The 248,945-nt window shown below is 50.8% G+C and overlaps 17 protein-coding genes across 24 annotated transcripts; 8 read left to right on the top strand and 9 right to left on the bottom strand.

The window, feature by feature from the left end:
- Positions 1-9,916: 9,916 nt before the first annotated feature.
- Positions 9,917-30,998, top strand: DLL3 (delta like canonical Notch ligand 3). Its single transcript, XM_063312521.1, has 8 exons — positions 9,917-10,065; positions 11,766-12,011; positions 13,781-13,838; positions 14,913-15,170; positions 18,052-18,413; positions 27,335-27,551; positions 28,300-28,951; positions 30,606-30,998. Exons 1-8 carry the CDS (start codon positions 9,997-9,999, stop codon positions 30,898-30,900), a joined length of 2,157 nt encoding a protein of 718 aa, XP_063168591.1. The 5' UTR covers positions 9,917-9,996; the 3' UTR covers positions 30,901-30,998.
- An 8,296-nt stretch (positions 30,999-39,294) lies between these two features.
- On the top strand, positions 39,295-46,601 carry CHP2 (calcineurin like EF-hand protein 2). Its single transcript, XM_063312517.1, has 7 exons — positions 39,295-39,382; positions 40,228-40,300; positions 41,890-41,970; positions 43,107-43,216; positions 43,798-43,859; positions 44,505-44,627; positions 45,345-46,601. Exons 1-7 carry the CDS (start codon positions 39,316-39,318, stop codon positions 45,396-45,398), a joined length of 570 nt encoding a protein of 189 aa, XP_063168587.1. The 5' UTR covers positions 39,295-39,315; the 3' UTR covers positions 45,399-46,601.
- A 3,010-nt stretch (positions 46,602-49,611) lies between these two features.
- LOC134503638 (ras-related protein ORAB-1-like) lies at positions 49,612-55,481 on the top strand. Of its 3 annotated transcripts, none has more exons than XM_063312515.1 (7): positions 49,612-49,850; positions 49,944-50,049; positions 50,699-50,771; positions 52,396-52,491; positions 53,179-53,274; positions 53,908-54,039; positions 54,873-55,481. In XM_063312515.1, exons 2-7 carry the CDS (start codon positions 50,027-50,029, stop codon positions 55,092-55,094), a joined length of 642 nt encoding a protein of 213 aa, XP_063168585.1. In that variant the 5' UTR covers positions 49,612-49,850; positions 49,944-50,026; the 3' UTR covers positions 55,095-55,481. The 3 variants fall into 3 exon arrangements, with proteins under 3 accessions (XP_063168585.1, XP_063168584.1, XP_063168583.1); XM_063312514.1 differs by having other exon boundaries at positions 49,940-50,049; XM_063312513.1 differs by lacking the exon at positions 49,612-49,850 and having other exon boundaries at positions 49,913-50,049.
- Positions 55,482-58,387: 2,906 nt separating this feature from the next.
- Positions 58,388-67,352, bottom strand: ADAD2 (adenosine deaminase domain containing 2). 3 transcript variants are annotated; one of them, XM_063312504.1, is made up of 9 exons: positions 67,202-67,352; positions 66,876-66,990; positions 64,589-64,710; positions 63,951-64,101; positions 63,091-63,255; positions 61,970-62,184; positions 60,615-60,849; positions 59,202-59,334; positions 58,388-58,781 (listed from the first exon to the last, which is right to left on the bottom strand). In XM_063312504.1, the coding sequence occupies exons 1-9, from the start codon at positions 67,338-67,340 to the stop codon at positions 58,671-58,673; spliced, it is 1,386 nt and encodes a 461-aa protein (XP_063168574.1). In that variant the 5' UTR covers positions 67,341-67,352; the 3' UTR covers positions 58,388-58,670. The 3 variants fall into 3 exon arrangements, with proteins under 3 accessions (XP_063168574.1, XP_063168575.1, XP_063168576.1); XM_063312505.1 differs by lacking the exons at positions 58,388-58,781; positions 59,202-59,334 and adding an exon at positions 59,441-59,495; XM_063312506.1 differs by lacking the exons at positions 58,388-58,781; positions 59,202-59,334 and adding an exon at positions 59,441-59,492.
- Positions 67,353-70,319: 2,967 nt separating this feature from the next.
- Positions 70,320-76,372, bottom strand: LOC134503637 (ribonuclease T2-like). Its single transcript, XM_063312512.1, has 9 exons — positions 76,198-76,372; positions 76,064-76,121; positions 74,759-74,826; positions 74,519-74,576; positions 74,106-74,170; positions 73,070-73,183; positions 72,054-72,102; positions 70,757-70,831; positions 70,320-70,679 (listed from the first exon to the last, which is right to left on the bottom strand). Exons 1-9 carry the CDS (start codon positions 76,302-76,304, stop codon positions 70,512-70,514), a joined length of 762 nt encoding a protein of 253 aa, XP_063168582.1. The 5' UTR covers positions 76,305-76,372; the 3' UTR covers positions 70,320-70,511.
- Positions 76,373-78,120: 1,748 nt separating this feature from the next.
- On the top strand, positions 78,121-84,265 carry LOC134503400 (cytochrome c oxidase subunit 7A2, mitochondrial-like). The gene is made up of 4 exons (XM_063312198.1): positions 78,121-78,319; positions 79,295-79,384; positions 81,499-81,583; positions 83,993-84,265. Exons 1-4 carry the CDS (start codon positions 78,305-78,307, stop codon positions 84,049-84,051), a joined length of 249 nt encoding a protein of 82 aa, XP_063168268.1. The 5' UTR covers positions 78,121-78,304; the 3' UTR covers positions 84,052-84,265.
- Positions 84,266-85,348: 1,083 nt separating this feature from the next.
- Positions 85,349-92,540, bottom strand: LOC134503131 (synaptosomal-associated protein 25-like). Its single transcript, XM_063311778.1, has 7 exons — positions 92,382-92,540; positions 90,239-90,280; positions 90,057-90,105; positions 89,142-89,259; positions 88,480-88,608; positions 87,023-87,167; positions 85,349-85,694 (listed from the first exon to the last, which is right to left on the bottom strand). Exons 1-7 carry the CDS (start codon positions 92,451-92,453, stop codon positions 85,626-85,628), a joined length of 624 nt encoding a protein of 207 aa, XP_063167848.1. The 5' UTR covers positions 92,454-92,540; the 3' UTR covers positions 85,349-85,625.
- A 12,074-nt stretch (positions 92,541-104,614) lies between these two features.
- CAPNS1 (calpain small subunit 1) lies at positions 104,615-123,294 on the bottom strand. 2 transcript variants are annotated; one of them, XM_063311759.1, is made up of 11 exons: positions 123,188-123,294; positions 118,156-118,364; positions 114,869-114,902; positions 113,521-113,610; positions 110,671-110,728; positions 110,165-110,229; positions 109,561-109,629; positions 109,354-109,432; positions 108,673-108,789; positions 108,256-108,314; positions 104,615-107,401 (listed from the first exon to the last, which is right to left on the bottom strand). In XM_063311759.1, exons 2-11 carry the CDS (start codon positions 118,323-118,325, stop codon positions 107,375-107,377), a joined length of 768 nt encoding a protein of 255 aa, XP_063167829.1. In that variant the 5' UTR covers positions 118,326-118,364; positions 123,188-123,294; the 3' UTR covers positions 104,615-107,374. The 2 variants fall into 2 exon arrangements, with proteins under 2 accessions (XP_063167829.1, XP_063167830.1); XM_063311760.1 differs by lacking the exon at positions 123,188-123,294 and adding an exon at positions 119,298-119,342.
- Positions 123,295-124,310: 1,016 nt separating this feature from the next.
- On the top strand, positions 124,311-144,866 carry LOC134503722 (transmembrane protein 87A-like). Its single transcript, XM_063312628.1, has 20 exons — positions 124,311-124,472; positions 126,969-127,035; positions 128,131-128,222; positions 128,445-128,555; positions 128,957-129,075; positions 130,287-130,488; positions 131,243-131,330; positions 131,785-131,849; positions 132,559-132,742; positions 133,290-133,389; positions 133,976-134,069; positions 134,177-134,250; positions 137,258-137,364; positions 138,391-138,449; positions 138,649-138,752; positions 140,099-140,178; positions 140,491-140,549; positions 141,221-141,279; positions 142,519-142,549; positions 143,224-144,866. The coding sequence occupies exons 1-20, from the start codon at positions 124,329-124,331 to the stop codon at positions 143,263-143,265; spliced, it is 1,881 nt and encodes a 626-aa protein (XP_063168698.1). The 5' UTR covers positions 124,311-124,328; the 3' UTR covers positions 143,266-144,866.
- Positions 144,425-163,451, bottom strand: SYNE4 (spectrin repeat containing nuclear envelope family member 4). 3 transcript variants are annotated; one of them, XM_063312498.1, is made up of 13 exons: positions 163,301-163,451; positions 160,800-161,087; positions 158,855-159,005; positions 156,839-157,015; positions 156,526-156,663; positions 154,088-154,282; positions 152,722-152,998; positions 151,259-151,335; positions 150,804-150,879; positions 149,588-149,745; positions 148,885-149,100; positions 148,465-148,526; positions 144,425-146,764 (listed from the first exon to the last, which is right to left on the bottom strand). In XM_063312498.1, the coding sequence occupies exons 2-13, from the start codon at positions 160,928-160,930 to the stop codon at positions 146,545-146,547; spliced, it is 1,878 nt and encodes a 625-aa protein (XP_063168568.1). In that variant the 5' UTR covers positions 160,931-161,087; positions 163,301-163,451; the 3' UTR covers positions 144,425-146,544. The 3 variants fall into 3 exon arrangements, with proteins under 3 accessions (XP_063168568.1, XP_063168570.1, XP_063168571.1); XM_063312500.1 differs by having other exon boundaries at positions 148,885-149,040; XM_063312501.1 differs by having other exon boundaries at positions 146,679-146,764; positions 148,885-149,081.
- Positions 163,452-166,751: 3,300 nt separating this feature from the next.
- ALKBH6 (alkB homolog 6) lies at positions 166,752-172,168 on the bottom strand. The gene is made up of 5 exons (XM_063312119.1): positions 172,086-172,168; positions 171,471-171,531; positions 170,037-170,188; positions 169,818-169,934; positions 166,752-168,670 (listed from the first exon to the last, which is right to left on the bottom strand). The coding sequence occupies exons 3-5, from the start codon at positions 170,163-170,165 to the stop codon at positions 168,398-168,400; spliced, it is 519 nt and encodes a 172-aa protein (XP_063168189.1). The 5' UTR covers positions 170,166-170,188; positions 171,471-171,531; positions 172,086-172,168; the 3' UTR covers positions 166,752-168,397.
- A 2,001-nt stretch (positions 172,169-174,169) lies between these two features.
- Positions 174,170-192,983, bottom strand: CLIP3 (CAP-Gly domain containing linker protein 3). Its single transcript, XM_063312503.1, has 13 exons — positions 192,832-192,983; positions 189,280-189,419; positions 188,105-188,198; positions 186,525-186,686; positions 184,304-184,422; positions 183,190-183,426; positions 181,128-181,263; positions 180,530-180,670; positions 179,445-179,579; positions 179,025-179,148; positions 178,747-178,808; positions 178,360-178,432; positions 174,170-177,679 (listed from the first exon to the last, which is right to left on the bottom strand). Exons 1-13 carry the CDS (start codon positions 192,965-192,967, stop codon positions 177,625-177,627), a joined length of 1,614 nt encoding a protein of 537 aa, XP_063168573.1. The 5' UTR covers positions 192,968-192,983; the 3' UTR covers positions 174,170-177,624.
- A 4,138-nt stretch (positions 192,984-197,121) lies between these two features.
- Positions 197,122-204,264, bottom strand: THAP8 (THAP domain containing 8). The gene is made up of 4 exons (XM_063311889.1): positions 204,141-204,264; positions 202,820-203,012; positions 200,023-201,039; positions 197,122-199,607 (listed from the first exon to the last, which is right to left on the bottom strand). Exons 1-4 carry the CDS (start codon positions 204,221-204,223, stop codon positions 199,461-199,463), a joined length of 1,440 nt encoding a protein of 479 aa, XP_063167959.1. The 5' UTR covers positions 204,224-204,264; the 3' UTR covers positions 197,122-199,460.
- Positions 204,265-206,634: 2,370 nt separating this feature from the next.
- Positions 206,635-224,115, top strand: WDR62 (WD repeat domain 62). The gene is made up of 27 exons (XM_063312520.1): positions 206,635-206,763; positions 207,493-207,584; positions 209,086-209,148; positions 209,525-209,582; positions 211,278-211,448; positions 211,804-211,938; positions 213,169-213,351; positions 213,451-213,611; positions 214,392-214,566; positions 214,809-214,943; positions 215,142-215,317; positions 215,712-215,803; positions 216,165-216,290; positions 216,619-216,686; positions 217,337-217,458; positions 217,786-217,861; positions 218,077-218,188; positions 218,581-218,644; positions 218,898-219,020; positions 219,121-219,266; positions 219,844-219,896; positions 220,268-220,471; positions 221,899-222,041; positions 222,328-222,449; positions 223,050-223,178; positions 223,749-223,875; positions 223,962-224,115. The coding sequence occupies exons 1-27, from the start codon at positions 206,650-206,652 to the stop codon at positions 224,098-224,100; spliced, it is 3,309 nt and encodes a 1,102-aa protein (XP_063168590.1). The 5' UTR covers positions 206,635-206,649; the 3' UTR covers positions 224,101-224,115.
- A 5,232-nt stretch (positions 224,116-229,347) lies between these two features.
- On the top strand, positions 229,348-232,112 carry OVOL3 (ovo like zinc finger 3). The gene is made up of 4 exons (XM_063311827.1): positions 229,348-229,458; positions 229,737-229,885; positions 230,660-230,843; positions 231,820-232,112. Exons 1-4 carry the CDS (start codon positions 229,356-229,358, stop codon positions 232,110-232,112), a joined length of 729 nt encoding a protein of 242 aa, XP_063167897.1. The 5' UTR covers positions 229,348-229,355.
- An 845-nt stretch (positions 232,113-232,957) lies between these two features.
- POLR2I (RNA polymerase II subunit I) lies at positions 232,958-236,420 on the bottom strand. The gene is made up of 6 exons (XM_063311659.1): positions 236,288-236,420; positions 236,053-236,107; positions 235,668-235,741; positions 234,169-234,243; positions 233,588-233,639; positions 232,958-233,103 (listed from the first exon to the last, which is right to left on the bottom strand). Exons 1-6 carry the CDS (start codon positions 236,344-236,346, stop codon positions 233,041-233,043), a joined length of 378 nt encoding a protein of 125 aa, XP_063167729.1. The 5' UTR covers positions 236,347-236,420; the 3' UTR covers positions 232,958-233,040.
- A 6,787-nt stretch (positions 236,421-243,207) lies between these two features.
- LOC134503721 (sphingolipid delta(4)-desaturase/C4-monooxygenase DES2-like) lies at positions 243,208-247,412 on the top strand. Its single transcript, XM_063312627.1, has 3 exons — positions 243,208-243,425; positions 245,897-246,639; positions 247,254-247,412. Exons 1-3 carry the CDS (start codon positions 243,344-243,346, stop codon positions 247,410-247,412), a joined length of 984 nt encoding a protein of 327 aa, XP_063168697.1. The 5' UTR covers positions 243,208-243,343.
- Positions 247,413-248,945: the final 1,533 nt, after the last annotated feature.

Here is a 248,945-nt window from a genome sequence, read left to right as displayed (position 1 = left end):
ATAGCCCTCGCTGTTAAGATTATGCCGGCTGATGGTTAGCTACTCCTGCAGGGACTTGGACCTTTGTGCTCCTTGCAAAGGCATGCTCTGCATGTTGCAGGAAAGGGTTTCCAGGGCTGGGGCAGCGAGGAAAAGACAACTGATAAGGAAGCCATCCTGGGTGCTGCAGGGGGCCCAGAAGGTTAGCAACTGGAGCTGGAAAGCCATCAGCATGGGTCAGCTGGACGTATAGTCTGTAGCCATGGAAATGAGGTATGGGCTGATGGTGATTCAGTATACCTGGAGGTGGGGGGCTCGCTGTGGTGTGTGTCCTCCTCCTCCTCCCCCCCCCCTTCAAGTAAGTAAACCCCAAGGCTGCCAAGGCATGTCTCATTGCTTCCTGTTTGGCCTGCATAATAGATCCGCTTCCTGGACCTTTTGACGTTACCTCACCCTTCCCCTCCAGTCCGGGAGGAGGAGGAGAAGGAGGAGGAGGAGGAGAAGATGGAGAAGATGGACACCAGGGGGCAACTGCTGCAGCAAAAACAGGGACAGCAAAGCTCTGGGAAGCCTGGGTGTCTCTCAACGGGACGATCATCAGGATGCAGGGAAGGTGGCAGGTCCTGCCTATCCAAAAGGCTTGTGGGAAAGTCCTTCGAGCAGAGTCTGGAAGGCCACCTGTGGGGATGCTGGAATTGTGGACTCCTACACTAGGTAAAGGCTGGGCTAGGTCTTCTCCAAGTCTTCGATCACCCTTACTTTCATGGTTCTGCCCTGTGCTGGGCCATCCAAGCCACTCCCAGGCCCCTGTAGAAGAGGGCCATCCCCGACATCAGCCCGCTGGCCCAGCCACTGTTGATTCACTGTGTGCCCCCAACCCTCCATGTTCTACCAAGAGCCTGGCAGTCATTCCAGAATTAGGACTACGCTGCCCTCTGAAGTAGCCACGGCCTGAAGAGCTGACTAGATCTTTGCTTGGCCAGCCTGAGAGAAGCATCCCCAAGACCCCGCAGAATGCACAAAGGTCCATGGCTGATCACCAAAGGACCTTCTGCGATGCTGCTGTTGCTGGCCGAATGTCCTGGCCAAGGGAGGTAGCCCTACTTTGGATAAGGGGTGTCCGGGGACGTAGGACAGAGAGCCATCTTGCTCCTGCACCAGATCTGGAAATGGTTGATCAGCCCTTAAGGAGCTGAGCAGGTGGCCCCAGCACGGGAGGGCAACTTGCACAAGGTTGTGTCTTGGCAGCAGGTTCAGGCCCGTGCGGCCAGAGCTGCAACTGGGGGGGGGGAGCAAGCGGGGCACGTGCCCCAGGTGCCACACTGGGGGGCGCCAAAATGGGCGCGGAATCCATGTTTGCCCCGGGTGACACAGGCCCTGGTTGCGGGCCTGCGTGCGGCCAAAGAGGTGAAGTTTTGAGATGGTCCTGCCACTTGCCATTTAATTGATGCTGTGGGGGACATCTGAATCAACGGTCAGCGACGGTCAGCAACATCCAAGTAGTCTCAACAGGGTCACTCTGGGGAAGCCGTTGATGCAGCGCCAATCCTGCTGGCCTCTTGTGCCTTGAAGGCCGTAACGAGAAATCGCTCAAGTTGTCACCGGTGACATCTCAGAACAATCCGAACCTGCGCTCTGTCGGTCCAGGCATTTGCTCCTCGTTTCAGAAGCCGGAGTTCACTTTCAGCAGCACAACGGCAGCCGGCCGTTCGGAACTTTCCTCTGCAGGACCTGGGGCTGAAATGTTTGTGAATGGGCAGGAAGGGGCCATATCGCGGGCTGGAACGGTAAATAAACCTGTCAGATCAAAGGAGTGATTTTGCAGAAAGACCAGGGGACAGTGTTGTCCGTGGCAGTCATTTTCGGCTGGGCGTCTGAATAATGCTTAAAAACTGGGGTGGGGAGGTGTCAGTTCCTTCTTCTCCTCTTCTAGTGCGCCCCAGCCGCGCCCTCCCGAAGTCCAAGCTGTGGCAGGCAGGCCAGCTGGAGACAAACTCCAAGCATTTCCGCCTATGCATGTGCAGGGCAGGGAGGCTGTGCCCACGCTCCGCCCCCTCCGTTTCTCCTTGGCACCTGCGTGTGCCACCCACTCCCCATCGGCTGCCTCCTTGTGACAGAAAAATGGCCCGTGGGAGTGGGTCAGCAGCGGGAGGGAAACCAGGCTGGAGAACCCTGGCTGGAGGACCACAGGGAGGGGCGGCCCTCTGGGCCAAAACGCAGCGGCTGCCGGAATGGGTGGCGTTTCCTCCCCTTCTCTTCCAAGAGGGGGCGTCTAGGAAAACACTAGTGAAAGTCTAATTCTTTTAAGCACAGCTTCAAAGTAAACACAAGAAATAGCTCCCTCCTCCAGAAAAAAATCCCGAAGCAGGGCTCCCTGCAGGTATGGTCAAAAAAGTCAAGATGGCAGCCACAGTGATGCTCCTCTGCAGCCTGTATGGATCTGCTCTTCGTGATCACATTCCACTCCTGTGATTCTCTTCTGCCCAAGAAACTTCCATCCCAGCCCTGGGTGCCCCTCCCTGCTCGAGAAGCACAGGCCAGCGAGGCACTCCTCCCTCAGCCTCGCCCTGCCCTGCTTTGCCACCTGGGGCTCCAAATGGGCCTACCTCACAGGGTTGTTCCAAGAACAATCGCACCTGTGCAGGTGCCACGAGGGTGAGCCAAGGAGACCCTGGCTGTGTCCCCGGGAGGCATTTAAGGTCAGGGACGACATTTGTAGCCGGTCAAACGTGGTGAGCCTAGTTTGCTTTAATTTTGGCTCACTCTTTTTCAGTTTATGCTTTATGGTTCAGGGTATCGTGCAAGTCCAGATGAAACCATCCAGGAAGGCAAGGTGCGTTGTGTGACCATCATCTCATTGCATCCATCTGTTGATCCCTTCTTCTCTCCCCACAATCCACTCTGAACCTGTGGAGTCCTTGAGGGCAGGGACCCTTTTGTTCTGCACGCAGCCCCACAGGACAGCAAGGACCACTTCCAAATTGCAAGGCCTTCCTGCCAGGTCTCGGTGCCAGACGAGGGAAAGCTGGTGAAGGAATCCAGGATCTTTCTCTGGATGCCGCAAACTTCCCCAGCTGACGCTGCCTCCCCTCCACATTTGCCGTGTGGAGGCAGAGCAAAGGCCTTTGTATGTGGCCCAACATCACACACCTACAGCCCTAATTGTTTTCACAGTTGTGTCTCTCTGCTGCCCCCCTCCCCTTCTTGGTGACGCCTCATCGCTGATTGCAGTGAACACAGGAGGCAAGAAGCAGAGCTGTAAATTATTCGGAAAGGCCCGTTACTGACATCAGCTGGACGAGAGGGAGTCGGAAAGCTGGCCCCGTGAGAATTCAGCAGCATTCCAAGCCCTCCCTGAGCTGGGGGAGAACATTGCTGTGGGGCTGGAGGGAGGAAAGTGTTCCCAAACCGGGGGCAGTCCAGAGGCTTCCGTGCACACCTAGCGCAGTGTCCCTCCCAGCCCCCCATCTTCTCAGGCCCCAATCCTTCCCGCCTCTTCCCAGATTGCTCCACAGGCCCGATTCCCTCTTCTGTTCTTGGCTGCTGGTTCAGCTGACCTGCAACGCAGCTCTGCGCATCTGCTCCAAGGCAGGGGACCTACTGCAGCTTTTCACTTGTTTCGAACCAAATACGAGTGCCAGGATCTGGTGGTGGTGGGCTGCAGTCAAAGTGGAATGGTGCAACCAAAGAAATGAATCAAAGAAATAATCACTCCCATTTGAAAGCAGCCAAGAAGCTCTTCTGGACACAGGCAGGCCGGGGTTTGAGGGATTTATTTAATATAGGCACCGCCCAGCTCCAGACTGACCCCGGGCAGCTTGCCATAAGACAAGGCAAGCTAAGAAATAGAGAAATAGAGAGAGGGAAGTAACAACAATAAGAGAACAAGATGGGGTGCTGATTCCTCAGTGCCAAAGCAAAACGTGGTGAGCAGAGGTGGACGTGCAGAGATCGGCCAGAGTCACCGGGATGCGGCCTCCAACGTTAACACAAAACGCAAGCAGCGACAGAGGAGCACGTCGGACATCGCTTTTTCGCTGCTCTGCGGTGGAGGCCGGCGGGCTGTCTGCAAGGAGCGTCGCTCGCTCGGCTCGCAAGGCCAACCGATGTGGCCAAGGCTGCTGGGCCCTCATTTATCAACCGTGTTCCATTGTGTTCGTTTGTTGCCAAACAGAGATTCTTTTAAAAATTGCTGCTTTCTCGTTCTCGGCTTCCCCCTCCCCAAATAAAAAGCCCCTTTTTTTTGTCAGGATTTAATTGCCCCTCTTCTGTGCTGGTGATGCCAATATTTTGACATGCACAGCGCCTAATGCAACGGTAATGTTTGTTTACAGCCTGGCGCGGCAGAAGACAGGAGGCGAGGCCTGGAATGTGAATGGGCTCGTTGAAAGGGGCCTTGGCGGCTGTCCCAAGGAGCTGCCCGTTTTCCTGAAGCAAGTCAGGGCCCGGCTCAGCCAAGCACAGTTGGGCTGATTAGCGGCCGTCCTGTCGCCCTTGTGAGGTAGACCAGACAGGAAACACAACCAGATGAGCTAATTCTACTTCATTGTAAAGCTGCAATAACAGAATCTTGCAAGGCTGAAAGTACATCTCTCTCCCTGAACCCTTTACAGCTCAAGAAACTAGGGAGGGTCCCTTCTGAGATGTTTGCCAGGTCCCATTCCTGCTGGGGGCTCAGCTGCCTCTTATCCGACCGTTCCCTTGGTGCTGCATCTCTTCGCCCTGCCTCCCAAGGTCATTCCCACAGACCGTTACATATCCTGTCTGCGAGAGCTGCACCCCCCCGGATGCTCGGAAGCCAAGCAGTGAGGCAATTGGTGCTTTCTGTTGCTTGGCAGTAATCATGTACACTGCTCTTGAATATGCAGGTTCCATCTAGCTGTGGTGTTTTATAGCTGCTGGCAGGCTGCGCTGGCACATCTTTTGACAAGGAATTACTACTGCCCACTGAAACTGCAAATGCGGTGAAGGACCTTCTTCCACAAAGCCATTTTAATTAGGCCGTCTAAAATATCCAGGGAGATATTTGGCAAGAGCTTGGCAAGTTGGCTAAACCAAAGCCAAGCCAGTTGATGTGTGACACCCACAAGGAATGAGCCCCCCTTGGTCTGAAGGCCAGAGAGGACCGCTCTCCAACATAGGCCACCCCCATTTCGCCTGCCTCCTTGCCAAAGGCCCTCCACCACCATCAGAGAAGCGAGCCCCCCCCCCCATGAGCCTTTATTGGATCCTGATGTCCCCCATTTCTCGGCCTGGAGGGTCTTTCTCCTTGCCTGGGAAACAGGTGTGTTTTTCCTCTGGGCCTGTGCGGGTTGCCTTCTCCCTGCCATGTGTCCAGGTGTGAACGTGTGAGTGTGCCTCCCCCTCTCGCGCCCCCTGTGCATTTCACACTCTGCAGGCACATGGCAGGAATTTGCACACCCCCCCCAGCTGCCCTGTCACCTTCCCTGTTGCTTCTGACACCTCCGTCTGGCAAATGCATTGGAGGGGCTGGGAGAACAGGGAGCGTGTCCCTGGGAAAAGCATTAAGGCCCTGCTGGGGGGTGGGGGCGAGAAATCTCTGGCCTCTTGAGAATGGCTGGATCCCCCCCAGGGACACCACCCGGGCATGTTCCCTGAGCAAACCACACAAGGGCAAACCAGACCTCAGGCTCCGCGATCTGTTCTTCCCTTGGGGGTGCCCTTCCTCTTTAAGTTTCTGCTCCTCAAGGCTGCAGTGATGGGGGATTCGGAGCAATGTCCACAGATGTTGGTTCTGTTCCAGGCTCAACCCTTCGACCCACGAAAAAGAGATGAAGTGGCCTCCTATGCTGGTTGTTGACCACAATAAAGATTTTGATTTGATTTGATTTGATTTGAAGTAGCCTCCAAGTACTGTATTTATGAGAGTCCTTGTAAATGTGGAGTGTTCTGAGCTACAGTCTTTTGTGTCCTGATACTCCTTTTTCTAGCTCACTGTAAGTGAAAGGAAATTTCAAAGGGAGGGAGAAAATGGTGGGAAAAGTTAAGGGCGGCTTCAGTGGAGGGATCTGTCCCCTGCTGCATCAAAGCAGAACCAACGATCCACCATGTGCAAAAGCTTATTCTTGCCATTTTCTGGACTGAGCATTCAGCAAAGCTGGTAGATTTCACATCTTAATTTCAGCAGAGAGAGAGCATGCTGACTATTTTTCCCGCTGATTATTTTTAGCAGAGGTTATATCCTGCCGCTTCACGATGGGAGCTGTACCTGAACACCCCTGGAAGCAGAAAGGTTGGGTTAAGCTGACGTTTATGATTTTGTGGCACCTTTTAGGTACCCTTCTGTATGCTGGAAAAGGGAGCGGTGAGTTCCCAGCTCTAGCCACGGACTGGGTCCCCACGTGTTATCTATCTATCTATCTATCTATCTATCTATCTATCTATCTATCTATCTATCTATTTGACCGTTTAGGCTGCCCAACTCCAGTGGACTCTTCCTTTGCAGCAATGCATTTAAAATATAGCAGGAATTGCTTCCGTGGCCTCCCCGGGCTGGTACAGACATTGCTTTGAAACCAAACGTGGTTCAGGATTGGTTAACAGGTAGGAATGGCTCCTCCGTGGCTCAGTGGGATGTGTGAATCAGGGGAATGCATTAAACCCCTGACATAACCATAGAGGCATCTGGTCTTTGTGATCCTCCCTGCCACGCAGCAACCACATCCGCACCGTGGCAGCAGCCCAGGGATGTTTGAAACGTAGCTACCAAGTTTCAGAGCTTGCACTCCTTGGACTAAGACCCGGGGTGCTACTAACAGGGTTCTTCTGTCCCTTGCAAAACTCTCAGAAAGCCTTTTCCTTTCTGTCGGGGCTACTGTCCAGGTGCCTTATCTGCAAGTTAAGTGATGCAGCCTGCGGGGCGTGGCGGAGCCACAGCCGACCCAGCGGGAGGGCAACAGATGCGGCAGGGCGACCGTCCTGCCCGACTGGGCTCTGGGACAAGTTCAGGTGACGGCGGCGCGGCTCGGCTCGGCTCGGCTCGGCGCTTCTTCCCAATTGACGGGAGCCACAGCTGGCAGCTTCTGGCCTGAACAGCGGGGTGGGGGCGGAACGATCTGGCAGCTGAGGCACAAGAGGGTTGCGCCCCCCCCCCAATTTCATTAGAATAATAAAGCCATCAACAGTTTGACCAAGCAACAGGGGCCATGTGGCAGCACCAGGCAGGAAGCCGGGAGAGAGGACTCTCTCCCTGGGGTGCCCCACTGCAGCGTGCCCCAGCTGCATCCCCCTCTGGCTTCTTGCTGGGCAGAAGAAGGACTCAGTGTCTGATGGGAAGGGTGGCCTTTCTGGGCTCTGCTGGGCCCCCGGCAGCTTTGGGGCAATGGAGGAGGAGGCACGTTGCCCTCCAGTAGCCAAAATTCACGAGGGAGTCCCTTTTCCGATCAGCCCATTTCATGAAAAGATGTAATAATATTAATTGATTAATTAATTAAATTAATTTAATGTATATTTCAAATTTAGTCACTGCCCATTTCACTCAGAGCAACTCTGGGAAGTTTACCATAAAACAAGAATAAATAATCATTAAAATACAATAAAACAATATTCTTCAACAAAAATATAATCCAAGGTATACTGTAGGTATTAAAAATTTACGGGAGCATCTTCAGGGTGCTAATTAATAGTAATTAATTAATTAATTAAACAGGGCAGTCAGAAAAGGGGTCCCTAGACTCCTGATCTTCTGTCAGCTTTGGGGTTTCCCCAGCCGGTGCTGGGCCATAATCTACCCACCTCTCCTCCGCATGACAGCCAGTTTGGGGTGCTGGTTCAAGGCACCAGGCTGGAAGCCGTCCCACCCTGGGCACAAAGAGGGGGTGGGCAACCCCTTGCAGGGACTTGTCCAGGCAATCGCCAGGAGTCGAGATTGACTCGAAGGCACCCATTTAAAAAAAAAAAAGAAATGAAAGAGAAAGGCAAAAGGAATTGAACTAATGTCTCTAAGAACTGGAAAGTGAGTTTGATGGTGAATTTCCATTCCATTTTAATCCTTCCTTAATTGTTAATTAAGGAGGAGATGGGCGGGGACAAATTAGGTAAATAAAATAAATAAAAATAAAAAAATAATTTTCATTTTTGGTGTGTGTGAGTGTGTGTGTGTGTGCAGTTTTTCCTATTCTCTTCTTGCTTCTAAATTTTGTCCAGGTGGGAAGGAAGGGTATAAATAAAATAAACACATACATCAAATGATTTATTTTTTTCACAGGAAAAATTGATGACAGTTTAATACTAATTAAATAGTAATCGTAATCATGAACGGTAATGATGCTGACTTGACTTTGAGCTTCTGTAATTGCCTTCTATCCAGATCTCACAGCAAAGTTTTTAACCGTTTCCATAGGATTCCAATTATTATGCTATTAATTTGTATTAATAGTATGCCATTAATTAATAGGAGGGACCCTCATCAGCTATGCTCAATTTCCTTTCTGTCTGTTAATTAATTTTAATTAATTTTAATATCAACCCTCCCCATTACTCCTTTGCAGCCAGAACAAGAACTGTGGGGTACCTTAGAGACTAACCAATCAGCACGCAATAAATCGTATTTACAGTTATGTACGTACTTAACCAAGTTAGTTTGGGGGAGAACGGCACTGCTTTGAACAGAGTCGACTGCATCAGGGCCCCCCCCCCCAATTTCAACATACCGTAGTCCGTGGCTTGCAAAGGGTGGGGGAAAGGCTCGGAGGGGGGTCAGCTGTTGCTATTAGCATACAGCTGATGCCGTGCCTGCTGCCACCCCGCCCCCAGCCCTTTCAAGGAAGAGAACCGGGCTGTCGGAGCCCCCCCAGGAACAGCCCCTTCAGTTATTCGGACCTTGGGGGGGGCGGCTTTGTGAGGCCGCTGTGGGCTGAAATAAAGGCAACAGGCTTTTCCCGGAAGGGCCCCGCTTCCCCTGCTCGTACAGCGAATTCGCTCCGGTTTTTGGCATCACACACGCTGAACCGCAGCAGCTATTTCCGCACAATACACCAGGCTGAGGGTTCGTCACACTGAGAGCTGGCTTGTTTAACCCCGGCTTATTAAAGAAACCAAGCAGACTGGCGTCTGCTCCATGTCGTAAGCCACCAATGGTGGCTTACAAGCTACACTCCCCGGGCCTTGCAGCAGGCCAAGCTGAAGCCGGAGAGACGTTGGGGGCTGGGTGCGTGGCGGGAAGCAGACCCCCGAGGCTGCAGGAGGAGAACAAGGGGGTGCCCTGGACTTGCCCCTCTGGCGGGCAGAGGACACAGACCAGGATCTCCAACGTATCAGGGATTTTTGGATCAGTCTCCAAACGAACCTCACTCCCCCCCGCCCGCCCGCAAGAATCTTGCTTCATTCTGGGGGATCCTTTCACTCTTCTGCGGTTGCCCCCGCTTGCGGGGAGGCCAACGTCAAGCGAGGAGGAGGAGGGGCATTTCGGGGACAGCAGCAGCTCTTCCCAAGCCGCGCAAACAGCTGCCTGGTGGTAGACTTCGGCAGGTGCTGCTCTCCCCGCTTCTGCCCCCCGGTCCTTGGAAAGCTGCACCGGTTGCGTTGCTGCCTACCGCGAGTGGCAGAGCCAGGAAACCGGCGGGGGGGCGGCGCGGTGCCGGGATGTGGGGGGGACCACCCGGCAGGGGAGAGAAGCAGGGCGAACCCCACGGCCTTCGCGGGCCCCCCCGCGCCTCCCGCGGGCTCAAGGGGAGCCCGCGCCGTGCCCGCCGCAGAGCCGGGCAGCAGCCCGCGGGGCGGGGCCCGGGCGCGCGGGGGAAGGGGCGCGGGGGAGCTCCGAGGGGCGTGGCCGCGCGTCCGGCAGATAAAAGGCCGGCCGCCCGCGCCCTCCTCGACGCCTGCCCGCCCGCCCGCCCACCCGCTCCTTCGCCCGCCCGCTCGCCCGGCGGCAGGGCTCTGCTCCCGCGCGGCAGGCTCGGCTCGGCTCGGCTCCCCGGCCTTGTGCCGCCGGACAGGGACGCGCCCCCGCGCCTCGGACTCCTCTCGCCGTCCTTCGCCCGGACCGCAGGCAGCTTCATGGCCCTCCGCCTCGCCGCCGCCCTCCCCCCCTGCCTCCTCCTCCTCCTCCTCCTCGGCGCCCCGCCGGTGAGTGCGCTGCGCGGCCGGAGCTTCTCCGCCGGGCGTGGAGCGGCCGCTGCGCGCAGTCCGTCGGGGCGCGTGGCGCGGGCGCTCGGAGGCGGCGCGGCCCGGCCAGGGACCAGCGCCCGAGCCGCCTTGCGAGCCGGAGGCGCCGGTCCGGGAACGGCACCAGCCGCTCCGCCGGACTGGAGGAGAGACTACTGCTCCCATCATTCCCAGCCAGTAGGGGGGCGTGCTGCTCGGGGGGGCGGCGGGCTTGTTCGGCTGCTGGGCTGGAGAGCCCCTTCCCCTCCAACGCCCTCGGCCGGCCGGGCGCCTGTCGGAAGAACCGCGCGGCCGTCAGCCCTCTTCCTGGACGCCGCGCTCCCGAGCGAGCGGGCCGCAGGTCCGGGGCGCAGAGCTGCACGTCTGGGCGCTGAGCGCGAGCAGCTGGGCGAGCAGCGCGAGAAGGTCTTCGGGTTGTTCCCCAGGATCAGGGGCGCCCTCGCCCCCCCCCGTCCCCTCCTGGACGTTCGCTGCAGTGGCGGGATGCTGGAGAAGCCGAGGGAGGGGACGTTCTTTCGGGCTGCCGCTGCTTGTTGGGGGCGCCCAGCTCAGGTTGCTTTCTGTTGGAGACCTCCAGCTCTTCCGATGAAAAGGGTCAGGGTCAGGTGTGAAGGTATGAAAGGAGGGAGGAAGGAAGGAAGGAGCGAGCTGTTAGGGAAGGGGCTTGGAGAAATGATTGCGATGGGAGGAAGCTGAGGAAGCAAGGGTATACCCTGCGGTGATAAAGTAGCGGGCCTGGATTTGCCACAGGGTCCGCCTCTTGACCTGGACTGCCTTGAAGGGCTGAATCTCACTAGAACCTTCCTGTCTTCCTGGCACCCGGGAATTTCCAGCTGTTTTTTTCCCTTGCTGTTGCAGGTGCTGTGGACCAGTGTTCCCCCTCTTCTTCTCCCCTTTAACATGCTAAACAACTTCAAGCTTTTTGGAAAAGCCTGGAGGAAAATTTGGCAGTTTCACGTTCAGGCTTCCTTCCCGTGGGTATCTACCACCTCCCAGGAAGCTCTAGGGAGGGCGTTGCTTGCAAGGCAGCAGAGGAAGCCTGTTCAGGGGTGGTGGTCCTCCCTGTGCCCCACAAGGATGTAGTTGTGGCCCTCAATTTTTTTCAGCCCTTGCGGAAAGCCAGTGTTCTTCCTTCTGCAAATTCTGCAATTTGTCAATCAAACATACAGACTTCTGGAGAACACTGTAAAAATCAGAGGAGAGTCAAGTAGGCTGGGGTGGGGGTGGGGGACAGAAAGGCTGACTGTAGGGTGGGAGTAATCTTGATTATTGCTAGAACTTGAGCTTCACACTCTTCACTTCTCACTGAAATGTCTCATTTAAAATAGCTCATTTTACTGCTGAATTTCAGTGGCCCGATGGGGTGGGGGGAGCTGTGTCCTGCACACAGATTGCCCACCCTTGAAGTAACCTGGATTGTAGGTTTGGTGGTTTATAATTTAGTGCAAACTGGGAATCCTGCCATTGTGGCTGCAAAGAAGGCTTTATGGTTTAGCCTTATGCTGAAAGATGGCCTCTGCCAAACGGTGTGGGACGCCCCTGCCTGAGTGTCGCCCTCTCTTGGGGGGGGGGGGGGCTGGACGGAGAGAGAGAGGAAAGGCTGAGGAGGCATTCCAGGGGGCTTCTGTGTTAAATGTCTGGTTCCCTTTTCTCTCCAACAGGCTGAGCTGGCGGGGGTCTTCGAGCTCCAGGTCCATTCCTTCACAACAAGTAACCCCCAGAAATTCTGCCATGGGGCTCAACCCTGCCACCTCTTCTTCCGCGTCTGCCTCAAGCACGCCCAAGCCGTGGTGTCCCCGGAACCCCCCTGCACCTTCGGGGCAGCCCTGAGCAACATCGTCCCTGCCGATCGAGACATGGTGGCTACCAGTGGGCTCATCCGTGTGCCCTTCCACTTCAAGTGGCCGGTGAGATGCTGCTTGGGCCCCCGGTGCTCTGGGCACCTCGTCTTTGATGCCCTGCTGCAGATGTGGAACCTCAGTGCCCTTTGTACCATGGCCCCCCTTGGCCTAATTTCGTTCTCTGGTTCCCTTGCTTGTGCATGGTTCCGACAGCACCTCTGGCTATTGCCGCTTGGCTGGGTGTGTCTGCCTTGCGTTGGACTGCAGTGGTTGTCCTTCTGCTGCACAACCCAAAAGTTGCAAGAAAGGAAGGCGAGGTGGGAGATGTCTCTTCCCGCTGTCTGGAGAAGTAACCTGGTCTGTTAATCTTGTTTTTCTTCCAAAGATTTGGGGTCACATGCATTTCCCATGCCTCATAGCATAACTGGGGGGGGGGGGCAAATGGCCAGCTGGAGTTTGCTAAAATCTTCTGCAATCTGTAATGCAAAGATTTCGACTTCCCAGTTCTGCCCCAGAGCAGCAACTCACCTGTTTTCCCTCCCCCACCCCACCCCCGTCTTTCTGTTAGGTCACTGGAAAAGAGGATGAGGGAAGGGGAAATTGGGAGGGAATGTTTAGGCATCGAAAGCACGGGCTCGGCTCTGCTGTCGGGCACGTGTGCATGGTTGCGCATACACTTGGGAGTTTCCGGTTCCTTTGTGTGTGGCTGTGTCTTCACAATACAGCGGGTTTCACCAAGTCAGTTGCCCACGGCTGGATTTGTGCAAAACCTTGAGCTTGCAGCTAGGCATCAGTACACGCCCCCTCAAGTTGGCTCCTGGCAACATGTAGATGGAGTTCTCTCTGCAACACGGTATAAGTGGTTTGCCATGACTTGCGGGGGGGATATTTCTTTTAATATAAAAATATCCCGTCTAGCCTGGGATATTTTTAGCAGCCTCCCATCCAGACAGTAGTTTGGTCCGACTCTGCTCACCTTTCGGATATCGGCCAAGGTTGGTCAGTGCTGCCCCCTAGTGGGCAAGCTGAAAAGCAGCCATCTCCACTTAGCCTTGTCCGTAGCACAACCGTGTCTCGTTAAGGGTTCAGTGGGTTGCGTAAACCCAGAAATCTGGTTTGAGTAAGCCATGTTTCAGTCAATTATGACTTAGGGTTTGAGGCCAAGGTCTCCTTTGTTGCTGATATTCTACACTCCACTGTGTGCTGACACAGCGTTTTGTCCCATAAATCTAGAGTTTGCCCACCTCAGCAGAGCTGGCCCGTAATAATGTGCACGTGTGCATGGATTAAATTGATGATTTCTGTTGGTTCCTGAAACCGAGTCATCTCAACAACCAAGTTTTGATAGCAGCTATTTTTTATGTTTTCTGGGGCCTGTATTTTAAAATACACGTACAGATAGCATCTATTTTGGGTAATCCTTGTAAGATGCTCCAAAAGTATGCGTAGAGGAGAAGAAAAGATGGTAAAGATTAAAAGATGGGTGGTGGTTGTCTAGTTTTTGTTTTGTTGGGAGACAGGGTGTTTGCAACAGAATCCAGAGGCCAGATATAGGTTAGGCCGGTATTCGGAGGACCTTGAAAGGCCACACTTTGTGAGCGACCAGGAAGCCTTGGAAGGACAGTCATTAAAAACAATACATTTTAATTGCAAGAAAGATGTCTGTGTGTGCACGTGTCTCAGAAAAAGGCAGAATTTTGGCTTGTGCCAGAAAAGCCGGTGACAGGAGCCAGGACGGTTGTTGCGAGGCCATTGTCAATACGCCCGAGTTGTTATTTCTCTCTTTCCGCTTTTCAGAAATATGTGAAGTTTTTCTCTTCTTTCCTTCTTCCCAGGGCACCTTCTCCCTTATTATCGAATCTTGGAGGGCTGAATCAGGGGAGCCGTCCACAGGTAAGCCGTGCCTGCCCCCCGTTTCTTTCTATTTATTTATTATTCAAATCTAATCACCGCCCATCTCCCCCAAAAGAGGGACTCTGGGCGGTTGCTGATTCTTCACCTGCAGCGCTGGTGATCAAGGTGTAGAGGGGTTGGCGTGACTGCCGCTAAGCCGAGTTGCAAAAAACCTGGTGGAGTCATCTCGTCGGTGTGCATCTCACAACTAGATGGTGTGTGTGCATGTATAAAAACAGCTGCTCCATTCCTGGCAAGTTTTGGCCAAACGTGAGGCTGGTTGGGTCCTTATAGTATTCAGCGGGTTGGGATGGGCACCCACCCACAGCTTAATGTGTTTTTCAAAACTGGTGCTCAATAGATGCCCAAAAAGCTGATGGTCAGATTCTGTATTATCATGTCTCCTGATCAGGGGTGTCTGCAGGGTATGATTTAGAAAAGTTGATGGTGACTGCGATGGTGCAATTAAAGCATGTAAAAACAAGTGGAACCTCAGTCCCACCCTTGTGGCCGCCACCTTACTTTTTTGACCATACCGGGCAGATACCCTGCTCCTAATATTGGTGCACTTGCCAGGTAAACTGCATTTTCTCAAATAGAGTCCCCTTTTCGGGAGAGATGGGCGGTGATAGAAATTTGAAAAATAAATAAATAAAATAAGTTCTGAGAGGAGGGAATTGCCATCACCACCTGGGTACCCCTGCAGCATCCTTTAGGGCAGGGTTCCTCAACCTTGGCGACTCTAAGCTGTGCAGCCTTCAACTCCCAGAATTCCCCAGCCAGCAAAGAGTCGCCAAGGTTGAGGAACCCTGCTTTAGGGCACACCTGGACTTGTGCACAACCTCTAAAGTTTAGAGCAGTGTGCCTCAACCTGCGCCACTTTAAGGTGGGTGGACTTCAACTCCCAGAGGTGCTGGCTGGGGAGTTCTGGGAGTTGAAGTCCACCCACCTTAAAGTGGCGCAGGTTGAGGCACACTGGTTTAGAGGTTGGGGGCAACTTTCCAGCCGGGGTCTCCTTTCCTTGCTAAGGGCCTGCTGACCCTCCTCTTTCGTCCTTGTTCTCACTTCTTCCAGAAGATGCCCAGAGGCTGATCAGCCGTTTGGCAACCCGCCGTCGCTTGGCAGTCGGCGAGGACTGGTCGCAAGACGTGCAGCTCGGGGACCAGAGTGAGCTGCGGTACTCCTACCACGTCACCTGTGACGAGCACTACTATGGGGAAAGCTGCTCTGACTACTGCCGGCCACGAGATGACCCCTTTGGCCATTACACCTGTGATGAGCTGGGCAGCCGGATCTGCCTGGCGGGCTGGCAAGGCAACTACTGCTCTGAACGTAAGTAGCTCAGGGGGAGCATCTGCAAGGAAGGGAGCCGCCCGGATGCTTCTGCTTCATTGCCTGCCCCCAGGAGGCCTTAGGCGTGGCCGCCACCCCTGACTGAATGCTGCAGATGGGGAGGGGGGCATTTTTTGCCACTGACCTCCTCTCCCTCCTGCGAGTTTACTTGAGCTGTGGAAGGACGTCCCTGCGGGGGGCTGGGAAAATACTTTTTAGCGCTCTTTTGAAAAGGCAGTGTTCTGTACAAGAAGCAGACGCCAACGGCTCTTTGGCTTGCTTTTTTAAAATCCATTAAAAATGCAAGCAAGTCGCATGGAAGGACTTCTGTCACCAAAGTTCTGGGGGATAAAAAGCCACATAAAATGGCATTCAGCTTTGGAAGGGTTACTTGGGTGGTTACCCCAAACCTATGGCTGGATTGAAGTGGGAGGTCAGAAAAGCATCCCGGAGGAAAGCAATGGCGAAGCGCTTCTGTTTTATCGCCGCCCCCCCCCCCCCAAATGGCATGGAGGTGGCTATATCTCTCTGGGGGAGATGGATCAGATCTCTGAATGACTTCCCTAGATGTAAGTTGCTGGGAATGTGCCCGTTTCCTGAGTAGCAATAGGAAAAGAGGTTTTGATATAAAACCACCATCCTCCCAAATTCTTGAATTTCTGGCCAGCACAGTCAAGGACCACCCCTCTTTGCCAGGGCCCTGGGAGGGAGACAGGCAGAAGAAGCGGGGGTCTTCAGGGGTTGAAACCATCCCTGGTTTAGGGGGCTTTAAAAATAATGTTATACGAACGGGAGGGGGTTGCCTTGGCAGAAGCTGAAATGCGGGGTGGCAAAGGGTGAAGGTGGTCGATTTGTGCCTCCTTGAAATCCAGCAGAAACGCTGTGCATCTCTTCTCTTGTGCTCCCAGTTGGAATTTCTTGGAAGGACAAGCTTAGAGAAAACTGACTTGTTAACTCTACTGTATGCAACATCAGCACCCAGTACAAGAGAGGATGGCATTACAGGCATCATGAGGTCATTTGCAGAATGACGTCATGAGGCAGGAACCTTAAAAGATGCACAGCTTGGGCCCCCTCCCCTTTTTCATGGGTGGGTGACTAATGCAAGCTCAAGCAGGGGTCTGCAGGGAGGGAGTCGAAAGCATCAAGATGGTGGCCCTGCCCCTTTTTTACATGCGACACTTAGATTGCTTGGGGTGGTGCCATCTGGCCTTTCTTGACCTGACTGAAGAAAAATGCCACTGCTCTTAAGAACTGCCATACGCTCCATCGACCGCAGTGATCAAAGGCACAAATATGAAGCATGCTGGGAAGTATTTTTATGATAGCTGGTAGACCTTAGCAAGAACCGGAGGGAGAAAGTGGAACAATATGGATGGGAGGGCAGGATTTTTGGTGGTAATTCAGCCTGTTTTCCTCTAATGCAGTGTTTCTCAACCTGGGCCGCTTTAAGACGTCTGGACTTCAACTTCCAGAATTCTGGGAGTTGAAGTCCAGACGTCTTAAAGCGGCCCAGGCTGAGAAACACTGCTCTAATGACATAAATCCTGGGAGGGAAGTGACTACACGCGCTTCTTTTCCCACTCTTCGAAGTCCAAGTTCTCCCTCTGAATGGAGAAGCAGGTGGATCGGGACTTCCTGCTGCACTTAATCCGATTTATGGACTTCCCTGCCTCGAGATGTGGCGGCTTTTAGTCCAGAATAGACGGCATTAAGAATGGGCTTCACGAAACCAGGACAGTTTCCTTCAGTCCATATTTGGCATGAAACGTAACAAGCAACAGCCCAGGGTCTGCTGTTCCAGGATTTTGGCCCCCAATGGGACTTTCTGACACCTCTTCCCCCCAGCTGGAGCTGCTGTCAAAGGTGGTGGGCCCAGCAACTCCAGGGATCGCTGAAGTCAAGCCAAGCCGGCCTCTTTGGGGAAGTGGAGATCTTTGGCTGGCCGTGGTTGGACGGAGCTTGACAGCCAAAGCCGTCCCTCCCTTTCATCTTATGGGCAGAAAGGGGTCACCTCGTGTGCTCCCCCCACCCCCAAAATAGCCATCTGCTTGTAAACTGGCCGCCCCGATGCCGCAGAGGGCCTGGAGGGCGCTCCGTCTGCTCCGGAAAGCTTTGGCGTTGCGCTAGACTGCGACTCCAAAGTGGCTTTCCCAAAGCTCTTGTATAACTCTGTGGAAGATCACGATGCTCAAATGGAAAGCAGAGTGGCGGGTGGAGGGGGGAAGGCAAATGGGCGCCCGCCTGGGCATTCCTTCCCTTCTCAGAAGGTCAAGCCCAAAGAGGCAAGTGCTGCCGACAGACGGGGCCAAGAGGTGGAGCGCATCCCCGGCTTTGGCCGGCCGGCCCTGTCTCCATCTCCATCTCCATGGAAGTCGCTTTGGGCTGCAAGAATGCCGCCTTCTCCTGGCCCCCCAGTGGAGAGGCTTAATTGACTCACAAAGCCCCCCCTCGAAGCCTTGGCATATGGAGGGGCTGATTAACTTCCCCAGGAGGAACAGCCTGCTGCACGGGGAAGGGGGGGCACGAAGGAGGGCCACGCCAGCCGCGCCCCCCTGCTCCTTTGTTCCAGGGGGAGGCCCCTCTGCCGAGAGGGAGGCCGGGCAGGATGCGAGGGTGCCTCCCCCCCATTTCCCCAGACCCTCCACTTCTGTTCCCAAGGAACAGGGGAGAACAGCCAAGATGGAAAGGGGACGCGTGTTCCTGCCCAGCCAGGCCACCTGATGGTCGTGCACCCTTTGGCCAGGGCTTGGCGGCAGGTGCCTGAGGTTGGCAGGATGTGCCACGTCTCTACAGCAGCAGAAGCCACACTGGTCTCTCTCTGTCCTCCCGCTGCCCCCCCACCCCCACCCTCCCCTGCTTCCTTGCTTCCCCCCTGCAGCCCTCTGCCTGCCCCAGTGCAGCCGCAGCCACGGCTACTGCGAGAAGCCCGGCGAGTGCAAGTGCCGGATCGGCTGGCAGGGCCCCTCCTGCGACGAGTGCGTCCGCTACCCCGGCTGCCTGCATGGCACCTGTGCCCAGCCCTGGCAGTGCCACTGCCGGGAGGGCTGGGGCGGGCTCTTCTGCAACCAGGACCTCAACTACTGCACCAACCACCGCCCCTGCCAGAACGGGGCCACCTGCACCAACACGGGCCAGGGGAGCTACACCTGTGCCTGCCCGCCCGGCTTTGTGGGGACGAGCTGCGAGGTGGAGGTCAACGAGTGCGACAGCAGCCCCTGCAGGAACGGAGGCAGCTGCAGTGTCAGTATTGCCCCTGACCCCTCCCGCCCCCCAAATCCTCTTCCTGCCCTCCGCGCCGCCGCCCTGCAGTTCTCAGCCTCCAAGCAGAAGGACGGAGGCCTGGGCTGGGCCCCCAATCGCCCCCTGCTAGCCTGGTCCTCCAGCTGTGTCGTGAGTGCTGCTCCTTGGAAGGGGCTGGCGATGGGAACGCCATAGCTTAGAACAGTGTTTTTCCACCTCGGCCACCTGAAGATGGGTGGATTCAACTCCCAGAATTCCCCAGCCAGCTATGCTATGCTGGCTGGGGAATTCTGGGAGTTGAAGTCCACCCATCTTCAAGTGGCCGAGGTGGAAAAACACTTGCTTATAGGCTGCAGGGGGTGACCTGAGTCTGTCCGCATCTCTCCTGCTCAAAAGAACAGGCTTTGCCCTTGGCATTTTGGAGAGAGGGGCATAAAAAAAGGAGGTGATGTTTGAAATCCCGCTATGTATTGTCTCAGCCCCCAAACCTGCCCCAAGGATTGGAGAGGGCAGCCCCTGGGAAGCCGCTGTTCTCTCCTTGGGGTGCAGATGTAGCACTTTGCCCAAGCGGGTTGTGGAGCCTGGCAGGGGTTTGGGGGTGCTTCGCCTCCCGGAGTCCCTCCACTTTTCTCCCTTGAAAGAGGAGCTACGTGTGGTGGGTCTGGAGCACAGAGCTCTTCCTGTCCTGCCAGAATCATACCTGGAGCCCCGTCTGGAGCCCCCGTCAGGCAGCGTTTGGCTCTGCTCCACTCAATGCCCCTGATTGCTGCTTTCTGGGAGGGGTGGGGGGCTAGAAGCACATTTTTTACTTGGCGAAGGCAGCTTGACCCACAGGCTGGGGGGGCAGCACCTTCTAGAGAAGCCACATATTTATTTTACGTGCTTCCCAAACCTGGGTACATGACCCAAAATTGGGTAAAAGTGGTTTTTCTCTTGGGGTAATGACACATGAACCCCTTAAGTTGACTTAAAGTGTTTTGCCTACATTGGGTAAAAGCGTTTTCGATACGCGGTTTTGGGTCACAAAGGAAGCACCGGTGTAACTTCTGCCTGTTGCAAAACATCAGGTAGGTCCCTGGCTCCTTTCTAAAGCATCTCTGTCCATTTCCCTGACTCAACTGCCATGGCCTTCCCACGGGGCTCGGGATGCCTAGTTCCACCCCTGGCGTGAGGAGGGCTCCAGGATCGGACCAGGAAGCCATTCGCAGCTGTCTTGCGTTTCACAAGGTGCCAGCTTCACGGGCTAGGGCAGTTCAGCCCTGAGAAAAGCAGCATTTTGTGCCCTGCCTGAATGACCCAAACTCAGTGCCTCTTTCTTTGTTTTTCTGTGGATTTGCCTCTCTGGCTGGTCTTCAAAGCAGAGCAAGGTCAGGATGGTTAATGCTTGGATGGGAGACCACCCAGGAATCTACCAGGGCTGTAGATGACATGGGGAAGATGAGAAAATATCCCGGAAGAAGGCCATGTAGTACCCTGTAGTGGCCCAAAGTCAAGCTTGGCTTAAAGGAGGGGGGGGGGGCGGGCTTCCTGTTCCAGTTACAGCCACTCCTCGGTCTTCTGAGGATCACCGAGTGTTGCCCACATTGGTACGATCCAAGTACGATCCAAGTACGTTCAAGCACGTTTTCACGGCTATGAGGCCAGGAGCGTTTTCTTCAACAGAAAGCGGCAGTCCAGAGCAACCTGTGCTTGGTGCCCCTGCCATGAGGCAGGTAGCTCGCAGCTGGGCCCCTTTTGCCGGAGACGCCGCTGAGGCCCGTGGGGTAGCTATGCTTAGCGCAGGGATCCCAACCAGCATTGCTGGAGCATGGCCGGGCAGGGCCGACTCCCCACCTTTCTAGGTTGTGGGTTCTATGGTTGAGCTGCTCTTGCTGGGAGGAGTTTTGAACATGTGACCGGCACCTTCCATCCTGCCACGCAAGACTCCTCCGCCGTGCCCTGCACTCTGGAATGACAGGCCAGGACTCCTTTTCAAGGATGGCTAGCAAGGCCCCCTTGGTTGTCTCAAGGCCAAATGCTCTCACGCACTGCAGTCTCCCCTCCCCTCCCCTCCCCTTCCCAAGGCTGAATTCCAGCCCCTCCTCACCCCCCTGGTCTTTCCCTTTACCTGCAGCAGTTTTCCAGAACCTTAAAAAATGGGCCTTGAAAATGTGGCATCAGACCAGCACACAACAGAGTGGAATGATTACTTCCATGACTGGGAAACTCTGCTTGTCTTGATGCAGCTGATGATTGCATTTGCCTTTTCAGCTTCTGTGTCACGGTGCTGGCTCATACTCCCTTATAATCAACTCCAGGTCTTTTTCACTCGTTCTGTTATTCTCCCATTCTATAGCTGTGCATTTATTTGAGTTCTCAGTCCTAAGTGAAGTGTGTTGCCTTGCCTTGGTTTCTCCAGTTCCATTCTGTTAGGTTCATCCCACTTGCCTAATTTATCAAGAGCTTTCCTGTCACTCTCAGGGAAGGGTTTGCGCATTATTTAAAGAGACCAGCTTGAGGACAAGGGAGCCCATCGTTCTTCAGAAAGCGGTGTGTGGGGTTCAGTTGGAAACAAAGTGAATGGGTGCAAGCAAAGAAGAGCTAAGTCGGGGGGGGGGGAGACATCTTGTAAGTGGGCCCCTGATTTGCCCACGGCTGTGTAGTGCAGTGTTTCTCAACCTCAGCAATTTTCAGCTGTGGGGACTTCAACTCCCAGAATTCTGCATTTTAGATCTCATATTTTCCACAACGTCCTGGATGTCTTGCATAAAAGCTCAATAGAAGTCAGAGAAAGTCTGTTTAAAATCCTCCATGTCTCATGCAGTAGCTTATGGCACCCCCAGGAGCTTAACCAGCGAAAGTCGAAGATATGAAAGAATTCCGGAATGTGTTACACAAGTGAAAGTGAGATAGTTCCCCAGGGAAAGTAGAAGCAGAAAACCGAAAGTTCAAAAAAGCTGATTCAACGTGTAGGAAAATGCTAGTATCTTCAAATTTAGTACAAAAATAACAACAGGGAGACAATCGTTTACTCTCAATCTTTGAAATTTCCTTTGGAAGGAACATGAAATCCAAGACTTAAAAGAATTTTTTTTTTAAAAAAGTAATCCCAAAAATAACGATAAGCACCAAGAGAACCAGCTTCTCCTCGCTGTAAAAAGCCTCTCTTGGGGTACGTATGCTTAAAAAAACACACAAATTGGTGATTTAGAAATGGGGTGGCTGGTCTTAGTGTCCCTTTAAGGCCACCGCTCAGCTTGGAAAGTGAAGAAGCTGGCTCTTGCCAATCAAACGCGAAACGCTATTTGCCATCCGGAGGACAGATGGGATGATTCCAGGTATTCTCCTTGATCCAGAGAACGTTTCTGGGCTTCAGGAAAACCAGCCTGAGCCCGAAAAAAGTTACCGCATTGTCAGCTCCGCCGGCTGAACCAGTGGGCATAGTTCAGTCCGCCATGCCCACCGGAAGCCTGCGGGTTGGGTTCTGAAGGATGGGTCTCACTTCTCCCTTGCCACCTTCCACTTTTTGGCAGAGGGCTGACCCTTCACAGCCAAAAGGCAACCTGCTTAGTCTGCGTGGTGGAAAGGCGGCTGCTGTCAAATGTGTCCTCTCCCATCCCGGCGTTTTTAATTCCACTCTGTGGTGCTGGGCCAGCAAACGCAGGAGCGGCTCAGGGGTTGGAGGGACCCCAGCATGGAACCGTGTGGCTGGGATGCTTGTGGTAGCCCCCCACCCCCAGCTTGCTTGGAACAAAGACGCAGCCTGTGGCATCCGCAGCTGTGCGGGCAAAGTGTTGGAAGGCTAAAAATGGTTGGCTGTGGCCAGGGAGGGCCAGAGGTTTTGGGTTTCCCTGGCATGGACTGAAATCCTCTAATTTGCCCCCTGAATAAGTGACCAAATGCCCTTTGGTAGAAGCTGGTAACCAGATGTTCAAGAACTGCCCAGCAGTTCCCCCCCCCCCCACTTGGCTACCGCAAGAGTTGGCAAAGGTTGCCCCCTGCTGGAACATCTGGGGCCAGAGAGGACATTTGCCCTTGGTTCCTGAAGGACCTCTGCAGCTGAGGTGAGAGTTGTGGCACATCTGGTGGGGAATGGGTCTTCCTGGCCCGGGCTCTTAGTTCTGTGCTCCTGGATGCTCTGAGGCAATTGGTCCTCGGTGATGGGTGCTATGGTGCAGCTCAGGCATCCCCTCCCAGCAAAACTAGTCATTGTCCCCGTGTAGAGATTTCTGGGCATTGCAGATGATCCTGCCCAGGTGAGCAGGCGGCTTCCTCCACTCCTCAGCCTGTTAACCAAGGGAGCTTTGAAATCTAAGCAGCAGGTTTGGGGAAGGTGGTTTAGATACGGCAGTCCTGGCACTCTGCCATTAAGCAAACAGACGGAGATGCCATTGCTTGCCTAGAGCCCCAGGGCTGGGTGGCGAGGCTAGTTTGGAGCTGGGGTGATGGTGGGCAGCCGCTCTTAGGGGCTGCATTTCCACCAAGTAGGTTCAAGTATCCTGCAAGTTTCCTGGCACACCTTGATATCTGGCGCGCGCGCGCACACACACACACACACACACACACACACACCCCCGCATTGCAGCCTCTCCTGCTTTTCCTCTTCAGTCCTGGCCTTAATGTGGCAGGAGCTTCTGTGGTCTTCTGGAGGAATGGCGAGGTGCAGAGGAAGCACCTGGACTGTTTCTGGTGCCCGAGGAGCAGATTGTGCAGGCAGAGCTTTCCGGGGTGGCCCTGGCTGCCAACAGATGGGGCCAGTCCGTCTTGCCACAGCCATGAAGCTACCTCAGCCTGTCAGGGCTGCACTAGGGCACCAGCACCCAGACTGCCGGGGAGCCGGATTCCAAGTATTACCCCTATTAATTAGGGATCCAGTTTCTTGCAGCAAAAAAGAATGAGGAAGTAACAGCATCTAAAGCTTGGCCAGCTTGCTGTCTACAGAGCTGGGGGTCTCAACTTTGCCTTCTACACACCGGGGCAATATCTGAGCAACCCTGGTCCTCCCTTCTCTGCACGTACAACAGCTTGGTCAGGGGTCCAGGGTTGGGGTCCAGGTGATGGCTCTGATGGTGTGATCAAAGCTCTGCCGGTTTCCTTATGTGCGTTGCAGAAAGGTGGAGCTTCAATCACGCTGTCATAGCGATACTGACTTTTTTTTACCATGCCCTGTGATAGGAGCTGGATAATTCTCTTTTGGGCCTTGTCTACCTTGTTGCAGCTTTACTCTCAAGCACAGAAGCTGGGGAGGGGAGGGGAGGGGAGGGGGGGGAGGGGAGGGGAGGGGGGGAAAAAAACCAAGCTTGGTGGGTAGGAAAGGACGATGTTCCCACATGAAAGATAAGTCTGAAGATGTTCTTGAGGGGGAAAGACATGATGCACAGGAAACCATGCCAGAAAGAAAAAGCCCATCCCCACAGCATGGCTTTTGATAATGTGGGTGGGACAAGCACATCTGGAAGGCTGTGGGAAAGGCTACCAGACAGGTAAGGCCAGGACTTGAGGGGCACAGAATGAGGGAGCCCCCAAACTGTCCAAGGGAGTAAAGAGGTCGTCTGCAGATGCAAAAAACGTAGTGGAGGTGCAGAAGGACTCTGGACAGAAGGGCGGGAGGAAAGATCAACGCAGGCAGTGAGCAAGGAGCAGCTGGCAAGACGGACCCTGGCAGTGCAGTGGGCCAGATGTGGGGGGGACTCCCTCACCTGATGCAGAGCTGGGCTTAAGGTTGGGAAGACTGAAGCAGCAGCGGTAAGCGGTGGTCCGAATGGGGCTGGAGTGAAATGTCAGTGGTCCCCTTTAGCTGAGTTGGTGGCCAGGTCACGTGGGTTGAAATAGTTGTCAGCGTTTCGGAAGCAAATGAAGGAACATGAATGCAGGGGAAGGACATTTACTTTGTGCAAGTTTGCAAAAATGCTCGGTCAACTGTACATGTGGTACTTTGTAAAAGGCAACGTGCAGCTGGAATCCAGGCAAAGACCCAGCTGTTGTGAGCACTGGTGGCAAGGAGGCCCCTTTTGGGGCTGGTGCTGAGGACTGTGGTGTTTGGGGCACGACCAGAAGTGCCCCGAGGAAACCCCTGCCTCGAGCATTGGCAGCTTTCCCCAGAAGAGAGTTTGACTGAAAAAGGTAGCTGGTTTGTAAAATCTCCAAAATCTCAGTCATGGTGGCTGGCCCCTTTGGGCTTTTCTCATCAGCCATTTCCAGGGCCCGGCACTTTCCCCAGGGATGCCTGTGGAAAGCTGGACATGCCAGGAAGTGGGAGATGCTCACACGCGTCCCTGTGCCACTTGCCCAGCTCTTCCCAGCAAAGGGAGCTTTCTAACCACCTCTAGGCAGCCTTGAACGGCAGTTGGCTGGTGCTGCTGGCTGTGGATTCAGATCCTTTCCCCCAAGTGATCAGGTGGCAAAGTGGATCCCTAATTCTTACCTACAGTTGCTTCTGCCGTAGCCTGAAAATTCTGCTTGGGAGGGGGAGGGGGGAGATTCAAAAAATGGGGAGCAGCTTCTCCCACTGCTGCAGCTTTCACTTTGCCTCCCCCCACCCCCCCGTTCAATATGCAAGAGATGTTCAAAGGGAAGAGATGCATTTCGGATGGAAATGCAAACCAGGGGAACCATGCCCCCCTCCCTGCCTAGTTCTCGCTGTTCTGTCTGGAGCTGGCAGATTGGGAAGAGAGGACGCCCCGAGAAGGGAGGACGCCCGGCCTGGCTCAGCTCGCTTGCTGCTGTGGCCTTCATCCACACCTGGATGAGCAAGGCAGAGCCTTTTGGGCGTTCACTTTCCTTGGGTTCGGGGTGCGAGCAAGCAGGGCTTGGAGAGGACCTGCGATGCTTGCATGTGGGTGGTGTGGCCTGGCCTGGCCACCCCCTTGACGTTGCCTTGGAAGGGAGAACATGGAACGCTGTCCAGCTCCTTGCCCAGACTCGGAATCTGGGGAAGCAGAAGGACCCCCTTAAACGGAGCACAGCAGAGGTCGCTCTGCTGAAGCCACCATTGGTTGTAGGCCGACCCCTTCCCTAACCAGGGTTCTTCATGGGAGTGGTCCTTCCTGGTCCCCGTTTGCTTGGTGTTTTTTTTTATGCTCCCTTTTCCCCCTTGTTTGGGCAAAGCAACTTTGGTTCCCTGTGGTTTCTAGTCTAGTCACAATCAAAAAGAGAAATATCTGGGATGGTGCTGATTGATATGCTGTGGGTGGCTCAGTCAACTGACTCCAGAACCTGCTGTGGAACTAGTTTTGAATGCCAGGAGCCAGCCCTGTAACATGAAGACTGGAAAATGCCCCAGAGGGCTGGGGGATGCTGGGAAGAAGGTATCTCCTCTCGCTGTTCACGATAAATAAAGCCAGGCGCTTCCCCCAGTATTGTGGGGAAAATATCCCCAGGTGGAGTATTATCCTCTTAGGTTTAAACCCTCCCCACCTCTTTCTTGAAGGAAAGAGAATTTAATCTTTCTCTTTATTTTTTAAAGGTGTGTCATAAAGATAAACTAATTTCATTATCAATTCCTTTTCAAAATGCCAAAGGGCCACTGGTGCTTGGTAGGACTGGAAGTCTGTGCTAGCGAAGCACAGGGTTGGTGAAACCTGGAGAATACGTAGAGAAGTTTAAAAGTTTTAAGCAATCTGCAAAGGTTTGCCTACTAGTGGGAGAGCTCGGCGTGAGTGCGTAGTACTAATTTGGCCGTGCAAAAGAAGCCAGGAAGTCTACTCCTCTTTTTCTGGGCTCCTTCAGAATTCCGTGGCAGTTTAGAAATATAATTGGGTCATCTGCAGTAGCTGATGTTATAGGGCTGCTATGCGCTGACCCGGCAAAGGGCAAGCAGGGCATCATCCCAGCGGAACCACCTGTTTGTTGGAAACCTTTGATAGGGCGCCAGATTGATGTTGGAACAACCCCTGGGCGTGTAAAGGCAACCCACACATCTGGAAGCCGTTGCAGTTTAGCAACAGTAAAAGGTGAACAACTTACACCAAAGTGGGTTCTTCTGCAAGTGACGAGTGTGATTAAAGGGGAAGGAAGTGGACCACAGGCCTCCTCCTCCTCCTCCTCCTCCTCCTCCTCCTCCTCCTCCTCCTCCTCCTCCTCCTCCTCCTCCTCCTCAGCACAGCTGCATCCCAATTTGCTGAGCCTTTGAAGGCTTCACCTTCCCGGGTTGAGCCTGCTGGACTAGCCTGGGGAACATTTCCTGTGCCTTTGCTGGCCCCTTAGCTCCGAGAATGGGCTGGAACGCAAGCCCTGCTTAGAGCATCTGGAAGTGATGGTTTTTACTCCAACTGCTCACTGGAGGGAATGATATTAAAGGCAAAACTGAAATACTTTGGCCACGTAATGAGAAGACAGGACACCCTGGAGGAGATGCTGATGCTGGGGAGAGTGGAGGGCAAAAGGAAGAGGGGCCGACCAAGGGCAAGATGGACGGATGACATTCTAGAGGTGACGGACTCGTCCCTGGGGGAGCTGGGGGTGCTGACGACCAACAGGAAGCTCTGGCGTGGACTGGTCCACGAAGTCACGAAGGGTCGGAAGCGACTCAACGAACAAACAACAAATGAAGCATGAGTGAGAGGAATGTTTTTCTGACATCTTTGCAGTGGGGGAGTAGGTTTTTGAGATGGGATGAGTGGGCTGGATCCAAGGATTTCTTTGCTTTGATGTGTATTTTTGTTCTAAGTGTGTCCTACTTCCCAGCATTTGCTGCCCCAGGGACAACCAAGCTAAGAGGAGTGGGAATAAAAGCGGAGGTTTTGGCAGGGGCGGGACAAAGACCGTGGCCACGTCACTTGGCCACGCTCTTCGCTTGCTCTTATCCCAGGGGCTATGCTTGTCTAGGACCATAATAAAGATAGATCTGGTTTATCCAGGAGGTGGCCCCTGTTGTGTCACCTCCCACTCTTCCAGCCTGGGCAAAGCGCCCTAACCGGTTGGCTGTCCCTTCTTCCCTGCAGGACCTGGAGAATGACTACAAGTGCACCTGCCCGCAAGGCTTCTACGGCAAGGACTGTGGAATCAGCGCCATGACCTGTGCAGATGGGCCCTGCTTCAACGGGGGGACCTGCGCAGAGAAACACACGGGGGGTTACACTTGCCGCTGCCCTCTGAACTACCATGGGTCCAACTGCGAGAAAAAGATAGATCGGTGCAGCAACAACCCCTGTGTGAACGGTAAGTGTCCCTTTGCCTTCTGGGATGTAGGGTTCTGCAGATGAGCAGGCCCTATGTTGACCTTAGGGCCGTGTTTCTCAACCTCAGGCACCTTAAGATGGGTGGGCTTCAACTCCCAGAATTCCCCAGCCAGGGAGTTGAAATTCACCCATCTTAAAGTAGCCGAGATTGAGAAACACGGCCCCAGGGTGTCATGGTGGTGAGTCTCTTAGGAACAAGGAAGAACGGTTCATGATTCAATGAGGACTTCACAAATCTGCACATACCTTCCAAGGGGAGGACCTCTGTATTAATCGGTAGAAAGCCCACCTCTGTTCTTCCCGTTGCCCCCAATTCACGGGTGTCCCCCTCCACAGCATCTCCAGCAATCCTTCCATCCAGGAGTCCTGACGTTCTCCACCATGGTGTCCAACTGTGCTGTGCCTGCAGCAGAAGTTCAGGGGCCCTCGTGCCTCCTCTGCTTCTGTGGTCCCTTTATTCCACATGAAGTGGTGGACCAGCTCTCGGCCTGTGTCTCCGTCTACTCCACCCCGCACATTAACTGCAGTGGCTTCCGAAGCCGGAACTGGCAGGGCCTCCTTGAGCCCGCAGGCTCTGTGCCAGTCTCTTGGAAGGACCTCCTCCGCTCCCTTCGGCCTCGCATCCTGAGTGGGCTGTCCAGGTGGGACGCGCTCTGTGCTGCCTCTCCCGTGAGGACAGCGATCGCTGCACTCGGGGACCAGGGCAACCTTCTCCCTTTCCTTTTCAGGTGGTCGCTGCCTGGACCTTGGCCGCAGCATGGTCTGTAAGTGCCGCCCAGGGTTTGCCGGCTCCCGCTGCGAGCTGAACATTGACGACTGCGCGGGCAACCCCTGTGCAAATGGGGGCACCTGCATCGATGGCCCCAACAGCTACTCCTGCTCCTGCACCCTGGGCTACGGGGGGAAGGACTGCGGCGTGCGCATGGATGCTTGCAGCTCTGGCCCCTGCCTGAACAGCGGCACGTGCTACACGCACTTCTCAGGCCACGTCTGCGAGTGTCCGGCTGGCTACATGGGCTCCCGCTGCGAGTTCAGAGTGGAGCTGCCCACGCCCGTCAGCAGCAGCCAGTGGGCGGCCGAGGGACCCCTCCCCACGGCCCTGGCGGCCGCCTCTGCGCTGGGGCTCTCGACGCTGGTGCTCGCGGCCTGCGCCATCCTGGCTGTGCTCCGGCACCTGAGGCGCGGGCCCCACGCTCTGAAGAGCCGCGTCCGCAACGACCTGGCCACGGTCAACAATTTCAGAGAGCGGGACGGTGGTCTCGTCTCCCCCGGCTGCTTTAGAGTGTCGAACGAGGAGCCCCGGTTCCACGGCGACCAGGTCAACTGTAAGAGGAAGCTGCTCGATCAGAGTTACGAGTCCATCTGCAAGAAGCTGGAGAAGTAAGTGGCACCTGCTCGTCACTGGCGAGGAGGTCAGGTCTCAGGAGTGGGAGGAGCCCGCGTTGGCCGCCCCGGGTGGGAAACCGAGAAAATCACGGCCGGCCTCATTCGCGGTCGGAGGATCCAGATGCAGCGTGAGCACCGCGCGCGCGCGACCTGAAAGAAACACTTAGCTTGACTGTCCGAGCCCAGAGGCTGTGTGTGCACGTGAAGTCTGGCCAGTCGTCTGTTACCGGCCATGGTGGCCTTAGAAGGTACAGCGTCCGAAGGCCTTTGGATGTGTTGCTACAAGGGATGGGTGGGAACTGGTGAACTGGCTCCTTGCTGCTGCCAATACAATTGCAGATGTTTGCGGTGCCTTCTCTAAGCTGGTGCCCTGGCTCCGCTTCCTGGCATAGCCCCTGCCGGCAACGTGGGCACGGTAGTCAAATGCCTCCAGAAGGTTCCGCTTCTTAAGATCTCAGACTGAGTCCACTCTTTTCCGAAACCTGTTCTCATGAGGTGTGTGGTTTTGGAGCACTGAAGACCGTGGCACGGCGCCTGGCAGTGCCAGCCGACATGGAAGAGGAGCAGAGCACCGAACACAGGTAGACCGAGAGGAAACACCTTGACCTCTTTCGTTGGGAGCGCCTGGTGACCTCAAGACACCCCGGCTTCTCGCAGGCCCAGCTCCGGTCCAACGTCCCCTGCCCCTGCCTGTGTCTGCCTTCAGCACCCAGAAGGGCCATTCCCTCCAGGAGCAAATGCAGAGCTGGAAGAGTTTTTGCCAGAGGTGGAGCACCGAAGGGGAATTTTCTTTGGGGAACCTTCTAGGGAAGCTGAAGACACCTCTCTTCTTCTTCATGAGCTGACCTGGACAGGGGAAGAAGGAAGCAAGGGTTTTGCTGGTTTTGTGGTGGGATACATCTGGGTGAATGAGATAACTGGACCGAGTTTAAGAGTGGTCCTTACCACAGGAGAAGACTCCACGGCCCACTTTCCATCTGGCCCTTCCAGAGAAAGGGGAGCTGGTTGCCCCCATCAGGCTGCAGGCTAACCAAGGGAGCCAAGGTTGAGCCTGCCAGCTGTTCCTTCATGCCAGGTCAGCTCCGAGAGAAACATCTGGGATGAGCAGCAGCCGGCTTTGCTTTTCCATAGGCCAGACTGAAGATGTTGGCCTGATGCTTGCTTGGAGGGGCCTGGATGAGAGGAGAGCCGGAAGAGGAGAAAGTGACAGGGATGGGTGTGGAGCAGATATTTTCATGTCGAAAGCAATGGTGGTAAAACAGACCGTTGGAGTTCTCCCCGGCCACCTTCAAGGAAAGGCGACCCATCCACTGCCTGGGCACTGGGTTCTGTGGCCTCCAGGGAGTCTCTTGTCTGTCTCTGGGTTCAGAGCCTGAACAAAACCATCCCGAAACAGGTCTTGTTTGCAGGAGGGAAGTTTAAGGACAGTCGATTTATTCAGTTGAGCAAGCCTCATTTTCCTTACCATAGCTCAGGGACAATGTGCGTGAAAAGGGGCAGGGCTTCCATCACGTGGTTGTGGCCCCCATCTTGGCCTGTTATGACCCTCCTGCAGACACCCCGGCCCAGATTTAGCCCTGGCTGCTCACGCTCGGAGGAAGAGCCCTGTTCTTCACCAGCCGTCTGCCTTTCTTTCTTCCTGCTGCAGCAAACGGTCGGAGCCCAGCTGGCCTGCTGCTGCGGAGGGTCCCAAGGCCAGCGCCTACCACCCGATCTACGTCATCCCTGGCCAGGTGGAGCCCTGCATTTATGCCACAGAGGTAATGATCCTGTGCTCCCTTTGGGGCTTTGAGAGTCTCTCGAGACTGATGCCCGCCTTTCAAGGTAGGCTAAAGAGAAAGAGACCCTGCAGGGATTCCGGGAACACACCTTTAATGTTGCGGGATATGATAACAGGAACTGGAAAGCCCATCGGAGTGTCTGTCTGTCCCCTCCCACACTAAACAAACCAAGGCAAGGTGGCTGTGAGCGTCTCTCTCAGGCTTCCTTCAGGCTCTGAACTGTGTAATCTCTTCTCTGAGTCCCTCTTCAGCAGCTCTTTCACACCCTCCCCGAGGTCGGCTCTCAGTTCCTTTACCAGGGTGATAGGACCACCTGTTTCTTCTTTTGGGTGCTTTGGAGGGCTTTACGTTGTTTTAACGTTTTATGAACTCTTCTTACGCTTCGGCGTTAGCACGCACCATTTGGAATCTGGTGCCCTGGCCTGTTAATGAATCAGCAAAACAAAAACCCAGTTCAGATGATTAATGGGGGGCTCGACAAAGTAGCTTTCTCTCAGCTGGTGCCTTCTGGAGGTGTTGGATGACATTTCCGCTATTCTCAGCTTGCTTGATGGCTTGTTCCATCTTCTGTGGAGAAGGTGGAGCAAGGATTTCCTTCCTTCCTTCCATCCATCCATCCATCCATCCATCCATAAACCTGGGGAAGATGCAGTCCAAATGATAGACCAAAGATTCTGTGATTAGCTAGTGGAATTGCTGCCGGGTGGCATCTGGGCAGCAGGGGACCCAAATTCAGCTGAGAGGAGAGGACAGCTTTGAGTTTGAGTTTTCAAACTCTTCTCCAAGTCCCTCTTTGGCTCTTTCATACCGTCCCTGAGGTCAGCTCTCAATGCCATGCCTTGCCTTGCCTTGCCTTGCCTCAATCCCTTTCTCCAAAGATTACAGAAGAGGGGTAACTTTACAATTACCTTGGGAAATAGGAGAGGGGAACAAAGGGGATGCAGAACTTTGCATCCACACTCCATCGGTGCCATCATTAATCGGTCAGCCTGGCGGGACAAAGGGACTATGAGTGGTTGGCTTGTCCAGCAAAGCTACTATTAAACCATAATGTGCTGCTGTAAACTGGGGAGAGCTAGCAAGACTCACATATGATTTTCAGGGATTGCCTTTGTACACAGGAAAAGACTGCTTGCTTAGCCCATAATCTGGATGCTGATGTGGAATGTGAAACACCAAACCATTGCAAGTCAGGGTCTTGCAGCCTGACTGTGACTTCTGGTCAGCTCCGCAGCCAAGCCCTCTGTGGGTCATTTTGATGGGAGGGAGGTCCTGGCCATCATGCCACAGGCAGCCGACACAGGGGCTGGCAGCGTGGGAAGGGCGGTGTCCCCTGTTTAATTCCACCCAGCCTGTTCCTGGCTACTTGGGCTTGGCAGCACTTTGGATTCGATCTCGAAAACGGCTTTGGATTCAGGGGCCATGCATCATCACCTGTCTGCAAGACCTGAAGGCAGCCGGGGAAAAGTGTTGCATCTTCCGGAGATCTAATCTGAAGCACTGCACAGTCCTCCCGGTGACGCCTGTGGCTTGTGGTTGCTGAGTTCCCCAGCAGGAGAGGGGTTGTTACGAAGCAGGGACCGTCCAAGGCCGGCAAAGCAGTGGCTACCTGTGTTTTTACAAAACCAGGCAGAGTCATTGTTACGTGAGATCCAACCTGCATAGTTGGTTTTTCATTTGTGCAGTAGGCGAGCGCTACAGAGTATTTCAGCGGGCTGAGCTCTTGTTTGTATAAATAATAAGCATCAACCAAAAGAGTTATTTCTTTCCACCAATGCATATCTTGCTGCCGTTCACTCATGCATGATCCCTCAAGAGGCGGCGTGAATTGGGCACCTTCGCTCAGCTGCACTTTTGCTGAGAGCAGCTAAAGCTTATCATGGCAATTCAACCTCCTTGTGCCACAAAACCATTTAAGCAGCAGAGTAATACTCTAATTGCTGCAGGTAAGAGTGGTACAGAAGTCTGGAATAAAAGGGTTGGGTTTGAATGCAGAAACTGAAGGTCTCCATTTAAAAAAACTTAACTGCTATTTCAGGATCCAGTGCAAGAGATGGGAAAGATACCTCAACATGAACCAGAAGTTCTCCCTCGGTGGGTGAAGCATGGCCTGGAGCAGGTTACTTCTCTCTTATTCCAGCGAGCAAAGCCATGTGACCCAGCAGCCATTATCCCTTCTGGTGGATGAGAGGACCCCCTGATGGCACAGGGATCAAGCACCAGCCTCTGAGATGGGCAGTGTCTTTGAGATGCAGATTCACCTGATCTTAGAGTCTAGATGGGCTCATATCCACGTAGATCATCTAGACATTCATGGACTGAAGTTAGCTTTCAGGTTTCTTTCTCCAGGAGAGCCATCTCTGTTAAGGGGAAGAGGAACAGTGGGACTATTCTGAAGGCATCAGCTCATCATTGGATGAGAACATCCTAAGCCTGTTCTAGTGGTAATCTTACTGAGTCGCTGGCGTTTGGCTGCGTGTAGTACAGGTGAAATTGTAGGGATGTCCTCTGCTAAGACATCTGGTAGTTCTTCATGCGCATTTTAACTTCTTGAAGATTTGGTCCAATTGTAGAACAAAGTTACACCAGCTTCATTCTATCCCCAAGTGGGGAGAGTCCACCCACCACAGGAAACAGTATTGCGTTTGCTGATTTACATGGCTTTCTTGCCTGCTGGAACAGTTCCAGAGTGACCTATTCCAGAATGCCCTCCACCCACCGACGAGATGACATTTTCCACGGTAAGTCCAGTGTTCCTTTCTCCAGCTTGGCTCAAGTGTCCGTTGCATGATTCAGAGAGGTTCCTGCTAGGTCTTTTGGAAGCAGACTGAAAATGGAAAGTCTCGGTTGGAGATGGTCTCCGGGAGACGGCCACTAAAGGGCTGGACTGCAGGAACCCTCGAATGGTCAGCAAGAGGTAGAAGAGTGTGTCCAGCTGGCCCCAGGAGCACAGTAGAAAGATGAGCTCTCCCTCTTCTCAAGCCGCCAGGGTTTACCTGGCCATAAATTCAGGAGGTAGTGCATGGTGGCCATCTCATGGTTGTCCTTTCTTGCATGTCTTGCCCCACGTCGGGTGGCCCCTTCAGGATGCCTTGGGGAGAGGACCTCCGGAAAAATCAAAAGAAAGAAATAGTAAAGCCAAGAACCATACTTTGGCTGCACCATATGGTTTTGGTTGGTTATTTCTTGGGCTAGGTTAGGTGGCCAGGAAGATAGGCTATCTAGAAGGACTTCAGTCCTCTTCACCATGCTTGCATTGTTGTTGTTGTTGTACAGGAATTGAGAAATTAATAGTTAGCCCCGCAGGGTGGGCACAGCGTTGGAAGGCATTCCTATGGGGCGCTCCTGGCAGGAGGCTCCCCCCATCAATAGCTGATCAATAGGTTAGACAGTCTCTTCTCCTGGCCTCTCAGATCCATGTTAAGCAGACAAGTCATAGATGGGTCCACACGGTTGGTATGCCTCGTCTTTGCCTGCTTAAATTAGAGACATTGACCACCTCTCTCTTCTGTGTGTGCGCGTGTTTTTAAAGCCATAGATTTAAACCACTCCATTGTTAAATTTTGCTCTGCCCCATTTCCTCCTGTGAGACACCACAGCAATGACTGTTTGAACGTGCAAGGGGAAGGTTTAGGATCTATTTCCCCTTTTCCTGCTCCATGCAACATGTCCAGATTTTAGCTGTCCTTCAGAACTGGTGGGCAGAAACATGCCAGGCGACCGAAGCCCCCTCCCATTTTTTGGGAGAAGCAAAGGGAGACTTCACCAGCCCCACTAGAAAAAAAACGTAGTTTTGGAACTGCCGTTGAGGAACATCCCACCTTTCACCAAGGTTGCGTTTTGTACGTTTTCAGGGTTAGGGCCCTAGCGCTGTTGGGCCAGAGATTAGCAAGTTCCAATTTCTTGTTTTGTGCCACATTTCTCTGCAGTGTGGAAGAGAAGCCACATCTCTTCCCTTGTCAGATGGATCAGGAGCAGCCTCTGATTTCCAGGTGAATAGGAGAGTAGGGACTTATGGGTTCCTCCCCAGAAGATTCCTAAGAAAACATCCCCTGCAAAAATCAGGGGCATCTGCAAGGAGGGAGTGGGGTGCAAACAGTCAAGATGGTTTCTCTGAGTGCATGGTTGCACACCCCATCTTGACTTTTTTCACACATCTTCACACACCCGTGGTCATCTCTGTTAAAAATTGCAATGTGTTGAAAATTGCAAGTAGCAATGTATGTAAACTCGGCAGGCCGGCTTCGTCCTTGGAAAAGTTCTCACTAAAGGTCAAAATTGAGAAAAAAAGCTAGAGCAGAGGAACAAGGAGGTAGCACTTCGTTCTGCCGTGGTGTGTGGTTCTAATCTCCTTCATGCTCTTTTCTAGGTCTAAAGGTCCGTCTCTGCAGCCTTGGAATCTGGCATCTGTCTTAATTTTTTTCAGCTAAAGGAATGTTTACAGATTGCACACACTGCAAGGACTCCTGGAGCAGCCAATGTTTTAATTATTATTTTGAAAATCTATATAGTATTATCAGAAAGACTCCTTTTTTAAAGGAAAATATTTAATATTTATTCTTGCTGCTATTTTATTGTTGTTGTTATTATTATTATTATTATTATTATTATTATTTGCATTGAGAACGACAGACTGACTGCTAGATCCGATAGGAACGGAAGTGACCAATAGATTGGAAAACGCAGCGTTAGAGCTGGGTTTCAAGAAACTTGTTTTTGTCTTGGGCAAAAGAAGGAAAGCCGATTTGGGATGCAGGAAAATGAAGATTTGGGAGGAAATGAAACTGCACTAGGATTGTCTGAATGGGGATAAAAGGCAGGTCCTTGTCCCACACGTGTGCTAGAACTGAAGTCATTTTTGTGAAGCTTAATTTCTTTTTTTCCTGGTGACAGTTTTGTGGGATTTTTTTTCCGGTCCACTAGAAGAAGAACGAGGTTGGCCATCGGACAGGAAGCTACAAGTGGCAGCATTTGACTCCCGCTCTGCCTTTTATCCAAACCATCCAGTATTAAGCAGAACAGTTTGGGTTGGTAGCAAAGAAATCTAGAAGGGCAGCTCAGGAATCTGCAGCATTGTCTCCTGCAGGAAGAGCGAGGAACCCCTTAGCCGTTGAAGATTATATTCCCACTGTCGGACTACACGGATGGGAAGCGGACATGGTTGGTTTTGCGATGACGGAGCGCCCTTCTAAAATGGCTTTTTCCTGGGATGTTTAGGCCACCCTTTCCCGCTTGAGGGCAGCCCTGAGACACAACCAAGATTCTAGGGCCATCTCACCTCCTCCTCAGAGTCCCCAACCACCATTTCTTGACCTCCTGCACCAACTCCACAAAAAAGCCATCCTGCGCTAACCCGGTCTACAAGTGGAGAAGATTTCGGCTCAACCAAATGGATGTCCTGAAACGTGGCTCGGGAAGGGCTTTCCCATCCATTAAAAGGGGATTACAAGAGAATGACCGACCCACACTGGAGTGGAGATGGACAATTTGTAAGGGGGGGTTGTATCTCCTCCCCCCTTGTTGCAATAGCAATGGGGAAACAGGCTTGGATTTTTATGGAAGAGCCTATGAGTTTGGTTCTGGTACTGGTCAAAAGTTCCTGAGCACTGGATATGCTCAGAGGCACCCTGGTCCTTTCTAGCACACTTGCACCACTGTTTTGCACTTGGCTTCAGTGGCATGATCTCAGGGTTCTGATTAATAGTGCAAACAAAACAGACAAACAGCTTGGATTCTGCTGATCTGGAAACTCCCACCCCTGCCTTAGAGTTCACCTGGGGGTGGCGGGCAGGAAGAGGTCTGAGCCCAAAGTGGACCATGAAGAATTATTGCAAGGGGCCTCCATTTTCCCTTGCGTTAAGTGCTTTTCTACACGTTTTTAACAATTGCAACGAAGAAAATCTGCAGTGGTTTACATAATGAATTGGGTGCACTTTGTGATTGCTTTTCCATCTTTCTAATTTTCTTTCAGTAAGTTTTTCGAGGAGGGACCTTGCCATTTTCTGTTGCCTGAAGTTTCAGTTATGGAAAAGTCAATGGAAAAATCAAGCTTTTTTTCAAAAAGTATTCTTTCAGTGAAAACAAAACTATGAGGAGACAGAATCATACTTTTAAAGCATCAACGATGCGGCAACAGAGTCATCCTAATTTAATTTCAATCCCAGCTGCAGCAGCCCTTTCTGTTTGTTTCAAAAGATTCAAATGTGTAGCCTCAGATTGTAAAAAAAATTCTAAAAATCACGAGGGCAGCAGTTCTTTTTAAATTATCCCCCCCTCCCCTATATTTCTACTTTTAATTTAAAAACAAACAAGAAATATTGTACAGTATGCAAAAAAAAATCCTGCGGGAGATAATTATATACATATTTATGTTGTGTATTGTGTATATTTATGTGTCCTGTTTATATATCTTTTCCCAGCTTCTGTAACTTTTCTGTGGTTTTTTTTAATGTAAGGCGTTTTCTCGCAAAAGAAAGTTATATAAAATGTCTATTTTGCGCAAGGAGTAATCCGTCTGATACTCTTGTCTGCTCTGAGTCGCTTCCACTTGGCAGAGTGGGTGGTTGTGGGGATGAGGGTAAGTCATCGTTTTTCAGAGATCTGGTATGCAAGGTGTGCGAAGTCTCCCTCTCCAGTCGCACCATTTACTTCTCCCGTCCTTGGGAATCACTTAGCAAAGCAAATGGTTCCTGCCTGTACAGGTAGTCCTCTACTTACGACCATTCACTTAGCTAGTTACGAAGTTAAGACGGCACTGAAAAAAGTTACTTGTGATCAGTCCTCGCACTTAGACCATGGCAGTGTCCCCGTGGTCATGTGATCAAAACTCAGGTGCTTGGCAACTGGCATGTATTTACCTCAGTTGCAGTGTCCCAGGGTCACGTGATTGCCATTTGTGATCTTCCCATCTGGCTTCCGACAAGCAAAGTCAATGGGGGAAGCTGGATTCACTTAGTGACCACAGTGATTTGCTTAATGACTGAGGCAAAAAATGTTGTAAAATCAGGCGTGACCCACTTCTGGGAGTTGAAGTCCACACGTCTTTAAGTTGCCAAGGTTGAGAAACACTGGTTTAGGGAGATGCCTAAAGTGAAACCTTAATTTTTTCTTTTAACCAACCCAGTTCTAAATCCAAGAACAAGCTTGGCCTCCAGTTGTGGCTTGTTGGGAGAGCCACCCCATCAGGGGCTCCAGTTCAAATTCTGCCCTGCGCAAAACACAGTGAGACAGTCCCTGCCTTGTGTAGCTGGGCCCGCAGCTGGAGACGTATGCCCACAGGCCACGTGGAGGTGGTTTTCTTGTTCACCCTAACCCAGAATCCTGAAAAAAATGGGTGGGGATTGATGGTGTCTTTCAGGCCAGAAGCTGGAAGGCTGGACGATCTCGTACGATGTTCTCGAGCCCAGTTAGCCAGTTCCGAAAAGGAGCTGTCCCTCTGGCTTCGTGGGGTGAAGGAGGCTCCCACAGGTCTGCACCTACAATCCTTACAATTTGCCCCCCAGCATGCTCTCAGGCCTGGCGTGTGTTGGTCTCCTTTTTGAGTTGGAAAAGCCCCAGGAGGACACTTTCCGTCGCCCTCCCTTCCCAAATGGTATGCCCAGGAGCACTCTTCCGACCTGGCAAGGGTTCGAAGCCTCAGGCCCACCAAGAGAGCACAAGGAATCCAGGCTGCTGCGTTCCTCCCCATGAAGCAGCAAATGCTAAATCTGTCTGCTCCGACAAGAGCGGCCATGGCAGCACTCCTCAGCCTCAGCAACTCTTGAGACGTGTGTCTGTAGGCGGAGTCGCGGCAACAGCTGGATTTCTTTCTTTTTGGTTGAACCGTGTAGACCAAAGAAGCTGCTCGGACAAGCTGCAAAACGTTGCAACCAAAAAGAAAGAAATCCAGTTGCCAGGATCTTTGAGACATTTAAGACGTGTGGACTTCAACTCCCAGAATTCCCCAGCCAGCAAAGCTGGCTGGGGAATTCTGGGAGTTGAAGTCCACCTAGCTTAAAGTCGCCGGGGTTGAGAACACTGGTCTATGGGCAGGCCTGGCAAGAGCCGCCGGGCGTTTTGACGGACGCGTGACTGTAACCCCACCCTAGAAACCAAGTAATGCTCCCTGCCCCTATTCTGTCCATAGTCACCGCCCCGGGGGAGAGAAGCTGCCCCAAAGCCCCCCCAGCCCTCTTGGATCAACCTTGGGAAGCGGCCAGGCCCACCCGCCGCCCCGCGCGCGTCCTGGGGCTCTTCCGACGACCGACCCTCCTCGACTCGCGGGCCGGGAGATGCGCTCTTCCCGGCCAGCCGGCCGCGGTTTCCAGTCTCCGCCCCGCCCCACGATGGTCGGGCTCCCTCCGGGCTCTGCTTGCGGGGCGCCCCCCGCCCGGCCCCCAGGGAGGCGCCGGGTGGAGCGGGGAGCAGCCGCCGGAATCGGCGCGCCGCCGGCCGCCCAAGCGCCGCTCCGAGCCGCGGAAGCCCGGCGGGGCGGTCCGGCCGCCCACAGGGGCCTCGCCTGCGCCCCCCCGCGGGCGGCCCGGCCAAGCCTCGCCCGGCGCTGCTGCTGCTGCCGCCGCCGCCGCCGCCGCCGCCGCGATGGGGGCGCAGGGCTCGCAGCAGCGCCCGGTCCCGGAGCAGGAGGCGATCATGGCCGAGACCGGCTGTAAGGCGCTGCCGGGCGGCGGGAGGAGCGCAGGCGGGCGCCCCCGCGGCCCCCGCACTCCAGCGCCCGTCGTCCCCGGGAGCGCCGGGCTGCGGCGGGAGCGGGCGGGACGCGGCCGGCCGGTCTCGGGCGGGCCGGAGGGAGGGGCGCCGGGCCCGGGCTTGCGGCCCCCGCCCCGCCGGCCGGGTAGTCCAAACCGGCCGGGGCGGGGGAGATCGGTCGGTGCAAACGCGGTCCGCGGCTCAGCGGGGGGGGGGTGTCCGGCCACTTGTGGCTTCTTCGGGAACGCGGGGCGGCCCCCTCCCGCTGCGGCCGCCCTCATCGGCCCGCGGGGGCTCCTTTCCTTGCGGCCTTGGCGGGCGGGGCGAGGCGCCTCGCCTGCTCCCGGGAGCGGCGGGGTTTCTCTTCCCGACCCCCCCCCGCGCCAGCTTTGAAGTTCTCCGGCGCGGCGGGGGCGGGAGGGGAGGGGAGGGGGAGGGCTGCCTGCCGCTCCGGGGAAGGCGCTCCGGCCCGCCGCCGCCGGTTCTCTGCGCCGCTGGCCCGGCACCGGGGCGGAGCTGGGGCGGGCGGCCTGTTGCCCTTCTCTAGTTTCCAGCCCTCCTGGCCCCGCGGCTGCCCGGCCGCCCTGTCATTCCCCCGGACGCAGAGGGGAAACGGCCCCTCCGCGAATGCGGCCAGGCAGCCCCCACACCCCCGCCTGGCAAACCAGGCTCCCCAGTTACAGCGGCCAACGCGTTTAGCCAGCGGGATGTCAGTTGCTGCTTTAATGCCTGACCGGTGAGGTCATCCTAGCCCAGCTTGCGAGATTTCCCCGGCTTAATCATTAAACCCTCTTTCTTGCCCAGTTTCCCAAGCCAGCCTTGCCCGCCTTTACCAGCGGTTCCAGGCCTTGGACAAGGATGACAAGGGCTACCTCAGGTAAGGGGGGAGCGGAGGAAAGGGAGCGGGGGGGCAGGGGCTGTGGGTGGGCAAGACAAGGAGGAAGGTCTCAGAAGCGGCCTAGAACCCTTAAGGGTCTTTTATCGCTGCCTGGAGTTACTTACCCCTGGTTTTCTTAACCCCAATTTCAGTGTTATCTGAAACGTGCAACCTCACTAGTTACGGCCAGTTTCAAATAAGCCATCTCCAAAGCGTGGGTTACAGCGTGTGACGGGGGAAGATGGACACTCTTAAAATTGCAACCAGAAAGCTGGGAGGATGAAGCCTGAATTTTGAAACCAAATGCCATTTAGACAAGATTTTTAGGCCCTTTGCAAACACGGAGAAACCCAGTTGCATTAATCAATGTGCTGGTACAAGCCGTATTAGAAAAGCAATAGAAAAAGAGCACCAGGAGGAAATCGGTTCCCTGGTTTAAAGCTGCAACATTAAAATCCTAACTCCAGGAAAAGTTAGAGCAACATAAATAATGATTCTTACCTACAAAAAAATGTAGGTATGCAACATAGGACTAATATTTTGCATTAAAAAGTTACTCAGTCACTTCTGTTTTATATGGAGGATCTTTTCTCTCCATCCTGCCATACAGGTAATCCTCACTTAACAACCATTTGTTTAGTGACAGTTCAGACTTAGAATGGTGCTGGAAAAAATGACTTACGACCAATACTCTCAACCATTGCAGCATCGCCACAGTCACGTGATCACTATTTGGGCCCTTGGCAACCAGTTTGCATTTATGACAATCGCAGCGTCACATGGTCACGCGATCGCCATTTTTGACCTTCCCAGCTGGCTTCTGGCAAGCAAAATCCATGGGGAACTGCATGATTAGCTTAACAACCACGTGGTTCGCTTAACTCCCGTGGTGATTCGCTTAATAGCTGTGCTAAAAGGTCGTAAAATTGGGTCATATTTGTTTAATGACCGCTTCACTTACCAACCAAAATGCCAGTCCCAATTGTGGTTGTTAAGTGAGGACTACCTGTATTTATCTTGCTCAGTAAGTTGAGGCAGATGGAAAGAAGCTATATTTTGAGCAGCCTCTAGGTCAGCGTTTCTCAACCTTGGCAACTTGAAGATGGGTGGACTTCAACTCCCAGAATTCCCCAGCCAGCAAGGCTGGCTGGGCAATTCTGGGAGATGAAGTCCACCCATCTTCAAGTTGCCAAGGTTGAGAAACGCTGACCTAGGTTCAGAGCCCAATTAAACAAGTCTGCAACAGTAGCTGGAAACAAGAACTCTGCAGCGGGTAGCAATCAGCAGGAAAACAGCAGATTCTAGAAGAAAGAGAATGCAAGGAAGCCGATCTTAGATAAGCATCTCAAATTACTTCTTGCTTTGGAAATAGGAAACTTCATTCAATTTTCTTTTAGTGTGACTAACCCGCATATGCGTTTGATTATTTCTATGCCCGGTTCCCAGCTTGCTTTTCTCTCATCCACCACGTTGGAGCACACGTGAGCAAAACAGTGGGGCGTGTGAGAAAACGTAAGCCGTGCGGATGTGAAACCACAGCTTCGGCCATTGCCATAAAGTCACAGAGTTTTCTCGTTTGCTCGCTGCAGCCGATACGACTTGGAAGGGATTGGCGAGTTAGCAGTGAACCCCATCGGAGACCGGATCGTCAACGCCTTCTTCCCGGACGGGTGGGTCTGGGGAGCACGCCAAAGTCCAGCTGCGGAGGACGAGCTGGGAACGGCCAGTCCCTTCCGCCCAGCCCCGCCCTGCAAATGGAAGGGAATTGGAGCCTGGCGCACCGTCCGCCGGCTTTTGTTTACAGCCAGGCAGAGAAATGGCGTGTGGGTGACAAAGCTGAGAAGGGCTGCAGTTACAGAGGGAAAAACTGGCACTCATACAGAGCGGAGGGTGGAGGCCGGCGATTTCCCGTGCCGTCAAAACTTTCCATTTGGGGAAAGTTTCAAGGTAGAGATGTGGGGAATCGGGAGGCTAAGGCATGATCAAGGCGTCTTATTTATTTATTTCCTGATTGATTGCCCGGTGATTATTGTGATTTATTCCAGTGATTTATTCCTGATTACCCAGTGACCCACTCCATCTGCCCCAGAGGAGGCTGGGTATAGTATGCAGCGAGCTGCTTCTCCCTACAAGCATTTGCAGTTTGCTTGCCTTTACGCTTCACGCCTTTATGCTGACATTTGCTCACCTTTACGTTTGCAAAGTGAGGATTGATTAAATTCCCCAGCGCCCAGGCAGAGAGGAATCCTAGCATGGAGAGTTGCGAGGCAATACAAATAGTCCTCGCTTAACCACCATTCATTTAGTGACAGTTTGGACTTAGAACGGTGCTAAAACTGCCTTGCGATTGGTCCTCACACTTACGACTGTTGCAGTGTCCCTGCAGTCAAGTGATCACGATTTGGGCGCTAGCCAACTGGTTCACATTTATGACCATCGTAGTGTCCCAGGGTCACTTGATCGCCAATTTTGACCTTCCTTGCCAGCTTCTGGCAAGCAAAATCAATGGGGAACCACGTGATTTGCTTAATGACTGCGTGGTTCACTTAACACCCACAACGTGATTCACTTAACGACTGCTGGAAAAGTCATAAAATCAGGTTGGATTTGCTTAATGGCCACTTCGCTTAGCAACCAAAATTCACATCCCAACTGTGGTCATTAAGTGAGGACTACGTGTATAGCCTCTCTCCCCCTTGACAAGATGCCCAAGGAGCCAGCCTCTTCTCCAGCTCTTGTAGAAATGCCCAGGATAAGGAACATCCTTAGAACGAGCCACAGAAATGCAGGGTCTGTTCTTCCCTAGGAGCGAGGTGGCTGACTTCCGTTCATTTGCCCACGTGCTCGCCCACTTCCGGCCAGTGGAAGGACCTGGCAGCTCAGAGGACATCAACAGCCGCCTTAGCAAGCTGAAGTGTGAGTGTATTGCGTAAGCGGTGGAGCAAAAGGCCACTGCAGGTGCCAAGCAGGACCCCTCGTAGCTCTGGGGCAGGGCTAGGCTGCCTGTTGACAGCCTGGAATGCAGCGGCTTGGGTGAGCTGTTTCTGTCCTGATCTGCGGGGGGAAGGTCTGTGGTGGTGCTGACCCTCCTCTGTTCTCCTCCTACGGCGCAGATGCGTTCCCCGGTTCAAACGGTGGAAATCCATGCCGCCGGTTTTCACCAGCTGTACTCGAGACTGCAGCTGTCAGGGCCAGAGCAGGTCTTCAAGTAGCTCCCCCCACCCTTGCTCAAAGGGGTAGAAACGTGGTCTTGCGTTGGTCCATTCACAAAAGCGGAGATGTCCAGGACGCAGTTCTGACACCAGGGCCAAATCCAGTGCTATTCCACGAAACAGAATGAGCATCATTCCGAACGATAGCCAAGACACCACGTAAATGACTCAAGTCTTCCATACTGATATTGGATGTGAGAGTAGGCATAGCATTTCCAGTTTTTTTTTAAGCTTCTGGTGGTTCATCCTTGGTCCTAATTCCTTGTTTTTCTGATTCTGGTAAAGTTGCTTTTCAGTTATATGACCAGGACAAGGATGGCAAGATCTCACGAGCTGAAATGCTACAGGTAAGTTTGCTGGGTGGTCTTTTGAAAAGCTACGGCAGGGAGGGGTGGTGCTTAATTCCATTTTCCCTTTTTTAAAGGAGGCATAGTTCACCTCAAGAGGGTCTGCAAGACATGTGCTTTATTATGTGGTGGCCCTTACCCCCTTTAGCCTCAAACTTAGGGGAACTCTGTTGACTTGGTGACAAAAAGCAGAGCTGGCTGGGGAATTCTGGGAATTGAACTCCATACATCTTAAAGTTGCCAAGGTTGAGAAACACTGTTCTAGATGCTCTCTGCAGATGGCAAAAGGAATGTTCCTGGCATGTGCTTAATAGCTGTGCTCTATACCAGGGTTCCTCAACCTTGGCAACTGTAAGCTGTGCGGACTTCAACTCCCAGAATTCCCCAGCCAGCTTTGCTGGAATTCTGGGAGTTGAAGTCCGCACAGCTTACAGTTGCCAAGGTTGAGGAATCCTGGACTATCCTCCCTCCCTCCTATGAAAGTGATGAATGGGTCACATGCACCATGAAGTCAGGGCAGACCCCTTCTCAGTTTAGGGCCCTTCCCTGCAAAGCCAAGCTTTGCTTTCCCCAAGGGGTGAGCAAGGAGTGGAAATCCGCATCACCCATGGCAGCGCTCAGCTCCTGCCACCTGTTCCCACCCAGGTCCTGAGAATGATGGTTGGCATCCAGGTGACAGATGACCAGCTTGAGAGCATCACCGACCGGACCATCCAAGAAGCCGACAGAGATGGAGACAGCGCTATCTCCTTCGAGGAGTTTGTCAAGGTCTGCTTGGCAATGAACTGGGATGTTTCTGGGTGCTGCAGATACAGAGGGGCTGGGAACCATTTCATTCTGGTAGTCCAGCCTGACCAACATGGAGCCCTCCAGAGGTGCTGGGACTACAACTCTGGGAAATTCCCAGCCACCCCTGCAGACTCAGGAGGCTGGAGAACAGTGAACTGTCCAAAGCAAAGAACAGGAAGTCTAGTTTTGGCTGCAGTTTGGAGCCCTAGAATGGTGGTGGGAGAACTCTCTACAGGTAGTCCTCGCTTAACAACCATCGTTTAGTGATGGTTTGGACTTACGACAGTGCTGAAAAAACCGACTTATGACTGGTCCTCACACTTACAACCATCACAGCGTCCCCGCGGTTACATAATTGTGATTTGGTCACTTGGCAACCAGTTCACACTTATGACCATCACAGCATCCTGTGGTCATGTGTTCACCATTTTCGACCTTCCTGGCCAGCTCCGGCCAGCCAAATCAATGGGGGACCCCATGATTCACTTAACAACCACTGCAAGAGTCCTAAAATTGGGTTGGATTCACTTAATGACTGCTTCACTTAGCGGCCAAAATTCTGGTCCCCATTGGGGTTGTTAAGTGAGGATTACCTGTACCCACTTTTCAAAGTTTAGCACAGAAAGATGGTTCTAAGGCTGAACACTCAAGTCCACCACAGGTTTTCATGTATCTCCCTCTCTGCTATTTTTGCAGTCGGTGGAAAAGCTGAATATTGAGCGAAAGATGAGTCTGCGGATCCTGAAATGACAGGGGTCCAGAGTGCGCCCCCAAATGGGGCTTGCGGCATCTGAACCCGGTCAGATCTCTCTCTGGTTCCTGATGGTCTCGCGGGAGCCCCATTCACAGATAGCCTGTTTCAGGGATGGGAACCCCGAGCTGGGGCAGCTGGCGCTTGCTGTTGGGGCTGCTGCACGAGAGCAGACCTCCCGTCATATATTAGGCGAGCTGGGTCAGAAATTGAGCTTTTTGTTTAGTGGCGAGGTGCTTATTTCATGTGTTGGGATGCGTGGCAGGCCCTTGTGTCTGTTTCAGGGAAAGAGAAAGCTGTGTAGAATTCTCTGCTCGTTTATCCCACGGGCACCGATGAGACGACTTGGATATTTTCTGCAAGTTTTGCAATGGTTTCGGATGTAGCGGGTGCACCTTCAGAGTCCTTGTCCGGAAGACTTTTGTTAGCTGGGGCAAAGAGACTGGAAGCTTCTGCAGCCAAGACAGGCCATTCCCTGATTCAGTCTCATCAACACCGGCTGGCAAGAGCTAACCCAGTGGGAAATGGCTGGAACATTTGGGACCTTTGAGCTTCAGCCAAAAAGCAATTATGGAGGAACATAACTGAGGTTCGTCAAACTCTGCCTGGTCTGGAGGAAGCCGTTCGGGATAATTTTTCTCCCTCCCCCAAACACTAGGATCAAAGAAGCCGATGGGAAGGACATGTAAAACAGACAACTGCCGCTCTTCAGAAGCACTTCATCACTCGGTAGGATTCATAAGCACAAGCCGTGGAAATGGCGGCTCATTTAGCTGGATTTAAACAGGGACTGGAGACATCCACAGCCAGGTTAATCCCGGGCTCTCGGTCTGAAAGACAGTCGCCTCCAAATGGGGAACAGAGGTGGCAGAGCGGGAGGCCTCCATCCACCTGTGAGCTCCCAAGAGGCCAATCTATGTGAAGCTAGATGTTTGATGGTGATGGGCTTCATTGAGCCTGATCCAGCCGGGCTGTTCTGGTGTTCGCGGCTCGCTGGGGCTTCCCTGAAGATGCCAGCTGCGGACCTTAGACAAAACAGGTGCTTTGCCCAGCTACCGCCTTTACCAACTGGATGGCACACCCCTAAAGTGTTGACGTTTTCTCCCTGCCCCTTTTGAACAACACTCTCCTAAGAGATAAGGGCCAGCAAAATTCTGCAGTAGGCTTACAACTATGTAGATTAAATGCTTCATTAACCTGGACACATTTTTGGCTTTTCTTTCTGTATTTATACACAGCCCTTCGGCATGTTCCGCTCTGATGCTTCTCCTGCACCACATTACTACCAGAAAGAAAGCAGGCAATCACAGCTCTGGGTGTGTGTCCACGCAAAGGGCAGTGGCGGGTCCAAACAAGAAACAGTGAGGGAACTTTAACTTACATTTGGCTGCAAGGAAAGTTCACACGCCCGGTGGCATTGCAGGGGATGAACTGCAAACTGCCCGAGTTGCTCAGAGCCGTTGCTTTCTCTAATCAGGCAAGAATCTGCTGAGAGAGATTTTCCCTGGGTTTCTGGAAGAGTAGGAAAACGTGGCCAAGCACCCTAACCCCGCCAAACGGGGGGGGGGGGGGAGAGAAACTACACATTTCTTATTAGCTAGATTTATAGCCACCTTTTGTTTAGGAGCCCATGCTGAGTCACCTAGGGTTGCTTCCTCTCATTTTTCCCCCCACAACAACCCTGCAAGGTGGGCTGAGCTAAGCAACTGGCCTAAAGTTTCCCAGGTAGTTTTCATAGCTGGGGGGCAGTGTGGAATAGGACCTGAGTTTTCTCCATGTCGGTCTACCCCTCCCCCGCCCCCGTTCTAGTGACTCCAGCTCCCTACATCAAGAGAAGATCTGAGATTTTTGTCATTTCATGATGCTGAAACATCCCTCCAGCGCAGGATGAATTTTTTGCAACACCACAATGGAGAACGTCCTCCATTCTCCCTGGTCAGGGCTGTCACAAAGGGCATGGGAGATTAAAAATCCAAAGCAACTTCTACTCCACATTGGTAACCCAATGCCCTGCGGGCAGGAATTGCAGCACATAGACGCCTACAGCCCCACCCCGGTGGGCGTTAAGAAAGATGCAGTGTTCACCCTCTCTCCTCCAGGGCCTGCCTGCCCATGCATGTGCCCCGCTGGCCCCATCACCCCACAAGGCCTCCTTGGGGGACCCCCCTCCCCACCTGCACGACGAAAGCTGCCTGCCAGCCAATCTTCTCCCACCCACCACAGCCGAGCTCTGCGTCGTCATATGATGTCATTCCCAGGACTGGCCAATGGCAGGACACCCAGCTGGAGGCCTCCTGCTGCAGGACCAGAGGGCCAGGGACAGAGAGTGCCAGCTGCTGCTGGGGGGGGCACCGCGAGGGACTCTTTGTCTCTGCCACTAAGCTACCAACATGGTGCGCTGGGAACCGGCCGGGGCTCCCCTTTGGCATGGCTGGCCTGAGCTGTAGCGCCAGCTGACGAGGAATGGCCCATCCGCCCAGCCACCTGAACATGGGATAGCCCACCTGCTTTGCCACTCCTCAGTGGACCCTGCCAGAGGCGGAAGATCGAGGCGCCATCCGCCTTCGCCTCTGCCGAGCACAAGTTTCTGGCCCCGCTCCAACTCCAGGCGGGCAGAAAACAAGGTAATGCTGCTCTTTCCACCATCATCTCAGCCTTGGGCTGCCCGGGACATCCCTCCCCTCCTCCTCCTCCTCCTCCTCCTCCAACAGGGCTAGGTTCTTCCAAGGGCACAAGGCCAAGGGGGGAACATGTGACTGGGGGGAGCCAGAGCAGCCACAGGGAATCATGGGGGGGGGCAATCTTGGGACTGTTGCCTGCTTTCCTCAATCCGCATGTTATTATTTGAAGCATCCCCACCACTTTGGCAAAGGGGTTCCCCACTCATTTTTGGGGAGGCGGGGGGTGTTTGCAGAGATGCGGGGTACGGATTGCCCACAGGCTTAAAGTTTAGGTGGCACCTGTATTTTGGTAGAACAGCCACCCGCAGATAAATTCACATCCTCCAAAGGTTTGGGCTAGGGGAAACAGCATGCTGGAAAATCCATTTATTCAATCAATGTATACGGCTGCCCAATTCACTGTGGCTCTGTGAGGTTTATCTGGGGTTAAAACCAGGTCAGTGCAGAACAGTGCAGAACAGAAGCCAAAATAAAACACAATACTCCTGAGGATAGCTACAGGCCTTCGTAGGACCCCCATAATCAGAATTCGAGGACAGGGATGTTACTGACCCCGAACAAAAACAAGATCTAATGTGGGACCTCCTGGCTGTGCCAGGCCCTGAATAATCTGGGCCCGCTCCACAGCTGGCACGGTGGCCATGAACTCCTGAGCGGCTTCTGAGCCCCCACCCAGAAAAGGCAGATTGAAATCCCCCAGGACCAGAAGTCTGGGGAACCCCATTGCCAACTTAGCCCCGCAGGGAGGCTGGTACACAAGCTGCGATCCCACTTGATCCCTACAACCCAACTTCACGAACAGGACCTCACATCCAGGTATCTGCAGAACAGCACCCCAAGAAGCCACAAGGAAACAGACACGGTGGGACTTCCCACCCTGTCGGACAGCAGGCACTAAACCTCACCATCACTGTTTTTCCCCATTACCGGCAGACAAAATATAAACATGTTGGGATTCATCTGGTGGCTAATGCAGGAGACAGACATTGGCTGTCGTCATCCCAGCCCTTGTATTTTAGGAAACGGGAGTGGGGCACCAAGTAAAAATAAGGAGTTACTCTGGAAAGTAACCATGTAGTGAACAGCTGGCCATAACACCAAACGTGCAAGGGCTGCACAAACATTTCATGCATGTCGGAATCGATCTGGTTTGTTATTTTCACCTCTTCCCAGAGGTCCAAAATTCCCTCAGGGAAGAACATGGCTAAGGATCTTCACCAGAGTCCCCGACATCCCAGGATCCTTTGGAAGAAGCCATCAGAGTTACACCATTAGAAAACCAGTATTATTTGTCCTGCAGCTCCAGATACTGACTTATTTACTGTGGCAGGAGGTTTCATAGGCACAAGGCTGCCCCTCCATTCAATGTACAAAGGGGACATGAACAGATTCCAGCCCAAGTCGATCCCGAGAGATGTAGAGTAACAGACAGACTTCTGAACATGTGCCAAGCGCTCTTCTCTCCCCGCAGCCCTTCGTGGGGTGGGTCGACGAGATCAGCCAAGAACCAAAGTCTTACATTTATAAATTAATGGAACTGGGCAAAAATAGATTGCATCTCTGGAGGCCAATTAAAAATAAACAAACTGTAGCACAAGCAACAAGGGAATTCCTTGACTTTTTTTCTTAGCGAGAAGCCCCCAATTTCTGGAAAAAAAATGGAACTCAAAGCTGGATGCAAATCAGAGCAACAATAAAAAGAAAAGCACTGACAATTCGATTTTAAAAAACTTTCCATTCACCTTACCTCCTTGTGGAGCTCTGAAATAGGTGCTCATGCCCCAAACGCATTTTCTTTGTTAAATTTAAAAGTTACAAACACAACAATCTTGGTCAACTGAGCCTTGCTTACCCCAAAGGCAGTCGCAACCTGAGAAGCCACCGCACCTTCCTTGGCGCGCTCAAACCGGTGGGACACTGGACTTGCTGCAAGAATTCTGGCTAACATGTCAACCATCAGCCCCGAATAGTAAGTATCTTGCAACTGAGAGGGATCTGATGCTGGGAGGGGGGGATAGAGAGTCACTTGTGTGAGATGAGGAGCTATATACAGGTAGTCCTCGACTTACAACCATTTGCTTAGCGACCATTTGAATTTATGACGGTGCTGAAAAAAGTGACTTGCAACCGGCCCTCGCACTTACAACCGTCACAGCATCCCTGCGGTCACGTGATCAAAATTCAGGCACTTGGCAACTGGCACAATGCATTCACGACAGTTGCAGCATCCCAGGGTCACATGATCGCCATTTGCGACCTTCCAGCCAGTTTCCGACAAAGTCAATGGGGGAAGCCAGGTTCACTTAATGACATGTGATTCGCTTTAAGACTCAAAAAAGGTAATAAAATCTGGTGTGACTCAATGACCGCCTCACTTAACGACAGAAGTTCCGGTCCCAATTATGGTTGTAAGTCGAGGACTAGCGGTACTAAATCCAATGAAATTTTCTAGAGCCCCCGTCATTCAGCCCTTTCAAACTGGGCCCTGGATCACAGCCACAAAAATTAGAACCCAACAGCCTTGGGGAAGTTAGGAGCAGCTACAAAGGGCTCCTTGCAACACCACGCATTCTAAACGCTGAGCCTTTTTTGCTTTTGTTTTGCTTCCTCAACTACAGCGACTACTTATTTAAGCTGCTGCTAATCGGCGATTCTGGAGTGGGGAAGTCCTGCCTGCTACTCCGTTTTGCGGTAAGGTGGGATCAACTACAGCAAGTGAGGGGAGCAGGCGGGCAGGGTTCAAAACTGGCAGAGGACATTTTGAGTCTAGAGGTGTCATGTTCCCGTTCCGACGTTTATGGTTCCTCGTAACGTTTCACATGTCATATCTGCAGTTGCGTGCCTGCCTGGCCACGCTGGTAAATTTCCTTTGTGCTGACTTGTGATCTTCTGGAATGTATGTTTGGGTTATCTCTGCCGTTCAAGGTTACTTTCTCAGGCCGATTCTAATGGTTGCTAGCGTCTGGGGTGGGTGGTTGCTATGCTAGCCTGAGGGGAGGGTTCGCAACGGGAGCAAGGCTTTTTAAGTTTGTAATTGGCGCGCTTTTGCTCATTCTCAGCTTTCTTCGTACTTTGCATACTATTCATTCAATAAATTAGTTTTCTCTAGTAACTACTGATGAGACTCCTTTTATTGGAATAGGCAATCATTACAAGAGGAGAACAAGGCTTCTGAGGAAACGCACAAGGACTTTGCTTCCGCAACCCTGCGCTTGCTTATGCAGAAGTTGGCAGGGCTGGAGTGGATGGGAAGATAAGGCAGCTAGCGCCAGGTTCAAACCACTTGTCCCTCCAGTCTCCCTGGGGCAGGCAGGGGCATCTGGGGCAGAGGTTACGTGAAGTCCAGATGATGGTCACTTTGAGGAACATCCAGTCTCCCACCTCCAACTAAACCCTTGTTTTCGTTTCCAAGAGATGATTTCAAGAGGGGCTGGCTTGTAGAGCTCACCAAGACTCAACTCCAAGGCTTCTTGGGGGACAGCTCTTTCAGACACCGACTACAGGGAGTCCCCCTTAGCAACCATTTGTTTAATGATGGTTCAGACTTACAACGGTGCTGGGAAAACTGACTTGTTGTAATGATCCACACACTCGAGCATTCACTCAAAGACAGTCCTCACACTTGGATTCTCTTAACTGTTTAATGAAGCGAAGCGTCTGGTACAAAGCAAAGTTGCGAATGGCTTCTTTCCCGCACGTTCTACAATTTAAAAATCACATTCTCTGCTTTCCATTCTACCCATCAAAGCATGTAATCCCCCCTTTGCCAACAGATGGCCCAGATTGTACTCAGCCGGATGGCCTTGGGCAATAAACGCCTAGCCTAAACAAACAAATTCACACTCCAGGGCAACACCCCCTCCCCTCTGGCGACTCTCAGTCTGTTGACACGAGTTTGATGAAGATGGATGCGAGTCCGATCAGGATGTTCTGAGGACACTGTGATCAGGGAGTATGACACTTGTGTCCAGTCCTCACACTTACGACCGTTGCAGTGTCCCCGCAATCACGTGATCGTGATTTGGCAACTTGGCAACATTTATGACCATTGCAGTGTCCTGTTGTCACGTGATTGCCATTTTCGACCTTCCTGGCTGGCTTCTGGCAAGCAAAATCAATGGGGAACCACATGATTCGCTCAACAACCATGTGGTTCACTTAATGACCGCTGCAAAAAGGTCGTAAAATTGGGTCAGATTTGCTTAATGACTGCTTCTCTTAGCAACCAAAATTCCAGTCCCAATTGTGGTAGTTAAACGAGGACTACCTGTATGTCCACATGCTTAAATCACCTACAGTCCTTTTCCTCCCCCAGGATGACACCTACACGGACAGTTACATTAGCACCATCGGAGTGGACTTCAAAATCCGGACCATCGAGCTGGAGGGGAGGACCATCAAGCTGCAGATTGTGAGTACATCCGGGGGCTAGAAGAGGGGTTGAAGACCAGGCCTCCTGCAATTTCCTCCGGTCCCTAGAAATCTGGCATAATTGCCATGACTAGGCAGAAGACAGGATAGAGTTGGCTCTTCCTCACTTGGAAAACTGTAGCTGCTGAAGTTCTTACTCAGGAGCTATTCCTGGGATGGAAGACCTGCTTGTCTGTAAAGATGGCGATTATACATGACAGCTCCTCCACCATGCTGCCATTGGCCGTCTCGTAGCCGTATTCTGGAAGGAATTCTGGGCCCTGGAGGGCCATGGGATGGCACCAGGTTTGGGAAAAGCTTACAAACTAAGCTAGTGTTTCTCAACCTTGGCCACTTTAAGAAGTGTGGACTTCAACTCCCAGGATTCCCCAGCTAGCCATGCTGGCTGGGGAATTCTGGGAGTTGAAGTCCATACATATTAAAGTGGCCAAGGTTGAGAAACCCTGCGCTAAGCCCAGTGACTGTCTCCTACAGCAGGAACAATTGGTCTTGCTAAGTTAACTCCAGTAGCAAGAGAGGAACCCCTTGTCTCAATTTTGGTCCAGCAGAATCCCCCTTGCAGATGGGTTCTCATCAAAGCCTCCTTTGCCAAGGGGGACTTCACCTGTATCAGCTTTGTCCATTCCAGAGGACACTGGCCAGGATCACGCACTTCTTTTCTCCCCAGTGGGACACGGCTGGACAGGAGCGCTTCCGAACCATCACCTCCAGCTACTACCGAGGCGCGCACGGCATCATCATCGTGTACGATGTGACTGACCAGGTAAGGCCGCTGGTTCTCCAGGGCAGGCAGAGGGGCGGCGTTCTAAGCACCCTCCATTCCCCCCAACCACTGGCTTTCTCCACCGCTGCGAGAGTTTGCAAGCTGCAGCAGCCAACGCCAACAGGCAGATTCCCAGGGACCCCCCTCCCCCCATCAAGGGCTGTTCAGCCACAACATCCATCTGGCGCCTCCATATTCAGAAGCAATGATGCTACCCCCCACCCCCCCACATCTGGAGAGGGAGAGCAAAGGGTGCTGCCTTTGTTATCTGTGGCCTTATCTGCTGAGCTAGGTGGACCATCAACCCGGAAAGTCTGTGGAGCATGCCAAGGGCAGGAGCATCCTTTAGGAGCCCTCAAATAATTATTTTATTAATTCCTAAATCCATATGTGCACACCCACCCCTCGTTTACCCCAGTGTGTAACGAAAGAGGAACCAACTATTGAAAAGCTTCTTAAACTCATATATGGAAAAAAGGTTCTTGCTCATCGTTGGCGGCCAGGCGAGGGTGCAAAATTTTTGTCTAGGAAGAGAAAGGGGATCTGGATGGGGTAAAGCTGAGGTGGTAACTCCAGATGCAGGTATTTTATGCATTATCTTCCTGCTCTCTCTTCCTACTCCTCTCCTTCTAGGATTCCTTCAACAACATGCATCTCTGGCTGGAGGAAATTACTCGCTATGCCAGTGAGAACGTCAACAAGTTGATTGTAGGAAATAAGAGTGACCTTTCTAGCAAGAAAGCAGTGGATTACACTACTGCCAAGGTGAATTGGGGGGGGAGCGGAAGAGATATGGGTAGATCATGCCAGTTTCCCCCCTAAGTTGATGAGAAATAGATCCACACATTGCTGAACTAGAATTCCCAATTTACGACCCTTCAAATGTTGTGCAACCACCACTCCCAGCAGTAACACTGCCAGTGGCAAGACTTTGGTGCTATCTGAAGTTATAAACCCCTCCATCTTCACACCAAGTACAATGAACAGATTTTTAAAAGCACGAATGCACCTACACTGTGCATGAAGCACACTGTGCAGATGGCAAGCACAGTCTTAAAGCAAATTATTTTTATTTATAGGAGAACAGAATCACTTGATTAACACTTCAGGTTTCAGAGTATTAATCAAGTAATGCTGAAGTCCTCGGGGCCCTAGGATTTCTCACGATCCCTCCAAGGAACTGAGGATCTGCGATGAACAAAAGCCCCTCGTGCTTCGTTCCTGACCTTCCATAGGGGCACGAATAGGGCTGGATTGGGGAGAAGCAGCAGAGCCAAATAGAGAAGGAACGTAGTATGTCAGCTCTGAAGCTGGGTTCAAGTATTCCTTGCTTGCCAGCTGAGGAATTCTGGGAGATGAAGTCCACACGCCTTAAGGTTGCCAAGGTTGAGAAACACTGCCCTACAAGGTCTCAGGAGGGTTCAAAGCCCTGGACTGGAGTACAGCCAAAGGGACACTAGTTCTCCCAAACAGCTTTCATCCAGGTGTATGTTTTTCCCTACTTAACACAGAGGTTCCTTTATCTCTGGGCAAAGTTCCTGCACCAGGTTTGCTACTGAGATTTTCCCGTGATTTTATCCTGCCCTCCCCGGATGCAGGAATACGCAGACTCCCTGGGAGTGCCCTTCCTGGAGACCAGCGCCAAGAACGCCACCAACGTCGAGCAGGCCTTCTTGACCATGGCCGCCGAGATCAAGAACCGGGTCAGCAGCGGCCCCACGCAGAACGACAGCCACAAGCCCGCCCTCCACATCCAGAGCGGCCCGTTACGGCAAGAAGGCGCCGGCCCCGGGGAAGACGGGGGCGGAGGCTGCTGCTAAGAGGCTTTCCGCATGCTGAGCGACCGAGGGCCAGTTGCAGGGAGCGCCCGGGAAAGGGGGTAACACCAGGCAGCCGAAGCCCCCCACCTCGCTAAGCATCCCAGCTTACCCTGGCAGACTTGGACTGCGCAAAGGAACATCTGCCTGGTTCGTTCTACCTTCTGGACTTCGGAGCTCTCAGAGTCGTCCCTGATCAGCTGGTCCTCTGCCCCTCGCCTCTTCCTAAGCCAGGCCAAGGCTCTTCCGCTGACAGGGCTCCCAGGAATGCCCTGGAGTAGAGGGCTGTCTGCTGCAGAGTCCAGCCGTAGGCCTGTCCCCGTCCAGGAAGTGGCAGAGTTGGAGCAGGCCCATTCAGAGGGAACTGAAAGAGGCACACCCATCACGCACGTACATACAGCATGCACTCCATTCCATTCAACGTGGGGTAATAGCCCCCTCCTCTGTTTTAAACCTCCGCACCCTTCTTTAATTGCAGAAGACCCTTAGAGCAACGCAAAAGACAGGTCGCCCCCTCCTCTCCATCCCCTTCCCTAGCGTTTGGCTCCTGCCTTGCTCTCAGGACAAAGCCCGCTGGGGAATTCTGGGAGCTGAAGTCCACACCTCTTAAAGTGGCCAAGGCTGAAAAACACTGCTTTGGATGGTTTCAGACTGCTAAAGGAGGCTTTCTCAAGGAACTGCAAAGCTGTCTGCGTCTGCAGCTCTGTGCTCAGAGCATCCTTCCCAAGAATGGGGCACTCGGCATTCTGTGGGACCCCACCGCCCTGGTGGGGGGCTGTATGGGCCTGGCCAGGTAAGATCTCCTGAGGGTTTGAGAAATCTGTGGACTCCGCTGAGAGCAATGGTGGGTCCCAGGGGACACCCCAGCAGGCGAGGAAAAGTTCCCCCTTAACCACGTGGGGGGGCCACTTTAGCTTCCGTGCCACAAGAGCTCTTTTGCATCAGATCAGGCGGCTGGTGCAAAGGCCAGGTTGGCGGTGCTGGAGTGGGAGCGCAAGCTGGTGGGGGGAGGGGGGCTGAGCTAGCGTACCCCATTTGCATGACTTCTATTCTGAATGCACCACTCTGATTTTTAGATCCACTAATTTCATGTCCTGTTGCACATGTTAAAAATCCTGTTGTTAACAGATGCTATCCCCCTTGCCCCCTTGCGTGTGTCCAATAAACCATTTCCCGCTCCACGTGGCTCTCTCTGGGTCCCAGGGTCTGTTTGCCATACACAGAGAAGGCAGCAGGGGAAGAAAGCGGGGAACCTCCCCCCAGTCTGCAAAACTGTGGCTAGCTGGGGGGGCAAGAATGCCTTGCAGAGGGGCATCCTGCTTCATGGTACAGGTAGCCCTCGACTTATGGCCACAACTGGGACCGGAATTTCCATCGTAAGTTGCTGCGGTTGTAAGTTGAGTCACCAAGTGACCAGACCTGATTTTATGACCATTTTTGCAACAGTTGTTAAGCGAACCCAGCTTCCCCAATGGATGCTTTTTGCTGGAAGCCAGCAAAAAAAGTCGCAAATCACAATCAAGTGATTACAGGATGCTGCAAGCAGTTGTAAATGCGAGCCAGTTACCAAGTCCCCAAACTGCAATCACATGACCACGCAGGTGGTACAACAGTCATAAGTGCGAGTACAGGTCGTAAAGCACTTTTCCTGAAGCCGTCATACCTTTGAACAGCCATTAAACAAACCATCGTAAGTCAAGGACTACCTGTACTTAAAGGACTCTCCTCATTTGTGGCTGCTGGAGCAATGCAGATGCTCCTGTGTTTACATTTCATCTGATCACCAATCCTGGCTACTCCAAAGCCCCAGATAAAGCCCTAAACAGGCCTTGAAGGTGCCCTGTGGCAGGCAGCCAATACCTCCCCTGACCTTAAGCCAGCTGGTTTCTTGTCTTCCACTCCCCCCCTCCCCACTTCAGCTGCTCTACAAACACTCCCCTCAGTAGGTTTCTTATCCAGGATTCTGGTTCCTGAATGCTCTGTATCCATCCATCCGTCCGTCTCTCTCTCTCTCGACTATAAATGTGGAAGTTGGTGTCCCCAGTGCATTCTGAATTTGCTAAAACCCGAACACAATTGCTTGTCTTGCTCCTCCTGCCCCCCCTCCTTTTCCGTAAGGCTTGCTTCCGGATCTCCCAAAGTTGAGCCCCCTCCACCAAGGTGGCTTTGTCCTCCTCTTGAATTCTCACAATTCTGCTCCCCATTTTAACCGTTCTGGGCTATCTCCCCTGGGCTGGCCCCGATTCCAGACACCTACACCTCTAGACTACCCGCAGCATCTGCAAGGGAAGAAGGTGCTGAACGTATCCGCACATCCTGCTGAGCCCCGTTTGCTTAATTATGGTTTATTGAATAAAACCCAACCGATAGGGTCTCGCAAGGAATTCAGCCAAACCCAAACAAACCACATTAGGGCCTAGCACGACATTAAACAAGGGCACTGTGCAGGGTAGCATTTTGGAGCAAGATGCACTTTTCCAGAACATGAGCAGCTAAGAACTTCTAATGCCAACACTTGCTAACTTGGGCGGTAGGCATCCAAGTCTCCTCTACAAATGCAGCAGCCAAGCGAACACATTTCCAAACGAGCATCAATAACATACATCTAAGAAAAATCTGCAGGCATCCTGCAATTTCCCCTCAAAACCCAAGGACGGTTCTGAAAATTAAGAATGGGGGAAACTGTGAAAATAATGAGACTGCAGTTGGTTCAAAAATAACCCTACTTTCTTATCTAGATCCTACTTTTAACTTCGAAAGAAAAGATTTTCATCTGCAGAGGTAATACATACAGGTATATTTTTCATAGCTTAGATTAAAAAAAAATGCTACCGTCAACATCACTCAAAGGTTTGCTTTTTAGAAGTATCTGGATTTTTAAAAAGGCCAGTACAGGAATTACTAATTGTTCACGCTGTTGTTCTCACAGGTGTATCTTTTTCATGTGTTAGCCGCACATCGGTGGAAAACGTAACAGATTAACTCAGGGGGTTCCAGTGGAAGGCCTGGGATTATATATTTCTGCCTCACCAACACGGTCTGGAACCTTTCATTTTCATTTATCTTATTTTAACAAAACTGTAGCTAAGGGTACTTACAGCTTGTTGAAAGTAGCTAATTCTTACAAGTCATGGGTTGAAACTTGTTAATACCAACGATCACAGTTCAAATAAACACCACAGGAGGTTTGATGGTAGTGACAAGCTGCAGTTAATAAATAACAGAGGTGAAAGACCTCAAAGCTATCTTGGGCAAGTGGGGGCGGGGGGGGGGAGAGGCAGACCCCGAAGGCTCACTTGTTCCTCAGCACCCTTTAGTGCTGCATTAAATACAACTGGGGTGGACCTAACCGAAACAAATCTATATAACAAGTTTGAAAAGTCAGAACAATACACACGAATGACATTGTTTTCTCCAGAAAGGAACAGTTGTAAGAATGTAAGAAGAAAACATAGCATTTTATATATCTCTCGCCCAAAGAACTTCCCATTAAATAAGGGGGAAAAAACAGAGAGCAAGCTCTTGCTTGTACTTGCTCATATCAATTTGCTTGCATGGTCTTCAGCTGCCCAGGCCAGTCTATCTGCAAAAGCTGTCCACCAGCTGCTTTTGAGGCCACTTGCTCAAATCCTGCACACTCAGCTGGTTATACAGCTGGAGCTTTGCACTCTGATAGGCTGTGGCTTGAACCTGGGTGAGGAAAAAAAGAAGCAAAACATCTAGGATGGCGTTTCTTAACCATGGCCACTTTAAGATGGGTGGACTTCAACTCCCAGAATTCCCCAGCCAGCATGCTGGGTCCACATCTTAAAGCATGCTGGCTGGGGAATTCTGGGAGTTGAAGTCCACCCATCTTAAAGGGGCCAAGGTTGAGAAGCACCAGTCTAGGAGCAACGTCCAAGAGATACTCAACTGGGGGTCCACATTCCTTGACCCAAGATGCAGACAAAGGACCCACACTGACCGGCTAGAATTGTACAGGCATTTGCTTAACCACAGCTTCTTGAATTAAGCCCCCCAAAGGTGAGATTGATTATGGCTCAACGTATAGTAAGTACAAACAAATCACGTTGAGATACCTGGGGAAGGAGATTAGATTGAAAGGCTCACCTTGGCATCGTGATATGTGGGTAGTGACATCAGGTCCTCCCTCTTCATCTCCTGAGCCACCTTCCGGAAGGATTTCAGCATGGCCGCCTTACACAGCCGGCTAGGTCGAAAGTGGCCCCCTGGATTTACAATGCTGAGGGAGAGACGGAGGCTTTGTAGGGAATCTTTCAGCCAGGGAACAAAGCCAAGTCTCATTCCCTTCCTTTTCAAACCCTATGGACCGTTGGGTCATCCAGGCTACTGGACTGGAGATAAGATGACCAGTGCCTGCCCCACTTCCTTCACAACTCCCTGCTTATGAAAACAAAGATCTAAAACAAGGTCCAGCACAACTCAGAAGCTTCCAGACCTCAGTCACCTCCCGTTCGGACTGTCTAAAACAGTGTTTCTCCACCTTGGTCCCTTTAAGATGGGTGGACTTCAACTCCCAGAATGCTGGCTGGGGCATTCTGGGAGTTGAAGTCCACCCATCTTAAAGGGACCAAGGTGGAGAAACACTGGTCTAAAAGACAGCAGAAACGTAGCACTCCAGGAATCCAAATACCTCCCACCTTTATTTTTTTAACAGATGACCCGTGTCCTAGGTATTTAAGGGATTCACGAGCACAAACATTTCCTGCAGAAAGACACTGCTTACAAGAACAGGTTTTGTTTTAGCAGAATTTCGGAATAAGGGTTTGCTTGCCCTTTTCCTGGGTTTTGCATAAGGTTGCTCACCCTGTGAGGGAATAGCACGACGGACGCAGAATTTTAATAGTCGAGTATCAAAACAATATTGACAGCAGCGTGGCTTGAGGTCACATAGTGTGCTAAGCCAGAGCTTGTATTAACCACAGTTTGCTGAAGGGTACAACGGATCTTATTGGAGCAACACAGGATTCCATCTAGCAGGGTCCCAAAAGCGGGCCTTCTCCGCTGTAGCTCCCGCCCTCTGGAACATCCTCCCCCCAGAGGTGAGACAGGCCCCCTCGCTCCGGGACTTCCGCAAAAGACTAAAGACCTGGTTTTGCCGGCAGGCTTGGAATGGGAGGGGGAATAGCCACACCTGGGGGTGGCTAGCGCCCTCGAGTGATTCTTGATGGACCTGTTACACTCACGGACCGATAAAGAACTCTCAGCCATCTGGACTCCATCACATTTTATTTTGGTGTATTTATTGTATTTGTAACTGTTCTGATTTTAACTTCGTTTTTATTGTAACCCGCCCAGAGTCCCTCCTTGGGAGGGAGACGGGCGGTGATAAAGTTTGATAAACAAACAAACAAACAAACAAACACCCATCGTACCCCTTCGTAAAGAGTGGATTCCTACATGAGCCAGAGCCCAGCCAATCTCCTACATCTCACGACGTGTGAACCACGCAGCCAGCAAAGATTAGTCTTGGCATCCCCCACCAAAATGCCCTGCACTCACTCCCTTTCTGCCTTCCCAACAGCTCCGTTCACCAGCTCCAGCATCTCGTCTCCTCCGCACCAGTTCAGGCTCACCGAGCGGCATTCTGGCGGGGTGTCGACAGAGGCCACGCGGGGGCCTTCGAAGAGGTAGATCTTCTTGCGGCAATAAGGGCTCGGCAGGCCGTCCTCCGGCCCCAGCTGAAGGCGCTTGTTGATGAGCCGGTGGAGAACGGCATGGTCTCGATAAGGGTTAGCTGCAAGCAGGCAATTCCAAAAACAGGAGAGAGAGAGAGAACACGGGTAATGACAAGGCTGTCTTGGTGGGGGGATTGTCGGTACGGCAGCCACAACCATGAGATCGAAGCCCCGCCCCTTTCTTACATGTATCACGGCACATTAAAAAAGGGCGGGGCTTTGTCAGCCTTACCAGGTAGGCCAGACAGGAAACACAACCAGATCAGCTAATTCTACTTTATTGTAAAGCTACATAAACAGACTCTGAAAGTACAAATCTCCCGCCGCCTCTTTTACAGCCCGAGAACTTAGGGAGGGTCCCTTCTGAGTCTCTTGCTCCGCCCATTATGCAGCTGCGGGCTATGCCCACTCTTACCTGGCTGTTCCCTAGGCAGCATCTTTTCACCCTGTCTCCCAAGGTCACTCCCCCATACCGTTACAGCAGTGTTTCTCAACCTTAGCAACTTTAAGCTGTGTGGACTTCAATTCCCAGAATTCCCCAGCCAGCCATGCTGGCTGGGGAATTCTGGGAGTTGAAGTCCACACAGCTTAAAGTTGCTAAGGTTGAGAAACACTGCATTACAGATAGCATTGCATGACTGTGGCTGCCTTCCTGGCATCTTGACTTCTTTGACCCCCTCCCTGCAGACACCTGGGTGATGTCAAGGCACAGTACTCTCGAGGCCAGCACCAGCACATTCAGGGTTCTGTTAAACCCACTCCTGGGCGGCTCAAGGGCTCCCCTCCCTACCCAGGAAGAGCGTGGGGCCGCTAACTGTACTTCAATCCCAGCTTGAATGGACCAGAAAACAGCAAACTAAACAGAAATGGGGATCCCTGCACTGTCCTGCCATTGGGGGTCCCCTAAGCAAACAGCCACCCCAAATGAACCAACTTCAGAAGAACCACACACCATCCAGAATCTCCTTAAGGTTCCAACTGCCTGCATAGATCCATGATATGGCACTACTTTAGGGGGGCTGTCAAATCCATGTGCCAAAATGGAAGTGCAGCTCTTTGCCATCCACCCACCACCTTTGCCCTATAATCCTAGAACACTGCACCCTAATTTGGAGACCCAGGAGGGTGCCCTGATCTTGCATGGATGCCTGAAGAGTTCTACAAGTATAATGCAATCACCTAGGACAATGCTGGTGATGTACACAGGATAGATGAAATGGCTGAGGAGGGCGCCCTGGAGCCCCAGGACGGTCCAGCGGGTCAGCTTGTCACTGCCAGAGACGCAGTAGACGTGGGCAGACAACATGCTGGGGCAGCAATACGAGACAGGCTTCAGCACGCCTTTTACACTGACGTGAAGATCCACAGAAGGGTTTGACTGCAATAAGGTGGTCCTGAAGCAAGCACACACAGGGGGACACGTCAGCGCAGCGGACAAGAGGATGCAGGGAGAGGAGCTGGGTGGAAACGTGCAAGTGTTTTGCAACAGAAACATCCTGACCCCAAAATGGTCTACTCTGAGGTCACTGGGATGGTTCCAACCACAAAACCGTCCATTCCAAGGATGCATTTTGGAGTTGGGATCTCTTGTGAAGGATCCCAGGCACAGCCGTGAGTCACAGGATGCAATTGCCTTGATGAAGCGAGGCAGCTCTGAGATCCAAATCTCAGGGAATGAGGGAGGAAGGCAGGGAATCCATACAGCACCCTCCCCCCCAAAGCACCAAGCTGGAAGCAAGGCAGAACACCAAGAATTCAAATTCAGTATCATCCATCCATCCTCGCAAGTTGGAAGCAGCTTGAAAAAAATGCTGCTTCTACTTGGGTTTTTTGGTCTGCATGACGAAATTCCTTCCACATACATAAGGCTGCTGACATATCACTTTGCCAGACGTTGGAAGCGAGCAGGAAAGAACAGCCCACCCTTGAAGATGCCAGTGTGGCTTCGGGGGCACATCTCCCAATCATTTAAGAAGGCAGATCAACTCTGAGCACACTGCGAATTGCAAGGCATGCCTCAAACTGCTTTGGCCTACATCAGTGCTTTTCAACCTTGGCCACTTTAAGATGTGTGGACTTCAACTCCCAGAATTTAAGAGAAGTGGCCAGGTTTGAGAAGCACTGGCCTACATTCACCTCCAGTTTCAGTAAGAACCAAAGTCCTTGGTTTCCAACCTGTCTTCCAAAGACCTGAAGATGAGCTATGTGGTTCCTGGCACTGACCCCACACCGATCCGATCCAATCCCCTTCTTCCAACCCTAACGTGCTCTAGATCCTGCTCCAGGGTTCACACACTCACTGGAGGTTTTCCGCTGCTCCGCTGGGCATTTGGCTCAGGTAGAGGTGCAGGTGGTACTTTGGCTTCAATCTCAGGTGTTCCCCATCTTCTGCCCAGCAAAAGATGCACTTCTCAAAAGCCGCAGGGTCCTGGCTACAGCACATCAGGAGCTGTTTGTATAGGTACCTGAGGATGGAGCAGATGTGGAGGCCCAGCAGAAGCAGAGCCGGTGGCCATCCCAGCCAGAATCAAAGTTGGGGGGGGAGAGAAATGGGGGCAAGCATCGATTTGGGGTGCTGTAACTCAACAGGAGGTTCTGAAAGCCGAGTCCGGTTAAACAGGAATCAAAGAAACCCAACCGCATTACAGGACAAGGCAGAAAGAAACAACAGCACTCCAGATGTCAGGATCTGACCTTCACGAGATTCCCTTGTTTTGCCACAAATCAGGGAATGTTAGTCTCCGACTGGATAATCTCTGCCTAAGTTCAGAGCCCCAAAGTGTCAGAATAAGTGGAATCCGCTTCCTTTCCTCTCTCCGCTACCAACTGCCAAGGCCTTAGAATATAACTCACGCTTACAATTTAAGCACGTCATTTTGGAAATGACCTGCAACAAGTATCTTGGAAGATGCTGATGCCTGTCCAGCTCCAGCTGATGACAGACGCTTGACCTGATCGAGAATTCTCTTCTCAGAGAGGGCACCCGAACAACCTGGCCCAGCTGGCCATGAGCTAATCCTCACCAGAGACCCCAAATCTCTTGTGGTGACCCCAGGCACCTCTCCTTTTAGAAGGCGGCGTCTCAGCCTGGGCCCAGCTCTTCCTTCCTTAAATCCAGCTATGCCATCCAGCTGGGGATGGGGGCTGAGAGCCTTATTACCTCATCAGAGCTCTGCGGGCCACCACCAATCCATGCAAGTCATGGAGTTTCTGGCCATCAAACTCCATCCACCCCTCGTAGCAAACGTCTCCTGTTCCCAGGGCGACCAGCTCGTACGTCTCTTTGTAGGGGCTCTGGCTGTTGGCAACCTCTTGAGAGGACAGAGAAGAAAATGTGGGCTCTGCAGGCTGGCACGTCTGAAAGTACAAATCTCCCCGTCTCCTTTCCAGCCCGAGAAACTAGGGAGGGTCCCTTCTGAGCCTCTTGCTCCACCCACTATCCAGCTGAGGGCTATGCTGTCTCTTCTCTGACTGTTCCCTAGGCATCTCTTCGCCCCATCTCCCAAGGTCTTTCCCACATACCATTACACCGACCCACAACTGCACTAGCTGGCAACGTTTGCCTACCGGGGCTACCACACACCTCTATATCACATGCTCACCAACAGGACCCCGTGGCTACATCTTCCCGCTCTTGCGTCTCAATGGCAGGTGGCTTCAGAACCTGGAGGGCCCACAATTAATGGAGCCCCCTGTCTTGGCCTAACCCCCTTTCAAGACAACTGTGCTAAGCCTTTGGACAAGCTGGACATGAAGACACCAGATGGGCAATTCTTCTGAAAACAGAGAGGGTATCACCTCGCTCCAGGATGAATGCAGCCACACTGTTCAGGCAGCCCCGATAGGCCAGGTCTTCTCCGAGAAGCATTTCACACAGGTCGCTGGTGATCGCTGCACATCGCTCTTGATGGAGAAGCTGTCTATCTGGGGGAAGGAAGACGAGGAGGTGGCTCCACCTGGGATTAGTCTGGAGATCTGCTCATTTTGCAGCATAGGAGGATCTCTTGCCCCAGTCCCCAGGACCAAGTACAGAGTGAAGATCAAGCAGGTTTTGAAAGGAGGAGCATTCCAGAAACTTGCAGAAGATTTTTCAAAGCTTCTTAAAACAGGGTTTCTCAACCAGGGATCCGGGGCACCCTCAGATTCCACGAGAGGTCACGAGGGGTTCCCTGGGAGATCACGATTTATTTTAAAAATTATTTCAAATTTGGGCAACTTCACATTAAAAAGGCAAGTTTCAATCTTTATTTTCAGTTTAAGGACACGGTTAATGCATTTAGGCAGGCCTACCCATGAAATGAAAATAATCGTTGTGTAACTTCTGGCCTTATCTTTGAGCCTGAATGATCGGGGCTCCCCAAGGCCTGAAAAATATTTCAAGGGTTTTTCCAGGGTCAAAAGGTTGAGGAAGGCTGTTCTAAAAGAAGGAAAACTCAAGAGGTAGCTTGCAATTAAAGACACATGGAATTTAGGACATTGTAGGAAGAGAGCTGTGTTAGTCTACGAGGGCAAAAACTCAGGAGCCTGGTAGCACCTTTTCTGGCTAACAAATTTTATTAAAAGGCAGAAGCTTTCACCTTTTAATAAAAAGCTTCTGCCTTTTAATAAAATAGTTAGGCGGAAAAGGTGCTACTGGACTCCTCCTGATTTCATGAAACTTAGGGAGTATACAACACGGGTACAGTTGATGTGAAGAAAAAAGTATGTTCCCAAATCTTCATTCTCACCAAAGTGCAGAGATTTTACCAAAGGAGTCTGGAACAGCAGCAAGCCTATGAGACACAAAAGAAATACCATCCCAGCGATACAAAAGCGAGCGCCGTCCCATTTTAAATCCGTTTTGCAAAACAATAAGCCATTTCCACACTCCCGTACAAGTGCACTATTCTCACAGTTCAGTTTTGGAGAGGAAACGGCGCTGTCCTCTTGACTTCTGACAACTTCAGAATCTTCCTTCTGGGCCAAAGCTTGACCTGAGGGGATACAAAGGGATAAGAATTCTTCTAGACATGTGCAGAGTGCTGTCCCTTGGGACCAAGAAATCCACAAAGGTGGACATGCAGGACGTCAATCCAGGCAAGAGAGACACGGGGCAGCCAAGACCAGCCCTGGAGGGGTGCTCATCTGAAGCCATCAGAATGCCACTCAGGGCCAGCATTCTTCTCTCGACTCCATTTATTTTATTTTATTCACTTCATTGGTATGCTGCCCAATCCCCAAAGCTCTAAGCCAGAGTTTCTCAGCTGGGGTTCCGTGGAGCCCTCAAATTCCGCAAGAAGCCACTAGGGGTTCCCTGGGAGATGACCATTTATTTAAAAAAATTATTTCAAATTTGGGCAAGTTCACATGAAAGGGGCCAGTTTCATTCTTTATTTTCAGTTCAAGGACACCATTAGCACATATAGACAGGCCTACCCATGAAACAAATATAATAATTTGTAACTTCCGGCCTGTAGTCCTCACTTAACAACCATTCATTTAGTGATGATTCAGACTTACGATGGTGCTGAAAAAAATGACTTACAACCAGTATTCACACTTACAACCGTCACAGTTTCCCCGTGGTCATGTGATCATGATCTGGGTGCTTGGCAACCAGTTTGCCTTTATGACCATTGCATTATCCCGTGGTCACATGATTGTCATTTTCGACCTTCCAGGCCAGCTTCTGGCAAGCAAAATCAATGGGGAACTGCATGATTCGCTTAATGACCATGTGGTTCACTTAATGCCTGTGCTGATTCGCTTAACAACCACCGCAAAAAAGATCATAAAATAAGGTCAGATTCGCTTAATGACTGCTTTCCTTAGCAACTGAAATTCTGGTCCCAATTGTGGTTGTTAAGTGAGGACTACCTGTAACATAAAAACATCCATAAAGGGAGGGGTGAGGGGGACCACCTCCTCTAGTTTGCAGAAACCTAAAACAGAACTGAAATGTAAAACGCTGTGAAATATAAAAGGTAAATAAAATGTAAAACTTGGGGGGGGATTTCTATCGTTCTGGTGAGGGTGCAAAAGTCTAGCCCCCAAAACAAAAGAAATCACACACACACACACACCCATTTTCCAATTCCCTCAAGACTTACTTTTCTCTCCCGGCTTCTCCACCGGCTTCTCATCAGCATCGTGGGTTGGCTGGTCCCATCCATCCAGCAGCAGCTTCTTAAAAGAGGCCAAGGGTGGGAAGGAAGCTGCAGCTAGAAAATTGGGGGGAAGAGGTATGACAACAGAAAATGCTTGCAAAACGTGAACCTGGACCTCACAGGCACGTTCCCACCATTCCCCCTTGGCCCTCCTGAAGGGGAGTTGGTCCCAAGCCCAAGTATGTCCACAGTCCCTCGTGGTTGCAAAAACGGCGAATTAAACTTTAGGCTGCATCCACAGAAGTTTTCACACAGCTGCGCCCACCTTTTTCTTCTGCATCCCCAGGAGAATTCAACTCTTCCGAAGCACAAGGTTGAAGCTGCTCCTCCTTCCAAGGCATGGGGCCCTGCTCTTTCAAAAATGATGGTTCAAGTTTCACTTTTGGGCAGTCTGCCCCTTCCATTCCTTTCCTAATTTTTTTCTGGAAAGGTGGAAGACAAGTGCCAATTACACACCGTTATCTCACTACAGGATGGCAGAAAAGCCTTGCAAGGCCAGATTGTCAACTCCTCAAAAAACTCAAGCAAAGGGGAATATGCCATGTGTTCACTACACTTTTACACAAGCCTTCCGTAAAGGCCTGTTCTGGTAAGGCTTCCTGATGCTTGCTCAAGATTTATTACCTGTCGGTCTCCCTGCAGATCTGGCAGGCCCTCACAACTTCCCTAGGCCAAGCCTGTTTTACACGGTGATCCTGTTCCGAATCTACAGCATCTATCCCTCCAAATGCAGCCGAACTCCCATGCAAAGCTGCTGGGCCGCTCAAAATGTTATTCCCAGTCTAGGGACTGTGGGGAGTTCCACGCAGCCGTCGAGGGAGGAGGGAGGAGGGAGGGAGGGAGGGGGTTAGGCTGGTCTTTCTCCTTCATTAGGGCCAAATCCGCCCTTCTCAGAGGGCCAGTTTAGCCCCCCGAGTGGCTTTTCGGCAGGCGGAGGACCAAAATTCCGCCCATGCTTTGACCGCGTGATTATAAAGCAACAAGGATCAGCTCCTTCATGTGGCGGATGCGCTGCCTCTCCCAAGATGGCACCTGCAATATTTTTTTTTAATTGCATTCCCCCCCCATTCAGTCCTCTAAAGAGAGCAGCCTTAAATTTATTTATTTATTTATTTATCATATTTCTTCACCTGTTATGACGACTCTGGGCGGTTTACAAATGAAGAAAAGAATAAAAGGTTCATTATAAGATACAAATATACAAATGTAAGATGTAAAATCCAAGACAGTCTTAATAAAATTTTCCGGGGCCACATCAAGGAACCAACCGCCCCCATGGCCGACTGGGCTGTGCCCCCTGAAAACGCTTCTGCTTCTGGCCCCCCCAGACCTCGGCCTGGGCCCCCAAACTCTGCCTCCCCCTAAGACCAGACACCCATTTCCACCTCCAGGGGAGGGGGCGGCCCTCCCACTCCCACCAGCCCCAAAGCCCCCTCGGCCTCGGCCTCCGGGGTGGCTCCGCCCCCACCCCCAATTCGAGGAGCCTCCCCCCCCCGCCAGCTCTGCCCTCTGAATCATGCAGGGGCCGCAAGGCCGGCGGGGGGGCAGAGGCGGGGGGGCCCGGCCGGCCTCGGCGTGCCTGGGGAGGGGCCCCTCCACGCCCAGCCCGACCTCCGCCCCCCTCCCGCCCCGGGGAGCGAGCCCAGGAGGGGTCCGCTCGGCTCCCCACCCGCCGATCGGTAGACCGGGCCGTCGTCTGCCGCCGCTGCTGCGGCAGCACGGTGCAGCCCGCTCCGGCCGGCGACCCGAGGGCGACGCGGGCGGGGGCTCCACGCGGGACCCCCGGAAGGGCTCTCGCAGAGGGGCGGGGCGGCTGCCGAGGAGGCCCCCCGGCTTGCCCGAGGGCGCGGCCGCGCCTTCGCAGGGCGGCGGCGGAAGACCGGGGCAGCCGCCGGCCCGGGAGCGGTGCCCGCGGGGCGCGCCTCGCCTCGCCTCGCCTCGCCTCGCCCGGGCGGCCGGGGCTGCGGAGCCTGCAGCCGGCAGTGGCGCCAGCCGCCCGCGGGTCAGCCCTCGCTGGCGGGCGTGGGACCGGGCGAGCCGCCTCCGCGTTGTCGCCGGGCTGCCCGGACGGAACCCGGCGAGGCGGAGAGCGCGGACCTCCCGCCGGCCCCTTCCTCGCTCGCAGGGCCGGCGGGCCCTTCCGGCGTTCCGCTCCGGCCGTTCCCCGCTCGGACCCGCTTCGCCGTCCCTGCAGCGCCGCTTCCCCCCCCAGGGTCGCCCTCCCTGGAGCCAGACCTGGCCGCATTCAGGCTTTTGTTTTCCAGCTTTTTCTCCCACTTCTGTCATTTTTATAAATAAGTCAAGGCGGGAACAGACCTAACACTCCTTCCTCCCGCTATTTTCCCCTCCACAACAACCCTGTGAGGCGGGTTGGGCTGAGAGAGGGAGCCACCCAGTCGCCCCGCTGGCTGTCATGCCTAGGGCAGGACTCGAACTCACCGTCTCCCGGTTTCTAGCCTGGGGCCTTAACCGCTAAACCGGTGTTTCTCAACCTTGGCTGATTTAAGATGGGTGGACTTCAACTCCCAGAATTCCCCAGCCAACAAGGAGTTGGCTGGGGAATTCTGGGAGTTGAAGTCTACCCATCTTAAAGTGGCCACAGTTGAGAAACCTTGCACTAGACCAAACTGGTCTAGCCTTGATTTAGCTACCTCTGTGATCCCAGCCAGTGTGTACATTATCAATGTCCCATCATAATTCTGTTTGCGAACCACCCTGAAAAGAGTGGATTTTATTTAAAGAAAAGAACGTAACTAAAAAATTGAGAAAACGTTTATAAGTGTTTATGATATGTATTTATTCTAGTTTAAGGAGCCCTTCTTTTTTGCCTTACTCCTCAGGAATTGACCCAGCAAACGTTAGGGCCAAGAAGAGATTGGAAGTTTGCCTCTTTTTTTCTAATTAGAATTTTTAAATGCAGTAACAGGGTAAAGAATCAAAGGAAGAATCTGAAAAAGGAGATTGGACATTTTCCCAGGTGGACAGCTACATCACCGTGCCGCCGTCTCGTCTCATATTTATGAATAAGGTCAGCATTTGTAGAATTGTCCTGTAAAGCTATTCTTTTTAACAGTTCTGATAAGTATCTATTTTGCTTGGGTAACTCCATCCATTTGAAGTTTGGCAAATGATTGCTTATCCTTAATGTCCAGCCCTTTGTGGAAAGATGCTTATCAATAATTTCTTCTATTTTTGCTTAGTCTGTGAGGTAGGAAGGCAGCCCATCCTATGCAGAATTAAAATAGTTTCAGGGCACTGGAGGGTATATTACCCCTGAATTCACTTGGATCTACATGGACATACCTAGCACTTTAAAGAAAGATTTTGAACCAGTTGTTATAGCAGGCTGCTCATGGCAAACAGATTTTGTAATGAGGTTTACATGGCTGATCACAGAGATGGCTCAAGCCATTGGGGTCCTCAAAACTTTGGGGCCGGGAGTAGAAATTGGACTCTTGCTGGCCAGCGACTGTTCCCGCAAATCAGTGGCTGGAAGTCCCACAGCCAAAGATGATGGGATTCTTCCGGTTCCTTGGTGACCCTCTCATCCAGTTGATTTCTCTGCCAGCCTCGGATCACAGGCAGGGGTTGCGTGGATTCTTCTGGTTGGGAGGGACATAAAAAATCCTCCTCTGGGCCTGGCAAGGCTTGTAGGGGGAGATGTCCATGGAAGGACCTGGGAGGCAGCCGGTGGAGAAGTTGCGGAACAGAGAAACCTTGATTTGAACCAGGATTTGTCGCTCCTGCCGCCAAAGAGAAACAAGTCAAACTGAGTCCCCGGTGGAAGAGGACAGCCTTGTGGGGCGAGTGGGGAACCCACCTGCCTGTCGGTCACACATTGCAGCTCGTACTGGTGTCCCAGGAGGGGCTGAAGGACGTCCACAAAGGTGCTGAGCTGCGGAGAAAAGACTGCAGGAAGGAATGGGCAGGGAAAGGAGACCAAGCAGTCTGGAGATTCCAGGGGTGGGGACCCAACGCCCCACTTGCAGCTAAGAAACCCACCCACCAGACCTACTCAGGAGCGCAGCTATTTGAAATACCTGCCTAGTGATATTACGTTATTTTTTTTTAATAAATGTTATTAAAAGTTCTAGAAAGAACATAAAAACTAACACAAACTAATAAGGAGCGGAAGGAAGGAAGGAAGGAAGGAAGGAAGGAAGGAAGGAAGGAAGGAAGGAAGGAAGGAAGGAAGGAAGGAAGGAAGGAGAAAGCTTCCGATTTCCTCTGCAACAAATACAAGTACAATCACAAAATCAACCCTTACTCTATGATTACAAAAAAACCCTCACTTTTTTCCATAATTTAGGTTCTTTTTCCTAATCACCAAAACTATAAGTGCATTTTGTTCTGTTTCATGCAAAAAGTTTATAAGGGGTTTCCAGTCAACCATAAATGTAGATACTGTTTTTTTCTTTAATCAAGGAAGTCAATTAGATGGCTAATCTGTGCAAGTTCCATCCCCTTCACCAGCAGCATTATGACTACATCACCATCGTCATCTCTAAGCCTCCTGCCCAAGTCAGTTGAATTTGGCGCTGAGGACTGGATGGCCTCCCAACAGCCAACAGCTGTTTTGTTTGGGGACAAAAGGTGCATAGAAGGGTGGACCGGATCCTGCTTAACTAGCAGAAGGAAGAGGGAACGCATTATTCGTACAGTATAGCATCTGCATCTGGCCTTCCCAGCTCTCAAATTCAAGTGATGCTTTAAAAACAATTGAAATCCCGTGGCATACGGGAAGGATAGGAATAAAAGGCAAAAGGTTTATACGATCAGAAAAGAAACCAGAGTATTTTTTTTTCTTTTCTCTTTTTGCTTGTGTGTTTTTTTCTTTAAAAGCAGTTAATAAATAAAAAAAAATTAAAAAAAACAAGGATAGGAATTGACCCTGAGAGGTTTAGAATCCGATATTCAGAACAGAGAAGAAAGGAGGACGAGAAAGGGATGTTTTCTAGACCAAGGCAGATTTTTTTTTTCCTCCTTCCAAAATTTTTGGAAATTATGCGCAACACACGTAAAAACCAGGCAGAGCTGTTCTGGCTGTCGTTTTGACTTTTTCGCCAAACTCTGCAGACACCCGATTCTTAGGAAACCAAGTGAGAAAAAATGGGTACCTGGTAACTCCATTTACAGGAGGGAATAATAGCAGCCCTTTCGAAGGCCCTGCAATTAAAACAAGGAGGTAAAACGGTGGTAGTTCGCAGAAAGGCAGAATGATTTCAGCTTAATTTGAGATTCAAATTAAAGTTTAAAGCTTTAAAGTTCAAATAATTTCAAATAAAAGTTTAAAGCTCTTAATTTGAGATTCAGTTTAAAGTTTAAAGTTGGACCTTGTGAGTTAAGTCACTTCAGTGCAAGGGGACTGCAAATGCGGCAATGTTCAAACAACGACCCAACTTTTACAGTGTCCTTTGGGACCGACATGCACACAGGGCGACTTATTGATTGGAAACACCCCTGCCATCAATGTGGCCCGGCATTGGGCTAGAGTTATATAAATTTTACATTTTTATTAAACGTTTTTAACTTTTTGACTTTTAATTAATACTCTCCCCCTTTCTATTTCCTGCACTTCTGAGGCTGAACAGAAGTCAGATCTTTGCCCCAAATAGGGGGCATTGGCGCAGCAGGTGGCAGCCTCGAGCCCACTTTGGCTGATCTTGAAAAAGGACCTGGATGGGGCATAATTTGAGTCCTAGTGACTCTACATCCTGGTTTGCATACAATGTTAGCCCATGTTTTGCTTAACCATGATTTCCTGAACAAACCAGGATGGGCTGGAATCTTACAACTCGCTATGCCGAAAGAGCAAACCACATTGTGCCTTCATGTGATGAGTGAATCTGACCCTTTAAGATTACATCATCCACATTTCTATCTAAATCACCCGGTATTATTTCTGTCTTAAGAGATAGGGGAATGGGGACACAGGCGTCACACTAAATCCATGGCAGAGGTAGATATTTAACCCAGCTTTAAACATACCCTCTTTCCAGAGCAACTGTATGGCTTTCCCTTAGAGAAGCCACTTTAAATTCTGCCCCAAATTTTGATCGGTTCCGTGAAAGCCCGTGGCCCATCGTGGCCGCTTCCCGGCAGCTGCAGCCCAGCCCCGTTTTTCTTGACTCACTTGTCAATGTTGTATTTGGTGCGCAGGAAGAGCGCAGCCCCAAAGAACTTATTGGGGCTGTTCAGGGTTTCGGTGCAACCAGCACAAGTCCCATGTTTTTCCCATTCCTTCTCCCTGGAGGAGGAGGAGAGAAATAAACCACGTTGTCGTTAATACAGAGTATTTCTCCTGCAGCTCATGTTTGTTTTGGGGTGCTTAGGAGAGACCCCACCCTTTCTGCCCCAAAGGGGACATTCAAGGCAGCTGAATCCATTCCACCCTCAAATGCACAGATCATTCTTCTTTATGTTTGAAAGCACGCTTCCAATTTTCACTGAAATGCAGGTGTCAGAGGATTAGCAGATGAAAAGAAGGGTTAATTGACTCCATTATAACAGATAAATCCCGCAGACAAGCTAAACCAATCTGAAGGAAGGAGCATCCTTCCTTGCTTTCAGGTAGTCCTTGCTTAACAACCACAATTGAGACCGAGATTTTGGTTGCTAAGTGAAGCAAACCACATGGTGGTTGAGTGAATCACGCAGTTTCCCATTGATTTTGCTTTCCAGAAGATGGCCAGGAAGGTGGAACATGGCAATCACAAGACCCGGGATGCTGTGATGGTCATAAATGTGAACCGATTGCCAAGCGCCCAAATAGTAATCATGTGACCACAGGGATGCTGTGACAGTCATAAGTGTGAGAACCAGTTGTAAGTCATGTTTTTCAACACCGTTGTAAGTCCAAACCATCACTAAATGAACGGTGGTTAAGTGAGGACTACCTGTACATATTAGCAGTGGTACCATCCTGGAAGAAGATCCTCCGGGAGCATGAAGGTGAGGGAAGCTCAAGCAGATGCGTGCAACAGGCGGCTTAACCCTTCTTGCCTGAATAGATCTCATACCTTTAGCTAACTTAGAAGTTCATAACTGATTCATCCAGCACGTTCATTGATTAAGGGAACCATCCCTAACATCATTTTCTCTCTGCCCCCCCCCCCACATCCACCACCACCACTGCACATTCTCCCTTTCTGTCTGCTAGCTGAGGTTACCAAAACTGGAAGTTGGTCAAGTTGGTGAAAGTTGGCCAGTGACTGTTCAGTTCAGACACCAGGTTCTGCAAGAAGGAAAAAATGGTTGACTTGAGACAATCTCATCAGCCACAGAGGCAGATGTACCATATTAGGGGGCAAGAGGGTGACCCCCCCCCTTGCCTTGTAGATCCTATCTTCCCCTTTAGCTTGATCTGTTAGACCCCACTCCAGGCTATGTCTCTACTAGCAGCAAGACAAAGAAGTAGGTTCACCCATTGCTCTAAGCAAACTTTTGGTTAATCCTGTTTTGTTGTATAAACTGCAACATGCAAAGCCCATTATGGCTTAGTTTTATAAGGCCCCAACCCAGGCGTGATACTAGGATAACAGTGAACCTGTGACTCCCTGGGAGAAAATTTTACAGTGCTCACCGTCAGGTCAGAAGGGAAGAGGTGCCAGTACGGACAGCATTCCTTGATGTTACTTGGCCTATGGAGTGAACGAAGGACATTAGACCAACGGGAGGAATCCCTTTTGCAACTTGCATTTCTCTTGAGAAAACTCCATTTCCCAGGGTGCCCTTGGTGGGAGCCATGATGGAGCAAACAGGATTGGAATGGGCTCAAAGTTACAGAAAGGCACAGGTTTTGTTCCAAAGGGGAGTAGCTCACCACAATCCATGGATGGTCCAGTTCTTTGCATTCTTGGACATGACACAGCCAAACTTACTTGGTAGAGACTTCAAACAAAAGAGGAAAAGAGAACAAGGGATAAAATTGCTGATACTCCCTCTGCCGTCCTGACAGTGCTGTCCGATTCACCCATCAGTCCCTAAATCCAGCCCTCAGGGCTTGTCCCCGGGCACGTCTAGATATCTGTAGAATCTATCATATTGACACACAATTCCCTGCAAGATCCTGTGATAATAGTAGGTTCTGTCCCTCAGTTCTATTTTTGCCCTACTCTGTGGCTTCCTAATTACCAGTTTTTTGGGAATGAGGATCTTGAGTGTGGCTTCTGTAGCTTGGCCAAAATCTTGCAGACCAGTGGTCCAACACAGCTAAACAGATCACTCTTCTCTCTAGTGGCTTTCTAGCAGAGAAGGGCAGCTTCCTTAAAAATCCATAATCCAAGATCCCTTGGATAACATGATAAGAGATGATGCTGTTATATGGCTCATATGTGCTAATTTGAATTCCATGAAAAGAACAGGGAAATATAAGTGCAATCAAGCCAAGAAATATTTGTAGCATTATCATATCCATAGTAGTACAGGTAGTCCTCAACTTACGACCACAATCGGGACTGGAACTTCCCTTGCTAAGTGAGGCAGTCATTAAGTGAGTCACACCGAATTTTACAAACTTTTTTGCCATGGTCGTTAAGCAAATCATGGCTATTAAGTGAATTGTGTGGTTGTTAAGCGAATCCGGCTCCCCCCCGTTGACTTTGCTTGTCAGAAGCTGGCTGGGAAGGTCGCAAATGGCGATCGTATGACCCCGGGACATTGCAACCATGGTAAATATATGCCGGTTGCCAAGCGCCTGAATTTTGATCCCGTGACTGCAGGGACGCTGTGACGGTCATAAGTTCGAGGACCGGTTGCAAGTCACTTCTTTCAGCACCGTCGTAACTTCGAACAGTTACTAAATGAATGGTCGTAAGTTGAGTACTACCTGTGCCATGCTCTGGGCAGCAGGCACCTAATCTGTATTCCAAGGCAAAGCAGCTGATACCCTGTTGGGCTGATGGTTCTTCACCCACAGTCCCCTTCAGTTCTCCTTGTCCCGGGTCCCTCCTCTAGCTTCCTTTCCTGCTTGTTTTAATTTACTGTTACCCCTCTTATTCCCAACCAGGACGGCCAAAACAACGCAGCGAGCTGAAGCCCAGTTCTGGATGCACACTTTGTATTGTAAAGGGGATGCAGTGAGCGCATTTGCAAGAGCCCCTGTTCAGAAGCAAAGCTGGCCACTCACCACGCAGAACGAGCCTGGCCACATCTGGACGAAAATCACACACTCCCAAGGACAGAGCCTGCAAGGAAAGTTAACCGCTCGGTCACTCTGCCGATCGCTCGCCATCCCTCGCCCGTGCAAGGCGTCCCACGTACCTGGAGTGCTCTTTCTCTGGCTCTTTCTGCCACAGCTGCTCAGCACAAACCAAGAGCCAGAAGCACCCGGTGCAGAGGAAGCCCTCCGTGACCCAGTTCCGCACCATGTCTGCAAGCGAAGCCGTGGCGGTCAGCTGAGAGAGCAGCCGGTCATCCCTGGGCCAGGAGAGGTCTTGCTCTTGGCTCCGGAGGCAGGGCAAAGAGGGTGGCCTGGCTGAGGAGAGGGTCACAGGCCACTGGAAAAGCCCCCGCTTCGCCTGCAGAAGATTCCAGGTCCAGTTGTTGCCGCCTTCCTGGAGGCTGGGGCAGAGGGTGCCCGAAACGCCACAGACCCTCTTGCCGAGGCCGGGCTAGCAGCTCGCTGCTGCAACTGCCCCCTGCCCAGGCTGGGCCTGTCTCCCACCACACCAGCAAAGAGGCTGGCGGACGTGATTCGACGCCCATCCCCGGAGATCCAGCTGCCAACCAAGGCCGAGGGAAGAAGCATCAAACTGCTTTCACTTCTGCATATGTGGGGAGAAACGAGCATTCAGCTGTGACCCACACGGCCCCACATGGGGCCTCACATCCTCCAGAAAGGGTGAAACCCCTTTGGGCTGGTGCAGGTATGCGCAAACCTCAGGGTTTCACAGAACTGCTTAAGGTGAAGAGTTTTCCCAGCACCAGTGGCTGGCTGTCCAAGCCGGTCCTGCGCTGCAGAGAAGCCCCGTAATGCCTACGTGCATCAGCTTCTCCAGACCCAGTGCCAGGCTGACTGGGGAGGGTGGAAGTTCTGGAGCATATGCCACAAAAGGGCACGCACCATTTCAAAACCACAGTGGCAAAAAGTTGGCGGTTGGCTAGGAGCGCAAAGACCCGGATTTGCTTCCCCACTCATCCGTGAATCTCCCCAGGTGTCACTCTTCACACATTATAATTGTTGTCCCAGGAACTCTGGGTTCTTTAAAACCTGGCATGCATCGCCAGTTAACACGCAAGGCGGAAATCTCATTTATAGCTTTACTCTGCAGAAGAAAGGGCAGCCATGACTTTAGTCCCACAGGTGCACCGAGCTTGCAGATCAGCACAACTTTTGTACATGTTGAGAACGAAAAGGTACATGATTATTGGTAAACAATAATTATTCACGCCCTTGGCTGGGCAAAACACGCCCCAAAGGTGGGCACTTTCACTGTAGCTGGGGAGAAATGTGAGCTAGCTGTTATCTACGTTCCCGCTGCATGCTCAACAGGCCGCTTCCCCCTCCCTCCCTCCCTCCTCCAGTTTGGGGGGGAGGGCTTCCTGCCTTTCTCTACCTGCACCTGGCTGATAACAGACAACACCCTGGAAATGCTCCAGTCTCATCTATCAGCCTTTGAAAGCAAATGGTTAGGGCAGCTGGTTTCTGCTGGCTCCTTCCAATTAACCCTAAAATCACCAATCCATCACAATAATCCATAACTTCATTAACCCTGGTATATTAAATGAACAACGATTGAGTGGCTTCACACAAGGCATGGTTCGGCTAACGGTTGAGTTACATATTTTGTTAAGCCACAAACCAGCCAGCCACATCATGGCTCAGTAGCCCAAGGGCTACGCTGAGCATCTTGGGCAAAACCATCCATTCCCAGAGCTTAGGAAATGACTTCCCGCTCAGAAGGACCTCCCAGGGCCTCCAGATGTCAGATGCAGGACATGACAGGGAGACCGCCTCTAGGTTGACCCTAGAAATATTACTATTCCCTGCTCTTCGGAAGATGTGGGCTTCACAGGTGAGGCTGTTCTTGCTCACAAATGCGCAAATGCACATCAGCAAACACACAACAGTCGACTGCAGGCCAGCAAGACAAAATGCAGCTCTGTTTAAAGATCCGGGGGGGGGGGGCTTTAAATATGGCACCATGGAAGGACCCCACTCCCCCGCCCCTGGGACAGCTCCGTTGCAGCCAGTGTTTTGACCTTCATCGCTTCCCTTACTCTTGGCTGCCGGACAAGCCAAATTCCAGCAGTCTCCTCCCCCCTCAGCTGTTTTTGCACTGCCGAGCTATATCCTTGGAGCGGCCCAGTGGAGGTCAAGCCCGACAACGAACAAAAGAGAAAACGAGAGAGAAGCAGGCGGGAGAAAATGAGATCCCTGCTGGTAAAAACAGAGTTTTCGGGGGAGAAACTGCTAACTGCGTCCCCTCCCCTGCTTTGCTTATGGCTAATTGCTGGCTGCTGAGCAAAGGGGACCCTTGAGCAGTTCTTGGCTGGGCCACTGAGCCCCGCAACGTCCTGGAGGGATAATGCCCACAGTCTCTCTGTGGTGGCTCCAGATATTGGTTGGCCTCCGTCCCCAGGGTGGAAGGCCAGACAGCTGGCAGCATCTGCGGGTCCGAAGACAGAAGTTTCACTTGTACTTTTCGGTCCCCCAGGATGTATGTGTGGGGGTGGGTGGGGGTGTTTTCAATCACAACCCCTGCTGCAAAGCAGAAGTTGAAAGAAGAATGTGGTGCAGCTGATACAGCTGAATCCGTTTATAGCTCCTTCTGACTTATTCGGAGTGTTGTGATTTCTTTGCAAACCTATTTAGTTCACCCTCCCAACCACCCGAAAGGGTAGGTTCTACTCTTCACCCACCCCCGGGCCCCCAACAGAAAAGAAACTGCACAGGCAGCCCATCGTTTCACAAGCTGCTCCCGCGGCCACATTTTTTGAACCGGAGGACGTACTGAAAGGAAGTGATTTTTTGCCATGGCCCCTAACTCATGGGGCTGCCATCCTTTGCTACCCATCCGAGCGGGTTTTCCAAGAGACCCAGGTGGCTTTTCATTTCTCAGGTGCCCCTGAAATGGCCAGGCCAGGGGCAGGGTGAGACCTTGGGATGGTGGGAAAGTAAACGGGAAGGGATCCAGACCCCTGTAAGAATAATATGAGGTAGACTGGGAGGGCTTCCATCAGGGTCTGGATACCGGCTGCTGGTGCTGCCTTGTGGGCTAAACTTAGCCGTCACCAGTCGAGTGACGGATCAGTGCTCCCCACAACTTCTTGCTGCATGTTGTAAAGAGAGACAGACAGACAGACGGATGACTTTCTTGCCCAAATCTTCATTATGGCTTTCCTCCCTTTTGGCTAGGTGGCTCACATACAGTCCCTCCGATGCTTCACCACCACTTCTGCCCGGCAAATGAAAAACAGAGTTCCTGAATATCAGAAGATCTTCCAGGTGAGAAGTTGGTTGCATCCAGACAACCGTTGTTCTGTTACGATGCTCAGGCTGAGTGTCAGGATGCTGAGCAACTGCATGATTGAAACCCCACCCCTCCTTCACTTGCATTGCATCGGTAACACACTTTTAAAAAGTGGGGCTTCGCTTGCACAGGTGTAGGTGCCATCTCTCCATTTTGACCGGCCTTGCAGATGCCCCCGCTATAAACATTTTAAACTAATGCCTGGCTGCAGGCACTGGCCTCCATGGGAGAGGGGGGTCGACATCTGCCCCCTCGCACCATCATGCTCGCGGTGTGACGTACCTGCTTGCATCAGACATCTTTTCTCATGTACATGGCTGTGCAATTTGTACAATGACATGATGACACACGTGTGTTCTGTCTGACATCAGAGTAGCTTGTTACGGATGCCTGCGGAGCCCAGGTTTCGTGTGCATTAAGCTTCTTCTGTCTACAGTTTCTAACACCATGTTTTTAAAGTTTATCTAATAGAAAGATCAAGGAGCAAAAATGAATAGAACCGCACAGTTCATGATTCACGTTGGATAACATGATTGCGCCTTGCTAATACAAATTAGAGAGCCAGTCTGGGGTGGAGGTGAAGGCGCCAGGCTAGAAACCGGGAGACTGGGAGTTCTAGTCCCGCCTTGGGCACAAAGCCAGCTGGGGGACCTTGGGCCAGTCACTCCCTCTCAGCCCTGGGAAGGAGGCAAGGGCAAACCCCTTCTGAAAAACCTTGCCAAGAAAACTGCAGGGACTTGTCCAGGCAGTCGCTGAGAATCGGACACGATTGAACGGATTAAAAAAAACCCACACAAATTAGCATCTCCAAAGTGAATGCAAATTTCTGTCTTTCCACTTCTTGCTTTGCATCCAGTTCTGTTCACAACTCATTTAATCAGATCAATTAAAGCTGTAGCTGCTGCATCTGCCCAACATGCTAAATTCAGGTAGTTTTACTGTGAGAAGGGGGTTGGACATTTTTAGTGGGAAGCTTAGCAGGTTGTGCAGCCTCATCCCATTTGTTTATGGTTCAAAAATATTACATGAACCCAGAAAAAGGATCCCCACCTTGGGGCTGGAGCCGGTCTCTATCAGATCCCCTGCAAGAATATATACAGAGGGAAACAGGGCAGGTGCTGAAAACCAAGTAATATCAGAATGCATTAAAAAGGACCAAGAGGTGAGTTGCTGAATGTTACCCAAAGTGCAGAGCTGGTACAGAGCTACCAGGGTGTGTGTGTTTGTAAATACAAAAATCCTAGCCTTTACAGGTAGTCCTCGTTTAACAACCCTTCGTTTAGTGACAGTTCGGACTTATGATGGTGCTGGAAAACATGACTTACGACCAGTCCTCACACTTACGACTGTCACAGTGTCCCTGCAGTCACGTGATCACAATTTGGGTGCTTGGCAACCGGTTCGCATTTATGACCGTCATAGTGTCCAGTGGTCACGTGATCGCCATTTTCAACCTTCCTGGCTGGCTTCTGGCAAGCAAAATCAATGGCGAACTGCATGATTCACTTAATGACTGCTGCAAAAATGGTCATAAAATCGGGTCAGATTTGCTTAATGACTGCTTCGCTTAGCTAGCAAAATTCCAATCCCAGTCATGGTTGTTGAGCAGGGACTACCTGTACATACCAAAGGAAGCTCCAGGCCAAAAAACTTTGGAGGAAAGAGTGCGGGGCCTGCAAAGCCACAGAATGGAGAATTCCTTCAATGGCAAGAACTAGTCATACGACCCCCCAGCAAAGGGTCAGTCGCGGGGCGGATCTACGGTGTACAGACTGGATTTACCTGATGGCCCCAAGGTTGCACCGTTGCACAGCACACTTGTATGGTACGAGGAAAAGTCGGTGTGGGCCAGCAAAGCGGACTCCAATAAGCCTCGGGACCACTTTGCCTCCTGGCACAAATACCACTTTGTAACTAGCTCAAATCTCTCCTCACCACAGGAGATTTTTTTAATGAATGGGCAGGATGACAGTCGTGTGGCACACACATGCTTTCCACCTTCCAGATGCAACCCCTCGGGTAGCAGCAGTAAAAGGGGTTGCTCCAGGATCAGGGTCCACTTAAGTGGGATTCCTGTGCCTCCTCCTAGGCAGACAACGATTTGCCTGTGCACCTGAAAAGGGGGACCACGGATATGCTGATGTACCGCATCACCATAGGCATCTCCACCTTGGGTAAGTGAACTCTACCATCCCCCGCCACAATTTTGATGCTGGGAGGGAGGGGGCCTGCCAGGGAGGTGGGGGTGGTCAAAAGAGTCAAGACGGTGGCCGTGACTGTCATCCTGACTTTTTTGACACCCTCGGCAGACCCCCCCTGGGAGACGAGCAGCCCAGGTTGCAAGAAGGATCCCTCAGCCTCCCTCCCTGGAGGAAAGAGGACCTCAGGGTGCCTTGCCGATTCACCTTCCCCGGAATTGAGGAGAGCAGGAGGACATCTCTGTTCATCCCCCTTTGGGTTCTGAGGAGGTCAAGAGAGGTGGGGAAGGAAAAGAAGGGGATCCTGCTGACCCTTTCCTCTGGGCAAGAACAGGACTTGGGTTCTCACCTCTCCCAAGATGGTGCAGAACAGATCTGAAACAAAACAGCCCTTTTCATGGCGACCCTCAGGGATGTCTGCAGGGTGTGACTGCAGACCCGCCTGCTGGCGATCCAGAAGAGAAGTTGCACCACTTCCCCTTAAGGCAAGACAAAAGGAAGAATAGAACTGAACGTGATGGTAGCAGATGGCCACCCCCCGCTGAGAACTTTCTCCTTTTTCAGAACATGCCAAGAATAGCTTGGAGATGTGCAAAGTCAGGACAGTGGGCTGTGTTCCTCAGTTAGCTCAGCCGTCGTCCCCAGCATGTTGCCTTTGGCTGCGAATGATCAGGAAACCAGAAATGGTGTCCCCCAGATGAGATTGAGGGAACATCTTGGTAGGCTTCGCTCCAAGGCAGGTTCGGCAGGGGCTCCTCAAATACCTGAAAGGCTGTCAGGCAGGAGAAGACCACAAGATGTTCCTCATAGGTCCAGCAGCTGGCTGCAAAGCAATAGCCTTAAGGGGCAGGAAAACGGACTCTCACTGAATGCTGGGAAGGAACTCTTGACAGTAAGGTTGGCTTAGGAGTAGAGCCAGTTTCCCATCTGGATCTGGGATGTCTTCAGGCTGGGATAGCCAACCATCTGCCGGGGACGCTTCCATTTGTATTTGGGCTGTAAGCAGGGGGCAGCCCCTATTTACTCCCACCCCCATATGCCTCCCCCTTCTAGCAATGGACACTGGCATTCTCAAAGCGTGTCCTGTTTAACGTGGGGTATAACGAAGTGTAGGTTTCTTACAGGGACTAGTGGAAATCGTTTCGCGGTTCCGAATGACTGAGTGCTTGTCCTTACGTTACCAGGAGCCGGATCCAACTTAACGGCACCTAATTAGCTAACATATACACCATCTTGATTCAGCATAGTGCAAAAATAGGTAACTCCAGTTGTTCAGAAAAGATACCGTTCCTTCGCCAGCGCACAGAGGGCTGCCCCCTTCCAACCGTGGGGCGGTTCAGTGTCTCTGAACGTTGCAGAAACCCCTGCTGCAGCCTGCAGTTCCAGGGGGATGAGAATCACCCCCAGAGAAACTGGTTGACTTGTGTCGGTTGTACCTCTGCTGTACGTCCAACCAAATCCAACCGCATTAGGCAACAAGACTTCCTTATACTGTGAACTGGAATTCAGACAGAAGCATACCGTCCAACCCGGGGTGTCCGCAGAGTGTGGTCAAAAAGGTCAAGGTGCATTGCATATACAGCACAGCAGGCAGAGCTTCGGCCAGGCCGTCGCAGCCCCCACCTCGGGCTTTCTTGACACACCCTGCGGACACCGCCGTCTTCAGCAGCGTCCTCCTTCCGCTCGAATGGCTTCATTCAGCAAATGTTAAGTAAGACTTCCTTCTTCAGGATGGTCCAGTTGTATTGCTTTCTGTTCGGCCTCAGCAGACACGAGGGATGGTCAGTTTCTATTCCCCCTGAGTCATTCTCCTCAGGGCGATGAGGGTGAAGAAATGATAATTAAACTCTTCCCCAGTGGGACAAGAGGTGATGCTCAGGGCCAAGGTTAAGAAACTTCTGCTTGCTTGTTTGTTTTATTAGCAAACTTTTTATTAGGTTAGGGTCAGGGTCAGGGTATAACTGCAGCTGTAGTTGCATCGCAAAGAGAGAGAAGGGGCACCAAGCTGGACTGAGGGGAAGCCAGGAGAAAATGATAAAGAAAAGACACAGAAAACGTGGAAGTTGTGGCCAGAACGCTGCCATCTGTAAAAGGGGGAAGGGGAAAAAAAGCAACGGGGTGTCCACAGAAGAGGGTCACTGTGAAGAGGACCCTCATGAACGCAACACGGCTTCAGCTCACAGCAGACTTTTATGTAGAACATACATGCATACGCACACACACACTACAGCAGAAATCCAGCTCCCCCCAGTTCAGGGTTTGGGCTCGGAGGAAAGGACAGGGCGGCCCCGTGGAGGCTTTCTCCCCAGCGTCTCTGGGCCTGACCAGATGAGTTAAGCGGCCAAATTAATTCGCTTAGCAAATGTTGGAAATGTTCTTTCCCAGCCACCAGCTACGCGATATACTCCTTGTACCTACTTGGAAGACCCAAAAAGCACAACTGAGAAGGACGCCGGGGGGGGAGGCTGCCAGCCCAGACCCTGCTCGGACCCCCCCTTGACGCTGCTCCTGTTGACCAGCTCCAAAAGCAGAAAAGAGCGAATCCTGTTTTGGGGAGAAGAACGACCAGACCTGCGGGGGTTGAAGGAAGCATTTTTCAAAACGCCAGGAGCGTACACGGTCCGTATAGAAACACAAATAAACAAACAGAATAAAATGGTTTGCCTGGACTTCAAAGCCCACTGTGTTTACCAACACTCACATTAAAAGTCAGAACAGGTTTAAATAAAGGAAAAAAAAAACAGGCATGTTGAAATCCACAGCAACATGTAAGCCAAGCCACATTTTCAGGCGTGCGTGGGCTGGACGCTGGGGGTGGCCCTCCTCCGTTTTCTGGCCTGGGCCCATCTCCTCAGTCTGGTCAGCGTTGTCAGGCCAAAGTCACTGCATGGCCGTGCCAGCCTTCCCCAGTCTGGTGCCCTGTCAGTAGCTCAGCCTGGCTCAGTGTTTCTCAACCTGGGCAACTTTAAGACGTGTGGACTTCAACTCCCAGAATTCCCCAGCCAGCCAGAATTCCCCAGTTGAAGTCCACTCGTCTTAAAGTTGCCCAGGTTGGGAAACGCTGCTCTACTCTTTCCCTCAATCTGCTGCCGGCAAGAGAGTTTTGAACTACAGTTCCCATCACGTTGGCTGGGGGTGATGAGAAGTGCAACCCAACACATTTACAAGGTTAGGGTGCTGGCTGGGGAATTCTGGGAGTTCAAGTGCACACATCTTAAAGCGGCCCAGGCTGGGAAGCGCTGCTTCTGGCTCCCGTTGCCTGGGATAGACCTGGAGGACCTCCTCCTGGGGAAGGCTGGATGAAGCACAATAAGCAAATCGACATGCTGGGGCGTTCGTTTTTCTTAAGGACGCCCCTCTGGCCGCATCATCGGGTCGATACTGCAGGGGAGGCCCATCCCTGCCTCTTACTGTGATCACCCCATCTCTGTATGGATGGCCCTGAGCTCTTTAACTCACCAACCTCTGTAATCTCCAGCTTCCAATTCAAGGAAACATCCGTGGCTGCGCTAAGCCAAATTGTGTGGACCTTTATTTTCCCATCTGGCTGAAAAAGAGCAACTCCTGTTTTTTTCCCCAGGAGGAACCACAGAAGCCACCAAATCGGTTCATCCAGAGACAATCCCTTCCTTCGTCGGCCGGACGTGCTCTCCAGCGAGGGGGCTTCCTGGCTTGCCACCTGAGCCAGGAAAGAGGCGTTGGGCTCTGTGGGGTTTTTGCAGATGCACAGAAAGAGCCCAGTGGGTTCTCGTGCCGAGGGAGACACAACCCCCCTGGCCCCAAAGCTTGGGTTGGGCCCCTGGCTTGTCTAAAGGCTTGCCGTTCGCTTGGGCTTCACTTCAGCGACCTCTAAGCATGCATGTTGGTTCAGAAAATGGATGAGATTCACACAGGAAACTTGATTTAAACTGCTTGGGTGGGAATGAATCCACTCCGGAGCGTAGGGCGGAAGAAGTCGGTAACTGTTGTTGCATTTTGTGAAGGCATGGGGCAGGGGCAGCAAGGGGCAGAAGCGGCCTCAGGCTTTCTTCAGCATCTTGGTGGTCTGGTTGTTGGCTTCGTTGATGCTGATCACATTGGCAACGGCCTGGGGAGGAGAAGGAAACGATGGATAATGGGGTCCAGGGAATTCATTATTGTCCCCATCGATTGCCCAGGCCACTGCTGAAACAGATTCTGCTCCTACCTGGGGTATCTACAGGGCAGGGACATCTGCATAACTTGATTCCCAGAAAACTTTTTAAAAATCCAAGCAGAGGGCAGCAATTTTTTTCTAAGTGCTTTAATCATTCCTTGCCAACAAAGAGCAATCCAGCATTATCCGGCTGCAGGCAGCCTCTCTTGAACAGTAATTGCAGCTACCAGCAGAAAACAAGCCAGCTGGGCTGACTGGCCTATTTTTTGCTGGCAAGCAAGGAACAGAATGCCCTTGCAGTGCTGTCACCATGCAAGGCCAGCCCTGCAATGCTGACCTGACACAGGCACACCAAGGAGAAGCTTGTGCAGTGATGTCAGTGCAGAGCAATGACGTGCTTTGCTGTAGACACCCCTGTAGAAGAACATCCCAAAAGTGGCAATGCAAACCTCTTCCAAGTTGTTGCCAGCTTAATCATCAGCTCAGCTGGAGGGAGGCTTTACCTTTTAAATAAGAAAGCAATAGTGCCCTCTGCTGTTGAGTCAAGAAATAGCTACAGCAGCATACTTGCCATCACAATCCTTCACAAGCGACCTCTGGCCCTCTTCGCTCCAGTCAACATTGAAACACTGAGAATAGGAAGAATACCAGTGCCCACCTCCATCAAATTAATAGAACAGGGCAAAACAGGTAATCCCAATCAGTGTGCTAGTGCCGGTGCAGCACCCCTCAGCCCCACTTCACACAAAGAGATTTTTTTTTTAAAAAATCACTATCACTTCTCCCTCACCTCCACTCCTATCTTTAATAAGTGTCTGCATTTGTCTTGTTGTTTGCCCCCCCCCCCAAAAAAAGCTGAGCAGTTGCCATGAGAAAAAATTTCCTGGCTGCAAAGATGCCATTCCTCTGTTGACTTTAAAAGCCCCTTGCAAGCTGTAATGGTGAAGTGATGGCATGCAGTATCTTGCAACTCGGTATATCAACTGTGGCTTGCAGTTCAAGTAGGGTGGGGGGAGAGAGAGGCATTGCTGAACTGCCAACACAAAGGCTTAAAGAAAAGAGCCCTGTGAAGCTTGGGTGCCCAGTGGACAAGAAAACCTTGCAGGCTCTGCAGATCGTTGACAGGTGAACGTGTGGAAAACAGGCAAGGTAGGACTTGGGGAGGGGAAAACCATTAATCTGCATTGTTTACTCAAGTTATGAATTTGGATGCAGAAACTCAGCTACCTTTATGTTACAATTTTAATTGCATCTTACTCATGGCTGAGTGCATCACTCACCTTCTCTTTGATATTGTCCACCTGCTTGCTCTGGACATCAATTTCGTTGCTCATATCCACCGCCATACTGCGCAGGTTACTCAGCATACTGTCCACCTGGGTCAAATTCTGCTCCATCTCATCCTCCACGTCGTCTTTCATTATCCTGAGCAAGAGGACATGTGCAAACACCGGAAGAAAGAGCACCACCGATCCTGAGGTCGGGCTTCCACAAGACCACATTCTTGGACTCTTAAAGTTGTGATTCGCAGGCTACAAACTCACTCAGGCTAGCATGGCGTGACAAATGAATTCAAGCGGTAAGAGTCCAAGGCCTCTGCTGTGTCTCTGCATGAATCACAGTTCTGGCCTGGGTCTCTAGCTGCCAGCCTCCATACAGCAGTGTCCACAAAAGCCCCAAGGATGCAAAATTGTAACACACCTGCAGTGGGGCCACCGTGCACAACCCTGCCTGGCATACTTGTCTCCCAGTTCGATGCAATAAGTGGAATTTGCACATTTCATCCTTTGGCCCCCTGGGCACACCCATGCCTCCCCAGAGGGCGGGCACAAATGTTCCCCTGTTTGTATATCACTTACAGATGGTCCAGTCACTCCTGAGATGGTGTGTGTGTGTGTGTGTGTGTGTGCAGTGCAGACCACTTTGTCCTCAGAGGAGTATACTCAATGTGTCTCTGCAAGATCAGCTATTTTTTGTCTACCTTCTTGCACATGTCTAAATAAAAGGGGAAGTGTCCCCTTCAATGGCTGGCTCATTCTCAAAAAGGGATTTTTGTCATGTTTTTTTAGTTTAACAGTACAGAACTGATGACAAATCTTTGGAAACGTATTTCAGTGTAGCAGTCTAATGAAAGACATGCTCACAAGGGGTTGATAAGAACTTAGGGACTTGCAAACAGTACATAACATTATCCTGGGTTGGAACAGCACAATTTGCAGCAAACTCAAGACATGGCTTGGAAATTCAGTTTGCAGGAAGGCTGAATTTTCCTTTGAGTTTTAAGAGTGAAGTCCACTGACAACGTTTAACTGAAGGAAAAGCACAAACACTTGCGTGAGCCCTCTCTCTCGCACACACACACTCGCCGATGGTCTAACCCGGGCTCAGCAACTCATATCCAAATAATCCCTTCCACCATCTGATGCCTTCCAGATGCACTGGACTGGCTGGGGAATTCTGGGAGCTGAAGTCCCACATCTTAAAGTGGCCAAGATTGAGAAACCTGGCCTTGGAGGGTTGGCTTGGGGGTTCCTAAGGAAAGGAGCTTGCATTCGACCCTCTTAGACGCCCTCCTGCTCTTTTCAGCTCGCTTCTCCAATCTTCCAAAAGGGTTAGGGTTCTTCTTTCAACCCTTCACACCAGGGTCACGCGTGTGTGTGTGTGTGTGCCTGCAGATTTGATTAGCTCCTCTCCCGCTTCTCCTCCTCCACCCAGGAAGGAGAACCTCCGTGCCTACCTCTGGATGAAGGGGCCACTCATCATCATCTGGGTCCCGGCTGTCATCATGATAGGCTGCTGTGACACCACATCCTGGGCGTTGCCGGATGCGGCCTTACTGGCCTCGATGGCCTTGATGTTCTTTAACCTACGGCGGAAAATAAAAACACGCCTCTGTCTCACCCACGCTGGCACCGTCACTGAGGCTCCATGCTAGAAGCCAGGGGAGTCCATGGGGGTCAAACAATTCAAGATGGCAGCCACGGCCATGCAGTCCAAGCCTTGTCCCCCTCCCTGCCCTGCAGAGACTCCTGTAGGAGGAAATCTCCACGTGTCTTTGGAGTATGAGAGGGCAGAATAAGTCCATGAAGGAAAGGCCAGCAACTAACCACAGGGAGAATGAGAAAAGCCTCCTTATACAAGGGCAGTTTATCTGCAAACACCAGACACTCCTTGGAGAGAGCTGAGTGGCTGTTTGAGAAATACATGCCCAAAGCATCTTGGTCCAGCCCAGGAAAGTCTCCCATTGATCTGTTTTGTACATAGCGCTGTAAAATGGTGTGTTTGACTAGAGTCCCATGCAGACAAGATTGCCATGGTTCACGGAACACATCGTGGTTAGGCCATGAATCCTGGCTTAAGAGTTGCATGCAACAACCCTGGTGTTGTCCAAGGACTTACCTGGCGCAAGGGCAGACGAAAAGGCCGCAGCACTTGGCCATGTCGCTGAGGTTCTTCTCTGCCTCCTTCATGTCCTGGATAATCTGGTCCAAGCCATCTTCGATGCGGTCCAGCTGCTCTGAGCAGGAGGAGGGGGGGAGACAAGACCGTGAAAACGGGGCTCTCATGAGGGCATCCAGAAGGGAGGGGGGGTGGTTCAAAAGAGTCAAGATGGTGGCTGCAATCAGGCAGTTGAAACCCTGCTTCGAGCATTGACCGTGGCCACCATCCTGTCTCCTTGGATACCCACCACCACCACCACCACCCCCGTGGATGCTCCTGATCCCACATTAGTTAACATCCCACTTGGATTCACACATTTGGCCAGCAGAGAGGCAAGTTCCCCATTTGTGAATGCTCCCATCAACTGCTGAGTATTGCCTGTTTTTAGTTCCGCCTGATGTGCATCATCTCTGTTGGCAAGCTGTATTTTTAAAATACGGAGCAATATTCAAACATGGTGTCTCCCTCCCACATTCTCAAGTCCTCTCTAAGGTAATCCTCCTAGCCTATTGAATTGTCAATTTATTGTATTAGCTGGTTATGATGTGCCTGAATTTATTTTGCTTTTTTTCTGTATTGGCTCTGCACCACCCAGAGCCATACAATTGGGGTGGTGTATAAGAGTTTTGAAAGAAACATACATAAGCATGGAGCACATTCAAATTTTACACTGTCATAATGTGGTTTGTTTGATTTAGCATGTGGTATAATTGTGGTTTATAAAACACAGCTTAGGGTTCAGCAATATGGGGTGAATGCAACCAATCGGATTCATTCCATAAACCATGGTTACAGAAATTACAGTTTAGCATGTTGGGATAGCCCAGCAATTTTCACACTGCAAGAAATCCATCTTCAAGCCTCAGAATTTACCCCCTTGATCATCCAGCATAACCAAAGTTCGAATCCCAGCATCTTTGCTCTGTTGGAAGATAAAAAATAAACAAGGATGAACAATGGCTGGGCTAAGAAGCTAGAGGCTCATTTTTCCCCAAGTGATCCCTGTTAGCTAGTCATAAAAAAACAATTCATTCTTCCCTCTGTTTGTCTCTTACCTCATCTACCAGCTGCAACATCCGTCTGGTGCTTTCCAAAGACTGCAGAAAGGATAAAAAAGAATGCAATATTATGAGAGAAAAACAGTCACTGTCAACAATCCTCCTTCTATAAGGTCTGTTTCAGAAGAGCAGGCTAAAACAAATCTGTTTTCCAACTAGGAATCCTGGAATACTCATTGCAGAACTTCCAAAATTTCTGGTTGGAAAACAGGATTATTTTTTTTTAAAGAGTCAGCTTCTGCTACCAGCTCCGCATATTTTTCTCATTCAGTGGAAGCGAACCAGAAAAATTCATGCTTAATCAGCTCTAAAGCAGTCCAGGTGCCTCCAGGACCCCCAAGCTGGGTGCAAAGGGAAAAATCCTGCCATTTTTTGTGCTCAGCATCTATTGTCCAGAAGTTGAGAGCTTCTAGGGGTGGAGATTTAATTGAATCATCATGGGTATCATCAGAATTCTCCTTCACGACTTGGTATATGCATGCTAGTAGTCAACCCAAGAGCTTGTGGCAGCGAGTTCCGAAAGCTGGTTATACATTTTGGGAAGAAGAAGTATTTCATGTCCTCTGCTGTGCAAAATATATTATGGCGCGCTAGTCCAGTTTTTGTCTTACTTCTCCTTCCTATCAGATGTTAGGAAATTTCCAACACTGGTTCAGATATCTCTGCTTAGAACAAATGTTGACTGGGTTGCAGTTTCAAGACTCCTTAAAATTTGATGCGAAGTGAAAATGACTTGCCTGGCCCATATTTTCCATGGAGGAAAAAGACACTCCTTCGCTCATCTTCCCCCTTCAAGAAGTATAACGTCATAACTTGACGGCAGCGACAGATATACCCGGGCTGCACGCTGACCCTCCATTTATGTTAAGGAAGAAAATGGCTGTGTCCGCTCTGCATCAACACAAACCTATCCCTAAATCTGAGGAGGGGCATTTGCAGCTTGAACAGCTTTTCGTTCTAAGTCATCCTGCAGTTTGTGACAGCACCCTGCAGTCCAGGGCTTGTGAAGGGGGGAACCTCTTTGTTCCACACCCAACACAAAGCTGGTCCTTGCGCAGAAGGGATGAGGAGGCAGCAGGGGGCTTTGCCATCTCCTTCCTGCTCTTCTCAAAGAAGCAGAATAGAGGGGCATCCACTGAAACCTCAGATATTGTCGTACCGCCAAAAATAAGGGAACGAAACCATCAGCCAAGCCCCCTCCTCTCCAAAGTTTCTTAGATCTCCATGAATCCACACGGTCTCTCTGTTGGTCTGTTCATCCATCTGAGAAGCTATCACAGTTTCTTCCTTATTCAAGGGAGTCCCAGGCAGGATCAAAAATGTCAACAGGTGAGATCAAATTCCTGCCCCTTTTTTACATGCATCATAATGTAGTTTTTAAAATGATGGTGGGTGTTTGACCACACGGCTGTAGCCAGAAACTAAGCTTGTAGACAAGAGCCACAGGCTTTTGCCAGCCTAGAAGCAAAAAATAGAAATAAAACAGGCGGCAAAGAAGGCATCGAGTAAAAGTATGATTCGTGCTTCCAGGAAAACGGAAGAGAAATTAAAGCAGTTTAAATTTCTGCTTAGCGCTTAATAAAGTACTCAGGAATCCATCACAGCCCTTCCCTGTGGCTTTCGGTCCCGAAGGTGAAGAGAAAGTCTCCTGAAACTTTAATCAGAAGCTTTTTGCCGGAGGCCTCTGCCGTTAATTGTTATTTGTTCTGCGCGGCAGCAACTTGACTAGTAAACTGTTGATTAAGCCACTGTTTAATTGCCCTGTAATTGGAGGGCTTTAATTACAAATTTCTTTTTTTCTCTCCTTTTATTAAAAAAAAAAGAAGCACCATTCCGCTAATAGGAAAATAAGAACAGATAGTACAAGGAACTCAGTAAACAGGGGACAACTAAGAAGCGATTAACCAGTTATCCCCTGGTCACGCTCCAGCTTCGTGAAAGCGGAAGCGGTCAGAGGCACAGGAAGTGGCTCCTTTCAAAGGAGGAAAATATTAATTAAACGTGCAGGAGTCCTGACAAATCTTAATCCTGTACTGGACAGCGTGAGGCTGAAATGTTATTTAATACGAGGGTCTGGGGAGGAGCAAAAGCCACAGATCAGGTCTGATAAAGGGGCTTGGAGATTTTGCGTGTCCTGTACCTCATTGTTGATGTGGTGGATACGTTGCTCAAGATCTTCTGACTCGGGTCCTGCCACGCTGTGGGCTGCCATCCTGGGATGCCACGGAAGAGCGCAGAGGGAAAGGGACACCCTTGGACCGGAAGTGCCAGCGCCTCCTGCAGAAAACCAGGAGAGATGACTGCATCCAAGGGGAGAAATATCCTTGGGGTAGGTCGGAAGCCCGCTGCTGGAATGCTCTACCTCGGTGTTTCTCACCCTTGGCCACTTTAAGAGGTGTGGACTCCAACTCCCAGAATCCCCCAGCCAGCATGGGAGTTACATCAGTGTTCCCTCTAATAGCAAACTCAACTGATGAGGGCTGAGAGCTGGCGGTGGCTACATCTTGGTGGGCCTCCAAAAGGGTTGGACCAATGCATCGACGTCCTGGGGGTCAACGGCTCTTAGCTTTGATGGTAGTGGGACGGACGGCCATCTGCTGGGAGACCAGTGGGCTTCCTTGGGCAGTTGGCTGGCCACTGGGAGAAAAAGCAGCTGGGCTAGATGGGCAAGGGGCCCAATTCAGCAGGATACACCTGAAGTTCTTCTGTTTTTAATGATCATTCTCTTGTCTGTCTAGATCAGTGTTTCTCAACCTTGGCAACTTTCAGATGGGTGGGACTTCAACTCCCAGCCAGCACAGCTGGCTGGGGAATTCTGGGAGTTGAAGTCCACCCATCTTAAAGTTGCCAAGGCTGAAAAACACTATTCTACCTCGTAAAAGGGTGGCCCACCACTGGCAGGCATCCTTCCATGTGTTAGAAGGTTCTCAAGGCCCCCCTCAGGTGGGGGCAGGAGTCTGGGTGAGGGGAGGGTGAAGTTTTATCTGTATCCCCCCCCTTCCTACAGCTTCTCTCCTGCTGCCCTGGCTGATGGGCTGTGCCCAAAACTCACTCCCCCCCCGCTTCCTCCTCCCCTCTCCCCTGGGGCTGCAGGGGCTACGAAGGGAAAGTCCCCGCTGAAGGTTGGATCCCTTTGCAGAATGATTCTTCAGGGCTTTTTAAGTACTTTCCATTTAGGACAATTCAGTCTCGATCAATTGCGGGGAGTTATTTAAACTCTATCCCCCCCCCCACAAGAACCCCTGCAGGTTCTTTCCAGTTGCAGAGGCTTCGGTGGGCATTGCCCTGATATATTCCAACGTGACATCATAGCCATGAGGGCTAGAAACTTGCTTGAAAAACAAAGGCAAAATACCACTCTCCTTGAGTTTCTGTACCAAACAAAGGAAACTGGGGTCGTTTATTTATTGATTTATTACATTTATATAGCTGCCCCTCTCAGGGAGGTGACTCTGGGCAGCACGCAGAGTTAAAATAAAAAGACCAAACAATCAAAACTATGAAAAACAAAAGCATTATGGTGAAATACAATTAAAACAGTTAAACAAAAAATACAGAATTGCAATCTTTGTACCACTGAACTTATACCTGTGTGTGTGTGTGTGTGTCTGTGTACACACACACACACCCCAATTCACTTCAGTGCCTGGTCTCAGTCCTTGGCATGAAAAATCTAATGTGACAGCAAGTGACACAGCTTTCAGGTGCTGACAGGATTCTTGGTCCATGTTCCACCTCCACTCCCAGCTCGGTGGTGGTGGTGGTGGTTGCTGTATCGCTGCTGTTCCCCCCCCCCAAGAGGAATCCAACCAGGGTGGGCAGCAGACCCCACCATACTCAGCCCTCTCCTCGCCATCCTCTCTTCTGATCGGATTCTCCTGCAGCGGATCCAAAGGGTGTAATTATTGCGGGGGGGGAGTGCAGCTGTTGCGAGTCTGGAGCCAGAGACAGCCGCCCCCCCGCCCCCCGCCCAGGTCTTTCCCACCTTCTGCCGTCTCCCTTCGCCGGGAGCATCCCGCTTTGGAAAACAGGTGCTGCCTTTGTGTGTCGATCTTCCGCACAGGGAGGAGGGGGGGGAGGCACAAGAGCCGAGCCCCCTGCCAGCCCAAGATAGCACAGAGGGGGAGGGAGGGAGGGAAGGGTCCTCCGGATAAAAGCAGCCGAGGGAGGCCTGACACCAAACATGGCACCAGCTCAGAAGACCTTGATGGCGACAAGGCCACCCTGCTGTCATCTTCAACAATAAAGCAGGGGAGGGCTCTGACTTGCACGAGAGGTGCGCTTGTTAACTTCTGTATTTATAGCTGCAAACTTGGAAGCTCTTGGTGTAATTCCAAGAGAAAGACAATGCCTCGCTCCAGCGTGTGGGAAGAGAGCGGCCGGGGCCCCTCTCCCAGCTGCCAATTGCGACGACTTGGCGGGTCCCGCCACCCTCCTCTTTCGGGGTTCTTCCACCTTCTCCACCAGGCTCGGCTCAGACAGGTTTGCAAACAGAGGAAGGTCCTCACTGAAAGCAAACTTGCCAAGCTCCGTCCAAGGCTCTCAGCTAGGAGGAGCACTGGGGGTGCAGCAAAGGGGGTCTACTCAGAAGTAAAAGGATGGGCACCTTGGCCCGTGGGTGGGTCCCATTCTCAAACGGCCGAATGACGCCAGCACAGCGTTTCAGAAAATCAGCCACCTGCTTCCAACAAGGCTGAAAGGGTCTATTGCGCCGAAAGAACCGCCCCCCCACCCAAGAAAGCCAAAAAGAAGATAAAAAAGGGTTCCAAAGTTCTGACCCTGCCCACTTCTGTGACATCGCTGCATCCTCTTCGCAGCCCCAGCAGCCCTTGGCGATGAGGCCGGACAGGAAAAATGTCTCTCCAGCTGCAAAGGGTCATGGAATCCACATCTGCTTTTCTGAATCCAGGAGAATTTACATTCAGGTCAAGGATTGTGGCCTCAAATGCTGAAGACAGAGAACCTTAAACTTGAGACTTCAAATGTACAGGAAGGACACCACTAATCCAGCATTACAGCATGCTGTAGTGTGTGACTGACCATTACAGGCCATCAAAGTCTGTGCTGACGCTGGGCAACCACACAGAGAGAACTTCCCCGTGAGGAGCCGGCCCCAGCCTGGTCCTTCAGCTCTCCCAAGGGTGCACTCGTCGCTATTGTAACTGAGTCGCTCCCCCTGGCTGCTGGTCCTCCTCCTCTTCTCCTTCCTTCCACCTTTCCCAGCATCAGAGCCTTTTCCAGAGACCCGAGGTCTTCACATAACATGCCCAAAGTAGGATCCTTTGGGCCTGGTCATTTGAGCCTCAAGTGAGAACTCTGGGTTGACTTTTTTTCAGTGGCCCTTTGGTTTCTTTTCTTGGCTGTCCACAGTATTCTCAGGAGTCTTCTCCAAAAACCAAGTTCGAAAGCATCAATGCTCTTCCTATCCTGCTTCTTCAAGGTCCAAATTTGTCTTCCAGAGAGGGTACAGGGAATACCAAGCCTTGCACAATGTTGAACTTTGCAGGTATAAACCCATCACAGCATTTTAATATTTTCCCCAAGGCCTTTGTGGCTGTTCTACCCAGTGCTCGTCTGTGGCATACTTCTTGACCACTTGTTCCTTCACTCTTGATGGTTGATCCCAAAAGGCAGAAGCGCTCCACCACTTGGATATCGTCATTGCACAGTTCTAAGGCTGGCTGTTCTGCCCCATCGTATGTGCAAGAAATATACATGCTGAGAAGCAGCAGAATGTGGGAGTTTGGTATTCCAACATGTCAGACGTGCTGTTTCAAACACCTTTGTCCTGCTCAAAATTTTCCTTTCTGCTGCTCGGAGTCAACCAGTCTTTCTCTACCTTTCCACCCAAACAGATAAAATGGGAGATTCCGAATGTCTTGAAGCAGCATTTAAAGTTGCCTGCGGACAAAGGCCTTACCGCTCTTTGCTTTTAATCTGGACACGTTGAGCCCCCAGGAAGAAACACAAAAGGAAGTCAGCTGATAAAAAGCTGTTATCCTTTCTCCCTTCATCCATCAAAGCAAGGCAAGGTCTGAAAGGCTGTTCCTAGATGGACTCAAATTAAATCGGCAAAACAAAAGAAATGAATTGCCTCTTCAAAGGATTATCATCAGTGGGAGCTGCAGCAGTATTTTCACCGTTATTTTAAGCAAAGAGATGGCGATCTAATGCACACCCAGGACATCGGTTAATTGAACTGTTGAGAGTGACTCAGTGCGGGGAATTTTTGGGTTGCCGCAAAATGGTGGATGTTCTGGAAAATCACGCCCACTTGTTTGGGGCCATGGGGGTGGACTGGGAAGAGGTGCATCCTTTGAGTACAATTACATCAAGGTTTTGTTTTGCTGTTCTGTTAGGGAGCCCACACTGAGGGTCGTCACAGCTTCCCCATGTGTCCCTCACAAAGCCACTTCATCTAGGAGGTCTTTTGTCAGGAGCGGGGCAGGAACAAGGAAGAAAGGCCAGATTTCAGCTGCGTGAAGGGACTGAGAGCTCGCCACGCTTAGAAGGGAACGCCTAAAGTCTCTTGAGCACCCATGCCATCACATTTTGGCATTGACAGCTGCAAGAGTGACATTAGACTGGGTTGGACTAGATTACCTCCGAGGTCCCTTCCAACCCTATGACACCATAGAGCAGGGTTCCTCAACCTTGGCAACTCTAAGCTGTGCGGACTTCAACTCCCAGAATTCCCCAGCCAGCTTTGCAAAGCTGGCTGGGGAATTCTGGGAGTTGAAGTCCGCACAGCTTAGAGTTGCCAAGGTTGAGGAACCCTGCCATAGAGTCCCTTTCCAACAGACTCACGATTTCCTGGGCAACTGAACATGGAAGCAGCTGGAAACGTGACACTGGATTAGATGCTAAAGGTGCCAACTCTTCAATCATGCCCTGCTTCTCTGTCGTTAGCTGCTGAATTTTGTGCACGTGAGAGCAAGTGGCTGGTTGAATTGAGCTCCAGGCTGTTCAGAGGCTGACCTTCCTAAGTTTTTCCCATCCAGTTCTTGATAAAAGCATGCAGTTTGGTTCTGACCAGTAGCCAAAATTCCAGTCTGCAACAGACTGGAGCTAGGCTGCTCCACTGCTTGATAACAGGAGCCTTGCCCAAAATGAAGGAATGGCTGCTGAGATGCTCTGTGACATCGGACAGCATAGCACATTAATGCTCCAATGCATCCCTCCAAATGTGTTCCCACAGCTTTTGCACTTTGGCAGAGGACCCTCCAGGCCTCACCTACGGCTGCTGTCCTTTTCCCCTGTGATTTCTGTACGCACCACAGCGCATTTCATGGCAAGAGAGCAAAGGTATCCTGGGTGAAAATAAACCCCGAGGCCTTCCCAAATTAGCCCAACGGTTTATTAGATTTATGTTCTGCCTTTGCTCCTGGAGCTCAAAGCAACTTATATTGGGATTTCCCCCCCACACACACACTTTAATCTACACACAACCACCACCTGTCAGGCAGGCTGAGCTGAGAGAAAGTGACTGGCTTAAAGTCACCCGACGCGTTTCCATCACTGAGGGTAGATTTGAACATGGGTCTGCTCAGGCTAGTCCAACACCGCACCACTGCACCACAGTGGCTCCAAAATCCTCAGCCTGGAACTTCTCCTATTCCCCAAAAACCAGATATTTGGTTCACACTCAGATCACTACACTGTGGCTTAATGAAGACATTTGGATGCTGGGAACCTGGCACGAGATCATCGGCCTGCAGGACCAGAATTACAGCCGATCCAGAGAGTCCCTGCGGCTTGGTTCCCCTGCTTGGGGCGGACTATATAATTTCCTTGCATCTTGTTGGAGCTCCTTCAGTTCCATTCCTCTTGGGCGGTATTTTGTTTTGCATCGGATTACATTTGAGCAGAGGCCGTTTCCTGTCTCATTGTGCCCACCCTCTTGAAATGCGTGCCGTGAATCAAGTTGAGTCCAAGTGTAACAAGGACACGCTAACTTAGTTACTGACGCCATCTGTTTAAGATGCCTCTCAGAAAAGGTCAGCTGGAGCATCACGAAATTAGAACTCGTGGGAGAGAAAGCTGGGTGTTTGCAAAACAGGAGGTTGATATGCTACAGGTCAGCCTTTCAAAACATGACCTACAAGCCCCAGCTGGAACCTCCAAGTCTGGAACAGAATAGTGAGAGCTGGAAGGAAAAGGGGACAGCTTCGAGCTGGTGGTTGAAAGACAAATCAATGAAATGAAGATTTCAAGAAAGCATCAACCCCACAGGTGCCGAAACTCTTCCTCAGGAGACGTGCTGGGAAAAAAGGTTGAGTCCGGCTTGCCCACCTTGAGTTTTTCACTATCCAGATGTGTGGCTGGGGAGACTGGATGTGTTCCCGTCTAACACAGCTGGAAGACCCCAGACTGGGAAAAGCGGTTGTGGCAAGCTTTCTGTCCGAAGGTCCTGCACTACACCCTGCACGGAAATCGGGGAAAAAAACCTCTTGGCTCCCCTTTCACCGTCTCCACAACGCTGGATGGGAGATGAACCGCGAGGCACCTGGAGAGCGCCAGGTTGAAGAAGGCTGCTCCTGCCTTGACTGTCTGCCCGGATGTTTCTCCCCGCGACCCGCACACACACGCACTTACCCGGGTTCAGAAGGGCTGCCACGCGGACCTTGGGAGCAGCTCAAAGGCTGGGGAAGGGACCCGTCGGCCTTCCAGGCACCCCACGGCTTTGACTTTTTCCTCCCAAATTCACTTAAAAAGAAGGATCGCGGCGCCCTCTGCACATTTGCCAACCGGTCCCGCTGAGAGAAGTAAACAACAGGTTGCCGAGGGAGGAAGAGCCCATCTCGCCGCCTCTGACGCACCAGAGAAACGGGCCGACCAGCGATCCGGGTAACGCAGACCCCGAAGACCGGAGGTGGCCGCCGAGGTGCTGGCTGCCAGCCCGCCGGGTCCGGTTCTGCATCGCCTCCGCCACCCAGGAAGGTTTGCCAGGCTGCCTCTGGCGAACGCCCCCTCTCTTAAGGGCCCTGTCCATGGGGGTCTCCTCCTGCAGCCCCTGCCCCCCCGCCCCCCCGCCCCCGGTACCTCTTCCTGCCTCGGTGCCAGACTCCGCCGCCTCCCGCGCCCGCCGTCTCACCCAGAAGCTTCATGCAGAAGGAGCCGCGCCTTCCCGTCCAAGATCAAGGCAGCCTGGGTCCCGCCCCTGGAGGGAGGCCATTGGGCAGGGACCCTGAAAGGCAGCCAGCGGAGCCTTCCCGTTGGCTGCCCGGTTGAAAGAAAAGGGTGGGGCAGGGCTGGGGGAAGGCTCGAGCTGGTACTCTCCTTCCCTCCCTCCAGGGGATGCTGTTGCCAAGGGCAACCTGATCTGAGGCAGGGAGGATGGAGACGGCAACTTGGTACGGTCACCTGAGCAACTCTGCCGTGACACAATGAACTTTAAGCCCCCTGGGACTCCTCTAGCGTTAGGTGTGGAGGGTCCGCGGAGCAGGGTGTTAGGTGGGGCGTCGCAGGCCTGTTAACTTGGCCAACCTTGGCCTCTTAGAGCTGGGCCACCTAGAAGCTTTTGGTACGTCCTGGGCTTTTTGGCACGTAACCTGGCAATTTGGACATCTTTGTAACCGGGGCAACTGAATGCTCTTGGTTACCCAGCAGATGTCTTGGTAACCAAGGCAACCAGAGCATCTTTGGGTAATTGGGCAATGCAGCTTGATAACCTCCAGTTTGGCTAATGCCAAAGACAATCATGGTCCCCCAAGGAACAAAAACCAATGCTCTGTGTGATCATAATTCCTCATGGTAGAGAAGAGGCAGTCTACCTGTAAAGGAAATTAGGAAGCTTCTGCTTACTCCAGGCCAACAATTAAATTGTCTTCTCACCTCTCTCCAGGAATCAGTTGCCAAAACGGGCTCAAAGAGAATATTTCAAGGGATGACCCAAGAAAGTGAGCCAAGTTACATTTGGTTCAAGATTACACAATCCCAGGGACATCCCTCTCTATGGGTCAGCCTTAGATCTTTGGCCAAGGCCTGCTTGTTTGGCATCAAAGGAAAAACAGGGAGCCAAAGTGTTATTCTCAGGATGAGGATTTAGCACTTGTTACGTTCTCTCTGTTTGTGAAAACAATGCATCAATTTATTTCAAACAACTTGGAGGCTTATGCAGTTTTACGCCTCAAGAATAAATTCACTGTTGATGGGCGGGAGGGGGCTGGCTACTCACAGTACATATATGGCTGCCAATTTCGGCCTCTTCTGTCCTAGATTGTGGCCACAAATAAGAAATGAGTTGCGGGAATGTAGTTTCATTTGGACAAGGGGCAGACCGAGATTCGAAGACTAGATCCATCCCCTGCCAAGGAAGCACAACGGGATGGCGAGCCAGATGAAAATCCAGGCTGACTCTTGTTATGCAACTTTTATTCCTGCTTCCCCTGAGCTCTTCGAAAACAGAGTGGGTGTCAGAGACACCGAGACAGCTGGCTCACTTGCAGGCAAACCCCATCACTGGAGCCTGGAGGTGTTGGTGGTGAAAAAACTGCAAAAGATCCAGCTCTGTGGCTGATGGAAGAGAAACTTTGCTCGCCTGGTCCTTCCATTTCAAGAAAACAAGAAGCACACGCTCCCTTCTCTATCACCTGCAGCCCATTTTCATCATCTGTTTCAAGAACAGATTCCCTGGAGAATATTCCATTCCCACAGGCGATTCTCAAACAGGGTGGAACACACAGAGATACACACACACACAGAGAGAGACACAACAGGATATATGAGAAAACATACTGTACTACAGGTAGTCCTCGTTTAACGACCAAACAGGGCATTTAGGTGGTTCAGATCTATGACTGTGCTTTAAAACCCAACTTATAACCAGTCCTCGCACTTACAACTGTTGCAGCATCCCCACAGTCACATGATCATGATTCAAGCGCTTGGCAACCGGTTAGCATTTATGACCATCGCAGCATCCCACAGTCATGTGATTGCCATTTTCAACCTTCCCAGCTGGCTTCTGATAAACAAAATCAACAGAGAGCCACATGATTCACTTAACGACCACATGGTTCATTTAATGGCCACCGCAAAAATAGTGTAAAATCGGGTTGGATTTGCTTAATGACCATTTCACTTGGAGACCAAAATTCCAGTCCCAATTGTGGCAACACCCACTGCACGCCCACCCCCCTGGCAGCAACAATACATTCAAACAAACCATCTGATGGGCTCCACAACAACCTGGGATCCCCAGGCCCACTGGCAAAACCACATCTTCAGGGCCTTTCAGGAGAGTATTAAGGTGAGGACTGGTCTTATCTCCACCAGGATGATGTTCCACAGGGAAGGAGCCACCATGGAGAAGGCCCTTCTTCTCCGTCCCACTAGATGGACCTCCTTAATGGGGGGGACTCATAACATACCCTGCCTCCCTGCTCTGGTGGGCCAGTTAGATGTGACTGGGATGACGTGGTTGTGCAAATAACCTGGCCCCCGGCCATGTAGGTCTTTAAAGGAGATAACCAGCACCTTGAATTGGACCCGGAAGCAGACTGGGTTACTTACAGCTCAGAAAGGCTGCCTTTGCCCAACACTCATGCTGAGATACACTTGGCTGGTCGAGGGCTCAGCGTGAACCCAGACAAGGGTTTAGTTCACTCAGACATGGATTTTTAACCCTGGGTTTGCGTGTTGTCTTGGCACCGACAAAATCTGTTCCAGTAATGGGCTAGTGAGGAGCGAAGGACTCCGAGAGAAGGCATAAAGGCATAACTCTTATGATTCATATGCCCTTTCCCAGACAGCACGGGGGTGGGGGGAGGAACCCACTCCACATAAATGTACATTCAAGGTGAAGAAATCACAGGGACGACGCTTTTGTTTGCTTGCTCCGCTTATACGCCAAGCCCGCTGGAAACTTGGTGGATAAAAAGACTCCCTTTGCAACCACCAGATAGATCCTGGAGGAAGACAGACGAGTGAGAGACAGGGCATTGACCAACAGGAAGAGCAGCTCTTTGTCCTGATTAGCTCCTTGTGGAGTTTGACTTGAGCTTTCCAGAATGATTTTATTGCACATCCCCCGCCTCCCTCTTTCAAGAGACCCCTTGGCATTTGCTCTTCCTCCCCTGAAATGGATGTGCTGCGGCTTGGATCCAGGAACCTTCTCAGCGCGTCCACCGCCGGGAACTGGCATCCGCCTGACAAAGGGTGCCCCCCGCAAGTAGCCGGAGCCTATAAATAGCGCAGGTAGGGAAGGTGGCCCTTGATCCGCTCGACCTTCTTTCAGTCCTCTTCGGAGTGGAAAAGGCCAGTCTTCCAGGAGAGGCACTGAGGTCTCCTGCTATTTCCCAATTGCGTCTCTGCTTCTTGGATTTCAGAGGGAACCGGCTGCACACTTTCTAACCTGTGGCCCTGAGGACTAGAAACTTGCTTTTTGAAGGAAAATCCCAAGATGGCTGGGATATTCCTATCTGTACCTTGTGGTACAGGCTGCCTTCTTGTAGAATGGGTGCATTTGTGCAGCTCTGTGTATTCCCAGTTCATTGCACATGCAGGTAGTCCTCGCTTAACAACCATTCATTTAGTGACAGTTCAGACTTAAGGCGGTGCTAGAAAAAAACAACTTATGACCGGTCCTCACACTTATGACTGTCACAGCATCCCATGGTCACGTGATCACCATTTTCAACCTTCCCTGCTGGCTTCTGGCAAGCAAAATCAATGGGGAACTGTGATTTGCTTAACAACCATGTGATTTGCTTAACGCCTGCGGTGATTTGCTTAAAGACTGCCACAAAAAAGGTCATAAAATTGGGTTGGATTCATTTAATGACCGCTTTGTTTAGCAACCAAAATTCCATCCCAATTGTGGTCGTTAAGTGAGGACTACCTGTATATCCCCCCAGCTCCGTCCAGAACAGACCCTCACACAAACCAGCCAGAGTCTCAGCAAGCCACCCACAGCCCTCTAGTTCTCACAGGACTCTTCAGCTGTAGACTGGAATGCTGCTCTTCTCATTAACATCCCTACCAAAGAGGAAGCAAATCCAGGGCAGGCTGTCCCCGCCGTAACCACTCTGGTTTACAGTGGTTCTCCAGCACATCCAGAGCTTCTACTGCTGCAGGGAGCCCTTCAGGCATCTCAAGGGGGGCCAGGGGAAAAACAGGGCAGAACTGCTCAGAGTTGACCCGGTCGACAGAAGAGGAGCCAGCGGATTCAACTTAGAAGGAAGTAGCGTTTGGTTGGACGTCAGGAAATATTTCCTAATGGTAAGAGCAGCCCCACAGTGGAAGAGGCTGCCTTGGGAGACATGGCCTCTCTTTTGCTGGAGGTGTTTCAACAGGGGCTGGATGGCCATCTGACAGGGATGATGGATTTGTGGATTCGGGCAGGGGGCTGGACTAGATGATCTCGGAGTTCCCTTTCATTCTATGACGCTGTGAAGCCCAGCACTGTTGGGTGAACCGGTCTCCAAAGCTGTCCCATGCTGTTGGAATGAGAGATGATTAGGAGAGATGCTGTTTCCTGCAACCAGTACCTTCTAAATGGGTTGGGTTCCCCTTCTCATCATCCCCAGCCAGCACGATGGGCACTGTAGTTCAAACCTCTCTTGAGGAGAGCAGGGTCTGGAGAGACTACAGCAGTGTTTCTCAACCTTGGCCACTTTAAGATAGATGGACTTCAATTCCCAGAATTCCCCACCCAGCAAGCCAATTCCCCAGCCTTCCCTATGTCTTCATTTGTCACCCTAAGCCCTCCAGACACTCCCTTTCCACACCCGTCCCAAGTCATTTTAAAGCCCCCCCCCATTTTCCCAGTCAAGGACTGTCGTCAATCACAGCCACCTCCTGACTCAAAGCTGGTCCAGCCTTCAGCGTGTGACTCATCTGGAAGAGGCAGCACATCCATCAAAAGGGACTGTGAAGTGCCCAAGAGATGACAAATGTGTGTTTGTCTCTCCTCACAACCCCCAGTCAATCTTTCTGCAGCCGGAAATGAGGGCAGAGCCATCCCGGAAAACAGGTGCCCCAGAAAAGCAAGATTACTGTAGCAGGGCCATCCAAATGTGTTGGACGACACCTCCCACCACACTGGCTGGGACAGGAGGAATCCGGGGTGCATGCAGGGTGCGGTCAGAAAAATCAAGGTGGGGCCACAACGGTGCGATTGAAACACCACCCATTTTTTATGGGCAATGCACATCATGGCTGCCATCTTGACCTTTTTGAGTGCATGAGGCAGAGCTGTAATCCAACATGCCTGGGGAGGGGGGTACCCGATCCAGAGACCTGTCCTCCCTCCCTCCCTCCCTCCACCTTGGCCAAACACCTCTTTGGGACCCCTGGTCTCCTGTAACAACAGGGATGCAATCATTCGTTTTGAACCAAGATGGGCAAATTGACCAGGGCCATTGGGAGTTGGGCAGTATATAAATCTAATTAATAATAATTCAAGAACAGGGTGCTCGGGAATAAGCTTCACCCATCACAACTCCAAATGCACTTTGATCTTGGCTTAGCGCTCCGTGCGAACCAGCTCACTGTTGGTCCAGCAGAGACCTGGTGCAACGGTGAGCAGCAGTGAAAATCATGTAACCCAGTCAGGGTTACGGTCTCCATCAAGTCAAGCTCCACTCCTGGGGTCTACAAGGTATGACTGGCAAGAATATAGAAATGGTTTCTATATTCTGCTCTCTCTGGCTTACAGCTGGGATCTCCTGGTGGTCTCCCAGTCCAGGGCTAACAAATTCCACTCCTGCTTAGCTTGTCCAAAATCAGCCAAATCCAACAGGCGCTGCCATCTGTTGCAACAGCGATGGGGTTTTATCCCCAAAGGTCCAGAATTGTTTAGAGCAGTGCTTCTTGACCTTGGCCACTTTAAGCTGCGTGGACTTCAACTCCCAGAATTCTGCAGCCAGCGGAACGTTATCTGGCCGCCTGGTTGTAAAGACTGCTGGCATAACAGCCCAATTCCTATTGCCTTCTCAGCTACGGTGTGGGTGGCCTGCCTTCGGCTCAGTGGGATGTGTGAACCCAACCAGTCGCACCTGAGACAGAACAGCAGGTAAGAGACACTATTCTTTAGCAGCTGGCTAGTGTTCGTGAAAGTTTGGGAGCCCTGCAAACAGTGACAGGAGGCCAGCTGTGATTGATCCTTCTGTCCTGGGCATGAAGAGCCTGCTGGAGAGTTTGGTCCACAGAAGAGCCTCCAATAACTGGTGTGTGCAGGGGAGGGCAACCGCAGGAGGTGGATTGTGCCAACCTTAAAACAGACCGAATCCTCCCTCTGCGGGAGAAGGCGCTGAGCAAACAACACAACTGAGGCAGGCGGATTCTTACTATGCAACATTTACCCCTGTTGCTAATGAGCTATTGGAAAACTGAGCAGCCGGCTTGGAGGCAGCCTCTAACCCTGGAGGCCTTGGGGGGGGGGCAGGGGGGGAGACAGGAAAAGAGGGAAAACCACCCCCATTTGCAGATTGCCCTTCAAATAACCGGAAAGGCCATATTCATCACAATATTCTCTTCTCACAGCAGGTTCTCTCTCTGAGCCAGCAAAGCATTTTGCCAGAATTGGGTGACGTTTCAAAAGGAACCTATTTACAAAAGTCCCCTTTTGAAAGATGAGCCCTCCTCACGATTCCTACATTTTAGGCAGAGGGAATAAAAAATAATCAACTACGATCAAGCCAAAGGTTGGCCTTTGAGAAGCTGGACCCAAAACATTCTGGGAAATTCTTGCAGCTGAAAGAAGCATAAACAGCCCCTAATATTATGCTGGTTCCATCCCATTCTTTAAAGAAGAGAAGAAGTCAGGACTTATAAACCCACAATGTCCAGACTTCGTTGTCTAGCCTGTGGGAGAGAGGAAAACTGAAGCAAATTTGATAGGGCTAATCCACCCACATTTTAAAGGAGACCAAGTCTAGAAATACTTGCCAATGTGATGATTATTCTGAGCTCTCTTCATTTATTTATTTTATTTATCACATTTATTCACCCCCCATCTCAGCAAGCGACTCTGGGCAGTTTCATATACCCTAGACCAGCATTTCTCAACCTGGGCTACTTTAAGATGGGTGGACTTTAACTCCCAGAATTCCCCAGCCACCAAGGCTGGTTGGGGAATTCTGGGAGTTGAAGTCCACCCATCTTAAAGTGGCCAAGGTGGAGAAACCCTGCTTTCAACCTTCAAAATGCATGCATAGAAAAGGCTTGTGATACGAGTTCATTGTTTGGAAATCTGCATGGTGCAGACACACAGTGTGCAATAAAGAGGCTTTTTCAGATAATATAATTCAAAAGCAAACTTCGAAGAGTCATCCTGGGGCAGGCCTCTATCAGCAGCCTCTGGATCTCCAGAAAAAAGAACAAGCTGTCAGATATCTAGTATCATGTAAGTAGCTGGGGTGGTGTTTCCCTAGCTGCTCAACTATTGCTTTTATAAATCACATCCATGCAGAGTGCTATGGGGATTTTAAAATGGGGAAACAATTTCCTTGGGGGTGGGGGAGGTAGCCAATGATAAGCAAGCTAATCTCATCCAATGTCTATTGCAACCACTTTGGCTCACCTAGGAAAACTGATGGGGGTTACTAAGACAGCCGAAAGTCCAGAGGATCGGTCACCAGGTCACAGTGTCCATAAAGAGAGCACTTGTGGCCCCAATTTGCAAAAAAAAAAAAAAACCCTATCCACTCCCCACCCCCCAGTGACCTGGTTTCACAAGGAACTGATGCTTCATAAGCAGCATTCCTCCTCAAAATCCTGCATGATTCTTCCAGAATGAGACTTGCCAAAAAGAAAAAAAAAAACCACCAAATCTGCATGGCAACATTCAAGACCAAGACAGTTTGGAAAAGCAAGCAAGTGCCCCTTTCAAGAGACCTCCCTTGGTGCTTTCAAAAGGCAGCAGCGTTAGCAAGGAAAGAGCTACTGGAAAGGATGATCAGCAGTTGGTTTTACAAGGGTGATTAAAAATCGCAACCCAAAAGAAGAGTAAAAAAAAGCAACAACAGGTTTCTTTGTTTGGTTTGGGGTGGGGAGGAAGCAGAACAGCCAAATAGAATTCCTTCAGCTTCCCCAGGAAGAAGGTCTGCAAATGAAAGGTGAGGCCATCGTTCCAGGAGAGGCTCAGTGACGGCAGAGGAAAAGGTGGTCTTGCTGATGGCCTGGAGACCCTTAGGAATACATGGTGAGCTGCAGCCACTGTGAAAAAAGACACAACTCACTCTCCAGATCTCCCCCAAGCTTCTAGTCCAGGGTTTTTCAACCTGGGCCACTTGAAATAGGGTGGACTTCAACTCCCAGAATTCCCCAGCCAGTGATGCTGGCTGGGGAATTCTGGGAGTTGAAGTCCACCCTATTTCAAGTGGCCCAGGTTGAGAAACCCTGTTCTAGTCCTTAAGTTTTACCCCGCTCTGTCCCTTCTTTGTCCATTTCATGGACACTTGCTTGCACCTCTCATAGCCAATCTGATCCCTATTCTTGTTCACCTCCTCTCCTGCACCACACCTTCTTTCCTTCCTTATTTGCCAGGCTACTTTTTTCTCTTCCAGATCAAATCGTCTTTTTAAATTTATAACACTAGGGGCTGTAAGTTGCTCCCCAAGATCTATTTTAGCAACCTTTACCCTTCAATTTACCATCCTCATCCCAGCCTCCCCAGTACAAATGTCAAAGATCTGCACCACATTTTAATCAAGGGAAAAATCCATTTTTCATCAATCTGAAATGCCCAGCTATAAGTTCAGCTGTCTGGTTCGGTGTTTTTCAACCTCGGCTACTTGAAGATGTGTGGACTTCAGCTCCCAGAATTCCCCAGCCAGTGATGCTGGCTGAGGAATTCTGGGAGCTGAAGTCCACACATCTTCAGGTGGCCAAGCTTGAGAAACACTGATCCAGACTATGCAAAGGAAGAAAAAGGAGATTTGGGGGGCACAATCCTGCTTCCTGGAGCCCTTTCCTTTAAAACTCCAACTGACATCTCCTTGCACATTTTGATTCTTGCTGAACGCTCCTGAGCCAGACTTCCTTGCTTTTGCGCCAAAGCTTTTTCTCACCTCCTTCAGAGTCACACGGATTTGCCCGCTGCCATCTCTGTCCAAAGATTTGAAGGCTCCTAAAAGAAACCCGGGGATAAATCAGGCAGAGCAGCAGATGTGAGGCTGATCCTCTGCCATCCTTCAGAGGGGCTGCACTCTGACTTCCATAATCCCCTGCCAGCCCCTGAAGGCCACCCTTGATGGAGGCTAAGGGCGCTGAAGTCCAGCCCCTCTGACTGGCGCGCGTTGGCTGGGTGACGCCTGCAGGGCAGGATGCTGAGACCAAAGTCGGGAGAAGCTGCACCAGCTGCACCAAAGGTGGTGCCCCTTGTGCCACACACGGAAGGACAGAAGGAGGGATCCATCAAGGATGCCAACGGGCACGGGTCATCGGGGCGGGGCCTCAGGAAGAGCACCCTCGCCCCGGCCACTTACGGAACATGGCATCCAGGCGCACGAGGCAGCTGATGAAGTTGTCAAAGTCCATGTTCCTGTTCTCATCAGAATACCTGCGGACAATCATGCTGTACAGCTGCTCGTTGAGCTGGAAGCCTGTGGAGAAAATAGAAGGGGGTGGAGAGAAGGGAGCACAGCAGGCTGGAATTAGCAGCACGTTGACAGCTCTGTTAACGAGGAGGGCTCGTCCGCCATCGCGAGCCTCCATGCCACTCCACCCTTATCTTAAGGAGGCTGGGCGGGGGGGGGGAGCGGGCGTTTGTCCGCGCTTTCCAAAGCTTTCTCCTCTCCTGGTCACCATAACACACTCGGAGACTAGGAGTCTCCAGTTCACAGGCTGGATGTGGCCTTTGGGTCGGGGGGGGCGCTGCTTCTCCCCATCTCCCACTGCTCCCAGCACGGCAGTGAGCTTTGGAAAGGCCACGTGGGAGAGGTTCTGGGTGGGAGGATCACTGCGGGAGAGGGGAGGGCAAGCCCTCTCCTCCCCCATGAATGAAACCCTCCCAGGGAGACTCACCCACTAAAAAAAATCAGCGCCCACCCAAGAAACAGCTGTGTGTTTTTTCCTTTTTTCAAACGTAAGGACCCGAATGGGCACTGTAGGTTCCTGGCCCCCGCGGGCTGGAAGAACGGGCACCTTTTCCTGCCCTCGCTGCTCACCTGCAGCCTCAAAAGCTCCCGGGAGCTCCCCGCTTCCAATGGTGCCGGACCGGTCCCCGTCGTACTTCTTGTAGATGCACTGAGGCCGAGAACGGAAGGGGGGGGGAGGCACAGGTCAAACCCTGGCCGGGGAGGTGAAGGCTGTCCCTGCCCAGCCAGACCCAGCAGGCAAGGCCTCAGCCGTGCCCTCGGAAAGGGATTCGCTACCTGCCACTTCTTGATGTTGTTCCAGAGGTATTTGAACTCCTCGAAGCCCAGCTTGCCAGTGGTGTCACTCTGGAGGGAGCACTGTCAAGGAAGACTGGAGGGGAGGAACCAGGACAACCTTGCCCATCCGGCCCTCACCTGCTTTCTGGACCAGAAACAGGTCCTCCAGATTCAGGGACTCTCCCCACATCCTGGCTGGGAATGATGGTAGCTGTAAACCCAGTGTGACTGGGTGTGTCAGGTGGGGGAAGGTTGCATCAAAGGCAGCAGAGACTCAGAACTCCGGAGAATGAAGGGCTGCTGGGGGGGGCAGGAGGACGGAGAAGGTTGACTGCTGGGCCCCAGACGGGAACCAGAAGCAGCGCCCGAAAATCAACCTCCTTGCGAGGGCAGAGAGGGGTCTCACCAACCTGGGCCCTTCTCACCCCTGCAGAGGGACCACCCCACGTTAGACTTTTGCAGGAAAAGCAACAGAAAGGAGGAACGGTCAGAGAAGGAAGCCAGCAGGGAAGGAGAGAGACTGCCAGCTTCCCAGCCCACCAGCCCAGCCCCTTTAAGAAGTGCCTCCCCAGCGGGTCCCCCTGGACCGACAGCAAAAGGGTACGTCCATCACAGCCACCATGGAGCGGCAGGTGTCGATCCCAAAGCCATCAGTCTTCAAGTCTGGATCTGGAAAAGAGACAAAACAGGGTGAGACTCGGCAGCTTTCCTTCCAGGGTCCAGCCCTTTGGGGAAGGAGGAGGATCAGCTGTGATCTAGCGGGGAGAAACTGAGATTCGCCCTCTTTGAGCTTCTCGCATTGCTGGTCTTTGCTGCAGCAGCTCTTCCTGGTCCTTCCAGCTGCAGGGGCCCCCAGCTGGGAGCCCTGCAGGCTGGGAAGGCAGAGAGGGGCAATGCAGCACATCTGGAGGCCCAGGACAGGATGGAAAACGGATGTAGAGGCAATGTCACGACGCAGGCTACCCTAAGTGCCTCTGCCGTGCTGCAGGGCCTCCTTGCGTTCTGACAAGAGAGCCGAAGCTTCCTGCTGTAGAATCTGGGGAGCAGGCGACAAAAACATCCTCGGCTTTGACTCCCTGGGGACCCCCGGAAAAGGTGTCTTCCACTTACGTCTGGTCACCACTTTGTTCAGGATGTTCATCAGCTCTGTTGCACTTACTTCCATGTCCTGCCAAAAGAGAAGGCCAGCTTAGGGGGCATCTGGCCAGGAGCAGGGGAGTCTGAGGGGGAGGGGCAAAAATGTGATCAAGGCCACCATCTTGCCTTTTTTGACCCCTTCCCCAGAACGCCCTGGTCAGGAAAGCATGGGGGCGCAGTTTGGAGCCAAGGATCAGAGTTACGTGTTAAGCAGCCTAACAAAAAGACATCAGTAAGAGATCCACTATGATTCTAAGCACGTGGATCCAAGGAGGAAAAAAATAACTCAGATTTAAATAAATCCCATGTTATTAGCTTTTTGGAAATTTCTGAAAACAGAGCTCTTTAGGTGAGCTTTTGAATTATGAATTTTGCTATTTATTCATTTGTTGCAATTTTTAGCCTGGGTTTGAGATTTTTAAATTATGACATTCTATGGTCTTAATTGTTATTCGTTTGTTTTATTCTGATTTGATTGTTTATTTACTCAATTGGCATGGCCACCCATCTCAGCAAGTGACTCTGGGCAGTGGACAATCTTAAAACAAATTGTTTATATTTTAATACTATTAAATATTAGTTAATAATTAACAATTATTAATCAACATTAACTAAATATTTATTTATTTATTTATAGGGCTTATGTGGCTGCTTATCTCATGTGACAACTTTGGGCAGCTCATGACAATCCATTAAAAAATAGTTAAAAACAAAAGTACCCTTCCCCCAATATTTTATTAAAATATTAAAAGAAACAATTAAATTAAAAGAAATGTTGGGGCATTTTTGTATAATTTGATGAGACTGCAATTCACAGAGGATTTTTTTGTTTATTTGCAGTAAGAAATTAGATAAAATAAAGAATTCCCTTACTCTCTTGCACTGGAACACTCTTTTATTGCTTTAGCGTTAACGTTTTACTCCTATTTTATGTAAACCGCCTAGAGTCGCTCCCTGAGTGAGATGGGCAGGGAATAAATTTGACACATAAATAAATAAATAAATAAACACCAACAAAGTACACAACACTAAACAAAACATTGTAACTCAATGTTAACCCTTCAAACTAATCATCCCAGCTCCAATGAGGATACAGCACGACATCCCAACGCATCCTTATTGCCAAACAGCAGAATTCTGGGGGGAGATGGGCAGTGACAGAAATTTGAAAAATAAATAAATAAATAAATAAAACTTTGCAACTATGCCTGTTATATCTTTGGTAACTGCATCTGCCGGGGGTAGTTTATACATGAAAGACATCTACTTGGCTGAGTTTCTCAAATGTGGGATGAATTACACTTGTCTGAAGATCAGGGCCACGCACACGTTGTGAGAGAATCTGTCCCCTGCTTCACCTGGGCGTATCTGGGGGGCCATACTGCACTTACCTCCAAAACTGCCACGGGAAAGGCACTAAAATGGGTTCTGACCAATGCCCAGTAGCATTTGAATATCCCAGATATTCCATGGGAAAAAGGTCCCTGGAGATCTCTTAAGGACCAGTAAATCCTGAGGTCATCTGGATATCCCGATTCAATTCAGTTCAGGTCAGGTCAGTTCAACTCTTAAGAGCCTCCTCAGTTTTTTCAAAGCCAAGAAGTGTCCAAAATCCTGGGGAAAGGCCACAGGACAGCCCTGTTCTTGGGCTGTTTTATCCCCAGGTAGATCTACACCCATCAGATGTTATGAATGGAAGTCGGTCTGGCAGAAGGTGGGTTTAAACTCTATTCCCATTTAATACAATCGATATGATTATTCCCCAAATATTTAACACTTTTCTGCGTGTGCCACGTTAAATAAATAAATAGATGTATGTATGTATGTATGTATGTGGGGGTGATTTCTCCCAGCTGCTGTGAGACTGATTGACTGATTTAGTATTTGTACATGTTTTTATCTATTTTAACAGTCATGTATTTGAGGTGGGCAGCCATATAACTCAACTCAACTCATAAATGTGGTGGAAGCTTAAAGGGGTCTAGCGTTTACTTGCAAAGCTTGTGGGGGGCATTCAGCCTTGGGTCCCAGGTGACGTTCCGCAACACAGCGACAGTTTTTTACTCCTAGGGAAGTGTGGAGGATTCGGGGCACCGGACGGCTCGGAGGAAGTATCTTGCCTTTCACTCCCTGTTCCAGGTTCAGGAGCTGAGCTGGTGGGCTCCTCAGGTCCTTCGGTGCCCTTTTGCAATTCAGCCATCGTTAGCTATAATCCCTCACAAGAAGTGGTTCTTGGTAAAAGCTAACAGTTTTATGATTCTCAGCTTTATGTAATGATTGCCTATTCAAAATCACTATCAGACTCACACAAGGCTTTCATGGATTTCTGATTTAATAATGAATAGTGTGCAGGATCACAAGCAAAGCTGAGAATGGTAAAAGCGCGGGATGTCTCCCAGTAAAAACCCAGGCGGCGTCCAGTCCCTCACCCCAGAGTCAGTGCAATTCCTAGCCCTGCAGGTGCCCCTAACGGTTCCTGCTGGTCTTCGGGAAACGTCCTTGACCAGGCAAGACAACCCAAACATGCGTTCTTCCTTCCTCACATCGCAGCCTGGCACAAGGGAACGGGAGCAGCCCCCTCCCAAACAGCAACCCGTGCCAGCACCAGCATGGCATGGGAACCCGTTACGATGTTTTCCAGGAACATTGGAACAGGGACCATGACGAAGAGGGTGCAAGCCTCATGATCACGTAGAACCTCTGGTGGTTTTTCTTGTCTAAATGCAGCTCCGTTCCTCACAGCACCATCAGGCTGGTCCCTGATGCTTCCAAACGGCCAACAGCTGGGGGAAAAAGACACCACCACCATCCCCCCACACTCACATCTCCGGCCAGCTGGGTGAAGAGCCTCCGGAACTGCCGCACCTCCTCGCTCTCGTTGGCTTCGATGTTGGAAAAATGGCTGCGAGGTGGCTGGGGGGGAGAGAAGAAAGGGTGTGGGAGACCACGTTCGAGATGGAAGAAGTGGACAGGCGCTCCCAAGAAGCTACAACAGGCCAGGCTGGGTCCGTGCTGATCTCTGAGCTTGGGGGTTCTCCTGCAGGCATTTCGTTGCCAAGCTAGGCACGAGGTCAGTGCCCGGGGGAGAGAGGTTTCCTGGTTACTTAAAGATAGTAACTTGCCCTGCCAGCCTTGGCTGGGGAGTGGGGGGTGGGGGTCTTACATGATCTAAAACCTGGTAAACAGGAGCCCTTTTGAGAGCTGGACCTCCCTTTCCATCAGACCCAGCTGGGTGGCCAGTGGCAAGGAACTATGGGGCTGGCAGTACATAGCACTAAGAGGCCCCCAGGCTCAAAACTAATGGAAAGGTAGCCCAAAATGTTATGTCCAGGGACAGCTAGGTCGCAACCCGAGCCAGTGGTCCTTTCCAAACAGGGAGGGGCCAGAAAGAGGAAAGGAAATAACCCCCAGATTGGACAAGGTTCAAAAACATGTCTGGTGGGACTTCAGCGGCTCAAATTCTGCCATGAATGCAAGCAGCGTATTGAATAAAGCCAAGTAAAGTAGAGGGCCAGTGTGGTGTAGTGGTTAAGGCACTAGGCTAGCAACCGGGAGACGGTGAGTTCTAGTCCGCCTTAGGCGCAAAGCCAGCTGGGTGACCTTGGGCCAGCCACTCTCTCTCAGCCCTAGGAAGGAGGCAAGGGCAAACCACCTCCGAAAAACCTTGCCAAGAAAACTGCAGGGACTTGTCCAGGCAGTTGCCAAGAGTCAATACTGACTTGAAGGCACCAAAAACAAAAAACTCATGTCCTTGACTTATGATCACAACTGGGACCAGAACTTCCATTGCTAAGCGAGGCAGCCATTAAGTGAGCCATGCCCGATTTTATGACCTTTTTGCCACGGTCATTAAGTGAATCATGTGGTTGTTAAGCGAATCCAGCTTCCCCCATTGACTTTGCTTGTCAGAAGCCAGCTGGGAAGGTCGCAAGTAGTGATCACATGACCCCAGGACACTGCAACCATCGTAAATACATGCTGGTTGCCAAGCACCTGAATTTTGATCTCGTGACTGCAGAGATGCTGCGATGGTTGTAAGGGCAAGGACCGGCCGTAAGTCACTTTTTTCAGTGCTGCCATAATTTGGAATGGTTGCTAAACAAATGGTCCTAAGTCGAGGACTACCTGTAAAGGCAGATTCCCCCCAACCAGAAGAAATGAAAGGGCTTACCGGAGGTTCTGGGTTATACTGGGCTGCTGCTTCACTGGCAGGCAGGCAGGCATGGAAAGAGAAAGGAGACATTTCAGAGAAGGGCCCTTTCACAGAAGCTTTACGCTGCTGGTACACACACGCATACAAGCAGGCTGTGCAGAATGGCTACAGCCTACCTTTCATCAAAGGGAGTTGTTCACCTGAATTCCAAGCTGCTCTTGCACCCACAGAAAACAAGCAACAGGGCCTTGTTTTTTACATGCATATGCACACAAAAGCTTTTACGCAGGATCCTTAGCATAAAAAGTTTCATGTAATGGCTGCACACAATCAGGTTGTGTGTGAAACTGGCTGGAACGTACCCCTCCCTATCCCAGCACAAATCCATTGGAGAAGTCGGCGATGCAGACAGCTGGGCATGTAGGGGGCAGAACTAAGGCCATCTGGACAAGTGAAGATGTTCACATTGGCCCAAAGAACCTGAAATACAACGCCTCACAACGCAAGCTACTAGCCCAGTGCTTCTCAACCTCGGCCGCTTTAAGATGGGTGACATACAGTGCTACTAACAATTCAGGCCCTGCTTTCCCTCCAGGGCACTCAAGGGTATGTTCCCTTCGTCTTTCTTTTTGTCCTTGCAGTAACCCTGTGAGGCAGAATTTGGACAAAGAGAAAGCAATTGGTTTCATGGTTATTCAGTGAAGTTCTGGCTGAGCATGAGTCCAAAACGCTGCAGCCCTGCATTTGTAATATTATTCCCCCACTGCCCAAATCCAGGATGAGACATTTAGCACCGTGGTAACAGGCATATCCGTATCACGGAAAAATGCCCTACTGAACACACACATTACTTTTTAAAAGTACAGATGAGTTTTAGTGTAAAGGAAGTGGCAAAACAATAATAAATAATAAATGAGCAGCACATACGAAAAGCATATTGCTCAATCCAACACATGTTGCAGTGGGATTGTTTACCTAGAAGGGAAAGGAAAATCCTAGGTGTTGATTCAGCAGCACAGGAAAAAGAAGATGTGAGCAAACACCAACACACGAGCCCTGTCTGTTTCTCCCTCTTCCCCTCTGGGCTGCCTTTGGGCCAGCAGACCAAAGATCTCGGGCGTTAACACTGCAGACCGCCTCCCCAGACCTGGCATAAGTAATGAGTTAGTAACTGTTAACAAACACGGTCCCTGCAAGAACCCGCCGGCCGTGAAGCTGAAAATGCTAGGGAAGACCAGCTGCGAGAAAAGAAGATGAAATCCTCAGTCCTCCCAGGCCCAGTTCCAGGGAAAGTTTGGCGGCAAAGGCTGGGAGGGAGCAATTTTGGGGTGCCGGAAAAGCTGCTTTGCTCCCCCAACCCCATCTTCCCACCTATTGCTGCTTTTCAATCACTGGGTGAAACATAACCATGCAGAAATATACATATAAAATACGAAGAGGAGGGAAGAAGAAACAGGTTTCTCTAACTGATCAGGCAATCATAGAGAGGCACAGACCACTTCCTGCTGCAGCAGTTATTACAGGAAAGTATTTTATTTTGTTTATTTTCTTATTCAAATTTTGTTACCGCCCATCTCCCCCAAAAGAGGGACTCTGGGCAGGAGGGAATAGGTTTTTTACGTGGGAATAGGTGGGAGGAGGAGACAGCCAGGACACACGGGTGGGTCCTGCACGCCAGCTTCTGCTGCTGTGAGAGGCTCCCTGTATAGATCTCTGCTGTTGCCCAGGATCCAGCCCTGCTCTCTTGTTCAAGGCCCAGGAACAGAGGGAAATTCCAGAACCCCACTCCCAGATTGCTTTTTTTATTGCAAATCCAGCTTAACCCATCTCATCCCTCGGGAACTGAGGAGGGGGGAATCAGACTTCAGGCACTGCCAACCTGGATTTCAATTTAGCATTGCGGGTTGCTTGATGGCGTCCCAGTGCTAGTAAACTGGTCGGACAGTCAACAAAACTCCAGCAGAAGTTTCTCGGAAGGGGGAGTGCCCAGGGCACCCAGGCAGGTAGAACAAGATGCAAAGAGGAAGCACCTTTGCATAATTTACTTGGCTTCATTCCTAGCCCTGTTTCCTGAGAGGCACTGAAGCAAACAGCCAAGGGGATGGAAATAAAGGGGGAATGACCCAGATGGTGGGTGAGGGGCTGCAAAGCTGCAAGGGTGCCCCAAACCTGTCCTTCAGATTCTTCACCCAATCTTAAGCCACAGCTAATTTCAAAGGCAGAGAACAGGGTTGTGGATCCAGTGACTCAGAAGTTACTTTCTTTCCCTCAAAAGGTGAATCTAAGGCAGTCTTTTTCAACCCTGGCCACTTGAAGATGTCTGGACTTCAACTCCCAGAATTCCCCAGCCAGCGTGCTGAAACACTGATCTAAGGCGTGGGGGGATATGGCAGTTCAGAATTACAGAGAAAGCATTTTGCACAGGCTCGGAAGCTTGGGTTTTAATTATTTTTCTATTATTTCCCCCTTTCTAGGATGAGGCCCTGGTACTGAAATCAGGTTGTGTGTGAAACTGGCTGGAACGTACCCCTCCCTAAGGTAAAGGTAAAGGTTTCCCTTGACATTAAGTCCAGTCGTGTCCGACTCTAGGGGGTGGTGCTCATCTCCATTTCAAAGCCGAAGAGCCGGCATTTGTCCGTAGACACTTCCGTGGTCATGTGGCCGGCATGACTACACGGAACACCGTTACCTGCCCGCCGAAGCGGTACCTATTAATCGACTCACATTGGCATGTTTTCGAACTGCTAGGTTGGCAGGAGCTGGGACTAGCAACAGGAGCTCACCCCGCCACGCGGATTTGAACCGCCGACCTTCCGATCAGCAAGCTCAGCAGCTCAGCGGTTTAACCTGCAGCGCCACCCCTCCCTATCCCAGCACAAATCCATTGGAGAAGTCAGCGATGCAGACAGCTGGGCATGTAGAGGGCAGAACTAAGGCCATCTGGGCAAGTGAAGATGTTCACATTGGCCCAAAGAACCTGAAATACAATTCTGGGAGTTGAAGTCCACCCATCTTAAAGCGGCCAAGGTTGAGAAGCACTGTACCAGACCATGACAGTTTTTCCTGAGCTAAGTCTCTATGCTTGTAACACCCACGTAGCATATCACTTGGAAAAAAAGTGCCCACAATGGGTTTAGAAAGTTTTGCTTCCTGGTGGCCTGGAAAGTACTTCATGCTCACCAAAGGCCACCAGGAAAACAGCCATTTCCAATCCCCTTACATTAGAATAGTATTCTAATATATAATATAAACATAATAATGTAATTCATAATAATACCCCTCTATTAGAAAGAGAGCATACTCACCTGATGGCATTGATGACTCCGCCCAGAAATTTCATGGCTCCTCCTCCTTGACCGCCCCCTCCACCTCCACCACCACCACTTAAAAATCCTCCGATTACATTTCCAATATTGATATTTCCTCCACCACCACCACCACCGCCACCTCCAAGGAAGTTTTTGACAAGGAACATCTTCAGAAGGTGCTAAGAAATGGGTTTGATGCAGGTGACCTGTTCAGAGCAAAAAAAAAAAGAGAGAGAATGAGAAAGAGAGAGAGAGAGAGAGAGAAAGTTGTAAACGACTAATTAAACATACATTTCAAAATGGTGCAATTCACCTCAAGCCTTGGGCAAGAACAAATTTTGTGCAGGGGGAGAGCTATGTTGAAGCATCCATTGGGCTAATTATTATATATATATATATATATATATATATATATATATATATATATATATATATATATATCTTTTTTCACTTTATTATATTATTATAAAACCGTGTTTTTCAGCCTTGGCCACTTCAAGATCTGTGGACTTCAACTCCCAGAATTCCCCAGCCAGAATTCTGGGAGTTGAAGTCCACACATCTTGAAGTGGCCAAGGCTGAAAAACTCTGCTGTAAAGCACACCTAACACATTATTCCGATACAGTGCTACTTGTACAGTACCGAGATTATTAACACTGCAATATTTAGATATCTTAGACCATTGAAGACAGAAAAAAGAGAATTATCTCAGCATTATTTAAAATGTCAATGAGCATAAGATTATTTAGCTTTTTCATCAGAACTAAATGTAACATTAAAAAACCTGCTGCAAATTGTATCAAAATATTTGTTGTAGAACAAGGGTTTCTGCCTTAAGTTGATTACTTAGTATTTCTCCACAGTATTGCTACTTATTTGCATGTTGACAAAAAGAGAGAGAAAAACACCCACTCTGGAGGAACGGCTGGTGAAGAGGATGGAACTTGCAGAGATGGCAAAATTGACTTCCTTAGATAAAGACAATTATCTATGTTTATTGCTGGCTGACTTTTTGCATGAAACAGAAAAAAAATGAACTTATGATTTATGGTTTTGATGATTAGAAAAAATAGACAATAGAAAAAAGAGGGTTTTTTTTCTTGTAACCATCTAGTAAGAGGCAATTTTGTATTGGTACCTATAATTGCTGTAAAGAAAATCAAAAGCTACTTCAATTTCTTTTCATTTTTCTTTCTGCACTTTTGGCTTTTTCTTTCTCCCCCCCACCCCCCCGCCTTTCTTTCCTTTCCTTTCCATTAGTTCTGGTTAGTTTTTATCATTGTTCCAAAATTATATGAAAAAAAGAAACAAAGAAACAAAGCAAATTTGACAATGATTTAAAAAAAGAAAAATAAAATACTATGTTCTTAGAGTAGATTTCTAGGCTTTTGGAACAGAAGCTAACAAGATTTTACCAACAAGGAAGCCCCAGAAAGAATGGAGCAGGAAAGCCACACCTGTCCAGCGTCTCCTTGTAACTCCCAAATCTTTCCTCCCCTGATGATTCATGACTAAAGATTCTTTTTCTTTCTGCTGAAAAAAGTGACTCAACAGCTCTCAGTCATCGGAGTCAATGACACATTAAAAAGAAACATCTGCCGCAATACTTTTCATTACCACTTAATTAATTATTTTGATACTCTCAGTTACTATCGCAGGAAGAAAAGACAGGAGAGTCTCAGATAGCCTAAAACCAGGAATCCAACAGCACCTTTTCTGAGACGTTTTATTAAAAGGCAACAGTTTTCACTGGCCGCAGCCCACTTCATCAGATGCCTGGACGGGCTAAACTGCTGTAGGATTGATTGATTTAGCAAATTTCTATGGCTGCCCAACTCATACACAGTGACTCTGGGCGGCTTGCAAAATTAAAATCCACAATATAAAAACTCGTCAACTCTGCACCCCCGGTAGTGGCTACAAACACAATCAGACCAGCTCCATCTCAACCTGGGGTCCCCAGGTCTGCTGAAGCAGCACATCTTCAGGGCCTTCCAGAAGAGTATTAAGGTGAAGGCCAATCTAATCTCCAGGGGAATGATGTTCCACAGGGAGGGAGCCACCACGGAGAAAGCCCTTCTTCTCGGTCCCACTAGATGGACCTCCTTAATGAGGGGGACCCATAACCTACCCTGCCTCCCTGCTCTGGTGGGCCAGTTAGATGTGACTGGGATGACGCGGTCATGCAAATAACCTGTCCCCACGCCATGTAGGGCTTTCAAGGTCCACCTTGAATTGGACCTGGAAGCAAACTGGCAACCAACGCAGCTCCCACAGAGAGGTGGCACACGCACAACTCTAGACTTGTGCAAAACTGTGCGGGCCACTGCATTTTGAACCAACTGCAGCTTCCGGGTACTCTTCAAGGGCAGCCCCATGTAGAGCGCATTGCAATAGTTTGGGAAGGGGGAGACAGGATGGTGATGCAGGCTACATGCACAGGCCAGACCATTATAAATACCTTGTCAATTAATCTTCTGTGATGGGTTAAACATCCGTTGTGATTGTTACGGTCTTCTGAGGTAGCCTGAAGCCTTTTGAGATATGGGAGTTTAGCAATGCTGCTGGTGAAGTTTCTGAGCTCCGGAACAACTAAGCCTCCAGGACACGCCGTTCCAGATCCCAGAGGAGCCGTTGCGGAACCAGGAACCTTAATTGACAAGGGACTTGCTGTCGGTTTCGCAATCTGGTTTTGCATCTGAGGAAGTGAGCTGTAACTCACCAAAGCCTTTTAATCCAATCGGTTAACCCGGTGTTTCTCAACCGTGGCGACTTTAAGACGCATGGACTTCAACTCCCAGAATTCCCCAGCCAGCATGGGAGTTGAAGTCCTCGCGTCTTAAAGTCGCCACGGTTGAGAAAACCGGGTTAATCAGAAAAGGCGCTGTTGGACTCCTTCTAACGGTGAATTATGTGCCCGACTCATTGTTTCTTTCTTGGATTCTGCAAAGCCGGAAGCCCCACCAGGGGACCTCCTTTAACGAGCAAATGCTACACAAAGATTACTCCGTTGCAACAACGGATCCGTCTCTCCCTCGATGCAGCGCGTGCGCCAAGTCTGCCCCCGGCCTGTATGCCAGGAGCGCGGACGAGGAGCAGCGGGCTCAAACTAGCTGCAAGTAAACCCCCTCCATTTGGGGAAAAGGCAGGCCTAATCCTTCATTCGTGGGGTACAGAACCAGCTGGTCAGCACTGAGCGGACCAAAATCAAAGCAGAGTTGCTTAAAAAAAAAAAAAAACATACTAGCAGAGAGAAGGACTTGTTCAAATCTGATTGGTGTAGTATGGATTTCTGCATTGGGCGGGGGGCTGGACTAGATGCTCTCCAAGATCCCTTCCCTTCCAGTTCAGCTGGTGCCCTTCAGATATATTCTGAAGGCTAAATTTGAGTAATAAATAAATAAATAAACAAACATTCCCTGGCTAGTTGCCTCCCGCTGGGAAGGCCAGGCTCCACTCGCCCAGTCTCTTTGCCCAGAAACGGGGGGTGGGGGTGGGGACGACCCCCACAGGAGCCTCAATTTCCCTCCTGGCCCCTTTCCCTGATAGCCCAGCCCCACTAAGTGGCAGCCAGATGGGCGGGGGCAGTGGAAGGACTTTCAAGCACTAAAGAAAAGAACCCCAGGCTTCTGGTACTGAACAAATAAACATGACATACAGCTGGCTTTGCATGCCAGGCTTACTCATAGTTTACTCAATCAACATAGTTTCCTAGCTTTGCAGAATGCATGGAAGCATGAAGTACCTCCCTGTCCTGGTTCACACAATGGGCTAAGAGAGAGTTGCTTCACACATTGGCCCTGTTCACCAACCAGTTAAGACAAGGAGTGGGTTGTTCCCACAACCGGCAGAACCCCCAGCTGGGTTTCAACACCGTTTCGACTCAGACCTTTACTGGGGTCACAGCCCAGCATCTTTCAGCACCGCGTGGGTCTCGGGCGAGCCCAGGCCGCCCGGTCCGGAACGTGCCCCACGGAGGACCCCTTGCAGAGTCCGAGGGCGCATCCACACGGCAGGGAGCGAGACTGGCGGGACTTAGAGGAAGCTGCAGGGACAGGGACAGGGACAGGGACGGGGACGGGGACGGGCCCGCCCGGAGCAGGCGTCCCGTTCCCCTTCGTGTCCCGCAACCCAGAGACCGTCCAGACGGGTCAGAGCAACCCGGAACGTCACGCCTCCCCAGCCACGTTAAAACCCCCAACCCCATCTCGGGGCACCGCCGGGCGGGTAACGGCCCACCCTACTGGCGCCCGGGGTCCCTGCGGGCGCCCCAACCAACCGGGCCGCCGCTTTGCCCCCCAGGCATCCTCCTGCATCATTCCTCCCACTCCCCGCACCCTGGATCGCGGTGCAGATGCAAGCAGGGCCCACGGCCGTCCCTCGGAAGCTGCTGAACTACAACTCCCCTCACTCCTGTAAGCTGGCAGTGGCTGATGGGAGTTGGGGAGTCCAAACAAGTGTAGCAGTGGCGGGTTTACAAGGGAGCGGGAATAAAGCGGCCCCCTTCCGAACAGGGGCCAGAGACGGGGTCCTTAGCCCGGCGCCCTGCAGCACCCCTGGCTGGGCCCGATGGGCACCGAGGTCCTGCATCTCCGACCAGGCTACCCTCTGCGCCCCAAAGAAGCCGGCGAGAGCGCGCGAAAGAGGAGCGGGAGCGGACCCAGGAGATCCAAAGAGCAGGGAAGGGGGAGCCAGAGGAAGAGGAGGAGGGAACTCGGGAGATCCAGTACGGTGGGGCCGCTGGAGCTCCCCGTCGGAGGAGGAGGGAGGCCTCTCCGAGGAGGCGGACGCGAGCGGGACCGAAGGGGAAGCGATCCAGCGACCGAGCCCGGGGAGCGGAGAGCTCGGGGCCCGGGCCCGGCAGGGGGAGCGAGAGCGGAAGGCCAGGCCAGAGGCGGCCCGGGCAGGAAGCAGATCCCCTCCTGCGGCGGCGAGCGGACCCCCGGCAGCGAGCGGGCCCCGGCGCAAGGGAGAGAAGGCGCGCGACCCACCCGGCCCCCGGGCAGCCCCTCCGCCGCCCGCGCTTACCTCGGCCGCCTAAAGGCTGCTCGGGGCACCGTGTGCGGCGGGAGGTGGATCTCCGGCGAGGCCGCTGCGGGATCTACCACGCCCGGACGGCTCACTGCAGCTGATCACCCGGGGAGCCCGCCGGGTCCTAGCGCCGCCCGGCACGCCAGCCTTTTCCAAGCGGGCGCCCCCCAGCGGCGTCGCGACTGCGATGCTCCTCGCCCCCCCGCCCCTCCCCGGCCGGCCGCTCTCCGGGGCCCGAGCCCGACTCGGTGCCCCGGCCGCCCCCACGGTCTGCCCGGCGGCGCGGTTGAACAGCCCCCAAACGAGCCGGCCCAACCGCTTGGTCGACGCGTTCATTTGCGCCCCCCGGTTATTTGTCCAGGGCTCCAGCCGCAGGGGGCCCGGAGCGGTCGGGCTCCCAGACGGTGAAACGGCAACGGGGCCCCTCGCCCCGGACCATCCCGGCGAGGCCGAGCGGGTCGTGGGAAAGCGAGGCGGGTCAGCGCTCAGGACGGAGCGGGCGTCGGGGGGCCGTTCCCGCTTTCATGGGGGCGGCAAGGGGCTCGCCCGGCGCTCTGAGGCCCGGGAGACCCATCCCGCCCTCCTTGGCGGCCCCGGTTCCGCTGGGACCCAGCCGTCGGGCACGGAAGAGGCTCCGCGCGGCGGCGCCCGCCCGGCTCGGGGGTGGGGAAGACCGCCGGTTGCGCTCCCCTCCGGCTGGGCTCGGCCCCAAGCAGAGCGGGGGGCTGCCGCCTTTGCCCCCAAGGCGCGCGGCGCCCTGCCTCGCCCTCGCCTCCGGTTCAGACGCCCGGAAGGCGCGCGGGACACACGGCGCCCGGGGGCGACGCGGAGCCGCTCCGAATTCCCCGCGCCGTCCACGGACCCGAGCGGGGCACCGCGGCCGGCCAAGCTGGGCACTGGGGGCGCGCCATCCAAGGCGGCATCAGGGCGGCCGCCGCCCGGGGGGAGAACCGCTGCCATCAAGCAGGAGCGCCTCTGAGCAGGTACAGAGCGCCACCGCCGGACCTGCGCCCCCGCCCTCCCGGCTGGCCTCGCGCTCCAGGCGCCGGCGAGGGGCGTGGCCTGCCCCGCCCCGCCGCCGCCGCGCCCCGCCCGCGCCCCGCCCGCGCGGCCACGTGACGCGCGGAGCCGGAAGAGGATGGCGGCGGGTCGGCGCCTGGCCTGCGGCGCGCGGACGCGGCTCCCGCTCCGGCTGCTGCCGCTGCTGCTGGCGGGGGCCGCGCTGGGGCCGGCCGGCGGGGCGGCGCCGGAGCCGGGCCGCTGGAGCCGCACGGCCCGCGGCGTGAGTGCGGGGGGCGGGGCCTGTCGCGACCGGTGGCGTCACGGGGAGGGGCGGGGGTTCCCCAGGAGCCCCCCGAGCCGGGCGGGTGGGCGGGCGGCCGCTCCCCACCCCGCGCGGCGCCTGGCTCAGGAGGAGGGGAGCTGTGGCCCGACGGGGCGGGGGGCGGGGGGCGAGGAGGGCCCGGGGGTCGCGCCGGCCTCCCCCGGGCTCTGGCTCTGCTGTGCCGATGGCTCGGGGACCGCTCTGCCGCGGGGAGCCGCCTGGAGCTGGCAGCCGGGAGGCCCCGACCCGCCCTTCCATGGCAGGATGCGGACCCCTGGCCGCTCAGCGCCCCCCCATTCGCCCGGGCTCCTCTTCCTCCTTTGCCCCCCAGAGAGGTTCGCACACCCCTCGGTTATTGTCCGGCGGGGCTTATCGATGGAGGGTTGACCCTTCCCTCGGGGCCCGCGTGTCTCAGCCTTAGCAGCTTTAAGACGGGTGGACTTCAGCTCCCAGAATTCCCTAGCCAGCTATGCTGCGGAGTTCTGGGAGTTGAGGTCCACGCATCTTAAGGTTGCCAAGGTTGAGAAACACTGCTCTGGGCATTCATGCACCCTCCCCAAAGTCACCCCCAGGTTGCCACACCAATTGAAGATGTTCCTGGTGGGCAGAACCTCTCCAGGCGCGAGAGTTCAACGCTGGGTGCGGGCCGAAAAGGAGGAAGGGCCTCCCTTCGATGGCCCCACCGTCCCGTCTCTGGAAAGAAAGCATCGCCAGAAGGGCCAGGCCCCTGCTGTTGCTGGGCTGCTCTGCAGGGGTGCAATGTTCCTTTGCAAGGGAGCTTTCTGCTGTGTGTTTCTGAAGGGGGTTTTGGCAGTCAGGGATGTGTTTTCTGCTCCTCTTGTGGGATGGCCGGTGGAAGGTCTCTGCCAACCTGATTCAACCTGGATGCCCATCAAACAGCAGACTGAGTCGGTTCCTCTTCGTTCCCAGCTGAGAGGAGATTTTGAGTCAAGAACAAGGATTCAGAATCCTGTTCACGGTTCAGCTTTGTAGCAGCTGGGCTGAAAGCGGCTAGTTCTTCTCAGGCGCAGGGAAGCTGCATCCACCCATCAGCCCCGGCAAAATAATACTGCTTTCTGGCTTGGGGAGTGAGAAAGAACAGTTGCATTTTCTTTGCGCTAGCAAACACAGCGGAGGTCTGTGTGTGAAGCAGGTTTACTTAAAGTCCTCTGGTGGGTGTTGTTTGGCACGTGGTGCCAGAGAGGTGACTGGAAGAGGTAGATTCCTGTCCTCTCCTTGGGCGTGCAGGGAAAGACTGTTCTGTAGCAGCAGAAGGAATCCAGCCTGGAGCAAAAACAGGAGAGGGACAGTTTGCCCAAAGCCTCTCTTTTGGACTGTTTTCACGGTTGCTGTTTCTACATCTTGTGGCTTCTCTTGAGCAGGGTTTCCCAACCTGGGCTGCCCTAAGATGGGTGGACTTCAACTCCCAGAATTCCCCAGCCAGCAGGGCCAAGAGTCAGAATTCTGGGAGTTCAGTCAAGCCCATACAGCTCAGAATTGCCCAGATTGGGAAACCCTGCTCTTGGATACAAGGAGGACTGTAAAATCAGTTGTCCGAGGAAGAGGAGGGAAAAACATTCCATCTGATTATAAAGGCAGAGATAATCTTTGAATTTGAAAAAGAGGAAAGTGCAAGAAACCTATTTCTTTACTTCCTCATCAGAACTGAGATACTTATCAACGCGCACTCATTTATTGCAATTGTGAAAAGCATTTGGATTTGGTCCTTTACCTTAGCGTGGTAAACGTTTCCCCTACTTTTCCTTTGTCTCGGCTGGCGAGAAACAACTTAGCAAAAAAAGCACAGCCAATGGGTGGTAAAAGTCCCTCGATGCTTTCCCCACCCACCAACTAGCCGATCAGAGGATGACGCCAGTGACGGGTCTGTGCCCCGCGCTGCTCTGCCAACCGTTACAGCTTAGCAGGATGCGTGAATCTGGTCCTGTGACAGTTTAAGTACGTTTTCGTTTGATGAGCTTTGCAACCCGGCTCTATAGCAGGACATCTTTATTGTTCAGATTGTAACCTGCCAGGAGTCTCTCAACTGCAGCAGGTTAAAAAATAAAAATTTGATAAATAAATAAAACAATGGGCCCTGGGTACTCAGACTGTGAAGCAGACAAAGAGGCCGAGAAGAATGCCTGGGGTTAGTCAGCCAGACACGCCGCTGCGTAAGAAATCTCCAGGAGAATATGCTTGCGCTGTTTGACCCTTGCTTGGAGTGGGGGGCCTGAAACCCAGCACATCTTTCGCTCTCCCCTCAATGGTGGTTCCTTCCCAGAAGGAGTCTCCAGAGGAACACGTTCCGCTGGAAATAGCTTTGCCCAGAGCAAATGTCCGGTTCCATCCTGAGACAAAAAATTCTTCCGTGGTAGCCTGGGCTGATCTTAGGAAAGGGGTGGATCCAAACGTAGCCCTTCTGTTGGGTGACAGGCCCTTTGTGTTGTTTTTCAGAACCAGACAGAGAAGCTGTTTGTCTTCTCCAAGACGATGTTTAAAGGGACTTTGATTATCCTCAAATGTAAGTGCTGGGGATCCTGCAAGGGAGATTGTTAAATCAAGATTTGCGCTGGCTGTGGGTTACATCTGGCCTCCCACTTCCATTTGTGCAGCTCCCTGAGTCCCTTAAAATTCGGTGGGAAAGTGGTGATTTTCAGCAGGAATTTCGAATAATAGAATGTAAGGGTTGAAAGGGGTCTTGGAGATCATCCAGTCCAACCCCCTGCCTGGAGCAGGAATTCACTTCCTGTGAGGTGGCCATCCTGCCTCTTCTTAAACACCTCAGCAAAGGCAAGCCCACCACCTCCCCAGGTGGTAAAGGCACTTTGAAGGGCCCTTTCTGTTGGGAAGTTTTTCCTGTGGTCCAGCCAAAATGTCCATCCTTTTAATTTAAACCTCTTTGTTTCTAGTCTTGTCTTTCAGAACAAGTTGGAGCAATTATAAAATTGGTACAGTAAGTCTCGTGGGGACTTAACAAACCTGTTTTCTATAATGCACCTATAAACTAATATGAAAAGGTTGAGCGTTTGGGGTCTTTTGGCTTCAGTGGCGTCACAGCTTTAATGGATGTGCCTTCTACAGCCCTCAGAGGTTAACCACTTTTTTTTAAAATAAAACCGTGACCCCTGAATAAAAAATATTGCCCACTTCTGTAATAAAAGCATCTGGATATCTTGCACTGTCCAGATCTGCTGGATCCATCACTTCCAGAAGGTCTGGCCGAAGTGATCTCATTCAGTGTGGCACTTCTTAAATATTTAATTCTGGGAATTTTGCAACCTAATGGCCAAGGTTGGACTAGGACTGGAGAAAGTCTGGTTCAAACCCACCCTTAGCCATGGAAGCTCCCTGGTGACATTCAGCAAATGAGTCTTTCAGCCCAGCCTGCCTCACAGGGCTGTTGTGCTGAAATATTCTGCGGAGAAGGTGTGCCGGATATGTCACCTTGTGCTCCTGGAGGAAAGGAAAAGGTGGGAAAAATATACATTTGGAAGGCCCCAGATTGGAGGAGATGGATTGAAGCTTGATTTGGGGCTTAATTCACAAATGTAGGAAGCCCTGGCATTTCAGCACCCAGAGATCTCGCTTAACAGGGTTTTTCTTTTTCTTCTGGCAGTTCCCTATGAAACCTGCAATAATTGGGAGGGGTTCCTGAACGTGACCTGGTACCTCCGCAGCTCTCGCTGTCACCATGAGATTTACATAAATGTGAGCAGCAGAGCTCCCCTTGGCTTGCGGGGTGAATTTGGGGGGAGGTGTGGGGAGGTCTGGAAATCCCCCACACCTCTGGGGCTCAGCGGGAAAGATGCCTCCTCCTCAGGGCTGGGTATCTGGGCACAATTCACTGACGGTCGATTGTTCGAGGTGTTCTGATGGGTAGCCTCTTAGCTCCCCGTAACCTCCCCTACGTTTTTTCCCTTCTCCTTTCAGGAGCACGAAGCTTCTGCCTACCTGAGTGATCCTGCATTAGAGGCCAGCGTACTCGGAGAGGGCCAGTATATTTGGAACTCCACTTCGGTGCAATGTGGCCAGTTCCAAAAGGTGGCAGATCCGGCGTGCAAGACTCAGGGTTGGGCAGCACGGTTGGGCTGGGGAGGGGCCCTGTGCCACGCTGGAAGAAGGGACTCCCCACCCCAGGTCTTCTGGAGCAGGATAAGATGGGGACCAAAAGGGGAATTCTGGGAGTTGAAGTCCACACATCTTAAAGTGGCCGAGGTTGAGCAACGCTGGCATGGGCAAAGCGTAATTTCTCTTTGGACCAAGGGAAAGCAAAGATTTTTGCCCTGCAAATGACTCTTGAACTGATCTGAAGACCGGGTAGCCTCTGTTTTGCAGGAGGGAGGGCACCCTGGGTGGAGAATGTGGAACTTAGTCCAGGGGAACGGGGAGGGGGCGGAAGGCGGTGGGTGCCAGCTGATAGGCCTGCCTCCCTTTTGTTGCAGGTGAGTATCCTGGAACTGCCAGAGCCGAAAAAGCTGCAGCACCCGTCAGATCAAAGGGTAACCGACTGGGGCAGCTTGAGATTCTGGGAGGGGGGTGAAACTGATAGGAGGGGGCGGAGGTTGGCCCGAACTGGCGTTCAAAGCTCACCTGCCGCCAGTGGCCAGTGGGTGACTTGCCTTGCCTTAAAACAAGTAAACAAGTATGAATAAATTACCAATTGAATAAATAAACAAAATGCTGTTAACGCCCCCAAATACTACTTTCGTTGCGTGAACACTGCACAGTGGTTATCGGCAAATTCTTGGGCTCTGAGGAGTCCGCTGCCTGAGCAAAAAGGCCAAGGGACCAGTGCGGTGGTGGTGGTGGTGGTAGCTTAACAGAATAGAATAATGGGGTCCTTTATGGGCCAAGTATGATTGGACGCACAAGGAATTTGACTGGTGGAAGAGCTCGCAATATATTTACATAGCATCAAAAATAAACAATAGTAAAGCAATAATGTTATTTACTGAAACTATCCAATCAAGAAAGAAAAAAAATTGAAGGAAATAATACTACAGCTATTAACTAACACACACTCATATTTAAAAGGAGAATTAAGGGACAATATACTGCATCTGTTGTCTAACTTCATAGCTGTAAATTTATTACAGCTGCCCACTCCAATAGACTTTGCACCCTTCTCTCTCTCGAGTGGATTTGCAAAACGATGTACAGGTAGTCCTTGCTTAACAACCACAATTGGGACTGGCATTTTGGTCACTAAGCGATGCAGTCATTAGGCGAATCCAACCCAATTTTGCAACCATTTTTGTGGTGGCTGTTAAGTGAATCACATGGCCGTTGAGTGATCCACATGGTCGTTAAATGAATCACACAGTTCCCCGTTAATTTTGCGCTGGAAGCTGGCCAGGAAGGTTGAAAGGTGATCGCAGGACGCCGCAGTGGTCGTAAATGCGAACCTGTTGCCAAGCGCCCAAATCACGATCACGTGACTGCAGGGACGCTGTGATGGTTGTAAGTGCAAGGACCGGTCGTAAGCCAGTTTTTCTAGTGTTGTCATAAGTCCAAACCATCGCTAAACAAGTGGTCGTTAAGTGAGGACTACCTGTAGGGGGATAGAAACTCCATCCCCTTGGCTTATATGGGCTTCCCTATCTTTTGCAGGAGGGAGAGTTGAAATATGCGGATTACCCCCCTTTTAAAAGAGTGACTGTTTAAATAGTAAAAGAAGTCTTAGAATAAGGGGCGCTGCAGTAAAATGGGGTGTGGGTGTCTCCCCTTCCTCACCCTCCTGACCTCTACTCCCCTCCCCTCCCTTCTCTGCAGCCACGGGTCAGGTGTGAGAAAGAGGGAAGACCCCAGAGCCACAGAAGCCAAGGGAGACGGGAAGGAGGAGGGGACCAGCCACCTGAACGTAGAGGCCCCAAAGCCCGGCGAGGCCCAGCGTGTGAAGCCCCCTCCCTTGGCCAGTGGAAAAGCGACTGAGCAGCCCAAGAAGAAAGTCAGCGTGGCAAGTAGAAAGTTGGAGGTTGGTGGTCTCCCGTCCACCCGGGCCGTGCAGCTGGGGTTGCAGGCCGGAGTTCAGAGGGCCTCCGTGGACCCCTGCCGACCCCAAGGTGGGGCCCTAGAAGGTGGGGAGAGACAGGGCTTCCTTTCCGGGGCGGGACGTTGACTGAAGGGTTCCTTTCTCGAGGCAAGCTGGCTGTCCTCCTCTTAAGGATCCGCAGGGCGGCCCGGGGCCCAGCCAGAGACAGCTGCCTTTGGAAGCTGTCCTCCCCGGAGGCCAACGGTCCTTTCTTTAGCCCAGCCTTCCCAGCTGAGCGCCTTCCAGACATGTTGGGATGGCAACTCCCAGAATTCTCAACCAGGCCGGCCGAAGAGTATTCCGGAAGCTTCGGCCCGGCCCATCTATAGAGCGCCAGGTCAGAGGAGGACGAGGCTGCACTAGCCGATCGGGTTTTGGGGTAGAAGTCATCCTCGGAGGTGGAGAGATGCTAACGCTGTCTAGCATTGGAAGCTGCCATGTGGCACCCCGTGACCTGGTGCCTTTGCCTCCTCTCTAGCAGAACTGTTGAGATGGCGCAAAAACGGAGGACGAGGGTGCTGGCCGCTGCTCGGATCCCGTTTCCGGCTGAGAAATCAGCCGATTGCTCTCTCTGCGTGCGGCCTCTCCCTAGGCCCGGGTGTGAAGGGCGTGGTGGGGGAAGGTGACCCCAGAGTCATCTTGTGTGGCAAGCATCTCCTCAATTTACCTGGACTAGTTTTTTTGGTCTCTGGTCTAGCCTGTAACAATTGCTGAAACTTGGAACGACGGCCCGTACGTCTTCATCCTCAGCGTCAAGAACCCATCACCAAAGTGGGAGCTCTCAAGTGAGTAGAGGGTCCATTCCGAGCAAAAAGCATCTTCTGATTCGACTTGCCTTCTCAGGCAAAGGGGGCCGTTATATTTTCTTCCCAGGGGACTTCTGTTGTGCTGACTGGGGCAAGGATGCTTCTCTTCCACAGCTCCGTCCCTCCGTGCAAACTCCTGTGGTCTTGTGGCCTTCTGCCCACTGGGGCTCAGTCCTTTGAGGGAGCCGCTGGGCAGGAGTGTGTCCGAGCCTTTCTCCCTTGGATCACCTGGAAGGATTGATGACTGCCCGAGGCCACGCCGGGGGGATGCAGCTGCTCCAGTTTGAGGGGGTGCCCGATGCACAGCAGCCCAGCAGTCATGGAAGGTTGGGCGCAAGGGCCATCGTGGGCATTTCACCTCCTGTCTCTTCTCCAGAAGTGCTGCTCCTCTGAAAACTTCTCACCCGCCTCTCTTTCCTGTTCTGCCTTGTAGTTGACATTCAGATGAAGCATCCAGAGTACAAATACATCTCTGCCTCGGAGTGGCCTCTCAAGGTGGTAAGTTGAAGGATCTGTTTTCTGGCTCAGGAGACGGGTGAGCAGAGGGCACAATGCCTGTTTCTCCCACGGGGCCTCCGTTCCTCCAACTTCTTTCTCCAAATTCCCCCTGCTTTCTGGGACCCTCCTTGCCAGCGCATGGAGTAGCCACAGCCTCGGTTAGGTGCTGAGAAAGAGTGCCCTGGCCAGTTGGTATAGAAGAGAGCCATTGATGCTTTCTTCCGTGGTGGCCTGCAGCAGAAGGGACATGTCTTCAGTGCTTGGAATTGGGCAGCAGGTAACTTCTCGTTTCTGTGGCTTTGGCAAGCCCAGTCTGCCTTAAATTGGTGGGCTGTACTTGTATTACTTGGGAGAGAGGTAATACAAATATCCCTGCAAAGAATTGTAATACAAGTATTCCAATTACTACATTGTATTTTCTTGCCTGTGCTTATGCTATTGCAGTATTTCTCAGTATTTCTCAACTTTAAGACCTGTGGACTTCAACTCCCAGAATTCCCCAGCCAGCAAAGCTGGCTGGGGAATTCTGGGAGTTGAAGTCCACAGGTCTTAAAGTTGCCAAGGTTGAGAAACACAGCTCTAGTCAAGCTTGGCCAGTCGTTTATGAAACAGGAGGGGCGTCTCCTGGCCCTTCGGCCCCCAATCTCCCTCGCCTTCCTCCACCTGCTTCCCTTCATCTGGGGCGGGCTTTCTTGCCTCTCTCACACAGTTCTACATGGTGATGTGCATCGTCTACGTGCTATACGGGGTCCTGTGGCTGAGCCTCCTGGCCTGCTACTGGCGAGACATCCTGCGCATCCAGTTCTGGATTGGAGGCGTCATCCTGCTGGGCATGCTGGAGAAGGCTGTCTTCTACGCCGAGTTCCAGAGCATCCAGAACGAGGGCAAGTCAGGTGGGTAGAGACCCGCCAGCTGCTGTGGGGTCAGGCGATGGTTCTTCCTGCTTGCCCGGCGTGGTGCCCTCTGGGCAGACTGGATGGCAACTTCCATTACCAATTGGCCACACTAAAGGGGGGGATAGGAGTTGCATTCCAATGGGTCTGGCGAGCATTGGACCAGGGAAGACCAGGGTAGTTATGGGCTAATTGAAGAATGTTAACCATTTACTCCAGCATTTCTCAACCTCCACAATTTTAAGCAGGGTGGACTTCGTGCTGGCTGGGGGAATTCTGGGAGTTGAAGTCGGCACCGCTTAAGGTTGCGGAGGTTGAGAAACACTGATTTACACAGTGATCACAGGCTACCCAGTCCCCCTTGAAGTTTTGGAGTTGGGTGGGCACGGTTGTGGGCTGGGGACGATGGGAGTTTGGGTCCTTTTCATACATACGGCACCCATTTGAGTGAGGTGGGGGGTGGGCTTCCTTCTGCAGAGGCTGGGCCCCGTCTTCCCCCTCCCAGGAACGTGACCCTTTCCTCTCTCTGCTCTGCTCCCTTCTCCAGTTCAAGGGGCCGTGATCTTCGGAGAAATCCTGTGTGCGGTGAAGCGGATGCTGGCCAGGGTCCTTGTCATTATTGCCAGCCTGGGATATGGCATTGTCAAGTGAGAGGAAGGGAGGGGCTGTGGAGTCGGGGAGGGCAGCCCAGGGCACAAATGGATGATGGCACAAAAGCCGGCTGGGTGACTTTGGGCCAGCTGCTCTTTCTCAGCCCAACCCACCTCACAGGGTTGCGGGGGGGGAATAGGAAGCGGGGACATTACACATGCTGCCTTGAGTTGAAATAAAATAAAATTTTATTACGGAATAAAAGCAGGTTATAAAAATCATAATCTCCCAAAGACCCTCAGGTTTACTTATTTTCACATTTATTTAATGCAGTGCTTTTCAACCTTGGCCACTTCAAGCTGGGTGGACTTCAACTCCCAGAATTCTCCAGCCAGCATGGGGAATCCTGGGAGTTGAAGTCCACCCAGCTTGAAGTGGCCAAGGTTGAGAAGCACCGATTTAATGAAATGAACCAGGTGTCACTCAGCAACCCCTGTACAAAGTGCAGTGTGTGAACTAGGTGATTTTGTTTGCTTTTTGCACAAGCAGCCCAAGCTCAGTTGACCTGCAGGAATAATGCCGCCCCCCCCCGCACCTCCAAGCTTGGCCACCATCACGATGCGCTTTGCTTCTGTCTCGTAGGCCACGGCTGGGGGCCCTTCTGAACCGCGTGGTTGGCGTGGGAGTGATGTACCTGGCCTTCTCCATCGTTGAAGGCGTGCTGCGGGTGAAATCGGTAGGGGGAAGACATTGGGGCAAGGGAGGGGTTGGGTGGGGGTGGGAGCCTTGCCGGAGAGCCAGCTGGGGTCCGCCTCTGAGCGTCCGATTGTCCCCCCACCCCAGGAACAAGCTAACGCAGTCACCCTGGCCTGCGAAATTTTTCTTGCTTTTGTGGATTCCTGTATCGTCTGGTGGATATCCTTTACCAGAAACTGGTGTTTCTGCTTGTCTTTTTTCTTTGTCCCGTGGCGTCCGGGGATGGGGGCGAGAAGGGGAGAGAACACCTGGCTTTGCAAACAGAATTAGCCACTCACAATTTTTTTTAGGTGGCTTCTTGGTCAGTGAAAACACATCCAGAAGGTACCAGTGGTCATAAATACAGGTAGTCCTAGACTTACAATCGTTCTTTAAGCAGCCATTCCAAGTTACAACTGGTCCTCACACTTACAACTGTCACAGTGTCCCCACAGTCACATGATCAAAATTTGGGCACTTGGCAACCGGCATGTATTTACAACAACTGCAGTGTCCCTGGGTCACATGATTGCCATTAGTGACCTTCTGAGAAGCAAAGTCAATGGGGGAAGCTGGATTCGCATAACCACGTGATTCACTTAACGACTGCAGCAAAAATGGTCATGAAATCTGTCGTGACTCACTTAATGACCACCTCGCTTAGCAACAGAAGTTCCGGTCCCAGTTGTGGTCATAAGTTGAGGACTACCTGTAAGCTTATTGGGGAGAAAAAAAGTTAAGAGTAGTGAGCTTGCTTTGTATTTGAAAGAATGCCTCCAGCCCCCATTCCTCCTGCTTTCTCCCTTTCTCGCTTCCCCCCGCCCAATCTAGAGCTAAGGCACAACCTGGTTCTCTGTTCCAGCCTTTAGAAGGACTATCCAAGGGCTTCTGCAGACCTAATCAGGATCACCTCAGCTGGGTGCAAAAACAGGCTCAGGTTGCCCTGAAGGTGCTGGATAAAAAAATGATGTTATCATGGGTGTCCCTGGCCCCCCCCGCACCACAGTTTTTTTGCATTATGCGTGCAGAGGGGGACAGCACAGAACCAGCAGGTCTAACCTCATGGTCAGTCAAAACATGCTCTGGTCCATTAATGGGAACTGAAGGGAACAATTCTTACACTGTAATCTTACTCTGGCAGAGTATGCTGCATATTTAAATATAAATACTAAATATAGGCTGGGTTTGGATGCCTATGTCGTCTGAATGCGTTTGAAGAATCCATAAGTACCTGCTTGAGTATAAATCCCTAGCAGTTGGAAGGGGCAATTGATTGATTGATTGATTGATTTGTTTATTTCGTTTGCGCAGCTCCCAACAGATATTACCCCACTCCCTGCCAAACGAGGAACTTCCCATTTTAGATGGCGGAAGATCATTCGTTTGGGGTTTCAGAATTCCTCCCTGGGATAGTTAAACTTGCTATTTTTTTCTAAAACGCGCACGCTGGAGGCGGGCTCGAGTCTCCCGTGCGCGTGGCACGTTGATGGACTTGAAAGCCGCAGCCGGTCCTTCCTTTCCCCTGGTCTTCCGATATTTTCCGTGTAACCAATTCCCACCCTCCCTCAGGCAGCAGTGATTGCAAACCTGTAATTTCGCCACACCCACCCCGACTCGCCCAGCAGCAGCCTCCTTCCCCTTGTTCTTCCTCTGCATCACTTTTTTCTCCTTCTCTCCTTTCTCTCGTTTTATCCCAGGCACAAGATGACTTGGTGCTGTTAGCAGCCATTCCCCTTGCTCTGCTTGACTCTGCTCTCTGCTGGTGGATATCCTCCGCTCCCGGCCTGCCAGGCAGGGCCTCTGGGGTCCGAGGGCCGCCGCCTCTTCCTTGCCTCCTCCTCCACCTCCCTCCTCCCCAAACTGTCTGTGAACCTGTTGATATTGGAAAGAGCAGCCCCTGGCTGGGTGATGGGTTACAGGTAGTCCTCAACTTAGGACCATTCATTTAGCAACTGTTCAAAGTTACAACAGTGCTGAAAAAAATGACGACCAGTCCTCTCACTTACGACCATCACGGCATCCCCATGGTCACGCGATCAAAATTCAGGCACTTGGCAACTGGCATGTATTTACGACAGTTGCAGTATCTTGGGGTCACATGATTGACATTTGCAACCTTCCCAGCTGGCTTCCAACAAGGAAAATCAATGGGGAAACACGTGATTCGCTTAACAACCACCACAAAAAATGTAAAGTCAAGTGTGGTCACATGATGCCTTGCTTAACAACCGCACCGCTTAACGACAAATTTTCCGGTCCCTGTTGTAGTCATAAATTGAGGACTACCTGTGTAAGCTCCGCTCATCTGAAGCTGGTTTTGGAAAGTGGGAGGTTTTGCTGAATTCTCTTTATGCCTTGATGGGACCAGAAGATTTTTTTTTTTTCTGTGTCAGAAGGACCTACCTAGGCACTTCTGTATTGAAAGGATTTGCTGGTGATGTCACCATTGCCCGGGGGGCACCTGAGGGGGCTCCTTTCATGTCCCTGTTATCTTCCCACCAAAGTGGTACCTATTCATCTACTTGCATTTGCATGCTTTCAAACTGCTAGGTTAGCAGGAGCTGGGACAAGTTGAGGGGAGCTCACTCCGTCACGCGGCTCGTGCTCTTGGGTTTCGAACTGCCGAGCTGCCGACCTTAATGGCCCTCTGACTCAGCGTCTTAACCACTGAGCCACCGCAGCCCCGGTAGGGCCAGAAGATGAGGTGAGGCAGTGGGGAGGCCAGGATGCTGGCTCTGCCTGGATGTTTGGAGGCCCAGAAGAAAGGGATGCAGTGAAGAGGACAGGAGGGAGACGGGTGTTTTCAGATGCAGAAGGAGGCCAAACATTGGAATCTTGACTCGGGATCGTACGCACGCACATGTCTTCCAGGTGGGACTTGCAACTCCCACAATCCCAGGCCGTGGCCTGGGATTGTAGGAGTTGCAATGTAGGAGTTGCAAGTCCCACCTGGAAGACAAAAAGTTTGGAGAAAGCTGCGCCAGAGGGCCTGGGGGTATTGAACGGAGTCGTGGCAGTGCAGGATGTCTCTCCGCCTTTGGGTCCAAAGCTGCCTTGAAGCGCCCAACCCAGGCTTGCCCAAGCCACGAAGCAGCCCTTTCCGAAGCGGGTGCCCACAGTTTCCCTTGTCCTGGTGGGGGCCCCGTCTCCACCCCACCACAACGCTGTTCTCCTTGACTGGTGGCACATCCTCATCAGCCTGGTGCAGACCATGAAGCTCCTGAAGCTGCGGAGAAACCTGGTGAAGCTCGCGCTCTACCGCCATTTCATCAACACCCTCATCTTCGCCGTCATGGGTGAGATGGGGCCGTGGGGCTGCTTTGTGGAGGGGGGCGGAGGCAGCCAGTGCTGCCTGCCTGTTGCCGGAGCTGGGGTGTGCAGCTTCTCACTGGGGGCCGGGCTTGCCTCTAAAGGTGCGGGGGGGGGGGTGACGTGGCAAAAAGCAGGTGGAGGTAAGACAGGAGGTCAGATGAAAACCATCGGACTTTACTTCATTCGTATTTAAAGTCAGCAGTGAAGGTTGGTAAGATTATGCCATGTGTCCTTAAGAAATTAACAGGCTCCGTTAGGTTTAAAATTACAGTTTGGTAGAAGAGATCTGGACCTCAACCACGGTTTTCACAGAGCCCTGCTGTATTCATTCATTCATCCATCCATTTGTTCATTCGTTTATAGAGCTGCCCAGTGATTCTGGGCGGCTAGCAATAATAGAAAACAGTCAAACCATTAAAACACTACAAAAAATTAAACACCAATACAGCCAAGAGATATTACAATCCATCGGTGTCAGCACAACCAGGAGACGAGGCCCTTTGCGCACTCGGGGCCCCAGGCCCGGGCACACAGCCAGGTCTTCAAGGCCTTCCAAAAGGCCGGCAGGGTCGGGGCCCTCCTACTCTCCGGAGGGAGGACGTTCCAGGGGGCAGGCGCTACAGCAGAAAAGGCGCATCTCCCAGTCCCCGCCAGCTGACATTCCTTGGCTGGCGGGACCCGGAGCATGCCCATCGCGCTGGACTGGATTGGACGGGCAGAAACAACTGGGAAAAGAGGGTCCTTCAGGTAACCTGATCCCAAGTCATGAAGTGCTGTATCTGCTCAGATGTTTTTTTTAACTCCGCAGTATCACCATTCCCCATCCAGCCATTCATCAGGTATGCCAGGAGCATAATGCCTGAACCAGGAGCAGGATATTAACTTCCTCAGTTAAATCTTTCATTCCGAAGAGATCCTGCTGGCACCCGAAGACATTTCTCGTGCCATCCAGGCGGCTCCCCATCCTCCTGCAGTCGTTCACAACACGTACCTTCTGGTTCCTTTCGCAGCGTCCCTTATCTTTATCGTCTGGACCACAAAGACTTTCCATCTCGCCACATGCCAATCCGTGAGTAAGCAGGCTGACTCTCTCTCTTTTTTTTTTAACCCACAAAAAAAAAATTTAGAAGTTGACACCAGGGTAATTGAAGTTTCCTTTCTCAAGTTTTTTTTCCCTTTAAAAAAGGGGGGGGGGTTAGAAAAAAAAATGAGTGCCTTCCTGGGTTTCCCGCTCTGCATGCCAACCCTTCCTCCCTCTTCCTTTTCAGGACTGGCGGGAACTCTGGATCGATGATGCCTTCTGGAGGTTCCTCTTTTCCATCATCCTGCTGGTGATCATGTTCCTCTGGAGACCTTCAGCCAATAATCAGAGGTGATGTGGTTCCCCAGCCAGGAGCCAGACCTAAGGCAGACCTCTTCCTCTTGCCCGCTGGGCTTCTGCATTCAGAAGTGCAAAGGCCGCATGCCACCTTTTCCAGGGCAAAAGCTGCCCTCAACTTTTGGGTGGGGTGCTGCGCTGTGCTGAAGGCAGGGGGGCAGACTCCAAAAGGGGGTCATGCTGGGCTAGGATAAAGCAATGGATGGGCCTAATAATTACAGGTAGTCCTCACTTAATGACCATTCATTTGGTGATGGTTCAGACTTATGACGGTGCTGAAAAATTGACTTAACAACTGGTGCTCACAACCATTGCAGTGTCCCCACAGTCACATGATCACAATTTGGGTGCTTGGCAACCAGTTTGCATTTATCACCGTTGCAGCATCCTGCGGTCACATGATCGCCATTTTCAACCTTCCTGGTGAGCAAAATCAGAGGGGAATTGCATGATTCGCTTAACAACCACATGGTTTGCTTAATGACCACTTCACTTAGCAACCAAAATTCTGGTCTCAGTTGTCATTAAGCAAGGACTGCCTGTAACCCCAATTAACTTAAACATTTTTTTAAAAAAAAAGTAGATGTGATCACCCCTCAGGTCTTCTTGCCAATCCTTATTTGGCAGTTCTTCTTGGATGGGCTTAGACAGACCCCCCCACCCCCCCGCAAAGGTCACATCCAGCACATTTTGGAGTGCAAAGCATTTCCAGTCATGCAGCTGGATTAAGACCTGTCTGTGCCTGAGGAATTGGAGAACCACAGCTGGCCTGAGGGGGTTGAGGCCTTCCAGATTTGCTGGACCGCAACTCCCATTGCCCCCCAGCCAGAGAGGCATTGTAGTCTGGTGTACTTGAAGGGATAGGAAAGGCTGCAGCCCCGTGGGATGACCTCTGAAAACTGCAGGTCATCAGAGGGGCTGGGTCTCAGGGGTCGCGGCCTGGGAGCAAAGCTGGTGGCCTGCACGAAGCCCACCAGCTGCAGCGCCTTCTCTTTTCAACCCTCCTCCAGCTGGCGAGGTGTCAGCCTTTCGAGGTAGGCCAGGTCAAGAAACAGACCCGAGCACAGCTCTGTTGTTGAAGGGTATAATACCACATTTCTGAAAGCCCTCCAGAGTTCCCCCCTGCATCAGGGGGAGCCACCTTGAGCTTCTTTTTCAACCCCCCCCACCCTTTCTGGGCTAAGCCAGGGTCCCCATAACCGCCCCTGCATTCCTCCTCCGTGGCCGTCTCCTTTCTCCTCTTCTGTTGGGTTTCCAAGCCAGGGAGAGAAGGGCGAGTGTGGGTCTCGCACAGATCAACCCCCCTGGTATAATGCCCCACGCCTGGCCTCTCCCCACAGATACGCCTTCATCCCTTTGGTGGACGAGGGCAGTGAGCAGGAGGACGAGGAAGAGGAGCAGGTGGTCAACGAAGTCTTCGGTAAGCCCGGCCGGCCTTGTCCACCGGTCTCTCCCACCCCGTGGCCCCGGGACTGCGCCTCTGGTTCTCGAGGCACGGACTGTGTCCTGCAGGCGCCCGTGCATGTGTGCACCCAGATGTATTCTTGCTGGTCTCTTGGGATCAAGTGAGTCCTTGCGGGAGACATTCCTGCCCAGGAAAACTGAATATCGCTAACCGGTGCTGATTCCAGATCTGATCTGGAGTTTCTGATCCGGAAGGGCTTAGGGTCTTTTTCCTTCCTCCCCCCTTCCTCTCTTTATTTTCCCCTTTCTTCCTTTTTCTTTGCCCCAGGGATGAAGATGAGGGGCGGAAAACCGGAAGTCAATGGAATTCTGAAAGGCAACCGAGTGGTAAGAACCTGGGATTGTCTTTCTCTGCCACCGCCACCTCCTTTCCGTACTTCTTTGCTAAGCTTAGCCAGAATCCCCCCAGAAGCTGTTCCCGACCTGCACATTTTTCATGTGGTAGAAGGTGAAATAGATGAAATGTGTAGAGAGAGGCACCGTGTTAACTGTGTTTAATTGAAATAGAAAGGGAACAAAGCCGAAGGCAGGGGCTTTTTTCTGGCCCACCCCTCCTTTCGGAGGTGTGGTCCTTGATGCACCAACATTGCCCCTATCCCCCCCACCCCCCAAGGCAGAGAGGAAGGGTCACGAGCCAGCCATGCGTGCCGATTTGATTCTTAGTGGCCAGACCGGCTTGAGAGATTTTCCTCCTCCCCTTGATCTTGGGGCAGCTTGATCGGCGTGTGGGGGGAGAGGAAGATTCTCTCGTTGGTTGCCCCACCTTGGGCGGGGGGGTCTCTCGGGCTGGCCCTGATCCAGTCAGGATCACCAAAGGGCCCTTTGGAGACTGAAGCTGCTTCTCCAGCGAGCCGGGGAGGGGCTGGCCCGGAGGTTGAAAGGCCTCTTTCTGTGCCCTTTGCAAGAAGCTTGCCTGGTCCACCCTAAACAGGCAGAAATGCATGTTTTGCTCCAATCAGGCAAAGGGGTCCCTGTGTTTCCACCCTGTTTTCTTCCAGTTGCAGGATGAAGACTTGAAATGGGTTGAAGAAAACATTCCCTCTTCCATGGCTGATGTGTAAGTCTCCTTTTTTAAAAGATATTTTCCATACTTGTGCATTGTTGTGCTTCCACCGGTTGTAGGGTTTTATTTTAACGGACCACTGAGTGGCACTGAATTACAGGTAGTCCTCCACTCACGATCACAGTAGGGACCAGAAAAATTGCTGTTAAATGATGCAGTCATTAAGTGAGGCATCATGTGACTGGACCCGATTTTACAACATTTTTTGTGGTGGTCATTAAGCTAAGCACGTGGTTCCCCATTGACTTTGCTTGTTGGAAGCTGGCTGGGAAGGTCGTAAATGGCGATCATGTGACCCCGGGAAGCTGCTACCGTCATAAATACATGCCAGTTGCCAAGCACACAAATTTTGATCAGGTGACCGCAGGGATGCTGCGACGGTCATAAGTGCGAGGACCAATCACAAGTAACTTTCTTCAGCGCTGTCATAACTTTGGTCGCTAAACAAATGGTTGAAAGTTGAGGACTGCCTGTGCAGTGGCAAGAAAGAATAGGCCGCAGTCCTGGATTCTCACAAGACTCCAACTGAATTACTTTTGAGTAGGCACGCACAGGACTGCACTGTTCGAGGGACTATTATGTCAGCATTTTAACTCCTGCATTTTAGTCAAAAAGCCTCCAAAATATCAATAGTTTTCCAGGTTATAATCTAAGAGGCATAGCAAATGAGGAAGAGGGATGTGGTGTGGAGAGTATGGAACTTGATGGAGATATGCAAGCGCTGTGATAAGGGGTAAAACGTATTTCAAGTCCACAGCAGACAGATAATATTAGGGAGTGGCTCAGGCAGACGCCACCCCGATTCCCTAGAGCAGGGTTTCTCAACCTCGGCCACTTTAAGACCTGTGGACTGCAACTCCCAGAATTCTGGGAATTGAAGTCCACAGGTCTTAAAGCAGCCAAGGTTGAGGAACACTGCACTAGAGTATAGGAAGTTGGAGCAGGATAAGAGGCCCAGCACAACCAGATTCGCAAGGTTCTGTTTTTATTGCCCATCTCCAAAGTAGTTTTAGCCTCCCGGTGGAGTGGATTTCACGGTTGGTCCCCCTCTTGGGGCTGACGTGTGAAAGAAAGAGGAAAGCACCCACGGGTCTAGCTCCTTCCGCCGTTCAACCTGGCTGAATTAATCCATGCCCCTGAATCTAGAATCTAGTTAAAGGCACCCTTCACTTCCAGCTGCCCGAGTGGCCTGCGTGTAGCCTTAACTGCTGTTCTTTCTCCGGTCTCTTCCAGCATGTTGCCCCCTCTGCTGGACTCGGATGAGGTAAACTGGCCATTTCCGTCTTTTCCCCCAAACCCCAAACAGGGAGGCTCTCCTGAGAGCTGTTGCCTAAAAGACACTCAGCCTCTGCCAACCTTCTCCGCCCTGGCGCTCCCTAGATACGTTGGGATTCCTTTGGCAAGGCTGGTTGGACTCTCAGGAAGTTGTGTTATGGTGCCAGTATTTCTCTCTCTCTTTCTCTGTCTTTTTCCGCTGCAGAAGGATGGGAAATTTGGCCCCTATTCCTTGGTAGATTGCCGCCAGAATGTGGCCAGGCTGTTTCCAGGGGCCACAAAAAGGGAGTGCGGACCTCCATGGGGCCTCCCTTCCCTTATTTTTAAGCAGTGTTTTTCAACTTAAGCGGTGTTTCTCAACAGTGTTTCTCAGCCTTGGCTGCTTTAAGATAGGTGGACTTCAACTCCCAGAATTCCCCAGCCAGCATGGCTGGCTGGCTGGCTGGGGAATTCTGGGAGTTGAAGTCCTCCCATCGTAAAGTGGCCAAGGTTGAGAAACACTGTTCAGAGTTCAGAGACTGGCTCCCGGCCAGGAGCTCACCAGGAATAGAGGCCCTCCTGCGATTGGGTCAAGCCGAAGCTCGGGAAGGGCCTGTCCGGTTGAAAGGCACAGAAAGGCTAATGCTTTCTCCTTTTCTCCTTCTTTCCCCCTCTCCACCTTAGGAAATAGTGACCACAAAGTTTGAAATGTCCAAGATGGAATAAAGTTTGAGTCCTGGCAAGTTGCTTCAGCCGCACTCACTTTCTGACGGGTTTTATACCAAGGATGAATTGGAGAGGCCCACTTTTTCCTTTCTTTTTCCAACTGGTGGTTTTTATTTTTGCTTTTTTTTATTTATATATAGTTTTTATCCATATATATATGGATAAAAAATATATATGGATATATACATGAGCTTGCATGAACACAAAGATACACACGTGTGCGTGCACACGCGCACACACACACACACACATATATTTGTAAATGGTTAAAATAATTATTTTATTACTTTTTGTGTTTCTAATTCTGGAGCTTTTGCCAGACAAGGACTCCTGACCTGCCTCCTGCTGGAGAGGAGGATCGATGAGAGCGGGACTTCCCTCCCAGCCCAGTTTTTGGAACAAGTTTTTTTCTGCAATTTGGTCAACATCGTGGCAGCCTCTGGAGCTGCCCACAGTCGGGTTTCTCGCCCTGACCATTGGGGGCGGCCTGGGCTCCATGCGATGGGTAGGGTAGGGTTGGGTTGGGTTGGGTCCGAGTGTGAATCCAGAGCCAACGGGAGCCTCATCTGCTGCCTCGTTGCGATTCCGGCTGCCCCCAGCAGCCTCGGATGCTGACTGGGGACTACACGGCAGTCTCTGTCCGTGCTCGCCTGTGTGATGGCGCGAGGGAGGGAAGCGCAGCCTCGAGATTTTGCCCCGGGAGAGGCAGAAAAGACGCCTGTGGTCCATTCTGGGTGTGCCCCCTTTTGCCAAGGAGAAATGGGCAGAGGGCTGCCCAGCTCTGAATGGGCCTGCTTGTTGCAGATGATGTAGGAAGAGAGGCGCATGTTGGTGAGACCAAAGCCCCTGGATTGTGCAGATCTGAGGGTGAGTGTGGGCAAGCGTGGCATCTGCCTCTGGATTCTGCAGCTCTTCTTTTCACTGAGCCCCAGAAACTTTCTTGAAAGGGGGTGAAAAGCAACCGGCTTCTTTGGGGTTCAGCGTGAGAGCAGCTGCTGAGGTGCGACTGTATTAGGAGTTCCTGCGTGGGAGTCGGCGGTTGGTGGCTCCTGTGGCGTGGCTGTCGGCTCTCGGCATTACGTGGCTGGTGCATCGCTGCCACCTTTATTAACTGACATGGCACAGCAGGACCTTCCACTTCATCCTTCCTTGTTTTGGGGGGGTAATGCTTGATGAAAACAATCTGTTTTTCCTTTCGTATCTCATCCAAAGCATCTTCCATTCTAATTTGACCGTCCCCCGGCCCTTGTCCTTTGCTGTTTCTCCAACAGGTTTGGGGTAGGAGGAGAGAAAGTAGATTATGTCCCGCCCTGTTCACGCTTCAAAAATGCTTTCCAATCCCACGCACCCCCCGCCCTTCCCAATTTCTGAGTTTATCTGGAGCTGAACTTCAGTGATCCAATTGGAAAGCATCTTCTACCGATGACATCTTTTCATTTAAGACCCATCTGGATGGCTGTGGGGGGTGGCTGGTGAAGGAGAGGAAGATGTCTCAAGCGACTATTAATTTATTTTGAAATTGTTCATATGTCTTTGGAGAGGGAAAGCCATGAGTGTTCAATGCAGTATAATATTTTTAAAATAAACCACTGTCCCACTAATGATGTGCGTGTTATGTTCCCCAGCAAAAAAAAAGTTCTGTTTGCAGCAAGTAAAGTTACAGAGAAAAGGGATGGAAAACATCCATTCAAGTCTCAGGGTTATGTTTCTGTTAGAATTTAGCTCCGTAACTTGTAATTGGTAGAGTAAGATAAGCGACAGTGTTTCAAGACTGGAGTGCTTGCAATGAGCTCCCTTCAGTTTAAACAGGAGGAAACACTCCTAATACGTTATTTTCAGGTTCATTCTCAAACATTAATGATGTTTGGTTTCAGTCTGCTTCTCTCTCTATTCCTAGCCGTGAGTTCATCACATTCCCGCACCCGTTTGTGGTTTTTTAAAAACACAAAACGCATACATACTACTTCCAGCGAGGGCTCTTTTTACAACCTGTGTGGCCTAATAGACTGTGTTTGTATTCTGTTAGGTTTTCTTACAGCATTGGAGCCGTGGAAATGTGCATTTTGTTTTGCGTATCGTATGAATAGGATTTGCATGTTAAGACAAAGGGCCTAGCAATTTCTCCCCATTGCCAAATAGGTTCAAGTTCAAAGGGTGCTTTTAATAACATCAGGAGGAGAGATGTCTTGCTGTCCCTTACGTTTTTGTAGGTGTTCAAATGCAGTTGGAAGAGATGACGTATATGCAGGAACAAAATCTTTGGTTGAAATGTTGCATTAACAGGGAATATATTAAGCCCGGAGCCGTTCATTAAACCTTCAGGCTAGATTTTTATAATGCACTTTGCTAAAAGGTTATTAGGTCATGTGAACTAGAACATGAGAGGCTGATAACAGGATTCCTTGGATAGGGTGGTGGGATAAACCAGATCTGTACATACCCAGCTGCCAGCAGTCCAAGTCTGGGTCCTCAAAGCCTCCGCTTTCTTCTGCTCCCTTCACAGCTAGGGTTGTTTTGGACAAATTAAGCCATTGTAGCCAGTTTCCCTAACATCTTTAGGTTTTCAGACAAACAGAATATTCAGGGAAAGCTTTCAGGGTAGATGGGGCCTTGAGGATCGAAGTGTGACAGTGCCGTCTCAGTCGGGCCTCCTTTTTCTCTTCTCTATTAGAAAATGGCTGGTACCAAAGGTATGAAATAGGTAGCCCTTGTACAAAAATGCCCATCTTCCAAAGCTGCAAATAACCCAAGACTACAATCCTTTCTAAGTGGGGGTGGGCCATCATATTTTAGCATGAGGCGGAACGATTTGGCAAAGCCGTTTGTCTGGAGACGGGGGTGCTCAGAGATGGGGAGAAAAGGGGACCTGGCCAGTAGCCACCCAAGCCAAGACTGGGCCCCAGAGGAACATGCCAAAGGCGGGGCAGGCGTTGCTGGGCTTGCTCTGCAAGCTCCTCTCTAGAATGTCAGCAGGCGTGACCTGAGCAGCTCACGGCCACAGGAAGACATCCTGGCTGTTCCACCACCGATTTCTGTGAAAAGGTGATCCCAACCTTCGCAAGAGGACTGCTCCAGGATGGCCCAACCAATTTAAATCCTAATAGACTATCTTCACGTGGTTGCAAAGGTACCTGCTAGGTCTGACCTGGAACCTGCCTCGGAGCAGGCGCCATAACCCCGCTTCCAGAAGCAGCTGATGCGACTCGCGTGAGCTCGTTTTCTTCCGCAGGAGTCCTGAGCTTTGATTATCACGGTGTCCCCGTTCTACAACCTTTTCTACTAAGTGGGGGGTGGGCCAGCGTGTTTTAGCATGAGGTGGAACGACTTGGCAAAGCCGTTCGTCTGGAGACAGGGGGGCTCAGAGATGGGGAGAAAAGAGGACCTGGCCAGTAACAACGCCAACGCCACAAAAGCAGCAGTCAGGAGCAGCCAGAGGGCGGATGCTCTGCAGAGCTTCTGGGTCTGAGCAGAAATCGCCGAGGGCCGCCGTGGATCACATCTGGAAAGAGAAAAGGGGAAGACGGTTTGAAGCCTGGACTTCAGATGGGCCACGGAGCCAAACCAACTGCATACATTATATCTCTGTGTTCCTCACCAAAATGTATAAACCTGCATCCCATTAGCTAAGTAGCCAGTTTGGTCTAGTGGTTATGGCCCCGGGCTAGAAACCAGGAGGTGGTGAGTTCCAGTCCTGCCTGAGGCAGGAAAGCCGGCGGGGTGCCCTTGGGCCAGTCCCTCTCTCTCAGCCCAGCCTGCCTCTCAGGGTGGTGGTTGTGGGGAAAATAGGAGGAGGAAGGAGCATTTGGTATGTTCACCGCCTTGAGTTATTCATAAAAAAAATAATGGCGGGATAGAAGATAAATAAATAAATAAATAAGCGGTTCCAAGAAAGGAAAGCTGCACACATTAAATTAAAAGGAAATTAATCGCCAGAGTCAGTAGCACCTCTCAGAGTTTTAGTCAAGATTCCCACAAGCCTGTACTAAATACTAGCTGTTACTGGGAATATAACTTTAATAATAATATAATACCAAATAATATAATTAATATTAGTTTAATATTGGTTTAATTGGTTTAATATAAACTTACTAATATTAGTTTCTAATAAGATATTTATAACGTGAGGGAAGCAACTGGCTGGAAACCTCATGTTCTGCCGGCCTTTAAAATCCAGGTGAAAGGCACTCCATGCAAGCTCAGAGTACAAAAGCTCACCCTGTGATCTAGAATTCATAACTGTCTCCATTCTTACTGTTAAGATTTCCCAAATCAGTACATGGTGGTAAATGCACATGTCCAAATCCTGCAAGGGGCTACAGATAGCAGCCAAAGTTTGGGCCAGATGTTTAGATAGTATATTTGGAGCAGATCATGAGCATTTTTCAAGTTCGGGGCATCCCTGACCCTCTTCCATCTCACCCACCCTTATTTTTCACACATCACTTCCCTTGTGAGTGGCACACACATCCCACCAGTGCTCCATTCTGAATAATAATAATAATAATAATAATAATAGAATAATAATAATGGAATAAACAAAATAGAAGAGAAAGAACTGGAGAAAATCACAAAATATAAAGACCTGCAAACAGAAGGAGAATGACTGTGGCAAAAGAAAGCAAAGGGGGTACCAATAGCAATAGGCGCCTCGGGTGCGATCCCCAAACATCTGGAGCACCCCTTGAACACCACCAGCATTGGCAAAATCACCACCAGTCAATTGCAAAAGGCAGCTTTCCTTGGAGCAGCTGACATCCTGCAGCGATGCCTTTAATATTGTTAAACAACAACATCTGCCTATCCCAGGTCCTCGGGAAGGACTCGATAGGTGGACAAAATGCCAAATCCAGTCTAAACATCTGGCCGTGTGACCCATCATCATAATAATTTATACAGTATGCTGCCTGACTCCCAGGCTGTCCAGTACGGGGGAACCTCCTGATCCAAGCCGGAAACCTCACTCACCATACGTCCTGTCTGCAGACTTGTCGATGACAAGAGTCGCAATCCCAAAGCTTGCCGCCACTGGTGCCCTTCGGCAGCCAGGGTGCAGGGACACTCTGGTTGCATTCGTGCCACGCACACAGCCTGGTTACTAAAACGAACCCACTTTTTCAATTGGCACGACACGGGGGCCGAAACGGGGGGCCTTCATAGACACACTAAGTCACTCTCAAACAGTTCTAAAAGGCCACTTACTCTTTCCCAATAGAAACTATAATTTCTGCTGACTGGGAATTTAGCAGGGTCTTCTTGGAGATCTAGGAAGAGATGCACAAGGAGAGGGAGACAAAAATAAAACTTTGTTTTAAAAAAACCAGAGGGAACAGCAGCATCCACTTTTAAAATTTCCTTCCCAAACACTGAGGTTTTTTGCCACATAGTAAGAGCAGAGCCGGTTCTGAGGCCAATGATTGCAGAACCGGTTGGACTGCAGAATGTTTGTGAGCCCATCTCCTTAGCGGGAGCTGGCTGTGAGGGAGGAGAAGGCACTTTTGGCATGCTCAGGAGATCCTTGCAGATTGCACCTGTGATCCCCCAGCAAATCCTGCTTCGTCTCTCAGCTGTTGCTGACGTGGATCCCACCAGCTTTAGGCAATACGTTCGGTATGGCCTTACCCGCTGACCCTTCTCCAAGGAAGGCTGGCTGCTGAGGAAGCTCTGTTTGACTTTCTTCTTGGGCCAGCGCTGAAACTTCTGCCTCCTTGTCTGGATTCGCAGGGGGAGCTGCAGCTCCCTGGCTGGGGGGGGCACATCCAGGCGGGCTCCGACACCCTGCAAAGTTTTGCCACGCATCGCTCGCCTTTCCGTTGCACCTGGCAGAATGAGGCAGGGCTGGCCAGGCGTGAGCGAGGAGGAAAAAGACCATAATGCAGTCCCGCGAAAAGTCAGTTTAAACCCTCTTGGACCGCCCTTGTCAACAAAAACAATCCACCCCAAATATTTCTGATGCATAAAAGGCGGGGGGGGGGGATATCCGGTGTCATTTTTGTCTCCGCTCCACCTGTCCTCACTGGTGGGTTGCCCACTGGATTTCCACAGCTACTGCCTGGGGGAATGCAATCCTTGTCCGAAAAAATGGGTCCCCCCCCGCCCCGCTGTAATGCCCAGGGCCTGGCAGGGTCTCTCTACAGCTTCAGACCTGAGGTTTTCCAGACTGGGACCGTCTGCACACAAAATGTCTCAGCTACAGTGCCACCGGACACCATCGGTCCGCTGTGGAACTGGGAGGATGGATTCCCTGCTCGGCGGATTCCCTCTGCTTCCCTTCCCTTCTGCAGCCTGCAAGTTCTGACTCAGCTTCACCAGAAGAATAACGTACCTCTTTTATCTCTGGCTGCGCTCCCATCTTGTTCCGGCAGTTCTGGTCCAGCCAGGTCTCGATACGTTTGGGATCGAACCCCGTGGCTTTGATGTGCTGGCAGCAGACCCCTTTCCTCAGCAGCTGACTGGCTCTTTGCTCCTGGGGAGGGAAATTTCCTGCCCAGAGGGGACAACACAGTTGAAATCTAGCTCCAAAAGAAAGCTTTAGATCTGCAAACTAAGCAGTCTTCAAGCCCTACAGGTAGTCCTCGCTTAACGACCACAATTGAGACCAGAATTTTGGTTGCTAAGCAAAGTGGTCATTAAGTGAATCTGACCCAAATTTACAACCTTTTTTGCAGCGGTCATTAAGTGAATCACCACAGTTGCTAAGCAAATTACATGGTTCCCCACTGATTTTGCTTGCCAGAAGCTGGCCGGGAAGGTCGAAAATGGCAGTCACGTGACCACAGGACGCTGCAATGGTCCTAAATGCGAACCGGTGCCAAGCGCCCAAATTGTGATCATGTGACTGTGGGAATGTTGCGATGGTCCTAAGTGTGAGCACCAGCTGTAAGTCATTTTTTTCAGCACCATCATAAGTCTGACCCTTCACTAAACAAATGATCACTAAGTGAGGACTACCTGTATCAGGAAGATAAAACTGAAAGGACTTAAAACAGCTTCCCCCTCCAGATACAGCAGGACCACACCCTTGACTGAGGAGGTAGAATGAACACTGTGATCCAGCAAAACTTGAGGGTGCCCAGTTGGCTAAAGCTGCTCTGAATCAGTAGCTTTAAAAGGGACATTGAAAGAAAATTTTGAATATGTGATCTCTGAATGGAGGAAACAGCACAGGTCATCCTCATTTAGCAACTGCCTTGTTTAGTGACCATTCGCAGTTACAACAGTGATGAAAAAGTAACCTTGCGGCCAATCCTTGCATTTACAACCTTCACAGGTCTGTAAAGCAAAGGAAAGCTGAAGGAAGAGCATAAGTGCCGTCGTGGTTTCACTTAGTGACCATTTCACTTAAGAACCAAGTGGACAGTCCCAGTTGTGGTCACTAAACGAGGACGACCTGTACATAATTTGTGGAGCAGGTCAACAGCTGTTGTTGAATAGTTCATCAGGACAACATGCAGACATCCACAGGAACAACGAAGGTGTGCTAAACTTACCTTAGATGCTCTTTTTAAAGGCAAATGGTAGCCGAAACTTCATGAACTTACCAGGAATATCTGTTTGCATCGGGTCGGCCCCTGAGCAGCTGCCCAGTTCCCATTCCTCTTGGAGGCTGCTCTGCACCTGCACAATTGCCAGAGAATCGGGAACACGCACACAGCACGGTCAGGGGGAGGCTCCCGGTTCTCGCCCCCACCCCGCCATCAAAGAGCGCTGCAAATCCACAACCTCTGTCAGTTGCACGCCCAGCCAAAGCAGGGAAGGGCACCTGCCAGGAGCCATTAGTTGCAGCAGTGGGAGGAATCCTTCCCCACCAGTGGCAGTCTACCCATCTTTTAAAATGCACATACAGGCCAACCTAGAGCCTTTCTTCCAGGGTTTTCTTTTTAAACAGAAAAGCAGTTGCTGGCAGTAGTTATTCATTTCCCCAATTGGCCCTGGGGCTAAGCCCTTAACCCTAACCCACGTCCCCTCAAATTCCTCCCCCCCTCCCGATACCTACAGCAAATTCTTCTGGTTTGCCACAGCTTCGGCACAAGGAACGGCACCTTCGGCGGAGATTGTCTACCTGGCTAAAGCCTGCAAGACAGAGGCAGATCCAAGTCCTTTTCCAAGTTATGGGGCCCCAGTCTGAGTCCTTGGGGGCCCCTCCAGAGGTCTCCAAAATCAGGTCATTGAGATGTTTATGTGATAGAAGGGAGAAAATTATCAATCATATTATCTATATTTAATCTATATATACTATTGCGTTTATCTGTTTGTCTGTTTGTACCCTCAAGTTAGCCAAAACGGTGCATTATACCGCAACAATTTTTGAATCAAGGTACCTCAAACCTGCTAACTTAAAGAATGCGTAAAAAAATCCGGGACCCTTACTCCTGTGGAACTGAAATTTCCACAATGCTCAGACCAGGTTCATTTGCAAAGTTGTGGCCGTCGCAGCATCCCTGCGGTCACGTGATCGTGATTCCCGATGCTCCCTGCCAGCTTCCCCCGAGCAAAGTCAACGGGGAAGCCGGTAGGAAGTCGCTCCCACCCCCACTGCTTCTTCACCTGCCCGTGGTCGTTCTGTGTATCTGTTTAGGTTAGTAAATATTAACTTACAATTGAAGTTTGTTTGCCACTGCAATTATTTTTCTATTTATGGTATATACTCTTCTTAGTTGATCACGGGACCATCCAGCATTGGGGTAAAAAAAATATGGTCAGCCTAAAATGTAACGTCAATTCTGGTGACATCGGACTGAGCTACCTTTCTCTCAAAGGAAGACCCAATGGGCCACAGGGTTGTCTTGTTTAATATAAATGCATTAATGTAAAAACGCAAGAAAACCAGTTCTCCTGGTCCTACCATGTTGCACACAGCCCCCCCCCCTTTTAAACTGGGATCTATAGTTCTTCCAACTTGTGCAAAGTGTTAACAGAGTGAGTTAAGCCACCGGGCCCATTACTGATTAAGCAGCCCACCCTAACGAGTCCCAGGTTCATTTTCCCAACAGGAAGAAGATTAACAGGTCTATTCATGGAAGCCGTGGAAGACGCAGAAAACTGCAACTTCCAGGGAGCGCCGCGCGCTTTCCTGGAATTGGCTTCGGATCCGCACCGCCCAGCTCGGTACCTTACTTAGGTCTTCATTTAGGGCCCGAGACCAATTTTTAAAAACATAGCAATACGGTAGCATATCAAATACAAAACAACAAACTTGACCTGGGAAGGAGGTGCTCGAAGCCGTACTACGGTTAAGAATTTGGCAACCTTTTTGGAAATGGCTGAATTTGGATCTCAAAGGAGGAAAGCAGAGACATCCTGCTCAGGAGGACAATCAGTATTTCTAACAATTAGCGTTACAAGTTCTGCCTTCCATTTAGCGTTTAGCAGGCACTCTTGAGAGGACACGAGATTTGTACTGAGCTGCTGTATCAGAACATATACGGGTAAATATGGCTTTTCGGGGGGCCCACCTACCCAGGACGGCGCTGCAATACGACGAGTCTTCGTCGTGCGATGAGGATCCCCCCACGTCCACCGAAGGGTCCCATTCCAGGTCTGCAGCCAAGGGGTCTCTGCCGGGAGCCAGCTGTTTGCAATGCAGGACGGGCTGCGGGGTGGATTGGCACAGAGGAGCCCCAGGAACCAGGGCAGCGGGCTCAGGGTCGCCCATGCGAAACTGCGGGGATCCCTCCGTGAAGCAGTCGGACTCCAAGTCACTGTCCCGATCCGATTCCCACTCGTCCTCAAAGACCTGCAAGCAGGGTATATCGTCCGTTGCGCAAAGCAATTCGGGCATGCGGGAATCCGCCCCAGTTAAAATCACTGGTAAGCGACTCTCTAAAATGCATCTGAACAGGAACCTACAGGTAGTCCTCGCTTAATGACCATTTGTTTAGTGGCAGTTCAGACTTACGATGGTGCTGAAAGAAACAACTTATGACCAGTCCTTACACGACTGTCACAGTGTCCCCTCGGGTCACATGATCATGATTTGGGCACTTGGGAACCGGTTGTCATAAATGAGAATTTTATGACCATCGCATAAATGAGATATTTTTATGACCGTCACAGCATCCTGTGGTCACAGGATCACTGTTTTTGACCTTCCTGGCCAGCTTCTGGTAAGCAAAACCAATGGGGAACCACGTGATTCACTTAACAACCACATAGTTTGCTTTACACCTTCCACAAAAAAGGTTGTAAAATGGGGTCAGATTCACTTAATGACCACTTCGCTTAGCAACCAAAATTCCAGTCCCAGTTGTGGTCATTAAGCGAAGACTACCTGTAATTGGTTTGGAGTAACCTGTGACTTTCTTTTGGCTTGGACAAAAGGGCAGGAGGGGACCAGGACAGGCAGGAAAGCTTCTCAGGGTCTCAGCTCTGGTTGGGGTTCCTTAGAGCTGAAGCAAAACAAAGAGAGAGAAAAAAACTGCCAACACTGAATTGAAGCTGTTCCTTAAAAAGGCACCCCAAGTTCTGCACCAAATCAGATCCCTTAACTATAATGTTCAAATCCTTTATCCATTCTGACAGCAGGCAGGGATTCTGCAGATAAATTCATTAGATTTGTTAAAGAATTGGCTCAGACCCCAGTTCTGTTTCTTGAGAGTCACCCCTGCTTTCAAGCATAACCTCACAGAGCCTTATGGACTAGAAACTTATTTTCTATGACACACACACATACACACATTCACACACACCCAGAGACACTTAGGCAGCTGCACACAACATCCTGGGAATGACTCCTGTGCTTCCGCAACGCAGCTGAAACCTGGCCGTCACTGCCCAACGGTGCCAGGGCTGGGGTCCTCCTGAGCCAAGGAGGTGCTGGACATACCAGCCTCAGGCTGACCAGCCGCCGCTGGAATTGGAAAACCCTGGAGAAGACGGCCTGGTGGAAGCCGATCAGCTCCTTCAGGTCCTCCTCCAAGATCGCAGCATCCTCCGGCTGGCTCTTCTGGATCAAGCTCTCCGCATGCACCAGGAGGCGATCCACGTGCTCCGCATTGGCCCGGACATCTTGCTGGAACGCCTGGACGTTGAGGAGGGAGACCAAACAGGGTCAGGATGCTGGTCAGGTTTCCGGATGCCCATCTCCCACTCATCCGCTGCTCTGAGGGGCCAAAACTTCAAATCCCACGCTGCGCATGGGATTCGGCAAGGGGGAGACCCCCCTATCCCCATTGTTCACTCTGAAGTTCGTAGTCCTTATTACCTGTAGGTACCAGGGGTAGGGGGAAATGTGAAAAACTGAAGTGGCTTTCTGTTCTTTAAAGGCAGGAGATGGTCTAGCCTGACTGGAAAGCACACACACTTTTTATTGGCTATGCCAGCGTTCCTTAACCTTGGCAACTCTAAGATGTGTGGACTTTGCTGGCTGGGGGATTCTGGGAGTTGAAGTCCACACATCTTAAAGTTGCCAAGGTTGAGGAACACTGGACTATACTCTCTGTACAGGTAGTCCTCAACGTACAACCATTCGTTTAGCAACTGTTCAAAGTTACGACGGCACTGAAAAAAGTGACTTACGACCAGTCCTCGCACTTACAGCCATCACAGTGTCCCTGTGGTCACATGATCAAAAGTCAGGTGATTGGCAACCAGCATGTATTTACGACAGTTGCAGCATCCTGGGGTCACCTGATCACCATTTGCAACCTTCCCAGCCAGCTTCCAACAAGCATAGTCAACAGGGGAAGCCAGTACGCTTAACAATCACATGACTCACTTAATGAACATGGTGATTCGATTAATGGCCGCAGCAAATAAGGTTGTAAAATCGAGTGTGACTCACTTAATGACTGCCTTGCTTAGTGATGGACGTTCCAGTCCCAGTTGTGGTTTTAAGTTGAGGACTACCTGTACTGGAGAGAGACAGTGGGAGTTTATGTCTGGAGAACACAGCTTGGGGAAGACTGCCTACGCTAAGGATTAAGGTTGCCTTCACCGTGAGCAAGATGATACATGGAAAATGAAATGACCAGAATTCAACCAGGCCCTCAAAAGCTGAATCTCTCAGCCTGAATATCTGAGCATATTAAGGCAGTGCTCATACAACATGCTAGACTAGACCAGATTACAATGAGGTTGAGTCCTTTGTGGAAATCCCGCTTCAATACATTCAGATATCTGGACTGTGAGATTCAGCTTTTGCAGGACTGGAACCAGGCTACCATGTTAAGCTATAATATGGTTTATTAATTTCAGTGTTGCTTTGTTACATGTATCGGCGGGGTGAGCTCCCGTTGCTCGTCCCAGCTCCTGCTCACCTAGCAGTTCGAAAACATGCAAATGTGAGTAGATTAATTGGTACCGCTTCAGCGGGAAGGTAACGGCGTTCCGTGAGTCATGCTGGCCACATGACCCGGAAAATGTCTACGGATAACGCCGGCTCTAAGGCTTAGAAACGGGGATGAGCAGCGCCCCCTAGAGTCGGACACGACTGGACTTTACGTCAAGGGAAACCTTTACCTTTACCTTGTTACATGTATATTCTGCCTTTCCATATTAAAAAAGGTCAAGGCCATAACTATTTGGATAAGGCAAACAAGACACCTTATTTCCATGCCCGCTATGTCTTCTCAACATAAACCCCTAAGTGCCAGGTCTAGACCTTGCCAAAAAAAAATTAAAAAGGGTTCCTGTACCTCTATGAATGTCAGAAATAAGCCAGGATCACAGGAAGAATTATAAGAGGAACTCTACCCACACATGGACTGTTACTTTCAAGAATTTCAGTCAAATTGCCATCATCCTGAATCTTGGGAGACTGGGCTTTGGTCAAATACTGAAACTATATAAATTTGATAAATAAGTAAAAACTTCCAGGTAAGAGTGAAATCTGTTACTTTTCTTTCCAAAATGAAAAATATGGATCTTTGGTAATGCCAGAATTACTCTCTTGTAATAGATTGTGACACTGAATGAAGGGAAGAGGAGGAGGGGAAGAGGAAGAGGAAGAGGAAGAGGAAGAGGAAGAGGAAGAGGAAGAGGAAGAAGAAAGCTTTCTTTGCTGAAACTCTACAGAATTCTTCTCCATCTACGTTCGGCCACTTCTGAGCCATTGCTGGGCGCTGACCATGTCTGGGGGAAGACAACGGAGAAACATCTTTCCCCCCCTCAGGGCTGACCACTGCAGGATGCCAGATCCCAGGCTACCAGATCCTAGAAGACTTGGATGAATCATTAGGAAAAATCATGCGGCACCCAGCAAGGGGGGGCAGATAAGCACGTGCCCCCCTTCTTGGCTTTCTGATGGACAGAAAGTCCGTTTACCTGCAGCTGTATCATTTTCTCAAGCGACGTCCCTCCCGAGAAGTGCTCAACCTCGGTGAGCCGCAGGTCCAGCTCCATCAGCCACACCTGGGCGGTCGCCTTCTCCTCTCCAAACTCCTCCCATTGATTGACAAAATGCTGAGAGGTAAACCAAAAGCAGACGGACACTCGCCACTCTCCGTTCTCAGAGCCAAGAGAGACCCCAGAGGACTGGTGGGTCGCGCCACCTCCTCCGGCGGTCCAAACGGGATCGCCAATCCGCAGCCAGGTGAGACCCACCCACGGCCCAAAAGCAAGGGCCCGCGAAGCTCACCTGCAGTCTCCTGGAAATAGCAGCGACTCGATTCTGCAGTTCCTCCCAACGCCAACTGACGTCCTGCAGGGAGGACCGCAGGAGTGGGCGGACGCTGCCCATCCACGCCAGCTGGTGGTACTGCCTGTTCAAGGACGCCAAAGGCCACGCCTTCTCTGAGATCTCCTTTTGCAGGGCCTGGAAAGGAACGGGGGACCCCAGCGGGGTTCAGATCAACCGCAGGGAAGGGTTCCCCCAAACATGCATGAAACAGAACAGAAGGACGTAATGTATACGGATTTGATGATTAATAATATTAATTGACAACAGAAAAAATGGCTGTCTAGGTTTAATATGAGTTTTACTTTTATCTGTTGTAAAAGAAGTTGGGAGTTATTCCTGTTTCTATTTCTGTTCTCTTCTTTTTCTGCTCTCTGGTTCTCTTCCTTTTTCTTTATTAGTTGCTGTTAGATTTTCTCTCTTTGTTTTAAAATTCAGTAAAGTTATTATTTAAAAAAAAGAGTTCCCCCAAACAGGGCAGGACCCCAGGAACTAAGGACAAGCCGGGCTTTGCCGGTTCACATCGCTTTTGCATTGCTCATCCACCATCTGGTCCCCGTCTGGCATGAGGAAGAAAAACAGCCTGGATCACTTGCACGTAAATCTGTATTTAATCAAATACTTGCAATCTTTGTTCGGCGTATGTTTTCCACGGTGTTCTTTTTCTCTCAACATATGCACTGTCTGTGGCTTTGAAAAGTGGTTTTTAAGAACATGTTTGAGCTGCAAATGGCACTAAAACATCCAGGGACTCATCTGTTCATTGGGTGGGGGGGGGGGACCTCTGAGTTTCTCTTGCACGTTGCTGAGATCAAATTCGTCAGAGGTCTACCAACACATCCTGATCTAATTGCTAGTACGGGGATAAGCCCAATGTTTTCATACTATTAACCACCACAATTTAAGCCCAAGGATGAAGCTCCTGAATTGCCTCGAATCCCCCATTCCTTTTCCTTAGCAATTAAGTTATATGCTGATGAGGAGTCAAAAAGACTTGGATGGATTTTAGTTTTTTGGTAACCCACTTGCCTTTCTGCCTCAGACATCATGCCTTAGACCAGTGTTTCTCAACCTGGGCAACTTTAAGATGGGTGGACTTCAACTCCCAGAATTCCTCAGCCAGCCTTGCTGGCTGGGGAATTCTGGGAGTTGAAGTCCACCCATCTTAAAGTTGCCCAGGTTGAGAAACACGGTCTTAGATTTATTCAGACCAGCAGGGAAAACAGAGCTGTCTCTCACCGGCTTGCCCCAGAAAGGTATGCAGAAGCTCTCAATGCCTCGTTTGTTTGCTCTGTTACTTTTGGCCCATCGCTGTTCTTTGGCAATCAAAGAGCTGCATTTATCTCTGCAGATCCTGAGAGCTATCAAATCCTTCCTCGCTGGGGAAGGGGAGCAAGGAAGTACCTTATTATTTCTTCATTTTATTTATCTATTCGTTCAATTTATACAGCCGCCCCTCGCAAATGAATGACTCTAGGCGGCGAACGACGTTAACAAATATTAAAATAATAATAATAATAAATCATATATTATTAATCAATATAACATAATATATATTAATTAATATAATTAAATATTTAAAAAAACTTATTTAACTTTTAAAATATATTTTAAAAATATATCTCATCTTTAAAGTGTTTTTCAATAGATCTACTTTTTAAAATGCTTTTTCAAAAATATATTTAACTTTTAAAATGTTTTTTAAAAAGAGATTTAACTTTCAAAATGTTTTTAAAATATATTTCATTTTTAAAGTGCTTTATAAAAATAGTCGTCATTTTTAAAGTGTTTTTAAAAAACATTTTAAACTTTTTAATTTTTTAAAATATATATATTTAATTTTCCAAAAAAAAATTAAAATATTTTTGAACATAAACACAGAAAAAGCAAAAAAGCAAAAAAACGGACACCCGTAAAACAGCAGCCGGGGTATCTATCATCTCAGCAACGACCCCCGAAGAGCCAGCACCTCCTCACCCAGAACTTCTGCAGCTCTTTTTTGGAGTCGGCATAGGAGACCTGCGAGGACCTGGGGGAGGCAGCCGTCATCTCGGCCGTCCAGAGCCAGTCCTGGAAGCGGAAGACGCAGTCCTGAAGGGCCTTCTGCAGGTGCCAGGCCTGCTCCTCCCTGCGGGAAGGCAGGACGTTGGTCGGACAGGGCGGGGGAGACAGAGATGAACCCCCCAGTGCCCAGCCCCAGCCCCAATTCTCCCGTGCGGAATGAAAAAGAACCAAATCTTTCCTGGCTGGGGAAAGGAAAGGACCTCAAGTCAGGAACATCAGCCCAGCAACAGGGGTGGCTGCTAAAGAGGAGGTGGGTCATCAAAGGAAAACCATGCCGAGAGAGAATGGGTGTATATACTTTATTTTTTTAATCCGTTCAATCATGTCCGATTCTCAGAGACCGCCCGGACAAATCCCTGCAGTTTTCCTGGCAAGGTTTTTCGGAAGTGGTTTGCCATTGCCCGCTTCCTAGGGCTGAGAGAGAGGGACTGGCCCAAGGTCCCCCAGCTGGCTTTGTGCCCAAGGCGGACTAGAACTCACTGTCTCCCAGTTTCTAGCCTGGCACCCTTAACCACTACACCACCCTGGCTGTCTCATACACATATACATATACGTATCTGTATACTCTTCCCGTGGCTATTTCATCCATGGCGTGTGAGCTCAGTAGGAAAACTGGCTGATGGATGCCCAGGCATAAACTTAGAAGGCATTGCCATTGCTTCCAGCGACATTAATTTAGTTCATCGCATTTATTATAGCCGCCCACTCCAACCGACTCTGGACAGCTCACGCAACCCAACGCAAGATAAATTAAAAACATAAATAAAACAAGACAGACTGGACTGAAAACAGCTAATAAAACACTGTGTGACAGCCTCCCCCCCAGAAAAAAACACGTTAACACCGGGCCTGGGACCTAAGCCAGGTTTTCAGAGCTTCTCAGGACCCCCAAAGAGTGGGGGCTGTCCATATCTCCGGAGGTGCTGCTCCAGAGGGTAGGGGCCGCGACAGAGAAGGCCGGCTTCCTTGGTCCCACAAGATGGTGTGTAACGGAGGGGACCAGGAGCACAGCCACTCGGCCCCAACGTAGAAATGCGGTCAATTTCACAACAGTGGGGAAAGCTGGTGACTTGCCCGCTTCTTCATGGGACGGGAGCCACAGATGCCCTGAAAGTTGCAGGCACACTGCCTCAGGAAGCATTACTGCCCCGTTTGCAACTGGAATGCTGGGTTGTTTTGGTTTTTAATTCTTGGAGTATTCCTTGTCAACATTCCCTATCATAGGTAGTAGCAGAAAAATGGCCCCTCCATCCATATAAAGGTAGACCTCCCTTTTCGACTGCCTTGCGCAGTGACCGTTCGAAGTTACGACGGTGCTGAAAAATAACTTTGCAACCAAGGGGCGCATTTATGACCTTCACAGTGTCTTTCTCTCAGTCACATGTTCATCATTACAGTCAGTTAGTACACACCGTCCTGTGCCTGACCCTTTTTTTAATTCCCACCTCACAGAGCAGGGAGATTGGGGAGGAAGGGATTACAGGAGAGTAAGCAGGCACCCAGCGGGGAATATATTGGCTATTTGACTAGCATGCTCACAGCTCAACAAGCACACTAGGCAAACAGCCAGTGCCAGCACATTCCTTTCGGTGTGTATTCCTCATGGTGTGCCTGCTTACTCTCTTGCAATCCCTCGCTCTCCAATGAATGTGAACACGAACATTAATTCCCTTCTTGCTAACTATCCCAGCACCAGGGTGAGCATTCCAAGGGCGGAGGAGTGGGGAAAAGGAGAGCACCATCAGAGTCATATGATTTCCCACTTAGTGACTGCTTCACTTAACGACCAAGTCACCACTCCCGATTGTGGTCGCTAAATGAGGACTCCCTGTCCTCTCAAGCAACCCGTTCCTCTCACCTAATCTGTTTTTCCATTGTCACTGTGCAAAGGTTGCAAACGGCACTTGCTGGCATCACCAGCTCTCCAGACCATCTGTGGCACCTCTGCTCGTCCGGGCAGAGATCCAAGGTCACAGCTTCTCCCTGCATCCCCAGTCGCTGGTTCGGCCTCACAGGTCCGTGCCAGAGGATGGCCCAAAGCTCCCCTTGAGACAGCCGAGGCTGGAGGAAACCCAAAATGCCGCTGGTTTGCTTCCTCTGGCTTGGAGGAAGCCAGAGTCCCCTTGCCAGCCCTATCCAGGGAATTCTTGAAAACAAAGCAAAGGAAAGGGTGAAGGAAAAGAAGTGAGCAGCTGCTAAGACAAACACTAGAAAGGTGATCAAGGATGCCCCCCTCAAGAGCAAAGCAGGCTTTTGAGGCAGACTTTGACAATATACTGATTTTTGGCCAAAAGGGCATTTTCCCTGAGAAACGAAGCCCACCAACTTTGCTAGAGTTTCAGCACAGACTAAAGACTTCTTTACTCATGTTACAATCAGAGATCCCACAATGGTGGTGTCAGATTATGACTGTTTTATTTGCTTGTATCTTACTTGCTCTGTTCTACTGCATGCAGATCTGCTTTTAATTCTGCACACCCTTGAAGACGCATGGTGCCGAATAAAGAAATTACACCAGTCACAACACTGGGCATGCACAGGGCGCATTTATCTAACAAAACATACCAAGCACACGCAGAGTGTATTTATGCAACTGCGGTTCATCTGACTCCAGGGGAGACAGCCACATCCAAGAAAAAGTTTTGTTGCAGCGTTTTTTCTGACTTTAAGCAACAAGCATCTTCTCTTTATAATTTACATTCAGGGTTTGTTCCCTGTATGTATACTTTTATGTACAAAAAAAAATCGTCAGAGTTTTGCAAATCCTCAGGTTTTTTCTGAGATTCCATCTCCCTCCCACTGCTGCTGTCAAAATAATAATAATAATAATAATAATAATAATAATTGAAGAGCCCTTAAATCTTGAGTAATAGACTGAATATTCTGGAGGGGGAAATGGTCTTTAATATGCTACAGAAAACCGTATCTGGAGTTTGCCGTGTAAACCTTGCTTGTTCTGCCAGCCCCAAGCCCTGTTCCATCAAACGGAAAAGATTGCTGGCTTATGGCAGTTCCATACCCCTGAAAATGCATGTGCAAAACATCTGGAGGTTTATTTATTTATTGCTTCAATTTGTACAGCTGTCCATCTCACATATAGGGCTCTGGGGGACTCACAACAGTAAAAAAAAAAGAGGGTGGGGGGTGTTACGTGAAGCGTCCATTTTATGAACCACTCAGCCAGTTTGGGGCCGTGTGGGTCACAGAACCCCAACCAGCAAGTCCAACAGCTCCATGCCAAATGTGGGAACAAAGTCAGGTCCAAGAATCAGGAGAATCAACCCTTCTCTAGGACCTTTCTCTCAGGTAACAGATACTGCTCTGAATTGCCACTAAAGAAGAAAAGAAACAGGAGAGAAACAACTCTTTTTTTAGGAGGAAAGACAAAAGGGTTATTGTTGCAAGAAAGAAAATTTAGCAAGATTTTCAAGGGATGGAAAACCAGCTTAGCCAGCAAGGGTCTCTCCCAAAGTTTGGATAAACTGAAATGTTACGATTTCTTAAACCTGAACCGCTTTGGAGCTTGGCTTCATCCCATCCCATCCAAGAGTGATTTTCAAAGCTGCCTGTTGCAAAAGTCATGAAATCAGAGAGTTGGGAAGGTCCATCGAAGTCATCCAGCCCTTCCCACTGTTTTGTGCAGGAAACTAATTTGAAGTATGGCTGTCCAGGCTTTGCTCGAAGATACCCAGGGAAAGGGAAAGGGAAAGGGAAAGGGAAAGGGAGCCCCACCCACACCTGCCAGTTTATCCAACTGCTTTTATGGTTAGGAAGTTCTCCCTAACCTTGAACTGGAATCTGCCCTTCTGTAATGTCACTCTATTATTCCATGTCTTGATAGCCCCTGAGCATGCGCAGAGTGCACCTTGCCTGCCACTCAGGAACATGCCCATCTTCCACCACGGTATCTTTTCAAGGCACCGACAGAAAGACAACACGGAAGAACAACCTGCGCTTATCCTTGCTAAAACGCTGTCTTTCATGCTGTCTTTTTATTATCTATCTATCTATCTATCTATCTATCTATCTATCTATCTATCTATCTATCTATCTATCTATCTATCTAATTTATCCCCGCCCATCTCCTCCCATCTTGTAACTGAACGGTCTTCAAATCAAGGTTTTCGAGAATCACAGCTCCTTTCGTTCTCCCCTCCTCCAAATGAAAACCTGACACTTTGTTGTCTGTCGCTTCAGTCTGCAGCCCCACCTTACCAAGTCCAGATTAACGTGCTGTTTTTTGTAGCACTTAATCATCAGCCCAGCAGCCTTTTGAAACTAAGCTGGTGGTTCCACCTCGCCTCAAAGACAAATAACTGCACGTGGGGAAAGGTGAGGCGCAGGGGTCTTGCCACCTACCTGAAAGGACTGGTCCCCCGAAGGCTCAGCCAACGCCCCAACTTCAGGCAGCCCTGCAATCCCCAAGGGGAAACCCCGCGTCGACCTGCTGTTCAGAAGCCAGGATCCTCTGCCTGGCCACCTGCATTTCTCCTGCCTGTCAATCATTAAACAGATGACTGACCCAGCGGTCACATCGGCAGTGGTGGGTGGCAAACCAGGACCGAGGCAGAGAGTGCCATCCTCTTCCTCCTTGGCCGTGACGGAAAACAGATCAGCAGTGCCACGCCAAGTGTTGACACGGGCAACCTGAAAGGGCCTGCCCCGGGGTTGGCTTCTCCCTCCTCTCAAAGCGGAGAGCCGCTCTCCAGAATACCTGTGCCAAGCAGCAGCTGGGAGCAGGGAGGGTTGGCAGTTAACTTGATTCTCCTGGGGCAAAAGGAAACGGCCCAACCCACTTCCAGCTCTGGGTCACAGATAAACCAGCTGCTTCTCTTGCAGGGCATTGCGCCAAAGGCGCACATGCCACCAGCCTTTTTCAAGCAAGGGCCCTCGTCTTAGCTGCCCGGTGGGGCTGGGCAGGTGATTGCCCCGCCCGCGAAGAGGGCATTCAGTTTACAAAGAACTCCCACCACTGACTTTGCTGCTGCTTTATAATTTATACAAAGCAGCTAGATTCACAAGCCTCATCAGCTTTGTTTGCTTTGGGCTTGCAAACCGTAGTTGATAGCTTAGTACCAAGGGTGAACCCACAACTCAACAACAGGCTGGCCTCCTCTGACCAGACATGCTCTAGGCAAAACATGCTGAACTTCTGGAAGTCGTAACCCATGACATCTGGAGGGCACCAGGTTGGGGAAGGCGACTCAGTGGACACAGCCAGTGCCATTCATCTCAAGGCCTGAGGTGGAGAAATGTTCTGCGCACAGTCCCCACTGTTTTCCAGAATTAGGAAATGAGGGCCTTTCTTTCCTGCGCTCTAGTTATCAAGAGCCAAACCCCTCCCTGCTAGAGCATTAGAGGGGATGTAAACACAGACATTTTCTGCCCACAGGCCCCTTCTGAGCCATCGCCAAGCATGTGCTAATCAATACGCACTTTCTAACATTTGCATGCTCCTGCCAGCCTAGCAGTTTGAAAACATGCCAATGTGAGTAGATTAATAGGTACCACTTCAGCGGGCAGGTAACTGCGTTCTGTGACTGTCATGCCGGCCACATGACCACGGAGGAAGTGTCTACGGACAAATGCCGGCTCTTCGGCTTTGAAACGGAGATGAGCACCGCCCCCTAGAGTCGGACACGACTGGACTTCATGTCAAGGGAAACCTTTACCTTTACCTTAACATTTGCATATATATATTTAAAGACCTAGCAGGGCATAATCTAGGGCAGTGTTTCTCAACCTGAGCGACTCGAAGATGTGTGGACTTCAACTCCCAGAATTCTCCAGCCTTTGGCACATTGGCCAAGCTGGCTGGGGAATTCTGGGAGCTGAAGTCCACGCATCTTAGAGACGCTCAGGTTGAGAAACACTGATCTAGGGCACAGCTCAGCTGCAGAAACAAGAGTCCCTGAGCTATTAAGCATGAACTCTGCTTTTTTTTCCCCACCCAGAGGAGTCACAAGGACTACAATTTAAGGAAGTACGCTATAAACATGATAACGCAGACCAGTAAAACACAGGAAAGTTTGTCAGGACTAACTCGGTCTGCCCCACGGCGCCCCCTCAACCTTTGCCCCAAACAACCTCCAAAGTTGTGCTCCAGAGTCCAAAAAGCAGATAAAATCACCACAATTACACAAAACCAAGCAATGACGTTGGTGATGGACTAAAATGTTTGCCTTCGCTGCATAAACCCAAATCCAGGGCAACAGAAATCTGACTTCCAGTTGGGCAGGTGCAGTGCACAAATAAAGGTTTTTCGACATCTTAAAAAGAAAGCTTTATTCTGGATTTCTTCCAGGTTCACAAAGGAGCAATCCCGTCATTTGGGGCTATAAAGTTGAGAAGGCCTACAGGTGAAGGCAACGTTCTGGATGGTCTTCCAAACTTAGTGCCCTCCAGGAGTCTTGGATTAAAAGTCCCATCAACCTCAGCCACAAACACTTGGTTGAGAACTATGGGAGGTCACATGGAACACACCTGGAGGTTCTCATCTTGGGGAGGCAGATTCTAGATCCCATGCCATTGTACAAGACATGAAAGTGGAAAATCCTGATAGCAACCCAGCCATCAGGTCCTCCAAATACCCATGTTTGTTTAATTTATATTCCACCTTTATTTATTTATTTTTAATAAATAACTCAAGGCGGCAAACATACCTAGTACTCCTTCCTCCTTCTGTTTTCCCCACAACAGCCACCCTGTGAGGTGAGCTGGGCTGAGAGGGAGGGACTGGCCCGAGGTCACCCAGCTGGCTTCCATGCCTAAGGCGGGACTGGAACGCACAGCCTCCTGGTTTCTAGCCCAGCACCTTAGCCACTAGACCAGACTGGCTCTAACAAATCCTCCAAGCTGATTTAACATCTGAAATATCCAGTGTGCAGAGCCAGTCTCAAATTCATCCACCTGACTTTTGCCACCTAATCTGGCAGTTTTCAACTATCTCTAAGAGGCTTAAATCCCACTTCCACCCTACCGCGTTTGCTGACCCTCATTTTGGGAGGTGTGAATCTGTTTTTCTCCTGATTCCCCTATTTTGACTCCTTTTGAAATCAGAGCCTGGGAAAACTCTAACCAGAGGGGGAATTAGAACTGCGTCTATCAAGGCAGTCAAAGAGAGGTGGCTTCTAAATTCAGCTGCAATGTGAAAGCAAGAACAGCAGCATTTTCTCAGACCTAATCCCTGCTGAGAGATAGCCCTTGCCCATCGCACACTTCCTTGTTTGGAATACTTTGTCCAAAAGCTAGATCTCCAGCAAGCTATTTATTTGTGATTGCTAAACAAAACCTTCCCCCATGACGCATTTCAATTTCTACTGGATAGAGGGAAGGATCTGCAAAAGGCTGTATTTGCAGCACCAAGAAAGAGCAACGCAAGTCCCCAGATGGGGTATGAGATCTTTTTTTATTCAATTTATATTCTATCTTTCTGCCCAGAAGATGGCTAGCTAAAAATTAAAGTGGCTGACCAAAAACCCTGGGGGGAAAAGAATGACCTTCCCCACAACTTCCATTATCCTTCCCCACTAGTCAAGAGGAAGGATGGCTGATGGAAGGATCGCACAACTTTGTATATCACACGGCAACAGAGAAGTTCACAACTGGCCTCAAGGCTGTTTCAGAATCTCCCTCCCCCGCTTTTTTTTTTTAGTTTTAAGCAACTTGCCGGCCTTTCTGACTGTAAACCTAAGTTTGCAGCAACACCTGGTGAACCTCAGCCCTGGAAAACATTTGAACACCAGCCGGAGGGCAAAGCTTTGAAACAGTTCAATCCTCTACTTCATTAGAAGAAGCTGAACAAACTATATACAATTATTGGATTTTATTGGCACAGTTTATACCTGCTGAAAAAAAAAATCAGCATTTTTGGCACGAGCATTTCGAAGTCCTTTTTAAGCTGCTCCATGTCACATACACAATTCCACCCAGGAGACACACAACGCTGGTGATCTTGAGTGGGTGGCTCGTGGCTCTTCCCTGCCATCGCCTCTGGAGGGCAAGGAGGGCCTGCCCACTCTGACGGAGGCAACAGTTCAGAAGGTACAACCTGAAATTCCAGTATTATACGCAGCAATTACTGGACTCTAATGCTTACGGGGTGGGAAGGGGAAAAGAACAAACGCAGGACTGCAGAATGGGCAGGCTGCTTGTACTGCAATTGCATTATGTGCAAGGAAATGAATTCAAGTGTGGCTTTTGTCCTGGCATCGGCCATTCCTTTAAGGAACTTAGCCCTGAGTGCACGTTCAAAGGCCACGCATGACCGTCCCCAGGAAACGCCTGGGCCACCGCCCCACTGCTTCTGGTTAGGGGCTCTCCACGAAACCGCTTTTTGCACCCCCGTTTGTCCTCACGTTTCACCCTTCCAAGTAAAATAAAAAACTGAAATAAGGGCCAGACGGTCTCCGTGGACTCCAGTGTGGAGACCAGTTTTGTGGTGGCCTTGACCAACCCCAGGGAAGAAACACGCTCTCTCTCGGGCTCCTGATGGAGGTCTCAACAGCGCAGGCCAGCTCCCTTATGCCCTGTCAAGTGACCTTTTCCTCAACCCTACAGATTCTGAGATTCATGCTTCTCTGTGCCGGGACATGGTGAAGCTGAAGTAGCTTCATGAACTGCAGCTACAACGGAGAGGAAGCGAATCAAAAAGAAATCAGGCTGCAGGCTCCCTGTCCGATGCCAGGATGGCATATGCGCCATACCAAGCTCAAACACCGGCAGCTCCAGTTCAGCGCAGAAGCCCACACTTGGTGGGAGGAGAATGTGGGCTTCTGACTTTCTAACAGTGGCTGATCCTCATTCTCAGCCTGGAGGCATCTGCCAGGGCATTCTACGGGTCACGGGAGATGATATACACCAGGGACGTCCACAGGGCATGATTAAAAAAAGGAAATCAAGAAGGCAGCCATGACTCATGTGCACTGCAGAGCATCACTGGGGCCACCATCTTGACTTTTTCCCCCCACACACTGTGGACACTGATATACATGGAGACCTCCTTCTCCCCAGGTTTACTATTCTTGCCTCTCCCATCCTCCCACCGTTTTTGCCCCCTAAACTAGCATTTCTCAAACTTGGCCGCTTTAAGATGGGTGGAGAATTCTGCCTGGGGAATTCTGGGAGTCGAAGTCCACCCATCTTAAGGCGGCCAAGTTTGAGAAACACCGCCCTAAGTAGTTTGCACAGATTTGCCCTCGACAGTGGCAACTCTCCCAAATTTCCTTAGGGTTGGTTGTCTCCGACAGAAAAGGCAGTCGAGTTGCGTTTACCACTTCCAAGAACATCTGGAGACTCGTTCCGCACACCCAGATGCATTCCTTGCACATCAGAGGCGCCCCAAGGTCCAACTCCTTCCTCTTGACGCACCAGCATTCTACACGCAGGGAGTCCTCCCGGGGGGCTCTCCTGATGGAGAATCTTTCAACAGCGTGAGCTCCCCACAATGCAAAATGGTCACTTCCTCCGGCCCAGAACAATAGAGGTTTTCAGCACTTTGGGGACGTGGCGGATGGTGAGAGACACCCGTGTCTCACGTGTCAACGTGTCCCCAAATTCACAGCCACGGACGCCCGCGTTGGCCACTTTCTGCGTAACGGTGTCCTCTGTGACGGGGCGGATGCCATGGAGGTAATGCACATACATGTCGTCCTGCAAGACCAGGAGGCTCCGGGGCTTCAGAAGTAAGGACAAGACATGGCGTTCCTCCTCTGTCTGGGGGGCAGAATTCTGCAGAGAATGAAGGCCCCGTGGTTGGAAAGGAAGGGATACTTTACGATGCCGGATCCCCCGAAATGGATTCCTGCCTTAACAAGAGCACTTCAGATGACTGCAAGCCAAGTCCACGTACCCATTACTTTGACTTGCCAACTGAGGGTTTCCCTCTAATTGCTACTAAATCTGCCCACAGGTAACCCCCCTCCATTTTATTTCTCCCTCAAATCCTGAGCATTTGCAACCACAACAGAGCCATACCCAAAGAGACCCAACTGCACAGCTTTCCTCTACCCAAGAACCCCCATGTGGGGGAGATGGGCAGTGATAAAGTTTGATAAATGAAATAAAATAAAACCCTCCAGATGTATAGACTTCAACTTCCAGAATTCTCAGCTGTTGCCACAGGGACTGGGGAATTCAAGGATCAAAAATCCACTGGTTGGGGGAGGCTGGATTGGCAAGTTATCATGGATGTCTTTCTTTTTTTTTTTGCACTACGCATGTATCGTGTGACAAGGAAGATGCCGGAGCGGCTGAGGGCAACTGCATGTGCCCAGAGCCGGGGGCGGGCTGCTTGCGTGCAGAAGTCTTTCCCAATAACGGGGGCTTCGGGGGTTTACAGTCCCAGCAAACCTGGAGGGGAAGGTGAGGCGGCTGGTAGAGAGAACCTGCTTGTGTACAGTTCTGTCCACGGAAGATGCTTAACGGGGTCAGTGAATTAATCCAAGGAATGGGATAACACAATACCCTGAACCACGAACTACCCAGGACCGGCTCCACACAGCGTGCTGAATGGCAGGAAGACCAGCTAAGATGGAAACCACCCAGCTCAGCACGCTCTGCACATGCAGCTTCCAGGGCTGTGGCTAACCTGGTTAAGCACATGTGAGCATGCCCTACATGTGGCCAGGAAGCCATGAAAAGCTAGCCATGAAGTGGACCCCCTTAAAGCTGTGACAGAAGAACAGAAACAGTTTCCTTGGACTCTCCAGCCATGCTTTGGCCAAACCCCAGAACTAAGTAGATTCCCAGTTCAGGCATTCCACGCGCCCCCCTCGGTTTACAGCTTTGCCCAGCCGGCCCTGGATGAATCACCCAATTTATTAGTTGGGGCTAATAAATAACATCTTAATAAATAATATTTTGGGCTGGCCTTCACCTCTTGGCTTTCGGACTGCGGTCCTCTGGTGATGGGACGGTAGAAGTCGAGGAGGGTGTGTGACCCTAAGCTGATGGTGGTGACGGTGGGGAAGTACAGCGGGCCATCTTCGTGCGGCTGCAAGCCAAACCAAGCAGAGTCAGAGAAGCACGAAAGGGGCACATCTATCCCCACACTGGGATAACCGGGAGGGGGGGGGGAGAAACCCCCAGCGCTTACCATGATGCCCTCGCCCGGTTGGTACTCGTTCACCAGGACATGATTTGCCAGCCTTCCTCCGAAGACGCCAAGGGCAGACACTTTCTCCGCATAACTCTGGAGCCAGGGGGGCAGTTTCTCTGGGACCATCCCTTTCGGGTGGGGCAGCCCCCCTGCAAGCAGGCAACAAAGAAGGCAAAGCTGAACTTTGCAGAAACACAACAGGGGTCTTGCCAGTGACGCAGTGGACCAGACCAACTTTCCCCAAAATGGTGCCCTCCAAACAGGGGGGAACTCTAGCTTCCAGAATTCCAAGCCAGCATGGCCCAAACCATGGGAATTCTGGGTGTTGCAGTCCAGGCACCCTGGATGATGTCAAGTTGGGGAAGACTCTACTTAAATTAAAGACTAATGGGTGGAATTATAGTGGAATGAGTGCTTTACATGCCAAACTGCCCAGGGTCAACCCTCTCCATTCCCAGCTGGGCTGGGCAGGAACCCTGGAAAGCAGCTGCTCCTTCCTTCTGGTTTGTTAATTCCACAATGCTTCCCCCCTCTGGCCGGGCCCCAGAGAAGAGGCATGGAAAAGTGGAAGGCCCTGGATGCCAGGCTGGGAGGACAGGCCTGTTGCTTGGAAACTAGGCACAGCAGAGAAGGAATCGGGTGCCGTGGGCCTCCTCCCTAAGAGAACCGAGCGGAGGTGAGGGAGCAGCCCATCCTCAGGATTTATCTCCATTCCCCTTGTGCAACATTTGACTTCCACAACACGAAAGCTGAGATTCCCCTCAGCATTTCTCCTCTCTCAGCCTATGCAGGACAGGCTTCCCTTGGGACGCTCCTTCTGGTGAGGGGCTCTGAGGTCACCCTTACATAGGAACTCCAGATATGTTCCAAAATCACATGATCCCTGGACCCATACATGCCTACACTGAGTGAGAAGATCTCTAATGGGATCTAGAGCCACCCAGAGCTCTGCTTGTAGGACCCTAGAGGAGCTGGAACACCAGCCAGGACGGTTTCAGCATTTACTGAGGTCTCTGACCCGCCGTGGGACCAGACCTGACCCTGTTGCTTCTGAGTAATCTCATTCCGCCTGTCCCCTTTCCACATCCAGGCTCTCACCTGGAAAAACTGATGTCGCCAAAAAGTGGCTCCTTCAACTACCCACTAACTTTTCCATTTTCTTAGATGTCCTTAAAGGAGCTCAGAGCATCTGGCAGATGATTTCCCACTGAAACCAATTTGCAAGAGAGAGATCTAAACAGGGATCAACACAGGAAAAGACTGTGGGAGGAGGTGAGGCTTGGAACAGCTAAACAGTCAAGGTCTGACTGAGATCCACGATTCTGAATGCAATCCACCGGTGCCAGCTAACCACCTTGGGTCATATACGCACAAAGTAAAAGACGGCTTCTTCAGCACATGCATACGTATATGAAGAGACCAACAATTTACCCCAGTTTTGCAGCCTCCTCCCAGACAGCTGAGTCCACTTTGGCTTCGGGGCACTATAAACCTGGTGGCAGGAAACAGAAAGGATCAATCTGTGGAGTGTAGGCCTCAGAAGCTAACCAGCATATCCTGCTCCCTCCTAAATTGTTTCTGCCCATCCAATCCAGTCCGGCGGGATGGGCATGCTCCGGGTCCCATCAGCCAAGGAATGTCAGCTGGCAGGGACCGGGAGAAGTGCCTTTTCTGCCGTAGCGCCTGCCCCCTGGAACGTCCTCCCTCCGGAGAGTAGGAGGGCCCCGACCCTGCTGGCCTTCCAGAAGGCCTTGAAGACCTGGCTGTGTGCCCGGGCCTGGGGCCCCGAGTGCGCAAAGGGCCTCGTTTCCTGGTTGTGCTGACCCTGACGGATTGTAATATCTCCTGGCTGCTATTTGTATTTAATTTCTTTTTGCACTGTGTTTAATTAATTGATTTTATGATTATTCACTGCCCAGTCACTGGTTTGAGACGGGCAGCTATACAAATTGAATGAATGAATAGATAAATAAAGCATCACATGAAGGGGCTCATCATTAGACAGTTCTCTTTGTGCCTCTAGAAGGTTAGAACGCGCACACGTACTTGTTGCAAAAGGTGCTGCTCCTCGGCTTCACTGATGAAATCTGGAACGTAACAGGCGACTGCTGGAGCCTGTAACGAGAAAAAATACACACAGAAGCAAGTATAAAACCTTGATCTCAGCCCTGGCCTGCTCTACTGGACCCTGCTCAGCCATGGGAACCATCCAAACATTGATGGCTTTGCAAAATATCACAGCATTTTGCTGGTATTTGCAAAATACCCCACCCTGCCTGTCCACCCAAAATACATAGGGTACGACTTTACATCCCTTGGGACCAAACGGTAAGATGTCTTTTTTTTGCCTGTGGTAATTAATTTAAGGTTACAGCCACGCCAATCAGAGATATTTTCAATGAACTTTGCGCCCAGGCCTACGGTACAGTGTCCTGCTACCCGCTCTTGTTCACCAATTTCTGTCCGCTAAGAGGGTATGAGTGCAAGCGAGGCCAGAGCACAAGCAGTCATTTCTTGGTCAACTGGCCATTTTATATACTGTCTGAGCAGTAATACAAACCGAACTCTGTTGATGCCTTAGCGCGAGGCAGGAGCCAGGGCGAAGCCAGCCACAGACCAGCCCAGCGTGTGAACCAAGTCCATGCGGGAAAGCGGGCGGCTCAGCCATTCATTCATTCTGCATTCGTCCAACCAACAGCTAACGCCCCTTCCCTGGAAAAATACCTGGGCTACCCGAAAGAGCTCCATTGCCCGGACCTCAGACTTCTCAGCGCCAGGGCCAGCCGTCCACGGTTTCTCCCCCGACTAGCAGAGGCTGCCGACCTGGCCAGGAGAGGCGGCCCCGCCGTTTCTGACCTGGGAAGAGACAACGGCGGGTTCGTTGCAAGCTTGCCCTGAGCTCCTGTTCTTTCTTTTCCCTGAATTTTGCACGAAAAGGCCCTTTCGTTCCATTTGCAAGCCAGCTTGGACACGCCTGCAGAACCCTCGCAACGAAACCCTTTGATTCCATACAGCCAGATGCCACAGACAGCACCTGTTGAATTTCTTCCTGCCATGCAGCTCCAAGGGTCCTGTACAAATGGGTTAGGGTTAGGCTTGGAGGCTGAAAGAGAAATCTTAGGAGGTACCCACCTTTCCCCGCTGCCCCAGGAGTCTGAACTCCCTCTGTCCCAGGACTCACCTGCATGCTGGCTCCAACCGGCCCACTTCCGGGTTCCTCGGGGAACGGCAGCCGCCTCACCCAATCAAAACTAAGTTCTGCCGGGCCCGCCCTTCAGAGTCGGAAAGAACCAATCTGCATTCAGATGCACAAAAGCCCGGCCCGCTCGGCATTCTGGGAGTTGAAGTCCGCACAGCTTAGAGTTGCAAAGGTCGTGGAACCCTGGTCTGGTCTACCCTTTCCTTATGGGTCTGAAATGTATATCAGAGCAGAACAACTTTAAGGACAGAGTAGATTATTATTTGCCCCCCAAAATCCAAAGGCCACTAATTCAAGGAAGTGGTGAGGGTGACAAAATGGAGGGTGGGTGGGTGGACTAGGCCAGAGTTTCCCAACCTGGGGAATTGTAAGATGCGTAGACTTCAACTCCCAGAATTCCCCAGACAGAATGGCCATTGCTAAGAATTCTGGGAGTTGAAGTCCACAGCTTTGTTTGAGAGAAACTGCTCTAAACCAGGATGTGGCTTAACTGATTGGATGGATACAATCCTTGCAGTTTATAAACCATAAATGTTTAGCATTTATGTGAACCCAGCCAATAGTTAGTAGCTTGGAGACCCTTGGGCTGAGGCAGCTTATAAACTGAACGAATAGGTGAATATCAGTTAAAAATATTTATGCTGCTCTCATCATCCTGGAGGAGGTCTATGTGGTTGGTAAGAATGGACATTGATGTGATTATGTGACAGCACATGATCGATCAATTGATCGATCAGTTCTGCTTTCAACTTCCCATCCTGGATACCTTTATCTTCTCTACCAGTTTTCAACTCTTAATTCCTACCCAGCAGAGCATTTGATCTGCTCTTCAACTGACCTTTTCTGAACCACAATTTCATACTGTATTTCCAAGCTGGGCATTTACCTTCAAAGTTCAAAGAGCAGAAAGGAAAGAGTTCTGGACACAGTGCACATAGAAACACTTTTTATTAATTTGTTAATAACAGATAAGCAATAACATAGTGATATTTTTGTCATGCTCATTTTTTTTTCCTTCTGGATAACCAGGGATCAGGGAAGACAGAAACCATGCAAGATTCCACGGGGAGTTCAGCAGACGGCACGGCAAGCTGTCTCACACAACGGTTTACAAAGTTATTTCTCTTTGAAAAATTAAAAAAAAAATTGACATCTAGGCAGGAAGAACACAATCCAGTGTGATCTCTATGGAAAGAAAGATTATGGAAAGCCATCACAAGGGGTTGCTACCGAGGCTGGTCCATGTCTTTGAGGAAGACAAGGCAATCCCAGTTGACCATTCAATGGCAGAGGGTTACCCTCAATTTAGAAGAGGGGGGCACGCCAAGATTGTGCCCGTCAAACTGAAGTCAACCAAAGGTTTATTTATTGCTAGTGGATGTCAGAGTGTGGAGAGATGCCTAACATGTGATCAAGAAAACCATGAGGATGAGTGAATGAGGATGTTTTCACCTGTTTTCTATAACCTGGCATCCTCCAGATGTGCTTGGGAATAAAAAAAGTTACCCAAATTCCCAGCCATCTTGAGCAATGTTGAGAACTGTCATCCCAACTCATCTGGGGGAACCAGTTTATGGAAGGCTGGTTCACACTACAGTGAGAATGAAATGTGAGTCCAAACTGGGGGACAAGTATCATATCCCACAACACAACAATGACAGTGAGAAGGACGTAGGATGAAGTGGATTGGAAGATTCAATGTGATAGTTTGGGTTCTTTAAAATTATTTAATATATCTGTACATAAAGCTCCCCAATATTTCACCAAGCTTGGGGTTTCTTCTTTTGGCCAGAATGCTACCCTCCCTTTACCTTTTTTTTTTAATTGGTCAAAAATAGATGCCCAAATAATCTCAACTTCTTACGTTCACCCCATTTCTCCTAGTGGAATATTGTCATCTTTCAGCAGCTGTGCAACAGTAATGGCGGCCTTGTCCCCAAATGCCTGTCCCCCCGGAAGCCCAACCCTATTGGATTTCTCCAGACAGCACAGATGTTGACGCAAAGAAAGTCTTAAAGTGGCAACCTTGTCATCTCACCCAGCTCCCTGGTCAACAAGCGGGATGGCTTTCCCAGCCTCTCCAAGGGGTTGACAAGTGTGGTAAGGAAAAGAAATTGGAAGCACCTGGAGAAGGACGGACAGGTAAGCAATTCGCTCAAGGCCAGATGGAGGGGAGGAACCTGCCTCCCAAGGTAGGAGGAAGTCCTGGACTCCAGGCTCAGCTTCAACGCAAATTATGCAAGAGACTCAACAATATTCAAGGGTAAGCAAAGAAAATTTATGGTAGAAATGTCAACGTTTCTCCTGAGGTTTCAGTGCCGAGCCTCCAGTACCGCTGACGGATCCCACCACCAGAACTTCAAAGGTTTGCTACGTTGTTTTTCTGCTTTCTGATGTTTCCATTTCTAGTTCATTCCTGTTCATTCTTCAAGCAGGACCAGGTGCTCAGTGCACCGTTAGTCTTAACGTTTTTCCACTTTGCCACCCCCAAATTCAGTGAAACTACCTTCAATTAAACTAGGAGAGGAAGCTATGAGCAAAAGCTGTATGGTTGAAATATTACCAAGATGGATTAAGGCAGTGTTTTTCAAACCGGGCGACTTTAAGGGGTGTGAACGTCACCGCCCAGAATTCCCTAGCCAGCATGCTGGCTGGGGAATTCTGGGAGGCGACGTCCACACCTCTTAAAGTCGCCCGGTTTGAAAAACACTGGATTAAGACCTAACGCTCTGTAGCTGATAAATGCAAGGGCAAGATCAAGTGGTGTTATAATATCCCTTCCCTGCCTTTTGCTTTTTTAAAAAAAAAGAGAACTGACTTCTGGTTACTTACACACAGAGAGATACACACACTACACACCATCAGAGGATGCTATTGGGTAGTTTACCCCTCCCTGTATGTTAATTTGCACATACATAAGCTAAGCACGGCTGCTAACACACACTATATTTTCAGTTAGGGTGTCTTCCTGCATCTGCAAGTCAAAGAGAGAGGTTTCAGTCAGAAAGAGAACTGCTAACAAGAGAGGCCACTTATGATATTAGCCAACTGTGGGCAAATGTGTTGGCACTGTGGACCCATCCTGCTCACGCATTAGTAACAAAATGGGGAGGTGAGAGCACCCCACCATGTAAGCTGTAATCATGTGAACACTTAGTTAAGAACAAGCCCCACCAAAGTCAGCAGGGAGTTACTACTCAGCAGATGCAAAGGGTTTGACTTCTGTAAGCGATGACCAGGGCAATGTTCTGTAGGAGACCGACAACATAGGCAGAGTTTAGGAGGAAAATAAGGGGGAGGGCAGAGGATTAGTAAGGGCTGTACTTCCATGCAACAACAAGCCAAGATTCTGGAGAGCCTTAGCTTCATTATAAACAAGCTGTAATGGTATGTGGGAAAGTCCTTGGGAGACTGGGCAGAAAGACGCTGCCAAAGGGAACGGTCAGAGAAGAGGAGGCAGAGCCCGCAGCTGGATAGTGGGAAGGGCAAGAGGCTCAGAAGGGGCCCTCCCTAGTTTCTCGGGCTGGAAAGGAGGCGGCAGGAGAATTGTACTTTCAGACTTGCAAGGTTCTGTTCATGTAACCTTACAATGAAGTAGAATCAACTGACTGGCTGTGACTCCTACCTCGTCGACCCCGCCAGGCCAACACAAGCTGCCTGCCTGCGGCTAGGATCGTAGCTGGTTAACCAAGCGGAGGGATTATTTATCACAGCCTTCCTCAGTGTAGTATTCTTGGACTACGTCGGACTAAGGCAGTGTTTGTCAAGCTTGGCCACTTTACGACGTGTGGACTTCAGCGCCCAGAATTCCCCAGCCAGCAGGCTGAGAAACAATGGTGCCTGGCTCCCTGGCCACACCCAGAGGACCGGGTTGGTGGCAGACCAGGGGAGCCGGTTGTCCCTCAGCCTACATACTCAGTTTTGCACGAACGCCAAGCGGGCTTGCTCCCCAGAGGCTGCAACGTGCGTGGGGGGCTTTCCAGGAGGGGCAGTTAAGATCCCAGAGTTGGGCCTTTTTTCTATACCGGCGGCGAGGAAGGTCAGAGGCTTCTCTCCACACCCCAGCTGAAGGGGTGTTGCCCTGGCAAAGAAAAATGACTCCGACGGCCGTTGCCGACTCCTCGGACAGGAACAGAAGTGCTAGAAGTGGCCTGTTGTGCCACGGCTCGGGAAGTGGGGGGCAGACGGGACGGGTTCCGCATTTCTCACAAACTACCGGGGGTGGCCACGTGGCTTAGCAAGGCACTGGGGTTCACTATAACGGCAGTGGGGGAGGAGGAGGTGAGCGACAGAGCTGACGAGCAGTCTTTGATTATGTGGGGAGTGAAGAAACAGCAGAGGAGGAGGAGGAGGAGGAAGAGGAGGAGGGGAAGGGCGCGGGGGACTTTACGGCTGCATTTCCGCACGGAGCATCCACGGGAACCAGCAACAGAAGAGGATCCTGCAGGAGAGAAAGGGAAGCGTGGTGTGGGTTATGTCAGGGGTGGTGGGAAAGCTACCAAAGAGGAGTGGAAGGAAAGGGATTTTCTGGTCTCCCTTAAGGAATATTTACAGATAGTTCTTGCTTTATAACCCTTCATTTAGTGACGGTTCAGACCTACAAAGGTGCTGAAAACACCGACTTATGACCGGTCCTCACACTTACGACCATTGCAGTGCCCCTGCAGTCACGTGATCACGATTTGGATGCTTGGCAACCGGTTCGCATTTATGACCGTTGCAGCATCCCGTGGTCACCTGATTGCCATTTTTGACCTTCCTGGCCGGCTTCTGGCAAGCAAAATCAATGGGGAACCACATGATTCACTTAACGACCACGTGGTTCGCTTAACACCCACAGTGATTTGCTTAACGACGGCTGCAAAAGAGGTCGTGAAATCAGGTCAGATTTGCTTAATGGCTGCTTCGCTTAGCAACTAAAATTCTGGTTCCAGCTGTGGTTACTAACCGAGGACTACCCGTACTTAATCACTGGAGGCCACCTCAAGTACGAAGTACTTCTAGGTGGCTTATACAGGATTGAGAACAACCGGAGAATCCCAGGAAGAATAAGCAGACCAACAACCAAACAATAATAATACCCTGTAATCGGGCAAGTGATCCTCAGTCAGCTGCTTTTACCTAGAGATGGAATTTTCCGATGTGATGTCTTTCGGGGATCTGACTGTGGTGAAGTTGCGCTTCGGCTGTGAAACTACAAGAGAGAGGGGAAATGTCATTATTATTATTATTATTATTATTATTATTATTATTATTATTATTATTTCAACAGAGAAAGAAGCCAATTTGACACCCCTTTTCTCCTCCTCTGTCATGTCTTCTGGATCTTCTCTCCTGCAGGAGATGACATGGAAATCCAGCGGAGGCAAAGATGCCGCATGCCGCAGATTGAGCCCCGTGGGTTGCTAGCCAATTCCCCTCATGTTGCTTTCCCAAACTGCAGCATCACATTTAAATAGTACTTCTGTCCTGCAAAACAGCGATCAGCAAAGTCCAGGGTATACCTACTGGTAACTCGGTGCACCTTCTTCCCTGAAGTGCCGTCTTGGGAATCCTTTGGGCCTCCAATCCTGCAGCAGAGATGGTGCAATTCACTTATGGTTTAGGAACAAAGTTAGCATCCAGCTGAGTTACTGGAAGCCCAGTGGGTCAGATTTGCTTAATGGCAGCTTTGCTTAGCAACCAACATTCCAGTCCCAATTGTGGTCATTAAGTGAGGACCCCCCGTAGTGGTTCCCCTGAGATATAAGGAACTCTCATTCACGGCTTCCAAACAACCAACCTACCTCTGGACCCTAGAAGGGGGAGCAAAGACCCCATGCTTAGGAGCGCATGTGAAGTAGCGAACTCCAAAGACAGAGCCATCGTGTTTCCCCGTGGGCTTGTCCAGCTCAATTCCGAACCAGTAGCCTAGGGAAAGGCAGATGGGCGAGAAAAAAGCACCGTAAGCATTGCCCTCAACGTTTGCGCTCCTTACGATTTATGTTGTACCGGGTGTGCGGTTCTGATGAGGGTCACAGAAAGGCAGCGGAGGCCCCGCACCTCAGCCGCGTCCAGGCCCGCAAGTAGGGTCTCTGTCACCTGGGGCAAACATGGATTCCACGCCCATTTTGGCACTCGGGGCACATGCCCCACTTGTCCCCCCCAGTTGCGGCCCCATCCTCTCTCCCACCCGCAGCCAGCATCCGACCCCGGGCCTGCCTCACCGGGGGCAAAATCGGTTTTCCCATAGAAACGAATGATGCCTTGCTTCTGCCCTGCCACCAGGACCTGGTCCCCAATGTCGATCTTCAGTCCTTCACAGTCCAGGCTGCCAACGGATAACGATTTCTTCCTGAGAGCTGGGCGGGGGAGCGAGAGAAACAAGAACGGCATATTTTGGTTTATCCTTGTGCAGGATTCCAAATTTCCCTGGTGGACAGGGACGTCCCTGGAGGGGTCAACAGGTAGGCGCAAATGGGGCGGCTGAAGCCCTGACTCTATTCACAGGTATGCAATGCACGCGACATGCATTAACCAAGGGCGGAGCTTCCATCGCCAGGCCACGCCCGCCGTTTTGATGCTGCGGACCCTTCTGTGGGTGGCTCGGCTAGCAGATGACAAGCTTTGTGCTTACTCTCGTGGAATGTTGGCCTGTTATCCGGTTCATCAGCTGGGTAAACAAGGCCCGACTGCCGTGTTGTGCCATCAGAAAGCTGGCTGCCAAACCTTGACTGGTTATAGCAAATTCATACTTGATTTGCATGGCCTGGCCCTGGATATCCCCCCTTTCTTCCTGTCCTCGTTTGCAACCCGGCTTCTGGCTCACTCCTCTTCCCAGGGCACTGGGCTTGTGAAGTCCTTGGCCTCTGGGGGGTCCCCTTTCGTGGGTTTTGTGGGGCTTGGTTCGGTCGTCTGGTGTTGCTTGGAGGACCAGGCCAAAAAAATATACATATATGGAGAAAGTTAGGTCAGCAAGGCCCTGGCTGGAAAGGTAGGCCTTGGCAGTCTCCTGAGGATGTCACATACTGATGTTTCCCCTCCTCTGTCTCTCTTCCTTTTCCAACACTCCTTCATAGCTCCTTTCAACCTGCCTGTGCTCTTCTGGACCCCCTTGCCCTCCCTAGAAGAGGGAAGAAATGCCTCTTCCTGGACTTCTCCTTCCACCTGCTAGGGGCCACCACCCCAGCTGCTACACTCCAAGATCTGAGCAGCTGAGTCAAAGCTGAGAGAAGAAGCCACCATCCAGAGCCTGCTGGCTGCCACGGGGGCCCATTCCACAACACCCCCTCAGAAGAGCGCCACAAGCTACCTTTCCGGTCCTTGTCCTTCTCCTTGCGCCCTTTTGCTGTCATGCGGGAGAAGTCCATGCGGGGGGTCCGTGGGGTGGAGGTTACTGATGAAGGTGTTTGGTCAGCAGCTTTGGAGATCTTGGACACTGAAGCAAATAATCCTGGGAAGGCAAGAGAGAAGAAGAAAATGGTAGCCCCAGATTAACGGTGCTGGCAATAATTTCACAATGGCCATCCATGAAAGGGCATCTGGCCAGTCAAGGTAATCTTCACTCTTCCACGGGACCAGCGTCTCTAATGCAGAAGTGGGCTATGCCTTCTTTCCTTGTTCGGTGACCAGTGATGCAGGCTCTTCTGATTCTCTAAAACGCCCCAAGATGTCATAACGTCAAAGAAAGTTTTGTCCCCATCCATGCCAGGGTCACCCTCTGCATTCTCTTGGTCTGGCTCTGCGTAGTGGTCCGATCTCCTCCCTCTTGGCAATGGGAGGAATTTCATCTTGACCTAGCTTTGCTCCATTGGCCTAGATGAGAAGCTTAGCAGGAACCCAAGTTAGGACTATTTGCTACTTCTCTGATACTTCACTCTGATGAATTTGATGGAGGAGAAAAATCTTACCGTGCTTTGGTGGGCAAATAAAGTAACGGATTCCACCCACGCTGCCATCGTTCTTGCCATCGGGCTTATCCAGTTCCACGCCTACCCACTGGCCACTCGCAAACTCGGTAGTGCCACAAAAACGCAAGGTGCCCACCTACAGCAAAACATGATGGGCTGGGGTTACACCTGGAGAACAGAAAATTACCTGTGCATCATTTGTCCAGATACTGATGTTATCTGAGCTGGGAATCGAATGGGAAGTGGATGCTTCAGGATGCTTCCAAGATTCCCTGACTTAATTCAAGAAGGGTGATCCAGATGGAGAAGCAGCAGCCTGCCTATGGAGCTGACTGGTGCAGATGGACATCTGGATGGCAATGTAATGTGTAGCCCAGCCCCAAGAGCGACACAACAGTACAAAGAATCTTGGATAGCTACTCTACTCCCGTGTCAAGTCCCTATACAGTTTGAGGGGGTTCCCAGAATTTTCAGTAATGCAGCAGGAGTGGCTGTGCTCTTAGTCTGCACACAGATCTCCCTCCCTCCCTTTTTTCCCCTATCCTCCCTCCTCCTCTTTCTTTCTTTCCCTCCCTCCCTCCCTTCTCTTTCTCTCTCCTTTCCTCCCTTTCTTTCCCTCCCTCCCTTCTCTTTCTCTCTCCTTTCCTCCCTCCTCCTCTTTCTTTCCCTCCCTCCCTCCCTCCCTCCCTCCTTTCTCTCTCCTTTCCTCCCTCCTTTCTTTCCCTCCCTCCTCTTTCTCTCTCCTTTCCTCCCTCCTCCTCTTTCCCTCCCTCCCTCCCTCCCTCCCTCCCTCCCTCCCTCCTCTTTCTCTCTCCTTTCCTCCCTTCTTTCTTTCCCTCCCTCCCTCCCTCCTCTTTCTCTCTCCTTTCCTCCCTCCTTCTTTCTTTCCCTCCCTCCCTCCTTTCTCTCTTTCCTCCCTCCTTTTCTTTCCCTCCCTCCTCTTTCTCTCTCCTTTCCTCCCTTTCTTTCCCTCCCTCCCTCCTCTTTCTCTCTCCTTTCCTCCCTCCTTCTTTCTTTCCCTCCCTCCTCTTTCTCTCTCCTTTCCTCCCTTTTCTTTCCCTCCCTCCTCTTTCTCTCTCCTTTCCTCCCTCCTCCTCTTTCTTTCCCTCCCTCCCTCCCTTCTTTCTCTCTCCTTTCCTCCCTCCTTCTTTCTTTCCCTCCCTCCCTCCCTCCCTTCTCTTTCTCTCTCCTTTCCTCCCTCCTTCTTTCTTTCCCTCCCTCCCTCCCTTCTCTTTCTCTCTCCTTTCCTCCCTCCTTCTTTCTTTCCCTCCCTCCCTCCCTCCTCTTTCTCTCTCCTTTCCTCCCTTTCTTTCCCTCCCTCCCTCCTCTTTCTCTCTCCTTTCCTCCCTCCTTCTTTCTTTCCCTCCCTCCTCTTTCTCTCTCCTTTCCTCCCTTTTCTTTCCCTCCCTCCTCTTTCTCTCTCCTTTCCTCCCTCCTCCTCTTTCTTTCCCTCCCTCCCTCCCTCCTCTTTCTCTCTCCTTTCCTCCCTCCTTCTTTCTTTCCCTCCCTCCCTCCCTCCCTTCTCTTTCTCTCTCCTTTCCTCCCTCCTTTCTTTCCCTCCCTCCCTCCCTTCTCTTTCTCTCTCCTTTCCTCCCTCCCTCCCTTCCAACCAGAACACCAAAATCTGATCTCAGCACTACTGTTGATTAGCTGTGGCTACAAGACTGTAGAGGAATGCAGACACAGCCTTGATGAAGATACACGGGAGCTGTTAAGGGAAAATTTAACTCTATCCTGGGCCAGGGGAAAAAGTGGGAAAGAAACTCAAGATGGTCCTGCCTGGATCCTCTTCAGCGTAAGAGGGGACAGAGGGAAACTCTGGCAGGCTTTCACGATTCTGTTGTTATACCCTACCACAGCAAGAGAGCATTCCTGTAATTCTTGCAATATTAGTTTCCTGATCTGGCCTATCTCAAAGGGCTGGTAACAGCCATCACTGGGTTCTCCATCCTTTAGGGAAGAGCAGATGAAAAACCAGGCAGTCCAAACACAGCCACCCAGAGCCTGAAAGGGACATGGGGGCAAACCTCTCCCTGTCCTTGTGGGCCTGCTCCTTCCTTACCTTCTGCCCGTCCACAAGGACCCGGTCGCCAAGCTTGAGGCCCAGGGAGAGGAGCATGAGGTTCCCAGGGATATTGTCATAGTTGGGCAGGGTGACCTTGGGGAGGCTGCAGCTCAAAGGCACGGCGTCCAGGAGCAGCTGCTTCAGCTCCTTGGCGATCATGGCAGCCTCAGCCTTGTCCAACGTCATGTCCATGGGGTCCGGCACAACGTCAGCTGGGACCTGGCCTTTGCTGTTCTGTGGAGGGAGAGCAAGAGAGGGAAATGCAGTCTTTCCCCAACCAAGGGCAACGCAGGGGCTTTTGACCTATGTGTTGGAGGCCCTTGTCATAAAGTTAAATGGGGCTCTTCAGACATGAAGCTCAGTGAAACCCTCTTGGTCCAGCCTCTGCTTGGGCGCTTCCAACAAAGAAGAGTTGACCACCTCCCTACAGGCTGGATTCCTCGGTCAAATGGCCCCTCCCGGGGGTCTGCAAGAAAGGGGTCAAAAAAGTCAAGTGGGTGGCCACAACTATGCAGTCAATGCCCCCTTCCTGCAGACACCCATGGTCCCTACTGTTAGAACATTTTCCCCAATATGCTAGCAGAATCTGCCTTCTTAGAACTTAATAAGAACAATAACAGGCCCCAAGTTGGAGACGCAAGACTTAAGTCCATTCTTCTGTGGCTGCCCTCTAAGATGATCGAGAACAGATCCAGTTCTTTTCAGCTGGATAAACACATCCATCCTTCGCATCTTTTTTCTCCTACCCACGTCCCTTTCTGTGCACCACGGAGGCTCAGCCTTTTTTTTCTGGCAATGTCAGTTCCAGCAGAGTTGTTTGAGGCACTCATCTTCGCAAAGTCTCCTGATTAACAGGCTAGGCTATTTATACTGCATCTTCGAAATCTAATTTATGCATCTAGTTTTACACATTTTATACATGAGCGTCATTAGCTGTCCTCTCCCTTGGTCAAAGTCCCAAACATGCATAAAGGAAACTACTGGAGAAGGGGAAGGGGAAGCGTGTTTTGAGGCATTGGAAACCTTTAAATGATCCTGAGAACGTTGGGTCTTCCCCTCTTTCAGCCAAACGCCCTTCTCCCCTTTTTCCATGCCCCTCTTTTTTTCTCACCCGGACAGCAGGGTTGGCCCCGTGTTCCAGAAGACACTTCACGGCCCCCAAACACAGATTTGAAGCAGCGATGTGTAAGGCTGTTCCGTGGTTAAAATCACTGCACGTCGAGTTGAGAACTTAAGGAAAAAGAAGATACAGAGCGAGCAGGTATTCAGACAGAATTATTTCAGGCTGGTTGGCAAAACACTAGGCTCAGGCACTATTGCTGTCCTGCATTTGATTTCTCCAACCATACCAGGAGACACAAGCATCCAGGGATTCCTCGCTAATGCTGAAAGGGGTGGACTTAAATCGTTTGGTTTTGGAATTTTTCTTAAAAAACGTTGGCTTCTAAATCGGCCCAGCTAGCTAAAACTTAGAAAGCCTGATATAGTTCAAGACCCACATGTTAGAAAACCTCCCGTGGGCCTTTGTGAGTGTGGCTGTTTCCTTCACAACTGGTTGGGGTCAATGGAACATCACTTAGACCAGTGTTCCTCAACCGTGGCAACTTCAAGCTGTGTGGACTTCAACTCCCAGAATTCCCCAGCCAGCCTGGCTGGCTGGCTGGGGAATTCTGGGAGTTGAAGTCCACACATTTTCAAGTGGCCAAGGTTGAGAAGCTCTGGCTGAGAGAGAAAGCAGGACCCCAGATCTTGCAATAATCATTACACCATGGTTGCCATTTGCACAAATTGCTTTGCTCTGCTTCCTGTGATGACTCTTAGACAACATGGCCAGCTTCCACATTTGGCCAACACTTTAGCATCCCTGCCATGAGCACCAACCCAACATGTCCTAGCTCAGACTACCCAAACACCTTACTGAACATACAACACAGCAGAGATTAGCAGACAGTCCCTTTCATGTTGCTGCATCTCTGACATCGGAGGTTGCCAAGGAGTTGTGGGTCCCCAGGAGATGAGCAGCTGGTTACCCAGGGCAGTTTCCCGCAGGTTAGCAACCAGGATGCATGCTCTCTCTCTCTTTTTAATGACACAAAAGCAATTATTTTGCCAATGTCACCATGCATTTATGGCCATTTTCCTACTGAGGACTAGAGCCTCTTTCTTTTTTTTTTAATTAATGGTGAGCTTTCTCTCAAACTAAAAACAATTACAGTTGGGGATTTGGATCTGTGCATTATTCCAAATTAAAGGGAAGCCTCCCAAACAAGAAATTGTTTGAAGGCCTGACCTCTTGCATTTCCTCACATGCATCAACCGACACCCTGGTTTGAGGACAGAACTGCCTGAAACCCAGTTGCTATAACACACTGGGGTTGTCATGAGTACTGATGGTGAGCAGGAGGGGGCCCCTATCCAGGGGGGAAAACGCATGCGTAGTACTGAGGAGTTGAGCAGCCATTCAAAGAGACACAGATCAGGCCCGCCTTAACCTTTGGGGTGTATCTGTCTGGGTTTTTCCCACGTTTCTTCAGTTTGTTAGGATTTTCTGTCTACTGTAGCAGTAATAAAGCACCAGAGACCTATTCCCTGTCTCAGCGTGGTTCCTGGCTGTTAGGACAGGGGTGCAGCCATGCACTTCATCCTTCCAGGCCAGATCCTCTAAATTGTGATAAATACCACCCTCAGTTAATGAGGAGATTAACGTTCCACTGGGCTCATAAACCTGCACTGAAAACGTGCAAGAATTTGAACATGGGTAAATCAATCTTCCTGAAGAAAATCAATCTATGTGATCGCTAAGAGTCGATACCGACTTAATAACACGTAATCAATCAATCAACTTTTTCTTTTGAGATGAGTCACACAGACTCTGAAGCGGACAATGTTTTATAAGAGGCACTTCTAAAAGATGGGGAGCAACCTCTCATTTGACACCAACTGGTTTTACAAGTGCTTGCACAATCTATTTGGAGGGGGGCACCTTTCTAATTAAGATTCCTCGCAATGGATTATTCTAAAGAAGTGTTTTTCAACCTTGCCAATTTAAGATGTGTGGACTTCAACTCCCAGAATTCCCCAGCCAGCATGCTATTGAATCCTAAGATGTGTGGACTTCAACTCCTGGAATTCACCAGCCAGCAAGCTGGCTGGGGAATTCTGGGAGTTGAAGTCCACACGTCTTAAAGTTGCCAAGATTGAGAAACACTGCTGTAAAGCATTAATTGGTTGGCTTAAAAATAGTGATTGAAGCAAGCTTTGGAGAAGGTGCCAGGTGATTTTGGCCTCCCTTCACCTGGGAAAGGTGCTCCATCCCCTTCCCACAAACACACCTTTTGGCTTGGAGGCCTTCAGGAGGATCCGGATGAGTTCCGGGACGTCAAAGTAGGCTGCGTAATGGAGGGCATTCATGTTGGTCCAGCGGCTGCGCAGAGTCACATCTGCCTCTAAAGCCAGCAGCTGGTTTGAGAGGCGCACTGCAGCAGCGGGATCACCTGGGACAGATGAAAGTACGGCTGGGCTGCATCACAACCCTCCTCAAGAGAATTTAACCCCACCAGGAAAATCGTCATTAGCAGACGCGTTTGGAACAGCACTTCGTCCTTCCTTGAGCCCCAGTGGGGTAAATTCTAATCTAAACCACGGTGACCCTATTTTCTTCGAAAAAAATAAACCTGGAAGAGGGGCAAATCTGAAAGAGGTTCATAAGGATTTTAAAAAAATGTTTATGTTTATCACTTTGCTTTGCAAAGGGGAATTCAAGAGCAAAACCCAGAAAAACTTCACAAAAATGCGTATTCTGATAAAGGAGAGCTTTCTGAAATAAAGTGCTATCCTTTATAATAAAGGACATATGGTCTCTGTAATTCAACCTTCATAAGAAATGAAAGGGTTGTCAAGAAGGGGCTCAGAAAATTAACACTTCAGCTGTCTATTTTGGACTACTTATAATTTTAACTATGTTATGGAAAGGTAGAGGCACCACAGTTTAACTGGCAAAATGTTTTCTTTTTCTATTATTTCTATTTATTTTATTTATTTATTTGCTTACTTGCTTATTTATTTATTTAAACAATTTCTGTGGCCATCCATTTTAAAGCAGAGCCTATCTTAAAGCACAAGTACAAGGCCGGAGCGCTGCATTGCAAGATTTTACGTATTATTTCTAGCCAATATGTAGTTTATCTAACTCCTTGGCAGCTTTATAAATGTCATTTTTATTTCTGTGCCTCCGTAATATATAAATATTCTCACGCTGCTTATTCTTTATATAAAAAAAGAAGTATAGCAACATGATACTCGCTATGAAAATATCATTAGAGGTATGAAGTCAATCAAAGCATAGTTAAAAGGAGAAAGCAGCCAACTGGACATAGCCGCAGTAAAACTGCTAAGGTTAAAAATCTGAAATAAACAAACGAACAAACAAATGTATGTATGTCTTCATCTGGTACCGAAACAAGCATTTTGGGGGAAAGAATGTCATAGAAGAGGTGCCCTGATTGGGAAGGTGTCTCCCCCCACTTGCCCCCATCATGTTTCATCTTGGCCCTTCTCTCCGCCTTGTGCCTCTGAGACGGAGACCTTCTGTGGCATCGGGGGCAGCTCAGCCAATCGCTGCAGACGTCCTCACTGCCACTGTATACCCACTTGCACAAGACGCCATTTTGCCATCCCTGTATGGCCCTATAGATCAGTGTTTCTCAACCTTCCCAACTTTAGGATGTGTGGACTTCAACTCCCAGAATTCCCCAGCCAGCAAAGGGGAATTCTGGGAGTTGAAGTCCACACATCTTAAAGTTGGGAAGGTTGAAAAACACTGCTATAGATCTTGCAGATGACATGAAACTAATCCAACCCAAAGGGCAAGCCAAGGGCTCGATTATTAAAAGCCGCAGAGGAGGCGCCTTACCAACACCATGTGCGCCGGCTTTACAAGCATAATGCAGGAGAGTCATGTCTGTCAGCCCATCCCGGTCATCGACATGGCAGCCACGCTTCAGGATCTGGAGAGGACCGAAGAACAAGGAGGAGGCTAATCAAAGACATTATAGGGACATTCTCCAGCCCTCTTTGCCCTGCCACTGGGCCAGCCTGACGAGCTGGCAAGATTAAGGTGGGGTTCACAGTGGCACTAAGCTAAAGCTTGGGTGAGTGTCATGCCAACTCAGACACGGCAGCTGATGAATTAACGGTGTGGGGCTCAGTATGATGTGTGAACCCAGCTGCTGTGGCTTATTCCATAAACCCTAATCACAATAATAATTACTGTAATTGCATTTATATGCCACCCGACTCCCAGCGACTCTGCCCGTGACTGAGCAAACCACAGCTTAGTGCGGGGTTGAACCACAGCCTAAGATTTAGAGAAGATTAGTGCCAGAAAAGGTCTTGGAGGTCATCCAGCCAACTCTCTGCCAGCAGCATGGGGTTCTGGGTGGATTCAAAGAGGCATTTCAAAGGACCTCAACTTCCTTACCTGTCCCCGCTAGGTTAGTGGCACCTTTTAGATCTTTTCAGAGATGCCTGCCTTTTTTCTGTGTGCCCACATCTTTAGGCTTACATAGCCAAGATATCTGTATGTCCCAAGTGCTGTCCTCTTCTGTTGGTGCTGCAGTACCTGGGAATTCTCAGCCTCCAGATGCCTCCTTCTTCCTCCCCACCCCGACTCTTCAATTTGTACAACCACACACACCTTCTCCTATGCCATCTGTCCTCCTTTCCCTGGGCCTGAGGAAAGCACGCAATACCACAGGCCACCATCTCCCTCTTTTTTTTTAATAATTTTTATTTTAGTCAGTAAAGTCAGTAAAGTAAGAAAGAAAAGGAGAAAAGAAGGAAATCAAAGAAAAAGCAGGAAGTGCAAGAAGAGGAAAAGGATGAAAGAAAAATAGAAAAGAAAGATAGAAGGCAGTCGCTTCTGATCTTCTTCACAGCAGTTAGAAGGACAATATATTTTTACCTCTCTCTAATAATACATCATGTTACGCCTCTTTCTATAATCTGCCCTGTCTAATAATCGAAAGCATAAATCTTTTGATCTATCTTGTTGGCCACTGACTCAAATAAAGGCCCATTGCCCCTTACCTCATTGCCAATCATGTCTATTTTGTGCTGCACCTGGGGAACCCATTGGCGGATGATCGCAAACAATTCCGGAACAGTGGTGATAGGATCGTACAGGATTTCTTGGCAGGCTGGATCATTGGGGTCAAAAAAAGTGAAAGCTGCAGAGAAGAGGGGAGGAGGGGAGAGGGGAAAGGGTTTTACCCCACAGTTGGTTTCAAAGCAGGGGCGCTGAAATGCACGGGTAGGCCATTGGTTAGATTGGTGTTTCTCAACCTTGGCAGCTTGACGATGTGTGGACTTCAACTCCCAGAATTCCCCAGCCAGCCTGGCTGGGGAATTCTGGGAGTTGAAGTCCACACATCGTCAAGCTGCCAAGGTTGAGAAACACTGGCTTAGATCCAGAACACCAACCCACGTTATCTTCAAACATCCAAGTGTGCAAGGGCAGAGTTTCAGTTACCTCTGCAACTCACTTCCCTTCTGTGTAATTGTAAACACCTTTCTCCCCCCACCATTAATCGAGGGGGGTGGGCAACATGTACCTATATACAATTTCAGTGATATAAAATATATTTCAAGAGGCCTTTGTATAATGGACAGAGGTGCTGAGCCCTCTGCTCAACTGGGAACAACCTTTCACTTGGCGCTCTCCAATTGTCGTGGGACTACTTCTCCCGGAATTCCCAGCCAATAGGGCTCTTGGTGGTCCCAGCTTGGAATTTTAGGAACTGCCAATTCCAGCTTTTTCTGGAGGGCACCAACTTGGGGAAGCTTGCCTCCGAAAGCATTGAAGTTTTTTCAGAATAATTACATTATTTCCTACTAAACCTCTGGAGAATTCAGGAATCCACAATCTGCTTCTTTGCACTTCCCCTGAGTTCTTCTTGTACCAAAACATCCTTTCAGAGGGGTTTTGAAAAATATATTTTATTGCTTTTTCATCAACAATGGAAGAGAACAAGGAAACAATCTCAGAGGAATTTTTCAGATAATACAGTCATTCCAGCTGCAAAGAAAGCTGATTTTAGCTTAACACATGCAAATGTTCACTGCTGTTCTTTGGATACTGCTTTCTTAAGCACCGCCAATTAGGGGAGGGGTGGTTTGGAAGGGAAGAGAGGTGTTGGATCTATTACTCCAGCCTGTGACTCAAAGCTTCTGTCTGTCACCAGAGCAGCTTCCTCTTCCAGACAGCAGTCTTCTTCAGCTTTGGCTCTCCACTCCGAAGCAGCTGCATGAGTCCAGATTCTTACAAAAGGAAGATTTCTTGAAATGGTCCTTGTGGACAGACAGGCAACGGCCAGGCCTCCTTTCAGCTGCCTGGTTAATTAACTAAGTGCGATATTCCCATCAGTTCTCTTGCAGGGCAGCCAAAGCATTTGCTCCGAATAATCTGGAGTCAATGAATCACCTGCCCGTTCATGGATTAACCAATTCAATTTAATCAGCATACTTCTCCAGGCTCGATACAGGTGTCTTCTAGAGCATGAGCAGGCAGATTTTAAGCCAGTGAGATCTTTTTTCTTTCTAAGCAGAATTGTTCCAGGGTGCTGCAGGCTTGATTCAGCAGCTGGTAAGTAAAAACCAGCAGGTGGGAAGGCGCTGGCTCTTTTCATGGGCAACTCATATTGTCCTGGGTCCAAACATGGTGCTCAGCCATGGGGGTGGGATTTCAGTGGATCACAGGGTGTGAGAGCCAGTTTGGTCTAGTGGTTAAGGTGCTGGGCTAGAAACCAGGAGTCTGTGAATTCTAGTCCCACCTGAGGCATGAAAGCCGGCTGGATGACCCTGGGTCAGTCCCTCCCTCTCAGCCAAACTCGGTGCAAGGTAGGCTAGCCTCCTTGTGGTGCACCCCGGGCAACGTGACTTGTCACGGCTAAATAGTCTACACATCTGGCTGCGGGACCTCACAAGGATTTCCCAGCAAGAAAAAGCAGCATGAACACTGAACTGCTATGCCATACAATAAAAAAACAAAAAACAAAACAGGGTGTGAATTCAGCCAATTCAGCAAATCCTTTTTAGCATGCTGCCTGGACCTAATTAACTGGAGTTAATTCAGCAAAACATGGTTTAATGTTTCATGAAAATCTAGCTAAACCAAATGCAGACCAAGCCCACGATGGATCCAGCCACTGCTTCCTACACATGGTTTATGATTTAGGATACTTTGCTAATCATCTGGAGTTGATTCAATCATTTATTTGTTTAGGGCTAAAACAAACTCTAGTTTGGGACGAGGTGTAACACCAGGCACAGATTCCTATCTGGTCCTCTCAGAAGCCACACCACTGTGCAGCCTGGCCAACTAAAAAAATGACAACCCATGAAAACAAAAAATATTTAAAGAGAGGCATAACTTGAGCATTTTCTTTAAAAAAAAAAAAAGCCCCTGCTTTTGAAAAATATTTTACACAACCAAAATAAGTATTTGAATCATTTCTGTTGAAGTGATACCAATTCATCATTAATTTAAATAATTTATTTGAATAACATTTTCATCATTATTATTTGAACAAATTATATTAAAATAATGTCTGCATGATTTATATTGAAATAATCTCAATTCATCTTTATTACTTATTGCAATTATTATTTTGCACCGCACAGAGCATAAGGGAGACAGCCAGGGAAGGGGTGTGGGGACATGTCCCTCCTACACCCCTTCCCTGGCTGTCTCCCTTATGCTCTGTGATGCACACAATGTCTTCCTTGTCTCAGCTGCACCATAAAAAACAAAGGCAGGATTTGACCCAGAAACTTTTCTTTTTCCTCAATCTCAGTCTGCAGTCAAGAGAATTAAGGAGGAAAAATGCCCCAGCAGGAGCAGTTTTGGGGACTGCGAACCCCAGCCAACCCCTGGAGGCGGTGGGATTCTTACGGGCAACATTAAAGAAACAATTTCATACAACAATTTTAGCCTAGTTGAACAAATCAACCCATTCTTTATGTTTCCAACTAAACATAAACCAAGCAAACCGGCTAGATTTTACATTACAAGCTAAGCCACAAGAAACTAGCCATAGTTAAAGTTAACCAAGTTACCCTGCTGTGTGAATGCAGCTGCTATGTTTGGAACTGATTTGAATGAAGGATTTGCAAGTCTGTTTCAGTTCTTCAAGCTGCACAGTTGAACCTCCCTGGGCTGGGACCTGCCGTAGTCCAGGTCAGCCTGCTGTCCCTCTGGCTAGTCCTGTCCATGTCCGCAGGCAGCCGGCCTTCAGGCCTAAGGCAGATATGAACTTAGCCTCCCTCTCTGGCCCTGTTTCCTGGAACGTGGGCTGCTTGGAAAGCAAACGCTTTGCCACTCAGCTTTGGCACCAAAGTGCTGCGGACTGCTGCTCCTAAGCGGAAGAGCGCATGGCACCAAGCCCTGAAGCTATCTACAGATTCGCACACAGCGGCCTCGGTCACACCGATTCGATGCACGACAACACTCGGTGGAGCACCTCGGCCACCCCCCACCCCCGGCCCTTTCAGAAGGCAGGTCAACTGGGCAGGGAGGAACTGTCCAGGCTTCGCAGCGAAGGGCGAGGCTGAAAAAGAGCAGGACTGAAAGGAACAGCTCACCGTAATCTTTGGGGAGCGGGGCTGGGGCAGAAGGGTGGACGATGGGTTTCTTCCTCCTCTCTAGCGTTGAGCTCTGGAACTCCAGCGGCTGGTGGTCTTCCTCCGAAGGGAGCTCTGCTGAGTCGTCTTTAGTCATGGCTGTGGCAAGCTATTTCCTCTGTGCAGGGATCCAACAGGAGAGGAGAAAGAGGTTTGTAAGAGCCCAGGAGCAGCAGCAGCAAAGGAATTGGAAAGGCCTGCTCCAGCTTTCCTGCCCATGAGGCAAGTTTAAGGGTTGCAAATGGAGCAACTCTCAAGAAACTGGGCACCTGGAAATGCTGAAGAGCATAAAGCCAGGCTTCCCTTGTTGGGCGACCTCTTGGTGATTCCTGACTGAACTCCTAAGAAACTGGAGAAGCCAACTCTGACGCCCAAACAAGCTTTGCAACCTTCCCCCCTCTTTTCATCTGAAATCAAATCACAAATCTCCTTAAGCCACAGCTCGATGAATTATGGTTTATTGACAAAGCCATAATTAGCTGGGTTCATGTCATAAATTAGGCCATAAACCATGGCTAACTTTATGGCTGAAAGCTTGGCTTGCACATGGCCCTGAACTGATCCAAAACAAACTGCATTTATTGGAATGAGGGAACCCAGCCAAAAGGACCTGTTTTATCCGAAAGACTATCACTTTTGTTATGGGGGGTGGCAGGGTCTCCAAAGCTGCAATATTCCACCCAGTCAGACATGACTCAGTGCTTGCACAGGGGACCTTTCACCTTTCCCTTGGAAATAAATCCCACTGAACTTCATATATAATTGCTGAGTACATTTCTGTAGGATTCCTGGTCAAGTCCGCTTCACGCCAGTGCCAAGCCCAAGGCTCCTGGGCAGCTAATCAACCGTGCACCTTCCCTGAAGCCTTCTGATGGGAATAGCCGTAAGTATCACAACTCTACTCCTAAGGTGACTGACTGCTGCACCCCACAAGCATCCAGGAAGCTTTTTCCTGAAGGCTTCCTCTAAGGAACACTCGGACCTGCTCCACTTCCAGAGGGTCACACCATTTGCCACCTCTTTGCTGAGGCCACCAAGCTGTGCTTCCCAGTGAGGATGCATCCACGCCATCACACTTTTGAAAGCCAGGCTCTTCTGGAGATCCTGCTCTCCTCCAATTCCACCCACACAATCACCGAAACGGAGGTCTCATGAAGAATTACCTTCCATAAAGGGACTCTGGGATTTTTAACGGTGGGCACACTCTTGCAGAGAGACTATTCCCTAGCTTGCTTTGGGAATGCCGTAACGGTCGAGGCACAAAACGCACACCCCGGTCTTCTGTCCTTCCTACCCCCATGAGTTGTAGGAGACCAATACACGGCAGGGCAGATGTGCCCCTTAGTATAAAGCCCCTGCCTTCAACAATTCGGAGAATGCCTGGGGGGAGGGGGGTGCAGCTGGGGGCTGCCTGCCAGAGTGCCAACCTGGCTCTATTTTGCAGATTAAAAGAGGGATGCTGCCATGTCCTTGCAATCCCCCCACCATTTGTGGCAAGTCCACAGTTCCTGGAGCCTTTGTGCCTCCCCCTGTATTCTGGCCAGAGGTCTGCTTTCAGCTGGCGCATTTCTTTTTTCCATAACCCTCTTTCCGCCTTCCGAACAGGTAACTTGGCTCTTCGGCAGGGGGTCCCTCTCAAAAATGCTTCCTGCCACGCTCAGCAAGCAGCTAAGCCGAGCAGGGCACGTTGACCCCCGCCCTCAATCTGGCCCTCTCCAGACCCGCGGGGCCGCTTCGTTCCTAGCAGCCTGGACAATAGCAACCGCGGCTGATGGGAGAGGTGGTCCTAAGAGGCGGCCCTGTCCTCCCGCTCCCCCCAGGGGCTGGCCCTGGCTGGCCCCTGCTTTAGCCGGAGTCGTGGCCTTCCTGCGCGGGGGGGGAGGGGGAGCGGGGGGGAGGCCTGCGCGGCCGCGCGGAGCTCCATCGCCCCGCGGGGGAGATTCTCCCGGAGAGGCCGAGCGAGACTTCCCAGCAGCGCGGCCGGAGGCAGCCCGCGGGGCGGGGGGCTGCCGGGCGGGGGCAGGGGAACGGGCGGGCACAGCGGGCGCTGCTCTTCGAGGGCAGCCATCCTGTCCGCGTTCGGGGCGGGCGGGGACCGGGGGACGGGGCCGAACGGGCGGCGGGGGCGAGGCTGCGAGGCGCCCCGCAGCTCCAGGCCGGGCGCTGCGGTGCGGGAGGAGGCCGAGGCGGGCCGGGGAGGGGGGGCGCTTAGGCAGGGCGGCAGGCAGGCGGGTGGGGGGGTAGGACCAGGCCGGCGCGCCCGGGCGCGGCGAGGAGGCCCCCTCGGCCGCTGGAGGGGGAGAGCCGCGAGCGGCGGGGGGCGCTTCTGCAGGGCCGGGCAGCCGCGGAGGTCTTCCCGGGCGGAGGCGGCCGCGCCCCCCCCCCGCGGCGGGGCTGCAGCGCGCCCACCTACCGTGCGGAGGATGCGGCGGCGGCGGCGGGGAGGCGCCCTTCGGAGCGGCTCCGGCTGGGCTCGGCGCGGAATGGAGGCGGCGCGGCGGCACCAGCGCTCATGCGCCGCCCGTCGCCGCCGCAGCAGCAGCAGCCGCAGCAGCAGCCGCCGCCCCCCGCCGGGCCAGCAGCCGCGGCCCCGTCCGGCTCCTCCCCGCCGCCGCCCGCTGGCGCAGCCCCCGCGGCCCCTCCCCGCGCCGCGCGCCCTGCCCGCCGGAGCGCCGGGTGCCCCGCCAGGCAGCCGAGCCTCCCGGGCCGGGGCCCTCCGGAGGGCCGCTGCCTGCGGGGGCCGGGCGGGCCGCGGGCGCCAGCGGGAAGGCTGGTCGCTGGGGAGGGGCGGGGGCTGCGGGGCCGGCGGGGCCGCTCGCCCTGGGGCCCCCGCCCTCTCCGCGCGGCCAGGCACCGGGGCGGCACAGCCCGTGGCCGCACCGGCGGCTGAGACGTCGCAGGGCGCCCGCCGCGGAGAGCCGCTCTTGGGTCCGGACCGACGGCAACGCTCGGCCCGGGCCGGCTTTCAAGTCCGGCAGGTTCTTCCGCAGGCGGCTCCTGCGCTTGGAAGAGGCCGCGTAACCGCGGAGCGTGCCACGCACGGTGCGAGCTCAAGGGGCCTTACCGAAAAGACATTTGATGAATTTTCCAGGAGAAGCACCGCTGGACAGAAGCGAAGAACCGACTGCCCTTTGGGCCCTTACCGCTGATCTCAAAAAGCTACGCCCGCTGGAAATTCCAGGGATGCGAGCTGGACTGGCAGATCCACAAAGGAACAGCCTGGCGTCTTCTGGCCGCCCGCCTGGAAGCAGTTGGCCGCTGCCTTCTGGGAGAACAGGTCTCACCCGGCCTGATTTTATATGCCGTTATAGCGCTCCCTTCCCTCCCTCTCCTTGGCTGCCTTCCAAGCTTCAAGTCCCCAGGCTCTTTCCTCCTGGAACGGCTTCGGTCGGCAACTTTTCCGGCTCTTACCGTGCTCATGGTGGGGGGCCTGCGGCCAGAAGTATGCAAAATATAACTAAGTGTGATCACACCACAGATTTATATAACAGATGAGGTAAAGGCATTGTAGTTTCTGCAGTTTTCTTTTTGATTCCTTTCCCAGTGACCCTAAGGTGGAATTTGCTGTTTTCCAAACAGTTGCACACTAGGACAATATCATAACCCATTACAGCTAGTCCTCACTTAACAGCCACAATTGGGACCAGAATTTCAGTTGCTCAGTGAATCCGACCCAGTTTTACAACCTTTTTTGCAGTGGTCATTAAGTGAATCACCATAGTCATTAAGCAAATCATGCAGTTCCCCATTGATTTTGCTCACCAGAAGCTGGCCTGGAAGGTAGAAAATGGCAATCGCATGACCACAAGACACTGCAACAGTCATATATTTTCAGAGGGAGATGGGCAGTGATAGAAATTGGAATAATAAATAATAAATATGTGCAAACCAATTGCCAAGCGCCCAAATCGTGATCATGTGACCACAGGGCCACCATGACAGTCAAAAGTGTGAGGACCAGTTCTAAGTCATTTTCTCCAGCACCGTTGTAAGTTTGAACTGTCGCTAAACGAATGATTGTTAAGCGAGGACTACCTGTGCCCAGTTTAAGGCACTCCATTTTGTGTGTGTATGGGCGGAAGAGTGGAGATCCAGAAAGGGTTTCCACAGGGGCGTAAAAAGAAATCAAGATGGGGATCTAGATCACACAATTACCTTCTTGACTTTGAAAACTCCACCTGGTGGACTCCCCTGGCTCCAAAGAGGTGGATTCCTCCCTTCTAATGTAGTCAAAGCCAAGACTTACAGAAAGATTTTTCAATAGATCCCCTTTATTCATTTCCTTAAATTACAGAGCTGCATAAACACACATCACATGCAAAGAGATAATCCCTGCTCATTTCTTCAAGATTTACCATGGCCTTCCCAGAGCTGGCAACTTCCAGGTGCTGTGGACTACAACTTGCAGGCTTCTGTTGGCTATGCTGGCTGGGAATTGTAGGCCCAACGCACCTGAAAGGCACTAGATCAGAGAAGATGGGCACACAATCGTAAAATCTTTAAATCGTTCCTCCCATTCTTAGGTTAGAGTAATCACGGAGGCGTGTTTTTTAAAAAATGAAGATTTAAGTAATAAAATGATTTATTATCACCTTAAATCATTCGTTATTTAGTGGATAGTTGGGAAGACTTTTTGCCCTTCAGGACGAAACGGTTACAGGACTTGGAAGCAAGTTGCCGCGTGGAAAAGCTGAGAGAAGTCTAGACCCCCTCCGAATTGTGAGAAAAATCAGTGGAGGTAGAGAAGGGAGCAACTGCCTGCACACCTGAGTCTTTGCTATGTTAAGAGAACGAGGAGGGACTTGGAGCAGCTTCTTCCGAAATGAAGCGGTCCTGATGCCGTACAGTAAAAGCATCCCTATGGCGCCTGCCATGAGAGAGATGGATTAGAGCCCCACATCGTCCGGGCTCACCTCTCACTATCCTCTTATGAAGACCTTCTGTGGTGCCGAGAGCACTTTCAAGCTGTCAGTACTTGGACAAACATGTCCAGGCTTAAAACCTTCTCCGTGAGGAGACCACATTCTATGAAGCTGGATGATCCAGGGCCCAAAAATGCTGGAGGCTGACCCCCCAAAAACTGCACTTTATGGCAGCTGGAACACCCCAAGGATCACGGGGGCGGTCACCTCCAGGGCCATCGGCTGCTTCCATCTTCAGCCAGCCTCTGCGTTGGGTGCTACCCGGTGGAGGAGCCCAGAGCATCCAGGCGAGCAGCTGGGATGGATGGCAATGATACAGGCCGTGGACACAAACCAGTTTGCAAAACGCACAATTCACTCGGAGCCACGGGGAGTGTTCAAGGTCTGGTTTGCCTACTAGCTTTCTGTGCAACCTGTAGCCAATTGGAAGGCCAGGCTGTTGAAGGTGACAAGAAGGGGATTAGTAAAAGGATAGTTCTGATTTTGTTCTGATTTTGCACCTCTTAAGTTCTACCCTAAGCCTTTGTTTCTCCTCTGCCTTCGCGCCAGAGTACTGGACTGCAAGACTCCAAAAGGCAGATGCTCTGGACCTGACTCTGCTCCTGTTGACAATGATGTCTCCTTAATCTCGTCTACCGGGAATTTCAGTCCCAGTCTGGTGGTCTCCAGAGGCACCGAGCTACAATTCACAGAAAACCCCGTCTTGTATAGCTGGGGAATTCTGGGGTTTACTCCAAGGCACGTTAAGAGTGCCAGGCTGAAGAACGTACCATATATGACTCTGCATAACCCAAACTGGTTTTGACCTCGCTGTGGTTGCAAAATGCACGTGCACTTACAGTGGCACAGGGCCTGCCGTTTCCACTGCTCACTCTTTCCCACACTTCCCTTTGTGCTGCCTGTGGCCATTTCAAGTTCCTCCTCCCTCCCTATCTTGTCTCACACGCGCTCTTCCTGGCAACACCTACTTCCATTCAAGCCATCTTATTACAAGCTCTCCGTACAAAAAGGCTCCGGACGGACAGATAGCAAGAATCATCTTTCTCACCGAGCTTGAATCCGTGTGGAAACCTGAAGAGGCCACCAGTCCCTGCAGCAGGGAAGTCACCCTCGCAAATGCTGAAGTGGAGCCCTTTAAAATAGCACTCAGGAGGGCCTGAGAGCAAAATTCTAGGCACCCAAGACAGGACAGGACACTTTTTGGCCACTGAGATGAAGCAAGTTACTCCAGTGATGCTCACAAGAATTACAAGCAGGGGAGGAGCATTGGCAAGTCTTCCCTCCCCACCAGACAGAGGTGGGGAATCTGCAGCTGTCCAGGTTTTGAACTACAATTCCCACCATCCTTGGCCACGGCCATGCCAGCTAATGCAAGTTAGCAGCCCCTGGCCCGCGAAGGTGTAGGACACGCACAAGGCTGCCAGTTCGTTCCCCATTAGGATGATTATACATATAGTGATCTCAGACGGGGAAAAACATCCCCAAACCTCTCCCGGAAGATAAGGTGCTGTCACAGTAAGGCCACCGAGACACAGTCAAGCTCAGCCACGGCTCCGCTGGGCCGGGCCTGCATTCCTTGGGGCAGGCTCTGCGCGCTTCCTGGGAAGAGCTCCTGGCCCAGCCAGCTGCAGAAAGACTTGTCCTCAGCCGCCCTCCTTCAGTCCTGGGTCACTGCTCTTCCACATGAAGGATGGTTTCATTCCCTTCGCTGGGGAGCTGAGGAACGGCGTACACCAGCGCTTGGTCTCTGTCCTGGCAGATAATGGCAACCGCACCACCACTCTCTGGCATGAAAGTGCTGGACTGCAGGCATGCCTGGGGAGGTAAGGATGGAAAGAGGGTTAGGATGCCCCAGGCACCTCTTCTGTTGGTTGGCCTCTGGCCACCCAGAGCGAGCTCTGGCAGCGGCTGCTGGGCCCAGATGGCACCAGGGCGGCCTTTTCTCCCAAGGGGATGCTGTTCAAGCACCTGCACCTCTGGCTCAGGCCAATCTCGTCGCGGCTTTTGCTTCTTCCACTCTTATCTTTGGATTTTGCTTCTCTAGAATTCAAATTGTGTTGGGAAAAAGCCCTCCCCCTGGCTTTATAAAGCAACCGGAGGTTGACGTGCTACATTTTGGATCCTCCCCCTCATCCCCCAGAGGCCAGTTCACCGGGCCCCAATATTTTGAAAAAAATCATTTCCGTGTGCCTGTCTCTGCCCAGAGGAAGAAAGCCCTCCTTCGACTCACCATCTCCAGGAGCTTCAGCTTCTCCTCCGACACCAAGTTCTCCTTCCGGAGCTGCTCCACCACGCTTTCCATGGCCTCCAGCTTGGCGCAGTGTCGGCGGTGCCTCTGCTGGAGCACCTTCACCTTCTTCTGGAGCCCCATCACCACTTCCACCAGCTCCGCCGTCGTCCCCTCGTTCTTGTGGTACCGATGCTCCTCCAGCTGCTCCTCTGAAGACTCGGCAGAGCTCAGCTCGTCCGGCTTCCCCTCTTCGGTCGAGGAGCCCTCTGGAGCGGCTTGGTTGGAGACGATGGGCAGGGTGGAGACGATGGGCAGGCTGAGCGCTGAGGACAACACTGTCTCGGGGGGGGTCACGCTGGAAGAGGCGGCTGCGGCGAGGGGGGCGGTGGGGATGGTCTCGAAATAGGCTACCATCTCCGCGGTGGTGGGCTCTTGCAGGGCGCCCAGGGCGGGGGCGGTTGCGAAAGGGCCGCCCTCCAGAAGAGGCTCGATGGAGACATTCTCGATGACCAGGGCCCCCTGCTCAGCCAACGCCGCCTGCTCTGCCGCCACTTCACAGGGCAAGGCCACTTCGGTGCAAAATGCCCCGGGGAGCCCTACAGAAGAGCCTGGCAGGACCCCTAGAGTGGAGGGCGGCAGGGAGGCAATGAAATCGACCACCCGTTGTTCCGCGGGCTCCTGTAAAGACCGGCCCGGGACGGCGCTCGTCGGGGCAGCCACAGCCAGGGTCACCGCTTTAAGAGGCTCCACGATCTGGACCAGAGGAACCAGGTTCACTGCCCCAACCAGGGGTCCTGGGAGGGCTTGGAAGTCCAGGCTGGGGGCAGAAGAGTGGGTTTCCACGTAGACTGGGGTGGCAGCCACGCTGGGATCGATGGCAATGGCCAGCGTTTCCGCCATGTGGGGCTCCTGGCAGCCTGAGGGTTGTGGAACCGGGACGCCCCTCTCTCCACCGCACTCAAGAATGAGCTTCTTGGCTGGCAGGCTAGGAGCCGTTTTGGCAGGGTCCTCCCTCTTCTGGAACAAAGCAAAAGAGCCGCCCTTCAGCGAGACAGTGCAGCCTTCTCCAACGTAATCGGCGGAAGGAAGGGGCTAACCCCCGCAGGACTAACGGAGGGCCCTCTTCGACTCATTTCTTCCTCCCAAAAGCCAGGCGGGGAAGCCCATTCTTCCCAGGCCAAGAAAAAGAGGCTAAAACTGAGTGGGAAAATCCCCGTCATCCAGGGTGGCCTTTGGCCCACCCTGACTTACCCCCCATCACCACTTTCTTTGAGGTTATTTTTTTTTAATTATCAATTTTTCAAGATATAATTAAAACACATAATGCAGAATATAAGACTCACAGAGTACAAGTCTAAAAAAGAAACAGGAAAAACTAAAACGGTGCAGGAATAAACAAATAGGACAAGATCTCCGATTTGGATGACACCCCTACTTGTGGTATGATAAAATTAAAGCTAATAAAGATTTTAAAAATCATTTTGTTAGGCATGCCATACTGAGGGTTTGGAATAAATACGAACCCCCATCGCCACTCTCGATCAGTTCTGACTAGTTTCAGTCACCAGCTGAGGTTCGCCGTGGCTTACCACGCTGGCCCAGAGAGAAGGCAGCTTAGTTCAGACACTTGTGGCTCTGAAAAGTGAGGAACTGGGCCGTTTTGAGGAAGCCAGCCAGGGAGGGGAGCGATCTCCCAGCGCTCTTCCGGAACTATCATGGAATAGCTGAGATTGTTACCTCGAGGACGAAAGAGCACGACGTATATTCCAGGCAACGTTATCTAGAACAGGGTTCCTCGACTTTGGCACCTCTAAGCCGTGCGGACTTCAACTCCCAGAATTCCCCAGCCAGCTAAAGCTAAAGCTAAACCCTGATCTAGAGTACACGCTTCCTGTCTCCTTTGTGCAATGCGCAGCACAATTTTGAGAGACCAAGGACAAGAGTCTGGTATTTTTTGCATCCAGTTCTCCTTGGTAACCCTTCAACCTCTTAATCTCTCGCAGTTGAGAGTCTGGAATCCACGGCTTTATTCTCTGACTGGCACATTCCAGTTCTTTTATCCAAAACAGGCCGTCAGCCTCACTTGGCACATACCTGTCTCTCAACCTGTTTTTTTCCAGTGGTAATTAAGCTGCACTTAAAGTCACCTGACAGAAGTTGTTTACTCCTGGATCTAAGTCCAACATGGAATATTCAGCCGTCGCCACCAGGGGACTGTTTAGAAATCAAAGCCGTATCAGCAAAAATATCAGGATAAATTGCACGGGGGGGGGGGGGAAACACCTGGAGGAACAGATGACTATCCAAAACAAATCAAAAATTTTTTTTAGAGGGGGCACCTCCCAACTACCAGAGACAGACAGACAGGCAGAAAGCCACACCCCGATATTTATCTTTTTCAAGGCAAGAGAAACTTGAATTTTTGTCTACAGCCAATGAGGTCTGGACCCAAATGGCAGCATGAGCCAATTTTATTCTCTGACACTTGCCCCCAGCACACAGTCACCAGAATTTGTGAATATGAACAGCTCCCCTGAGGCTTCAGAATGAGGCACACAAGTGTAGTATAGAAACAGTATAGAAACATACACCCCCTGCATGTAGCTTATGTATTTTACAGGAAGACCCGAGCACCGGTTCATGCTTCTTTCCCTAACATGGACCCCCTCAGCCTACATGTTAACACAGCTGTAACTTTAAGAAGTGAGACTCAGGTGTTCTTGTTTCGGCTCCACCCTGATGGTCTCTCACGGGCTATTCCCATCCCCACCTCGGGAACAAGCAACCCGATCCTCACCAGGGAGTTGTCCGACCTCTGGAAGATGGTGGGAATGGCATCGGGCTTCAGATAGCGAACTCCCCACCGGTATTCAAAGCAGGAGGGGGCAAAATGTTCACTGCATAAGTGCTGGTGTTTGGTTGGGACCCATTTCTCTTGGTTCATTTGGGAAAGCCATTGCTGCAGACGCTCAGGACTGTGTAAGGGAAACCTGCCAGGAGACAGAAAGGAAGGATCAGAATTAGTTATAGGTAATTCAGTATAAACACGTGCAGTTAAAACAAGTCCTTATTCTGCCCTTTGCATTCCCTGTTCTCCTCCTGATACTCTCGTCTTGTTTTCTGGAACTTCCTTCCACTCTCTGTAAAGCGTCAGATACAAGGATGGTCAAAAAAGTCAAGATGGCAGCTGTGACATGCAATCAAAGCTCTTCCCCTTTTTTTGGAAAGCTTTGTAATAAGGCCCTATCAAACACTGCTAACCAGCCTGGCATTATCAGAGAAAATACAAAGGCTTGACCCTTTACGTGGACTTGTGCGGAGTCCCCATGTTTCTGCATTTCTTTAATGGCAGTCACAGGGCAGGTTTGCATCTGCTAGAGCAAAACCACAGCTTTGGGGAAGGAAGCAACCACCAACCACTTCTTGTTTCTGCCCAGAGGACGCAAAGACACATCCGCGGAGTCGCCCAAGTCAACGTTACTTTCTGGAAAGCTGGAGGTTCCCCTTCTCCAAACCCCAAGGCAGAGCCAGGCGATCTAGCCCCTCTTAATGGGGCTGCCTGGGAGCCCCAAGTCCAAGTCCCCAGGCTGCCCCAGAGGCCCCCTCGCCCCTTCCAGGCCTCTCCTGGGGGGGAGAAATGGGGGGGGCTCTTGTTTGGATAAACGGATACACTTCCCGTAGGAAGCAACGGCTGAAGACTCGCAGCCCCACAAAGGTTTGCGCCCCCCTCCCGCTAAGAGCAGCTCCGGGACCCCCGAAGGGCCAGCCGGGGGGATCTCCCGCCCCCTCCCAGGGAGGGGCTAACCCCCACGCACGCGCGTTTGCCCCCGGCTTTGAAACCAAACCACGGGCCCCCAACCAGCTGCAGTCCAACGCCCCGAGCCCAGACGCGCCGGACTACAAAGCCCATCCTGCCCCGCCGCCCGGGAGTTGTAGTCCGGGGATCTTGGCGGGGAGCGAAGCCTCGCCCAGGCGCGCTGAGTCCAAGGCGGGGGGGTCGGCTTCCCTCTGCCCCCCCGCCCCGGCGCTGCCCGTCTCGCGAGGCCGCCCGGCACGAGGCGGGAGCCTGGGGGGGCGTCACAAGCAGCCCCCGCGTCCCCTCCCGGAAGGTGGCTGACTTGTAGAAGCTGAGGCGCCGGCCGCCCGGGCGCGGCTGCCCGGCCGAGTTGGAGCACCGGGGCGCCCGGCAGTACTTGGTCATCGCGGCGGCGGCTCCGGCGACCCGACTCCGTTTGTTGACGGCTGACGTCAGCGCGGCCCGCCCCCGCCACACCACACCACGCCGCGCCACGCCGCGCCGCCGCGCCTGCGCAGAGCGGCCGCGAGCCGCCCAGCAGGCGGGGCCCCGAAGCTCTGGCCGTAGAGATAGGAAAAGGGAAGAGGAGCGAGCCTCGTTGGGGGCGTCTTTTTATTTTCCACCCTGAGTGGTGAAAAGCCATACTGCAAAAGCTATGGTGGCTCTGTATTTTTCAAACTTGACAACTTGAAGCCATGTGGACTTCAACTCCCAGAATCCCCCAGTCAGCATTCCCCATGCTCGCTGGGGAATTCTGGGAGCTGAAGCGTACTCATCTTCAAGTTGCCACTGCTGTAGGTCAATGTCACTTGGCCTGCCTTGGAGTGCAGCAGCTGCCTTGCACCTCCACAGGCCGTCCTTCTGCCCCGGTTCGCAGCTGCGCGGAAACGATTCCTTGATGCAGGGCTGCACATTTCCATGCTTTCTTCAGCCGCTCCTGTCCCAACGCGCCGTAGGCTTTGATCCCACTTCCTCTGTGCTGCACTAGACTGCAACTGCCATCGCTCACATGGGGGGGGCTTTGGGGATGATGGGGTGTGTAGTCCTATGTCCTGGAAGGCGCAACAGGGGGAAGTGGCTGGGGAACAGCCTCCTGCGCTAATCCGATGGGCTCAAACGTTTGGAAACACCAATCGAAGCGAATATTTGTAGCTCAGGGTTGAACGGTGGAGTCCTGGGTGGTGCTCTCTGAGCCTGGTTTTCTTGCAGACGTTTCATTGCCAGACGAGGCAACACCTTCGGTGCAAGGAGGGAGCGGGCCTTGCTCTCCATTTATACACCCTGGCTTGCCCTGCCTGTGTTGGTGGGGGTGCTGCTCTCTCCTTGGGGGTTCCTTGATTGAGCTGTTGTTTGCTACTTGGTTGATGGACTGAGTTAATAGTTCCTTGATAGTCTTTGCATTGTATGTTGTAAATAACTCCTGTTTTTTCTTCTTGGGTTATTGGGTCACAGCCACTATAACTGTATAACTGTAACAGCCACTATGTAGGACAGAGGGGCAGAGGACTAGCACAGCGCACCCACAAACACCAACTGGCAGTCAGAAGACACGATGAGAACTCCTTAATCTCACAACACAGGGACAGACTCAACCATAGCTTCAACTGGGAAACTGTGAGCATCCTAAACCAAGCCATATCCAAAAACGACAGAGAATTCCTGGAAGCCTGGCGCTCAGACCAAGCAGCCATCAACAGACACATAGAGGTAAACAATATTTACATACCATTCAAAAGAGACCAAAGAAAAGCCAAAAGACCAGGACACTCCCTTGCCAGCAATCAACACCCAGATATGCAAAGATCAACACTAGGATTAACACCAGATGAACCACCAAACAGCACAATACGCCCTGATCAAGGAGCCATTAACTCAGTCCATCAACCCAGCAGCAAACAACAGCCCAATCAAGGAACCCCAAGGAGAGAGCAGCACCCCCACCATCACAGGCAGGGCAAGCCAGGGTGTATAAACGGAGAGCAAGGCCTCTCCCTCTTCACACTGAAGATGTTGCCTCGTCTGGCCATGAAATGCCTGCAAGAAAACAACCAGGCTCAGAGAGCACCCAGGACTCCACATTTGGAAACCTGTATTAGGACGCGTGAGGCAGGCGGAACCCATTATCCTGACTGTCAGGGCTGGGGGCAGCGGAGAATGCTACGCTGTTTTTCCTTTGCACACTCTTCCAGTCCAAGGTATTGGGAGGGCAACAGCTTGAGGAAGGAGAGCGTAAACTTCAGGAAACTAAATGCAAAATATAATGCATTTCCTCTTACAGTGTTAAATCAATGTTTTTCAAACTTGGCAACTTTAAGATGGGTGGACTTCATCTTCCAGAATTGCCCAGCCAGCCTTGCTGGCTGGGGAATTCTGAGAGATGAAGTCCACCCATCTTAAAGTTGCCAAGTTTGAAAAACACTGTTAAATGCATCCCTTTGCAGATTTAATGGAACAGCGTTTGTTGCGGTTAGTTGGCTGGGACGCTGAAACTTTGGAAGACGACAAAGGAAAGAAAGAGCGAAACATTCAAGTTTCGGGGCGGGCCGGCGAGATTCGAACCCGCGAAACTGCGCAGAAGGCCGTCCGCGGCGGCGGCCCCTGATTGGCGGAAAGCAAAGCGGCGGGGCAGAAGACGTCTGCTTCGGAGGAAGGCCCTTTCCCGAAAGGCCTGCCTCTCATTGGCCGCTTCCAGCCGTGATTGACGCGATCCCAGCCAACGGCGGCGCAGCGCCCGTTTCCGCGCGCAGTTTGGGACGGTTACGGGGCGCTGAGCCGCAGCGGCGGCTCAGGGGAAAGAAGGCCGTTGGAAAGCAGGAGGGCCTCAGCGGAAGATGGCCGGCGGAGGAGGAGGCTGCTTCTACCCGCGATCGACCAGCTCCACCACCGAGTCTCCGCCTCTCCTCAGCCTGAGGCGAAGGTCGAAACACCAAGGGCCGGAGGAGGCGGTGAGGGGCGGGGCCAACCCAAGGAGGGATGGAGCTGCCGCGGTGGGCTGGCTCAGAATGCCGGGGAAAGGGGGAGGAGCGGGGTGACGGGGTGGGCGGTCCAAGCGTGTGGGCGTGGTCTAGGCAAGGATTCCGGAGCTTCTGCCTTTAAGAGGTGCAGACTTCAACTCCCGGGATTCCCCAGCCAGCTATGCTGGCTAGGGAATTCTGGGAGTTGAAGTCTGCAGTTCTTAAAGTTGCGAAGGTTAAGCAACACTGCTCTAGGATGTGAACGTGGGTTTCTGGGTCTTTGATTGGTGCCTTGACCTCGCCCCCCTTTAAATGCTCGATATGTAAATCTATATTTGGTGGTTAGGAGTACCTGGGTGGCATAAACCAGGGTTTCTCAACCTTGACAACTTTAAGACATGCGGACTTCACCGCTGGCTGCGGAATTCTGGGAGTTGAAGTCTACTTGTCTTAAACTTAAACAACAATACGGAGGAACAAGAGATAGAATGGGTTGCCCCTGGGCTGGCCTGACAGGATCAGCCTTGCTCTTGCTTTTCTGCAAGCGCAGAGGGGACTTTTGGGGCCCCCTGGCTGCTGCCCCCCCCCCGAAGGTTGGGGAAAGGAGGACGCTGGGCTCGCGTTGAGAAATTGGTCGGGTCTCTCTCTGAATGCTCATATTGTGCTAGGGAAATGAAGGGTTGGAGGGTGCCACAAAGTCTTTTTTCTTCTTTCGGGCAGGTGACCCTTGAGAGAGTGTTGGGCGTAACTGCTCAAACCAGCAATGGTTTAACCTGTGACCCAAACTCGGGACAAATTGCATACCCCACAGGGTAAGTGCTTCGCTGCGGTGGACTTCAACTCTTCGGATCAGATGCTCCACGGAACATATTATAAGGGGAAAAAATGATGTTCTGACTTTGGGTTTTAGTGATTAAATGGTCTGTTGTAATAGAAATAATGTTATGATAGGTCGATTAATTGGAAGAGATTAGATTTGTAAATTTATCTATATCTGTATTGGAGAAAGTCGGAAGTCACTTTCTGTTTCTATTTTCTTTCTATCGACACCTTTGTAGTTTTTTCTTTTTTCTTTAGCTCTGTTTTCTGTCTATTCTATATTCTCTTTTTTGTATCTTAACTATACTCTGAAAATAATAAAGTTTTATATTAAAAAAAAGAACATATTATAAGGATAAGCCTGAAGGGAAGTGGGGCGTGCACTATGGATCTATTTCCAAGTATTTTGGGGTGGGAAATGCCTTTGTTTCATAGACCCTTAAACCGAAGTTTATACCAAATTCTGGGGTGACAATGGAATCTTTATGAGAGTCAGGGTGGTAGACCGGTCAAGTTGTTGGACTGACAAGGGGGAAATACAGGTTCTAATTTAACTTAATTTATTAGATTTGGTATGGCTGCCCACTCCAGAAGACTCTGGGCGACCTATAAAATCCAAAGAACAATAAAACAATTAAAAAACACTTAAACAGGCAACCTGGACTAAAACAGCTAGAACAACAAACAGTACAAAAACATGGCAGGGGCCCCACCAATAGACCGCAACCATACTGAATTAACCCCAGGCCTGGGCACAAAGCCAGGTCCCACGGGCCTTAAGAACCCCAGGAGAATGGGCACCGTCCGTACCTCTGGAGGGATGCTGTTCCAGAGGGCGGGGGCCGCCACAAGGGGCATGCCTCCCAGATCCCACAAGGTGGCGGCATTTGGCTAAAGGGATCTGCGTGTGCCACAGCAGAAAGCGTTCTGTGCATGACTGTGAGGTCCATATTTCCGCTGCATTGGGAGATGAAAGAGGTTACCTGCCGTTGGCCTTAATGTTACTCCATAAGTCACCCCTGTGAGAACAAGCCAGGTGAACCGTAGGCTCACACGGTCTCTCCTCTGTCATTTTCCCCGGTAGCCACGAAAGGACGTTTGGAAGCAGTTCTTTCCATTTCCACCCAAATGCCAGTTCTCTTTGGGGCCCAAGCAGGGGCTGCGGCTAATTCTCACTATGGTTTCATTTGAACTGGCCTGTATTATCAACCACCCTGTATTGGCTTTATGGATTGTCCGAACAAGCTGCCGTTTGACCAAATCCAGTCATGATACACCACGTAGAAGAGTTTCCAGGTTCTTCTTGCTCAAGGCCAGAGGCTTGCCCTGGTTCAGTCTTGCAGAGTTTGCGTGTGATTTGGTGTGTTTGGAAGCAACAGGAGTGTGGCTGCGACAGTGATCGGCTTTTGTGCACGAAGGACCCTAAACGTTTTTCTTCCCTTTTGAATCTGGGGCACCTTTTTCCCTGTGTCAACCTTTTGATCTTTTTCTCAGATGCGTGGTTGTGATTTTCAACCCTGAGAAGAACAAACAAAGGCACATCTTTAATGTGGCCAGGTAATGCATGTTTTTAATTTTCTTATCCTTCCTGAAGGTTTGAGAGTTTTTCTGGGGAGGGCTCCCATCAAATTACGGGCCCCGTGTTGGTAGTGATAGAATGCGTCTGTTGTTTAATCCCTCCACAATCAGTCCCTTGATTAACTGGGAAAAAGTGGTACAGGAAACATTTTTGCATTTTCCCTACTGTAAAGGCGAATTGTGGGGAAATTGCCAGAAGTATACAGAGGTAGTATTGCAGTCACTGGATAAAAAAGGGTCTGGGAGAGCAGTACATCAGGCGTGCTATTTTGTTGCCAGCCAGAGACTAGCATATGTATTATTCTGGTATTCATTTTTATGAAGAAAGAACATGGGGATTTTCTCTCTTTTTAAGGAAAACTGTGAGTGCTCTCTCTTTCTCTCCGGATGGGAAGTACATTGTAACTGGAGAGGTGAGTAACTCTTAAGGCCTTTCTTATAAATCATGTGAAGTAATCATACCTATTGTGTGCAGAAGTCTGTGTTCACCCTTTGTAGGTTTATAACCTGTTTAGTTCTCTCCATCACTGCAAGCAACACTTTTTCCAGATTAACGCAAAAGCCAAGTGAAAAGGTGGGCCGTGTTGTCCTAAACTTGGCAGCTGCAAGCCATCAAAAGACCATTGAAGTGCGGGGTTGGTCTGTGAAACGGATGAAAAGGAAGTATAAATGTGAGAACGTTGAAAAATAGTAAGGCTGCAGGAGCAAATTGAGTAATTAGATAAATGTTAAAATATGGTTCAAACTTTAAAATCAGCACAATTTGGAATGCCTTTGTGCCAGGCAGGAGGGGTGCAGCCTGGTGTCTTGCTCTTTGGCAGGTCGTTGAAAAAGATCTAAATGAGAGAAAGAAAGCTTTCGCGTGCTTGCTGATTTAGAGAGGTGGCAGGATATGACAAAGTGAGATGGCCAGTTCGGTCCAGCAGTTAAAGGCATCAGGCTAGAAACTGGGAGTCAGCGAGCTTGAATTCTGCGCTGGGCACAGAGCCAGCTGGGTGGCCCCGGGCCAGTCCCCCTCTCAGCCCTAGGAAGAAAGCAAGGGCAAATCCCTTCCAAAAAAGGGCCACCAAGAAAGTTGGTAGCAGGAAGTTGCCAGAAATTAATGCTGACTTGAAAGGATCAAAAAAAAAAAAAGTGAATAGGTATGGAATCTTATATATAAAAGTAAGTTGAATGTACTGTATTATATATTATGTTATTAAGGTATTTATTATGCATTATGTTGTTAAGGTATTATCTGCTTATGCTGTTGAAGTATTATGTTATTAAAGGTGTTTAAAATTTCCAAAGTGTTGTTCAGTACATTGAAAGATAACAGAGAGCCAGTTTGGTCCAGTGGTGAAAGCCCCAGGCTAGAAACCAGGAGGCGGAGAGTTCCAGTCCCGCCTCGGGCAGGAAAGCCGGCTGGGCGACCTTGGGCCAGTCCCTCTCTCTCAGCCCAGCCCGCCTCACAGGGTTGTTGTTGTGGGGAAAATAGGAGGAGGAAGGAGCGTTTGGTATGTTCGCCGCCTTGAGTTATTTGTAAAAATAATAAAGGCGGGATAGAAGATAAACAAACAAACAAACAAAATTGATTACTGTAGAGTTCAAGATGTTTTCAGGGGGAAAGTGTTGCCGTCATAACCCGAGGACTGACTGCAGTGGGAATGGCCTATTTAAAAACCGTTTATGATAAAATGGGAAAAGTTTGCTCAAGGGTGGATGTAGACGGAATACAACAGCGAGTGGCCCGCAGGGAAGAAGCCCGTTGAGCTTGGCCAACAGAGAGAATGAGTGAGAATCAACCCCTGAAACAATCCCTCGAGGGAAGAACGAACGGTCGAGGGAGCAGCTTATGGCAGTGGCCGAGCCGAGGACAGAAAGGGAGGGCGGCCCATGGGTGGGGCTGGCCTGTGTCCTCTGCTCTTCTTATCTTATCTCAAGGCTTAATTTCTTTGGCGTGTTACGTCTTCCTTTTCTTTCTGAGCAGCATGATGGGAGTGTACGTATATAATAAATGACACCTACCCAAGAGTGCTTTGCGTAGTCTTAAGGCAGTTCCTTGGCTGAGCTGACTCGTGCTCAGACAAGTGTCTTCTCCAATCCTCCTCCGGGTTTTCCACCCACAGAACGGGCATCGGCCGGCAGTCCGGGTCTGGGACGTAGAGGAGAAGTCCCAAGTGTCTGAACTTCATGGCCACAAGCACGGCGTGGCGTGTGTGGCCTTCTCCCCCAGTACGAAATACCTCGTGTCGGTGGGGTATCCTCATGACATGATAGTGAATGTGTGGGACTGGAAGGTAAGGAAGTCCTGCAGGGTCCGTGGGGCGGCCACGTTCGCAAGCGTCTGAATCATCGGTGTCTCGCTTAGAGACATGTGCAGATTCTGCAGCAGGAGAATCCAGATGTAAAGGACCGAGGCAGTTCCAGTAGGAGGACTTCAATGTGGTTCTCACATCGTGCAAGGCCCTAATAGGATGGGCTGGGTTTTGGCTTAGCCTGTTAAGAGAACCCGGGCCCCCTCCTGCTTAAAGCAAGCCACAGTTAGCATGATGTGGCGACTCAGATGCCAGCTTATATCTCGGTTTCAAAATGTTTACGTCCTGTGTGCACCTTACAGCAACTGCTGGGCGGGTTTCATTTTCTTCCCCACAGAGCGATGCCCTCATCGCATCCAACAAGGTCTCTTGCAAGGTGATGGCCGTCTCCTTCTCCGAGGACAGCTATTTTGTTACAGTTGGGCACCGCCACGTCAAGTTCTGGTTCTTGGATGGCTCCAGGGAAGTCAAGGTGAGCCTTCCCATGTGCAACTGCAAGGGGGGCAAAAGGCAATGATGAATTCTATTAGTTTACTATATGAAATAAGCCCCATGATGGCTCTTATTCTTTTCATTACCTAGCACTTTTCTTGATTTGAGAGCCTTTTCATGGAATTTTATATATTCCATGTATATACAGTATGTGTGTGTGTGTTAGAATATTAAATATTATATATGTAAAATTATATATTTAAAATTTTATATATAATTTTAAAAAGCAACTGAAAGAAGCTGTACAAGATCGGAAATCATGGAGAGAGCTGGCTTATGGAATCGCAAACAACTGCATGGATAATTCGATTCAACTTTTCTTGATAAAACAGAAGCCTTTAAAATAAAACAAGAATAAATTGCAGAGCAATTTATTTGCCTTTCTTCAGTCCTGGAAAGAGATTGTTATTGGCCTGTAGAACCTGGGCCATCTTCTGTATGCTTCCCCAGGTGGAACCTGTGCACAGCCTGCGGGTTCTCCTGGACTCCTGCTTGAAGCTGTGGCAAGGAGGGCCTTTGCACAGATTCACCTGGTGCACCCATTCCTGAAGCGAGAGGCCCTTCCTGCCTGACTCGCCTCATGGCTGGAGTACTGCACTGTGCTTTACACGGAGCTGCCCTTGAAGGCCACACAGAAGCTACAACTGACCCAGGATGCGGAGTAGTTTGGGATGCACCTCGGTACACCCATGTGGCCTAGCTACTTTGCAAGCTGCACGGTTGGACTGTTGGCTTCCGGGTGCAATTCACGGTGCTGATTGTCACCAACAAAGGCTTCCATCATACAGGGTTCCCCAGCTGCTTCAGCTCATCCCATAAGGTCTGACAGAGTTGGCATGCTTTGGGTCCCATCAATTAAGCATGGGACGCAGAAGGCAGATCTTCCCTGTTGCCACACCCACCCTCTGGAATATTCTTCCTCTCAGAGGTTGTTGGACCCAACCTTGCTGGGCTTCAGGAAGCAACTTAAAACCTGGCTCTTCCAGCAAGCTTTGGTTTCATTCGTGGTCCCACTCAGCAGCAGCAATGGTGTAATACATCCAATTTGTCCCTCCCACCATAGTCGTTTCTGTTGGTTTTTAAGAATTACTACGTTTATCTTGCGTAAGCTGCCCGGAGTCATCGATGAGCAGGCAGCCTTAAAAACCCATTAAAGAAGCGAATCTGCTTGATGCGCAGCATCGGCCGTGACAAGCATTGCCTGTTGCAGATCAAGGAGACTGTTCCGCTGGTCGGTCGCTCTGGACTCCTCGGGGAGCTTCACAACAACATCTTCTGTGACGTGGCGTGTGGGCAGGGCAAGATGGCCGGCAGCACGTTCTGCATCTCCTATTCCGGGCTGCTTTGCCAGTTTAATGAGAAGCGCATCCTGGAAAAATGGATTGATCTGAAGGTAAGAGGGCCATGTTTGTTTCTGGTGCAGTTGCTGAATGTGTGACGCCTGCTGCTGTAGCATCTCACTTCATAGGTGCGTTGTTTTCCTTCCCTCTAGGTGACTCTGGCCAACTGCATCTGTGTTAGTGAAGAATTTATTTTCTGTGGTTGTGCTAACGGAACTGTGCGCATCTTCCACGCACACAACTTACACTACCTCTCGGATTTGCCAAAGCCGCACTACCTGGGCACCGATGTAGCCACAGAGCGGATACTGAGGTACTGCATTGCGCAGGCTGAGCTGGAAAACACACCGTAGAGCCCCCAGTAGACCAACCACCTCCCCACCAGCCACTTGTGCTTTCTTCACTGCAGGGAGCTCTGTTCTCCTCTGGCTGTCTCCCCCCGTAGCGGTACTTGATACGGCCACGGCCAGAGCAGCTCACGGAGCTCACGGAAGTTGTAATCCAGCACGCTGGGTTAAGAAGGGCTGTTCTGGGCACCCTCTGGCGGCACGTTTGCCCCTAGCGCCACAGGCAGGCAAAGGGTATTCGGAAGGCCTTGCTCGGAAGCCGGCTCGGGTTCTGCCGCCCCAGCCGCTGGGAGGTGGTGGGCCTGCGTGGCTGGGGGGAAGACAGCTAGGGCTCTGTGCAGTCCAGATGCCAGAACCTGGGCAAGGGGGCAAGGGGAAGAGCCAGGGGGAGGCCCTGCTGCATTTCTGGAGTTGTAGTCAGGTAACTTCTCACAAATGCTAGGTCAGGCTTTTAGACCATGGTTTCTTGTTTGTCTCTCATGCTAAAGCCAAACTAAAGAAACCACATTATGGCTTGTTGTATCGCAAGCCTACAACATGTCTTCCACACACAACGTGCCAAACCGTCGGTCGGGCTTGTGCCGCTGCTGCTTCTGGTCTTGCGTCTGCAGTCTGGGTACAGCTGAGGCCCCCCGTGGCACCCTTTCCGTGTAAACGTGGAGAAATGGACTTGGAGTTTGGCTGGGCGTTTGTCTTCCGTTACTCCAAGAGGTGTTCCTCTCCCCCCACCCCCTCGTGTCACCCAGAAGGCCGGACGCCTCCCATCCAGACGCCATTGCCGTAGTCTTTGACCCGCGCCATCTCTGGCTCTCCTGCGTGTACAAGGACCACAGCATGTACGTTTGGGACGTGAAGGACACGGGTTACGTGCGGAAAGTGTGGTCGGACCTATTCCACAGCTCCTTCGTGTGGAATGTTGAGGTAAAGGGCTGCTTTAACGCGGTGAGTGGGCTGCTTGCCGGAAGCCACTGGGTAAGACCTGGGCGGCCCTGCCAGCAGGTCTCTGAGTTGGGAGGGCGGCCCCCTGCTTCCGAGCGCAGCCGCCTTTGGTTCTGCGGCCAGGACGACCCTGTTGGCAGGGATGAAGGAAGGTGGTCCCTGGGAGGCTCTTCCGGGCTGCTGATACCCCCACTTGCCCTCTTGTCCCATGGGCTACCTCTTAGGTTTATCCTGAATTTGAGGACCACCGAGGCTGTTTGCCCCCGGGATCTTTTCTGACGTGTTCCTCAGACAACACTATACGGTTTTGGAACCTGGAGAACGGCAGGCACGGACATTTTAAGAACGTCTACAGCGACGTAAGTTTCCTGTCTTTGTCTTTGTTACAAGGCCGATCCAGACTTGGTTCTTGCCAGATTGGCTTCCCCCATTGATGAGGCTGAGTGTAATTCCAGGGCTGGAGAACACGATGAAGATAATCGCTTGTTAAAACCTGTCCCCGTCATTTCCCTTTTGACCGGCTTTCTTTTAGTATATTATTTCCTTCCTTCCCAAAGAACTTGCTGAAGGTTGTGTATGTGGAAAAGAGCACTCAGCATTTGCAAGACTCAACCAATTTGCCAGATCGAAGTGACAATGTTGGCTACCTTGATGTGAAATCCGGTGTCCGGGTGATGCAGATTAGCCCTGATGGTCAGCACTTGGCCTCTGGGGACCGAGCCGGAAATCTAAGGTGAGTCTCGGATCTGCTCTGCTCCTCCCACTCCTTCAAGGGCGGGAGTCTGTCTGCTGCCATTCCCGCTTACGCTCATCTATCCCTTGTGGCACATTCCACGTGTGCATAAAGCTTCAGCATTGACTGAGCCGAGTCCGTGCGCGTCTGACGCTCACAGCTGGCCAAGGCGTTGGCCGATCCATCCAACCAACCAGTAGGTCGCTACGTGGGAAGCAAAGCCCGTAAAATCCCACCAATTTTGCTCCAGCTCTCTTTGGCCTTCAGAGGAATGGATGCGGCCGGCCGGCTTTTGTATTTCCGATTCTGCACGCTGCGCCCTCTGAGAAGTACCAAACTTGGGTTCTGACAACGTGACTTTTAAACGTTTAAAAAACCGTGTTTTGTCCTGCAGGGTACACGAGCTGAAATTTATGGTAGAAGTGGTGAAAGTTGAGGCCCACGATTCGGAAGTTCTCTGCCTAGAATATTCCAAGCCAGAAACGGGTAGGTTTTTAAATCGGGGAATTTGTGCAGCTGTAATTCCATATGCCTTCTTGGACTTTATATCTATCTCCTGCATTTTGTAATAATTGCGATGTCGTTGTTTTTATGAGATTTTAACGTTTATATTTGGGGCCTGATTTTGCTGCAAACCGCCCAGAGTCCCTCTTTTGGGGGAGAATGGCGGTACTTAAATTTGAATGACTAACAGATAAATATTCTGAGTTGTGTTGTGTGTGCACGTACACACACCACTGCCTGGGTCTCCTGAACCCTCCTCTTGTTGCGACCCTTGGAGCTGTCGGTGAGCAGCTTCACCTCACTCCGAAAGAGACGCAGCGGACGGCTTTCCCCATGTGCACAGGGCTGTCTCTCTTGGCCTCAGCAAGTCGAGATCGGCTGATCCATGTGCTGAACGTGGGGAGCAATTACAAACTAGAACAGACCTTGGATGACCACTCCTCCGCTATAACAGCAGTGAAGTTCACTGGTAAGCCCGTGCAAATAACTTTTCTGAAGCAGCTTCCTAAGGAAACCCAGCGCAGGGCCCTGTGAGAGCCTGTCCCTTAAGTCGCTCCGGTGACACCTTCCAGCCTTTCTCAGACCACGCTGGCTAGGTGAGAGCTGCAGGAACTGCAGCCCATCTTGCAGGGCACCAGGATGGAAGGACTGGGATTTATTTTAAGGATTAGGGTGGAGTGTAAAACTAGAAAGTTTTCATGAGTAAGGATGGCGAGCAGGGGGATAAGTTAAATGAACATTAGAAGGCTGACCTGTTTGACATTTTTTTCCATCAACTTTTTTTTTTCCCCCTAAAGGAAATGACCATGTTCAGATGATTAGCTGTGGAGCTGACAAAAGCATCTATTTTCGCAGTGCACAAAAGGTTCTTATAATTATTTATTATATTACAAAAACATGTAATTATGGTTCTTAGCTGGAATGCTGTTTGGCAGAAATGCAGGATATGAATAGTAAAATCGAGTTGGTTGGAGCTGGGCTGCGTCTGCATTGAATAAATTCAATTAAACATAAGCAATTGATTTACCTGATTTTGTGGCCTGTGGGGTTGTGATGGCCATTCGTTTTAGGCTGATTTAAGGAGGCTGACAAAACTTTCCTGTGCAAATTTATCCAGACGGCTGCTGGTCAGGCAGGACTTCCGTGCTAGGATGTAGTCTGTCACTGACCGCAGGCTGCTGGGGGTAGCTTACCTGTGCACTTCTCCAAGGAAGGTGGAGGCTTCTGTCTGATGCAGCCAGGATGCTTTTGTATTCTTACAGCTTCTCTTGGCTCAGAAGCCCGTTGCTAATTTTCTTTCTGCACCGAAATAACATCTCCCTTTCCCACCATCACTGTGTGTAGATTCACTCTGCCTGTATCCTACATGGGCTTATTATATAAGTCAGCTGGTTCCCAGTTGAAGCCCGACCCACCTGGAGGGTACCAGGCAGTGGGGAGGTTGTTACTGGTAGTTTTAAGGTGCCGGATCAAAATTCCTGCCCTACCTAAGAGGGTCCTGGTTCCTCCCTCCAGGTCGGAGACGGGATTAGCTTTATCCGATCTCACCACGTTGCTGAGAAAACCACTTTGTACGACATGGACGTTGACATAACTCAGAAGTACGTTGCTGTGGCCTGTCAGGACAGGAATGTCAGGTGTGCGGTTCTACCCTCCTCATCCCGTCAAACTGCAACATTTTGGTCATCTGCAGAATTTTAGTTCCCGAAACTACCCCTGCATGGAGAAAATGAGAGAGGCAGGCGTTGGCTTTCCGCTCCCCTCCCATGAAACCCTCCCCAGGCTGGGGGTGGGACCGCAGTCTTTGGGCAGGAAGAAGCACATGGGGAGGGACTTCCACTGGGGGTGCGGCGGAGACCTTAGGCTCCCGAGAGGAATGGCGAGCCTGGCCGCGCCTGTCTGCCTGTAATTCCTCTGCCTGGGATTCGGCACGCTCTAACACAGGCTTCCTTCTCGTCTTCCAGGATATACAACACTGTCAGCGGGAAGCAGAAGGGATGCTACAAAGGGGCACAAGGGGACGATGGATCCCTGCTGAAGGTAAAGGAGCCATGTAGAAAAACACGTTTCCCCCGCTGCAGAATCGGAGACTGGCCGTTGCTCGCAATTAGTCCCTTTTTACCAGCATAGAATGTAATGCCTCAAAGAGGCTTGGACAGGTCCAGTATTTGGGTAACTGTCCCTCGGCCAGTAATTAATAGCAGTAGGCAGGGAAGAGACCGTTTGACGGCGTCTTAATTCTGACCCCTCTGTAGGTCCAGTTTGATCCTTCCGGGACATTCTTGGCCACCAGTTGCTCGGATAAGAGCATTTCCATCATGGACTTCCACTCCGGAGAATGTGTTGCCAAGATGTTTGGGCACTCAGGTTGGTTTGCTTCCACAAACATATCCCTGCCTCCCTTTGCTTGCTTCCTCCGAGTTGGGTTATCAGCTTGCCTGCCAACTGCAGGAGGCAAATTCCAACGATATTCCCGGGTCGGGACAAGGTCGCTGTGAAACGGACAGGCCTCTTAACCCTGTGAGGATCCATTTCATGGATTCCGGTTCATCTTCCCCTGATATTCGGCACCCTGTGGATTTCTTATGGTATCAAGCAAACATTTTAGGACAATGGAGATTTGTGAGGGCTAGTCCAATGCTTTGCACATGCTCAGAGGTCTGTTGTGTGAATAATCGTAATACGGTCGGTACCAAGAAGCCATTTGTTAAACTTAATCAAGTGGACCAGTGCAATAATTCATGTCTTTTATATTGCAGAAGTTGTTACAGGGATGAAATTTACCTTTGATTGCAAACATTTAATCACCGTCTCAGGAGACAGGTAGGCAATCCAATCTCTCCAAGGTGCAGGTGCAACTTCAAGGCTTGTGAGGTTCCAGGCGCACTCAGAGAGGCAGGACAGCGGGACAGTTTAGTGCACGTTTGGCTGGTGGGCAGCTGCAGGGAAATCGACCTCTGGATAAGGCTGTCTGTGGCCGTGGGGCACCTTCGGATCTAGGCCGGAAAGAGCAGCAAGCGTGCCCCACGCCTGCCAGGGGTGGCGTGTTAACAGCCCTTGTCCTCCTCCTCTTCAGTTGCATCTTTATATGGCATCTGAGCCCTGAAATCACCACCTGCATGAAGCAGCACTTGAGGGAACTGGATCAGACCCAAGAGCAGCCAGAAGCCGGGGACTCCGCGTGGCCTCACCCTGTCAGGTACTGGGCCTGCCCGAGCCTCTCTCTTCAGTCAGGGGGAAGGGCAGAAGGGCTGCCACGGCCGTGTAAAGAAAGGGATGCTTTGGACTGTCCTCTCCAGGCCGGAGACCTTTGTTGCGGTGCCAGGCGGAAGGGTCCCCTGCAGGGGCCCGGCTGATTCTGACATGGAGGAGGAGGAAGAGGAGGAGGAGGGAGAAGAGGAAAAAACGGCTCTTCAGACTCCAGTTAAAGATGACCCTGATACGGGTAGGCCTCGGGGCAGGGCACGGTTACCTCAGGTAGCAACAGAGGAAGGCCGAAGAAGGGGCGGTGGGCCGAGGCCCTCCCAACCTTCACGCTGCTGAAAAGATGTGGGGTCTTTGCTGCACTGCCTTCCCTCACCTGGAACTCCCCCCCCCCCGATATATCAGGGCTGAGTTTGGGGAGCTGCCACCTCAACCGATCTGGAATTCATAAGTTGGGCAAAGCTGCCACAGCACCTGTTGCATCTCTTAAGCATTTAGAAGTGCCTTCCTCCATTTTCCTAATAAAATCTTCCCGAAGGAAACGTTGTTGGATAATATCAGGAACGCTGGCAAGCTATCATTTATTTTAACTTCCTCTTTTTGTAAAAAAAAAAAACTACTGCTCCTCCTCCTCCTCCCTTCTCCCAATTATTATGGAGCACAGCTTCTTAGACAGGTTGTGTAAACTTTCACGCTTATTTTTCTGTAGGTTGGATTATTAGGTGCCCGAAGGGGGATTCCCTGCATAGAATGTGTAGCCTCGCTGTCCGTCCATCCATGCTAATGTGGTCTTTGTCTTTCTTCATGCTGCTTTCCAGCTCCTGTTTGTATCCTGTCCAACGGCAAACTGCCCATGTGGGCCAAGAGACTGGTAGGTGGTGTGCAGTTGCTGAGCTGCTCCATAGAGGGCAAAGAGATCTAGATTTCTGGGGATGGAAGAGGGCATGGCTAGCCATAATAATGGGGGGTGGGCTTCTGGGCTCCTTTGGGCTAATCCCCCACTTGCTGTTCTTGCATTGCTTCAGCCAGCCTTCCCCAACCTGGTGCTCTCCACCTGGGCTAAACTTCATGGGTTGGGGATGGTAGGAATTGAAGTCTCACACCCCAGAGGGCACCTAATTGGAGGAATCTGGCTTCCACTCGCGCAGAGTTTTGTGGTATGTTTTCCAGTCAAGTGGTGCAGTAAAAGCCAGGACTTTTGAAACCCCTCTCGCTGGGTGTCTTTCTCTGTTTCCTTCCCAGCTTGGAGAAGCGGATCACTCAGACAGCAACGCGTTCCACTCCCGAGTGAGCTATCAGCCGCAAGGGCGCTGGGCCGAACGTGCCGACAAAGAGCCAATTAAAACCATCCTGGACGCAGACCTTAGTTGTTTCACCCCGGTTCGGAGCAGCAGCTTGGCTGACCCTGACCTGGAGCCCCAGAGCCTGGACCAGCTGCTTTCAGAGGTGCTTCCGGTGCAGGGGGGGCGGGATTTGTTCTGCTTGAGGGAGTGCTGGTGTTCCCCCTCATCTGAGTAAGTCAGACCTTTGGCTCCTGTCTGGGTTTTTCCTCATATGGTACAGAACACAGATACAAAGACTGTTTTGCACACAAAAACTGTTCTATTGTACAAACTGAAACTCCTATTCCTTATGTCTAAAGTTAATGCTCATTCTACGCACGTTTCCACTTTTCTACCTATTTTATCCTGCCATCTTCCTACTACTATAAGTTCACAACTATTACTGTCTTAATTTAATCTATAATCTCTATCTCTATGTCTATATTCCTTTCTCTGTGTTTTGTAGCACTATGTTTTCCTGTCTTAACTATTTTTTTAGCTCTTTAAACCTTTCCTTTTCCACAGGTCTTCAGCTCTTGGAGCCAATCTCAGTCCATTTTCATGCGGAAATGCTTTTCGCTCCTCTGTAGACTTGCGAGTGGGCTTTTCTCTGCCCCCCCACCAGTCCTGTTTCTGGTGCTCTGCCCCTGGGCTGCTGCCCGCAACAGGCTTGCCGGGTTTGCAGACTCTGGTCCGGTCCTTTTCCTCCCCCACTCTCAGCCCTGCCCCTCAGCCGATCTTGCAGTTCCAACAATTGCGGTTTTTCTCGCTTTCTGAAGACTCCTGCTGAGGTGCTGGTCTTTGGGTTGGAGGTTTCTCTTTCCCGCCTCTCTGCTGCCTTCCTGGCTTAACTGCTTTCTTGACGCACCCACCTGCATGCTTGCTTTCAGTTCCCTGTTATGAGCCAAACTCTCCCATGAAGGAGAGGGTGCAGCTGTTCTCACCCTCCTTCCCAGGCAGCCCCAAAACTCTGGGTCCCAGGAGGGAAAAGAGGTGCCTGTTCGCTCTGAGCGGGGAGTTCCCTCTTCCGCAGGTCCAAGAAGAAAAGGCCACTGATAAGCCTGGGAACTTGTTTTGCAGAGTGGGACTCGCTCCAGAGCAGATTCATGGAGGGTCTCCAGAGTCTTCCTTTCATAGAAACTGCAGTAAGCCCCCCCCCCCCCATTAGAGTGAACTTCTGAAGGGTGGATTTACCACCTCAGCTCACGCTGTTCTTCTGCCTTTTGGCTGGCCTTGCGAAGAAGGTTACCTGGTGGGTTAGCCTTCCAAACCGCCTCTCTGCTGGGTTCAATCCAAGGCTGCCCTTCTGGAGACCGGAATGCTTGAGGGCACGGCTGCCTCGCACCCCTCAGGACGGCCAACAGCTCTTACAGATGACCGGCACAACTTCTGAGTCCGAGCCTAATGCCCCAGCGGAGTCTCTGATCCGAGCTTATCGCTTGTGCCGTCCAGAGTCTGTACTTATCCTTGAGCCCCCTTAATATTGGAGGGTTAGTCATGAGCAGGAGGTAATTAAAGGAAGGGGGGGGGGTGTTTCTGCTTGCAACGCAGGCTGACAGTCCTCACAGCAATGTGACCGGAGACTTCAAGCAGCCAGATCTGTCTTCTGACGAGGAGGTGGCTCCGGAGCTGGAGGCCAGCGGGACCACCCTCTGCGTCTCACAGGCAGGCAGCAGCCCTTCTTTGCAGGAGAGGTTTGTTTCTACGGACGCCAGGAATCGTGGAAAGCGGTCCCAGGAACCCTGCAGCGCTGCCTGCTGAGCAGACAGTCCTAGGCTCAAGCAGCCAGGCTGCCCAGGAGGCTTGGTTCCCCGGCTTCTCGCGTGCTGCTCTTTGAGCCAAGGAGGGCCACAGGCTCCAGGGCGAAGGGTCTGGACTGCTCGGACCTGTGGGGTCCTCAGCTCTCAAGTCCTGCATGGGACCGGAAGGGACAGGTACGCTGTTAAGAAGCACCAGCACTCTGGTCTCCTATTTTTAAAGGACCATCCATCAGCCTGTGTTTGAGGAGGAAGCTTCAAGCCCAAAGGAGAAGGTGCCTGAGAAGATCTGCTCCGTGACTTCCTTGGATTCTGATGCCTCCCTTTCTGGGCACCGTCCCGAGGGTAAGCTTCCTGAAGAGGCCGCACAGATCCCTGAAAGCTCTCCAGCTCGTGCCAGGCCAGGCAGATTCTTTTGCGCCAGGGCTGGCTGCTTGTCCTAGGGCTGCTGCGATGTCCCACCCAGCTCAAAAGAGCCTTCTTCTGTCTGGCACCCTCCAGGTCTGAACTGGAACTCCCACAATTCCCTAGCTATCTTGGCCATTGCTAAGAATTCTGGGAGCTGCTCCACCTTTCTGGAGGATGCCCAAGCTGAGGAAAGTGACCTTAAGTGCCATAGAAGAGGGATCACTGTTTCTGTGCTGGAGATGGGTTAACACCAAACCTCTCCCGGTCTTTTCCCACTCCCCTCCGAAAGAGGAGGGGAGCCTGTGGGCTGAGTTGTCACCCACCCTAAAAGGGTTGTCATTCAGGGGTGAGGGAGGAGGAAAGGAGGGGAAGGGGCCGCGTCACAGCCCACGTTGACAGAGGAGGAGGACGGTCGGCAGGAGGGACACTAAGGAAGAGGGGCCGAAACGGGACCGAGGGCCCATCCTGGCACCCGAAGCTCCCTGGCTGCAACGTGCCAGGTCTGTCTTTTCCGCGGCTCCCCTTGGCTTTGCACAGCAGAGGAAGAAGTGGAGATGGCCGACCTCGACGAGAACTTCTCGCAGAACAGCTCGCTGCCCCAGACTCCGGAGCAAGAGAAATACCTCAAGCACCACTTTGAAACTCTGGCCGGTGCCCCTGTTGAAGGTAACCGGCAGCCCGGCTCAGGGAGCGGGTTTTTAGGCGTGGCTTGGGCTCGGGAGGGGCGAAGGATCAAGCTGCCTGGGTGGCCCTTGGGGCTGGGGGCCACTGCAAGGCCGTTTGGCCGCCTGTTCCCCTATCTCGGCTGCACGTGCCATCCCTGTCGAAGAGCCAGGGCCGCTCACCATGGCCCACAGCACAAGGCCGACAAGCAGCTGATGCCGTCCCAGCTTGAAACTGCACCTGCGTGTCGTCAACCCCAACATATCACCCCCTTGCCCCCTTCCAGAGCCAGAGGGGCCAACCCCAAACCTCAGGAGGCAGACTGGGGCAGCCATGTTTTCAGACGCCGTCCCCCTCAGCTTCATGCCAGGGGTGGGGGCATCTTCAGCATGTCTTTTCAGCTCGCCTATGCCAAACAGCCAGGTTCCACGCAGAGGAGACAGTCCTGCAGGTAACAGGTACTGCCTCCCCCGTCCAGAAAACCAAGAGAGAACTGTTCCTCTTTCTTGGTTTCTGCCTATGCCAGGGCACCAGGGCCTCATGCAGATTCTCTGCCTCCCCTTTTGTGTGCAGAAAAGTTTGATGGTTGTATAAAGGATCTGGAGCCGTTTGAAGATGGCGATGAAGGGGGAAGCCCATTTCTGAACCCTCGTCTGAGCATTTCTGCCAAGTTTCTGTCTCGCTGCCAGAAGAACTGCAGGTCGAGTGCTTCTGTTCTCGTTGCCTCTCTCTTTGTGGAGAAGCTTCATCCAGAAACCTGATCTGAGACCATTCTCTTTGACACAGATTTATCCCAAGAGTCCATCCGCTTGCCCAGGCAGCCGCCGCCGAACACGTTGCCGAGGACAGCTTGCCACTCAGCAGTTCCAAAAAATTCAAGGCAAGCTGGGTTGCATCCATTCTGGGGAGCAAATCTTTTAATTAATTTAATTAGTTAATCTTTTAACCACAAACTCATTGTGCAGCCATTGGATGGGTGGGACCATTATTCACTGGCAGAGCAAATAGTTTGAATCCTGACATTGCCCAGATTGCTCAAATTCCAGATTAAATCTGTTAGTGGTGGTGGAAACATTCTAGCTCGGCCTGAGAGCTCAGAGTACTTTTTTAAACTTTAGAATGAGAGAAAATAACCAGATGCCTTGGATTCAGACGTCCGTGACTGGGGTGAAAGGGACGTCTTCACAAAGTTTACATTATTTGAAAACATTTTAACAGTTATGGGAGGCCTTGTGTGAAAGCCCTAGAGAGCATCTTATCTTCCCGCTCCCTGCACAAAAGCTGGTGGGTGTTTAGGACCAAGAAGGGGCTTGAAAGCCTGTTCTCAGACCTCCTGAAGTGATGAGGTCAGCAGTGGAACACTTCTGACTTGATAGGGAAATGAAGGTGCGGTCATGAAATGCTCAGAACCCACTCAGTTGCTGTCTAATGTTCTGCGAAACAACTGGTTTCAGAAATGTCCAGCAGAAATTCACTCTGAGGCAAAAGAAAACCTTGATGCCAAAATATCCTGTGCTTCAGGTAAGAATGCTGACTGCACAAACGTACGTAGTTTGGGCGACGCTTGTTTTCTTTCCTTGGGATAAGTGGGTTTGATGCAGTCATTCAGGCATGCCCTGCAACTGAACTACCAGCTGATATGATCAGTTGGGGCAATTTGTCCCTTCCTGCTTGAAAGAATGCAGTCAGTCGCATTCCATTTGGCTGGATTTTCTTCTTCTTGCCCACCCTTGGTAAACCTCCAACCATGGACCTCTTTTTTTCCTCCCACCCTTCTGTCTTGTTCTCAGAAATTCAGGTTCTCCTCAAAAATTTTGAAATGAACTTGCAGCCTTTGTGCGCCAAATTTCAGGAGACTTTGCAACTATACGATAAGGTAAGGGGTGAGGCCAGCCGTCACAAATCCCATTATGAAAAACGGAAGATTGAGCTTTCTCTGACGGGCTCGCCACCTTTCTAGAACGTGCTTTGCGTTTGATTCTAAGACGCTGCTCATATCACCTCTCCTGCCCCGGGTGTCCACAGGGCGTGATCAAAAAGCAAAGGTGGCAGCACTCCTTGACAAGAGTGGAGCTTTGATCGCACTGCCATCTTGACCACACCCTGCGGACACCCCTGCTCCTGACCCTTCTGCACTTTGGTTTGGTTTGGTTTGGTTCTTCCTTTTTTTGGTGCTGAGGGGAAGAGGGTGAGAAATTCCTTGTCAGGTGGCAGTGCCAGAATTCCCACAGAAAGCGTCCCGATTCTGCTGCTCAGGTGGCTTCCTGCAGCGCTGCAACTGAGGAGGAGCTCTCCCGTGCGAAGCACAGGCTGGCTGGCACCTTCTGCTGGATGAAGGGTGAACTGGCTGCAAGAGCCATCAGGGGCCACGCAGGTGCAGCCCCCACCCCCGGTGCCTCGTCCTTCGGGCTGACGTGCCTCCGGGACAGTGAGGCGCACGCTCTCCTGAAGCATTACTCCGACTCGCTGCTGAACATGGTCCAGAAGAAGCTGGACGAGACCAAGAAAGCAGACGTTGCGTGAACAGCCCCGTTCCCACACTGCCGCACCCATCAGCGTTTGTTGCGCACGGATGTTCGTTTCTCTGTCGCGTTAACTCCTGAGGAGTTGGCCACTTGGCGAGAGAATTGACTAACGTTTTACCTTTAGCGCTTTGTTTGCATCCATAGGAAAAGTTGAAACGTTTACCCACAAATGCTGACCTTTGGGTCAGGTTTTAAAGCCTCCTTTTATGAAAAACGTTTTTATAAGAATAAGGGAAGGAAGAGGAGCAGATGGAATTCAGAAGGGCGTGCTGGAATTCTCCTGTGGTGCTATTTGGTCCTTAGGTGGCAGCACTGCTTTGTAGCTGTTTACTATTTTTTAAGGTTCTGAATATAATAAAATATTACTGGGCTTAAAAGAGAGGTGCAGACTGAATTTACCATACATGAACCTCAGTGACCGAACTTCCAGAGAGGCAGCTGTGTTTTCCTGTTTCAAGTGAGTTTCCTTGCATCTTAAAAATTAACAAAATTATTGTGACATCAATTTTAAATCAGTTTACAGTTCATCATAATTGGCTTACTAAAATTAAGCAGGCGAGCTCTGTATTTGTTTATTTTTAGAACATTAGCCTGCTTTCCAGGAAAAGTAGTTTGAAAGCGAGGTTTTATGTTTTTCAACCTACCACACCAAACCAGAATTTTTCCTGATCTTTCTAGTTAACCTCTTGCCTGTCACGTTTGTTTATTCTCCATGGAGCTGAAGCAACCCAGTAAGTGCAAATATCCCAAATGCTTGGGAGTCTTCTAATTTTCTCTTTAATCAGATACTGATCAGAGCCAGAAATCTTCCTAAGATAGGAATTTTTCTTGCTAAATGAGTCTTACAATTATTGTTCTCATGCAATAAAACCATGCCAACCTTGAATAGCTAAAACACCACCATCTACACAACAGAACGAGATACTGGCAGATTAAGAATAAGCCCAAAATTTTCAGAGGTAGAGAAATGCATAAGGAAAAAAAAATTGAAGGAGGGGCCCCAAATCATTAAGTGTAACATATTCAGGAAGGATTATTAAAAAAGTGTCTCTCCAAAACAGATGAGATTGGTGTCATTGCCAGGAGATATAAAATTATGCTTATTAGCACAAAACATCCTGATTTCAGATTTTTACTACCGGGCTCTGAGTGGCAACTGATTCAAAGAAGTGTTCATGGGCTGGACAAAAACTCAGTGAAAGTGTTGCTTTTTCCATCCTTATTAAAAAGATGATTTTCATGATAAGGATCCTTAGGAAATGGATCTGAAATAAAAGTATTGTAGCTGCTTTTGTCAAAATTAGGATGTGGCAGTCACCTTGGAGTATGGTGGGCAATTCTGTTGAACCTCAGGATGTTGCAGAGCAGTGTTTCTCAACCTTGGCCACTTTAAGACGTGTGGACTTCAACTCCCAGAATTCCCCAGGCAGCTATGCTATGCTGGCTGGGGAATTCTGGGAGTAAGTCCACACACCTTAAAGTGGCCACGGTTGAGAAACACTTGCAGAGCTCGGGATGAGGCAGGATTGCACACCTGTATCAAGTTGGTTCAAGGAAGGGATCCAGAGGGAGCTGGATTTGATACAGTACTTACATACTTAGGATCGGGCTTGTGGCTAAAAGTTTCATAAGGCCAAGCTCTATCCACGAAATGGTAAAACCAATTGCAGGTGAGCTGTTTTTCCAGCATGGTTTGTTAGTCAAAAAAAGAATGCTCGCCTTAAAATCAAACCACTCGGAAACCTGACCGTGGAAACAGGTTTATTCAAATCTGAGCACTCAGCAAGACATGGAAATCCAGTGCTGTTCAAAAGGAGAGATTTGTTTGCTTTTAAGCAGTGCTAAGCTGGGGAGGAAAAAAAATCCCGTAACACGAGGCTCCCCAAATAACGATCTAGGATCTCTGGGTTAATATTGACAGTTTGGCTGCAAGCAGAATTTGGCTCCATTTTTGCCCCAATATTTGCCACAACCTGACTTTTTTCCCAGCCCCATAGAAGAGACAGTGTGCGGCTGGGGTCAGCTAGATGGCCCCAGGTGAGAATGACCATTGAGGGAGAGGGTCCCTCTTGCATCTGGCCACCCTGTGAGAGCTTTTCTGTCTGAAGGTGAAACAGCTGAATCAGAACAATTCTGATTTAAGTCTGTTTATTGCTGTGGAGTTCTGCAGGATTTCGGAGGACCAAGTGCAAGCAATTGGGAGTGCTGTGGAAAAGTAAAGGAATTGTAGAATATAGCTTTAGCATTTGAAAAGTGAAAGCCAAGGATTTTAATGGCTATTACTATGAGATGAAGACATTAAAGTAAGCCACACGCTTGATAAACTGAGAACAGCACATCTTAATTTTAAGAGACCCCTAACATCGTTTATACATACAGCTGGGAAGCTGGTCCAGAAGTAACGTGTATGTGCTGGCCTAAATAAGTATGCTGTGGATACCTAACATTTCAACAATGCCATTTGTCCTGAAAGACATACAAGGCAGTACAAGGATAAAATTTCAGCAATGCAACAATCGGGGCGAAGCAAGTAGGCAAGTTCCACAAAGTGGATCCCTCTCCAGTAGCTTCCAAAGAAGGGTTGGAGTATCTGAAGGATTTCTGGAGATCCATATCTGAGAGATACCTTCACTCAATGAAGGCGGGCTGTCAACTACATCAGACACAGGTGGTTTTGGACTTTAAGGGCCAACATTAGCACCTTGCGTAATACCAAAAGACCAAGAACCAGTGTAGATTTAGCATGCATTAGCTCACAAGGATCATTTCTATAAACATGGATCAAATAATAATCCGTTTCATTCATTCATTCGTTGGCTGGGGAATTCTGGTGGTTGAAGTCCACACAGTCTGAAGTTGCCAAGGTTGAGAAACGCTGGTTTAGCTGGTCTGCTCATGTTCCGATTCTTTGTGTGTTGCTACGTTGAAGACAAGGTGAGTTTCCTGTCCTGGTTGCACCTGTCCTGCCAGAGAAATTGATGACTGACCTCGGCTCTTCTCTCCAGAGTTAAATTGTGAGATTTGCATAGGATGAATGCAAGGAGGTGTAGCCCTGGTTGTTAGAAGCACAGAGCATGCAAAAGAGAGGCAATGGGGTGTCTCTTCCTGGAAAGGCTTCCCCCTTCATTTTGATGCAAAATGTCAGGGCATCTAGTGCTGCTCTCTTAAACAGCCCATCCCCAGAATCATTCCTGTTCGTTGGAATTGTGCTGAGATTTTGGATTTTGCTGGAGGATAGACAACGTAAGTGGTGACTTCTGGAGTTCTTCCGGCTTTGGTGGATGGTGGGATTAGAGGCAGGAATTGGGGTCTGTGGTTTGGAAAGAAAGAAGCAGTGGTTTGCATTTCATTTGCATTTTAAGGTACGTTGATAAAGGTGGCTTTTCAAATTGTTTGAAATCACAGGTCAGAATTTTATTGGGTAGTAGGTTCAAGTTGTAGATTTGCTAAGGGTTGTTCTCTTCTGCAAGAAGAAATAGGTTTATACAGTAGGACACCAAGGTTTAGGAACTGGGATGAGTGCCATAAAAGATGTTCCCTTCTTCCTGGACATGAAGCGTTTACTTTAAGGACCTTCCATTGTTGGTCACAATCACCTTGTTCAACGTGTTGGTCCATGTGGAAGCTCATCCTCAAACCTGCCATCTTATCAGCCATGCCCAAGTCTTTTCTGGTAAAACGGCGTAACTCGGCACAGCTGGGAACACGGAATTGGAGTGAACTCTCTGACCAGCTCCGGGGGGATTTGTACGTACCAGGTAGGTGAGCCTCTTGAATGGTGTCTTCCTGGGCACTGGCTACTATAGTCCTGTTGGTTGAGGATAATGCGAATGATAGACTAACACACCTGGAGGGCACCTGGTTGGGAAAGAGCTGCCAAAGCACTGGGCGAGGGCTGCAAGAGACCAGTTTATCTCACCCATCTGGCTGTACGGTCCCCATCTCTCCTTTCCTAGTGCGTTTGTGGAGATGGCTGAGTCTTGTCCTTGCAAAAGTCATTAAAATAGTGTCCCTTTTGGCTGCCTCGATGTTTTAGAAAGCAGCGTGGTCCAGGCCCTTGTCAACCCCAGAATTCTCAGCATCAGCAGCAAGAGAGGGTGGGATGGAGGAGACCCTCACAGCCTTGTCCAAAACCTGTTTCATTCTCATCCACATGCCGTGGAAAAGCATCCTCACAGCAACAAGGTAAGGCCAATCCAGAATGAACACCCTCAGGAAAATTTGATTCAGGTCCTTACCAATTTTCATAAATAAAAGATGAGAGTCTTCAAAGACTGTCTGCATTTTCTCAGTCCTGTAATTTTTGCACTAGCCCAGTAAGAGAGTTGGACGTATGAATTATGGGTGTGAGGTTTTTATTCGAGCTTTGGCTTTGGCTTTGCTTTTTTTTTTCTTTTCAAAATTGATTTTGGTAGTTGTATCTCCTTTTTATCCTGGTTTGCTGCCCAGAGTTCCTGGGATAGTTGGGCGGCCATACACCGAGGGAGGGAGGGCTGCTCAGGATCTTGCAAAATCGTCAAGACATTTCCTAGCAGAAGAGAGGCCCGACTGCAGCCGGGAAGCTTTGGAGAACCTCCCTTGGGCCCCGTGGTGCTCCTGGCTCAGCATCTTCCTTGGCCCCACATGAATGCCAACGCCTCTCCCTGACTCTCAGGGAGATCCTGTCCCCCAGGGTCTCTTCTGTTAGGAAGGAACAACACAGCTCCTCCAAACATCACTGAACTTCAGCTCCAGTGAATCCTAACCAACCTGGCCAATGGCGAGGGATGGTGGGAGCTGCTTTCCATCCGTATCTGGAGGGCCAGAGGTCCTCTGTTCAAAATCCGCTTCTCTCACACACCGACCCTTATTGCCTAGGCCTGTATTTCTAGCGCCCTGCTTGGACTGTAAAGCCCCTTATGAGAGGGACCCTTGTTGGACCCATGCTGTGCTCCACACCTCCCTTTCTTTGCTTTTCAGGGCAGAGGTCTCCCAGCACAGGCAGACTTCCAGTGCTGTGTGTGCAGCAAACGCTTCCTGCTGCAGCGCATGCTGAACCGCCATCTCAAGTGCCACAGTTCCATCAAGAAGCATGCGTGCCAGTATTGCAGCAAAGGCTTCAATGACACTTTCGACCTCAAGAGGCACTTGAGGACACACACAGGTGAAGGCCGGCATGCGGGCGAACCTGGGTTTTCCCGTCAAGTTGGGGAGGGAAATGGGTTGGTATCTGCTACGTGTTTCTCAGGCACGTTCCCCAACCTTCTTGAGCCAGGGCCATGTTTGACGTGAGCATTGGAAGAAAAGGACCTAGTCACCCAAGGGCTGGTTGCAAAACGTCCCTTGACGAGAAAGCCGACCGGGAGGTTGCGCCCTCACGCACCCCAATGCTCAAGTTCAGGAGTAGGGCGGGTGGGCCTGGTAGGCACCACGGGAGGAATCAGCAGCAAAGCCCCCTCCCACAAGTAAATAAGGGCAACATTGAGCCTCGCTTCCCTACTCTGATCTTTGCAACTACTGTTATCAAGCAGGATATGTCCTTGAGAAAAGGTCATCCATGATGGGCAACCACTGATGAGGACCATGTATGCGTTTCCAGGTTCTCCCTAACTTTTCTTCCAGCAAACAGAGTTGGCGTGGGGTGGGGAGAGAAAGCTAATAGGAAAAAGTAAGGAAGATGGAAGAATCAGCCCAATTGTCTTAGCCACAAAGGCTACTCTGGTTCAAAATTAGACTTAGGATAACTGCGGAATGGATGCTTAACTCAGAGGCCGTGGCGGCAGGGGCAGGTCCAAGAAACCATGGCGAGGCCCTTGCCATTCTGAAACTGAATGCTCTTAGCCCCCGTTCTGCTTCCTCCCAGGGAGAAGTAATTATTGGTGAGAGCCTTTAGAAGCGCTGCTGTCCTTCTAAGCCCCACTTCTTCCACGTTACTAGTTCTTTCAGGAACTAAAACCTGTACTATCTCCCCCTGGAAGCAAGGCAGAACAACCTCCTTCTAGTTACGGGATATGCCTTTTTGTTTATTATTTAGGCAAGAGGTCCATCAGGGCCTAAATTAAGGGACAACTGATCATCAACCCCTCTTATCAACGCAACTCCGTTCAGCCGTTCTACCACAGGTTTGTTGGTCCCTGCAGGCATCCGCCCGTACCGCTGCTGCACCTGCGGCAAAGGCTTCACCCAGCGTTGCTCCTTGGAGTCCCACCTCAAGAAAATCCACGGCGTCCCACAGCCCTACGGCTACCGGGAGCGCCGCTCCAAGCTCTTCGTGTGCGAGGAGTGTGGCTTCACTTGCGGCGCCAGCGACGAGTACCACGGCCACGCGCACCAGAGCCACCCCACCGGCCGCGTCTCAGGGGATGACTCCCCGAAGGCCAGACCGGCCGATTTTCAGGCCAAGTTACACGTTTTCCACTGTCCTGTCTACTGAGATCACAAAGCAGGCCGGGTGTGCAACTTCTAAACGGAGAGACCCGTGACAGAGAACCAGAGCCTAGAGGCAACTGCGAGCAGCGTGGGACTCGAAAGGAGACCTTCCTTGATCTCTGTGCAGCAGAACACCCCTCCTGTGTTACTTTGCTCCTGACACCAATTAAAATGCTTGGCTGAGCATGTGTGGCAGCCCTTATTACCCACAAAGCGTCTGCTGGGTTTTTTTGGCCATTTCCTGTAACGTCTTCTGAAATTTAGTTATTTTTTAAATCACTGTTATTGAGATGTGTTAATTTCAACCCACTGAACACTGGTGGTCCATAGGTGATTTTTTGTTTTTAATGACTTTTGAGTCAGTTTTTGACTCCTGGCAACCGCCTGGACAAGTCCCTGCAGTTTTTGTGGCAAGGTTTTTCGTGAGTGGTTTGCCCTTGCCTCCTTCCTGGGGCTGAGACGGAGTCTCCTGGTTTCTAGCCTGGAGCCTTAACCACTACACCAAACTGGCTCTCATCAGTGAAACAGAGCTGGCTTAAGGAAAGAGAGGCTCTGCAGCTTAGAGAACCTTTTGTCGTTAAAGTTCTCCCCTACAAGGCAGAAGATTTTCAGCTCCGTGGTTAGCAGCCTCGTCAAAGCAAGCCAGCCAGGGGGAGGGCAAACATTCCCCAGCGCATCAGAAAAGGCACACACCCTGCTCGTGTTCAGAGGTACTTTCTAAAGCCTAAATCACAACCAGTGTACCTTCAGCCAACCCCCCACCCCGTGCATGAGGTGGAGTCTGCTGTAAAAAATAAACCCTTTATTAGAGCAAAAACAAATACAATTCAGAGAGCGTGGACTGATGAATAGCAGAGGATCGCAGCTGGGAAGTACTCTGAGGCCAGCAGACAGGAAGAGGCCTGGCAGGGGACTGGGTCCCTCTAAGTGTTTCACTCTGTCCAACGGTGGCCGCAGTGGGGGGCTGTGCAGACGTAGTACAGGCGCATGGCATCCTGGAAGAGAGACGAGAGGGCAGACACCAGCCATGCTGGCATGATTCCGGAGGTCAGCTCCTGCAGAGGCGTCACTTGGAGAAGGGAAAGGCACTGAAGCAAAGGCCTTCTCCCAGACCTCCTAAATATAGGGGTCCTAAATCAGCTCTTTCCGACCCGGTGTTCTCCAGGCTGGTCGGAGTACAGCCTGTTTGCCCACGCGGGTCAGAGAGGATGCAGCTGAAGCTGATCCGCATTTCCGCATTCTGGAAAGGTCTCTGTTCGGAGCCCAGACTGAACACCCTTCACTCCTACAGCATCAGCTGACAATGCAGTCAGAATCCTGGGTGGGAGTGCTGGGCTCCAAAGGCATCCCTTCTTGTGACTATCTGCCATCTCTGGGAAGCAAAGGGAAAGGCCCCGTTGCCACGCACGGCATTTCAGAGGGATGTCATCCTAAGGCTAAGCTCCCAACTGCCCCTAAGTTAAAAAGGCATTTTCTCACCTCGGCCCTCGCACTGTGAGACTGGAAAAATACTGCTTCTTTGTGGCCACACCTGGAAGGCAAAATCAGCAAACAAACAAGGTAGGGAAAGCACGCAGAACATGGCTGTTGGAATTCCACCCAGCCTCTTTACCGCCAGCAGCCACATGCGTGTGTGTGCACGTGTGCAGGGAAGCACAGGAAGACTGTGTTCGCTCACAGTGGGGGACCTGTCCAGGAGGGGCGGGGACTGAAATGGAGCGGTCAGCAGTATTCCAAGCCACTGGCCTGTTCCCTCCACAGCCCCTGGCCCAGTCCAGCCTATTTTCAAACCTGCTGGCTTCTTCCCACAATCCAAATTTGCGCCCCCCACCCCCCGTTCTGCTTGCAGAGCTCTCTGACTGGAGGTCAGGCAGACCGATGGGCAGAGTCCTGAGCCCCTTAGCCTCATTTCTTCCCACCATTCCTTCAGACTGGAAAGAATAAAAAATCAGGATAAAACCTCCAGGAAGCAAAAAAATTCTGCTCACTTTCGAAGAATACTGCCTCTGGCTGTTTTATGCCAAACCCATTTCTCAAATTTTTAAGCAACAAGTACTCACTTTTGACAGGGGTGGTCCTCTGTTCGGGGCAGAGTTGGATCCTGAGAAACATCAGCAATGATCTGCGTTAATTCGCTGAAAGCAAAATATTGGATTGATTGATTAAACTAGCCAACCAACCTGACGGGTCTAGTTTACGACAGGTGAAAGGCACGTTCAATCAAACGGTAGCAAATATATGGAATTGGTGGTTGAACTGTGAGGTTCTTGGCACCCTATGAGCTTGGTTGATTTCTGCATCTGCTCAGCGTTGGGTATCTGTAAATGCCTTTGCTTTTAAAGCTAAGCCCTCTCATTGTCTTGCTCTTGCTAGTGTGGCCATTTCCTCATTTGTATTCCTGAGCGCCCACCTCCCCAAACCCTTAAACACCTTTTTGCTCCTTTGAGCTGATTTTCCCTGTCTTGGCACTTGTTCTATTTCCTAGCCTAACATTCCTGCCTTATTCTTCTGCCTTATTCTTCTGCCTTACTTTTCTAGTCATATCATGTTATCATCAGCTTAGCATGTTCACACAACATGCTAAACTTAACAAAGCGAATCACTGTGTTCTCATTACAGGCCATGCTCAACCAAACTGCATGATGGCTTTCAGGTGATGGCCTGGCTCGGCCAACGTCCCAGGACAATGATGCTGAACCACAGACAGTCATACAAAACAAAAGGCAGGATAGAAATCTGACGAATAAACAGCCCAGTCCCCTTTCAGCCTAGCTCAATGAACCTTGCTACAGAGTACAAGGGGTATGTCTTTCTTAACAATGTCCATTTACTCGTTCCTCTGGTCAAATAATCATAGCTGACTATCTTAATTTTTTTTTAAAAAAATGATAATTTACAGTCCCATCAAGCAGGCACATCTTTGCAAGATGAACCTAACTGGGTCACGTAGAGAAGTCCATTGTGGCCTGACACTGACTAAGAAGATGTATTTATTTACTTGACTCATATAGCTGCCCATCTCGTTTTTACATGACTCTAGGCAGCTTACGGTAAAACAAATAAAAATGCAAAATACATAATAGAAAACAAAAATAAAAACACAAAGCAGCCAGACAGGATCTAACCCATCATCCACCCAGCCGGGAGACAGGCTCTGTCCCACACCCAGGGCCTCAGACTTGAGCACAAAGCCAAGTTTTCAAGGCTTACGAAAGGCCAACAGGGACGGGGCCAACCTGTCTCAGGGGAATGATGTTCCAAGGGGTGGGTGCCATGGCAGAGCGGGCACCCGCCAGCCGGCACTCCCTAGCTGACGGGGGTACCCAGAGCGTGCCCTTCCTGCCAGACGGGATAGGACGGGTAGGAGCAGCTGGGGAGAGATGGTCCCAGCCTTGCACCATGAAGGGCTTTAAGGGTGGCGACGAGCCCCTTGAGTTGCACTGGGGAGTGCCCACTCTCACCCCTGGCAAGCCCGGCTCAGGCCTCGGGGGCCCCTGGGGCCACCGTGCCAGCGCCCGCCCGCCCGCCCGCCCCGGCCCTGCCGCCCGCGGGGACTTACTCCACCTCGTGGGTGATCTTGTTGACGTAGATGCAGCTGTTGTCCGCCTCCTGCTGGTAGTCGCAGTTCCGGCACTGGAGGGGGGGAGGCCAGCGAAGGGCGTCCGGCTCGGCCAACCCTCGGCGGGCCGCGCAGCCCGGCCGAGGGTCCCCGCCCGCCCCCAGGGAGAGGGTCTCGGCGTGGGCGGGACCCCCAGTCCCAGGGAGGGGCGCACGCCCCGGGACCCCGCCGCCCCCGGCCCCGGGCTTCCAGACTCCCGCTTCCGAGGGCGGGCCGCGTCCCTCAGATGTGTGGACCTCAGCTCCCAGAATCCTCGCGCGCCCTGCCTGGGGGATTCTGGGAGTCGAAGCCCGCGCGTGCTGCTGGGGAAGGCCGCCCCACTCACCGCGTAGAGCAGGATCCGGTTCTCCTTGTCCTCCTTCGGGTACAGCATGTTGTTGCTGGGCGAGAGGGACCAAGAAACGGCGGGGAGCCCTTTTAAAACACAGGCCCGGACCGCGCGGCGGGAAGGGGATGATGGGAGCTGCAGTCCAACGCCTCGCGGGGAGGCCGGGGCGGGCTTCCGCTCCCATCAGCAAGGGAGCGGGAGTCCGGGTCACCCCCACCCCGTGCCCGCTCACCATTCCTGGCAGAAGCGGATCCCCACGAAACCCGGCTCGTAGGCCCCTTCCGACTCCATGGCAACCGCGCCGTCTGGCTTCCGACGACGACAGTGCGCAAGCGCCGACGACGCAATCACAGTTTCCAGGTCTCGGGGTCCCGCGAGCTTCGTCTACGGCAGCCCGCGCGGGTCGTGATTCTCCAGAATGCGAACGGCCCGTAAGGAGGGGGGGAAGGCGGCCGTCCTCCGGCGTGACCTGGAGGAGTGATGTCACCGGGTCGGTTATGTTCTCATTGCGTTGACGTCACCCTTGGACATCCCGTCCGCGTGACGTCCTGCCCCACCCCTGGTCCTAAGCCCTGACTCGCTGAAGGGAAGCCTGCAAAAGTCCGATCGGCCGCCAGAGGGGAGCAGAGAGCTGCAGAAAACTTTTGAAGCCCGGCTACCGTAGCCCTGCTTTCAGATCCGTAGAGCAAGGTGCTAGTCCTCGTGGAGATAACATTTGATTTGCTCTGAGATTCCCCCTCTCCTGAGCTGGGTTTCTCATCTCCATACACTATAGCAGCGTTTCTCAACCTTAGCCCCTTGAAGCCGGACGGAGTTGAAGTCCACCGGGCTTCAAGGGGCCAAGGTTGAGAAACGCTGCGCTCTAGGCAGGAAAAGTAGCAGGTCAACCCATATTTTCATAATTTGGTGTCCGAGGCAGCCGTGGCAATCCCTCTGGAAAGCCATTTCCCTCTGTTTCCATTGCTGGGGCAAAAAACAGCCATGCTTGCTAACCGGCTTCCAGGAGCCCAGCTGGATGAAAGGGGTGCGTGGATTTCTGCTTCTACAAACCCATTTTCGTTCGACCCTGAAGATCAGCCTTGCTGCTAACGTCACGTGTCCTTCTGGCTGATGGAAGCCAGTGTGACGGTTGCACAACTCTTATTACCATTAAATCCAATTCTTACATTGATATAGTAGAAATCTTTAATGGAAGAAGCGTACAGAACGGCAAAAAAGTTGCGAATGAAAATTCCCCTGCTTTCTCTAAATGAAATAGCCCAATGAGTACATGATTTCCCCTCCCTCGCTCTGGTATGCCGCCCCCCCTTTCTCTCAGTTTGTGCCAGTCTCTTGCAGGTGTCTGCAGCTGCTCAGCCAGTTGACCTTGGGTATGAGAGAGAGCCCAGACATGATGCATTCTCACACCTGATGTTGCCCCTCCCTGCTTTCGACTCGCAAGCCTCGACACACGTTGACTTCATGCATGCATGCATGCAAGTCCAGTCAGACGTTCTGGGAATGTTTGATTGAGGAGCATGACAGCCAGCTTGCCCGCCCACCCCCCACACTGCCTCATCCCCCAATACACAGCAGGTCCTTGCTCTTTCACAACCCGGCCCAGCTCCAGGTTGCCTTTGCCCTTTCAATGCTGTAAAATGAGAAGAGGAAAATGGCTAACTTATGGTGAGATACTAGGATTTTGTCAAAGGGAATATAAAATAAAATCAAGAGAACTGATGGCAGAGGGACATAGTGGCCAATGGTTTTCCTATTTACCGTCATTAGATTTAGAGCAGAGTTTATGCTTTTGAACACTATAAGACTGAGTGTGAAATGGGATTATGTACAAATGATGGACGTATAATTGCTAAAAGGTATAAACCTCTATTGAAATTTGAAAGAGAAGGCAAACAAGTGAAAGAACGTATGATAAAGTGGGCGAAAAATGTTGGTTATAATATACAGATGGAACAATGGGAAATTTAATTTAATGTATAAAGGCACTTCGAATACATGTTGGAAATGTGAACAACAAGAAGGGACATTTTTTCCTGCTTGGTGGATGTGTAAAAAAGCTAGAAAATTTTGTGTTCAAATACGTACATTGATTCAGAGGATTTTAAAGATTAATGTACAATTGAGACCAGAGGTCTTTCTTTTGGGACTGATGGACAAACAGTTGGAAAAAATTCAGGGAACTTTGTTTTTGCATATGGTAACTGCAGCAAGATTATTGTATGCACAAAGAGGAAAGGTTCCGCAAGATCTCCAGTGGAGGAATGGCTGGTGAAGATGATGGAACCTGCTGAGATGGCCAGGTGGACTTCTTTGATTAGAGAGAAGACAATCTCTGCGTTTATTGCTGACTGGAAACCCCTTACGGACTTTTTGCAGGAAACAGAAAAAGCGAGAGGAGATGGGCAGTGACAAATTTGATAAATAAAATAAATTTTAAAAAATGAACTTAACGATTTATGGTTCTGATGATCAGACTGGGTAGATTATAGAAAGAAGAGAGACATGTTGTAACTTTACAGAAAGAGGTGAATTTATAATTATGCTTAACTGCTGCAAAGAAGATTGGAAACCACTTCTCTATCTTTTTATTTTTATTTTGGTTTTACTTTTTTTCCTGTCTTGCACTTTCAGCTTTCTCTTTGATTTTTCTTTTTGTCTCTTTTCTTTCTTACTTTTTATTGGTTGATGTTCGTTTTTAATCTTTTTCAAAACTTTTAATAACATTATATTAAAAAAATAAATAAAATGAGAGAGGAAGAGGGTACGATCTGGAGAACTGAGATCTGAGAACTGGAGATTTTCGATCTGATTCTGGGGGGACAATGTCATTCTTAGTCTCCCTTATTATAAAGAGAAATGACCTCTGCTCTGACAAACCAGTTTTTGCTATTTGCCTAAGGGGGCAGCTGTACTAGTAGGCCTCTGAGGCTGAGCTGCATATTTAAATTACACTTATTTCAATAAGGTCACTGAAACTAAAGAAAACGAAAGGTAACTAAAAGCTATGATTGCTAAGACAATACTATAAAATTAAAACACTAAGATAACTCTACAAACATTCTTAATACTACGACTATATACTAAAAGGGGGACTCTGAAGGCCACAAAAAAGATGTAAAAACAGATAAACATCAACAAAAAATAAAATTAGAGAGAAATTCGCAGTAAGTTTACCCATGCCCAGTACCCTTACTTATTCGATTGCTACCAGGCAAAATCCAGCGATTGTGTATATAATAAACAGCCCCTTATCTAAGTGGAAAAAACTCAGAGGAGAACTTTCCTTACGGCTTGTAACACATGTCAGTAAAGAAAGGATGAACGCTTCTTGGCTGCACGGGGTTTGGTATTTCTTGACCAAATAGGGGGAAATGTTAGGCACAGCAATTACAGTTAACAGATTGGGTATCTCTTTTCTGCACAAGTTCCACTGCAGTGACCAACCAGTGGAAAAGAGGAGAAAGATAAAAATGGAGGAGAACAATGAAAATGGGTGTGTGAGAATTGGTAGCACAGGTTCTTCTTTTACGACCACACGTATCTGGAAGAGGGCACTGGGGGCGTGGGCAGCTCTCTGCGAGACCCATTGCAAGCCTGCGAAGGGCACGGGGTCCGTAGCAAGCACTTGGTGTAGCTGATCCATCAGTGAGGGGGGCGATGGAAGCTTCGAGCACGGTTGCTGCTCAGCCTGGCAAGCCTGGTGCTGTAGTGCCGTGCTTGGCCCATGTACTCATGTCATTCCACCTGCTGCTGGTGTGAGAGTCCAAAGTCTCTTTACCATTAGACACAAGTGTCTGTGGGGCCTCCGCTGATGATCCGGTTAGTCCCATGTGGCCTTCGACTGGAGCAGAGAAGTGCGTTTTAAAAAATTGCTTTGCAGGAAGAGACCTGGGAAAGCCACAAACTTCCAGCTGGGGCCCAGCTGGTGGAGAGTTTGATGTACTTGGAGATTGGGGAGTAGCCTTCTGTTGGGAGATGAAGTGAGTTGCTGTGAGAACATCAACATTAAAAGAACAGGGTGCAGCCTGGGAAGGCGCAACAGGATTTATGGCTGAGCTTCCCTCGAGTGGCTTGTTAGGACCTGAGAGTCCCTTCAACACAATTGCAGAGGACTGGGGATCCCACAGAAAAACTTCTTAACAACAGGCAAACCAAATAAGTAACATCCTCTTCCATCCAGCAAAAGATCAAGACAAAGCACTAAGACTTTACTTAACTAGAACAAAATCCCATTTAAAAGTCATGAAATAGTCCCAATATCCTCATATAAACAAAGTTTAAAAAAAAACAGTTCAACATGACCGAAAGGGACCATTTCTCTTTTACAAAAGTCAAGCCCCAATAAACAACGCTCCAAATACAACTTATCTTCCAATATACATTCCATATTTCCACTGTAAAGTATTTGCACATCCACATTTCACAAGTGTAAAATGACCCCAGTATCCTAACACAAACTAAAAACCTAAAGCTTCATTTCTCCTTTAAAAAAAACAAACTATTCAAACTTCCTTATTTTAAATAAAGAGAAACAGTTAAATGTAAAGGCAGTTTAAGTACTATAAAGTTAGGATTACATAAAATTGGTATAGAGAAAATTTTTTTACATCATATTCCTTTTAAGCAAATCCAATAAAAATATCAATAAATCCAGAAAGAATCGCACAGAATAAACATACCCCATTTTATCCCTGGTCAAATAAGCCAACTTCGTAGTCTTTTTTCCTTTCATACAGGTAGTCATCACTTATGTCCACAATTTGGACTGGAATTTTGGTTGCTAAGTGAAGCGGTCATTAAGTGAATCTGACCCAATTTTACAACCTTTTTGTGGTGGGCATTAAGCGAACCACATGGTCATTAAGTGAAGCATGTGGTTCCCCATTGATTTTGCTTGCCAGAAGCTGCTTGGGAAGGTTGAAAATGGTGATCACATGACCACGGGATGCTGCAATGGTCATAAGTGCGACCTGGTTGCCAAGTGCCCAAATTGTGATCACGTGACTGTGGGCGCTCTGCAACAGTCCTAAGTGTGAGGACCGGTCGTAAATCAGTTTTTCTAGCACCGCCATAAGTTTGAACCATCACTAAACGAATGGTTGTTAAGCAAGGACTACTGGTGAAGAGGATGGAACTTGTGGAGATGGCTGAATTGACTTCAACTTTGATCAGAGGAAAAACAGTGTCTACATTTATGGCTGGCTGGAAACCCCTTATAGACTTTTTGTATGAAACAGAAAAAAATGCACTTACGCATTTGTGGTCTTGATGATTAGAAAAAAAATGGATAATAGGAAATTTTCATTTTTGTAATCATAGAATAAGGGTTGATTTTGTAAAGGTACTTGTATTTGTTGCAGAGGAAATTGGAAGCTTTCCCCTTCCTTCCTTCCTTCCTTCCTTCCTTCCTTCCTTCCTTCCTTCCTTCCTTCCTTCCTTCCTTCCTTCCTTCCTTCCTTCCTTCCTTCCTTCCTCTTTCTTGTTTTTACTCTTTACTAGTTTCTGTTGGTTTTTATGATCTTTGTAAAACTTTTAACAAAACTTGTATTAAAAAATTCACTTTCATCTCAACTTCTCATCTGCCTGGATCCGTTGCCTCTGACGCTTCGCCGGAAATGGACAACGGCAGAAGAGCGGAGTCGAGCCTAGGCGGATGGGTGCAGGGCTATTAGCCAGAATCTAAAGAAACAATTCTTGCGTAGCTATTCTGTTTTTCTTGTCTCCAGGGCAGCGTGGGATCAGACAAGTCAAGATGGGGGCCACCATGGAGCAGTGGAAGCTCCAAAACCGGGTGGAGCTTTGCCTGCGCCATGGTGGCTCCCATCTTGGCCTTTCTGATCACAACCGGCTCCAGCAGCTCTGCCAGCCGACTTCCAACAAAACAGGAGCACCTACAGGGGTTGCAGCTGAGCAAAGCCTGCCAGTTTTTTATGTGAGCTGCATGCATGGTGTATGTAAAAAGGAGCACACCATCTTGATTTTTTGACTCACCTCCCGAAGATGCCCCTGAATAAGAAATAGATGCATGAGAAGAAACCTAGTGCGTGCCACTTCCCTTTCACATGCCACAACCATGCACGTACAGGTAGTCCTCGCTTAACAACCACAACTGAGACTGGAATTTCAGCTGCTAAGTGAAATGTTCATTAAACAAATCTGACCTGATTTTACGACCCTTTTTTGTGGCAGTTGATAAGTGAATCACCACAGGCATTAAGCAAACCCCATGGTTGTTAAGTGAATCACACTGTTCCCCATTGATTTTGCTTGCCAGAAGCCGGCTGGGAAGGTCGAAAATGGCGATCAGGTGACCATGGGACGCTGCAATGGTCATAAATGCAAACCAGTTGCCAAGCGCCCAAATCGTGATCACGTGACTGCGGGGATGCTGGGATGGTCATAAGTGTGAGAGCCAGTTGTAAGTCATTTTTTTCAACTGTAAGGGGACAAATTGTTGTAAGTCCGAACTATCACTAAATGGATGGTTGTTAAGTGAGGACTACCTGTATTCCACAAATTGACCGCCATTAAAGCCGTATCAGTGTGCCCATGCTGGTATTACATCTCTTGCCAACCCTCAAGTTTGGAGGATTATTTACGTATTTCCTGTCACACCTGTTTGTTAACTGGCATACCCTCTTTCCCCACAGGACGTGAGGGTCACTCTCCATTTTGATCCTCATGGAAACAACCTTCTGTGTCAAGACAAACTCGCTGAATGGGGAGGGCATGAACTGAGTGCCAATTCAAGGCTCAATCTCTCCCCCCACCGACTCACCCCTTTTGGGATGTGGTGAGATACTCAGGATCCGGGTTTTTTTTAAAGTTTAAAATGTCGCAAAGCTTTCCATGTTTACTATTCATAGGAAGCCTAAGGTAGGCAAAGGGGGTCACTTCCTATCCTAATTTCCTAACACGAATCAAAGAGCTCCAGGTAAACTCCTGCAGGACCAGCTTTGATTCCTGGCGACCTCCCAGGGCCTTCCACAGCTGACCAGCGGCACGCAAAGGGGCTCCCCTTCAGCCGACAATGATTATTTCCTCCTCTTATTCTCCATGTGCTGCTGGGAATTTGGCCCTAGCGATAGCTACCAAACAGGTCAAGTGGCTGCTCTATTTATTTATTTATTTCTCATGCTTCAGACTCTTGCATAGGAGGCGGAGCACTCCTCGGTCTCCCCATCAGGATGCTTTATAGAGGCTCTGCAGTGTGTTGCTGGTCAACAGGAGAACACACCAAACGTGGGACACACCAGAAGGGCAGCACCTTGGGCAAGAGGGACCTTCCATGGGGAGCGCTGGAAGCCGAAATGACTTTGAGTGGACCTACACTGATCAACCGCACACTAACAGGAGGAAGGAGATCCTGGGTGAGTTTGCAGGAAGTTGATCCTGCTGGAACTGGGTGTGCAATGATGTCGGTTGAGATCTTGAGAACAAGGCTCCAGGATCAAGAACAGGACTGGGGAAACAGAACCAAGACCGATCCAAGCCCTGCTCTTTTTTTACAGGTAGTCCTCACTTAATGACCATTTGTTTAGTGATGGCTCAGACTTATGATGGTATTGAAAAAACCGACTTACAACCAGTGCTCACCCTTACAACCATTGCAGCATCCTCATGGTCAAGTGATCATGATTTGGATGCTTGGCAACTGGTTCGCATTTATGACTGTCACAGCAGCCCGTGGTCACATGATCACCATTTCGGCCAGCTTCTGGCAAGCAAAATCAATGGGGAACCACATGATTTGCTTAACAACCAAGCGGTTTGCTTGATTTGCTTAACTACCGTGGTGATTTGCTTAATGACTGCTGCAAAAAAGGTCGTAAAATTGGGTCAGATTCACTTAATGACTGCTTCGCTTAGCAACCAAAATTCTGGTCCCAACTGTGGTCGTTAAGCAAGGACTACCTATATATGCCTCACAGCCACCATCTTAACTTTTTTGGCTGCCTGCCTGCCTCCTCCCCACAGATGCCCCTGCCCTTTTACTCTTTTTTGGTATCCAGCAAGAAGAAGACACCTAGGACAGAACAATGCACAGGTGCTAACAGGATCCTATAAAGAATGCAAGCCTATGTGTTATATCACATCAGAGTCGTCAGTGGGGCTGCAAAATGGGTTGTTTGGAAAAGGCCAACCACTGCTCAGGGTCCTGGGAATGGCATTCAATTTTTCCCAGGGTTTCTCTGCAGTGATGGTGGCAGATGGATCGGTTCAAGCCGTTGGGACCAGCCATTGGGATCAAAAGCTCGGGGGAAGAATTGGGGGATCTCCTGGTGTTTCCTCTTCCCTTCACCATTCCATACCAGGGCAGGCCAAAGCCTGGGGAATGTCAAGAATGTACGTGGGGGGCTACTCCTGGGGTTGCCAAGTTCATTCCCCCCCAGGGCTGGTGCTCTGTGGCATGTCTTTCCTGGTTGTGCACGCTGAAAGGCAAACTTGCCCAAGCAGCAGAGAGCGGGTGTCCAGGGATGGTGGATTGGCTGGTGGATGGAATGCTGCCTGTGGGCTGGCTGGCTCTGATAGAGATCATGCTCAGCTTCTGCTTGCTCAACAGCCATGCCTGGCCTCCTAACCTCCCTGGATTCTAGTCCTTGCCCTGGGGGACAACAAGCTGGAGAAAAAACTTCAGGCCCAGCCCTGAGCTTTTAGCAACTCCGTATCTTAAATGTTCTTCCTCTTTTGAAATCTGACCAGTTTGGCCGGTAGGCCTGATTTGCATCGAAACACCTACAGCCCTTTCCCCACTTCTGAGGTCCCCAAGGTGTTTTGGATTACAACTCCCCTCATGCTCAATCAGCAACATACCATGAAGGCTTCTTTGGGGGAGCATCTCTGAGACAGTTTCCTCCAACCAGTGCTCTTCAGCGATGTTGGAATGCCATTCCCATTATGCCCAGCTGCCATGGCCATTGCTGGCGCAGGATGATGGGAGCTGTACACCAGAACCTCTAGAAGCTACCAGCATTTGTGTTTACTTATTTACTTATAAACTGGCAGGACTTTACAGATAGTCCTTGCTTAACAACCACAATTGGGACCAGAATTTCAGTTGCTAAGCAAACTGGTCATTAAACGAATCCAAACTGATTTTATGACCTTTTTTGAAGCGGTTGTTAAGTGAATCACCGTGGGCATTAAGCAAACCCTGTGGTTGTTAAGCAAATCACAAGGTTCCCCATTCATTTTGCTTGCCAGAAGCTGGCCAGGACAGTCAAAAATGGTGATCATGTGACCCTGGGATGCTGCAATGGTCATAAATGCGAACCAGTTACCAAGCACCCAAATCGTGATCACGTGACTGTGGGGACGCTGCAACGGTCATAAGTGTGAGAACCAGTCGTAGGTCATTTTTTCCAACACTGTTGTAAGTCTGAATCATCACTAAACAAATGGTTGTTAAGTGAGAGCTACCTATATATGGCCACCTATCTCATATGATAACTCTAGGCAGTTCACAACAATTCATAAAAACATGGTCAGAAACGAAAGTACCCTTCCTCCCCAGGCGCCAGACCAGACATCCTCGCAGCTCAACCCCCATCCTAGCCAAGGCTTGGGTAAGAGCCAGGCCTTCACAGCCCTCTGGGAGGCTAAAAGGGGAGGGGTCCCTCAGATCCCGGTGTTGTCCCAGGGCGTGATGTCAGTGGACAAAGAGGTGTACAGCATTTGTCTTCAGAGCCGATATTCACAGAATAACCCTGGGTGTGTTTCCTGAGAAGTGAGTCCCCTTGTATCGATGGGGTTCCTCCCACATAACAGTATCTGGGATGGCCTTGGGGCCACATGCGCAGCCATAACAACGAATGTCTTCTGTGTCTCCCCACAAACACAGCCAAGTATCCTGAGATAAAGAAACTAATGGGACCGGACCCCAACCTGAAATGGGTGGTGACCCTCATGGTTCTGGCACAGGTCGTGGCCTGCTACCTGGTGAAGAACTTGCCATGGAAATGGGTCTTCTTCTGGGCCTACGTCTTTGGGGGCTGCATCAACCACTCCATGGCTCTGGCCATCCATGACATCACCCACAATGTGCCATTTGGCAACAAAAAGCCCATGTGGAACAGGTTATTTGGCATGCTTGCCAACCTGCCCATTGGTTTCCCTTATGCCACTGCCTTCAAGAAATACCATGTCGATCATCATCGCTATTTGGCTGGCAATGGTTTGGATGTCGATGTCCCTACCACGTTTGAAGGGCACTTCTTCAACACTCCTCTCAAAAAGCTGCTTTGGCTCATTCTGCAGCCACTCACTTACGTCTTCCGGCCACTCTTCGTCAACTTCAAGCCCTTCACTCAGTTGGAACTCCTCAACACTGGCATCCAACTGGCCTACAACCTTCTCATCTATAGCCTTTGGGGAGTCAAGCCACTAGTCTACATGCTTGCTGGTTCCATCTTAGTCATGGGCCTTCACATCATCTCAGGCCACTTTATTGCTGAGCACTACATGTTTATCCCAGGTTACGACACCGTCTCCTACTATGGTCCCTTGAACTGGATCACCTTTAATGTGGGTTATCACATGGAGCATCATGACTTCCCCAGCATTCCCGGAAGTAGGCTTCCACTGGTAAGACTCCAGGACACCCTTACCCTCCCTTGCTCAGTGAGATATTGCAAAATAGCTGGGTGTGAATGTCAGGCGCTTGATCCTGTGCTTGTCCTCTTCTCTATGTCCCGGTAAAGTATTCTTTTATTCTTCTGCCAACTTTGAGTTTCATAAGCCTATTGATGTCCATACGGAGCTGACACACCACAAGATGGCTGTGATCACAAAACATGCTTAATAAGATCAGGGGAATTCCTAGCAACTGCATTCACACAACAGGCTGTTTGCTTAATGTTAACTTTGAACTAGTATTTTGTTGTTGTTGGCTTAGTGTGTTGAGTTTGGTTATTTTTTTTTTCAGTGGATTGTCACAGCCTGCAAAATTGGATTAACCGAATTCATGCTATTGTTGATGTGGTTCTGCAGAACCACTGTGTTCTGAACACAGCTTGGAAACTCCTGGGTCTCTATTTTGAAGGAACCCTTTCTCTTCAGCCCACCTTTCCCCATATGTTGCTGCAAGGCCACCAGCACTGGTCCCTCTGTGGTCTCCCAAGGCTTCTTGGAGTCCATCATTATGACCAGCATTGAACTTCCTTGTTCCTGGTCCTGCCTACATTGTCTCTCTCTTCCAGGTGAAGAAGATTGCTGCTGAATATTATGACAACCTTCCCTACCACAACTCCTGGGGGCTTGTTCTTTGGAACTTTGTTTTGAAAGACACCATGGGGCCTTTCAGCCGCATGAAGAGAATATGCAAGGAGGAGGAGGAAGGGGAAGGATGGAGGCATTGAGGGTTCCCCTCTTCAAGGAACTCCTTCTTCCATGATGCAAGTTTAGGAACAAGTAACAGGTGATGGCCTTCATAAAAACTGCCCCAAACCAAATTGTTTGAAAAAATAACAGGGAAAACCCAGAGGGATGTTCAGGCTGATGAGACCCAGAACCCCCGAACTTAGAAGTCTTGCAGAAGAGAATGTTGTCTTGGGTTGTGTCGCACCCTTGGTCCAAACTGACACTGATCCACAGCAGCTCTATAGGCTTTCAGGTTAAGTTTTCCCAACCAAAGTTTTTGTGTGCAGAACCGGTGCTCAGCAGTCCAGCTGCAGCCCACTTGGCAGGGCTTCATTTCTCTCCGGGTCTTTGCCTGCTGCCAACCTGAAGGCCTTTCCACCCATCCCTGAATCAGCAAAAAACTAGAAGAGCATGACGTTGTTGGCTTCCAATGGCCAAGCCTTCTCCTGCCTCTTTGGGTTGTTCCTGGGCACTTCCTGCCAGACTCTCCTCCAAAAACAGGGATGGCAAAGCTGAATATATTATACCACCTTTGCATCTGACCTTGGATGATGTCAGAATCCAGAGGAAAACATGTTTTAACAGGAATGCAGCTCTGGAGGACTTAAGCCTGATTCATTCCTGGGCTGGCTGGGGATGAGATAAAGGTATCGCCATACAGGCATGGCTGAAAAATGTCCAGGGCGGGTTTGAACCTTGCAAGTGGGTCATGGCCCTCTCACACTGCAACAGGCACCTCAGAGGGCTGTAGGAACAGGGTTAAGAACTACCCAGGCTTTCTTAGCAAAGGTTACCCTGACTCGGAGGCTGGGAAGAAGGGGGTTAGTGGTGTTGGATCTGTTGAGGCTCAGAACAGGGGACAAACCACGTCCCAAGGCAGCTTTTCTCAACTTTTTGACCCTGGAGGGACCCTTTAAATATTTTTCAGGCCTTGGGAAGCCCTTGCACATTCAGGCTCAAATATAGGCCAGAAGTTACAAAATTATTATATGCGTTTCATGGGTAGGCCTGTCTATATGCATTCACAGCATTCTTAAACTAAAAATAAAGGATGCGACATACCTCTTTCATGTGAAGTTGTCTGAATTTGAAATATTTTTTTAAATAAATTGTGATCTGCCAGGGAACCCCTAGTGACCTCTTATGGAAGCTGAGGGTGCCACGGAACCCTGGTTGAGAAACCCTGTCTCAAGGAGTATACATGTACATGAAAGTCAGAAGAGGCCCCCATTTTGCAAACCCACCATCATCTCATCTCTTCCAAGATGGCCTTGGTGGGCTTTGGTGAGTGGGCAGGAGGAGGGTGAAAGGAAGTGGGTGGGAAGAGGAAAAAGGGCACCATCCATACAGGACAGACAAGGGGCTCAGAAGTTAGAAAAATTAGTTGGGTCGTGTGTCTCTGGTAGGAGCCATGCTGATGTCAAATACTTCATGGCATCAACACATCAATGATGTAAATGATCATCAGGTGACTAATGCAAGTAAGGTATTTTGTACCATTTCTTAGATGATGTCATGACATTCGTAATGTC

This window comes from Candoia aspera, chromosome 10, assembly GCF_035149785.1.
Source record: "Candoia aspera isolate rCanAsp1 chromosome 10, rCanAsp1.hap2, whole genome shotgun sequence".
NCBI lineage: Eukaryota > Metazoa > Chordata > Lepidosauria > Squamata > Boidae > Candoia > Candoia aspera.
The sequence above is the reverse complement of the archived record's forward strand: the minus strand, read 5'-3'. Positions and strand labels throughout refer to the sequence as shown.

What these genes read in the sequence shown, in the direction of transcription:
- DLL3 (XM_063312521.1), top strand. Translation starts at nt 9,997, where the DNA reads ATGGCCCTCCGCCTCGCCGCCGCCCTCCCCCCCTGCCTCCTCCTCCTC. An exon ending in CAACAACCCCTGTGTGAACG is followed by an intron (nt 27,552 to 28,299) that starts GTAAGTGTCCCT and finishes TTTCCTTTTCAG; the next exon opens with GTGGTCGCTGCCTGGACCTT. An exon ending in ATCTGCAAGAAGCTGGAGAA is followed by an intron (nt 28,952 to 30,605) that starts GTAAGTGGCACC and finishes TTCCTGCTGCAG; the next exon opens with CAAACGGTCGGAGCCCAGCT.
- CHP2 (XM_063312517.1), top strand. Translation starts at nt 39,316, where the DNA reads ATGGGGGCGCAGGGCTCGCAGCAGCGCCCGGTCCCGGAGCAGGAGGCG. An exon ending in AACGCCTTCTTCCCGGACGG is followed by an intron (nt 41,971 to 43,106) that starts GTGGGTCTGGGG and finishes GTTCTTCCCTAG; the next exon opens with GAGCGAGGTGGCTGACTTCC. An exon ending in CCGCCTTAGCAAGCTGAAGT is followed by an intron (nt 43,217 to 43,797) that starts GTGAGTGTATTG and finishes ATTCTGGTAAAG; the next exon opens with TTGCTTTTCAGTTATATGAC.
- LOC134503638 (XM_063312515.1), top strand. Translation starts at nt 50,027, where the DNA reads ATGTCAACCATCAGCCCCGAATA. An exon ending in TCAACCATCAGCCCCGAATA is followed by an intron (nt 50,050 to 50,698) that starts GTAAGTATCTTG and finishes CCTCAACTACAG; the next exon opens with CGACTACTTATTTAAGCTGC. An exon ending in GGACCATCAAGCTGCAGATT is followed by an intron (nt 52,492 to 53,178) that starts GTGAGTACATCC and finishes TTTTCTCCCCAG; the next exon opens with TGGGACACGGCTGGACAGGA.
- ADAD2 (XM_063312504.1), bottom strand. Translation starts at nt 67,340, where the DNA reads ATGGAAGGGGCAGACTGCCCAAAAGTGAAACTTGAACCATCATTTTTG. An exon ending in TGGGGATGCAGAAGAAAAAG is followed by an intron (nt 66,991 to 67,201) that starts GTGGGCGCAGCT and finishes CCAATTTTCTAG; the next exon opens with CTGCAGCTTCCTTCCCACCC. An exon ending in TGCATTCATCCTGGAGCGAG is followed by an intron (nt 64,102 to 64,588) that starts GTGATACCCTCT and finishes TGTCCTCTCAAG; the next exon opens with AGGTTGCCAACAGCCAGAGC.
- LOC134503637 (XM_063312512.1), bottom strand. Translation starts at nt 76,304, where the DNA reads ATGGTGCGGAACTGGGTCACGGAGGGCTTCCTCTGCACCGGGTGCTTC. An exon ending in GGCCAGGCTCGTTCTGCGTG is followed by an intron (nt 74,827 to 76,063) that starts GTGAGTGGCCAG and finishes TTTTGTTTGAAG; the next exon opens with TCTCTACCAAGTAAGTTTGG. An exon ending in TGGACCATCCATGGATTGTG is followed by an intron (nt 74,577 to 74,758) that starts GTGAGCTACTCC and finishes TTCACTCCATAG; the next exon opens with GCCAAGTAACATCAAGGAAT.
- LOC134503400 (XM_063312198.1), top strand. An exon ending in AATATCAGAAGATCTTCCAG is followed by an intron (nt 79,385 to 81,498) that starts GTGAGAAGTTGG and finishes GCCTCCTCCTAG; the next exon opens with GCAGACAACGATTTGCCTGT. An exon ending in CATAGGCATCTCCACCTTGG is followed by an intron (nt 81,584 to 83,992) that starts GTAAGTGAACTC and finishes GTTCTTTCCCAG; the next exon opens with CCACCAGCTACGCGATATAC.
- LOC134503131 (XM_063311778.1), bottom strand. Translation starts at nt 92,453, where the DNA reads ATGGCAGCCCACAGCGTGGCAGGACCCGAGTCAGAAGATCTTGAGCAA. An exon ending in TGTTGCAGCTGGTAGATGAG is followed by an intron (nt 90,106 to 90,238) that starts GTAAGAGACAAA and finishes ATCTTCCAACAG; the next exon opens with AGCAAAGATGCTGGGATTCG. An exon ending in TGGACAATATCAAAGAGAAG is followed by an intron (nt 85,695 to 87,022) that starts GTGAGTGATGCA and finishes TCTCCTCCCCAG; the next exon opens with GCCGTTGCCAATGTGATCAG.
- CAPNS1 (XM_063311759.1), bottom strand. Translation starts at nt 118,325, where the DNA reads ATGTTCCTTGTCAAAAACTTCCTTGGAGGTGGCGGTGGTGGTGGTGGT. An exon ending in ACAACATCAAGAAGTGGCAG is followed by an intron (nt 109,433 to 109,560) that starts GTAGCGAATCCC and finishes TCTCGGCCTCAG; the next exon opens with TGCATCTACAAGAAGTACGA. An exon ending in GGGAGCTTTTGAGGCTGCAG is followed by an intron (nt 108,790 to 109,353) that starts GTGAGCAGCGAG and finishes TTTTCTCCACAG; the next exon opens with GCTTCCAGCTCAACGAGCAG.
- LOC134503722 (XM_063312628.1), top strand. Translation starts at nt 124,329, where the DNA reads ATGGCGGCGGGTCGGCGCCTGGCCTGCGGCGCGCGGACGCGGCTCCCG. An exon ending in TCCTGTATCGTCTGGTGGAT is followed by an intron (nt 134,251 to 137,257) that starts ATCCTTTACCAG and finishes CTGGTGGCACAT; the next exon opens with CCTCATCAGCCTGGTGCAGA. An exon ending in CCCTCTTCCATGGCTGATGT is followed by an intron (nt 141,280 to 142,518) that starts GTAAGTCTCCTT and finishes GGTCTCTTCCAG; the next exon opens with CATGTTGCCCCCTCTGCTGG.
- SYNE4 (XM_063312498.1), bottom strand. Translation starts at nt 160,930, where the DNA reads ATGCAGGGAGAAGCTGTGACCTTGGATCTCTGCCCGGACGAGCAGAGG. An exon ending in GTATTGCAGCGCCGTCCTGG is followed by an intron (nt 151,336 to 152,721) that starts GTAGGTGGGCCC and finishes TCTGTCTTGCAG; the next exon opens with GCTTTAGCCAGGTAGACAAT. An exon ending in GCAAACCAGAAGAATTTGCT is followed by an intron (nt 150,880 to 151,258) that starts GTAGGTATCGGG and finishes GCAATTGTGCAG; the next exon opens with GTGCAGAGCAGCCTCCAAGA.
- ALKBH6 (XM_063312119.1), bottom strand. Translation starts at nt 170,165, where the DNA reads ATGGTCCCAGAGAAACTGCCCCCCTGGCTCCAGAGTTATGCGGAGAAA. An exon ending in AACCGGGCGAGGGCATCATG is followed by an intron (nt 169,935 to 170,036) that starts GTAAGCGCTGGG and finishes TTTGGCTTGCAG; the next exon opens with CCGCACGAAGATGGCCCGCT. An exon ending in CGCAGTCCGAAAGCCAAGAG is followed by an intron (nt 168,671 to 169,817) that starts GTGAAGGCCAGC and finishes CATTCTCTGCAG; the next exon opens with AATTCTGCCCCCCAGACAGA.
- CLIP3 (XM_063312503.1), bottom strand. Translation starts at nt 192,967, where the DNA reads ATGACTAAAGACGACTCAGCAGAGCTCCCTTCGGAGGAAGACCACCAG. An exon ending in CCCGCTCCCCAAAGATTACG is followed by an intron (nt 189,420 to 192,831) that starts GTGAGCTGTTCC and finishes TCTTCTCTGCAG; the next exon opens with CTTTCACTTTTTTTGACCCC. An exon ending in TATTTGCCCACCAAAGCACG is followed by an intron (nt 180,671 to 181,127) that starts GTAAGATTTTTC and finishes TTGCCTTCCCAG; the next exon opens with GATTATTTGCTTCAGTGTCC.
- THAP8 (XM_063311889.1), bottom strand. Translation starts at nt 204,223, where the DNA reads ATGACCAAGTACTGCCGGGCGCCCCGGTGCTCCAACTCGGCCGGGCAG. An exon ending in AGAGGTCGGACAACTCCCTG is followed by an intron (nt 201,040 to 202,819) that starts GTGAGGATCGGG and finishes GCTTTGTTCCAG; the next exon opens with AAGAGGGAGGACCCTGCCAA. An exon ending in AGCTGAAGCTCCTGGAGATG is followed by an intron (nt 199,608 to 200,022) that starts GTGAGTCGAAGG and finishes TTACCTCCCCAG; the next exon opens with GCATGCCTGCAGTCCAGCAC.
- WDR62 (XM_063312520.1), top strand. Translation starts at nt 206,650, where the DNA reads ATGGCCGGCGGAGGAGGAGGCTGCTTCTACCCGCGATCGACCAGCTCC. An exon ending in CACATCTTTAATGTGGCCAG is followed by an intron (nt 209,149 to 209,524) that starts GTAATGCATGTT and finishes TCTCTTTTTAAG; the next exon opens with GAAAACTGTGAGTGCTCTCT. An exon ending in CGCTGCCAGAAGAACTGCAG is followed by an intron (nt 223,876 to 223,961) that starts GTCGAGTGCTTC and finishes TCTTTGACACAG; the next exon opens with ATTTATCCCAAGAGTCCATC.
- OVOL3 (XM_063311827.1), top strand. Translation starts at nt 229,356, where the DNA reads ATGCCCAAGTCTTTTCTGGTAAAACGGCGTAACTCGGCACAGCTGGGA. An exon ending in GGGGGATTTGTACGTACCAG is followed by an intron (nt 229,459 to 229,736) that starts GTAGGTGAGCCT and finishes TCGATGTTTTAG; the next exon opens with AAAGCAGCGTGGTCCAGGCC. An exon ending in GCACTTGAGGACACACACAG is followed by an intron (nt 230,844 to 231,819) that starts GTGAAGGCCGGC and finishes TGGTCCCTGCAG; the next exon opens with GCATCCGCCCGTACCGCTGC.
- POLR2I (XM_063311659.1), bottom strand. Translation starts at nt 236,346, where the DNA reads ATGGAGTCGGAAGGGGCCTACGAGCCGGGTTTCGTGGGGATCCGCTTC. An exon ending in ATCCGCTTCTGCCAGGAATG is followed by an intron (nt 236,108 to 236,287) that starts GTGAGCGGGCAC and finishes CCTCTCGCCCAG; the next exon opens with CAACAACATGCTGTACCCGA. An exon ending in GAGGACCACCCCTGTCAAAA is followed by an intron (nt 233,640 to 234,168) that starts GTGAGTACTTGT and finishes TTTGCCTTCCAG; the next exon opens with GTGTGGCCACAAAGAAGCAG.
- LOC134503721 (XM_063312627.1), top strand. Translation starts at nt 243,344, where the DNA reads ATGGGGAGCGCTGGAAGCCGAAATGACTTTGAGTGGACCTACACTGAT. An exon ending in CAGGAGGAAGGAGATCCTGG is followed by an intron (nt 243,426 to 245,896) that starts GTGAGTTTGCAG and finishes CCACAAACACAG; the next exon opens with CCAAGTATCCTGAGATAAAG. An exon ending in CCGGAAGTAGGCTTCCACTG is followed by an intron (nt 246,640 to 247,253) that starts GTAAGACTCCAG and finishes TCTCTCTTCCAG; the next exon opens with GTGAAGAAGATTGCTGCTGA.